General features: G+C 35.2%; 1 protein-coding gene across 3 annotated transcripts; it reads left to right on the plus strand.

The window, feature by feature from the left end:
* The first annotated feature begins 28,922 nt into the window (after positions 1 to 28,922).
* Positions 28,923 to 240,406, plus strand: EPHA3 (EPH receptor A3). 3 transcript variants are annotated; one of them, XM_034413524.3, is made up of 17 exons: positions 28,923 to 29,144; positions 51,262 to 51,326; positions 108,345 to 109,005; positions 173,598 to 173,753; positions 176,208 to 176,540; positions 191,021 to 191,145; positions 193,876 to 194,038; positions 197,603 to 197,705; positions 198,472 to 198,539; positions 204,121 to 204,246; positions 209,138 to 209,323; positions 216,227 to 216,288; positions 217,649 to 217,858; positions 219,808 to 219,957; positions 222,216 to 222,409; positions 235,964 to 236,119; positions 237,675 to 240,406. In XM_034413524.3, exons 1-17 carry the CDS (start codon positions 29,054 to 29,056, stop codon positions 237,778 to 237,780), a joined length of 2,955 nt encoding a protein of 984 aa, XP_034269415.1. In that variant the 5' UTR covers positions 28,923 to 29,053; the 3' UTR covers positions 237,781 to 240,406. The 3 variants fall into 3 exon arrangements, with proteins under 3 accessions (XP_034269415.1, XP_034269425.1, XP_034269432.1); XM_034413534.3 differs by having other exon boundaries at positions 193,879 to 194,038; XM_034413541.3 differs by having other exon boundaries at positions 235,964 to 236,022; positions 237,675 to 237,796.
* Positions 240,407 to 288,358: the final 47,952 nt, after the last annotated feature.

The following is a 288,358-nucleotide window of genomic DNA, read 5'->3' on the forward strand; positions in this document are numbered from 1 at the left end:
CTGAGGATAGTTCTCTAATAATGGGATTTAATTGAAATGTAGAATGTGAGATTAGGCTACAGACTACGTAGCAAATTATTTTATTATGAAAGATTCACATAGACAGTTTGTAACTTCATAATTAAGGTGAACAAACTAACTCTGTATTCCTGAACCCTAACAATTTCAACAATTTTTCTGGGGGTGAGATAGGAATCAAAATGATTGGCAAAAACTGTGGAACACATTTTCATTGTAATTAGTTACTTTGCATTGTAATTAGTTACTTTGTTACTTATTTTTATTATTAGGAGTTCATATCAAAAGCATTCAATATGCAAAAGGCTTCAGGATGCAACAGTGAAGGAAGAGAGCTGTGGTTCTCTAGGGTAGCCAAAAGTCATAAGTCTCACATATTTTCAGACTAACAGTTTTGTTACTAAAAACTATAAGCTTTAATGAATAAGAGCTTATTGTATCAGATACACAAAGGAGCTAAACTAATGCGGATTTTAAATAAAAGAACAGACAAAGTAATATCAAAACATTTCAACCTTCCAGGACATGTTGTTATAGATCTGAAAGCAGCCATCTTGGGAAAAATAATCTTTGCCAACACAAGTGAGATATTGCTGAGCTAACTTAAATCCAAAGTTTTGCATTAAGGTATCCAAACACAATGGATTTCAACATATTATCTGTTAATAGAAGATACTTGTACCTTATCACACATATAACTTGCACCTGTAGGTTTGGTACAGCAGGACCTCATATATGAAGTGAGATTAGAAAAGTGAGGTAGTTATGGTACTATGAGGTAAGGGCAGTGGTGGGATTCAAATAATTTAATAACCGGTTCTCTGCCCTAATGATTTCTTCCAACAACCAGTTTTCCAAATTGCTCAGAAAGTTAACAACCGGTTCTCTTGAAGTGGTGTGAACTGGCTGAATCCCACCACTGGGTAAGGGACATTGTACAATTAAAACAATAGTGTATGAGAGCACAAAAACTGTTTTCTTGGGAATAATGTAGCTTTCTAATGTGTTGTTTCTTCTTAGTGTTTTCTCCTAATGGCTTTGCTTCCTGGACCTTTCCAGAGCTATTCTCACTTCCCAGTATATTTTCACATTTTAATCCACATTCTTTTGTCTGCTAAAAGTTTTGTAGCTGAGCTGAGAATTTCATAAGCTTGGAAGACGGAAACAGTGATTTGTTTGACCTAACTAACACTAGTTTTTCCCTACAATTTCCCTCCCTTTGGATTTTTGAAGTTTTTTTTTTTATCACATTCAGAAGTTCCATTGTCAAAATCTTTCAGTTTCAATTGAATTATTATAATTCTATTTCTTATCACATCCTTTAATTATATAAAATCTGAAGAAGTTGTTTTGAAATTCTTTTTGGTGACTTAGTTATGATGTCTAATATATTTTGCCTATAGCAAAGAATCAGAAATGCAGCATTTAAGAGGAAATACAAATATAAGTATTTCTTTTAAAATGGCTTGTTCCCATGCTTCTACATTTGGAAAGATATACTGAACCATGAAAAGCTCCAAAGCTCACCAGTAGCAATGTTTGCAGCTTAAACATAAAATGAATACCCCTTTTAAAATTGTGATAATTTTCTCCTAGGTTCCTATTGCTAGTCTCACAAAAAGCAACTTTTTAGGAGTGGCAGTTTCTTTCCTGAGCTAACAATGATTTTGTAAAACTGCCTTAGTTAATGAAGATGCTTGCCCCTGAAGGCTTGTACTGAAGGCTGTACAGAAACTGTAACTAAACACACAAAGAGGAAATATCTATTTTAGAAGGACCACATTCTTTGCAGAAGCTTTGATAGTATTGAATTTGAAGAGCTATTTGATAATTCAGAACAGAGCTTTTGGATGGGTTTTTCTTTTTCGGATTGAACTGTCTCAGTTCTAAATACTGACATCTATCAAGGCATTCGGGTCATGGGTTCTCTGATCTAGGATGGCAATCTCTTTGTATGAGTGATATATGAAAAATAGTTGAAATAGATTTTGGTGAAATCCTGCAGGAATCATTCTCAGTGTGGGAAGGGTTATACTTTAAATCACTACAGCTCCCAGAATCTAAGGAAAACTGACCATCATAGTGATCTTCCATGAGGATGGATAGGATCACAAAGAAGCAACTAAAATGGTTTAGGAGGGACGCTTGGAAATAATCCAGAAAAATTGTGAACAATGAAGTCAAATTATGCCAAATTGGATCTGGATGTCAAATTCCTTATTTTTCTAAAGATGATCAAGTCAGTCAGTTTATGTTCAGTCAGTTGCCAAATTTGTTTCAATAGGTAATTCAGAAAAAATAAAATACAGGCTTGCAGGATGGCCTAACAGACAAGTAGGAGTGGTGGGTGGATTTGGATAGACTGCTTCAGAAGTCATCTATTAAAGCAGTAATGGTAAACCAGATTGGCTTTCTTCTTTGGAAAAATATGATACAAAGTGTGAAGCAGGGGTGAAATACTCCCAGTTCGGACCGGATCACGTGATCCGATAGTGATAGCGGTGGGTGGTTCAGAGAACCAGTAGCAGAAATCCCTGCCCCCTCCATGCCCAGCTGAGCTGCGCGATCCTCAGAGGCTTTTTTTTTTACTTTTAAAAGCATTTTTTCTACAAATGATTTTAAAAGTAAAAAAAAAAAAGTTGGCCATGCCCACCCAGTCACATTACCCCCCACCAAGCCACGCCCACAGAACCAGTAATAACAAATTTTACATTTCACCACTGGTGTGAAGATCACAGATTTTCTACTTTCTTTCTCTGCAACTACTGTTGCCAGATTAGCTGGTTCTCATTTGGATTGAAGGCTATATGGAAAGCTGAGATGGAAGAGAGAACCGATTGTGATTGGAACCAAAGGAAAAATTAATGTTTTGTAAATAACTACCTCAAGCTTGCTAAGAATATTCTTTTTCTGAAAAATAAGATGGTAGATCAATATACCAATCAAGCAAATATACTGTATCTGTCTATAAAATTCCAAAACAAGGAAAGTAAATTTTGTCTGGCATTAAAATAATTCTTTGTGAAAATATATTTCTTTTAGGTCAGAGTTTCAAGATCAGATCCCAACCATAGAAAAACCCTTTTTGGCAGGCATTTCTTTAAAGAATACAGGCAAGACACATCAGGATGAGATCTTTCTTACTTAGCTTTTACTTATTTAATTGAAGTATTTGGGCATAGATGGTACTTCTAATAACTGGTTCCTTACTTTTTTTCAAATATTTGTCATACTCTCCAACTGTAATAATAATTTGTTATATGACTGAATTATAATATAAATGAATACTAAAAACTGCTACCGTGTTTTCCCGAAAATAAGACCCTATCTTACATTTTTTTGAACCCTGAAATAAGTGCTTGGCCCTATTGCCATGCACTCAAAAGCCCAATTGGGCTTATTATCAGGGGATCAGGTGATTATTTTGTGGGAAACAGGGTATGTGGCAACATGCTCCTCTGTCTTCTATCTTCTTAGCTATATTTCTTGGTGTCTGATTAGGTAGCCCCTTGTAATAAATGAATGTTTTTATAACATCATTAAAATAAAAATACTAATGCCAAATTGATTGTGTATTTTACAAAGCATGTGCTTTACCTAAAACAAACAATATCATTTATCTTTATGTAGGACTACTCTGACATGTCAATTATTTAATTCAAAACAATAGAACCTTGATTTTGAAGAAATCATTGTAACATTGAACTTTAAAGTTAAACTTTTAGTTATATAAACTGTTACTTAAACATGAATATTTTGAAATTTCATCTTCACTTATCTCCTCGTGAATAACTTTCAATATGGAATTCTTCATGTATTTTTATATAAAATTATTCAATGTGTGATTGGTATGTCAAAAACAATGAAACAATCTGTTTTCCAATCTGTGTTGCCTAAGGACACTTTCATAGCAGAAAAGCGATAATTTTCACCATGTCTTGGTTTTTATTTTAAGGATGCCACTCAGTGTTAATTGAAGGTTTGTTTGAGTCCTACTGATATATAAATGAAGTCTTATTGAACAAATACATTTAATGCTTGATATACTTATTTCATAAATGAAATAATCCAAGATACAATGTGTCAGTCACAAAAGTAATTGCTTCCTTAGATTCAGTAACTGATGGCTTCAGTAATTACAGTCTCCCATTGCTGTATAGGAATTTTGGTTCTTTTCTCTGTGGCAGACTGCTTAATAATAATATTTCAGAGCTTTTTGATTATAACTTTTAATAAAATTACTATTAAAAGAGAGCTAAGAGATTGTTCACAAAAATAGGTTGTACTTTAGAAGGATTAATAAAAATAGATTAGGCCAAAGAAGGGTAAACTTGATTAAGATGGCTTTAGAATGAATCCTGCAGGTGAGAATAGAAACAAAAACCATACAGTAAGAAACTTACCGGTAGATAAAATACACTGTCGAATAAGAATATTACTGAATTGTAGCATTTTACTATACTTCAGTAAAATACTACAATTCAGTTTTACTACTTTACTATTTCTGAATCTTAGCATTTAACAATCTAATTTTTCTTAAAAGTTAGACTGAACATAACATCTTTGTCTATGAACTAATGCTCAGAATATAATAAATGAACAAGACAGGCATAGTGTACATAGTGTATATTTATAAAAATGCAAATATGATTTCTGATATTTGTGATAGACTATCCTATGAGTAGAATATAGCTGAAGATACAGTTTGGTCAGAAGGAATAAAAATAACATAAAGGGTAGAGAAATAGCACTGTATGTTAAAAAAAAAAAAAATCTTGTCCACAAATCCAAATGAATACACTTGAAAATGCTGAAAAAAGCATTTTAATCAAATTAAGTAAGGGAAACTAAAAGAAAACTGTTCTAGATTCTATCTTTGCTTGCCTAATGGTCAAATTGTGGGTGTTGTCTTGTAAATGCAGTTATTTCAAAGCGTGATGATGTTATCATGATGGTAGATTTTAATTATTCCATCAGCAAACACTGTCACACACAGCATTTCTAGAAAATTCGTGACTTGTGTTGCTGCCAATTTTTTTCTGCCATTTTGTTTCCTTTAACAGGTGAATCAGCTGTCCTTCACTTGATACTTGAAGCCCTCCCCCCTCCTTCTTATTAAGAAGGAAAATTAGGAGAAGCTAATAGATTGGTTATCAGATTTACAAATGGCATAACATTGGATGGGAAACTTAATAACTTACAACACAGAAATAAAATTTAAGACCAGCTTTATGAGTTACAAGAAATGTACTCAAAGGAACAGAATGAAATTTAGGACAGAAATGCAGTTTTTCATTTCGAAAACAACATTATATGCACAACTCTAGGGTAAGGCATAACTGGCTGAGTAACTGTACTTGTGAAAAAAATGTTTGAATGCTTTTTGGTGTGAATCTAATATAAACCAGCAGCTGCTAAATAAATGAATAAACCAACTAACTACCTTCAGGCTGTATACGTAGAAATATGATTTCACAATCAGGGAAAGATCATTCTACTTTATTCTGCAGTCAGACTTCATTTCAAGTACTGTACTCACTTCTGAACAACATGCTTTAGGAAGGATTCAGAGAAAAAATTAATAAATATATTGAGGCTAGATATTAAATGCTATGAAGGCAGACTGAAGGAACTGGGTATGTCTAGCCTTGAAGGAGATAAGTAAGGAGAAATATGATAGCACTCTTCAAATACTTAAAAGGATAGCATTAAAAAAAAATCAAGACGTATCGTCTCTCATTCCAGATGCAGGGATGATAAAACTGGATTTATATTACAGTAACTGAATATTGACAAATACTTTTTAATGGTAAGAACAGTTCAACAATTATCTAGAGGATTTATGATCTGCTTATTAGTATATTGGGCAAAGATTAAACAGCAATCTATTTGGGAAGGTTTTTTTTTTTTAAAAAATGGTGTTGATTAGGAGTAGGAGGTCCTACTCTTACTCTTATTATATAGAGCTTTGCAGGATTCAGCATTCTTTCCATTCCTGTTTAATATCTACATGAAGCCAGTAGCTAGCTCATCCATCACCATGGGGTGACGAATTATCAGTACCCACACCCTCACCAAGCAACGTAGTTGATGTCTTATCCCAGAGGTTTGTAGGGGGAACCACTCCTTCAGCTGAACCCTGGCAAGACTAAATGGCTTTGGATTTGGGCCGCCTTGTACCAGAACCAGGATAATGTGTTTAATTTAGTACCCTATTCCCCTAAAATAAGACATCCCCTGATAATAAGCTCAAGCAGGCTTATAAGCCCCCCCCCCAAAAAAAAATAAGCCCTCCCCAAAAATATTTAAATGCATGCGCAGCCAGTCCCCGCCATTTTCTCTTGTTAAGGTTAGGGAGACAGAACTGGAAATCAGGTAAGATGGCAAGAGGAGCCCCGTCTTGCTCCACGTGCCCCAAAATAATAAGACATCCCTGAAAATAAGGCCAAACACTTATTTCAGGATTAAAAAAATATATAAGACAAGGTCTTATTTTTGGGGAACCATGGTAAACTGTGAGGTTCTAATATCATGCTTACTTCAGAGAAGAAAATTCTGTAGATTATGATCAAAGGTGAACTGCTTTGTTTGATTCACCAAATGAAAATCGTACATATTGAATATGCACCTGTGTTTTAATTCATTTAGTTAAAGGTGCAGAAATAGTTTATCAATGTTATTAATGGCCACTGTCAATTATCATCCAGTTTAACAGATTAATTTTGGTGCTTTGTTTCAACACGATCTTATTTGGGTGATGCATTTCGGAATTAATACTAAGTGATAATTCCGAGCAAAGAAAAAAAATGTTCCTTCTCTTTGTAATTCCTTGTAATAATGAAATTCTGACATGTTAATAATTGAACACATGGTCATTCATTATAGCCAGATCTTGTCTGTCTGATAATGACTAAGAGAGGATGATGAGTGGAATCACACATAAAGGGGTTTCTTTGTTGATGGAGGGACAAGAGGCATTTTCAATTTGCATCTTGAGGATACACTTTCAGAATCTCTGCTTTCTTTTGATATGCACTCAGTTGCTATACCAAAATACCTGCTCTAGAGGTCAAGGATATTTCTGCACTGCATATGTGGAACTGCCTAAATAGATTTTCTGGAAATATTAGCAATTTCCATATAGAACAAGGGGACAGATGTGATTTTATACATGCAGTAATATAAATGGGCATGTGTCACAAAGTCATTTATGCACCAGTAGAATGGAGGTCCTTAATATTCTGTCATATATACCATCTCCAAACTAACTGTGGAGACTTTCTATCTTTTTAAAATTTTAATTAAGCATAAGTAAAACACTTATCCAAAATTCCAAGGCTTTAGCTGCAGGAATGAATTTCAATATTCAAATACTCCTATGTATACTAAGAAAAAATATCCTTTTTATGAAATAATGATTTCAGATTATAAATAGTTCATCTTAACTATCTCTTGACATATGAACGCTCTTCATTATAATAATTGGCTTATTAATTTAAACAAATTTTCAAAAGTTTCTATCTCTATAGGGAAACTAATAATCCATAATTGAGACATATATGAGTCTCTCTTGCTCTAATTTTCTAAGTAAAATCCATTTTCAATATAAAGTATTTTGTAATCTCAGGTTAGGTATTTTGTTAAGATTGGTAGAAATCTGGTCTATTTTAATACATGAATAAGTATTTTTCCTACATGACCACCTACATGTTGGCTTTAATGTTGTTGTTTTTTTAATGATCTCCATTAAAATACCTACATTTTATTCACAATTTGCACTAATATAGGCCCCCCCTTTTTTTGTTCTTTAAACAAGTTTTTAAAGTTTAAATTACTGCAAGGTGGGAAGCAGTGGTGCAAAGGCTTAATGATGCTGGAACTGCCAGACAGAAATAGTCTACACTCTGGTGATTTGAGCCTTGGTCCATGAGATGGTATGAGCTCCTATCCCCAACCTTTAGCTCCTGTCAATCCAGCAATACGAAAGAATGCAATACTGTGGGGAAATAAATAGATTCATGTGTGAAGGGAGAGGAAATCAGCGCCCGACCTGGCCAGACATGAAACATCATTACACAAGGTAAGGGGAAGGGAGACTGGCATTGGAGCACAGAATAGCCAGCAATCTGAGTGCCATTAGTTAATTGGTGTAAAATTAGTTTGCCTCCATGGTGCATCAAAGATAGACATACAAATGTAGGCTGTCAGGACTGCATTGTGTTTAGCATGTGTAGATTTCCCTGACATTCAGTGATGGAATTCAAATTTTTTTAATACCGGTTCTGTGGGCATGGCTTGGTGGGCATGGTGTGGCTTGGTGGGTGTGGCAGGGGAAGGATACTGCAAGATTTCTATTCCCAACCCACTCCAGGGGAAGGATACTGCAAAATCCCCATTCCCACCCCATTCTGGGGCTAGCCAGAAGTAGTATTTGTCGTTTCTCCAAACTACTCAAAATTTCCGTTACTGTTTCTCCAGAACCTGTCAGAACCTGCTGAACAGCACCCCTGCTGACATTGTATGCCATATGCTAATAAAAAAATAACTGCAAGGTAAATTATTTTTCAGCAAATATAGATCCTTTTTGTGGCATTGTTTATAATTCAGTACTCTCAAACAACTGTAAATGCGTGGGTAAAGCAATGCACAAATGGCGTGAAAAATGAAGGTGCCATCTTCATTGCTCATGCCTACTGCATGGTGTACAAAAAATCCCAAGACCACACAGCTTTTGTACATAGGGGCTTTTCAAGCATCCAGATAAACTAACATCAGTTGTGAAGGGAGAAAAAGGACTAAGTCATGGTTAGCCAGTATGGTGCTGTCCTTTTCTTGTGTGCTTAGTGAACCTGTGAGGCTGGCTGACTAGTGGGTTTTAAAAGGATGTAATATCTAGACTATAAAGTATTTTGGTAATCAGACCCAAGCTTGGAACAGATGGGTTAGCTATATATTTGATCTATCACACATTTAAAATTTGAGGGTATGCACTGTGAATAATTGTAAAATAAATGCTTTTTGCAAAGTGATCAGGCCGGTCACAAAATGCTCTGATCCCCTACAATATTCTCTAGTGGCAGCTTTATGGACTTCAGAAGAAGGAAGGGAGGGAGGGAGGGAGGGAGGATTTGTGATGTTCACTGCCATCCAGTAATATAAAAGCAAGCAATACTTCTGTGCATGGCAACAACAGTCTGAGTATTTTCTGTTTGCTGACAACAGTTCAAATTATGTAATAGTATGCTAGAAACTATCATTTACTAGCATAGTTGTGTTGTGGCCCGTCGGCGGCCAGCAGAGCTGGCAGCAGAGCCAGACAGTGAGGAGGTTGGGGAGGAACATGGGCCAGTCCTGGGGGCTGGAGAAAGCTCAAATGAGGGCTCTGCGTCAGAGGCAGAGAGGGAGATAGACAGCAACGAAGCAGAGAAACAGATGGAGCCTATTCCCAGTGTGCGCATGCGCAGAGCTGCCAGAAGACAAGTACAACTCAGAAAGCAGAGTTGACTTGGGAATAAAGCCATACCTTGGAGATGATTGGCCCCTACCATAGGAAACAAAAAAGGAGCGAACAGGGAGGGGACTTTTGCAGGAAACAATTCGTTCGTTCGGTAGTTTCAAGAGTGAAAAGTTCTGTTCGTGATTCTAAGAGACTCTGTGCCAAGTTTTGCCTTACTTTGCATTTGGAAACAAGTTACGTGGCAGCTTGCCAATCGAGATGAGGTGTGTTGAGAAATATTCCTTTGAAAAACTGTTTGGACAAACCTTGCTGACTGTGAATGAAAATAATTCACAATTGTGTAAATAAAAGAGGTTTTGCCGGGATCAATTCCTGTTTCCTGCTTTTTAAGGGAGCCTAGGTCAGAACAAGTTGGGGAGAGCAATGCAAATGCAAACATATTTAGCAGAGGCAGGAAGAGCTTCCTTTCGGTATTTGGCAATGGTTCCCTTGTCAACTGTCATATTGTAAACTGAATTTACAAATTAAATGTAGTTAACAAAATCACAAATGAGCAGGTGATAAGCCACCTGGGAAAGCAAAGGGAAATAATCAAAGCCATTAAAAAGCGAAAGTTTTGGACATGTGATGCGACACCCAGAAAAATACAGCATCCTTCACTTAATCCTCCAAGGAAAGATTGAAGGCAAACGAGGTCCAGGCAGAAGAAGAACATCATGGCTTCAAAACCTTAGGAACTGGTTTGGACAAAACTCAGCAGCACTTTTTCATACGGCTGTTGACAAAAATAGGATTGCCAACATGATCGCCAACTTCTGATGATGGATTTGACACAAGAAGAAGAAGAAGAAGAAACTGAATTTAGTGCTGTATTTACAATCTTGAATAGAAATTCTCTATTCAAAAGCCATAATCTTTTAAACTAGTACAGGACAACATTTAGCAGCTCTTGGGATCACCTCTTCATATAAAGAACTCGTGGTTCTTTATATGAAGAACTGGTTTGTGTTTATTTATTTATTTGTTTGTCAAGAACGTATTAGGTAATAAGTATAAACATGGATTGAATACATAAAATACAGTAGATACAAATAGAGGAAACATTAGGACAGGGATGATAGGCACACTGGTGCTCTTATGCACGCCCCTTACATACCTCTTAGGAATGGGGTGAGGTCAACAGTAGACAGTCTTATGTTAAAATTTTGGGGGTTTTGGGATGAAACCACAGAGTCAGGTAGTGCATCCCAGGCATTGACCACTCTGTTGCTGGAGTCATATTTTCTGCAATCGAGTTTTTTTTTTTAATTTGATTTATATGCTGCCTTCTCCGGAGACTCAGAGAGGCTTACAATGCGTTAAGCAATAGCCTTCATACTTTTGTATATTTATACAAAGTCAGCTTATTGCCCCCACAAACTGGGTCCTCAATTCACCTACCTTAGAAAGGATGGAAGGCTGAGTCAACCTTGAGCCTGTTGAGATTCAAACTTACAGTAATTGCAGACAGCTGGTGTTAATCACAACGCTATCAGTCTGCTGAGCCACCAGGAGAAGTTTGTATCTATTGTGTGCTCGTATATTGTTGTGGTTGAAGTTAAAGTAGTCATTGACAGGTAGGACATTGTAGCAGATAATTTTATGAGCTACGCTTAGGTCATACCGAAGGCAGCGTAGTTTTAAGTTTTCTAAGCCCAAAATTTCAAGTCTGGTGGCATAAGGTATTTTGTTGCGAGCAGAGGAGTGGAGGACTCTTCTTGTGAAATATTTCTGGACACGTTCAATTGTATTAATATCCGATGGGTTCCGGACAGATGAGCTATATTCAAGAATTGGTCTAACAAATGTTTTGTATGTTCTGGTTAATAGTGTGATATTACCAGAGAAGAAGCTATGCAAGATTAGGTTTACAACTCTCAATGCCTTTTTGGCGATGTTGTTACAGTGGGCTTTGGCACTTAGATCATTAGATATGAGTACTCCAAGATCCTTGACAGAGTGAGGGTCATCTACAAGGTCGTGTCCACTCAGCTTGTATTTTGTGTTCTGGTTCTTTTTGCCAATGTGTAAGACAGAGCATTTGTTGGTTGAGATTTGCAGTTGCCAATTGTTTGAGCATTCCGACACAAAGTCAAGGTCTTTTTGAAGGGTAGCAGCATTGTCTGTGGTGTTAAATATTTTTACATCATTGGTGAAGAGAATGCAGTTGCTTATAATATGATCGCAAAGGTCATTATGTATAGTATGAAGAGTGTTGGTCCTAGAACACTGCCTTGGGGGACACCACTATTAACAGGTACAGGATTTGATAGGGCGCTCCCTATTTTGACCACTTGTTGTCTGTTTTACAGGAGCACAGCTATCCAATTATGTAGGGGTCCGGAGATGCCATAGGATTATAATTTTAGAAGTCATTTGTGATGTACCACTGAATCAAAGGCTTTACAGAAGTCTGTGTAAATTGCATCTATTGCTTTGCCCTGATCAAGATTTGTAGTCCATATGTTCTTGCAGTGTAGAAGTTGTAGATTACAAGATAATTTTTTCTGAAACCAAATGGTTTATTAGAAGTAGGTTGTTTGTTTCTAGGTGGAGGATAATGGATTAATTATTGATTCCATGACTTTGCAGGTGACACAGCATAAAGAGATTGGTCTGTAATTTTCAACTAAGCTGGGATCTCCCTTTTTGAAGATAGGAATGACCATGGCTAGTAACCATAGTTTGGGTAGGGAGCTGGTTCTGAAGGATTTTTCAAAGATTATGCTTAGGGGTTCTGCTATAGCGGTGGAAAGCTTTTTTAAGAAGTATGCACATAGTCCACCAGGTCCGATAAATAGAGATGGTTTTAGTCTGGAGTAGTACCTTTTCAACGTTATCTTCTGTGAAATCTATTTGTGTTAGATCATTGTTGTTATTTGTGGTATGACTAGGGAATGTTGGGCATGAGCCATTGCTGTTTACAAAGACTGAGCCGAAGAATGTGTTGAAGAGGTTTGCTTTAACTGCTTCATCATTGCATTCTTTACTGTTAGGTCCTTTTAGGGGTGAGATGGATCTTGAGTCTTTGTTTGTTTACAAAATTATAGAAGGCGCGGTTGGATTTTGTGCATAGGAGGTTCTCTTCTTGTTTGGTGTGGTAATTGGTGCTTTCAGTCTTTATTTGGTGGCATATATTTTTGTAGCCGCTTTTAAAGTTACCTACATAGCCAGTTTTGTTTTTTCACCAGAAGGATTTTTTTTTGGGATTGGAGTTATGGGTAATTTGTTTTTCCTGGTTTTGGTAGTGATTAGTGGTACATATAGTTTAATAACTCTATTGATTTTGAGCAAGAAAATGTTATAATGATCTTCGGCAGTGTTATAGTCAGAGAATAGAATTTGCCAATCAAAAGTCGAGAGGTCGGGGTCTATGAGATCATAGTTGGCTTTTTTGAAGTTGCAATTGGGTATCCCATTATATTGGTGATTTTTGTAAGGGCGTATATTGAGACAAAACTCAATCATGTTGTGGTCACTGTTGGAAAAGAGTTCTTTTATTTGTAGTCCATAAATTGAGTTTAAGCTGTTGCAAAGATGAGGTCGAGGCGATTGTTGAGTCTAGAGTTGTTAGTTACTAGTTGATCTAGGCCTAGATTTGTAACAGCATTGTATAGGGTTGTATGGATGGGTTCAGTTGTACATTCGTTTATTGTCCAATTAATAAGAGGTATGTTGAGGTCACCAAGAAAGATGAGAAGTTATGGGCAGGAGGCTGCCCACGTTAGTAGTGAAGTTAACTTGTTCGCCTGTGCAATATTGTAGTCAGGGGCTCTGTAACATAGTAAGAAGTGAAGTGTGGTGTTTAAGGACAGTTCACAGACATTAGTTTCTGGAAGAGCAAGTTCACGTGCAACTTGAATATTTATTTTTAGTATATACATATACATTTTGTATATGTGTATGTAAAAAATATACATATACAAAAATATACATATACAAAAGTCACTTGTACTGTATATACATATACAAGTGACTTTTTGTATATAGGACAATTTTTGTTATAGGACAAGCCATTGGGAATGTGTCTTCTCCAATGAGTCACCTTGAATATAATGTCAGTTGCAAAATTTTCCCCACATTTTAGGCAATTAGTCCTTTTTTAAAATAAAAAACATACAAGGAGATGGAAAAGAAAGAAACTTCTCTTGTTTTCTGATAGCAAGAAACAATATGGGCACAGGTCCTGGCAGTCTGGCTTGAATAAGGGAGCAGTGTTAACTGTTGCTTGCAGAATTGCAGACCTGACAAAGGTTGCCAGATCAACATTTCCAATAATAAAGGGCACTGAAAAGATGTAGAATTTGTTGTTTTTCTACAGAGCAACTGTGTTTTTAAATAAGGGAGGTCCATTATGTATAACAAAGATGAGATATTCTGGAATGAGGCACAGTCATTTACAATAAAGGGTATCCCAGAGGCAGGAGAAAAAAATCTGGCAGTATTATCATTGAAATACTTTGCACATAAAAACAAAAAAGGGACAATGGGAAGTTGGAGCCTGGAGTGTGGGAAGAAGACACAAAAGCATCATTGATGGGGGAAAGGTTGGTTCAAAGTGAAGATGCCATTTTATCTGCTGGATTTGGAAAAGCGAACTGGGGAAAAACTCTGAAAAACATCAACCTTGTGATTATTTCCCGAACACATTAAAAGAAATGAAGGATGTTGCTATTTGAGAGAACTCCCTCCCTCCATACCCCCAGGGTCGTGTAACAATTTTGCTTTAGTTACACTGTAGGAAAGGCAGCATGAAAAACTCAAAAAGTTGGATCTTTTGCTTGTTGCATCTTTAAAAACTTAGAATATTGAAGTACCAGACCTGCTAAGGTTACATGGCTGCATTTCAGAAATATTTTGTTTTACATTTCAGAGGATAAATTCAAGCACTGTTAATGTTTCTATAGAGGGGATTCATGTTGAGTACATATTGGGATTTCCTTTGGCCTAATTTCTTATGTGCAGATGATTTTTTTTATTTTAGGAGACCTGAATTTTCCTAGGGAACACAAACATTGCTATAAGAGCCGTGGTGGCATAGTGATTAGAAAGCAGTACTGCAGGCTGCTTCTGCTGACAGCAGTTCGGCAGTTCGATTCTCACCAGCTCAAGATTGACTCAGCCTTTTATCCTTCTGAGATCAGTAAAATAAGGACCCAGATTGTTGGGGGCAATATGCTGACTCTATAAATTATTTAGAGAGGGCTGTAAATCACTGTGAAGTTGTATATAAGTCTAAGTGCTATTGCTACAGCTATAATGACAAAATGGTGATGGGAGTTCCCAATATGTACATATGTACATGTGTGGGGTTATATATTTTCTTTTAGAAGATAGTTTTGAATACTAACTATAAAGATAAGTCTTGGGATGAATGCTAATCTAATATTTTCTCCCATCTGTGATTCAACTCAAGTTTGGTTCCAAATCTATTATGAAATCTGAAAACAATAAATGACTGAGCTTGCATTGGATAAAATCTTTTTTCATGATATGGTTCACCAATATAAAATACCATAGACTGATAGACCAGTAATAGGTCTAATCGCACACCAAAGAAAGTTCTGCAGAGAAGCATTGACCACAATTGTCCAGATGAATATATTTAAATTTTTATTCTGCTATAGATTTTACTCTGATTATGGCTCACATATACTCTTGTGCACATGTGATAACATACCTGTCTTCTCAATATCAGAATTTTCAGTTATGGCCATTTGACTAAAGAAACCTGGGACATGAGGCTAAAGCAGGTAGAGAAGACAGATTTATCTGATGCTTAGGCAGAAGAGGAAGCAACTTTACTACCTTGAGGTCAATTCTTGCAGAAATTTCCATAAGACTGTTATATTTGCTCTTAATATATTTTTATATATGTGTGCTTTGATCCAACTTGCATTGGTGTCTGTGCTATTGTAACAGGGTGTATGTTTAAACTTCAGAAATGTAAGAAAAACATTTTGATGACCAGCTCATGTCATTCACACTTTCTTATCAGCTAAGCAAGTTTTTTTTAACTTGAATATAAACTCACACAACTTCAAAGCATGCATATGCATATACAGTCAACCATGGATGTGACTGCTCAGTACAACATTGTCATGTGTGTAATTAATAAACAAAGAGATCTAAAAAGAGGAATAAAGGAAAAAGTAAAAAGTTAACAGTGTTTGAAGCTAAGAAGGATTGGGATGACTAGGAAGAATTCACAGCTGTAGATTAGCCTGCGAATGGTGGGGTGGGGGAGAGAGAAGACCAATAGCAAATGACTTCTTACACTTTTATAAGGAAAGCTTATCCATACTGTCACCAGAAATAGAGCTAGATTTTTAGTCTTTGCAAATCAATGAAATGTTATCAATATGTAAGATCTCAAGGTTCAGTCTTGAGAATCTTTCATGCATCTATCCTTCAGTAGGATAACTTTTGGCAAATGGAACGGGAGTAACTTTGCGGTGATGAGAGAAGATGATTCTCCAAAAAAGGTAAAATTAATAAAGAACCATGGCACCAGCTGAAACCGTGAAAAAAAAAATAAACCACAATGCAAAAACAATTCAATTTACCCCAAATGGAGAGATAGTTGGGCAGTGACTTGTAGATCCCAAAATTCCACCATTGTTAAGTCTCGTCTCCTCTTTCCTGGTCATATTCCTGATCATATCCTAGACCAATTCTTGAATTCAACTCATCTGCGTGGAACCCACACTGTATATCAGAGATATTCCATGAGAAGAGTCCTCTACTCTTCTGTTCACAATAGAATACCTTATGCCACCAGGCTCGAAATCTTGGAATTAGACAATTTAGAACTATGCCGCCTTTGGTCTGACCTAAGCGTAGTACACAAAATTATTTGCTACAACATCCTACCTGTCAATGACTACTTCAGCTTCAACCGCAATAATACACGAGCACCCAATAGATAAACTTAAGGTAAACCGCTCCAAACTTGATTGCAGAAAATACAACTTCAGCAACAGAGTGGTCAATGCCTGGAATGTACTACCTGACTCTGTGATTACTTCCCCAAACCCCCATAACTTTAAACTTAGACTGTCTACTGTTGACTTCGTCCCATTCCTAAGAGGTCTGTAAGGAGTGTGCATAAGCACACCATCGTGCCTACTGTCCCTGTCCTACTGTCCCCATTTATTTGTATCCTTATCCTGTATTCATAATCATGTTTATACTTATATCTGTTATCTTATACGTATTTGACAAATAAATAAATTAAAATAAAAATATAACCAAAAATGAAACATCCTAAATGGGGGAATTCTGGGAGCTGAAGTCCACTCTTCTTAAAGTTGCTGGGATCGAGCAACACTGTTTTAAAAACTAAGAAAAATTCAGAAGTCATGCTCAGTCTATTTTCCCTTCCGTTTTACATTTATAGAAACAGTAAAATTGCTTATAAAATCTTATTGTAGAATTCTTGATCCATTACAAAGGAGAAAAGTGCAACAAGTTCCACAAGTTACCAGAAAAGGGGGAAAAAAAACAAAAAACCCAGACCTTTATAAATGTATATGAAAGACAGATTTCTCTTGATGCTATTTTAAGATAAAAGAAAACAAGCAGCCTTTGTATGTGACCAGAGCAAAAAGATCAGTGATCAGGCTCAGCAGGACTGAATTAGTGAGTGACTCATCTTTCTCCTGGGAATTCAATTGTGCTTTCAAAAGAAAATTCTGTGTAATATTTGCTCTTGCAAACTATAACATGATGTCACAGGATATTAAAGGGGAAGAAACACTGTGTCTAGAGGTGGGGAGATTTTTACAATGGCTCTTGGAAAGGGGGCAATTAAAGGTCTTATTTGTTTATAGGTGTTCCCCAGAATCTTGAACAAGAGGACAGATATAGAAATTACGGTGATGATACATAAATAAATGCATAAATAACTTATTACACAGCACTTTGTTTTCTAGGGCCATTAGTGTCAAAAAGTGAAACTGTAAGAACAATATAAGATTTTTAAAAAATGAATTGTAAAGTGCTGAAGGAAATGCTGTGCACAACTGAAAAAAGTTAAAATGGCATGGCCATTCATATTGTGAAAAGGACACATCATACACTATGCATGCTATAAGGGTTTATATAGATAATATTTAATTAGCTCTTTTGATTTATTCAGAATGCCCCACAAATATATTCATGATGTACTTGTACTTATAGGTTTTTTTTTTTACATTATAATGTCTTTTTTTTCCTTTACTGGCCAAAAGAAAAAGAAAGAGAAAAATATCCTATGCTGTTTATATTTGTTCAAAATAAATTAAAATTTGATCAGGAAGCAAAATGTTGCAAATTGAAACACTCCCTGCCTTAATTCTGATAACAGTTACATTGACTAATATTGGCTCTGTTGCACAATTAATTATTCATATAATCAGTGGTTAACCATAAGGAATAATATTTTTCACTTTGTTATTGCAAAATTTGCCCAAATGTCCATGTATAGAGACCACTTCTAAGCTTAGAAAAGAAGCCTAAAACTGTAAGAGTGTTCATATATGAGAAAACAATGTATTTTTGATACCTCATTTTTGTATTCTTGGTGAATTATTCTTTTCCATTTCTTTTTTGGAAATAGTACAGTTGCACTGTGATTTTGTATTATATATTATATATACCCTTATTTGCATTATTAGTTTCATATTTTCTGTTTTAAATAAAAAGAATAAAGAAATAAAAGAAACCTTCCCTTTAAAATGTAATGTTTTGCCAGCATTTAAAATTACACATTTGTTACTGCTTTTCATAAAATGTGATTTGTACCCTATCCCAGTTTCTAGAAAACACAGGACCTAATACAATTAAAACTATGGAGGTACATCTAAACCCAATATATTTCAAACCAGACTATTACACTATAAGAGGAGACAGAAACTTTTCATTTCTACCATTTTTCCATTATTATTTTTTTCCATATAATCTGGTAAATGCAATACCTTCAGTTTAAAAGTTTATTTTCATTAGGCAAATACTTATGTGTTGAGTTAAATATTCTCCTTGGCAATACCACTATTCTGTTCCATTCTTGTCTATTCTTAAAAAGATATTTTGAAAATACCATATATTTGTTATTTATTGTTATTTATGTTTTATTTATTAAATTTATTACATCACCCATCTTATTGTTGAGCAATTCTATATTGTCTGTAAGCCAGAGAATCATAGGTTTGAGATAGGTGACCATCTAAATTGAATGAATGAGTGAATGAATGAATGAATGAATATTTTTATTAAATATTCCAATATAGAAAGACTAATGAAAACTACAACTTCCAACTCTTGTTTTGCTAATATGTAGCCAGAGGTTTGGCTAAATGGAACATTCTGACATGGATGTTGAATTATTCTTCCAGGAGTTCTAAGACTCTGATTAAAGTGGGTTTCTTTCAGAGAAGAAGGAAATGGAATAGGACAACTTGGCACAGCCAACTCACTGCAGCCTATTTGCCACAGCCAACTTGCCATGGCCATGGCTCACCATGGAACAACTTGCTGCAGGACAATTCAACAATTCAATAATTCAATTTAATTATTTAAAATAATTAAAAGATTATTTTAATTTTTGTCACTCCCATTTCATTTTGTCCCTCCTTTTGTATCCTTTCTTTAATGATTCTATTCCACCATTTCTTCAATATTAGTGTAACTCTTATCTCATGGTGAATTGTCCCACAGTGAGTTGGCCATATCAAGTTGGCCGTGCCAAATTGGCCTAGACCAGTGATGGCTAACCTTTTCCTGACTGAGTGCGTAAAGCATGCATGCGTGAATGCGTGTGTGTGTGCTTGAACCTCCAAAATGCAATGTGCACGTGACCTGTGCATGAATGCCCTGCATGTGACCTGCTCATGCGTGTGCCCCCCCACATGTATCCTGCCCCCCACGCATGCACAGCAGAGTTCCAAAGACCAGCTGGCCAGCGGGAGGCACCCACACATGCACAACAAAACTGAATTGGGCTGATGCCCACAGAGAGGGTGTTGTGTGCCAGAGGTTCACCATCATGGGCCTAGACCCAGAGGTGGGTTTCAGCAAGTTCTGATCAGTTCTAGAGAACCAGTAGCAGAAATTTTGAGTAGTTCGGAAAACCGGTAGTAAAAATTCTGACTGGCCCTGCCCCCATCTATTCTCTGCCTACTGATAATATGGAGAAATCAGAAATCTGACAATGGGTCTCCATTCATTTACATCTGCACACAAGTATTCTTTCTACATTAAAAATGAATCCTGACCTTTTAATTAAAATAGAAAAAAGAAGGGGGAAAGTGCCATTTACAGAGAGACTAAATCTCTAATATTGGAAGCTTACTATATGTGCTGCAATTAATTTAAAGTGCAAATCAAGCTCTCTGGGCATTAAAAAGGCTTTTTGGAATCCGATTGTGACTTTGAGCCCCCAGGGACAGGGTGATTGATCACTTCTGTAGTTATTTTTAATAATTCCAGTAATATTTTTCATCGCATAGAAAGTTGCCTTCCTATTTTATATTCAAACATGTTGTCACAGTACTTGGCCATGTGTTAAGAATTTTCAGTCTTGCACTTGTAGAAATTTAGTGCCACTTTCTGTTTTAAGGGAAGAAAAATGTGCAATATAAAGTTTAGCATGGATTTTAATCAGATATAAATATAAGAGCAGGATATTATAAATCATAGTTAAATGTTCTTCTGGAATGGTTCAATGGAAGTTGGAGTAGATAGATTGCATTATTCTGTAATGGAGAATGCCAAAATTGCCTGTTCATAATTTTTACACATATATAGTAGATTACTCCCAGTAAAGAAACAGGGTGTACAAACCGTTTTTATGAATGCAATATAGATCTTACAGATCCTATAAGATAGTTAGGCACCCTAATTGTCATTTTTCTCAAACTTCATCCTCTTGGAAAAAAATAGTATAGTATATATGTTCTTGAAACTATAAATACCATGTTTTATTTCTCATCTTGGGGGGGGAAAAGCAGATATAGGAATATTTGTGGATTTTACCACGCTAGTTGTTGCTGACTATAGAGGGTCGTGTTCATCTCCATTTCAAGGCCATTAAACCAGCACTGTCCAAAGATATTTCCGCAGTCATGTGGCCAGCATGACATCATGGAGCACTATTACTTTCCCACCAAAGTGGTACCTATTTATCTACTCGCATTTCCATGCTTTGGAACTGTTAGGTTGGCAGGAGCTAGGGGAGTTCACCCTGTACTGTGGTGCTCAGGTCTTGAACATGGATTGCCAGTTTTCTATCAGACAAGTCCAGTGTCTTAACTATTGAACCACCACACTGCTCTTCTCATCTTGAAAACACTGAGCTAATTTTCTTAGAAAAGCTGCAGAGCTTATTTAGAGAATATTCGGTCTTCAAGCTTTTATGGTAATGTGTTTGTGCGTGTGTGCACATGCATGTATACATGTGCACTCTTGAGCATACATATTATAAAACGAGAACAAAAATAGAAATGTAGTTCATTTTGTTTTATTTAAAAAAGAAGTCAAATTCTGGCTTTTGGGATGATATTTTTTAAATTTAATCTGGAATTCTAGTTCAATGATCTGTGAATACTTGAAAATATCAATTTGCTGCCATATCCAAAAATACTCCTGGGGAAACCATGCCCCGCAGTTTCATGTGCCACAGATGTAGAGGAATAAGCCAACAGGCATAGTCAAAGATTTTCTTTTGATAAAGAGGTAGAGAGATTCAGATCCACAGATCACACAAAACTTGGTGGAATAGCTAGGATACAAAAATAAAATTCAAAACTATCTTGATAATTTACAGTAGATGCTTTAGAGACATGAACTGAAAATAACAACACAGATAAGTACAAGATTTTTCACTTAAAAAACCAAAACTAAATATATAGATACAGGATAGGATCACCAAGCTTGACAACTTTTCACAAGAAATGTAACTCAGAATAGTAGCTGACTGAAAACTGGATATGAGCCAGTAATGTGATTGGTGGCAAGAAAAGAAAATGCCATTTTATTCTGTATCTATGGAATTATACTTTCCAAATTATCAGAAGCTATCATCCTACTTCATACTGCTTTGGTCAGATCTCACCACAAGCACTGTGTCACAAGTTATGAGTACCATGCTATAACAAAGATTCAGAGAAACCTGAAAGAATTCAGGTAAGTATAATCTGAGGACTAGAAACTAAAGGCAAACATAAACTACAGTAAATTCTAGAGTAATGGGAGGACATGTGCATTTTTAGCCTTAACAAAACAAACTGATGAGCAATATTATAGAATACTGCAAGAACCAGAAAGGATATCACACAGAAAGTCAAGACAAGCCAGAATTTAAATTAAATTAAGACAGATTCCTATTGAACATTAGTAAAACTACCTAATATTAATTTGATTCTGATTTCTCTCCTTTTTCTGTAGAACTTTCAGAATCATATGGAACTTTTCAAAAGCATATTTTTAAAAAGGTGTGAATTTTTAGAATGAAAAAAAAATAGAATAGAATAGAATCTGGAAGGGGTCTTTTGGAGGTCTTCTTTTCCAGCTTCCTGGTCAAGCAGGAGAACCTATACCACCTCAGACAAGTGACTGTCCAGTCTTTCTTTAAAACCTCCAATGATGGAGCGCCCACAATTTCTGAAGGCAAGCTGGACAGCTGGTTAATTGTCCTCACTGTCAGGAAGTTTCTCCTTAATGCCAGGTTGCTTCTAGATTCCAGATTGGAGCTAGATTGCTGTGATGGAATTTACAGTAGATTTAATTATCCTTATATTATTATTACATCACCTGTAAACGGACTGCAAGCCTTCATGATAAATACGGTACTAATAAGAAATTGTGACAGATGAAAAAAAAATTGAACTCTTATCCTTCCACCTTCCCCTTTACCTAATCTGGCAGATGTGCAGAATAGCACTAATAAACACCAGCAAGCAATACATTTATCTTTCCTGTTGCAGCCCTTGGAATGACTTCATTTGAGTCTTATATGACTAGATAAACAGAGCAGAGGTTTGAAGGCCCCCTTTTTAATGACTTATATTAAAAACATGCATTCCAAAAAGAGACTACCAGAAGATAAATAGCTCTGCAAAATAAAAGCTTTTCACCAATGGAAGAGCAACAAAGTGTGGAGGAGAGGTGACGTTGCAATGTGACCTAGTTTGCATACAGCATCTCCAAGGCACCATTAAGAGTGTCCTGGGGTGTGAATTATTATCATAAGCTTCCAAATTCCAAAGTCCCCGAAGCATAGAGAGTTACAACTGCTTTCCCTATCAAAGGGAATGAAATTGACAAATTCTATGGCATCTCTGTCTTAGAGATGCTTGAATTTTGATGACTCAATTTAGTGCTGCAATTATATTAGAGCTGAGATTCCTGCATGCTATCAATCTATGAATGATCAGCAGTGTCGGATGGACAGGCCCACGTTTTCTGTTGGGTATGTCAGCTTTGCCAGGAAATTGCTAAAGCTGCAGGTGCATATGGGGTGCTATGTGTGTACACGTGTGGGAAGAGCAGAATGTTTTTTTTGATTTATTGGCAGGTACTTTGTGGGAGATTACAGCATTGTATCAGCTTTATTTTTATGCCCAGTGTCACAGAGTGAATCCCTGCAGAGCAGCAAGGTGAGACTGAATACTGTATTGTCAAAGGGATTTCTTGTGCAACAAGTTGTCTCTGAATGGGTATCATTGTCCATGTAAGGTCCAGTCCAGTTCATATAACATTGCATGTGGCCCAGAGTGACAGCTGTAGTGAAGAAGAAAAGGAATCCCTACAAGTTTAGTATTGTGTACAGAAACAATGTTCACACATTGACCTGAATGGAAGTAACCATAAGACTTATACAAGATTCAAGGTTTTATTTTCCTGTCCCATTTTTTGAGGGTTGTTTTTGCCAAAAGCAACTATATTAATCTCCACTTTGAATCTTCATTGATGGAATATTTCTTTTCCATCTGACTTTTCCCCAGTGCAACATGCCCCCACCGCACTGCTACTAGCCACGAGGCTTTGAAGAGAAAGCACACTGACAAATTTCACAGGGCAGGCACTTGAAGGCAATCAAGCAATTGCTTTGCTGTCCAGTCAAGCCATCAATTTGTGATTTTTTTACACTCTTTCTACTGATAACCGAGTAGAAGCTCTTGAGATGGCATAGTAAATTGTCAAGGTGCATTAAAATGCATTAATCCTAAAGGATAGTCTTCACTTGCAAGCATTAATTTTGTTGTTGCTGTTACTGTTTCCAACTTTTTGGGTCCAGCAGGGATTGCCTGTCAGTATTTTATGTGAGGCACTCATGTTTACTAAGAACCCCTCAGTTCAACGGAGCTTAGTTTTTCAAATTGCCAAACATAAAACTGAACTCTCTGCTATAAATGGACTTTTCCTTTTTTTTCATTCCAAATGAAGGCAGAGTTAAAATTTAATCTTTATCAGTCTGGTTCAGTACTCTACACTTCTATGAAATAAAAGAGCAGGTAGCTCCAGTGTGTGTGTATTTAATGTAATTGTTTGATAGTTTAAAAAAATAATCCACTTTTGCCACTATGACTAAAGCATAATATTTTCTCCAACTGATGCAAATGATGTTGCTTTACTTTTGTATGCTACCCATAATCACTACTATGAAGGTAGAGATAGAAATCATATAAACAAACAAATATATAAATTAAAAAAAAACTTGGTCACCTTTCATATATCTTAAATATGCTAAATCTGAAGAAGGATGATATACTTATTGAATTTACTTTTTTGCATAACAGGATTATAATAACATTTTTAATGTTATTTGTGTGTGGTGTGTGGGATCATTATTGCACATAAAGTGGCTTGTTTGATTTTGGCTAGCATGTTTTGCAAACTCAAGAGAGTCATGGTTTATTCAAGAAATCATGTTTAAAAAATGTCTTAAGAGCATTTTAGCAATCCAATATTAATCTCAGATTTGAAGTAGAAAAGGACAGTTTTAAATCATAAAACACAAAATCAATGCCAAACACAGCATCCTTTCTCTATTTAAATTGTGTTAATTATATTATGTCAGTGAGGCACTGTTGAATGTGAGAATGGATTCTGGAAAAAGGATAAAACTACGCTGATCAAAATATAGTATCATTTATGGGATTATAGTTTTCAACATAGCCTAAAACTCTTTAGATACTGATCTTCTTCAGTGACCCTTCACTGAGACAATTATCATATCTAAATTTTAAGGATGAATGTACAGATCTATTGAATATCTAAGTAACAGAGTAATAAAATAAAAGGATTGGAAGGAACCTTGGATATCTTCTAGTCCAGGGGTCAGCAACCTACAGCTCTGGAGCCGCATGTGGCTCTTTCACCCCTCTGCTGCGGCTCCCTGTCACTCAAAATATGTGTCACAACCGCCAATGTGCGACACCCGCCGGCACGTGATTTGTTGAGCTTTTCAACCCCCAGTAGGCCAACCATGGATAAATTCAAGAAAAGAAAAGTTTCAGAAGAAAACAGAACATTTAATTCAACTACATATGCTAGTTTTGTGGCCGCTCAAGAAATAAGTCAGGCACAGGAAGGGTTTTGTGGCTCCCAGTGTTTTTTTTTTTCTGTGGGAAACAGGTCCAAATGGTTCTTTGAGTGTTTAAGGTTGCAGACCCCTGTTCTAGTCCAAGCCTCTGTTGAAGCAGGACACCCTAGAGGCCTAGACCATTTCAGACCACTGGTTGTCCAGTCTCTTCTTAAAAACCTACAGTGAGGAAGCACCCACAACTTCTGAAGGAAGCTGTTCCACTGAATAGTCATCAAATCTATTTTAAAAGGACTACGGGCAGAGCAAACCAGCAACCAGTGCAGTTTGTGCCACAGGGATCTTACATGGGTCAACTGATGGGCCCCAAGAACTATCCACATAGCTGCTTTCTGTGCCAGCTGCACTTCCAAATACCTGTCAAAGGTAGAATTGCTGGTTCATGCTTTCTACAAGTCCCAACTGCAGTAGGGCAGTAATTTTAGCATCTTAAAGATTGATAATGTTTGTAAAAGAAAGAAATATAGGGATGAAGAAACAGGCATTCTGAAGCTGACAGCTGACAATTTCTTCCTGCCTGATGCTATTCCATGTTTTACAACCTATTTGACTTTTCTAATATATTGGGAATGGAAGGAACTGTTTTCAAACTTTGACCAAAAAAGTAGTAGAAGAAAAAAAACTTCTAAGTGAGTTTTAATTGAACTCATAGCATCTCCACAATAGAGAAATTGATTAATTGAACAGTTACATTTTTCCTTTCTGCAGACTCTCTAACAGACTCTCTTTGGTTTACAAATACCATATAATCCCAATACAAAAAACAAAAAATACAGAAAAAGAATCTAAAACACCTAAGACACATTATGACTTAAATGCCCTCCAGAATAAACAATAGTCTTCAATATCTTCTGGAACGGTAGGAGCAGATCTAACTTCAAGTAGAAGGTCATTCCTAAGGGTCAATGGCACCACCAAAACAAACAAACAAACCACTTCCAAGCACTGACCCACTTAGCCTTCTGAAAATGGGGAAAGTAGGGAATATCCATGTGCTTCTTTTTCATGAAGAAGAGCCAGGCCCATTCCTACAGAGAGATGTGGTCAATATGTAGTCTGAAAATTAAATGGAGTCTGCTTCAATTATTTGAGAACAAAGCAGCAGTTGGGCATTAAGTAAATAAAATGAGAAATCCATTAAGTATCCAATGTGTAGCCAGTTAATCTCAATAAAATGCATTTCACCCAAATTAAGAACAAAGACAATTGTGGTGTTGATAGCCCTGAGAGTTTATCATGATTGTCCCTATCACTGCTACTACTTGGTTATTGAGGTTGCTACTTGGCAGCATGACCCTTGACATTAGCTCTTTAGAGTCATTTGCCCTACAGTACTTATTACAGAGGGTGAACCTCTGCCCACCCATTTCTAAGATCAATGGTGAAATCCAATTTTTTTTACTACCGGTTCTGTGGATGTGACTTGGTGGGCGTGGCTTGGTGGGCATGGCAGGGGAAAGATATTGCAAAATCTCCATTCCCACCCTGCTCCAGGGGAAGGATACTTCAAAATTCCCATTCCCTCCCCACTCCTGGGGAAGGATATTGCAAAACTTCTATTCCCACCCCACTCTGGGGCCAGCCAGAGCTATTATTTGCCAGTTCTCCAAACTACTCAAGATTTCTGCTACCTGTTCTTTGAACTGCTCAAAATTTCCGCTACCGGTTCTCCAGAACCTGTCAGAACCTGCTGGATTTCACCCCTGTCTGAGACGTATATTAAATCTGGTTGCACATCTGGGATCCAGAGATCATAGGGTGCTAGAAAATCCAGATAACTTGAATTTTTATAAAAACTTGGTTATTCTTCCCAAGCAGTTCCTGCTTTAGAAAACTGCTGAATGATTGAATGTCTAGTTACACATGCACAAAGGAAACAAAGTGTATGATGATGCCACAAGCGGTAAAAATAAGAAGATTCCCATTTCCGAAGAAAATGGCTAGCTTATATCCTGGGGTGCCCTGTGAGCTGATAAATAAAGAACAGATGCATAATTGATTTTCTTTTACTTTTATTTATGAGGAAGCCGTCGTCCTCCCTTTTCTTTCTTTGCTTCAGTGAAGATCTGAAACTGAAGGAAGTGATCGTTATACTATTCTTCAAAAATGATCTCCTCCGTCTCCAAAATCTGTTGTCCAAAATCTGACAATTACTTCAGTCCAGCAAGATATCACGTTCTTTACTGGAGTAAAAAACTTGCACATGTTTTAAGGTGACAGTTTACTGCCACCACCTCCCTTCAAAAGAAAAATCAAGGGAAAAGTGATCAAACAGAAGCAAGTAAACAAATCAGCCTCTCATCTCTTCCATGGTTAAGTAGTACAGGATGAAAAGAAAGATCCAAGAAAAGCATCTCTCCATCCTTCCACTTCTCTCCTTCTCAGCTGGGAAATCCCTTGGAAGATTTATCCCTGGATTAGAGAGAGATGACAAGCCAGGCTTCGTGGCCAGTGGTGCCCATTTTCTCCCTTCCTCTCCTGTTCTGGGCAGTTCTGGGCAGTTAGCATTGTGGGTCCTGTCCTCTCTTCAGCATCCAGAGAAAGGGGCTTGGTGGGGCAGCAGACTAAAGCACTGTTATTAACATCAGCTGCCTGCAATTACTGCAAGTTCAAATCTCACCAGGCTCAAGGTTGACTCAGCTTTCCATCCTTTCTAAAGTAGGTAAAATGAGGACCCAGATTGTGGGGGCAATAAGGTGACTTTCTATAAAATATACAAAAGTATGAAGGCTATTGCTTAACACATTGTAAGCCGCCCTGAGTCTCCAGAGAAGAGTGGCATATAAATCAAATTAAAAAAAAGTCAGAAGTGATTCATATTTATTTATTCACTCAGTCATTTTTTTTCTCTCTCTCTCCCCTCTCCCTCCCTCCCATAGAAAGATTCACCCCGTCTCCCCCTCCCCCTAGCAGCCGAGCCTGGGCTTTGCAGGATTTAGACCAATGAAACAAATCTAGCCTACTGGTTAGTTAGCCAACCTCATATTAGCCTGGTAGGTTGTGCTGCGAACCCATCTCATGTGATTAGCTCTTAGTTCAGCGGGCGATGGGGAACGCAGTTTAACTGGGTTAACCGAGAAAAGGGCCGTTTAAATCACCTCAGGTCAGAGTATCGTCGGAAGGCGGAGGTTTGCAGACTAGACGGAGTTGCTGAGTTACCTCCAAGTGCAGAGGCTAAGTAAAACTGCAGCACAGCTCAAGAGGGCAAAGCTCGGAGTTTTTCAACGAGGATTTTGTCCGAGATGTTTCCTACTTTCCACCCCACCCCCACCCCCTACCATCCTGCACCTCCGGACACATTTTTCGCTTATGCTGTACGGCACGGCTGTTACTTTGGATTTGGCCGAAACAAAAGCGGAGGTCAGGGTGTGTGTGTGTGAGGGGGGAGTACTATTGATAACGCCACGCCTCGGTTAGAATCAAAGCCGACACTTGTTTTTTAGGGGTGTTTTTTTAATTTAATTATTTTATTTTATTTTATTTTATTTTATTTTATTTTATTTTATTTTATTATTTTATTTATTTTATTTTATTTTATTTTATTTTATTTTTAATCAAAAGGGCGCTCCAAACAAGGAGGGGTTTGGTCGCGAAGTCCGCTGCCCACCACGCACAGAGCCACCCACCTCCCCGGCCGTTTTCCTGCAAAACGCTCCTCCTTTCTCATTCACCGCTCGGTCGCTTTTGAGTCTCCGGGATTTCCTCCCCCCCCCCCACCTCCCTCCCGCGCGGCTTTGCTTGCTGGAAGGAAAGAAGCGGCGCTAGGACCCGGCGCACCGGCCGGCAAACTGCCGGCAGCCCAGGCAGTCCGCGAGACTCCTCCTCATTCCCAGTGTCAAACTTGACATCAGGCTGCGAGCGGAGCATGGTAACTTCTCCTGCCATCAGAGCGCTCACATCAGTGGCATGCTCCGGGAAGAGATGCAGCTCGCGCTGCCCTCTGCACCAGCCACAGCATGGATTGTCACTTCCCCAGCCTCCTCTTCCTCCTCCTGGGATCTACGCTCGGCTGCTTGGCAGATCTGAGTTTTTACCCAACCAACGAAGGTAAGCCGCCGAGGAGGAGGCGCCGCTTTTCGGAAAGCCGGGAGTTAAATGCCTCGCTTGCCAACCTGGTCCAAGGGCTGGTTGCTCTTTTTTTTTTTTTTTAAGGTGGTCCGCGTGGGCCACTGAAGAAGAGCGATAAAAGCTGAGCTGCGTTCATCCCGGACCAGCCGCTGGGCGTTTTTTTTTTTTTTTTTGTTTTTTTTTTGGTGGGTGTAGCTATGAATGGGCGCAGATTGGCAAAGTTGGTTCGGACGCGCCTGGTGGCTCGTTGGCTGTGACGGACCCGAGTCCCTTTAGTTCCCTCTTGGGGAAGATGCAGGTGAAAGAGAGCCGGGCGAGCTCTCGGTGTTTTGCATCAGCTGCGGCTTGACTGTCGCGCGTCGAAGCGGGTGCCGGTGCGAAGTGACTTGGATCCAGGTTATAATGAATAGGGCGTGTATGTTTGATTATTAGCATAAGTGTGATGGCGCAGAGAAACCTTCCCGGGGAAGTCCTACACCATGCGATCGCCTGCCTTCTAAGGAGGGGAGGAAGAGTAAACTACGCGGCGTGCAACTATTTTTTTTTTATTTTTGGTGAAAGCCAAAAAGGAAGAGGAACAAAGAGTAGATTTGGAGAAATGAGACGGTGCTTCCAAAAAAACAAACAAAAAAAAAAAAACAACCGATGCTAATCCCGTATCGCCTTTTCTTTTGAGTCAAGTAACTAGAGACGTGGTTTTATCTGGACTAATGATGGGAAGGAAGGCAACCTGTTTTACTCGGGAGATCTCCCACGAGTTTATTAGGGCAAAGACTTCTTTTTGCAGAGATCGCAGCTGGTGACTCATTTACACCTATCATTGTGACGTAATTGCACCGAATCATTCCACGGAAATAATTAATTAAAAGCCCAGTAGTCCACCCACTTTTTTAAAAAAAATGTTATAGAAATTAATGTTTGCATTTTAAAGCGTTGCTTTATTAGGTTGCGGCATAAACTTTAGATGTAATGAAACGTTGCTTTTTTAAAAAAAAATCACTTCTCTTTGGTGTGACTTAGGGGTATCACTTATTTTGCTATGTAAATTGAATGTTATAATCAATTTAAATAGGTACAATATGGGTAAGAAATTGTTACTGGGATTCCAAAAGCTATATTTTGAAGGAAAATATGAACATTGAATAGATGTTTTCCAAAAATAATAGAAGATATTCCACATATATTCCGTAATGTCTCATTGAAGTTACAGCATTAAGCATTCAATCTTCAACATGACTATCCAAACACACTTTGTGTGTACAAAACCTACAGGCCAAAAGGGTGGGGATAATTCATATCCAGTAACTGTACAATGTTGCACCTGCTTGATCACTGCTAGTTTAAGGGATTTCTAAATGTTTTTGTTTCGTCTTGCATTTGCAACAGGAAAAGACAAAAGTTATTTATTTGTTTATTGGTTCTGCTTTGAGGAGTGCTATATTCAGGAACAATGCAGAAATGATTTTTGTAAGAAAACAGCCAGTTTATTTCGGCTTAAAAGAAAAAAAATCTCCCTTGTAAAACCACATTCAGTGTATGTGTGTGTATAATTTGACTATATATATTGGAGTCAAATAATGAGTAGAATGTGTGTAGCTGATAGGAAATCTCTTTCTGGAGAGACCATTCTGGAGTTAGGTAAAAGTCTTATCAGCAAAACTCAAGGATAATACACAATAGAGCAATAAACCACCTAGTGTGTTGGCAGGCAAATCATATTACATATTAAGATAGCAACAGTTACTATATAAACCCCTTAGGTTTGTATCTGTTATATCTGTTATTTTATGTGTGTGTGTGTGTGTGTGTGTATTGCTTTTTGCTATTTGAATTTGGCTGAAAATTGAATTCATTGTCCACAGAAGATATTGTTTGGACAATATGTTTTCTTTCTCCAATCTATGTAGTTGGATTCCCTCCCCCCTTTCTTTGTTTCTTACTTTTGGGATTGATGGGCAATAATAGATTCTATATAATATTTCTTAGTACCATAATAACCTAGCTGAGTAAGCTATATCTTTAATTTTTAAATGTAAAGCAACAACATTTATTTAAATTGTCCAAACTTTGAAATAAGTATATTATAAGTAATATTAAGTTTTAAATTTATGTAATTTGAATTAGGTGTATTATATAGAATAAATATAGGGAAAATATACAATAAAATATAGAAAAATGTATTTCTGTTTGAGTCCATTGGATGTTTTCTCAGACATTCAAATAAAAATATATTTTAAACTGTATTATTTGGCATAATTTCCCTATATTTGAACTGTTTATAAAATAACATAACTATATTATAACTATATTATAAATAGCACTGATGAAAACAGTCACTATTTTCTGAATTTGTTAAGAGTGCATGCCTATAAATATAGAAACTAAACTTGCAGTTGTTGTCAGCTGCCCTGAGTTCTCTTGGAGAAAGGGCGGCATATAAATCTAAACAAACAAACAAACAAACAAATAAATAAATAAATTTAATTACCTGTAAATTAGCCATATTGCAATAATAGGACCTGAATGGACATATAAGGATTAATCCTTTTCTTCATACCATCTACTGGTGAATTAATGATCAAAACACTTAAAAATTATTTTGGAGCTCTACATATGATTTGATCTATGATTCTTCAGAAGAGCAGAGCAAATTATTTGTATGAACTGAGTTGATACCAACTTATACATACTTGTGTTAACTGATTACTTTTAGGCATGTGTGTCTATTTCTTTTTTAAAAAAGCATTTGTTTCCCATATAATTTGATTGCTGTGGTTATGTGGCATATTACACAAAATATATATTATAGCCATTCTGAATAGGACCATATGATATCTTTCATTGAAATTCCAATTAAGCAAAGACATGGTAAAATGTAATTTTATTCAGTGCTATTTATAATATAATATTAATTAAATTGAAATATGTTCTAAGGATGTATATTGTGTATTGAGTCATAGAGGCATTTAAATAATCTCAAATTGTTTTTAAATATATTGATTATAAATAGAAAAGGTTGTGAAGAGTTAATCTTGTAACTGTTAACAGTAAATTGTTATAGAAATTAATGTCTTAATAATGAATAGAATTTATTCCTTGCTGAGCTTTGAATAGATTTTTTAAAATAATAATAGAAATTTAAGTCTAAAAGCACATACTTATAACTCCGCTCTTTTTTCAATTCAAGATGGATTTTTCAAGAGTCTCCTAGATTTTCTGGATACAAATCCCCCCACTTTAATTGGAAACATGTTAAAGTTGCACTTTTTGCATCATGAATCAAATAATAATAATTGCAATTTTGTAACTTTTTCCCCTTAATCCATTTCTATAATGATACTATTTGCTCCTGGTTACCGGCAACCTTAATTTAACTGTTTTATAACCTGCAACAGTTAACACTTGACCTGGGTCATTAACAGGATTATCAGCAAATTGGTTTAATCTTTTACTGACAACCTGAATTGCTTCAATAATATTTTGACTATGCAGACAGGAAACTTCTTTTAACCTCTCAAATCTCACATAAAGAATTTCTTATGAATACAATTTTCACTCCCTACCGTTCCCAAGTCACTAGAAATATACATCTGTTCATGGTTACCATCAGGCTGTACTTTGGTAAACAAGTAACACAAAGTATTTCAGTTTACAATATATTTGTAGTTCTGGTTACAATGTGTGAATATTTCCTTCTAACCACTTTGTTATAACTATATAACTACATTTGTTCAGTAGTTAGCTACATTGGTCTCCAAAAATAATGTTTGATAGTAGTTTAAAAGTTTGTGAAGTTAGTAGCAATGAATTAGATCAGGAATACACGAGCAACCCAAATATATATATATATATATATAATGTTTGTATATAAGTTTGTATTAAATCTATATTCAAAAAACTTCTAACAAAATTCTACTTTTGTTTTCCTTCAAACAAAGCAAATAGTTACAAGTAATATTATTGATGTTGTGCTTGTATGCATTTTTAAAAAATTAATCCTCTGGAATGTTCTTCAGTTTTTCTGCAGAAGTCATACATCAAGTTTAAGGAGAGCAAATCAATTGCAATTGTATGCTCTCATGTACTTATTGTTTAGAGAAGTAGCCAGTCATTACGAGTCTTATAATGGATCCCATTTCTGGAATTTTATTTCATTATAATGTACATTTTTCAATATGAGATAAAAGAAGTTTTTAAAAATGAAAGGCAAAACTGATATCACCTGAATGATAGAGAAAGCTTTTACAAGACTCAGCATAATTAAAATTCCAGTTTTATAGCTATCTAGCTCTTCATCTTTTCACTTATTAAACCCTGCTGATGCCTGTTTAATCCCTGCTATTAAGCCAGTCCGAATGACAGGGGCTTAAAGTAGTTCAAGTATATATAGGTGTAACCATTTGACCAATTTCTGATCTGCTTAAAATTTAGCATTATTCTATCACATTAAAAAACAGCATTTAGGCAGGCATGTGTATTAGTGCTGTGCCTGAATGAAACTGCTGCTATAAAACTAAATAATCACAGTTGTAATGCAGAATCCCAGGACAGTTTTCAAAAGGTGGTTTGGTTGCTCCAACAATAACTGGAATACATTATAATGCCTACTGTAGTAGTATTATAGAATTGGGCATGCCATACCTGGTCATCCAAGGAGTAAAGAGTGCCTCTATATTTTTTCCAGATATGATTCACCTAATAGCCCTTAAAAGTTACGTCAATATAAAACTCAAAATTTTGTCAACTACTTTTTCCTATTTCAAGTTTAGGTTAATGTTTATTTATTTGAATTTATAAGCCATTCAACTTCAATGGATTCTTAATACAGGTAAAAGTTCTACTTTAGAATCTTGTTTGTCTTGATATTTTCTAACAATGATTGATTCATTGGATAAACTTGCAGCCCGTTGAATGAGACATTTTGAATTTAGAACACATGATAAATATAAGCCAAATGTAAAACTGCTATCATAACTTAACCAAGACCTTGTGTGGCACTTAGAAAAAACTAAGCAAATGCTGGTGGAAGAAATTAAAATAAAGGGTTAAAGAACTAAAGTACAGAAAACTTTAGAAACCAGTCAGCTTTAAATAAGCAGTAAGAAACTTCTTTGAAGAAAAAGTCTTTAGAAATCAAAACATGTCGTAAGGGTTTGCCATTTCATAAAAATCCATATGATTAGTATAAAGAATATTATCTTTAGTAATATTTGTCAAAATGTAGGAATTAAAACATTGTCCTTCTGGATAAATGTAGTATGAAGCAAATTTTGTTTCTGTGCAATAAATTTCCTTCCCTTTTGCTCAAGATTGCACCATTTTTCATCAATCAAACTTGTTTGATTGAGATAATTGTTACTGAATGAAAGGTTTAAGAGCAAAAATGCAGGATTTTTTTTTCTTTTGCCGTGAGGAGTCTGGTATTTATCACCAGCAAGGGTCACTACAGAGCTTTTATCAACAGCAAGAGTAGAGGATGGCAGAATTTTTGAATTAAGGCGCTTGCTGTTCAGCTAGGCACGATTCAGTTTATTTATATTACAACCACACTTGATTTCTATTGAACTATTTGTTTACATAATGGAGGTATAGATGATATAAAAGAGTAAACTCCTATTGTCATAGAAGAGATTAAAAAGTGCGCATTTAATTCCTTGTATTGAAATTATCAAAAAGAACTTTAGGGTATAATAATCCGAGTAAAAGCCATAGTTATATCCTAGCTTGCTTACTCAAATTTGAAGCTCACTGGGTCCTTTGGGATTTGCTACCAGGAAAAATAAAGTTAGAAATTCTGGTGTGTGTGTGTGTGTGTGTGTGTGTGTGTGTGTGTGAGAGAGAGAGAGAGAGATTGCATTAAAATCAATATTCTATAAGAGTGACATTCAGATATTTTTAAATAAAAATACATAAATCTTAGACTTAAATTCAACTATTTCCCTCTTTAAGTGTAATCGACTTCTAAACAAAGATATTAAGGCTGTCTTATTATGGTTGGTCACAGCTAGATATTTAGCTAGATGTTTAGATTGGATTTAGCATTGTTGTCTACCTGTTGAATTCTTATCAAAGACCCAGGATAGGGAGATGTTGTTTTGAAATAATATTAAAAGTATTGTCACAGAATGTATGGTGTTTCAAGTGAATCTGTTTTTTCACAATTGAGTCATGGTGGTTTGTCAATTCCGATGGTGTTCAAGTGGTGCTCCAGATGTTTGGAATTGTACCAAAGGTGTCTATTACTATTGGTACTATCTTTGCTTTCTTTTGCCACAGTTATTCTACTTCTACTTGTATTTTGTAATTTTTCTCCAATAGTTTCTCTTCTATTCTGCTGTCTCCAATATATTCTAATTTATATATGTAGATATATACATTCAATTCTAAAACAAATACATACATTTTAATGTTCTTTCTTTTAAATATTTTATAAGTATAAATAAACTTTATACATACACACAAACTTATTTATTTAAAAGAAAAAATAACTAAAAAGTAGGTGTTTGTTTTAAATTGGGTTTAAATTCAAATTATAATCAGGGCACGAACTATTGAGCAGTTAACTGTTATATTTTCTGCATTAAAGTAAAAATTTTAAAGGATACTTTATTTCAGTGGATTTTAATTTCTAGATTTAGCTGCATACAACATATCCTTGAAAAACTATTTTGAATGAACCATTAACATGTAACTATTTAAAAATAAAAGCGCTTACTATAATCCAACCATAGTTAATTTAAATTAATTTGAAACAGGAAATATTCTGAGGCCTTAATTCTATCGTTGAAGTTGGATACTTAAAATTTGTAGTACTTTGGCTATAAAAAGCCTACTGGGCTTCCCAAATAAATGTGTTGCAGTAATTTAACTATGATTAAAACTATCTGAAAATCTGAACTGAATGTGGCATCAATTAATCAATTAATTAATTACATAGAATTATTCAGAAATTGCCTAATCCAGAGACTATTTTCAGTTGTATGCAGTCAATTAAACAAATCAACATAAACCCAGTGAAAAATGCAATACAATCAATGAAGCCCAAGGCTCCAGTAAATGACTATGATTTTAACTTGATTTTGGAAATGAAGCAATAACATCTTGCTGTCCTGAAATGCTATTGACTGAAATCCATTACATTTCCAAAGTTTTACATTTCAGCTTGCTTGCAAAATTTACAAATAGCAAATAGGTTGGTAAAAAGCAATTGAGATATAAAAATAAAGATCATACTACTTGAAAGGAACTGCTGGGAGAGAGCAACAAAAGACTAAAGACTAGCCTACCAAGCCCTTGTTGAGGATTAACGAAACCATACAAAATTAATTCTTTAACGTGGGGAGACATTATTCAAACTGATGCACTGTAAGTGAAAACTTTTAGGCAGCTTTTTTGTAAAGTAATGTATATCCTGCTGTTTCGGGCAGAGTGAGGAAGAAAATCCCATTAATCTGGTGGAAAAAATATTGGGAAAAGAATAAAAGCCCACCAAACAAACAGTAGTGGAAATGTACAAGAAGTTTGAAAGTGAAATAAGCTTGCATGTGGGAGAGAATTATAGCATTCAATTACATTAGGTGAACTCATTTGGTATTCTTAAGAAAGTCCGGTTCTGTTTTCAGAACTCAGTGTTGAAAATTTTTATACACAAATCAGCCTATCAACTTGTGCATTTTATCATTTTGTTTAGGTTGCTTTTACAGAAATAAGGAATTTGGGGAATAACAAATCTTTATTGTCTAGCACTTTGCCAGATCTAAATATATGGATAAAAACAAATATGAAACATTACGTTATAATGTAATAGTGATATTCTCAACATATTTTTTTCTTTATATTTGTATCACTTCTACAAATCCAGGTAAAATTCAGCTTTGCTTTTGTGAATTCGCCTTTCTATTTTGTACAGTTGTATGCAAGTTTACAGAGATACGAGCTCTACTGAATCTAAAAGTACTGTCATGTGACGATAAGACTATCTGATATATAGACATTAAAACTTTAAGAAAAACAAAATACAATGCTATTCCTATATGATTTTCATTTGCTGAAATACTTTACATTTCAATTTTAATTAGAATTGTTGATTCATTATTTTTCATTTTTTCAGAAACAATATTCTGGATTTATCAACATAGTTTCAGAGAAAACTTCGCACCACTTCTCAAATCGGCAAATAAATTTTTACAGCTATTTTTAGAATTAGAGTACTTTAAAAATACTTGTTGTTTTTCAGAAGGTATTAGAATTGTCTCTTTGTAAAATGTTCTTCTACTTGAGCTCAGTCCTGGTGACTTTTAGGTACAATACAATAATATTGGAAAAAGCTACAAGGTGGGATTGTTTTTTTGGTTTTTTTTTTTCATTTCTTTTTGTGGACTGCTTTTTTGACTTAGCAATCTATTCCACAGACATAGTGTTCCTCTCCGAGTGCTAATTATAGCCCAACATACTTGTCTTCCAAGAACAGACAAGATCTAATATTTTAATTTTATGCTGCTTTGTATTGTATCCTCTACCCTACTTACATATTAATGAATAAAATATTGGGCTGAATTATTATCAGAAGGCAATGAATTAATAGACTATTTAAAAAGAACAACAGAATAACAATAGAATAACAAGAGTTGGAAGGGATCTTGCAGGTCTTCTAATCCAACCCCTTGCTCAAGCAGGAGACCCTATATCAGTTTAGACAAATGGTTCTTAAAAACTTCCAGTGTTGGAGCACCCACAACATCTGGAGACAAGCTGTTCCACTGGATAATATTCTCATTGTCAGGAAATGTCTCCTTAGTTCTAGCTTGGTTCTCTCCCTGATTACTTTCCACCCATTGATTCTTGTCTTGCCTTCAGGTGCTTTGGAGAATGAGTTAACACCTTCTTCCTTGTGGCAGCCTTTAAATCAACATAGCTTAATTTAATAATGGTTTCAACTGACTAAATCTGAATGCAACTGCTACAGAAAGGCAATAATACATATCATTAGTCTCATGCCAGATCCATCAACTATGCACCCTGTTTGAAACATGGTAAAAGGTGGGATATACTGTACAAAAGTATGTCCTGTCAGAGCTATCTGCAAGTGCTCCATGAATTGCATGGGTGAAAAAGTAGTTTAGGAAATAACCACATTGGGACAAGAGTTGTCTCAAGAGTATGGTGTTGAGTTATGGGGGAAATGAAATAGGCCAGAGAACACCTGCTTCCTAGTCAAGAAAAATCAAAAAATAAATAGGGTCACTGCATCTGCATAGTCTGAGAAAAAAGATTTGTACCCAGCCTGCAAGGTACTGGAATAAGAGATGAAGACATACAAAATTTTGGTGGGTCAAGTAAGAGAGGCTCCAGTAGCCCTTATTACTATTAGTATTTTTCTTTACCTTAATTAAGTTATTTCAAATGTCACAAATGTGTGAGAATGTATATAATTTTTGCTTGTTTAAGGGAAGCAAATTAAACTGGGGCATTTTTTTTTAAGAAAATGTGAATAGCAAAGCACATATGTTCTAAATTAATTACCTCATAAATTCTGTTAAACAATAAAAAATAACTTCTTGGTGACATCAGCAAGTTGGATTCAGCAAAAGCATCCTGTTTTCTTCAATGTGACACTCAATGGATTTTTTAAATTGTATCAGCATGTTGTCTCCCATCCTTATATCCACATTAAATTAGTTGTGTATGAGGAAATAACTTGGGGGCAACTAGAACCATTCTTTGGGCTCTTTATCAACAGATACCATTACAATAATTGATTAGGTTTTCAGTAGCTTATTTTTGAAATTGAGCTACCATAATAGTGACAGTTTGTCATGCATCTCAGTGTGAATGAATGAAAATTTAAATATCCTTTGGACAAACTCTCGTAATTATTCTTCCTCCCTGTCACCCTCCTTCTTCATTTCCATTAGGCTAATAGTTGCCTATTCCATCAGTTTACTTATGTTTATCCTATATTCCCCTATTTCCTTTTCATTGGAAATATGCCGTCACTAGATCTTTGCAAAGTGAGGCCTTCCATAATTCAAATTATATTTTAATGCAAGATTAACAATAATAACCATAATTATTTTATTTTTGTTCTGGCAGCATCCACTGTTTGGAGTATGGCTCTTTGAGCATGTAAATCAAATTTCAAATATGGCCCTCAGTTCCCCTCTTCCCCGAAATTGTGCACTCTGAACTATAAGCAACAGCTTTGATTCCCACAATATGTCTCATTTGCTAATAGAACCATTTTAATCAATTATCTTCAAGCAATCTATATATGGAGGATATAGGAAATGTCTCTGAATGACAGAAAAAAGAGCTGTACTAAGGCAATGATTAGACAAGCTCAATTTGATCCCATTCAAAAAACCTACTTTGAATAAACATTTCACACCCCTTTCTAGTTCACACTGAAAGTTTGGAAAAAACAACTTTCAGACTTGCAAGATTCTGCAACTGTAGCTGTTAAAATAAAAGTATTCCTGACCTATATGGCTGATATGACATTGGATTTTTGTTGGCCCGACCTTAGATGAAAGTATTAGAACAGGATTTGAATGTTTTTTAGAATACAAGACAGAACAAAAGGACCTTTCTCCCAGTTATGACAAAATTTCCCATAGATATGAAGATCATTTCAGAATTGGGCAGTTTCTGACTTGTAAAACTGTATGGACAGATAAAGTCAAACTTGTGATCTAAATAATTATATTCAGATGGATAAGAATTTAGAATTCCTGGGAAAGGATGAAAAGGTATAATGAAGGGAGAAATATTTTTCCAGCTTGGCATTAAGGTAAAAGAAAAATATGTGATGCTGATATTTGGGAATAGAATAACAACACTGCAATAAAGTTGCAAGCAATCATGGCAGAAAAACAAAATCTGTTTTAAAAATGTTTAATGAATTGTTGAGCCTCTTAAACCACTAATAAAATCAAGAAAAGCTGACAATAATCATGTTGGAAGTTCATGACGCTGGGTCATATTCACCTACTGATCTGATTTTACAATGTGTGCTTAATTGTATTTGGAACTATGCAATTATACATTTTAAATACAACAAAATAATTGAAAGCTGTGATATGCTTTACAAATATTGTTAAATCTTTTTTAGGCTTCAAACCTAGGAGTAAGCACCATGGAAGGCAATAACATTTAGTTTTAAGCAGACAGGTATAGACTTTGTGAGAGAAATATCCCTAAACATTAAACTGCAAGCAATTGGATGGAATTTTTTTTTCTCAGAAAAAAAAAGCCTTTAATCACAATATTTCAAACACAGGAATAAAACATGCTAATTCTTGGAAAGGTTCATATTATTTCCTAAAACAGAATCTGGATAGTTGTTTCCATTTTAATGGAAATATTTAACTAAATAGTTTCATTGCTTCCTCCCCTGCACCCAAATGGCAAAGAAGTGATACCGTGTGTTGAGTTTAGGAAGCTATGGTTCTTATATGTATAGAAATTGTGAGAAATTGGCTGCTGATCCGTCCACTGAATTATTTTTGAGAGATAAGATCGAAGACATTTAGGTCCTCTGTGATGTATCAATTACTGGACTGTTACTATTTAAAGATGAGGCACAAGACACTTTGGTTGTTCCATTATATAAAATATTCAATAGTATCTTAATGAGAAAGTTCTAAAAAAGTTCATTAAAAATCTAAAATCTTTTAATGAAAAAAATACACATATAATATCTATAAACTGCAGTAGATAACATAGTATAGCTTTGAAATGTTTATTGCAGTTATGAGTACATTATAAAGTTCATCATGCTTCGGAAACTTTCTTAGCCCTAATTCAATCTGGCATCTTTTTCAAGTAAGCCTCAGAGGAATTAAAAGAACTTGGTGTGCTTTTATGCAGGTTAGATTCAAAAGTCAGTATAGATATATAACATTTCCCAAGAAGAACAACCAAAATTACTCCTGATGTGGTTTTTAATTCCCAGTTATAACCCTGAAAATCACTTATCTGACATTGAAGTTGCAGGCATCCTGAGGACTCCAACTCATTTTCCTTCTTCAGATTGCTTGGGGTTGATAATTCATTATGACAAGTCAAATATCCACCTCCTCCTTTTGCATCACTGCAGGACTTAAAGCAATATTGGAGTTTTGTGCATCAGATTTGCCAAGAATTAATCCTGACTTTGATTAGGGAGAGCTATGAAAACATTTTCTCATCAATAGTAAAAGAGGGGAAGAGAAGGGCAGGTGAAGTGTTGAAATAAAGGAACAGGTGCAATGGAAAATAAAACTTGATGTGAGTCTTCATTCTTTCTGCTGTTACTGTTTTAATTGACTAGTATCTTAACAGCTGGTACTTTACACAGTAGTGAAGGAGATGGCTAATGGCTAACCACTTGGAAAGAATGCTGAATTTGAAGAAGAGTCAGTACTTTACCAAGAGCAGACTGACTGATGTCTGCTATTAGGTTCTAAAATAAGCAACAATGTAAAATCTGTCCATTAAGTAACAGTGACATTGTTACTTTGAAAAAAATACAAACACATATATTTTGCAAATTCTATGAACTATCTGAATGAAGGAACATGTGTATGATGTATGTATGATATATGCATTTGTGTGAGAGTGTTTCCATCATACTGAAGTATTCCCTTTCACAATAAACTGTCTTAGACAAAGCAAAAAACGTGATTAAGAAGTAACAAGCAAAGGAAATTAGAGCAGGAAAGGAGAAAAGGAAATTTCACCCAAGAAAATAAGTATTTTGGAAAGGAAAGGAATGCTCTAAAGCTACAGAAGTATGGAAGTAAAAGGCATTCATGTTAAATGGAGCAGGGTATTCCCAAATACGAAGTCACTAAGGGTGCCCTAATAAGTAGGATTAACACTGCTTTGAGATCACGTAGGTTGGATGTATGCTGCTACTCATAAATATTGCATTTAATTTAAACATATTTAATAAAATAACTCTTTATGGATTTATGATTTCCCTCTTACATTTTAAAATTTTTCAGAAAGGGTTTCAGGAAATATATCCACCAAATGTTTAAAAATACCTAAATGCTGCCCCAGTTGTAAATTTTTGTTTATTTTCTTAAGGCAACAATATTTATCAACTTGTATGGCTCATCTAACAATTAAGTTAACTTGAGGTCTCATAAAGAACAAATTAGGTCTAAGAGCTGATCTTTTAAATATTATTCAAATATGTAAAATTGTAAAAGTACAAAAAAAGGAGTCAAGTTCTCTGGTTTACCAAAATTAATATCAAGATAGTGATCATATTTATGGAGACTTTTTGCCTGCATCTCAGCAAGGCTTCCTTAGTGGAATAATTCAGAAGTGGGTATTGTCCTGCAGCATTTGTAGTATGTGAAAAAGATTGGCTAGTGACTGGAATGTTCTTGGGAGGTGTCAATTAATGACTTTCTGGAAATGTTGTCTCTATTTTAATACCCAGGAACCAATTAATAATTTCCAGTAACCCATTAATTGACATTTCTGAGGAAACCCAATGACTAAGAATGTACAGCAAGCCTGGGTTACATTTATTTCAAGGCCATAATTGTGAAAGTAATTATTGATAAATGTATTACATTCATACTTTTTTTTTTTTGAAAGATACATCCACAATTGAAAATTATCACAGTAGGTTTCACTTTATAAGGAAATGATCTTGCAATTATCTGGTGTTCTTTCTTAATCACAGCTCTTGAGAAGGAAAAAATAGCTTTGTTGAGTTAATCTGTTCTTCCTGTGTTATTGAGTTGGGGGATCACAATGTTTCAGATTCATCTTGATAATTCTTTTCAGGACAATATTGCATGAATACATTGGGAAATATTATTTTCACAGTCTTCCCAGTTCTATATAGGAGCTGCAGAGATAGACAATAGAATTGAAATTGGGGAAATTGGTGCAATTCACAGTCAATAGGCCAATTGATTAATACCAGTATTCAAATATTTGGAGATACATGAATGTTTTAGTGAATTATTTCTATGTTGTTTTCCTTGCTGTTAGGAACAAGTATATATTATTACTTTTTGAATATTCAGATGAAAAAAGGATTGGTGGCTACCACATATTGAGACCTGATCAACATTTATGCAACCAAGTTAATTTTAGGTGATCAGTTTCAAAAAGTAGCAAACTATGCATGACTGTGCACTGATGCCAGTTGTAGAACATTTGATAGAATTCTTCATAATTTGAGTTACAGGGACACAGTTTGTGTCCCTGTAACATTCAAGAGTTTGAATATTTCAAATTATAAAGTTTAATAATTGTACAGTAATTGTTTGGTTTACTGGGGATAGGGTCAATTTCATAAATTTAGAAAAGGAAATAACTATCTCTTGTAAATGGCTTCCTCTTAAAATTTGTTATCAATAGTTTTTGATTTAGTGATAGCAACCAGTCTTGCATTATAGATCTTTTCATTTTTGTACCTGCAATAATCTTGCTGTGTTTAGATGGATGGATAGACAGACAGACAGACAGACAGACAGACAGACAGACAGACAGACAGACAGACAGACAGACTACTATTTTCTCTTATCCAAAAAGCTATTTTAATTTTAAAAATCCTCTGAATTACTGTCTAGTTTAATCCCAAAGTGCCATAGTTTTTTTACATGCCCACAAGCATGATAAAATTATCCTTCTTATTATTCACATTCCCAATATAAATTTGAAGTAGCTTTATACATTGTAGTTTCATTGTTCTAGATAGCCTACATTTGTATACATTTCCATTTCAAATTCTGTCTTACATTATTCAATAACATAAATTCTTTAGTATAATTTTAATTTACTGATAACTGTAAATATGAAAACTATTGACAACCATGTCCTTTGGTCATCAGTTGTTCTTTTGATTTTATTTTATATTCTCTGTAATAAAATTCTAGAATCTCATGATATTAAATATCTTTGCCTATAATTACTTGTCTCTAAAATGCTTCTTGTGTTGAGAACCATAAAGGTGCTTTTTGATACAGCCTATGTTTGTATGACTTTGTCAAACCACAAATAATGCCAGCCAAATTTCAGGTCACATCCTTTTAATTCTAACAAATTTTTATTTATCAGCAAACTCAATCTTTCAAACCAAGCCACTAAATTGCAAAGCACCATTTCAGACCAGATCAATCCAATCCAATCCTCTTCTTTCCTTTGCATATTGTAATGCTTTATATTTAAATCATGGCTTTTTTCTCTTGCCATGCAAAACTTAACTGCCATTATTTAATGGTACAAAAATTGTCAAAACCAGTATTGTCCAAAAAAAAAAAAAAAACCATCCTTCTGAGCACAGCATTCATTTTTGTCCCATAAATTATCCCCAACAATTGTAGTTTTTCCCATTTTAGCATGTTTTTTTAAAAAAATCATTCCATTTCTTAACATAATTATTTGAAATAACATAGTTATTTGTCATAGTGATACCCAAATATCTTAAAACCAGTTTACTTCATCAGTTTTGTTTGACTCTTTATTTTCATATTTTCATATCTTCATCTTCTGGTTATTCAGATCTTAAAAACTGATCACTTTTTTACCCAAGCCTTTTCAGGCAGTCAGACTAAAGAGCCACTGCTTTTAACCTTAAAGTAATGATTTCATTTTTCAGGTGCGTGTAGATTATTTTAAAGATTTGTTTGCTTAAAAGAGTAGCAGAGAAGAGGTGTACTCAGTTGCATGCAAGAACACTTAGGAATCAATTTTGGAAGTTGTATCATCCTAATTCATAGGATGTATCTATTGTTTTAAAGAATTTTTAAGCACTAAGATTCAGCATAATACCTGAAGTTATTTGAATGCATGATGCAATTTAATTATGCTTGTCCAATTTTAAATAATTGGAGAAGCATAATAAAAATAAATTTCTTCATAATTACAATCAAATGTATTGAAAAAAGTTCTTGTGCTACACAGTGGATGATACAATGAATTGCTAGAGAAATTCTATAATTATGCATTTTAATTGAAATTCATTTTTTGAAGAAGCAAGCATTAAACTGTGCTAACATTTTTGTGTAGTTTGTGAATGCATTTATCCACACACGGAAACTGGGCCATGTAGTTTTTAAATATTATATGTGCCTGTAAACAGTTCTGGTGGTGTTTTACCTCCAAGCAAAGACTAGCCGGATCCTGCCTCAGGATAGCTTCTGTGCTTTCCAAATATGAATTACATGCTTTAATTTTGAGTATATTCATATTTATTTATTTATGTTATTGTTTTGTATAGAAAACTTTGATTTTCTGTGTTAGCATTTTTCTCATAAGTGAAAATTAACAACTACAATAATGAAAGAAATGAAAAACTTTCACTTCCTCTGACATTTGAAAAATTTGTTCAGATGGTAAAAAATTCTGTCTTCAGTGATTATCTTTTTTATAACTATTTATAAACCATAAATAATTTTATAATTATTTATAAATAGTTATAAATAATAACTATTTTTCAGCAATTGTGAATTTTTGAAATTGTATTATGCAAAAATAAATAAGGAATTTATTTATACAGGAATAAACTCTAAAATTGTGCTTTTAGATTTTTATCTTGTCCTATTTAACTTCAAAAGAAGCTGCAAATCTATTATAATATAAAAATCCAAGCAAGGCTTACAGTTCTAATAAATCAGAGTTATATATATGCACGCAATTTAATTATAGTATCTACTTTAAAATAATTTAGTTTACATGAAATCCAATTTAATATCTGCATAGTTATTAATTGATGGGATGTTCCTATTTTAGATGATAAGAAAGCTGAATTTAATATATGGAAGAATAGTGATCAAACTCCTTACATTTTGAGTGTTGGTTAATAATAAGGGATAACGATGATGAATAATAATTGATAAGCTTCACATAGCTAGCTTCAAAGGGGTGAAGTATCAAAAGAAGAAAAATATCTATACACTTTTATCTAACGTAAACAATTTTTGCATTTGCATGTTGGTATTAGCTATCAAGGACAAAACAGAGATCACCACATGTTCTGTTTTCCTCTCCCATCCCAATAGCAGCATTGCAGTAGAGAAAACTGGGGAACTTAAAAAAAAATCACTTATGTTGCTTTCCCCTTCGTTGTTTTTAAAGAATATGACATCCTTTTTAATTTTTACTTTGTCTCTAACTCAATAAGAGATTACATGAGTATAGATGTAAAATTCACTTTTTTCATGAAATATAGAGTACAGAGTATATATTTTAAATGATAGTTGAATTTAAAATAGTTTCTTAAAACTGTACATTCTTCATTTGAGAATAGAATAACAGAGTTGGAAGGGACCCTGGAGGTCTACTAGTCGAACCCCCTGTTTGGCAGGAAACCCTACACCACTTCAGACAAATGGTTATCCAACATCATCTTAAAAACTTGCACTGTTGGAGCATTTACAACTTCTGGAGGCAAGTTGTTCCACTGATTAATTGTTCTGTCAGGAAATTTCTCCTTAGTTCTAAGCTGCTTCTCTCATTTTAATCATGAACATCCTAATGAACATAAGATCTAATCCTGCAACCTTAGCATTGTTTATTTTTGTTAATCTTTGTTTAAACAAACCATGTTTTCAAAGTTTAATGGCACAAACAACTGTTATTATGTTCAAGATTGTGATGCTTCCCATTTCCAATGAAAATAGTGGATTCAGAGAAACAAAATTTCCTCTATTTAGTCTTAGCAGGAAATGATAAATTATCTTTTTGAACTGGCCTACTCTGCATTAGAGGCTGGTAGATATGCTGTTGCCTTATAATGGCTGGATGAACGTTATAATCATTTCTGTGAATTCAATTTAGGTATGGCTTTAAATTTCTTGCATACTCACTTTGATAGTGACGGGCAATTCTCAGGACTGTAAAAGGACACATGTTTGCATTGTGCTTTGGAACCAAATGCCATACATAGTGAAGCCAAGTTTTCAGACCTATGCTGTTCTTATTTCAAGTTCCCAAATGAGACGTGCTTATAAACAGGACATCAGCCGGTGTTGAGGCTGTGGCTTCTCTTAAACAGTGGCTTTTCTTAAATAGTGAAGTTGGTCACAGTTGAGTTTGCGGTGGATGTGCTGGAAGCAGAATTTTTAGAAAAGAACACTGTTAATAATAGCCAGTTGGTATGTCTGTTGGTATGGTGGAACAGGCTGTAAATACCCTGATGTTCTGTACTGTGGGTAAACCTATTTTTTTCCCTTAGGGGGAAGGAAATTGGGTAATTTTCACTCTTGCAATTTGCATCCTGCTCCAATGTCTGTTTATTCCAAATAAGTTCCACTGGCCTGGCAGGTTTTACTGCCAAATAATCAAATAGGTATGTAGCTTTGCAGGGTTTGTGTCTATAAATGGCTACACAATTTGAGAGTCAGTCAGGACTCTGTTTTATGGTTTTTAAGTTATTTACTTGCTACAGGATAATTGAATGACATTATAAGATCCTTTGAGTTATACTTCAGGTGAAACAATAAAAATTGAATTAAGTAATTCAGGATAAGCACTCCATAGTGTTAGATCACTACTGTATGAATTCTGTTTTATACAGTATATAGTATTAGTATATATAGTATTATACAGTGTTAATGTAATATTAATTGCAGAACACTTCCCATGCATTTTCGGAGTTCATTTTTATTACTATCATTTCATCTCATGTAAATAAGACCTGCCACAAATATTGTACTGGAGAACTATTTTCCAACAGGTCGTTTTGTGCTCTGTTGCTGTCCACAGTTGCTAATGGTCAACAGTATTGGTGTCTAGTATATTTTAGAATATACTTGTATCCCAAGAGTAAAGTTGAAAAATAAATTGCCAAAGCATTTAAGAATCTTCTATGAAGAAGCAAAATCATACATTTTTCATGAACTCAAAATAATTTTTTTTCAGATGTTTTTTTCAGATATTTCAGATGTCTGGGCATATGGGAAGATCCTGGAAATGGTGGATCCTTCCCGATTCCTTTGTATCCTCTCCTTTCACTCTCTGTGATTGTCAGTCAGTATTCTCTAACAACTTAATGTTGTTTGATTATTCATGGTGGTGATGCAGAAATTACATATTTCACAAATTACATATTTCACTTTGAAAGTATAAAGTCACCCTGATTTACAGCAGTAGATTGCCAGTATGCATAATTTAATTAGTTTTTTTTTTAACTAGGAAAGAAAAGAGCATTTAAGGAAAGAATTCATTCATTTCCCAACATATGCAAAGCTTGGTGTACTTTCCATTTACCATTTTGTAGTACCACTAGATAAATAAAAAAACCACAGCCAAAAATACAGATAATTGTATTTGTAATTGTGCTTGAGACTTGACCTCAGCTTAATGTAAAACATATAGATGTAGAGGTATAGGCATTAAGCGACAGGAAAGAAATGTGTATTTTTTAGATTTCTAAAATGAATGATCTTACCTAAGAAATTTTAATTATTTGGTATAGACATTTTTTAGCAATTTTGGGATGCTTTAAGAGATCTTCATTTTCAGATCTTATAAACATTTCAATCTACAATGGTCTATGCAGATGCCAAATGTGCTTTTTAAAATGTTTAAGATATTTGTACAAATTATTTGAAAGATATGCGGGAGTATTCGCAATTGCTTCAACTGTTTCCATTGTGTCCCTCTGTGTGTGTGTGTGTGTGTGTTGTGTGTTGGGGAGGCAGGCTTCACTTCAGCAGCAGAGACACATGCACAAACAGAGCCCTGAAAGCCTGCTCCTCCAGATACTTGTAAACAACAAATTGAAACAACAAAAAGTCTTCATTTTGAGGTAAAAAAATAGAGTATAAATCTTAGAAGAGACTTCTCATGATGAAGATACATAGCCAAGAACAGCACCTGAAGTAGGAGCAGCCTAGAAAAAACAATAAGCTCCTTTATTAATTCAAAAATTGGTGCTTCTTAAATGTTCCTGTATTAAAAAGAAATTGTATATTTACTAAAAGTGAACTTTTTACCATTATTCTTTTATGATTCTTTGTGTGATAAACTTCACACATTATCCTTTCTATAACATGCCATTTCTTACTGTTCTTAATTCATATAAATTGGTTGTAAAAATATTTCTTCATCTAAAAGGCACTTCAGTTAAAGTTAACCCTTTGTTGCCCCCAAACTTTGCTTCTAATTGAATAGTTTAAGTGGACAGATTCTTAATACAATGATGGGCTGTATTTTGACACTATGTCCATTTCTATCAATCATTTCTTCTTACATTGCTTTGAAGATTCTGTTGAGGTTGTCAGGAGAAACTAATTTAATTGTACAATTAACATTGTTGTACCTTCAATTTTATAGGAGGTGATGGGAACAGCAATCTTAATTTTCTTGATACAAATATGAGCTCCATCTTCCTGGGCCTCCAACAGAAAAAAATAATATAAATATACTTATTCCTTAAAAAGGATAAAATAGCTATATTTCCAGTTACATGCTGCTATTTTATTTTACTTATATATGTTTGTTATTCCTTTTCTAATTTAAAAAAAAAATCCTAACATACAAAGTTTATTTTTTTAAAAATCCTGATTTCATCCACTTATTATATCTTTTGTCTTTTTTAAAATAATCTACGGTAAAATTTTTGTCCCTTTGATTTTGAGAAAGCATGTTTTAGACATTTTATTTAAAAGTTTGTTTAGTAGTCTGAATTATTTGGAGTTGGCAGAGTTCTAAATCATATAAATAAATAAGGTATATTTCAATAAATTTTAAGGATTTCTTAAAAAGCTGTAATAAATAATACTAATGTAGGGCTACCAAATTGACAAGTAAAATTTTGACAACCACTATATGATACATTTCTTCCTGCTATCATCTAAAAGTCGTGTAGATTTTAATAAACCTCAATAATAGAAATAGTTATCAAGCGCCATAGGTCTACAGTTCACATCTGATGTTACATACAGGATATTATGCAGATAGAATGTATTTTGGATTTTCTTGGATAGATTGGAACAGAATTTGCTTTAGTGAAACAAGATTTACATTGTTGGGGTGGAAATCAAATACAGTGCTTAAATTTGTAGCATGTGGACAAGATAATTTAATGTGCGCATTAAATAATATTTATTTAATATGTAGTAATAATAATAATAATAAGTATATCTATCAGGGAAAATCAATACTTTTTATTGATTTTAGTAGTTTATATTTACATTAATAAAAATATAACTTAAAATCTTTTCCCTTGTACAGAAATAATTTTGTTTTATTCATTAGTACAGTTGGATTCTGATAGTTCAGTTGCTGTAGTATGAACAATTATAGTCCTGAAGCACAACAAAGAAACCTATAAATCTCAAGAAGAATTATAAATCTTTACATGCTTAAATGCTATATTTTCATACAGATCCCAAATAATTCTTAATAATTTTGCCAATATGAAAACTATCATAATGATGTTTTGTAGAATCATAATCTTTCAAAGGCTTTCAGATCAATATACTTATTATGAAGTATAGCACAAGCTTAAGTGCTTTGTATAGAGGACACATTGATAAAAGGCAGATTTTACTTGATTTGTTTTCAACATTAATTTCAGAGCTTCAAAATGTATTTAATTCAATTTGCAACTTACATTTTCAAATAGCATATCTTGTCTTGGTGGCTGGGAGATTAAAAGATTGCTAAAAGCTTAAAGTTATCTCAGAATGAAAATACATGTTTAAAAACTTTGTTTGAAGTTATACTTTTTTCTTAAAAATATACTACGGCAGCAAGTAAAAATATCAGCAGAGGAAGTAGAAGAATATATAATAATGGAGTCATCATTGATTGTTACGCATGCCAAATTAAATTTTTGAAATGTGAAACCTTTTTAAAAAACATAATTTTGTTGCATCACTCACTGGCATTTACTAGTATTTCTTGAACCAACTTTTCGAGGGACTGGATGTAGAAATGCAGCTGGAGTGTGAGAAGCTGGTACATTTCTTTTTTCGATCTTGTGGAAATTAATTGAAGGTACATCTGTTGCTCTGCTTTTTCTGCACTTGGATTAATTTAATTCAAAACCAACCAATCAAGCCTTTTTTAAAACAACAACAGAGGACTATAACTGAACACAGATTAAATTCATTCCTCTTTATTTTTGTCTTCTTTTCAGTTAATCTGCTAGATTCAAAAGCAATTCAAGGAGAGCTGGGCTGGATCTCCTATCCATCACATGGGGTGAGTTCATTAAACTGCAAAATGGGAAACAGTTCTGTGCTATTTAATCTTTTCTTCATTTGTGGAAAACAGCAAAACACAAGTATTATTTAGTATAGCATTATTGTTCTTTATTCTTTTAAAACAGAGTTTATATTTTGGGACTCATGCTTCCAGTCACACATCCCTGAATATGTTCTGTGTTTCATATATTACCAAAACAGGAGCCACATCTCTTTCAGTGGTATTAAAGTGATTATAAATATTTATGCTAAGGATTGCTAAGAATATTTTTTTTTACTTAGTCAGCCTTTTCTAACCTATATTCCTCCAGATTTTTTGGGTGGGGGGAGGGCTTTAACTTCCATGATCCTTATTAGGATTCCTTATTAGGAAATTAGGATTGATTATATTGAAGATTTATTTGATATTGATTATGGTTTGGATTGAATGATTGAAGATAGTTGAGTCTTTCTTGAACATTTTCCATGTTAAAGCATTAGATATAAACAAGGAGAAGATTCTTTCATGTGAATAATAATTCCGTAAAACTGTTGATTTTAAAACAAATTGACCAAAAAACAAAAAAACAAAACCCCAACTACAGTTCCATACCAATGAAGATACTCTCTTATTTTTTTTCCTTGTACTAGAAAATAATTTTAATCATAATATGAAAATATTTGCTAAACCTGAACTGAAATAGAATTTGTAAAACATGTTACCAATTCAAAATAATGTGAACCAAACATTGGCTGTTGCATTTTCATTAGCTGCATGTAAACAGTTATAAGCATGAAGAACAATGAGAAACATGCATTGTAATCACACTCTCACTAGACCCAGTTAAAAAGCTCAGTATAATTTGAAAGCTCCCATTATATTATAATTAGACTATACTACCCATGCCTTGTTTTGATTATCATTTCACAGATACCTCCTCACCAGAAAAACAGAATGATTACAGGCAGGCAAAAGTAGTGGGAGTGGGAGCAACTTCTGATTTCCTGCCGGCTTTCCTATTGAATTTCTTTGAGGGAAGCTGGCAGGGAGCATGAGGAATCTTCCTTCCTTCCTTCCTTCCTTCCTTCCTTCCTTCCTTCCTTCCTTCCTTCCTTCCTTCCTTCCTTCCTTCCTTCCTTCCTTCCTCCCTCCCTCCCTCCCCCCAGGCAGACTGCTTTTCATTGGGGGAAGGAGTAATGGATTGTGGAATGGCTGGGAAACTGTTATGGAACTTTGAAGACTATGATCACATGATTACTTCAGCAGCCCAACAGCACAGCAGCAGCCTGGCAGAACTGGAACAGCCACAAGTTTCCCAATTTTAATTTCTCAGGAGTTATGGGTTCCAGATTTTGGATCATTCTATAAAATAACCTATTTTAATTTAGAATTTAAAATTTAGAATTTTAGAGTATATGTATATACATATACATATGTATGTCTCTTTAGCCAGGTTCTACCTACGTAAACCAAGATATTATGCAGCCCTAGTTCACTGAAATCACAATTCACTAGTTTCTGGGCTTTTTTTTTCTTTTTTCTTTTTCTGGCAGCCAGCAGACCCTTTGCTGCCCATTGGGAGATGGTAGGTAGAACCTGGTTAAAGAGACATACACATAAAACCTACGAAAAAGAAAGAAAAACACATATACATATGTATATACATTCATTCAACTAAGAGATTTATACATTCATTCAACTAAGCCATTTATGTTTATATTTTCCATTTCATACTTTCCAGGAAAAGTTGGGTTTATTACAGTATAAGTAGACAGGATTAGGATCAAGCATATTCTTTGTTTTCCATGTATATAGTTACTGAAGTTTGAAGAAGGTCACTGGTTCTGCTAAAGTTAAAATAGGTGCATATAATAATATCAGCTGAGAAACTGACTATGTTTTGATACTTCTATACTGCTTAAGGGTCCGAGTCTTGGCAGATGTACCTAAGGACAGATGATTGAAATTTTATGAAAATTATTACATGGAGCTGGAGCATATATACTAATGTCTAATTTTTAATGTAAAATTGGAATAGTAAAATTTAATTTAATTCTTTAGCTCATTCTATGATGAAATGGCTTTTCCTCTTATTTCAGCTTTGAGTGCTGAGAATCAAAACTGGAGAGTAGCGGCAAAGTGGCCGCTGAAACATTATGAGTCTAAATTCAAACAACTTCAGCTGTAGCTAAAGCAGAATTGAGCTAAAGCAGCAGACTTGATAATTGGTCTGCTTCTTGACTCTTTAATACAATTTAAAAATGACTGAATAAATTATTTTCTGAAAGATTTAGTGGGCAGAGTTAACTAGTTAAGTGCTCAAAGGTATGTAATTTTTTTAAAAAAAACAATATTTTGGTTTTTCAGTACAAAACTAGACATTGCTTTTTAAGAAATAGTAAATAGTATATAACTATTTACTTTAATGCTCTGATGGTAATTTTATCGGAATTGAATTGCGATACTAATTAGAAAAAGAAAAAAGAAAAAAAGTGGGGGAAGAAAAAAGTTTTGTTTTATAACGGCTAATTCTGGGTTACTTGAACAAAAGGTGATTTGATTTTGAGAACTTCCTGTTTTTTACTTTACAAATATGGGATGCTTTCATTATTATGCTATTTTATTTAAATAATGTTGAATTTATGCCAGGGGTATAAACTCATGGCCCATGGGCCAGATGTGTCACGTGCTGGTTACGCCCACCCATTTTAGCGAAGGGGGAAAAGTTGTGATATGTCACGTGATGCTGTGACGCCGCAAGTTTGACACCCCTGCTTTATGCTATATTGACCAGCATAAAAAATTAACATAGCAAAAAATCTGAAATTATATTGCCTTTCAATACATAGATAAGCATATCTTCTCTTAAGAGAAATGTTCAATATATATCACTGTGTAGTGAAATAAGGATGGAGACCAATCTTGTCTATATGAACCTGAAAATAAATTTTACAGAATGTAATACATTGAATACAGGAAATATAGATTAAGTAAAATAATGGTATATCAGGAAAACATACATAGAATTTCATGGTGTAATTTATTATGACATTTTAAGGCTCAACGATTGAATGTTTCTTGTTTTTCTAGAATTGTATTCTTAAGTAACCAAAAGAAGTTGTGCCAAATAATTGAAAAGAAGAAGTACAATATTTTTATAATCCTTTCTAGTATATATTCTATGTATATAATTAAAACTCCAAGGAACCTACAACTTTCTGAAATATAGCTACAATATGAATCTAAACTTCATAAGAAAAACAGTATAATAATGTTGTCACATCATATTGAAACATTACTAATAGTGCACAGGTAATTTACAAGCTCAAGTTAATAGAGCTGTGCTTGAAGCAGAAATGAGTTTATGGCATGAGATCAGCCAAATTTCAAAACACAACAGTATAATCCCATTATAGGCCAACAGCTCTTGTATGCCAATGTGAGAATTTTTTCCTCTCATCTCTCTTTTCTTTAGATGGCATCCAATGACGATCTTCAGACTCAAAGAACTGATATATGAAGTGTTAATTTATGAAAAGGAAAAATTATAGTTTTTGTTTAGTTGCTTGGGAATATTTCACATGTTTTTCATTATAGTGTTCTGATTGTAAGTTATGGAAAACATTTGGGATGTTTATTTCAGAACAGACTCTCCTTTATATGTACTAATTTGTGCTCTACTTGATAAGTCTGTATTGACAGTGTTTTAATCCTGGATTCAGTAATATTATTCTACAATAATGTGATAGTTTAATTTCTCCCCTTCCCTCTTGGGCGAAAAAGAAGAAAAACAAAGCTATCCTGGACATTTATAACACTTGCACTTGTGATACTGTGATGATTTGGGGGGAAAAAAGGAAGCAAGCAAGAAAGAAAGCAGAGAACTATTAAAAATGGCAAAAATTGCAGTAGAAGCATGTATTTCTACATGATTTCAGAGTCCATAGAAATAATATCCTAAACCACCACCTGCATTTATGCCATTTTCATTCTGTCAATCAATCAAATGTATGAAAGGGTCTGAGAAATGAAAGCCTCTTAGTCTTTGCTGAACATATTATTGATATGCTGATTAAGCATAGCAGAACTGATTATTAACTGCAATTCACATAAATTACAGCACTACAGATGTGGAATGGGGGAAATCCAAGTCTTGTCAGTCAATAAAATGAATCTGAGTACATTTGCAGAAGGGGAAGAAAGAGTCATAACCATATTTTATGTATTCAAGTAAGAAACTCTCCTGTTCAGTTAAGTGTTAAAAGATTGCTGATATCTAAGACTTTCTGCACTTAGACTATATACTAACAGCTTTCAAAACATTTAATATTCATTTTCAGTGAAAGCATTACTGTACTCTATTATATATATATAGTCCATATTACATAAGAGTACAGCCTATATTTTAGGCCTATCACCTATGCATGTGTGTGTTCAGTCAAGGTTGGCTCCTAGCACTGGGGGAGAATGCCTGGCCGAGGGTCACCCATTTGACTTTGAGCCTAAGCAGGCTCAAAGTCCCCCAGTTTTTATCCTGAGGCCTTAACCACTGCACCAATCTGGATCTCATACTTTGGATTATACATATGTAAAGATTGGACACTTTTTTTTTTTCTAAATTCAATTCAAGAACTCCCACACATGAGTTTTGAATTTCCCTTCCCCTATGCTAACAATGTCAGTGTAGAAAAAGCATGTCTAAAATTCTCTGTTGTGTTATTTAATAATTGGGAAAAGTCTTTCAGAATATTTTCAATATAATTAAAATACTTAGAATACAAAAGTATAATAGGTGCAAATGTATAACAGACCAATTTATTTTACATTAAGTTTTATAAAAAGAGGGAAATTTACCTTCAGGAAAAATAGAAGACATCTAATGCAAGAAAAAAATAAAGTGATCTGGTTAGTGTAATGTGTCATCTATGTATGTCCCCCTATTTGATAACATAAATAGGGTTTCAGATCAACCATTTATTTTCTAGAACCATTAATACCAGATTTGGATTTGCTAACTAGAACTGAAAATGGTTTATCTAAATATTTAATTTTTGACAGTAAATGTCATATATTTCTACAAAGCTATAAGGAAGGCATTGCTGTTAAATCAGTATACCTAATGTATTAAATTTGTTTAAAGATTTGGTAATATAACTATTATAAATGTTAAACTTATCTAAATAATATTTCTATATTTATTTATTTAATTTTTTAAAATTGAACTTACACGACCACCCTTTTCACTAAATATGACCTTGGTTGGAGTATAACAATTAAAACAATGTCAAAAACATTAAAACTTTTTAAAAATAAATAAAAACAAGATTGTGGGATAATGTCCATCTAAATACAATGCAACTATCATGCATGCTTCACATGGTATCTCAAGATTGCTTGAAGAGCCAAATTTTCATGTCTTCCAACTGGTTATCAAGGATGGAGTGAACTTCACATCAGGGGGTATGATATTCTAGAAGGCACATGGTCTGGGTCCCATCAGATGTAATTCTTTAGACCTATGACATATCCTGGATATGACATATATATATATTGCTTTTTTGCCTTCGTCTGTACTCTTGTCTACCCAGTTTCAAAATTCAATGTTTTTAAAATTCGACAAGAATCCATATTTTGTGCTAATCATGGTATGGGGTGGGGTGGGGTGGAGTGGGAGGGGATAGAGCCAGTTTGATATAGTGGTTAAAGCATTGGGTTAGAAACCAAGAGACTATGAGTTCTAGCCCCACCTTTGATACAAAGCATCACCTAGGCAGTCACCAGAATTCAGCACTGATTCAAAAGAAATATATTAAATTAACCATTTACAGTTAGTCCCAAAGATGCTTTTTCAAAAGGCAGCTTAACTTTGTTTTTCCTTGAAGACATTTTGCTTCTCATCCAAGAAGCTTCTCAGAACTGAGCTTCTTGGATGACAAGAGAAACATCTTCAAGGGAAAGCAAAGAAAATCCAGTTGCCTTTTGAAAAAACACATTTGGGATAATGATGACCTGGATGACTATGAATCTCCAAGACATTTACAGTTAGAATATTTTCTTTTGTGTATTTATTTGGTAGTTTATAATGCTCATGAGGCTATCACACTAAGTATTGCATAGTTTATTATGCATTATGCAGAATAATCAAAATGCAAAAGCAAACAATTAACTTTGAAGTAAATAACAACTAACACATCATATTTATAGTTATCAGTTCGGCAGTGAAGCAAGTAAGCTTTAATAGCTGTGAAATCATTTATTGAAGATAATACTATATTCATAATACTAGGTACCAACAAAGGATGCACAGTAATAAAATACACTTTTCAGTCAGCCTAAATTATGTAATAAAATCAAATTTACTAAAAAAAAGAAAAAGAAAATGTAGAAAAGAAAATACTGCTAGACAGAAATAATTTGCATTTATATTTAATTCTGGTTCAGAAAATATAATTATTCCATGATAAAATAAATTAATATATTTAAGACTTGGCAACTGAAAAGCAGCATTGATTCTATAAGATATTAACATTAATTATCCTATGAAACCTTGCAAATAAATGTATAATTCTACTATCAATGTAATATAGCTGCTGTTTCAAACAAGTGAATACAGTTTCCTGAAAAACTACTTTTCAATGCCTTTTTGGTTTCCCCAAGCATGAGTTTTAATTCTTAATATTAGCTCATGAGGTAACTGGAAATTGATGAAACTGATAATTAATAACTGCAGTATATTAGACAAATATAATTCCTATTACCTTCTTACATCTTTTTTTCCTCCTCAGAGGACTTTATTAATATGGGTAGTCAGACAAATTAAATCTAATCCAGTTTATATTAATCCTAATCCAAGAAAGCATTTATTTAGATTTTTCTAAAATCTACGTGTTGAATGTACGTTACATTCAACGCAGAGTCTAAGTTATTGAAGAGAATAAAATGGTGAATCAGAAAAGTAAAAAGGTATGGAAATTCTAAATCTAGGATTCAAAGCATGCTGAAGACCTGCAGAGATAGAGAAAGTGCTCTCCATAAATAGTTAACATTTGTATTTAGAGGATGAAATGAATGTCTTCTCTGTAGAGTCCCACACTTCACCCAGCTGAAGAACAGTTTAATTATTTACTACATGCAAAATTAATTCTCCAAGATTTACACACACACACACACCACTTATATACATACATGTATTCTGAGGATATCTATTTGATCCATACAATGAGATTGACGTATTTGTTCTTTATGAGTTTAAATTGATAATAACTAAAATCAGCAAAATAGAAAAAACTCTTTCAATCAAAATTCTTTTTTACTCTACTAATTCTTGCCTGCTTTTTATATTTTCAAATTTTTCCTCTTTACTTTATGGCAACCAGCTCAGTTTTTTTTTTTTTTACAGTTTTGTTGTTTAAAATAATTAAAGCCACCATCAGCTTAAGAAAAGAGTTAAGAGCCTAGCAACTATGCTGCCACTGCACATTTGAGTAGAAGGAGGTTAGTAGTGAAAGACTTTCTTATTTAATTACATATATAATCAATCATTCTGCTGTTTGCAGAATAACTTGTTGCAGATTGGGTATCATTTTTCTGTGGTTTCCAGAAATGTACATTTCAGCTCCCATTCTGAGGCCTAAATAAAGATTTTATTTAGAAGTTATACTGCGTATGTTCCAGCTTCCCATTTTCCCTTTTAACTTCAATGGTTAGAAACAGTATCATTTCCCTTGTGGGCAGGCATTTTATTTCTGTCAGACTCTCAGCATAAATGCAGACCATTTGTGGAAAGTTATCAGAGATGAGATCATGGTGGAGATTCCCTTCCCCCACCTTCAAACTCTCCAAAGAAAAGCCTTCCCGTCATTTCTGAATTTCCCACTGTTCTCTTCTTCAGAATTGATTAGCATAAGATAACCATGGAATAAAATGCTGATGCTCACTTGGAAATAATGGTTGCATTATGTCTCAAATGCAGTGTTTCCCCACTTCATTACATCATATTTATGAGCCTGGAGACCTTGGAGAAAATTGAGTTTTGTAACTCACACAAGCAATAAATACTTTAGCTATACATTGCCACCTAAATCCCTCATAAAAGTTCAACTTCTATGACTTTAATTTTTAAAGTACCATAAATATAATTATCAATATACTTTTCAAATAAATGCTGAGATATTAATATGAAATATGCTTTGTTCTGTAATGAGTATTCTGAACAGAAGCTTTTATTGTACATGTCATAAGGTTTGTAAAAGACTGCCATTCTTTAGAGGAAGGGTCATTGGAATTAGGATTGGAGGGTATATTTACATTTGGTGAAACACTATTGGAGCATGGATAAAAAATTTTCCTTTAAAGTATTCTTTTGGCCCATTTCTCACAAACAAGTTCACTGAGTATTTGTTGAAACTACCAAATTATTTATCTTGTGGAGGAAAGTGTTTTCATTAAGTAGCTTTTTCAAAATAAGAGAAAATAACTTTGACCCATCAAGAGTCCTAAAATGCTTCTACCTTTTAGGTGCTGTGCCTTGTTCAAGGAATGTTGTACATGAGAAACTATATTTGAAAATTATCTGTAAACTACTTACATTTTTCAACCATTTTTTAAACTTTTAAATTTTACACTAGGTGGCTCAAGTGGCTAAGACACTGAGCTAGTCGATCAGAAATGTGGGCAGTTTGGCAGTTCAAATCCCTAATACAGGTCTCCTGCATGAGGAGGGGGTTGGACTAGATGACCTCCAAGGTCCCTTCCAACTCTATAACTGTTAAAAAGAATATTTCTACATAAAATCTGTCATGTAAAGAAAAAAGCAGACAAAGAGAGAAATAACTTCTTAGCAGTAGGAGTTACTGACATAGACATATTCCATAGAATTAAATTAAAATTAAAATTCTTTCTTGGCCAGGAAGCTCATTGCATAATCCTGAAAAATAACTGTATCTGCCATTCAGGAGATTGTGCAGGGTGGCATATTATGCACTTGATTTCAATGCAAGCTGTTGCTACGCAATTGAGAAAACTTGCATGATCTTTATTTATAGGGCAATAGATCTCAGCCAATCTGAACAAAGAAGGCATAGTTTCAGCCATTTTAGGAAGCTATGACTTGCCCAACAAAGAGTAGAGACTGGTATCAAAAGGATTAAAAGAATAACTCAACAGAGGAGGAGGTAGGAATACAAAGGGTCAACTAAAACCAACTTTGTAGTTCAAAGATTCTAATGTAATTATAAAAATTATTAAAAGCTATTGAAAATTACAGAAATACAAAAATATAATTCAGACAAGGGTTTGGATGAATCACTGATGACAAGTTAAACATGAACTGGGCAAGTGAGAGTAAAGATAACAGAATTCATGCTGAATTAGAAGAAGCATTGTATCAAAGAATATGAAGTCCTTATTACTTTCTCTTCTGCCAGTATAGTTCCAGATGCCACATTTCCAGAAACATATTGGTTGGAATAGATTCAGAGGACACAGTTGATACATGGATTGGAAACAGGTTGATTTGAAACTTGATATGTTATTTTATTTATCAAATTTGTACCACCATGGTCACCCCACCCCCACAATCCCAACCATTCTGGGTGACTCACAAGTAAAACAAGAGAAATAAAACGTTGAGTCGGGAAAAAAAGAAAATTGAACAGGTACATAAAAGAATGATACAGGGAAGATGGTCAACAACAATTTTACACTGCCACATAAATTATGCTGGAAATAATGGGCAGAAGTTCAATTATCTAGATTTCATTTAAATATAAAGAAAAACTTCCTGATACTAAAATCTGGACAACATTGAAACATTTACTTACAGAAATGAATGATTTAAGAAAGTGGAGAAGCATTTCTTGAGGGTATTTTGACTGGTTTTCCTGTATGTCACAGAGAGTTGAATTACAACTATTCTCTGAACCTTTCCAATTCTACTGTTAAATGATTTCGTGAACCATACAAGAATGCTACTACATTATAATTTAATATGAAGCATATTTAATACAAAAGGTAAATCATAATTGAATGGTTCTCAATTGTAAATTTAGAAATGGCGTACTTGCAGTACAATTTGAAAGCCAGTTAAGTTGGGGGAAGGGCTGCTAGACTTGGGAACGCCATAAATGCTGGCATAGTGTTTAGTTCTGTATATTTCACGTGACCACATGCTTTTATAGGACAGGAATAATGATTCAGTCTCTTTATATGCAGGCTTATGATCCTAAAGGGTACTGCAATAACATATGAATTGAACCGTAAATCTCAACTACTATTGGCCCAGAAAAATGTTTCACAAATTTTGAGGATGCCATATGGGGCTGGGACATTGAGCAGCTCTGAAAATTGTATCTTAGCTGATGAGATATCACTTCAAGTATTTTCAGTCTTAACACTTTGACTCTCTTATTACTGACCTTTGTGGGAAGTTTGGTTTAAAACTTCCAATTATCAGAATAGCCCAATGTCTTTTATATTTCTTGTAATGAAAATTCAACAATATATTTGCTCACTAGCCTAACCATGAAACGGTTTAAGTATGGATTTGTCACATAGCATCCAGTTCTTAAAGCCAAGTTGATAGAATCCAAATTTTAAGGATCAAACCAGGGGTGAAATTCACTTACCTTCCCTACCGATTCGCAAATGTGTGTGCACTGCAGGTGCAGAGGTTTAAAATCATTGCAAAAAAGCAACGATTTTATGATGTCAGCACAGGTGGGCAGAGCCTCCCACAGCCGCTGCTACCGGTTCTCCTGAGCCGGATAGAACCGGCTAAATTTTACCCTGGATCAAACTGTCTCTAGATGACTTCTGTTTTAATAAGTATGCAATTAGGAACAAATATTTTCTGCTAACTTTAAAACAGCTACGTTAGCAAAACAAGGCAATGGGCTATGCCTTATATAAATGGAAGAATTCATAAAGCAATAGGAAATTTTTGCCAGATAAAAATTACTTGTGAACATTAAGGTGAACATTATATTGATTTGTTGTAAGGAATAAATATTTTATTTTTGCTTTGAGGAAATTGTTAAAACTTTTGGAAATTCTGCTAAGAGCTGGGGTGTGGAAGTGTCTTCCCCCCCTAGTTCAATAAAATAGCTTTGTGGACTATAAGAAGTATAAAATGAATCCCAGCTTAATGCCATTTGTAGAAGATAAGGAAAATTTTGCGGACAATAAAATGGTTAATCTTAATTCTTATCTGCCTTTATCAAATATTACTGTTTTATCATAGCTCTGATTTTGAGGGCAGACTTACCAGAGAAGCAATGCATTATGTCAGTCTCCAATTTAATTACCAAAAGTAGAATTCTACAGAACATTGAAATGTGTCCTTGAAGGGATATAGGCAATTATATATATGTAGGTAAACATTTGTCAGGTTTGTGTGCTCTAAATTAGATTTTTTTTAAAAAGTACAACTCTGGATCAAATACACCTAAACATACCTTATTTAAAATTCTGCAAACTCTAAGTTCTGATTAAGCAAATGTTATTTTCTGGATGTATAAAACTGGCTAATCTGAAATGCAATAGTACAATATTAAACTATATCCTTGGCCTTCTTAAATGGTCAGATGGAATTCAATGCCACTGGCTTTTTTTTTTTTTTTACAGTGAATGCAAAATTTCTGTGTAATTATGTGTGACATGTTTGGAAGTAAATTTTTTAAAACCACATGTACGTGAACTAGTATTGGACATTATTTACAAACATTGGTAAAACATGATTTGGATGTTTGTTTAGTTTGCTTTAGGAGTTGAGTTAAAGACATACCTTTAATTAATGTAAACAAGTTTGAAATGTCCTTATTATGTATTGTGTATAGGAAATTGGTTCATTTGGTCAGTTGTGTCTGGTTTTCATCTATATGACTATTTGTCATTTTCAAAACTGATCACTAGCACAATTTGATTTCCTTGGGAATTCTTTGGTCCATTTTAAACTAAACTTTCACATTGTTCTTTTTATACTCAAGGGCAAGATTAATATCAGCCAATCAGTCACTCAGTAACCTATATTTTTTCCATACTTCTTTGACTTTTTGAAAATTTGCTTGGTCTTTGAAAAGTTGCAGTATTTTTTCAGTTAAATATTCACTTTATATTTCATACTTTTGGTAGCACATTTGTTGAAAAATTAGTATTTGAGCTTATGGAATATGAAATATGGTATATGAAATTTAACATTTAATTTCTAATTATGGAATATTTTGGGGAATTACAAACAGGGTACATCTTTATGTGCCCTACATACACAGAGACTGAAAACATTGTCTATTTTATTCATTTTCATTGCTCTTACACTGATTCTTTTTAAACCTTTTTGATTCTGTGTATAATTTCATTGTAACTTTTTCATAATCCTCATATACACGAGAAGAAAACAGTGACACTTAGAATGAGATATACTTTCCGTTTTTAAAATAGTAGTATTGTTCCACACATGTTTTCTGTAGCATTAGTAGTTTTAGATATTATTCTACTAAAGAGAAAAGAACGGCCACATTTTTAGAATAAACCTTGGTACTGACTCTAAGGGCAATTAGAGGAAAAGGGGAACTGAGTAGGCTAATATAACTTATGGGTCTCCATTTGCTACAATGATACTTTCTGTAGTGGCATATGAATGTGGAAGTACAAAAAAAAAGCTATTCATACAAATACAAAATACAAATGGATAATTGAATGGTTATAGACTAGTTAATATTATTATTAAACTAGTTAATAAGACTATTAAAACTGTTAATAAAGGAAGAATGGGAAAAGTCAAAATAAAAGTAAGCATAGTTAATTATTTGAGGAAGCCATGGTCAGTAAAAGAAATTATTGTTTATTATTTATTTAATTAAATTGATTTATATGGCTGTCTATCTTGCAAATGTGACTCTGGGCAGCTAACATGTTAAACACACACACAAACACAGGATAAAGGTATAGAGCAGGGGTGTCAAACCCACATCGTCATGGTGACGTCATGTGACATATCATGATTTTCCCCCCCTTTGCTAAACTTAACGGGGGCGTGGGCAGCGCGTGACGCATCTAGCCTGTGGGCTGCGAGTTTGACAGCCCTAATAGAGTGAAAATACTAAAATTTCAAAGAAAAGGCAAATAATTATCAGATTCCTTATTTTTGTTAAATTTAAAAGTATTATGGTTTTCCAAAAGCAACAACACAAGGAAAACATGTCTAGATTAAATGATTTAAGAGTAATTGAATACTAATCAAGCATCCCTAAGGTTGAATTATTATTACTGTGTTTCTTGAAATATATTGTTATTGAAATGAACCAGGCCAAAAAATAAAAGCAGATATTAAATTCTTTCTTCAGGGTTCTATAGAATGTTATAAACATGAATTTCATTATTAACCCTTAACATGTTACTTTCTCTGTGGTTTAATTTATAATTTACTTCCAACTATATTGACAAAAATTCAGGGACAACAGCTTTCCTCTTCTGAGTTTTGAAATTCAGTACGAAATTTTGCTGCTGAACATCATTAGTCCACAAGGACTTCTTTTTGGAACATTGATAGGCCTTTTCTTGAATATTGATTGTTGAAGTGAGCAGTGATATCCTAGCTAAGGATTTGTTAACCATCATTGAACTAGTGGGTTGTCACCTAGCACAAGCCACCTATCAAAGTAACAAGATGGAGAGAAAAGAGATGACAAGAGAAATGCTCAGACCAACCGTCAACCTTAGGTTTATAAATCTTTATCTTTGAAGCCTGGAAAAATTGTGGTCAATGCAGGCTGACACTATCAATGACACTATCAAATCCTAGTAAAAGCTAAAATAACTTAAACTTAAATACCAGTCATTTTTATTGATATTATATTGTTTGAGTTTAATGATGCTACCTTGAAGAACAAATTAACTTAATAGCCATTGATTCTTTCCTGCTATGTAAGCACTGTTCAGCCATTTTTTGTTTCATTTTGCTGTTTCTCTCCTTAGATTTATTACTTTTGTTTTTATAAAGAACAGGCATATGTATACAGTGAAGGGTCAATGAAAAGAAAATAGCTGTAAATACTAGAACAATGCAATGGACGATAGGTAGTTTTCTCTTTTTTTGCAATCTATTGCACAAGCAGAGAATACATTTGTAAGAAGTAAACTAGTTTACTTGGGACCAATTTGCACTAGATGTAAATTGATGAGGAGTACATAACAGAGAAGACTGATTACATTGAAGGATTTGTATGTCATTACAAGAACATTGGACTTTGATCAGTAGCTAACTGGCAACCAGTTCAGTGCCTTCATAACAGGTGTGGTATGTTTGCAGTAGGTCTCCCTGTTCAATAATACTAAATGTAGTATTTAGGTCAATGTTCCAAAGTTATTAATAGGTAGGCTTTTGAGCCAGTTTTTTCCTTGGATATATCTTTTTTAATAGAAGCAATAATTTTAATATCGAGACAACACATTTGCTTTAATTTATTATCAATAATGGCTAACAACAATGCTGTCAAATTTGAGTAAAGTGAAGGATGTATTGTTTTGCCACTTCAAGAATGCAGGTAAAGGACAGCTTATCCTTAGGATGACTTTGCCAGAAATAAAACTTTGGTAATATCCAATTAAACATAATTTCTATCCTAATAGATATACAATTTCTTAACATATTTTTACTTTATGATGAAATCAGGGGATCACATTGTGGTTCACAAGTAATTTGGAATATTGATTTCTAAGTTGCTGACAAATTGGACCATCCCATAACATAGTGGCAGATGGTGATATGGCTTGGGTTCTGTCCCCACTACACGTTAATCTGTGTGCAGCTCAACAGGCAGCTAAACCCACCTATCCTCCAATAAAACAGACACTGTGCGTAGATCTGAATGCTTTATTGGGAGAACATGGTATGGTGAAACTGAGGGAAATAGGAATACATATAGTGAGAATCAAATATAAGATAGACAGTATTAAGTGACGGCTGAACATAACAATAAGTACAATCAGTATGAATCTCACCAGCGATGCTTTGTGTGTGGATGCTTTGTTCTTGGATCAGAGGTGGGTTTCAGCAGGTTCTGACCAGTTCTGGACAACCAGTAGCAGAAATTTTGAGTAGTTCGAAGAACCAGTAAATGCCACCTCTGACTGGCCCCGTCCCCTGAGTCCCAGCTGATCAAGTCCCAGCTGATCGAGAGGAAATGGGGATTTTGCAGTAATCTTCCCCTGGAGTGGGGTGGAAATGGAGATTTTACAGTATCCTTCCTCTGCCATGCTCACCAAGCCACGCCCACCAAGCCATGCCACACCCACCAAGGCACGCCCACAAAACCGGTACTAAAAATTTTTGAATCCCACCACTGTCTTGGATGACCATGTGCCACAGATTAAAATGACTGCTTCTGCCTTCTCCAAATGCTAAAGGAAATGGAGTCTGGCTTCCCAGCATGCACTTGGTTTGAGAGTGGGGGCTGATGGGTAAATGGGTGGAGTCAGCTCCAAACAATATACTTGGAGCCTGTTTGTCTCTCCGGCCACTTGATGGTGCTATAGAGCAAAAACAGTATAAAGATATATATATTGTGGCATGACAGCTTGAGATAAGGTTAAGAAGTTGGATATTTTTAGTTTGGAAAAGGGATTATTGAAAGACAAAGTAATTCAGATATCTGAAGAGTTATAACATTTATACTCTGTAATTCAGGAAGATAGGACTGGAACAAAGTAGTTTGGCCATCAAGGAGGTGTTTTGATGAATCATGAGAGGAAAAAAACCTACTTGCTGTTTTTCACTTGTGAACATCCTTTCTTGAACTATTCCAAAGCTTCACAGTATAATTTTTTTGTCTTCAGATGTCTTCCTCTGCTACTGCAAAGGGGCATAGGTCAGCAACTTTGGCTGCAACATCATATAATTTACCTCTTTTACCACACCTTTTAGCTTCCAGTTATTTTTAGATGCAGAGTTCCAGTGTTCTTTTTAAAGAAGTTGAATGAGTCAGGCTCAGAATATTTAATATTCTGCCATTTCTTTTGTTTTTAAAAATTTTTTGGAGTGCCTCTTCTTGACCCAATACCAACGATATGTATGAAAGGATTATATATCCATATTTAGATTATCAAACCTTTTCCCTGAGGACCCCAATAGCTACTTCTTTTTTCTTTTTTGGCCATCTGATTAAAAACCTGGCAGGTTCTTAATTTGGCAAATGAAAGATAGTTAATACTTGGATTTCTTCCTTCTATCTCAGTATCCATTATATTACTATTTAGTTATGATACTCCTTTTTTATCTTTATTTCCCCCTAATTTTCACAAAGGGTGTAATCACTGTTTCTACAGTCACAGTTGGATATACATGTTTGTAAATAAATGAATGAATGGTCAAAAGCATACATGGCAATAAAACAATATAAAACCTAATTAAGCACAGGTTGCAGTTAACACAGCAATTAAACTAAATAACAGCATCCAAAAATCAAAAGAATAAAACCCCAAATCCACAGAAAAAATCATTCACAACTTATTCCAGATGGTGTCCTAAACAAATATTTAACTGAAACACAGACTCTTCACCTGGAGTAAAATGAAATCAATTGACTTTTGCAAAGAAAGAAGATTATACAAAAGACCACACAACTGAATAACATTGAAAATGTCAGAATAATGCATGCTCTAGTGTATCTCTTCCGTTTCTGGTACTGAAAATAGCAAAAGGCTTTCATTATGGCATCTAACATAATATTTCATTATAAGTATGTAGTTTCCCTTTGTCCTTTTTAACATGATTAGGCTGTCTCTTGAAACATATTTAGAATGGCTGAGAGAGAAACTGTTACATAAAACAGGTAGATTGAACACTGAAGACAAAAATAACACTTTCTTCAGCCCTGGTATCAAAGAATAAAATAAGGAATTACTACTGTGAAGGGAAAAGGAAAATTGTGGGATGGTGGAGAATTGTATTCATTAAATAGGCAAGTAACTTTCTTTTGCAGTTGCACTTTTCAAATACTTTCAAGTATTTAGAATTTACACTTCATTTTTAAAAAGATATTATTAAAAGATTTTAAAGACATTACTTACAAAGCAAAAGATGTATATGTGACAGAAGAGAAAAGAAATGAAGGGAAAAGTAGAGTCAAAGAAAAAATGTAGAAAAAAATGAAAGAATAGAAATCATGAAAATAAAAATAATCATGGTTTCTAATCTTGATAATTATACGTACAATTCTAATCAAATATCTTTCTAAGATTATATCATAATTTCTTTCTATAACCTATTTTTAATAATTATCAAAACTATGTTATAAACCCATTTTATATTTTATGCAAAAAGAACATAAGGGGTTTCTAGTCATTAATGAATGTAAATAATGAACTTTTCTAATAAAAAAAGCCAGTCAGCAAATTCTGTCAATTTCACCATCCATTCCTCTGTGGTGAGTAATGCCAAATCTTTCCATCTTTGTAATATAATAATTCTTACATAATAATCATACATTGAAATAATATTCCATGACACTTTTCTAACTGTTATATCCAGTCTAAAAGGAAAAATTTTGGCTTCAATTGAATATTAATCTTTAGAATCATCTGTATGAATCTAATTTTTTTTTTAGCTTTTTTACATGTCCATCAAACATGATAAAATGTCCCTTTGTGTTCACATTTCTAACATGCATTTGAAATACTTTTATACATTCTATATAATTACCATGGCAAAACTGGGTATTGCTATGACAAGTATGAATTATCAAATGCATTTAAAAATAACTATGTTAAGACAAATAACAAAATTAAGAAATATGTGTTAAAATGGGAAAAATTAAAATTGTTACGATTGAGAGAGTTTCTATGATAAAAATGAATATTTTGCCTAGAATGTTTTGTTTTGACAACATAACATACCATTCAAGTACTGGCAAAAAGATATATATAAATTTGTATCAAAAGAGAAAAAAACCCACAAGTTGAATACAAAGTTTATAAGATACAAAAGAAAGAGGAGGATTGGTTTATTAGATTTAAAACTTTTTTTTTTCAGATTAGTGTTTGATTTGGATAAAAACAATGAGTGTTGCTGAGAAACAAAAGAATTTTAGATATTTGTGATACAGTAAAATGAATGTGGATTTAAAAAAAACACTTTATTAGATATAGCACATTGAGAATATTGAATAGATATAAGCCCATGCTGTGCATCAAACATCTCTCTCTTTAAATTTCAGTACAAGAAGCATTTGATAGAAGAGAAACAAGATAAATCATTAACATACCAGGAATTATTGGAGAATTACCAAGGGGAATATAAAATTAAATCAAGAAATCAACTAACAGCAGAGATCAACTAATTGTTAATGTTTTTTCCATTAACAGTGTTCAGGAAGATTTAAAAGGGATTAAAATACAGCAAAGAAAGACAGAATATTAAGTGCAATTGTGTATCAATTTTGAACATGTAATTGCTAAAATATTTAAACTTTTGTTGAAATTTGAAATGGAAAAAGAATAAAGAATGGATGATAAAGTATGTTAAGAATTTTGGTTATAACATTACAAATGTATCAAAGGGTTGCAGTTTAGATTATGCACTTCTTCAGAAACTCCTTCAGCACAATATGTTCACAAAAATACATATCTTAAGAGAATGTACATTTACAAATGACCTATTATTAAAAATTATGCATAAACTAGGAATCAATAAAGAAAATATGCCTATATATATATATGCAGTATGTCAATTAAAATACAAAATAATATGTACATAAGAAAATGTATCTATACTAAAAGATGTACTTTTTTAGTGCAGCAGACTTATTTTTAAATTGCATTGTGAAGCAAAAATTGGATAGAATGCATATACAATAGGAAAAATGAAGAAGTGGCAGAAATTGAAATGGACAGATCTGGTCCAAATCCTGCGCTGATGGAAATCTTAAAATGGGAAGAAATATTTTTATGTGCCACCCTTTTTATAACATGGTGCAAAAACCAAATAAATATTAATCTAAATATAAAGACTACTAAATGCAAAAAGATTCTTAAAGGATTGGTCTCAGTGTTTTAAATAATTTCTTTCGATTCTGTGACTTCTGAAAATTTTCCATGGTAAGAATGAATATTTATTTCTGTGTTTAACATTCTTCAAGATACTAATTGAGAGTTGTTTAGATTAAGTTCATTTATTTTTTTAATTAAATCAGGCATCTATATTGAAACAATACTTGTTACCATTTTTGATTTGTTGAGACTTCGTAGTTGCTGGACTTTTTACAGGTACAGATACATATGGATATAAATGCATGCATTTATAGAAAGGTAATATCAGACACTATCATGTTACATGATTTGGGGGATGTTTTTAATCTCTTACAAGAACAAAAACATTCCCAGTTAAAGATGTGCATTTCTTATTCTGTTTTAATAATCAAGTTTGTAACATCTGCTTAATACTTTTTTTCCTAAATAATTTTGGAATTGAGACACTTGGCTTAATGATATGAGAGCCTGATTTGGCTTCCATGTGTAATATTTCTTTCTATTGAAGTTTATTTAAACCAGATGTTTTGCAATAAATAATTTATAAGTTGTTACTTTACACAACATGAAAAAAATCTCTAGGGTAAAATACTGTCGGTAGCATAAACTTCCATGCTCAGACAATGAAATGGGGGAGGGGGAACCATTAGCAACTAAATGTGTTTTCAGTAGATTTTATTGACTGTGAATATAAATGCCATTCTTAGATAGCTTAGAAATCTTAGGAGACTTAAATTCGCATACAATATTTTTTCTATAATAGCATTCTTTTCAATTGATTTTTTAATGCTATGAAATTGCGTCATAATATAGATTGGAAAATACATGAAATAACCAAAATAAGCAAAACTATTGGTTTGTTATTTTTAATGCAAAAATCATAATAATACTGAATAAAAATAATATAGTATATTAAGTATTTATTTAGCAGTAGATGTTCTACACAAACCATTCTATTGTATATAAATGCTATTGTTGGATTTGCCATACATATGTGGTACAGAAATACATTAAATAAGCAAATACATTGTGAAAAATTTAAATCTTGGTCTAGAGTTAATTGACAAAAATAAAAATTCATAAAAAATAACGAAGAAGTACTTAAAAGGTTTTTAAAGATATAATCTATAATTCAAACACTTTTTAAAAATCATGTAGGTAGTTAACACACAATCTAAGTAATCAGAAAATAGATAAAAGAAATAAGTTTCTTCTTCTCTAGTTAAATTCTAGCCTCATGGAGATAAAGGAGACATTATATTAATATTTAATTCAAGCATCTTAAGTGAAAATAATAAATCATATCAGAATGGAAGCCTGAATCAATATTTAAACAAAGATACTTAAGCAGTTTCAGTTATTTTTCTCTCCACACATGTCTGCTTTCCCATATTTGCATATAATGTAGGGATTAAAACCATCCTCAAATATATAAGAAGATATACACACACAAAGATGAGAATTACTGAATTCTAGCAAGATTGCCATTTATCTACAGTTTCGGTGATTTTGTCAGAGATTCTGTGAAATATCTTTTGAGAAAGCTGAAATCTCTAAAAAATTATTTCTAATTCAAAAATTCATAGAAATCTTATCAGAGTTTGGTGATTTGGGATTATCTAAACTATGAACAGAAATGATGTGATGCTATCAAGTAAAGATTCTGAGTTTTGATATACTCAAAGTCTTAATTACATCAACATGTTTAGAATTGGATAAAAATATATATACTTAGCTTCCTGATGATTACAATATCAACTGATGATTTTCCACACAGGTGCCATTAAATAAAACCTGTAATAGATTGAGTTTCAATATTAATCATACAAAATAACTATCATAGGTTAGAGGCAGAAATTTGTATTATTTATCTCTTTTAGTTTAGGATGTGAATCATTTAGGGATTGGGTTGTCTGAATCTGTATCCAAGGTTGTGGGAATGAATTGTTTCTTATGTTGTCTGGTTGTAAAAACTTCAGTAGCAAAAACATGTAAAACAATAGATTTATTCAAATTTCAGGAGGAAAATTAAACCAGTTTGGAAATAGAGCAAATGAGGCTGGATCATGGCCGGGGGGGCGGTGCTGGGGCGGGGAGGGAAGAAAGGAAAATTTAAAAACATGAATAAAAATGTTTCCCATGCTTCAAATTAAGACTTTCCATATGACACAGAAGATCAAGACCTTGATTGGTTTTGATAAAATGGAAATTTACAATTACTTGCAGCTGTCTTCTCACATAAAATTCAAAACCGACAGAGCCAGTAAATAAACATAATTTTAAAGCAATGCCCAGGATGTTTACTATATCATGGAAGGAAATCGCTGATATTTTTAGTCCCATATGAATTGTTAACTAATGCAGCAACAGCAGCAACAACAAAAATATGTTCTTTAAAATAGGAAAGAATTTTCACAAGCTGTAATAACTTTTCCTATTCTAATGTAGTAAAGAGGTTTCTGAATCTTATATGGTAATAGTTACTGCAATTCTTGTCCTTCTAATTCATTCTAATCTTACTGTGTGTGCCTGGGTAAATGTATATGTCTGTGAATGTAGAGGTGTATGCATTTTGATTTTTAAAAATTTAATCTATTTTAAAAATTTAATTCAGCTGATGAAGTGAGGAGATCTTGTGGCTCAGAAGGTTAATTCAACTGCCTAACATGTCTGCTGTAGAGGGGAATTCTTCCCTTTTTGCAGAGGGTGGCTAGCAATAGGGAGAGAGAGAGAGGATCGAGCCAGAAGACAGGCTGAGATCTCAACTAACAATCAAGGGTGCTGGGATGCTTACCAGAATCCTTTCCCCTCTACAGCAGACAGATAATAATAGAGAACCTGAGAAAGCTAGGCCTGTAACACGTAGCCAAACAGCCAGGATGAGGAAGCAGGAAGAAAAACTGCTGTCCTCCAATCAGGATACAGAGTTACAGGCTAACCAGCATACGTCAGCAGTAGCAAACATAGAAAAGCGACAGCTCCGACCTCGCAACACACCCATAGCTTCTAAACTAAACAAGAGCCTGAAGATGACAGGGTTGTGAGTCTGTTGAAACGTTGCTAGAAAGAAAAACTTTTAAGGTACTGGTTTTAGCTAAGGTTTTAAAGGACCTTGCAGAGTGCTCTGTAAGGATTTTTGGAAGATTTTAAGCTAGGATTTTAACCAGAATTTAAAACATTTTAACTAATTTATTTAACATGACGCGGGAAAACACCCGAGATTTTAATTTTTTTGCATATATACCCCCCAAAAAAACTTAAGAAGACAGATATCATACCTCTACAGGGAGGAAATGTACCATCTCACTAGGATCTTTGAAAAGTTTGAAGTAAGGAGGGCTGTAATATTATGTGATCTAAGTTTCTTACGTTGCTGCCGAGATCGAGGAGTTATACCAACATGTTTTAGAGTTAAATTCCATCCTATGTCTGCTTCTATCCAACGTATTTTATGAAGAACAGCAATGGCATTATTGAGAAATGAACTCCATAACAAAAGGTTCTTATTAGATCAAACAAATAAGAATTTATTAACTTTGCATTTGAAAATAAGTAACACAGTTCACCCAATTATGTGGGAAAAAATAAAACTACTGGCCATTTGGACAGCTGAAACTGAGACCGTTTACAAAAACAATAGACACCAAAAGAAATTGGAGTACTTAGAAAATCAAGGGAGACCTCCTAGAGTAGTACAGCACCATCTAAAATAGGTAGTTTATAACATTCCAACATAGAGCTGACTACAGCAGAAAGAAGCGTTTTAGCAAAAGGCTTTAATTTTGCAGTAGCGCCCAGGAGAATCCCTGTAGAAACAATATGTGAGGTGGAAGCCAGCTTAACAAAACTCAACACAGAGGATGCTGATAGGATTAGGCATGAGGTTACTAACATTATTTGCACTAGTAAGCCCCCTAAGAGTAACCTGCCCAGGGAAGAATACAGAGCATTGCAGGAACTAAGAAAGGATGATAGTATAATCATACTGCCCGCAGACAAAGTCAATGCTACGGTAATAATGAATACGGTAGATTATGATAAAAAGTTACTTGAGCTCCTCCAAGACGTTACGTACAAACCCCTAAGCACTGACCCAACCACATATTTAGAAAAAACTACTAAAACCAAGATAAAAAAGTTCAACAAACAATCATTCTCAGAGAGAAGTCATCGAAATATCCAAAACTATATGGCCTCCCAAAAATACATAAAGAGGGCATACCCCTCAGATCTATGGTCAGCTCTATAGGCTCTCCGCTACAAAACTTGGCTAGATACTTAGCCAAACGACTACAACCATTTGCAGAATTGATTGCTTCCTATGTGCAGAACTCATATCATCTCATAGAAATTCTGAAAAACCAACACATAGAGCAGGGTGACCTACTTGTAAGCTTCGATGTGGTTTCATTGTTCACCCAAGTACCCGTTACAGAAGCTCTAGCAACGATCAAAAACAAATACCGGCCACCAAACCACATCATAGAATTGGCAGAGCATTGCCTATCTAACACTTACTTCATGTACGGAGGGCAAAGATATAAACAAATGCAAGGGGCACCAATGGGGTCACCGCTCTCCCCAGTTATTGCCAATCTGTTCATTGAAATTAAAGCGTTGGAACAAACTATCTATAAACCAAAATTATGGCTCAGATATGTAGATGATACATTTGTCATCTGTCCTCATGGAAAAGACAAGTGAGACAATTTTCTAGCACACTTGAATAACATGCACCCGAAGATAAAGTTCACTATGGAAATGGAGACGGAAAATCAACTCCCATTCCTAGATGTACTAATATATAAGAGAACTGATGGCACCCTAGGACACAGTGTTTCCTAGACACAAGAAGACACATACAAATCATTACCTGAACGTACACTCACACCATCATTCCTCACAAATAAGTTCAGTGGCAAAAACTTTAATCACTAGAACTAAACGTCTAGCAGATGAGGCACATGTACAAACAGAGCTTAAGACCCTCACAGAAGTATTAATGGAAAAAGTGTTCCACGAAAATAGAATTAGAACTATAATCCAGCAAGGGACAGTAGGACAGAGCAAAACCCAAGAAGAAGAACAGAATATGGGAACTGCCATCCTGCCCTATATAAAAGGGACCACCGACAAAATTAGTAAGATATTACGGAAACAAAAAATAAAAACAGTGTTCTGTACAGATAGAAAAATATTAATGATGGTGAGAAACCCTAAGGATAAAATTGAGTTGGAAAATCAGGGGACATACGAATTGCCATGCGCCTCCTGTCAGTCATCTTATATTGGACAGACAAATAGATGAATAAGTATACGTTTAGAAGAACATAAAAATGCAGTGAAGAAAGAAGAGCAAACTTCTTCTTTGGTACAACACATGAAGGCCACGGGACACAATATTGATTTTAATAAAACCAGAACAGTGGCGAAAGAGGAACATCTCAACAAAAGAATAATCAGGGAGGCCATCGAAATTGAAAAGAGCCCGCAGAATATGAACAGACGAGATGACGCCTCTAGGTTATCAAGTATTTGGGGACCTGAACTGAGAGAAACTCGAGTGTTAACATCAGAAGAGAGGCAGAGATTCCAACAAGCAACCAGTGGTGCTTGTTGGAGATTTTAATTTTTTGCATATCTATCTATCTATCTATCTGTCTGTCTGTCTGTCTGTCTGTCTGTCTGTCTGTCTGTCTGTCTGTCTATCTATCTATCTATCTATCTATCTATCTATCTATCTATCTTTGGTTATTCGGGTTTTGTCCCATGCAAAATTGGAAGTACCTTGGCGACGTTTCGACGAAGTCCAACGTCACCAAGGTACTTCCAATTTTACGCGGGAGAAAACCCGAATAACCAAAGACCTACATACAAATACCCGCGAAATCCTCAGAAAACACACACACACACATATCCAGTAAGCATGTATATAATAGTTTATGTTTATTTTATTTTGAATTACTTGTATTTCTTCATTTTATTTTATCCTACTAACATAGAATATGTTGTAGTTAAAGAAAAATATTTTTACAGATGATTTATTAAAGGCAGGGTTTTTATCAGATAATTATGCTATGCATTATTATTGCAGGGAATGATGTAAAACATGAGGAAGCAATGTACACTCATTGCTTATTCAGTCTGTAACTCCAAATTATGTAATTGGTGACATTGCAGTTTATGTTTTTCAAAAGCTGCTGGCTGGCTGTCATTGAAAAATAGAATACTAAATGGGCTTTTGGTCTACTGAACAAGAAACTTATAGCAACTGTATCATAGCCTGTCCAGACTATATTTCATTTGTGTTTTCATTGCTACAAACTTAGATTATATCAACGCTTGATCTCGTTGCACTTGAAAAGTTATCATTGATTTGTCATCCTGTTCTCTGCTTTAAAGCACACATGCCTAAAGATGGGTGTAATCTGATTCTTTTCATGCGGTAACACACAGTCTCCTCTGTTTCAATAGCTTCGTGACAAGAGTAATCAGGGTCAGTAGATAAGATGCAGCTGGGACAAAGAAAGCCTGTCATAGAGTATGGGACTCAGCATAGTATTTGTGTCAGGTGCTGTGGAGCTTCAAGTTCTGGCACCAGTTGTTTACTCACTCTGCTACCATGACAGCTGTTCAGTTGATGAAACTATGAGACAAAAGCTTTGTCTGGATTTTTGGAATAAGGAAGATATGTGACATTTTCCCCATTCTGGTAGGTTGTAACTCTTTTCAGTTTGTACTTATGGTATTCAGTTTGTCACACAAGCAATCTTTCAGCATGTTGAATTCTCTTTGCCTTCTCTAATCCTGCATGAACTTTTGATAGCTTCTTAGGCATCCTTCCCCAGTTTGGTGTTATCCAAATGTATTGGATTTCAACTTCAAGATTATGCTGGCTAAGGTTAGAAAGTTGAAGACCATATTTGGAAAACATTGTTGCTCTGTAATCTGAGCAATACAAATATTTTGTCTTAAAGTAGAATAAGCTTTTCCCAAATAATACCCTATAAATTGGTGGGATTAACATGGTTTCTTTCATTTATTGAGAATATTAGAAGAAGGTCTTGTTGAATGTAACAAAATGGGCAACAAATAAAGGAGTAGAAACCATTGTTGGTTTTTCTTTTTCTTTCTACTTATATTTAGTGAATATTTGTAATTAAGATTGCCAGAGCTGACCTGGAAAAGTATGGATGACCACAAACAGTCAAAAGTTTATTCATTTCTAACAAATAGATGTTTTCAAACCAGGTCTGATAGCCATTCTGTAGTGTGAGGCTTTCAAACTCCCTGCCTGCGAGCCGGATGCATCACGTGCTGACACGCCCATGCTCGATTTAGCGAAGGGCAAAAAGTCTCGATATGTCATGTGCACTACCGTGATGACATGAGTTTGACATCTGTGCTGTAGTGGAAACCTTATTTATCTAGAGCAGGGTTGTTAAACTTCCAGCCTGAGGGCCAGGTGCGTCCTGCGCTGGCCATGCCTACGCCCAGTTTAACAAAGGGGAAAAAAGGCCTGATACATCACATGATGCCTCCATGACGACATGAGTTTGACATCACGAACTAGAGTGCCAATAAAAATAAGGAATCTAGAAAATTAAGATTTTCATTTTGTGGAGATTCATCATTAGAGATTTTCCATTTAGTATCTCCCCATTCAGTATACACGAGAAGAATTAGAAAAAAGTCCAGCATGTTGTCTATATAAGGCTAGTTATACTAATTACATTTATCTTATAGTAAAAGTTATTGAAGTAAGTGGTTCTTTTGGATAGATTAAACATGTATTGGTTTTCTTGTTCTTGGAACTTAGCACAAGTAGCCTTGTTTCCTTTTTTTTTTTTTTGAAAATGGAAGGATCAAGGTCTATTGGTATTGAGCTCCAAGCATCATGTTTCCTTCTGAAAACAGAAGGAAAAAAGAATTTCTTTCACAGTTTTGACATGGATTAAGATAACCTAAGCAGAGCTAATCCTAGCATAGCAGCAACCTATACATTTTTACTAGAAGAATATGAACCAATGAACTCAATTGGACTTATTACAGCATATGTATGATCTATATTTATATCAGCTGAGTGAAATTTTTTACATTTTCTTCTCTGTGAATGTATTCTGTATATAAGAAAATAGTTTATGTGTGACTAAATCTTCTCTAGGTATATGTTTCATTGTTTAAATTTAAAGATAGAGGAATTGGTTTCATTAATAAAAGTTAATATGTTTATTTGATAGTAATTGAATGTTTTGTCTTGAACCTACTCTTTTGGGAAGTTTGTTATTTAACTAATATGAATATGTACATCTGCTTAATTTATTAGTGACCTATTTGTATGCATTTTTGGAGAAAAAGAGATTCCAAGCAGGTTTTAGTAAGAAATGGCAAGCCTAGCTAATATTGCAGAAAAAGTGTGGAATGTATAATATAAATCCCATTTTTTTTATACAGCATATATCCTTCTTTCATGTTTTCCTAGATTGAGAACTGCTTCTTTTAGTCACTCATACTGGTTATTTCTAATATAGACTATTGCAATGCTGCCTACATGGGGCTATTCTTGAAGAGTATCTGGAAGCTGCAAGTGGTACAGAATGCCGCAAAGTGAGCACTGTTGGGTGCCGATAGTATATAACATTTCTGTGATACATGCTGCACTGGATTCCAGTTTGCTTTCAGGTCCTTGATTATCCAAGGTGTTGATTATCATTTTTAAAGTCCTTCATAGCATGGAAACAAGTTAGTTGAGGAACTGTCTTGTACCAGTTATATTATTCTGTCAGAAAGTAGGGTATATGGTGGATCCCTTTAGTTAAAGAATTTTGGCTGATGGGATCCAGGAAGTTAGATTTTTCTGCCATTACCTTCACACTTTGGAAGACTTTACCGTCAGAGGAGAGGTGGGCCCCACTCTTCTGGCCTTCAGAAAGTGTGTCAAGATATGGCTGTGCCAAATGGTATGAGGGTTAGGCAATCCTGGGATGGTTGATATCATGAGGATGTTTCCTTCACCCTTTTAGCTTTTTAACATTTAATTCTGTAAATCTATCTTTTAATCTGTTTTAACTTTGCTCCTGCTTATATTTTGTGACATGTTTTTATTGTAAGTCAGAGTCACTTAGATAAGATGGAATGTATAGAAATGTGATAAATGAATGAAATAAATAATAATAATTTTTTTTGTTAACCATGTGATTTTTCAACTATGTTAAACTACAACTTCCAGATTTCTGGAAGTTTCATTTACACATCTGAAAAATGCAATATTGAATAAGCTATTATATAACTTTCTAGGACAATGAATATTTTTCTTCAAGGGCCACTTTCCTGTCATTTTTATATCTAAAGTGGCATTTGCCTAAAAGATGGCATGTCTATTTTATTAATTCTTTTGTTCTATTCTTTATAAATTTTACAAATAATTACATATACTTCAAATAGATAGAGGGAGCATGCTACAATTGGATCCTTTTCTCTCTAGTTTATATGTTATAACAGTCTATGAAAGCAGTAGAGAGCAAAGAGAATTTATCTCTGGTATAAGAATCAGGCTGCACTTTGATTATATTGAGAACTGCATAGATATTGAAAAATACTTGCCAGATAAAATGCTTTTCAGTTTTAAAGGAAGGAATTTTTACTAGAAGGTCTCATAGATATTGACCTTTCTCAGTGGGATTTATCCTATTAGTGAGACTGAAAAGAAGAAGCACTTTAAAAGAACAACATGGAAGTTTTTAAAGCCTCACAACCCCTCTAATGTTTCTCCAACTTTGCCTGTCATCCCCCCCCCCGGAACGTTTGGGCGACTTCTCTCTTTTCCCAATTGGCGAAAAGAAACTGCAGCTTGTTGTTTGTTCCCCACATTTTTGTTTTGATTATCTGACTTTTTATCTAGGCCTCCCACTCCAAAATATTTTAAAAGTAGCCCGGATCATTAGTGGCAATTAAATGTCTTAATAATGAAATGGCCTAGGCCTTGAGATAAATAGTGAATATTTATTTTTACCAACTATTTTGGCTTGTCTGTATTTTTATAGACCTCTACAAGAGGAAACACTTTGAAATAATTAGCATACCAGTGCTTTGACAGTGAAGAATGAATCAAAGATTTGGGATGCAAACTATGGAGCTCATTAAAAAAGCAAATAAGTGGATATTTTATGTTGAAATTCCCAATAAAAAACTCTCAAATCTCAAATTTAGTACCACATGTGGGCAAAACTCAGCTTTCAGCTTTAGATTTAAAAGTCATTGTGCTAAAAATCAAGAGCTTCAAGCATAGCTTATAATTATTTTTCTAAGATAGGTAATGTTAACATTACCTTGTTAGCATAGGGATAGAATCAAGATCACATAAAGTGTCAATACCATTTTAGAATGCCTTGCTAAAACCATACCTGGAATACTGGATCCAGTTTTGGTTGCCACAATGTAAAAAAAATGTTGAGACACTGGAAGTAGTGCAGAAGAGAGTCATAAATATTATTAGGGGACTGGAGGCTAAAACATATAAAGAACGGTTGCTGGAATTGGGTATCTAGTTTAATGAAAAGGAGTAGGGGTGACGTGATAGCAGTGTTCCAATATCTCAGGGGTTGCCACAAAGAAGAGGGACTCAAGCTATTCTCCAAAGCTCCTGAGGCCAGGACAAGAAGCGATGGATGGAAACTAATCAAGGAGAAAATCAATCCAGAACTAAAGAAGGAATTTCCTGACAGAACAATTAATCAGTGGAACAACTTGCCTCCAGAAGTTGTGCATGCTCCAATAGTGGAGGTTTTTAGAAAAGATTGGATAACCCTTCGTCTGAAATGGTATAGTTTCCTGCCTGAACAGGGGGTTGGACTAGAAGGTTCCTTCCAACTCTGTTATTCTATTCTATTCAATTCTATTTATTTTAATACATTTTTGTATCATTATATTTTACCATCCAGTCTTTCTTGTTTTATTGCTTGTTTCTTTCCTTTCCATAACTTTTAGGCAGACAGATTAATCTTCAAATACTCAGGCAGATTCCACACAAAATACGTCTAGCTTGAGTTAGCCAATGGTATAGATGGGATAGAAAGAAGAAAGGGAATATGATAAATAAGCATTTTTTCTAACATAAACATGGACTTTCAAGGCATCTAAAAGATTTTTCCTTCCACAATTTCCCTAATAGCTGAAGGAGCTTTGAACTTTGCAAAATTTGATAAAAACATTTGGAAAGCCAAAATTTGGATGATAAGTTTAGTGGAAAAAGAAGTAAGAAATTTTATATCCATGTCATAGTACTGCCGGCACACAATTTTGAGAGGAGGAATTTATTAGAAATGTTCTTCAAAGCTTGGCAGTTAATTGCCATTTGTTTGTTTCTTTTGCAACCAGATTTCTCCTGAATTTCCTTTGGAACAGGCTATGCTGAAAGATTAAACAATCTTCTTCCAATTGTTTTACTCTACATAAAGCCAATAAATTAGCATCAAAGTCTTTCATGATGAATAGCGATGAGAGGCAGGTGCTTGAATTATTTTGTTTATAATTGCCGACTAGTGTAAATTGACTTTTCATGGATTTCTGTGAAGAAAAACTTTAGGAACAGGCTCTTTGTGTTTGTGCCTGAATCCTAGTTTCTTGCATGGTCAATATATACAGCCGTATAGAAGAGACAATGAAGTGCACTTCTAACCTTGCTCACATTTGATAAAATGATGAGTACAGCAGCTTTCTTTCTATCCTTTGATTATATATCATTGAATAGATATCAAACACACTTGGAAACCATTAAATTTTGGACTTAAGTCCACAGTTTATACAGTATAAGTAGTAACATTGTTCTTAAAGAAGTTTTGTTTAATTCACACTTTCACAGAACTGGAGTCCTTAAAATGAGAAGAAACAATTACTAAATCTTTCAGTGAAGATGTACCAGTGTTTTACTCATTTTAATCTTAAATCTAATGTACTCAGTTTATATTATGGTTTCTACTGAATTTTGTACATTTTGGTATATGAAAATAGAATTAAGCAATATTATAATAGAACTATATATTAAGGTTCCCTTTTCAGTAATGAAAGTATATGGATTTTTCATAATAAAAGTTATAATGAAAAAGCTGCTTTTAATTCATGCCACAGTTTGATACCATCTAATTCAAGATAACTTTCCTCAAACCAGAAAATAAATAGGCTTAGTTCCATCCAATTTCAGGCATATTCTTTTTCTGATTGATTTTCTAAGCTTCCTCCTTCTTTTGCAGATTGGTTGTGTGACATAAGCATATTAGACATTTTGAGAAATTTCTGGATAACATAGAATTGGTGAGAACATCTTATGTTAACATGTGGGTCAGAAAAGAATTGAGGCGTATATTGCTTATTCTGTATTAAAAGAGGAATGTGGTACTCAGAATTTCAGACTTGGCATTTATAATTGTAACTCTGCAGGAAATGAAGCAGTGTAGTCATTATTTCGCCAAGCCTGAGACTTGTTAGTACCACATTTTTTGGTGGATCACTTTCCAAATTGGTTATGTTCTATATCCATTCTGATCCATTCTGATATTAGGATATACTTTAAATTTGGAAAAAAAAATCTTTGCCTTTTATATGAGCTAAAACACATAATATATATATATATATATATATTCTAGGTCAAAGTAGAAGCCTAAAATGCAGCTATTTTAGTGAACAGCAGATATATATATATATATATCCTTTTAGGGATCCACAATTACACGGGAAGAAACCCGAAATATTAACTATACACACACACACACACACACACACACACACACACACACACACACACACACACACACACACACACACACACATATATATATATATATATATATATATATTTTTGAACCTTGTAGTTCTGGTCTATATTAGTTTTTGTGCTAGATACACTGTTGGTACCTTGCATTCCTTTTTGTTTGGAAGCAGCTATCTGATAATTGTTGAACGGATGAAATGAAGCCATATCTGGGAGAAAGAAGTTAAGAAAAGACATTAGCAGACATGATGTATTCTTATTTTAAAAAGTGTGATACAGTACAAGAGGATAAAGTTTACATATTCTGTCCTTTTCTTAAGTTATTCTCTATTAGTGAAACCGACATTATATATATTAAACAGCTTGATTAGAGTAACTAGTCGGTTAAATCATTAGCTCTGGTGTAGGGACAGAAAGTTAATACACAGTTAAACATTTATCACAGCCATTTTTGATTTTACACTTATAAATTTTAGACCCACAAAATCTTTATTGAACTCCACTGTAAGACAAGATAAGAATACTTTCCGATAGCAGAGTTTTAAGCACACAAATATTATCCAAAGCTATTGTCATTACATTAACATTTGTTTTGGCAGATATGTTTATGACACCATCGATTTTATTGTGTCATAACATTCATGCTGACATCAGTGGAAATGGCATCAACTGTCAAAAATGATCAAGTACCACTGATTAGAATTAATGACTGCTTTTGAGTATTAAAAGGAATGGTTTCTTTTTGAAGTATTAAAATAATGCTATCCTAATTGGTGTTTAGCTTTTTTTAAAAAAAGAAAAAAAAACAGATTGGCTGTGAATACATTTGGAACATTTGAATTATTTCAGTTATGTCAAGTTTATTTTTGAGTTTGGGAAAACAGAGAGAAACAACATGATTCCAGGAGACAAGAACACTAACATATATCAAATGTTGAATTAAAGCACCAGTAAAGTCAGTAGACCATCATAGATGTAAACAGTCTAGTAATGAAGAGATAATCAATTGAAAAATGAATCTAAAACTAACCAGCTTTTTTACTGGACTGGAAAGTATAATTATTCCATTCTGCACATATGCACAGCCTGTTTTCTTTCAAATGCTCACATCAAATTGTACAAACTGGTTATAATCCAGTCAGAAGTTGGGGAAAGATAGGCACTTCTGCTTCTAGCATTATTAGAAGACTACTTCAGAGTCGGAATACAGTGAAAAGAATGAACAAGAAGTCACAGAAAAATAACATGCTTACTGCTTTCTTAAATACAAAATAGAAACCACATTGGACTGCATCTGAGGAGAGATAAGTTCAAATCCTACCCAACCTGGAGTTCCCTGTTCAATTATTTTCACCTTATCCCTATATCACAGCATTATTAGTTGTGTGAAAAGAAAATTCCTATGATAGAATACTAATGAATAATAAAAAAAGAAAGAAAGAATCCTCCATAATATCATGAATCCCAAATTTAAAGGAGCCTTCCGTAACCTGGTATGTGGTACTTCCTGTATTTCCCCACAAGGGGAATGTTGAGGAGGGAGCAGAAAGGAATAAGTCACATCTTTGAAAAAGTTGCTTTCAGACCTAGTGCTAGATTTCTGTTGCATTAGATCATCTTTTTTCAACCCAAAATAAATATATTGGATTCAATATCTCATGCTAGTGGGGGTGATGAAAATTGTATATTTGGAGTTGATTGCCAGAATCTCAGCTCAGATGCACTCACACCTGGCCAGAGCAGAGCTGAGCTGTTCACCACTATTATTGGGTACAGGTTTCAATAACTTTCTCATCCCTGAAGACAATTGTAGTCTCTAAGAGCCAAGATCCATAGAAGATCCGCTAGCATGGTGTTTGTCAACCTCAGTGCCCCCAAGATGGATGAATTGGTAGAATTTCCATCACTGGTGTCTAGAACCTCTGGAAGTTAAGCCCATACACACAGTGTTTTAGGAAATATTGGTCTTTCATAGAAAAGTCAGAGCAGAAAGATTGTGTTTTAAAATAATTTCTACAGTGGTTCTGCATATTAACAAGTTGTGGAAAGAAGCAGTCATATGCTATTCAAGGGTGACCTCTAGGGCTGCACTTTCCATGGACTGAATTATTATTGTCCTCCCTTTGCTGGAAGAAAACAATGGAATACCACCCCCTGAATGAATACATTTCCACTTTGCAATCTAATAAAGACAAGCCTGGGTAATAAGCATACAGGATATATTTCGCAGGATATAAGGGAAAAGCAAACAATAGGATGGGTTTGCTCATTAGCCCTTCCTAGAAGGAAGGGTGGTAAAAGACAAGTGACTCTAGCCTCCTGCTTTGTGATTGAGACGCTGTTCCCCACATCACCCTTTGCGGTTTAAACTCCTTAGTCCATTTGTAATCAATGATGTGGCTTAATAGCGAGCTGAAAGGTTCTTAGCATCTTGTTATAAATGTTAATGCCCACAATGATGTGGAGGATGGTTCTTTGTTGCTGTTAACATGGGGCTAAATGGAAAAAAATCTCTCCTCATTCACCCTAGAGCCTTCTTCTTTATTCAGTTGTCAGGGACCTATTGTGGAATGAAATGCTATCAGCCCTTACTCCTGGCTTTATATTAGCAGCTTGTCATTGACGGCTGGGAAGTGGGAGGGTGAGGATATTGGCACTAGCCATCAGTTGGTGACCAACTGACTAGCACTTGCAGATATCTGAAGTTAACACAGGTTCCCTCAAGGCTGGCTACAAAAGGCACATATAAGTCCCCGGAAAGCTTCATTAACTCGCTTGGATGAGAAGTGTACTTTTGTGACATATTAATTAGTTGCTACAAATTCCTTACTCTCAAGTTTAACCTTTGCCATGGTCACTTGATTCAAATTACTAATAATTGCAAGGTTGTTAGAGACAATCTATGGAAATGGTAGCAAAAGCCTTCCGGGGTAGAATAAAATGTTTCTGTGGACTTTTGAAAAAGAAGAAGAAAATAAAAAGAGAAGGGAGAGAGAAAGAGAGTAAGTTTACAGCTTAAAAAAATTAAACACGTAGCTCTCTAAAAAGTCACTTTTAATATAAAAGCCAAGCAATTTAAATGCTATTTATGTATTCAGTTTCTCTCCTAGTATTCTGGTCAAGCATTTAAATCAGCTACAGCAGCCAAATAATATAAAACCCCAAACAAAACAAAATTTAAAAACAACATTAATTTAGAGCTTGTCAAAGGAGATGCACTTTGCATTATTGCACCCTTCCCTAGAACAGTGTTTCTTGAACTTGGCAAGTTTAAGACATATGCATATCAATTTCCAGAATTTGGCGAATTGAAGTCCACACATCTTAATGTTGCTAAGGTTAAAAAACATTGCCCTGGAAAATGTATTCCATAGCTTGGGAATGATGCAGGAAAATATTTTCTCCTTGGTATCCATTAAAATGGGCTTCTGAAAACCGAAAACCATTTCAGAAGGGTCTCTACAGATCTTAATATCTGAGCAGATTCCAAATGTAAGAGGTAGTTTTTAAGATAATTTTTACATTATTTGGTATTAATACAAATACTGTACCTCAGTCGTGGCTCCTTTGCTAGTCATAATCGTACAAACAAGCTTCTTGCTACAGTCTGAACTCTCTCAGCTCACTGAGAATGCACTCAGAACCCTACAAAAGTCACCTCAAATGGTAATTTCTATACCATCTTTTGGATATAACAAGATAAAAAAAGACCAGAACCCCAGTTAAACATCTCCTTGAAGCCATCTCTTGGCCAGGGATCCAAAGAAAAATGCTATAGTCAGTGAACTGTAATTTTAAATACTCTTATCAAATTTGTCACATTCAAAATCATGCACATACATGTGTTCAAATTATTAGCACCCGTCCCCATTTTTCCATTTTTGCCTTGAAATAAGTTGAATATAAAATACGTAAATGACACTCATCATATTTTATTCCATATTCCACGGAGCTGACACTTTGTTTTTGATATATGACTAAGCATATAAATAATAAACCAAATAAAAATGGCATGTACGTAATTATTGGTACCCGTAGAAATTAAAATATATTATTGAATTTAGTGATTGAGTCCCAAACAGATTATTTACTGTGTGTACTTTAATTAGTACTACAGGTGTCTTTAATTTCATAATCAGTCAGTTTATTTGGAGAAAAGTCCTTTATCTGTGTCAGTTTCAACTTATTTCATGGAAAATTAGGTTTCTTGGAGAAAAAAATGGAGCAATGCAAATACTTTTGTCAGGTTTGTATAAGTATATACTTACATTTAGCTGTAATAAGAAGGTTGAATCATTCAATAAGAATGGTACTTTTATTTATCTACAGATAAATGAAGTAACTGTTGATTCAGAAATTATCTTCTTATGGGGTCACACAAATATGAAGTTTTTATGGGCTTGTTTTTCCCCTGAAAGAGAGGAGTCAGTTTAAGGACTGACTTGGACTCAGTCAGTCTTGGACTCTGTGAACAGGTAGAAGTTGGAGCTTCTGTACCCAGGTTTACCTTATGCATCAATTGTGTCTTTAGAACAGGACACACACAGGACATTTATTCATTGTATTATTGCAGTGACCTTTCTTGCCACAATTGTTAAGTGAATCACTGCAGTTAATAAATTAGTAGCCTGCTTTTTAAGTGAATCTGGCTTCCTCATTGACTTGGCTTGTCAAAAGGTTGCAAAAGGTGATCACATGTCCTTGGGACACAGCAACAGTCATAAATATGAGCCAGTTGCCAAGCATCTGATTTTTGATCACATGATTATGGGGATGCTACAAAGGTCATAACTGTGAAAAACGGTCATAAGTCACATTTTTCAGTGCTGTTCTAACTTTGAACAGTCACATGTCAAGGACTATCTGTAATGGGAGAATTTTTTAAAGATCTATTGAGAATACCTTCTTTACACCAAAAGAAACACATGTATCTCTGTTGATACTACTATTAGTATTTTTCCCCATATTTATTGTATTATTACTTGTAGTTTCTTATATGTATATAGTGCAGCACCTCAGAGTCAGGCAAATTATAAATAAACAAACAAAATTATAGCATAATGGGATATCTAGTATAGTTTTCTTACATTTTTTGCTCTGTCAAGTTTACATCAGCATTAATCTTTTCCATACAATTGTATGAATTTTGTGATGCCAGGTTGTTTTAAAGTTGAAGAAATGAATGAATGACGTCTGTACATTCTGCAGAATGAAGGACTGTTTTAGCCATCCCTGCCCTGTCCTCAGCTGCTCCATTACTTTCGTCTCACCCTCCAGAGAAGATTGAATAAAATATATTCAATCAGCTTGGTACTGAAAGTTCTTAGTTCTCAATAGATTGTATTTCTCAGTTCTCAGTTTTCAATGGAATCTTTTTGAAATCTTTCACTTCATTTATCCTTCCTAATTATATTGTTCTTTGCTTTCTACGTGAAAACTATTTTTAGAAACAACCTGCAGCAAAGACATAGTTGAAGCTTTTAATATTGTATGTAAAATAGCTGAACTGTTGAACTGAAATTAGAGCATTCCAGTTTCAAAACAAAAGAGGTCCAAAAGAGCTACCCTCAAATTATGGTTGATTTTCATTTTACATTTTTGTCATTCATAAACTCTTAACTTATTTAAAAAGAAAAAAAATCAGTAGGCAGGAAAAGATTGGGTTGCTGTTTTTAACTTTTAAAAGGAGTGACATATTTAATGCTAAGCAGGCGTTGCCTTCAGACTTGGTGGGCAGGGATGCATATTCTGAGTCCAGCTCACATCAGACCTTAAAATGGTATATGTAAGGTTTAAAGCAGCGGCATGGCCTAAAGTAAATACCGTTGGTTATCTTCCACCACATAGTACTTTAATTTTAAATATAAAGTAACATAATATCAAGCCTATTCTTATATCACTAATAACTGTTTTATGGTAGTTTTGCTTTTGAAAAATCTGGTTGTAAGGATAAGAACAAAGTTTAATTTAGATTTTCTCAATTCCCCTAAAATCCTCTCATGAAAGGAATGTTTCACAACAGACCCACAGTAGAAATATTGGAGTTGCGTGGATGTTTTTAAAATTAAACAACAATAACAACTGAAAGACATCTAAAAAAGAAAAGGAATTGGCAAAATACAGTTCCGAATCTTAGCATTCACACTGTATTTTTTTCTTTGTTGCATTCTGGATTATCCAAGAACAAAGCTGGACTTTCTTTGACAAAAGTTCTGCAGATGTGTTTGTGTGGTTTGTTTTTCTATTTCCTTTCTTCTTGTTCTAAACTTCAGCATTAGGTACTTATCTACAAACATTTAGAATGTATTTTACTAATAAAGGAGAATAATTGTAGCTCGGGGTTGACATGAGAAGTCCTTGAGCTTGCTTGTTTTCTTGCAGATTACCCAAACTAGGTAATATCATTAGTGCTAGTAAGAAGTGCAGTTTTCTGTCAGTTTATATTCTGGTGGCTTGCCTGTCAGTGTTGGTGGGGGTGGTCTTAGATATTCTTTGATTGGACTGTTAGCTGTTGGCTTCTTTGGCAATTTCTTGATTGGGGTATTGTTTACTTGATTGTTGGTCTGATGTTAACAGTGGAGTTACTTTATACTGATCTGAGTGTTGATTGCTGGTGGAGAAGTGCTTGGGTCTTTTTGTTGCTTTTTGGGCTGGATGATAGTTTCTTTTGCATAGTATATAGCACAGTGGTGAAATCCAATTTTTTTTACTACCAGTTCTGTGGGAGTGGCTTGGGCGTGGCTTGGGCGTGGTATGGCTTGGTGGACATGGCAGGGGAAGGATACTTCAAAATCTCCATTCCTTCCTTCCTTCCTTCCTTCCTTCCTTCCTTCCTTCCTTCCTTCCTTCCGCCCTCCCTCCCTCCCTCCCTCCTCTCCCTCCCTCCCTAATGGCCCAAAATTATCTGTTGTAGTTGTCTAACTACCATAATAAGTGTGGTAAGGATTCAAACGCTTGTGAGGTAAAGGTCCCATCAATGAAAGAAGTGGGAAAAGGGGGCTAAAAGAAATCTTGAGTACATGGAATGGAGATTTTAGCCATGCATCTTCAAGATCTCCCAAGGAGCTGATTAAAAAGCCATTTTAGACTGAAACAAAGTAGAAGATGAAGCACAAGAACCATCTCACTTTGAATTTCCTTTGTTTCTAATTCTTATCTTCTCTGCATTATCCATAGGAGGTTTTGACATCTGAGGCTTGGTGGTCTTGTTTCAGGCTCCTGAGATTGAGTCATCTTTATCAGAAACACAAATAATTTGACATGTAGTAACTCAGAGGCTAACCTTTGGCCAAGGAGATCCCAAGGGACACTGATAGTCTGAAGGTTAAACCACCTCCTGTCCTTGGAGTGTTCCTGAACTGCTGCCGAGGTCACAAGCAGGGCATTATATAAGATTGTATAGTTGCGTACAAGAGTTCTGTCTGGTATGCAAATAAAGACTTTCATTGCAGTCTCATGAGGTTTGCCTTTTTGCCAGGGAGGCACAATTCATCAAAAAGTCAAACAATGAAGTCTTTGTGTGGCTTCCTCTCAACCTTTTTACCCATTCCCTTGTGCAGAATCAAACATAGAGGAAAAAGTTAAATGCACTTGTCGAAACATGCTCCTTGCAGAGTTACATTTAGCTATATGTTAATAAAGACAAAGAGAAAAATTATGAAGCATATACCTCATTTTTTTTCTACCTTAGAATAATATCTAATTAATTTTTTTTGGGGGGGGTAGATTAGATTTTGCTTTAATCTTGTAAAAGGCACATAAGGAGAAATGTCAAATACAGATATTTTCAAACAAAGAATATTTAGTTTTACTTCTTTAAATATAAAAATATGATCATTAGGTAATAATTATCATTGCTTTCTTTTTATTTTAGGGGAAAGAACTGCTTTCAGGAGCATGTATGTATTTATATAAAGGGACGTGGTTGCTCAGTGGCTAAGATGCTGAGCTTGTGGATCGAAAGGTCGGCAGTTCATCAGTTCTAATCCCTAGTGCTGTGTAACGGGGTGAGCTCCCGTTACTTGTCCCAGCTTCTGCCAACCTAGCAGTTCGAAAGCACATAAAACATGCAAGTACAAAAATAGGCACCACCTTGGGATGGTAACAGTGTTCCGTGCGCCTTTGGCATTTAGTCATGCCAGCCACATGACCACGGAGACATCTTCGGACAGCACTGGCTCTTCGGCTTTGAAACGGAGATGAGCGTAAATGTGCAATAGCACTGGCTATTGTTGCAGTTGAGGCCAAGCTCTTTCTCATAAAAATTCCTCCCTGCCTGAGTAGTTTTTAAAGGCAGGCCAAAAAAAAAAAAAAAAACATTTATTTTAGAAGTTTTAATGCAGCCATTTCAATGTTTGTTATATTAGACATTATTTTGAGAAACAATGGAGTTTTAATGTGGACTGTTTAACTTAGCAGCATTCCATCCAGAAATTAGCGTTAGTAATAAAAGCCCACCATTTAGAGGATAATTTCTTAGGCATTACTGAAAACATTCCATATTGTTCCCAAATGGTGGAATGCCACCTATCTGTTTTATGTCTCCATAGCAAAAAGAATTACACACCATTATACTGTATATCCTTCAAGTGAAGTGAATCTTGAAGATGACTCCTTCCTTAGGACCTGGGATAGGATAGACTACTGTATATTTTCTGTGCATAATGTTTATGCTGTCCAAGTGGCGAAGAATTTTTGTTCAGGCAGGCGTGTGATTGACTTCTTTGCATTGATTATATTTTTATTAGAAGTTTTAATAAACACTTGTTTCTATTTTTGTAAGATATCCATAATCATAGGCAGACCTAGAGATTTTATTAATTTATTCACTGACTGTGCAGATTATTTAATCTGTGATGACTCTGGTGACTTACAAACTACAATTTAAAAACAACTCAAAGAAAAGAAATACATCATCAAACGAGAAATAAAAAGCCAACAGCCATTAAAAAAAACCCAAAGCATCACACAAGGGCTTTGTCATCCAGTCTAACCCATAAATAAAATAATACAGTCGAAAGAAACGTCTGGAGAATTAATAAGTGCCAGAAGACTGGAAAAGACCAAGTATGGTACCACATTTGAAAAAGAGCAATAAGAAAGGAAGTCCCAAGAAACTCCTTACCAGTTAACTTGATATCTGTACCAGTGGTGGGTTTCAATCGGTGTTACCACCGGTTCCCTTCATGCAAGCGCAGTGTATTATGTAACAGCTGAGACGTGGCAACCCGGTCTGCCTCACCTTTCAGCTGGGCTAAAAACAACCAAATATAAGGTATGCATAACGCAGGGCTGGATGGGAGGGCCAAGCTAACTGTCAGAACCAGTTCGTTCTCAACTCACCATCTCCGCTATCAGCTCGCCCAAACCAGTAGCAACCCACCACTGATCTGTACAATACAGATAGCACCTCTTGTAATATCTGTACAAAAGATAGTAGAACAGCATGTCTGCAATCATATTTAAAAGAATGCTAATGTTAAAGAATGCTTCATGATTTTGTACAGAATAACTTACATGAATCTAACCTTATCTCTTTTTATTGCCCCTTATCTAGTTAAAGGGAATTTTATAGGTGTGGGAATTGTATAGGTCAGCAATTATTCAGTATTAGGTTCAATAAATGGTCCAGTACATGGTTCTCCATCAAATTTAAGAGAAGCATTGGGGGATTCCTGACTATTTACTACATGATACTGCTAGATCATGTAGAGAATGAAAAGAGGGAATACATGTCACATTTGCAGATGAATCAAGCTAGGGGAATTGACTAACACCTTTGAGAACAAAGTAATGTTTAACTGACTTCAATGTTTGGCCCAATCCAACAGGATCCTATTCAACCCTGAACATCAGTATGAAAAAAAGAAAGAAAATGAAACCATTATGTAAAGACAGGGTAGACCAGCCTTCATGACAGTGTGTGAGAAGGCTCTAATCCTAGTGAACTATTAGCTGAACTATTAACTGAACCAATGTAAGGCAGCAATCTTGGACTACAATCTAAGCAATGTGGTACAAGAGATTGCAGGAGGTAATAGTTTCCATTGTACACTGTGCTGGTTGGAACACATTAGTATTACGATGCCCAGTTCTGAACACAACTCTAAAAGCGACACAGAGAGGCTGAAGTAGATTCAGAGAAGAGCTGCCAGGATGTTAAATGATTTGGAATCCAAGAGAATCAGTTTAAAAAGCTGGGCATGATTTGTTTGCAAAAGAGACTAAGGGAAAATTAAAGTAGTGGTCAACTAATATTCAAAGGCTGTCATGCAAGAAGCAGGACAACAACTTAGAAGTTGACATAAAATAAAATTAAGGATGAGTATTAAGAAAAGAAATTCAGGATGGAATATTAAGAATGAATGTTAAAAATAATTTACTGATAGCAAGAGGGGAAGGGGAAATCTGCCTAGAACTGTAGTAGAGATTTTCAAAGAGGAGCTGAAGGTAGTTTAATAGCTTCCTGCACTGTAGAAATTGTGCAAGAGGTCTTGAAAATTAACAGTACATTCTATGATGCCATAAGATGAATTAAGGCTCTTCTTCTTATACCTCTACAGTGAATCTTTTTCTGGTAGATTAATAACAATTTAGCTTTTTAACTAGTTTAGTTTAATTGTTTCATATTCTGTTAATGTTTTTAGCCATCTGGAGTGTCTTGTGGATAAATGAATAAATAAATAAGTATAAATACATACAGTATTATAAACTTTGGGATTACTGTGACTTTTAGAGGTCTTTTGAGTACTTTAAAGATGCTACTTATGGATAATTTAATTTTAAACCACATTTGAGATCCAGTTTTGACACTTCTATATCAGCAAATCACAGTAGACTGTTGAATATGAATTTTAGGAATTCGTATTGCATTTCAGTTGGTGGCTTTTTATGTGAGAAATATGCTATTTACCTCTCATTAATTACATGGAGTAAAAGGTAAGTATTTTGAGGGGGAAGGCTGTTTGCTTATGAAAAGGGTCAAAATGTGGGTTCTTTAAAAAGCCATTTTTTCAGTGCTAGGAATCTGAAATAAATTTGTGACAAATCATTCTATGAGGGGACAAAAGTTCACAAGAAAAATATTGGTAAATGTTAATGTTTCCTAAAGAATAAGGAAAAGCAGGGCGACAAGGAAATTTTTGGAAAAATTTAAGCTTGTTGAAACTAATGTGGGAATTTCCTCAGATTTGATTCATACCAATCCATATATGTATGCTAGTAGCAGTTTTCATGAAGGATTCTTTTTCCTAAAAGACAAACATTTTAGGAATTATATAGTTTACCAAACATTGATGATGAATGCTACTTAAATATTTACGTGATAGTCGTTTTTAAATTAAAATGCCTACTTAATTAAACCTTTCATTTACTGAAGAAGTATGGCAATTGGTCCCTTTATCCATATAAAGACACTTCATAAAACTTTCCAATATATGTTAAATATAACACTTTCCATTAAATCCTTCTTTATTTGCCTAACATACAGGTAGATAATTATTTATACCTAAAGGCCTTTTTTTAAAAAATAGAGTCTCCCAGATAATTGGACCCATAAGAAAGGAGATTCAAATTCTTCTTTTCCAAAAACCATCACATTTTTCACAGCCTGTTCTCACCATTTGTTTTGTGATAGCAGCTTGGTAATTCTGCTCCTACCACCTTCTTCCAAGGTAGTATCTAGAGGATATAGCTTTTCCCTTTGGGGGAAGAAAGAGACCAAGATGAATGAATAATAAAATGTAAAATGCAAACATATGCTGTTAAATAGATACACTGCAGAACTTCTCATGGGCTACAATGATTACAAGTGAGTTAAAGAAGCAAAATTCAAAAGAAAATACAATCTTCCAGATAAGCCTCTATATGACCTTGGAGAGGCTAAAAATTATTGCTAATTACAAATTATTGCTAATTACAAGAATAGTCTATCAAAAATTATAATATTGCAAACATGGACTGAAAGATTACTTGTACTGAGTGATATAGTTTTACTTCTGTTAAACTATAGCTAGTCATAATTAAGCTGGTTTAAGGAAAAATTTGATAGTGCCTGATCATATTCTCATAAATAAAATAAGAAAAAATAGAAAGTAAATACTCCTGTTAGGTAGACCTCCCCAGTTGACCTCCACAGAATGCTCATGAATTATTCTACTTCAAGTGGAATATCATAGTTCTGGATCCTGTAGTGTTCATTTTTAACTTAGATGAAGGAAGGAATGAAAGAATTGAGAGCACACTTATCAAGTTAACAGATAAGCCAGGAAGGGGGTGGGTTTAATATTTTATGGAAGAGAGAAAAGATTAAAAAATTCTAAGCTTGAACAGTGGGTTGAAATGACACCAATGACAATAAGGGAGAAATGCAGAGTGAATGTTCCTACATTTATCCAAACTTTAATCAGAGACTATGGGGAATTATGATAGCCCTATGCTTTTTCAGCTTCAATCCATGGACTTCAACAGAGTTGTGGCTCTGTTTTATAATACCAAAACTTTATGAAAATCAGCCAAGGGAAAGGGTGGGGTATCCTTATGTGATCCAGAGGATGTTTCCCTTATGGGGATAAATGTCTGGATGAGAAGTTAGCGGGTATAGAGGAGTATTGCAATAACCTTAAAGAAGGAACATTATATAATTTGTTTCCTAAGCACCAGCTTCATCCAGAAAAAGGGAGCAGTGAGAAAGAAACTCAAAACTGTCCTACCTTGATATGGGAAAGAGGGAGGGAAGAAGGGAGGGAGGGAGAGAAGGAAGGAAGGAAGAGAAAGAAAGAAAGAAAGAAAGAAAAAGAAAGAGAGAGAAAGAAAGAGAGAGAAAGAAAGAGAGAAAGAAAGAAAGAAAGAAAGAAAGAAAGAAAGAAAGAAAGAAAGAAAGAAAGAAAGAAAGAAAGAAAGAAAGAAAGAAAGAAATCCTGCCAGGTTTTCAAGAAGTCTGTTTGCTGGCATGACCTTATTTTCGAAGAGCAACACTAAGCAAGCTACATTCATAACAGGATGATTAATTCAGTTTCCCATCCCTTGGTACTATAGTTCTACATGTCCCACATTCTTCAAAAAATATTTCAAACCTCCATGTAAGTTTTTGAGAGGGGATGCAGGAAATTGACAAAGAAAGGAAATGGATGTAAATACTTTTCTTCTTGACCTCCACTGCATATAACCCCATATTTTCAGCCAAACCAGCCAAATCAACATGTCATTTTTGTCTCCTCAATCTGCCAAACCATTTTGACTGTCTCTTCCCCAATTATAATGAATATGTTCCTGTACAGTAGATTTGTGTTTGAAGTATATGTCTGTTCTATAAGTTATCTATTAGATCAAAATTCACTAGCCTTGTTTTAACTAAATCAACTGGGTAAAGATATTGGCAGAAATGTAGGTTATAAATAACATACTAAACAAATATACAAGTGAAATTATGGGGAGTCTGGCAGGGTAAGTCTGTTCTATAATGTCATGACATATGTGGCTTATGGTGATTTTTTAGACAGTATAGGGAAGTGTATTTTTATGAGTTTCATAGCAGAAAGCATCACTTGATAGTTTTCTGAAAGACCTTTACTTTTGGTTGGTTTGTTAATTAACAGCACATTGTATATGTGCTAGTTGGCTTTATGATTGAAACCATCTCATACGCATCAACTTTTTTTCCATATGTTTTTATGTGAACGCAAATATATATATATATACAGGTCTTGTTTGTGTCATAAGCCTAGTCGGGAGAAATAAGATCCAGCTTAATTCACAGTTGGGAAAGTTTGCAAGCATATTTGTTTTTGCGGTTCTTTAGTCATAGGACTGCTGATTATATATATTAGTTCTAAATATTAAACAGCCAGCAGAATTCCATTGTATATAAATAAGACATTTTGAGACCTGGAAATGAGCCATTTCTAATATAGCCAGCTGGTGCTTTTTAACAGTTTTATTTTAGCACAGCATTAAGGAATCTGTGTACATTTGAAGTCTTTAAAATGATGATAGAAGAATATGTACTTTTTAAAGATTTCTGGGAGTATACAGTTGTGTATATTGAAAGTAATGTAACTACAGAAATGATATATTGTGCACCTGGTAGATGTAACTTTTTTTTTTTTTTTTTTGCTTGCTTGCTTCTTTCAGACAGAAAGAATGTCAGAAGCTAATATTTTGGAATGTGAAGATTTTAACTACACTGAACTGTACTTAGGTCTCTTCATATTTTCATATTAATATATTTCTCAGTTATATATTCTATAGATCAGTGAATTATTTTATGTGGATTACATCTTTCTGAAAGAAAGAAAATATTAAATATTAAAACTGTATTTCTCTGTCTTTTATATTATTAAATTAATTTCATTATATAAAGCCAAAGAAATTATAATATACTGTAATTGTTTTGCCCTATAAATTGATTACTGTTATGTGAGTTGGGTATGTAAGCATGCTTAGGACTTTTGTGTACAAGAAAATACAGCTTCTGAAAAATCATGTTATGTCATTTATGGAGTCATAGATAGTGAATTCATTGTCCAAAAGCTAGAGAAGTTCACTTTCTGACAAGGCCTAAAAATCCTTCATATAGAAGTATAATACTGAATGTTTGAAATAGGAACTATAGATTTTTGTGTTGTTAGCTCATGAACAGCCATATGGATTGGAATTTTGAAAGTTTATGACTTTGGCAAAAACATGTATATTGTCAGAAAAATTGGTACTTCTGTACTGGTGGAACAAACCATCTGTTCTTGATCCTGGCTTGCAGGGCCCACCTGTTGCCTTCACCTCTAACCCTGACATCATGCATTCATTAAATCCTAATGCTCTGTTGTCTCTTCTGTACACTGCAGGGTGTCTGGCAATTCATCCATGAGGATTTTTTCCTTTAGGCAGGTCATGACACAGCTTGTGGGAGGCACTGGATTAAAAGATTCCATGTTTTTATTTACTGTTTCTTACACCAATTGCTTGGCAACTTAAAAATACTATTATCAGTTCCTTTCTATTAGTGTGGTTGTTTTGGAGGACATTTTCAATATGAATATCTTGTACTGTGTTTATCATGCTATTTTCTGTAGCACTATTCCATGAAAATATTTCGAAAGGCAGAAACATCAGTGTGTGTATATTTATCATCCGAATCCTCTGGTTTAGAAACCTCTAGTAAATGTACTTATTAAATGAGATCCAGGTTTAAGGCCATACATTTTTAGCATAGTGTTGGTTATAGGATTATTTTGTGGGGAAATTGGAAGGAAGCATTATGTGACTAATTTAAGTATCCCACTCGAATAAAACATGGGATATAGCAATAGCAATAGCATTTATATACTGCTTCACAGTGCTTTACAGTTTCCTCTAAGTATTGTACAGAGTCAGCACATTGCCTGGGTCCTCATTTTTCCAACCTTGGAAGGATAGAAGGCTGAGTCAACCTTGAGCCAATGAGAATCGAACTGCTGGCAGTCGACAGAATTAGCCTGGAATATTGCATTCTAACCACTGTGTCACCATGGCTCAATATATATTAAGAACAATTTGCTACCATTCAGATAACAATCTGAATGGTAGCAAATCTTGTCCACTATTGTAGGGAGCCATGAAGATGACCTTGAAGAAACTATTAATGATAGCTACAATGTAATGCAAAACGTGCCTTGAAACTGTAAAAAAGAAAAAAAAAACATTTAAAAGAGTTTCAAGTGGGCTCCTCCCTGATTCCCTGGGGTATAAGCCAGCATGAAGGGAAAATGTAGCTAAGCTTTTGCAAGATTTTGTACCATAGCCAAGCCCAATGAAGTATAGTTTTAGTAATCTTGTAGAGTCTGTTTCCTGATCTGGTGAACCTCGAAGAGCTGACAGCTATGATATTTCTGTTGCATGAATGAGTTCAGAAGGTGATGTAAAATAATTCCAGTGACAATAAGCATGCTATGCAATTTTGCCTATTTGGAATAATTTTTTTTGATATATTTACTTCCAGCAGAATATCTTGTTAGCTGGAACTTGTTAGCACATGTACCAATCTTCACATTTTATTAGTATCTTAGTATCTCATTGTTATTTACTTTTCTTAGTTACTCCCAAGTCCATATTGCTATTAATTTTTTAGGAATGCAATAGGTGTTGCAAAGTTCAGCCTGATTTCCAAATATAAGCTTGAGATAATATAATAATTGGAATAGTCGTGATACCAAATAGTGACAAGCATGCAGTCAAGTTGTTTATATACTATAGCTGCTAAATAGACTAAGTCTTATGAATTATCTTCTCTAATATTGTGTTGCATAATTGTAATAGTAATGAAATCCCTGATTCAAATTATACTATACAACTGGCCATATTGTCTGATTAATAAATTTATATAGAACTCCAGAATGATATTTATAATGCAAAGTTCTATAGCATTATACTAATTAATACCTTTCATATTTTCTTAATGTTTGTATATCTTTGTGACTGAATTTTATTAAAGCTTTGTGGGGATCTTAGTAATATATAAAGGGAATCTGAGTGAACAAAACCACTGAAGTCATGTATTTCATATACAAACTCATCAAAAATGCAGGATGCTAGTTAAAAATAGTTAATATACCATTCAGCTTCAAGTAATTCAGTACAATGGATAAGTAGTTGAAAGCCAGTTGAGTGATTACTTAATTAGACCTGAATAGGGCTCAACACAGCCCTGTATAAATATAATAAACCTTCATCACTGTGAAAGTATCACCATGTACATTCAAGCGGTACAATACGCCTAGGTCAAAAGAAATTTCTGAGGATTTCAGTTAAAAAGCCACTGATGCTGCTTGGTCTAGGAAAGGTTACAAAAACAGCAAAGCTCTGTCAATAAAGATAGAATCTTGAAAAGGGAAAGAGCTAGGACAGGGTGTCAAACTTGCGGTGTAACAGCGGCGTCACGTGATGTATCGTGGCTTTTTTCCCCTTAGCCAAACCAGGCATGAACGTGGCCAGCGCGTGACACATCTGGACCGCAGGCTGCGGGTTTGACAGCCCTGATCTAGGACAATGGCAAATCTTCCCAAAATTGGTAGAGCATTGCTGTTTCAATAATTTGAAAAGAGAAAACCATGCAGGTACATCAGAACCAAACTGACCATTTTCCATGTTTCTCTTCTTGAATTTCCAAGTCATCTCCTGTCCCAAGAAAGAGATCAAAAAGACAGGTCTGTGGCAGTAAATACTTATTTTCTCACTTTGACTATAAATTGCATGTTTCGGCTTTCTATGCAAGAAAAGATGCTTTATATAGACCTGAGGAATTCCCTTTTTTCTATGGTTAGGGAAAGCAATGGGTGAGATGAAGCAGAGAAATCCAGCTGAGTCCAATCCTTTATTTTTTCACAGAATCTTGCCAAGCTACTGTAAAGCTACAATTTTCTAAGCTAGTTATATCCTAAGAGATTCTAGGATGTGGTTACCATAAACCTCATACCACCATCCTTAGGACTGTACAGTCTATTGATCCTGGTCTCTTTCTGGGAAGTCTCTGAGTTGAAAAAAAATATCCCCACAATGCTTCTGCAGGCACATTCCATCACAAGCTTACATCCAGGCCATGGTAATTCATCTGTTTCTAGAAAATCATTCTAGAGCTGTCATGAGAAGTCAAGGCTAGGCTCAGATAGATAAATGGTGTTTATATACTGAATAACAAGAAAGAATCAGATGAGTAGGAGAAGCTACCTATGCAGATAAGTATTTTGTATGAAGGTTAAAATCTTAAATTCATTTGTCCCATTCCTTCATTCTAATGGACTGCTTGTCACTCTTTTCTCAGGCTAGTGCTATCTGTACAACTTTTATATAATTGTCTTGTCTGTTCTGGGCTATTTACTTTCCACCTTGCTGGTTCCAGCTCTCCCCTATGACAAGGTTTGATAGAAGGGTTTGATGGAAGAGTGATAAGGATTCCAATAACTGTAACCTATGTAAATCCACAGCTATAGATTCCATGGTATCTGAGAAAAGACAAACCCCTATGCCGTTACACCAGTAATAAGGAGAAAAGAATCCAAAGTTAGTGCTGTAATGTACACAGATACATTTTGCTTCTAAAAGAAAAAAAAATCACCTGCTGTCACATTCTTGTAACATTCTTACTTTCATCTTAATAAGCTTGCTAATGACAACTCTGAGATTCTTCCTTGAAAAAAGATTTACTTTTGGTTCATGCAGCTGCCAGCAGCCTAACATTTTCCTTTCAACATATTCTTTTCACTTTGTGCTTTGTTTATTTTTACCACTAACTGCTTCAGTTTTGTGCTGTGGATTCCATAGAATTGCTCTTGAAGGAATATATTTGTAAACAACAATAGAAAATATCTTCTTGCTGCCTCCCCCCAGATAATGGACAACTGCAGGATGCCCTCTTTGCAAGATATACCCTTGTAGCAAGTTTTCTTCTTCGTCATTTCTTTAGATCTTATGTATAGAAAAGAAGCATCTGGCAGACTTTATCTAGGTTTGGAGTGAATAATGTGCCTGATTAGAACTTGGAGGGCAAACAGAGAGAATATCAGGCATCGAAATTGCTATGAGAAATTAAGGAAACATTCCAGAGGATAGCAGTAGCAGAGGACTAATGCACTATCGCCATGAAAATTATATAGCTGTAACTATAGAATCATTATGAGCCAAGTTCAATTTGAAAATACTTTATTTATTTTACATGACTCTTGATGGCTTACATTGAAATATGCAACATTAAAAAGGCCTTTATAAAATTAAAAAAGGAGCTACTGTATGTATCAGAGGCTTACCTTTGAATTTTGATGTTTAGAATAATGTCACAAATGATAAAATGTGATAGGACAATTAAAAAGCAATTAAAAAGCTTTTACGTGCTTTTAAAACTGTGAGAAAAGCTCTTTTGATATACCACTTATGACTGTAACCTTGTTGCTGGTATCCTTACGATTTATATTGACTGTTTCCTAATATGATTTGATTGCTTATTTGTACCCTATGACTATCATTAAGTGTTGTACCTTATGATTCTTGATTAATGTATCTTTTCTTTTATGTATACTGAGAGCATATGCACCAAGACAAATTCCTTGTGTGTCCAATCACACTTGGCCAATAAAGAATTCTATTCTATTCTATTCTGTTCTGTTCTGTTCTGTTCTGTTCTGTTCTGTTCTGTTCTATTCTATTCTATTCTATTCTATTCTATTCTATTCTATTCTATTCTATTCTATTCTATTCACAAATAACAACTCCCAATAGAAAAGATTGGGAGACTCCCAATACATGTATATGTATGTGTGCATGTATGTCAGGTTTAAACTGTGGGGCCCTTGGTATTCTCTGAGCTTGGTTGTTTTCTTGCAAATCTTTGGTAACATCATCAGTGCTAGAAAAAAATGAGGTTTGCTCAATGTTTGTATTCAAGTGGCTTCCCCTGTCAGTGTTGGTAGAAATATTCTTGGCAGTTCCTTAATTAGATTGTTGTTTACTGTTTATTTGTACCTTGGTTTGGATATTGTTTCCTGCTTGATTGTTGGTCTAGGATAAATGTTGGTTTTAATCTGCTTATCTAGGTCTTCATTGCTAGCAAGAAGGTGCTTTGGTCTTGGCTTTGAACAACTAATTCACATACTTACAAGGTTGAGAAATGCTGATGGCAATTATTACGCAGTCATTGTGACTTTCCTTTCTTTATCAACATCTAAAATAGTTGCTCAGGATTTATTTGTTCATTTAAGGAACTTATATGGCCACTAATTTCATATAGCAATTTATTCTGCAGAAGAGATAAGAAGATTGCTAATATAAGATAACAATATTGAGAGCTGTTTGGTTTAACTTTTTTATGCTCTATTTGACCTTTTGTGAGGCCTACATTGTGGGCAAAAAATGTTCTCAGGAAGTATCACCAAATTTTGTTAGGGTTTCCCCCCCCCCCTTTTGAGTATGTATAAATTGCCTGTGACAATTTAGCATCTGATATGATCACATGCTAAATACATTACCATGAATTCTAGTAGAAAAAATATTCTGTCATTTTTACTTATTTAGGCTTATCACTGCTTTACCTCCTGGGAATCCATTTCCTCATTATGTTATTAGGTAAAAGTTTAGTGATTCCATTCATTTTAGTCATGACTACACAAAAGAATTTCTTGATAGACTGCCTCTTCCAACATACTGACATATTCAATTATCTTTTCTCCATACTTCAATCAAATGTGTCTTTCTTTTACTAAAGCAAATGTATGCCCTTAGTTAAAAAGCTATTTCTGTCTTCATATGTATAATATTACTTCTAATCAGTTGAATGCTGAGCTAACCACTCATACTTCTTTGCTCTTTAAATATAAACATACTAGAGGATGAATAAAGTTGTGGCATATGTATGCATAAATATTCCATTAAATGTAAAATATTAGTTATGAGTAGCATAACAAACTGTAAATCAAAGCAAAGTGATGATCAACATCATATAATAACATCAAACAAAGCTTAAAATTAGTTTCATTAGTTTTGTTCCATATATTAAATTTAGCTTTCATTTTTATAGATAAGCTGCTTTTGAGTCTTCTTTCATCATGTATAAATTAAACAGTTGTACACAAAATGGTTGTTGATAAAATAGCTGAGAGACTTCATTCTGATCTTCTTTATTCCCTTTGCCCCTTATTCAGATAATTTTATAATTTTATTTAATTTCTATAATTTATGATATAGACTTTGAAGTGATAAAAGGACTTTGTCACCATTTTAGATTTATTTAGTTTATTTCTACAGTTTTATGCTCATTCAAGTGTGCAAATATAAAATTCAGCAGAAAAGAGAAAGAAAGAAAGAAAGAAAGAAAGAAAGAAAGAAAGAAAGAAAGAAAGAAAGAAAGAAAGAAAAGAAATACCACATAAAAGAACATTTGGATACAGCATTTAAGTATGTAGATTCATTTATAATATGGCATTTTATCAATAAATATTAATGCATATCATAAAAACACTGATATGATTAAAAACATTTTAATCAAAATAAGATTGATGTGTGGTTTATTTGATCAAAGAACATCCTACACTAGTCTTAGGAAGTGGGTGATAGCTATGAGTTAATCAGAAGTTCTGGTAAAGAATTTCTGCATAAGAAGCTATGAGAATGGGATAAAATCCACTTTCTTATAAGCTTTCAGATGAGAGATATATACAATGATATCATGTAAAATTATGTCATGTCATCTCCATTGTTAAAGTGTGTGTGTGTGTAAAATTTTTAGTTAGTATATGTGAGGTTTTTTCCCCAGTTAATGCATTACCAGGACCAGGAGGCACCACATTCTTGATTTTATCCTTATTAGAGTCATCAGACATGGATAGCCAGATATTATTCTTTGTGGTTCAAATTTTCTACTGGGAATTCAACTCACATGTTTCTATATATCCAGCTATTGGCAGTCAGTTCTTTTCAGAAAGGGAACTATAGAAACTATTAGAACAGTATATACATTCTATCCTCCATTAAGCTCTCAGGCCACGAGATAGAGACATGAATGACTATATGACATCTGAAAACACAATACCTAAACATTGACTATATCTTACATAATATAGAATCTCAAAATTCTCACTTTTAATTATCTGAAATTCATTTATCCAGGAATACTTGAGGAATAGTTTGAAATTCTTTAAGATATCTCTAGGAAATCAAATGTCTCTACTCAAGCAATAATTAAAAAAAAAATTGAATGGAGAGACATTTAAACATTATTTTCTTTCAAGTAAAGGTAAAGGTTCGCCTCGTACATATGTGCTAGTCATTTCTGACTCTAGGGGGCGGTGCTCATCTCTGTTTCAAAGCCAAAGAGCCAGCACTGACCGAAGACATCTCCGTGGTCATATGGCCAGCATGACTAAACACCAAAGGAAAACGGAACGCTGTTACCTTTCCCACCAAAGGCGATCCCTATTTTTCTACTTGCATTTTTTACATGCTTTTGAACTGCTAGGTTGGCAGAAGCTGGGACAAGTAAAAGGAACTCACCCTGTTATGCGGCACTAGGGATTCTAACTGTTGAACTGCCGACCTTTCGATCGACAAGCTCAGCATCTTAGCCATTGAGCCACCACATCCCTTTCAAGTTCTTTCAAATACATCAGCCCAATTGATAAAATATTATTCATTTTGTATCAGGAGGCAATGTGATTGAAAATGCCACTGGGGAATAAAGTTTCATTAAAAAGCCCATTATTAATGAACTAATGTTTCCACATAACAAGAAGCTGTAAGGTAGACGATTATAAGTCACACTCTGCTAGAGAAAGGGTAGCTAGAGAAAGGGTAGCTCCAGCACGGGTCTGAAAGCTGGTCCTGGGACTGACCCAGATTGGTTCCTAAATCAACTTTAGTGTCAGAATTACAAGATCATTAGTAGTTATAAAACTGAGTAAACAGAGTATAAAGTTTGCAAATATTTGTCAACTGTGTCAATTTATGAAACCAATATGAATCGCAATCTTGTATCACAGACAAGATCAATAACGGGACATTTATTAGGAAAAAAATACCATTGGCTGCTATAATCTGTATTTTGTTACTTTTACGAAGGTTAAAATTTAAAAAAAAACTTTAATAGTGTAGACTGAATAAATTAATCTCAGAAATCTTAATTTGATTAGTCAAATTATGGATTGGACTTGCTTGAGAATGTTTTAACTTTTTTTTTCCAGTAAATCATGTTCACACTAGGAACATATGGATATATTTGTTTTGTAGGTATATGCTAAAAATTCTGTAGTATGCCTTATGCAGTTTAACGTGATACAACTCTATGCTAAATCAATATTAATCAGAAGCATAAAGTGGCTTCTGAAATAAAATGCAAGATGCTGTCTGTCAAACTTGTTCCAGCATATTTTACAATAAAATTGTTTTTCTGACTTTAGACCTATTGGACAAGCAGCAAGTCAAAATTGTATTTCTATGTATATTAAACAAAATCTTCCTGGTTATTTTCTCTTTCTTTAGCTGCACTTTACAAACGAATTTTTAAAAAATCAGGGACATTTTGGGGTACAAAAGAGTTGACATTTACTTGATGACAATCAAAGAATCAAATGTTTGTGTTATTATCCGCCTTTCTGAAAGTAAAACTAAAAATCAAGAGAGTTAATTTTGAATTAGATAAGACTGACATTATTTTCTAAGCCCCAATCCATCATTGGATTAATCATATTAAAATTTTTGAGATTAATTTATTCAGGATACACTGTTAAAGTTTTTTTAATTTTAACTTTTTATAAATAGATAATTATGTTATATCATTTTGCCTATTAGTTATGTGTCTCCCAACATATCGATATGACAAGTGGTATTTCAATAGTTCATTCTATAATTGTTCAGACAATATGTTTTAATGTTTTCTGTAATTGTTTAGAATATATCTTAAAGTTTTATTTGAGTAGCAGAGGACATATTATTTTACCAAATGTTGGAAACGGAACATTACATACATTATGATCAAAAGTGCAATTCACTTGTGAATAAACTTACTGGGAATAATGGATACTTTTGATTATGATTAAAGTTTAAGAATGTTTGAGGAATGCTTAATTATATTCCTTTAATTACAAAATTTAAAAAATAACCATCCTTCACATGTTGAAGCTTTCCAAATTTAAAAATGGGAATTTGCATTATAAATATATTTTAGAATTAATTGGCATGGTTCAGAATTACCAAAGCAATTGTAAGTAAAGAGCAAGTGTTTTGTGTTTCTTTTTCTTGCCTAATAAAACTTTAAGTTAACTATTTCTTGGGACCCAGAAAATGGCAAAGGTCCTAAAACATGGTGCTCTGAAAGTGGGGCTTTTTTCCCCTCCATCTCAACAAGCAACTGTTTTGCTACCAAAGCTGGTTCTTTGGCTGCGTGCTCCCCAGATTTGAACTGGAGTAACTAGGAATAACCTATGATACCTTTGGAGAACCACAGACTTGACTGGGGAGAGAAATTTGAATGGTTCCAATTCTCGGTAAGAGTGGCTGGAGTCAGTGGTGGGGTTCAAGTAATTTAACAACCAGTTCTCTGCCCTAATGATTTCTTCCAACAACCAGTTTGCCAAACTGTTCAGAAAGTTAACAACTGGTTCTCCCGAAGTGGTGCGAACTGGCTGAATCCTACCATTGGCTGGAATGGTTTGGTCTCCATCTTTTTTACAGCTGCTTGTATCTTTAAGTGTATCTTCTGTTTTTAACATCACTAATTTTTTTTTATTGCAAAAGTTTTACAATTACATTTTCACCCCTTTCCCCCCCCACCTCCCCCCCAGACTTCCCAACCTCCCTAACCCTCCCTAACCCTCCCCTCCCCCCAGACTTCCCTATAATATACTCATACTCATAAAAAACCCTTAATATAACACTTATATATAAACTTGAACCCCTCCCTCCCCTGTATAATTTTTCTCTTTACCTCATTACATTAAAATATTTCCAATACATTATTTTCAAATAAAAGCTATTTGATACTTTCTAGTTAACATCACTAATTTTTAATAGCCTGGCTGAATGCTGATTTGTTTATGCCTCTTTGCTTGCTTATGATAGTAAACTTTTGTTTTATTTATTTTAGTGCTTTAAAATACTTTCTCTTTTGTCACAAGGAAGCTGGAGGTGTGAGACTTCTTTTTCTTTTTTTCCTTTGTAGTGAAAGTGACTCAATCTAATCTATTGTAGATCGTTACTTTTAAGATTTTGCATTTTATCAGTTTTGCTAAAATAACTGTTGCTTTGTTTTGCCTATTTTTTTCTTTTCCATCCACTCTGTTGTGAATTTTTTTTAACTCAGCTTCATTGTACCTCCTTTGTTGTGATTTATCCATTTTCTTTGTCATCGAAAGGAAGTGTTTACCCTTTTCTGTGAAAACTAAATAAAGAAACAATAAATTAATGACTTTGAATATTATATACTATATATATTTTATAAAGCCCTCAAAAAAAAAGATATAAAAGAGAGATGGGAATCAGATGGTTTTAATGTTACAGTCTTCTTGGAAACTTTTGAAAAAATATTTTTGCCAATTTACAAGTTTTAAATGAAAAAATGAATAAAATGTTGATGGATTTGTAACAATTGCATTGTTGCACAATGTCATTGTGCTTCTGAAATTATAAGGTTTTTCCTTGGTGATAACCTTTCAAGAAATCACCATTTTGTGATTTGTCTGATTATTAGTGATTACATACAGTTTTTTATTTAGCTAATTTATTTTTATGCTTCTTTTCAGTGGGAAGAAATAAGTGGCGTTGATGAGAACTATACTCCAATCAGAACTTACCAGGTCTGCAACGTCATGGACCACAGTCAAAATAATTGGTTAAGGACAAATTGGATACCGCGCAATTCAGCTCAGAAAATCTATGTGGAACTCAAATTTACTCTGAGGGATTGTAACAGTATCCCATTGGTTCTGGGCACCTGTAAGGAAACTTTTAATTTGTATTATATGGAATCTGATGATGACCATTCTGTCAAGTTCAGAGAACACCAGTTTACAAAGATTGATACCATTGCTGCCGATGAGAGCTTCACTCAGATGGATCTTGGGGATCGGATTCTTAAGCTCAATACTGAAGTTCGTGAAGTGGGACCTGTGAGCAGGAAAGGATTTTATTTGGCTTTTCAAGATGTGGGTGCATGTGTGGCCTTAGTATCAGTACGAGTGTACTTCAAAAAATGCCCTTTTACTATAAAGAACCTGGCCATGTTTCCAGATACAGTACCTATGGATTCCCAGTCACTGGTGGAAGTGCAAGGCTCTTGTGTTAATCATTCCAAAGAGGAAGACCCACCCAAGATGTACTGCAGTACTGAAGGAGAATGGCTAGTACCCATAGGGAAGTGCTTATGTAATGCCGGCTATGAAGAAAGAGGCTACGCCTGCCAAGGTAATGGTAACATGACAATTTAAAGTTTTTTTTCAGCAGGAACACTACCACTTCAGGCAGTAAGGGAAGCAATGGTCCACAAATAGGCTGGGCCCTCATGAGCAAGATCTTTCTCTGTAGTACACCCAAACTATTATATACCTTTAAAAAGAGAGCATATATTTGCTATGCTTGAGAAGTAGTATAGTGGGCTTTAAGTGTTAGAAAACCATGAATGAAGAGGAAATAGATTGGGTGCCACTGCAAAAGCAGTTTGAAGCGGTCTATGCTTTGGGGCCTTTAATTTGAACCCTGAACTGATCCTAAGGCACTAATTTTTTTTCTCCATGAATGTTACTTGAGCTCCTTGGTTTAAAAGCAGATGAAAGGACAAGCATATTGTGACTTGTTATGCAAATTAGTTTAGCCAATTGCTGTAGTATTTAAGGCACGAGGCTAGAAACCAGTAGTCCAGAAGTTCTAGTCTCACCTCATGCAGGGGTCTCCAACCTTGGCAACTTTCAGCTTCTGGCTGGGCAATTCTGAGAGTTGAAGTCCGCCAGGCTTAAAGTTGCGAAGGTTAGAGACCCTTGACCTAATGCACAAAGCCACTTGGTAACCTTTAGCGGTGAGGCAACAGTAAATCACTTTTGAACAACTGTGTCAAGAAAACTGCAAGGACTTATTCAAAGGCATGTATAAAGAAACCAACAAATAATAAATAAATAAATAAAATTTTATCTCAGAATAGAATTTTTGCCTCTGTTTCTGGACCACATTTTTCCCATATTTTTATTTAAGTACTTTTTTTCTAGACCTATTTGCCAGCTACTTTTTTTTTCTTTTTCTTTTTAAAAAGTCTTCATCTATTTCCTATTCAAGGTATTAAATCTAACTGCATCAGTCATTTCCCCTTTTCTTAATGATGGTCATATCCCAAAAATATTTCATGGGGCTCTAATTCCCTGGGGTGCAGAGAGTTTTCTGCTAATGTAGCAGATTATAGATACTGAACAATGCAGTTTATTTAATATTGTGATTATGATTTTTTTGTTTTTGTTTTGTGTCTTCAAAAACATAGATGAGCTTATTATTTTGTTAATCCTCAGTGAAACATAGTAAAAATTTTAGAACCATTTAAAGCTTAAAATTAATGTAAAAAGAAACAATTTATATTTGATATATAAATATGCAGTATATTTATTTATATATAAACTTATATTTTAGCACATATCTTATATTTTATATAAAATATATTGCTGTTTGGGTCCCTGTTCTTAAAATGAAGTTGAGTGATTTCAGTTTGTTTTTAATCTAGATTGTGTATGGTATAGGCATGAAAGGAGTTTTTAACTAGTGCTAAGGACAGAAATTCTCCAGCATTTTTGGTGTCAATTCTCAATAAATTTTGTAAAATAAAAATATTTCAGAAATTATTTGAAAGGATAACAGAGTTTCTGGGAAGGTTTTAAGAGAGGACCTGAATTTTCTTGCACTTGTGTATATGATTAAAGGGTAGAGATCTTTTCTTTAAATCATACCTCCAGCAGTCTGAAGTTTCCCATATTTCCCAAGAGAAAACCTCACAAAAATACCTTCCATTGGGTTTTTTTCACTAGTGGAATCTTGCTTTTGAGACATTACTGGAGAAAGCCAGTAATTTTGGAGAAATTTAAAAAATGTTTTTATCCAATTGTATATAGTCACATACCTAACTTTTGTTTATGCATTTATCATTTATTAAGAAAATTTATATGGCCATCATCTCACTCTTGGTGACTCCAATGGCTTGCAAGGAAAAAACCCTAGTACAGAAACCAATAACCCCACCCCTATTAAATATAAAGACAAAATCAGATTCTGATCCTGCAGTCATTTCTTGCATCTAGTTACATTTTTCTGTTTTCTTTGATTGCCATCCTATTTTTTTTCATCACGGAGAGCGTTGTAGTAGCATAACAGTAGCAAAAGTGACAAGATATTCAGTATGCTTTTATTTTACCTACAATATTCTGTTGTCCTGACAGCTTTTGTCAAAGCCCAAATTTGTCAAATATTTTCACCAAAGTGTAATTTAAGAGGCTCCTTAAAAGCAGTTGGTAATCCAATCTGCACATTGTTCTTTCTCACTGCGTTTTTTGTATTTGCCAGCTGTGCTTGAATTCTAAGATTTACAGTAGACAGATCTGAGTCTTATCTCTGAACTACTACGCATGTCCACATTCTTTCTCACTTTCTTTTTTTCTAACTTCTTTGTTCGTCTGCCAGAACTTCTGCCGGCAAGACAGGGAAGTTTGCCAAGATGTAATTAATAGCTAGTAGGATTGTTTTTTACTTATTATTTATTTATTTATAATAAATAATGTTTTATTAGAATGTATCTCGGGTTTATTTTCTTAAAAAGTATACTTCAAGGAAGAGCCATGGTCCGTCTCTAATTAAGTGCAATTACCCCAAAGGGGAACGGGATTAATTGCCACCCTGACATTCTTGATATCAGTAATAGATCAGGAATGGAAGTTTAAGAGCCTATTCTCATCTTTCTTTCTTTCTTTCTTTCTTTCTTTCTTTCTTTCTTTCTTTCTTTCTTTCTTTCTTTCTTTCTTTCTTTCTTTCTTTCTCTCTCTCTCTCTCTCTCTCTCTCTCTCTCTCTCTCTCTCTCTCTCTCTCTCTCTCTCTCTCTCTCTCTCTCTCTCTCCCCCTCCCTCCCTCCCTCCCTTTCTTTTCAATGTACCCAAGTACGGTTTCTTCTCTACAGTGATCTCCTCTGAATTAAATTTGAAATTCTGGATGCAGATCAGGCAATCAGTGAATACACAATCATCTTACTAATGTATGAAAATTATCATGAGAAAGAGAAACTATTATATAATTCATGAACTTAGGAAAAACAAGATCCCCTGAAAAAAAATGGCATTAAATTTTACATACACTGTTCATGTTTTTTCTTGACAGAAAAAATAATTTGTAAAATCTTAATTTCTATTAATAATTTTAATCATGTTTATGTAATTTCAGTGAGTTACTAAAAATTCTGTACACTATTAAAAAATGTGGAAAAAAGGAAATATAAGACTCGAATTATACTGTAACTTCTTCATGGCTTGATAAATCAGCTTTTCAGATTGCTTTTGAGAATTGAACATTGTGTTTAATCCAAATTGAAGACATAGGGTAAACATAAAACTTATTCTGAAATTCATGTATTACAAATTTAGAATATTACATTTTTTATGTCCTGCTTAATTTTCAAGATCATTTAATTTTGATTTTTAACAGTCTGCTCAATCAACATCATTGACATGTTATGTTTAAAAATAAAGTCTGGAGTTTTGTTCCTGGTATTTACAGATGACAACCAAATTTGTACAGATATCAAAGATCCGAGATAAATATATGCTTTGGGGACAAACTATTATTAATTGGTTCAGTCTTCATTCAGTTCCAACCCAGCATGGAAACTGTTTTAGAACATAATATCCAATATCTGTGTTATAAAATATTTTTTATAATATGTAGCCTGTGTATTCACTTTTTAAAATAAAGAGGACTGCTAGATTCATTTTGCTTGTAAAAATCTTCCAAGAATTTGGAGCTTGTTAGCAATTCAGAGAAACACTTTTACTGTAGACAGGTTTAAAACATATACAATTACAACATCAAAGTAACATATTGAATATTGGTTTCCAGAACAACTATTTAAAAGTCTATCCAACTGTCTGATGTTAAAGACAAAGCAAGTAATGGGAATTTATATATATATATATATTACTGAATCAATGGACATAGGTTTTTAATTGTTTATTTTAGGGGAAATGGAAAATTATATAAGCCATTCCCATAGATTCAAGATAGAGTCATTTCCAAAAGAAGGCATACTGTATTTTTCTGTGTATAAGAAGCTACTTTTTCTTTAAAATATTTACTTAAAAATGGAGGGGTGTCTTATACACAGGAGGCCGAGAGGAGAAGGCATGTCCTATCCAGATGAGCCTCTACTGCTTCATAAAGCTTAATAGCACTGTAAGTGGTTTACAGAGTCATCATATTGCTCCCAAAAATCTGGGTCTTCATTTGACTGACCTCAGAAGGATGGAAGGCTGAATCAACCTTGATGTAATTCAGTTAAATATTTCCTACTGAACAATTAGAAAAATTGTCTTCAGAGCACTAAATAATCATTTGCTGGCTTTCATGACTAAGACTGAATTCACAACCTCTTGCTTTCTAGCTTGATGCCTTAACCATCTATTTGGAATCCAAAATGCTGGACCATAGAATAATTACCACTTAAATGTATATATAAAAACAATATAACATATACATTTAATTAATATATAATATTATATCACATTGTATGCATTGATGTTTCAAAGCTAAATGAACTGAAACATTGTAAGGATAAAATAAAAGTTTTGAAATATTCTTTAAGGGTTATCTTACTGTGATTTTGATTATTTCTATATCTGGTTTCTATTTATATTTGATAATAAGAAAAATTAATTCTGTAGCCCCATTGCAGCTAGGAATAATTTTTTGATATGTTACTAATTTTAATAGTGTTAGTTTTTATCATGCTTATTTTAATGAGTACATATCCCAACAGTAGATGAATGAGTAGTAGGTATGAATGGTAAAATTGTGTTTTGAAGGAAGGCATTTATCTAGATTTATGATTGGCTTTGATAGATGGTTTTGTCTCATTGTGAATTATTGGAATACTGGTTTCTATAAAACCAGATGCAGCATCAGTAAATGTCTTTCCATTTATCCAGCAAAAACATTCATAAAGGCATGAAAACCAAGTGAATCGTACAATTGGTCATTTTTCTTATTATACCACATTTAAATGGTTAGTTTGTAGAAACCATTTTCATTTGTTTATTTAAAATATTTACATTATGTCTGTATAATTATAGTTTGATTCTCTGATTGGTTGTTTTCTCTGCTCTGCTTATGCTCAGAGCTAATAAGGTAGCTCGTTAGTTCAAGGATGACATATATAATACCTATTAACAGATTTTGATAAAAAGCTATTATATAAATGGGTATGTTCTGTGATCAATGCAAATGCAGTAAAGTTATTTCATTTTGAACTGAATGTGGCTTCTTTATTAATTGGAAGAGCACGGGTTGCTCATGTTCCCATGCATTGGAGAACACAACTTTTAAAGTGCTTCCCATAATCCTAATTGTTACTGTATCTATGTTTTAATATGAATGGGGCCTAAGAATATAGAGATGATTTTTTTTTTTTTTTGAAGTTGTGGAACCCTCCTTCAGTTATGATTGCAACAAATAGGTAATACTAATGGTTTTGAGATTTTAAAATAACTCAGAGTAGTTTCAAAAATAAAGAATAACAGTAGTGGTGGTGATTGTGGTGATGATGATGATAATGGTTATAATGCTCAATGTTCTTCTCAATGTTAGTGTCATGGTCCTGTGCATTTTGCATTATCACTCTGCCTTTTCCATAGGTTTGTTGTGCTTCCCAATAAAAATATTGTCTATTCTGTTGTAAATCAAACACTTTAGGGGTGTCATTAATGGAATGAACTTTAATGAATCAGTTTGATAATTCATTTATCAGATTTTTTGATAAAAGCATTAATAGTCAATATACCCATAACTATCTCAAATATCAGATGTTTTGCAAAGCTATTAATTTGAACATGATACTATTATCAATTATTGCCAAGTAGTTTTTGAAACATTTCTTCAAAACTCTTACTTTTTCTTTGTTTGATGTATTTGTAGTTCTAGATATTACAAGTTTAAAAAGAAAAGACTGAAAACCCTATAAGAAATATGAGGTTATGAGCCATGGAAGTAAGATGGTAAAACCGTGTTGCTCTGGTTGGTTAGAAACAAATCAACATGTGTACAAACAGAGTTAAGATTGGGTAGGGATGGTGTCAAATTAGTTTTTCAGACTTGGCGTAAGGATAATCACAATCTTTCATTTGAAAATTAAATATAAATTTATGGAATCATTGGTGTTCCCTGAATTTGATTGCTTGCAGATGTTCATTACCCAACGAGATACCATCATTATTGCTGGTGGCTGTGACTATGAGGTTTGCTTTATATTTATAGATAGTAGCTTACACTGCCAGTTTTGATGAGGGTGTACTTCAAACTTCCTTGATTAGGGCATTGTTTTCTTTTTTATTGTTAATTTTGACTTAGCCGAGTGTTGGCTGCAGAAAAGAACAATATAAATCTGTCCACAGGTTTCATTTTGTATATTGGAATTCAATTTGTAAACGTTTTAAACTAACATGGAATTCTATTTTCCTATTTATTTATTGTATATTCTTTCACATACATTTTCAAAAGCTTTTCTTTTCTTCTTATATATGGTACATGTCAAAAGAACACATTTATAAAATGAAAGTTTTCAAAACATATTTTTTGGAGATGCAAAGGTTTTTTTTAAAATCTCTCATAAAAGTAAATATAATTGATCCTAGTGACAGAAAATAATATAACAGATCTAATCAACATTAATATTCTAACTTAATTTCAATAAAATTTAGATTGATTTAAATTATAAAGTTTTAAAACTTGGAAATACTAGTAATCAAAGAGATCAAAAGTCAGCTGGACTTGAGATTAGCTGAAGCTTGGATGTGATAAATCAGTCGGGTGGGACTCATGTATTTCTTTGAGATCCCATTGCCATCAGTATGCTGGAAATTAAAATTGAGATTCAATTAAGATGCATCTCTGCCTGGACTAAATTTGAGTATAGTCAGATTTAGTCCTTCAGTGCCTATGATTCCAGTAATTCTTTTCCAAATCCTCTGCCTGTTTGTTTTCGCTGGCAAAGAAAATTGTCAACACATTTTTGTGATTAATCGAATAACATCTTTTAGTTCAAGAAATAATTTCTTGACTGATTGTCTCTGTTTTATTTTACTTTTCCTAATAACTGCCTTTGAGTCAGCCTGCAATACTGAACATAGAAGTTCCACATAGAATTTACCTGGATTTCTGGATATTTAGTACAGATACACACTGTTCCTGAGCCTCACGTCCATCAAAACTGAATCAGAATTAGAAATGAGTATGGAAATGTATTAAGCATGGAAAAAGTATAATTGTTGTATTCAAAAGCAAACTGAAACTATAGCCATCACTACTTTGTAATGAGATATACCACAGATTTGAACAATAATCATTTCTAAAAGGTCAGTGTGATTGTTTGGCTTGCTGTCTTAATACCAGACATGTCTATCCTCCAAATTCTTTCATAATTAGGGATTACTGTATAGTGTATCAGTTATTCATCACCCAGGAAGCATACCATCAGTGATTTAAGACATCACTGCGAGAAAGTCATCATTATCTCCTGATAGTAAGAGATTTAATAAAAATAGATTGAAATAAAATAAATTATATTTTATGAGATATTGCATCCTGTGAGATGATGATATATGGTACAATCCAAATTAAAATTATGCTAAAATTAAAGGCATTTCCTCTCATAACTGATGAAAGAAATACATTACAATTTACATTGTATCTTATGCTCTACCCTCTTTACTTTTTATACTATATTGTTTTGAACTAATTACATTTGCTGCTAATGAAAAAGTATTGGCTTACAAAAAGTTTCTAGATTTCCCTAGTTAGTTTTCTGAAGATATATAAGAAGTTTGACTAGCATATTTGCAAAATAACAGGGTAAATTACTTTGAATATTTTTCCCAGGAGCGTACTCTCAGATTTCTTCACCATTTCTCCACGTGTATATTTCAAATTCTTCTAGCCTTTCTTAACTTGATTGTTCTTATTTGGACTGGGTTAATCAGTAAATTGCTCCTTGTCAATTCTTCTTTAAATGTAAGTCCACCTCAACCTCCGACATAACTTTAAAAGTTGCCTTGATATTAATTTTCAGAACTTATGGATTTTTTTCCTTTAACAACCATTTCAAGATATATATGATTGCTATTAGGAAAGGTGTTCAGCGGTTATGCAACTAAAAGGAGAAGACAAACAAAAAGTCTTGATGTATACATTGTAATGCCTCCCCAAGCCTAATGTTTATTTAATACTTTTTTTTTAAATATATTTTTTTGAACCATTCACAATTGACAATAAATAATTGTATATAACATCACCTTTTATGAACAGTTAGGGGACTGCTAAAGTACCGTAATGTTGCAGTGGTATAAGATGTAAAAAAGATATCAGAAAAGATAATTTCTGGTTATAGCCAATTTTGCATATGGTTGTCTAGACCACAACATATTTTGGTTTATTAACGAGTTGCCATATGCACAAAATATTAGGTAGGCAAGTTATCATGATCTAATTCAGTTTTTCAGTTTTCATAATTTTTGTTAGCGTATTAGGAAAGAAGATAGAGATTTCCTGATTTACTTTAATCTAGTTACTATCTACAGGTTCATTATAAAAATTCATGAATGAGAAGATTTTTCCTATGGCATCCAAGCAAGTAAATATTTACTCAAGCTATTTGTAAAAAACTATTTGTCAGACAACTGGAACATAACCTTGACATTGAAGTGAAACATTGCTTAGTTTCTTCTTAATTTAAAGCTGCTTTCTAAATGAATTAATTGAAAAGAGAGTTCTTTTTCCCACTTCTTGTAATTTATACCAATTGTATCAAGGACGAATGACCAATTTATGCAAGACAATGTGCATTATTACAGTATACCTGAACTCTTGCATTGATATACATAGTGTGATATATGTATTGCTGATACTTACTGGGTGAAAGTTTTGTTGAAATCAAGTCAGTGGTATTGCTAATATAATGTAAGCATGCATACAATTCAGCATTCATTGGAAGTTGAAGGATTGATATACAGCATAATGTTGTTCAGATTTAGAAACATGATCATGAGCACCAATATACCTGAAAAAAGCCTGTTTACCTTTCTGTCACATTTATCATTTTAAAATTCCTTTTATTTGAGAAATTTGATAACTGATATATGACAATATTTATTTATTTATTTATTTATTTATTTATTTATTTATTTATTTATTTATTTATTTATTTATTTATTTATTTATTTATTCGATTTATATGCCGCCCTTCTCCGGAGACTCAGGGCGGCTTACAATGCGTTAAGCAATAGCCTTCATACTTTTGTATATACCTGCTTAGTAGGGCTTTTGGCCCCCCCAAGTGGTGTTCTTCTTTTATACAAAGTCATCTTATTGCCCTCACAATCCGGGTTCATTTTACCTACCTCAAAAGGATGGAAGGCTGAGTCAACCTTGAGTCTGGTGAGATTTGAACTTGCAGTGATTGCAGGCAGCTGGTGCTACTTAACAGCACTTTAGTCTGCTGCGCCACCAAGGCTCTTAATATAAAGTACATCATGTAATTCTTTTATGTACAAGACTATCTCAAGGCCATAATTGTTTTGATTAGATCTGATTCCATCTGCTCATGCAAAAAGATAAAGATAAATTGGTGTAGTAAGGTATTTCACATATGTACTATAGATACTTCCTATTAGGAGGTTTCTTATAGAAAGTAATTTGGCAAATGCCAGATTTATGTCAATTTATGATCACAAATGAACCCCAAATTTCTGTTGCTAAGTGCGACACTTGTTAAGTGAATTTTGCCTCATTTTATGACCTTTCTTGCCACAGCTGATAAGTGAATCACTGTAGTTGTTAAGTTAGTAATACAGTTGTTAAGTGAATCTGGCTTCTTTATTGATGTTGCTTGTCAGAAATTCACAAAAAGTGATTACATGATCCCAGAACACTACAACCATAATAAATATGAGTCAATGCCTTAATTTTTGTCATGTGACCATGGGATGCTGCAACAGTCGTAAGTGTGAAAAACAGTCAGAAGTCACTTTTTTCAGTGCTGTTGTAACTTCAAGTGTCCTAAATGAACTGTTGTAAATTGAGGACTACCTACACTTGTTTTCATTTAAAGTCAGTGTTACTATATGGACACTAAACTTTATTCCTGTATGAAATGAGCTCTGTGTGTTGGAGTATTAAGGATGAATTATTTTAAAAGGAAAAGAAAAACAACCAATGCGGATTGTCGATAATCTTGCTGCAATTTTGTTCATTTGAATGAGAGGTTACTAAAGGCCGATTTTGGTTTACGGGTTTGTGTTTTTGTTTAATGGCAAAGGATGTTGCACTGTAGGCAGAATGATTTGTCTTGGTAGTTACACATAAGATCAAAGCATTCCTTGTGTGCTTTCTTTCTGTTGACATGACTTCTGCTTTCACCTTCTCCTGCTGTTCTGGACCTTTAGGCCCTATACAAACTGCTATTTTTTTGTCAGCCACATATGACATAAAGAAAAGACACGTGATGTCGGTAGTGGGGAGCTTATTCTTTTGTTTTTCCTCCAATAGTTGTTGCTTGCGAGGAATTTGACTTGGGATTGATATTCAGATGTTTAGGTTGGATGTTTAGTTTGGAGTAGCAGTTAGAGGCCACCACATGAATAAGATAAATGACTGCAGGTTAAAGTCCATCAGTAGGAAAAGTGAAAGGAACAAGGTGTAGTGTTTTCCTATGCCTGACTTCCACTTTTTTTTTCTTCTAAAATGAAAGGAACTTAATTTGATTTCAAAACCTCCATCCCCATTCTCCACCCTCATTTACTTTTCCGAGGCTTCACTATTCACTATTGATATAAACTTTGTTCATGATTACATTTAATAATGATTAAAAATAAAATCTGACCACCAGATTTTTCCATAATAAACTGTACTAAATATGTATGGAGATTCTCAGTCATCCAGGTCATCTCTGTCCCAGAAATGCTTTTTTAAGAGGCAACTGGACTTGCTTGTTTTTCTTTGAAGACATTTCGCTTCTCATCCAAACTCAGAGCTGAAGATGCTTCTTGGATAAGCTTTGAAGAAATGTCTTCAAAGAAAAACAAGAAAGTCCAGTTGTGTCCTGAAAAAGCACCTCTGGAATAAACTGTACTGTATTACTGATTTAGAAAAATGTTATTAATCCTCATGTAAGCCACAGCTACTTTTGGGCAAATAATGTTGTAGATTTGGAAAGTTTTAATATATTAAATGCTTTAAATAGAATAGCAGCTACATGTATGTAACACAAAGGGAGAAACTGCTAGATGTAAAATGGTTCTTCACTTTTTAAATAAAAATGTATTGATTGACTTCTTTTGGAGAGGGCAGAAAAATGAACTTTATCATATTAGTCAGGCTTTTGCTTATAATCCAAGAAGGAAATTAATTGAAACAATGATCAAAGAGAATTTCAAAACAGCATTTATACCCTGTAGTCCTCTAATAATTAGCGGTCACCTTTACCGGTAAACTATGCAATATTAAAGGGCACAGATAGCAAAAATATGGGGAATCAATTTTAAAATGAAGTATTTTCTGTATTTATGACACCTTATGTTTACTTTAATAAAAAATTTAATACAATACACTTTTACTCTGATGTCGCAATGAATATTGCAGAGAAATCAATAATTTCACTTTATAATTTAAATTGCCATAATATGGATTATTTTTTTCCAAAAAGTTTTTTATTTTTTAAAGAAAACAACATAAAAACATCAACTTTCCAAACGCTTACAGACAGTATTTCGATCGGTGAAAATCAATTCGTGCTCTCAAAATTTTCAAACTCTCATTATATGACAGAAATTCTTACCTCTATCAGAAAAAAACAAGTGCTTAGACATTTTATCCAAATTTCATTTCATATATAATATTTTATTTCCATGCTTTATTATCTATCCATTGATAAAATAGTTCCCATATCAAATAATATTGTTTATCTTCCTGTTCTCTTATTTCAAATGTCAATCTACTCATTTCAGCACAGTCCAACATTTTCCTAATAATTTCTTCATCAGTAATCATCTTTTCTCCTTTCCAGTTTTTTGCAAATACAATTCTAGCCGTTGTTAATATATTCACAATCAAATATTGTAGTTCTTTGTTAAATGTCTCTGGTAAGATCCCTAATAAAAATATCTCTGGTTTAAGGTCGATATGTCTCTTTGTCATTTTTTCCAACCATGTGTGTATTTTAGTCCAAAACCTCCTTGCTTCTACGCATGTCCACCACATATGGTAATAAGATCCTGGGGTCTGATGGCACTTCCAGCATTTCTCCGATTTGTTCTTGAACATTCTGGCTATCCTCGTCGGGGGTAAATGCCACCTGTAAAACATCTTATACAAATTCTCCTTATATGCTGTAGACATTGTCATTTTATAATTATGTGACCACAATTTTTGCCTTTTCTCTAAATCAATACTATAACCAAAATTTTTTCCCCATGCTATCATTGTCTCTTTAACTTGTTCTTCTTCCAATTTTGCCTCTAGCAAGTGTCCATATAACTTTTTAATTACATGGTCATCAGAGCCCATCAATATCTTTTCTAAGGTAGTCAAAGCATTATAAAAACCTTCTTGTTTGAGATCTTCTCGATATCTAAAAAATATTTGCATATATTTTGAGTTTTGAGTTTATCAAGGCATTTTATCCAAATAGTTAATATTCCTGTGAACACTAATATTGTGGGAATGTTGGTAATGCCAATGCTTGTCAGATGTCTTACTATACTGTTTTAGCATCGATAAGTTTATGAGCCTGATTACTGAGATTCATTAAATGGTCTGTGCTGTGCTATTTAAATTGACTTCTCTATTTTCCTTCATAAGCAGGTGTCCTTTAAAATGAAGGCATTGGTTATGGTATCAATGTATCCATATTAAGGATTTGTAGCATATTTGCCTTATGTAGTGGGTGCACCTAGATACACCTACATTACACCAATTCTTCGCGAGCTGCACTGGCTCCCTATCAGTCTCCGGGTGCAATTCAAAGTGTTGGTTATTACCTTTAAAGCCCTACATGGCTCAGGACCAGGCTATCTTTGAGACCGCCTTCTACCGCATAGCTCCCAACGACCGGTAAGATCCCACAGAGTCAGTCTCCTCCGGGTCCCGTCAGCTAAACAATGTCGGCAGGTGGGCCCATGGGGGAGGGCCTTCTCTGTGGTTACCCTGGCTTTCTGGAACCAATTACCTCCTGAAGTCCGGACTGCCCCCACCCTATTGGCCTTCCGGAAAGCGGTGAAGACCTGGCTCTTACGGCAGGCCTGGGGCCGTTGATCTCATTATAGTGATTTTGTGAGACCCGGCCACAAATTGGAGTGTATGTGTTTTAATGTTTTAATGTTTTAATGTCTTCTTTTAACTTTTGTATGGAATATTGTAGCATTGTTTTATTCTCTGTTGTAAGCCACCCAGAGTCCCTTGGGAGTTGGGTGGCATAGAAATGTGACAAAATAAATAAATAAATAAATAATAAATAAATAAATAAATAAATAAATAAATAAATAAATAAATAAAAACATTATTGTATAATTATATGTAAATCAGACATTTCCAAAAAAAAGTGTTTTTACATAAGATATGTAATTAATGATATAACCAATCCATCTTAAATCCCTGATCTTCTAAGTCTTGCTTTAATTTAAGTTCACCCTTTTCATCCAATAATTCACTATATCTAACAATTTGTTCCCTTTTGAGTATCACTGGATATGAAAAAGCTTCAATTGTAGATACCCAGACTGGAATCTTCAAATAATGATATTTTTTAATCCTCTCCCAATTCAAAAGCAACGCTTCACGTATCTGATGTCTTCTAAAATACCCCTGTATTTTAGTTCCTTTGTACCATAAAAAGGCATGCCATCCCATCAACAAATCATGTCCCTCTAAATTCAAAAGTCTAGTATTTTTCAGTGTTACCCATTCTTTGATCCACATTAAACTAGCTGCTTGATAATATAATTCAAAGTTAGGTAAACCAAAGCCACCTCTCACTCTAGCATCTTGTAACAACTTAATTAAAACAAATCCGAGACAATATAAGAATAATCTTGGACACTTTAGAATACTACGAAACGTACCCTGAAAATCAGATGGCCTTGATATTCTTTGATGCACAAAAAGTCTTTGACAATGTCAATTGGCGGTTTATGATGTTACAGAGTTAGTTATAGAGTTGTTCAGTTAAAATTCTTAGAGATATCATGAGGGTTCTAAGATAGCAACACTGTTGTATAGAATTAGAATTAGAATGCTGATGGACAACCTTGTTTCTGTGGCGCAGTTGGCCATTCACCCCGCCATTTTATAAACACTCAAGAGTCCTTCTATATGTTTCCCTTCACAGCAAAGCTGAGTTAGGTATATATTATTCTAGTATTGCTATTAGCAATTTAAAAGGCCAATCTTGATTAAAATAGTTTAAATCTTACTCTCCCTCAGCAATTCCAATCAAGGGCATTTAGAAGAAAAAAGTGAAACTTAGTTCCCATCCCAGCATCAGAATTTGGGTGGAAAATTTCTAGTAAACAAGGCTCATTCCCAAGAATCTAGGATTGCAACAGTAAGACATTAAGCAACATAATAATGAAAAGGAAACAGTGATTAAATGCTAAATAAACCTTTTTATTATTAAATACTAAACTTTCACAAAAATTACAGGCTAAGATTTTATACTATTCTGTAATTAATACAATTTAAGTACCTAGGGAAAATAACACATATTACTTTCTAACTGAAAATTTGACCCTGATACCACCTACAACATATTAAAGAAATTATTAATAAGTTTATTGAGCAATTCGGGTAGCAGATTTAGAAGTGTTTGTAGCTTTCCAGTTACCTTTGACACAATAATGACATTTGTGGTCTTAAGGAGACATATCATTAATTACATATCCTACGTAAAAACACTTTTTTTTGGAAATGTCTGATTTACATATAATTATACAATAATGTTTATATTTATTTATTTATTTATTTATTTATTTATTTATTTATTTATTTATTTATTTATTTATTTATTTATTTATTTATTTTCTATGCCACCCAACTCCCAAAGGACTCTGGGTGGCTTACAACAGAGAATAAAACAATGCTACAATATCCCATACAAAAGTTAAAAGAAGACATTAAAACATTAAAACATTAAAACACATTCACTCCAATTTGTGGCCGGGTCTCACAAGATCACTATAATGAGATCAACGGCCCCAGGCCTGCCGTAAGAGCCAGGTCTTCACCGCTTTTCGGAAGGCCAATAGGGTGGGGGCGGTCCGGACTTCAGGAGGTAATTGGTTCCAGAAAGCCGGGGCAGCCACAGAGAAGGCCCTCCCCCATGGGCCCACCTGCCGACATTGTTTAGCTAATGGGACCCGGAGGAGACTAACTCTGTGGGATCTTACCGGTCGTTGGGAGCTATGCGGTAGAAGGCGGTCTCAAAGATAGCCTGGTCCTGAGCCATGTAGGGCTTTAAAGGTAATAACCAACATCTTGAATTGCACCCGGAGACTGATAGGGAGCCAGTGCAGCTCACGGAGAATTAGTGTAATGTAGGTGTATCTAGGTGCACCCACTACATAAGGCAAATATGCTACAAATCCTTAATATGGATACATTGATACCATAACCAATGCCTTCATTTTAAAGGACACCTGCTTATGAAGGAAAATAGAGAAGTCAATTTAAATAGCACAGCACAGACCATTTAATGAATCTCAGTAATCAGGCTCATAGACTTATCGATGCTAAAACAGTATAGTAAGACATCTGACAAGCATTGGCATTACCAACATTCCCACAATATTAGTGTTCACAGGAATATTAACTATTTGGATAAAATGCCTTGATAACCTCAAAACTGACATTGTGATGAATATGTACAATCTCATTTTTCATTCTAAATTGTTGTATTCTCAGCAGTATAAGGATTTCCAAAAGAGTTTCAAAGATACTTTTCATCATCTTAATAGTTCACATTTGTTCAATTCATTGTTAGTAGTAATAGCAATTTGTAATTAGTGATTGAAAACATATGTAATATTCATACCCCATTTTCTATTAAAAAGATAAAACACATAATAACCCTTAAATGCTGCTTTCCTAGATGTTCAGATATAAACAAAAATAATCCATTAAAATTCACAGTGAGTTATTCTGAATTAGTTTGATGGGCCTGTGGATTCAAACAGGAACAAAGTATAATAAGAGTTCAATAAATTCGTGTTTGAAAAACATTGAATTATAAATTGTGAAGATGTACAGAGATCAGATGGCAGTGAAAATACTTTATGGCATAAATTTAAAAAATATGATCAAATATTTTCCTTTATATTCTCCAGATCCTTTCTGTTTTTGTTTCCAGTAATTTTATATCAGCTGGATATGCTCTACTGATGAGGCATTCTCATTGAATGCCAAAATAACACGTTGCATTAACCTACACATTACAAACCTGCATATCTCAAATTTTATATCATATATGAAACAAGTCAATTATATGTAAAATTGAACATCTGGAATGGTAAATTCTAAAGCCAAAGTCCTATTTCATATCAAATTTAGGTTGATATATGAGTATTTAAACCAGGTGCCATTTGGAATGCAAAGTTTAGTCACAATTAATAGTAATCTTTAGTTTCAAGATGTTATCAATGTGTAAGAAAGGATGACTTCACATGGAACTAATGTTAAAATATTCTAATATGTATATAATTTAAGGAATAATTAAATTCTCATAGTTTGATTACATCTGGTCAATATAAACTCAGAAACTACTAACAATAACACTTGCATGTTGCACCTTATTTTATTGAAGACTGAAATATGGCACAATAAAATGTGTTCATATGTCAAATATGTTTTGATGTCATAAAAACAAAGCTTCCAGGGAGTCTTAATTTTTTGGGTGCTCTCTTTTCATATGCTCAAGTTATTTCATTTTTCTTCTACATTTTCCTTTGTATGTATTGTTTGAATACTTTAATGCAAGGGTAAAAGTAAATAAATAAATCTGAAGACATAGAAGTAACTATTGCAATTGATAGATATAAAACATTACATCATTTTTTTAAACAACAGTTTGATTTCTGGGATTCAGTCAAACTGACTCGATGCTAATTTAATTTATAATGGCTGAAATATAGCAAAGTTGAATGATCACTGATTACACGAATATATTATCATGTGAATAGCCTAAGATATAGAGATATTAATAGTTCTATTTCTTAATTTGTATGAATGTACTGATCCTGTAAATATATAATAACTATTGTAAGTAAAGTTGACAACTTGATATAGTAAAACTACAAAGTCTCCAATTTTTCCTTCTAATGAGAGGTGAGCCAAAAAAGAGATCTGTCCCAAGTTGATGTTAAAATTAATGAAGGGAAGACCTTCCAAATTGATCAAATAATATGAAGTTCAGTATCTTCTCCTTTATCTGCCTTTATCTGCTATAAAATTTGTGATAGATTTTTGTTTCTAGAATCAGCTGTGGTTAAATAATTCCACCTCAATAAATAGCATTATTGTTAATTTTGCAAGATATTGAACTGTGTAACTATATTCTCATTTTTTTAAAAAAAATAAATAAATGACAGCATTTGAACCAAAATATGTAAGTGGCACAAAATATTTCAGAGATCCTTTTGTGTATATTTTCTGGGCAAGTGATTAGTGGTACCTATAGGAAATTGTGCATATCTTGTTGAGCCTCTAAACTGAAATGGTAAAGCAGAAGTGATTTTCAAAACCTTCAAACTTGTTCCAGAGGTTTAACTCAGTTTAAAAACAATATAACATTGCTTTTGTTAAACGGTATTCTTGTTACAGTACCAATATATTCCATGTCTATGCAGTAGAAGCAATAGATTGAGGAGTGTAATTGCTATACTTCCTTATCTCCCTCCTCCTGTGAGCAAGTACAGGATCAGCTTGTTAGACCAGCAGTTACAGGCTTGTTACCTCTTGTATATAAAAGAACATGTCTTTAATATTTTATACCTTGAATGTTATCTGCATCTCCATTATAGTTACCATGTTCTATTATGAGTTTGAAAGCATTTGTTTCTATCACAGCCCCTAGTGTTTGATTTTACTTGATCAACATTCTATATAACACCTATATAACTTTAGGGTTCTTGCTCTTGCATTGTCTGCATACAAGAGACCAATGACCCCTTATAGCTTGCTAGCTTTAGAAAATAAAATGGAAGTTGCTTGTCTTTGCACCAGGAGATAAAAGTGTAAGGATTGATGTTATTTGAAGCAATTTCTTATAAGCAATAAATTTAATGGAATGCATTTCTGTCTGTTGAGTGGTCACTGCATCTAATTAGAATAGAATAGAATAGAATAGAATAGAATAGAATAGAATAGAATAGAATAGAATAGAATAGAATAGAATAGAATAGAATAGAATTCTTTATTGGCCAAGTGTGATTAGACACACAAGGAATTTGTCTTGGTGCATATGCTCTCAGAGTACATAAAAGAAAAGATACATTTGTCAAGAATCATAATGTACAACATTTAATGATAGTCATAGGGAACAGTCAATATAAATCTTAAGGATACCAGCAACAAGGTTATAATCATGCAGTCATAAGTGGGAGGAGATCGGTGATAGGAACGATGAGCAGATTAATATTAATGCATTCTTAGTAACTAGTTTTACAGTGTTGAATGTTCAGATATAAAATAATACTTGATTTATATGATTCACACATACTATAGGGCAGTGATGGCTAACCTTTTTGCCATTGCGTGCCAAAAGCAGGGGGAGCGCAGGGGGGTCGCATGTGCGTGTGTCCACACCCATAATTCTATGCGTCCTGCCCCCACGCATGTGTGTATGACCCCCCCATGCTCCCCCCGCTTTTGGCACACGATGGCACAGTGGGCCGGTAGGCCCGTTTTTCGCCTTCCCCAGGCTCCAGAGCCTTTCTTCCGGAAGTTGGCAAACAGGCCATTTCCGGCCTCCGGAGGGCCTCGGGGGGGGGGAGGCCGTTTTTGCCCTCCTCTGGCTCCCAGAAAGGCTCTGCAGCCTGGGGAGAACAAAAAACGGGCCTTCTAGTCCTACTGGAAGTCAGCAAACGGGCCGTTTCCAGCCTCTGAAGGGCCTCCGGGGGGGGGAGGCCATTTTCACCCTACCCAAGCTCCTAGAAAGGCTCTGGAGCCTGGAGAGAGAGAAAAACAGGCCTTCCTCACACACACACACACACCAGGTCCTCCAGAGGCAGGAAACTATCTGTTTCCCTACTTCTGGTTGGCCCAGAAGGCCCGAAAATCAGTTGGCCAGTGTGCACATGCACACTGGAGCTGAGCTCGCATGCCCACTGATATGGCTCTGCGTGCCACCTGTGGCACGCGTGCCATAGGTTCGCCATCACGGTTATAGGGTTTTCTCCCTAAGCAGAGGGTTGGACTAGAAGACCTCCAAGGTGCCTTCCAATTCTTTTATTTTATATTCTAAGTAGAGGAGGTTTCTCACATAGTATACTAGCTGTATTTAAACAAAAATTATTAATCCTAGATTAGTATAAGAGTTTTTTAAAAAATGAAATGGAAAAAGGGGAAATGTTATTTTCCCTTTTTCCATTTCATTTAAAAACCTCTAATGCTAATCTAGGACTGATGTTATAAACATCAGTCCTAAATTAGGTGTTATAAACATATTGTTTCAGTGTATGGGTATAAATGTTTGTGCCTTGGTGTCTGTATTCTTCACTGATTCTGATTCTGTAACCATTTCAAGCAAAACCATTGTTGATTTTAAAGGCATAACATGATCTTAAAATGAATTTATGATTTAGTAATATGGATTGTCACTTGGAGAGGTTACATGTGTCACAGGAAATTGAGAATCAAGTAGTTGGATTTAGTTTGGTAAATTAAATGATATACATATCTGAATGAGGCTATTACTTGGGTTATCAAGCAGAGAGATATGTCTTTATTATTATATAATTTGGGTTTCAGACAGATTAACAAATAAAAATTCTAAGTTTATCCTTCATCTAAATTTTCATGTTTGGTGAAAAGCAAATGGAGCACACCATGGGAAATGAAAAAATTCCTACAATATATATATATTCCTTTCATTTTGATAAAGAGCTGTAATTTAGAATTTTTGTAAATAGCAGAGCTGGAAAAGATCGTATTGAATACTTTTTCTCCTTTGTGGCATGCAGTACCTCAGATAATGGGGCTCTGTTACAAAAAATATGCAAACAGAACTGCTGTAACTATTCTTACAGATGTTATTGATGTAACCCAGTGGATGTGTTCATTAAAATGTTAGCATTGCAAATATGAGAGCGACAAAGTGTCAGAAATGACAGAACTATGAAATATGAACTGTTAGTAATCTTGTGGGATTCGTGCTATCAATGTTTATTGCATTTTACAATTTTCTGTATGAAACCTCACTGCATCTAAAGGGATATTTCTATATCCTGCAACTGTTAGCAATAGAAACATAATGTATTTTCTCAGAAATCTCCATTGGCATGGAGTGTTTACAAAGGACTACAAATGACTACAAATGACAAAATGTGTGTTGTGATGCCATTATGCCAACTCCACACTTACATACATTTAAACTTACACTTTCAATGTTGCAGTACAATTGCAACAGGATAGGTTTTGTATTACAAATTGGGAGTTCATACGAGGAGGATGCCCTAGGTATTTTCACAAATCTCTATCTTGATATGGATTTAAAACACATTTATGTATTCATTGCTTTGGTAGAAGATCTTCCTTATCTCTATCAAGGCCATCCTTTTTATTTTCTGTATCTATGGATATTGTCTTCAAAATTTCAACTGTAGTTTAGAAGAACTTCACAGATTATTCTGTGAATAATATTTTGTGAATAAAGCTGTCTGAAAAACTATCCCTCATGATATGGCACATTTTGTCAGGAATCCATTAACTCTTACATCTTCAAAATATATCCAAGCCTTGGCTCTCAGTTTTATCCCAGCTTCCTTTCTCAGTATGCAAGGATATGCTAAACACCGAATTCCATGATCAGCTTTTTGCATACTTAAGTTTGTAAAAGGAAAAAAAGGACACTATTGTATTATTTTAATTATGGGTTTGCCCTGAAATAAACTCTTCTGGCCTTGTTACTTTATTTTAATTGAATGAGTGGCATTTAGATCTAGTAGTGACATTTTTTATATAAATAAACTTAACATCTAAGCTGGTAGAAGACAGGAAAGCCTGGAGGAATGTTGTCTATGGGGTAGCGATGGGTCAGACACGACTTCGCCACTAACAACAACAACATGTAAGCAATAATTATAGAGTCTATATTGATATTTTTCTAAGATCAACAGTGTTCTAAATTTAATACAAATAGTGTAATAAATTCAACATAACTTTATACCTGGTTTAATTATGTACTAAAGCAAGGAGAGGTGGTATTCAGCTGGTTTGCATCAGTTCGGGTGAATCGGTCGTGAAAATTTTGAGCAGTTCGGACAATGGGCAAATCCCACCACTGCCTGCCCCGTCCCCTGGCTGCCCATTCACCCCAGCTGCCTGCTTGCCCCCACACACCCCCACTCGCCCTTTCACCCCGCCCGCTTGCCCACTCACCTGCCCCACCTCATCCAGTCATTTCTCATCTCCCTTCTCTGGCATAGCTGTAAATTCTGTTTGGCTCCTTGTCTGCCATTGACCACAAGGTCTCTGTGGGCCAGCCAGCTTGCCTGCCTTTCAATGCGGTGCCCACGGCCCAACTGAGTGGCCCTGAGCGGCCTGGATAAGCCTGCAAGTCGTGGCCTAGCTAGCTGCCTGCCACTGTCCAACGTAGCACTGCCAGCTTGCCTGTCTTCATTGTGGACTTCCACTCTGGGCATACGGCCCAGTTGATATCCATGCTTCACCCGTTCAGCTTACTGCGGCTGCCTAAGAAGGTAAAGCGCTCAGCTGAAAGACCACCTTGGGGTGGACTTGGCAAGGTTTGGCCTTGCCATGTCCTTCTGGGCATGGCTCTCGCCAATCACCTTCTGCCCACCTGCTGCCCGCTCTCCCTTCACCTCAGGTTGGGGGATGTGCCATTCCTTGGTTCTGGCCTTATCCTGGAGCCTCCGCCTGCTCGCTGTTTGCCTCAGCCAGGTTGGGAAATGCACCATTCCCACACTCTGGCCTTGTCCCAGGCCTCTAGCCGCAAGCCTTCCCCCGGCATCAAACTATACTCCCCCAGGCCGAAGCAATTTATTGCCACCCTAGGCCGAAGGGCCATGGGGGGGGGGTGCGATATGGGCACAGGAGGGCTGAAGTGGTTTGGGAATGGACCGGACAGTTCTTCTTATCTGCAAGAAGTCCCATCCAGAAAGCGCTGCAGCAGATATCTTGCAGTAGCTTTTTCCGTCCTTGCCAAGACTCGGTCGCTCGCAGAGACGCTCCATGTGCTCTCCAGGTTGGCATCTGCTTCTCTCTGCTGTTCTTTCTGGGAGACCGTCTTGTGCAATTTAGCAGCTGTGAGCCACCGCTTCCTCTAAGACCCATTCCGAAAGAAGAAGCAGCCATGATGAATGCTGTTTCTATCAGCTGCAGCGCTTTCCAGATGGGACTTAGAAGAAAGCAGCGGCTCACAGCTGCTAAATTGCACAAGATGCTTTCCCTGCAGTGCAGAGAGAAGCAGCCGCTGCCCCGGAGAGCAGAGATGGAGGGTATCAGGCCCCAAAAGGCTGCTTGGTCAAGCCTCACTGTGTGGTGGAAGCCTACGCGTGCACATGCATGGAAGCCATGCATGTGCGCATGCATGGAAGTCATCCATGTGCGCATGCATGGAAGCCATCCATGTGGACATGCGCGGAAGCCATGCACCCATGCTTGTGCGGAAGCCGTGCACACATGTGCACACACTCACATTTTAGGCGAACTGGTGGTGAAATTATTTGAAACCCACCACTGAAACCAAGCATATTTAGTATTGAAATCTTGGAAGATATAATTTATTGTTTATAAGCAGAACCTATGCATGTATTTTGGAAAAGTCCCAAATTTGTCTTTCTAATTTGGAGCTAGTTTTTAAAACTCAATATTGTGCTTCTTTTTCCTTTTTTAACTGAGATGCTTTTTCCTTTTTTAACCTTTTCATCAAGAACCAAAAGCATTTCCTACATCTATTATTTGTTATTTTGAAGTCTTTATACAGGGTTTATATATGCCCTTAACCAATTAAAAATGTTTTCTTAAACAAGATATACAATTCAATAATTATATTTGCCTAGTCTTTTCCAAGCCAGTGCTATAGTTATGTAGCTCTGACTGGAGTTAGTTAATTCAGTTTTAGAATAGCCTTTCTGCATTAGCTCTACTTTTTTTAAACCTCTATTCATGTTTTCCCCAGGTGTCATTGAGTTACTTCTAGTGATAAGATTTATATGTTGACAAGTGGTGAAGCGAAGCAGTGGTTAAAGGAGGGAAATGATATTCCTGATCCCAGCAGGAGTAACTGGCAATCTTGTTTTTTTTTCCCTGCCAAGATTCCCTTGTGGATAACTATAAATTACTTTATGGTCAACATTTAATGGAGAATAATACTTCTGCCATTTAGACCTGCAGATTTCTGAGGTGTACAATAAAAGCTAATCAGAGAATATAAATACTTGTAAAGTCTGTGGGACTTTAGCATTTGCTGAATTCCAAGTTTATAAAAGTCTGAACTTAACAGTGTGCTATTGTGCCAAAAATACATCATTATGGATTGTTTCCTCAGTTATTTTTTAATATATATGTTTATTGACCAAGGCATTATTGATCATCAACCAGTTATTATCTAATTAAACAGCAGGGAATACTCTTATAGTTGACTAATCAAGAGGAAATAAAAACAGTCACAACTCATGGTTTATTAATAACTTAGACTCTTGCATATCAAAAGAGAAGAGGAAGATTTATGGAAATTATAGAATAAATATTTGCCTAAAGTGTAAGCCAGGGCTAAAAAGTGCTGTAGTTTTGAACTGGTTTTAGTGATTTGCTAATAATAAGAAAGAACTTTGAGGAGTGAAAAACAGATTATGGGAAAAGGTAGCTAAAGAATATTTTTTTGTTAATTTTCCTACTTAATATTGATCTTGGGAAAATCCTGCAATTATTTTTCCCTAGTTTTACTAGCAGCTATTAAATTATGTACTACTAAATATAAATGGCATGGGATAAATATCCATACAATCAGCATCTAGTTATGTGTTCAAAATACACTGACAGCTTTCAATATTTAGAATGATATTTAGAATAACAGAGTTGGAAGGGACCTTGGTTGTCTTCTAGTCCAATCCCCTGCTTAGGCAGGATATCCTACACCATTTTAGACAAATTGTTATCAAGTATCTTCTTAAAAACTTCCAGTGTTAGAGCATTTACAATTTCTGGAAGCCAGTTGTTCTACTGATTAATTGTTCTAACTGTCAGGAAAGTTCTCCTTAGTTCTAGGTTGCTTCTCTCCTTGATTATTTTCCACCCATTGCTTGTCCTGCCCTCTGGTGCTTTGGAGAATAATTTGACCCTCTCTTCTTTGTGGCAGCCTCTCAAATACTGGAATAGTGCTATCATGTGCCCCCTAGTCCTTCTTTTCTCTAGACTAGCCAAACCCAAATCCTCCAACCATTCTTTATATGTTTTAGCCTCCAGTCCCCTAATCATCTTCGTTGCTCTCCTTTACACTCTTTCTAGAGTCTCAACATACTGGATGCAGTATTCCAAGTGTGGCTTTACCAAGGCATTATAAAGTGGTATTAACACTTCATGTGGTCTTGATTCTATCCTCGGTTTATGCAGCCTAGAACTGTGTTGGCTTTTTTGGCAGCTGCAGCACACTGCTGGCTCATATTTAAATGATTGTCCACTAGGACTCCAAGATCCCTCTCACAGTTACTACTTGAGCGAGGTACTACATATACTGCACCTGTGCATTTTGTTTTTCTTGCATAATATAAATTTAAAATCTTGAACCACACCAAAATTGTCATTAGTTATTAAACTAGTGCTGCAGTATCTGTTGTATTAAATATGCTATTTCAGTGTATGTGTGCATAATTTGCAAAGTCCAAATTAACATATCTATAATGGGAAGAAAAGTGGGTATATATTTTCTTATAATTTAAACCAACTGATTCTTGTCTTTTGGAAAAAGTCTAGCAAAACAGAGTGATTGTAGGGTCAGAAACGAACTCTGGAACAATACCAACTTTAGCTCTGAATGGGTTGTGTTTCTCTGGAAAGTATTGCTCTTCAATCTGGGGTCCTGGGGATAGGTGTGAAGATTGTTTCTGGATTCTCTCAACTCATGCTGGAAAAGCAAGGACTACCTGTGGACACAAAAGCTTCTGCCGATTATCATCTTATGATTGTCCTTAAAGTAGAGCCTTAGAGCCTTGATAGTACAGTGGTCTAAAGCACCCTGTTATTAAGACCAGCTGCCTGCAATTACTGCAGGTTCAAATCTCGCCAAGGCTCAAGGTTGACTCAGCCTTCCATCCTTTCTAAGGTAGGTAAATTGAGGACCCAGTTGTGGGGGCAATAAGCTGACTTTGTATAAATATACAAATGAATGAAGGCTATTGCTTAGCGCATTGTAAGCCGCCCTGAGTCTCCGGAGAAGGGCGGCATATAAATCAAATTTAAAAAAAAAGTAGAAGTTACTTTAAGGACAAAGTTACTTTACTGGTTAGAGTCACTTATACTCTCCTCATATCGTGTCACAGATGGATTAGTGCATATGCTACATGACCCCCCTTGAAGTCTACCCAGAAACTGCAATTACATTAACAAGGACAACTGACATGTACCGGTACTGCAACTCTTCTTGCAGTTTTCTTTTTCAAGTGTTAATCCAATGAGTAAAACAGAGGAGAAAAAAAGGAAAAAACTCCCAAATGACAGTCTCTATATTTGCATGCATGACTGTATGATCTCACTCTCTTTCCCTCCCTCTCTCCCTCCCTCCTTCTCTGTAGCTCTTTCTCTCAGATTGGTAAAAAGTTGATTGATAGAGACAGACAGACAAACAGACATTCTAGGTTACAATTCAATTGAAATGGATTCCAGTTCTTCTTCTACATAAAGCTAAACACTTAGCTTGATAAAAGATGGTTGATAGTTTCTATTGTAAAATAAGATATAAAATATAGAAATCTTTTAAAATAGTGAGAGAAACCTCTTTCTTTTGATTTCTCTATTTCACTTTACAGATGAAGTTTCTTTAAGTAAATGTTTTCCTTGCTACATAGATATGATCAGCCATGTTTTTTCTTACTTTCACAAATATCTATGTATTGGTTTAGGTAATTGTTCTGACATTGAAAGTGTAATATTTTAAATTGCAAATTAAACAAAAATGACAAATGTTTACCAAACATATATAATACACAGAAGTAAGGTCTTCATCTATATTTCAGGAATCATGAGAAATGGGAAATCAGTGTTCAAATATGAAGTGGGAACTCCATGACTAGTTCAGAAAGCTCTATAACCTTACAATATATACAGCTAGTGGTGTATATTTGAGTGATAAATATGACAAATTTGCTGTTCCGGGAACAGAATGTTCTCAAGGAGAAGTTTTCTAGTGAGTACTGGAATTTAGTCCTTCCAATTGGAAGTGGTTCATAGTAATTTGGGCAAAACACATTTTTTTGGGATTGGACTGGTTCCAAAATAGGATACACCCAACTTAAAAACTTAATTTTAAGAAAGTCACTGGCTTAGGGCCAGAATGCTAAGTTTTTACCCTTACATATTGATTGAGCATAATGGAATATGCCAATGAGTTGCAAATTCTATGACCATGTGGTACATTATGCCACAGTTATGTAATAACTTTAATTATGCGTGAAGAAATTACGGTTTATAGTTGTTGCAGTCATATAAATTTCAGTTTCATTTGCTAAAATACACATAGGCTTCATACATGCTGTCATTTAATCCTACTGTACATCTTCCTTCACAGAACCATTACAACAAGCTAACATGCTTTTACATTGTACTTAAATGGGTATTTTAGTTAATAGCTCCCAAAGACACTAGGGTACAGATTTAGGTCATGAATAAATTTGCTGGCTAGATTCCCATGTTTTCCAGTTCAGAGGAATGGAATACAGTGGTACATCATATCATCTTAGTTTATATTATCACCATTCACAAAAAAGGGGAGTCATTATCAGAGTGCAATTGTTTGTCAGTTTATTAAACCAATATTTAATTGTAGGAATTGAATCACTTGAGATGTGTTATCATGTTGATGTTAATATTTAGCAATCACACTGTTTTTAAGTAGGATTTGTTCCAATATAATCTTTCAAATCTTCCATTTTTTATCCATTGCTACCACAATTGAATCAATTATCTTGCTGCTATTTGTCCCTTTCTTCATTATTTTATATTTAAATTTATAAAAATACATTGTAATAATTACCGTATTTTTCGGAGTATAAGACGCATAAGGGGATGAAAATGTAGGTGCATCTTATACACTGAATGTAGTTCCGCCTACCCACTGGCCCCCACCCTTTGGCCTCTGCCTCGTAGCAGTTACCTCCTTGCCAACAAACAGCAAGAAAAAACAGCTCCTTTCAGCTTCAGGACAGGCTAATTAGGACAGGTTGATTGGATCGGCCTTCCAACTCTCAGCTGATTTGCTCTCAGCTGTTTTGCGCAGGGCTCTGCTGCTTGCTGCAAAGAGGTAAATTGCTGGAGCAGATTTTTTTTCCTTGTGCTAATCAAGCTATGCTGAAAATGAAAATGAAAGTAAAGCAGGCTGTTTGCTGTTGCTGCAACAAGGCAAAATTGCTCAGAGGCAGAGGCAGAGGCAGAGGCAGAGGCAGAGGGAGATTTCTTTTTCTTCTTTTCCTCACCAAAAAAGGTAGGTGCGCCATATACTCCGGTGCATCTTATACTCTGAAAAATATGGTAAACTGTTTTAGGTTAGTCCATTTGACTCCATATGGTCAGTCCATTTGTGATTTCAAATGGACTGACCAAATGGAATAGATATATGGCATTAATGCATGAGGCATATTAACTTTTAAATTAAAGGTTGCAAAAAACTGTTAGATTTCATAGATGATCTGAATAATACTGAATACTGTATACAGTACATGGTCTAACAATTAACCATAATTTACCTTCTGTCTGTTTTGTTTCTTTTACCTCTATCTGTCTTTTTGTAGAAAATTATTACCTACAGAGAGTGTAGGCATCAACCCCAACTTTGGGTCTTCAGAACTTCAGATGTGTCTATTCCTAACATGCTTAGGGTAACTAAGATATTTCCCAGATGTGAGGTGAATATCCGAAAAACAGAAAAGCGAAAAATGCATGGAATGAAAGAACATCTCTTCCTATGATGTATATGTGTTCCTAAAGCAAGGAATTATTATATATAATAATAAAACACTCTTTGAAAGAATGGCTTTGGAATGGAAACAGATGATCCATCACACCTTTCATATTGCAATAATAGTAACATAACAAAATAATAAATATTCTGGTACGGTAAATTTGACGTCTTTACTTTGGCTAGGGATAATTTAAACCTCCCAGATTGCCAATCTATTAAATTTCAGTATTATTTTATAATTGTTTGCAATAGTTCTCTGTGTTTGCATTTGAAAACCTTGTATGATTTTACTGCAAGAATAATATTTTACTTAGGCTGAGACTTGTTAGTGTTAACATAGATTTTTTTTTGTTGCCTCATTTTAGAAATCTTTGAATATTTTATCCTTCCAAATTCTGGAACATGAAGATTTCCTTCTGGAAATTTTACCACTGTTCTGAAAATATTTGGTCAAATAAATTTTCAGACACTTTTAATCAAGTTTTTCTTTACTGAACCTCTGTATAATAATGATTGATTTTAAACCATAGTGCATATACCTTTGACAATTTTTGCTGCAAGTTAGTTGTTATATATCATACGGGTTTTTTGAGTGAAAAATGAATATGTTAATATTTCATAAATATAGTCTGCATTTTATTATTTTTATGATAAACATGCATATATGTTTTCTTGTGACATGATAATTCACAAGCATCTCTTGTAGCTTTATTAAAAATTACCATTCATGTAAAAAAATGGTTAAAAGAGATTACCAATGAACATTATATTATTCATTTCCTCAGTAGTTGTTAATGATTGAAGTTGTAATGCTTTATATGAAAATTAATGTCTGCTACTGTATTATAACTCTTCCCTGGACTATTATATCATAGGAACAATTGTTGAACGTTTGTTGTCCAATATATCCTCAATTTACAAATTACATGTCTGGCGAGACCCCCTCCGTCAGAAACGCTTGGAACTATTTGTACTAAGAAAGTATGGTGTAAATCACCCACTGACAAATTGAAGTTGGTGCATTCATTCATTTTCATAAGTTTAATCTTAAAGTATTAGTGGGCATATAAATTCAAACATACAGGAGCCAAAGTAGAAAAAAAGAGTTATATAGCATCACTTCTAGCTCTTGGACGGTGTTTGAAAAAAGACATAATGAAAATGTTTGATTAAGTGAAGGAACCTAAGTTTTACTAAGCCTTCTACGTTGCACATCAAGATTTATGACACCATGTTGAATGGCTCTCTCAGGAAGCCAAGTTTCCCACCGAATCCAGGAAATGATGCATTTTTCTTTCACACTAAAAAGCACATTATGTATTTAAGGAGAGTATCAAAAGTCCTGGCTCTTTTGAGATAATGCAGCTGCAGTGTTAAATAAAATAGATGGCAATGATTCTGGAATGAGATGGGATCTTGTTCAAGAGAGGCTGAAAACAGGAGTTTAAAAATAAAATATATTTAATTTACGTAAACTGATTAGTTTGATTTCTTTCTTTCTTTCTTTCTTTCTTTCTTTCTTTCATTCATTCATTCATTCATTCATTAGCTGGAAGCTTCAAAATGTATAGTAATATTTATTAGTATCTTGCAACATGCTGTACAATCCATGAACAATATCTGAAAAATGTTAAATTACATGCTTGTTTTCAGCATGCTTTGTGCTTTTCTTGGTACATTACTCTTTCCATTTTGAGAATTTGATATGAACGTGTACTCTACAATTGAGGTTTACATATGCCTTACTTCTTAAAAAACAATAACTTTCACACGTGGAAGAATTTTTACTTCTTTAAAAAAATATTAGTTTTGTAATTAAAACTCTTAGTTGTAATCAGAGTCAAAACCTGTCTTTTTTGTTTTTGTATGTGATGTAATGGTAATACAGATTTTGTTATGATAAATTCAAAACATGTCATTAAATTTGGCAGGTATTAAACACATAGTGTTTGCCATATTAAAGTTTCAGATTATTCCCAATAGAATATAAGAGTTAATATTAAGCTTAAAAATAAAGGGGAAAGGGGAAGGGTTAAATAGAAAAAAGGCCTAAGTATGTTTGGGTCTTACATAGCTGGATTCACAAGTGTTGTTTACCAAAATGATAAAACCGGCATTGTAATATCACAACACAAGCTCCATCCTTTCATATTTGTGTCACAGTAAGGAAAAAAAGGAAGAGAGTTCCAGCTGTGACACTATGATCCATATCTCATAATTCCTTTTGAAGTGGTAGCTGGCACTTGCATGACATATGCTTAACAACTTTAATATAGATTCTCAGTGGAGATTCAAATGGGACATTGAACATCCAGACACAGGTAAACATATAAATGATCCTATGTAAAGGTGCCAGTTTTTAACTACCACATCAACCTTAATAAAGAGTTGTGGTGGCGCAGTAGCTAGAATGCAGGATTGCAGGCTAACTGTTCTCCCAGCCTGGAGTTCGATCTTGACCAGCTCAAGGTTGACTGAACTTCCCATCCTTCCAAGGTCAGCAAAATGAGGACCAGATTGTTGGAGACAATATGCTCACAATGTAAACTACTCAGAGGGTGCTGTAAAGTACTGTGGAGTGCTATATAAATCTAAATTATATTGATATTGTGAATAGGATTTGCATCTCACACAGTGTCTGCCAGGATTCACTGTATAAATGGGTATATAATATTCTCCTCTCAGTGTGACTGTGGAGTCCCATGTCAAACTATAGATCACATTGTGATAGCTGTAAACTGAGGGCATATACCAGTCCAAGATTTCATTTTTTCTTTACATAAATGATGCAGTGCTTCAATGGTTAGATGGCCTAAACATTGGTATACAGATATAGATCTTTTTGGTATACTGATATAGATATTTTTAACATTCATATTTTACTGTGTTTTTAATCCAGGTGAAATGTTGATATATATTGCAAATCCATGTTTGATATGCCATATGCTAAATAAATAAAGTGGCAGCTTTCACAGATTATTTTTTTTTACTTGCAGCTGAAATGAAAGGATGTATAACAATCCGATAATCCTATTGGAATACATCAAAGTTACAGGGGTTGGGTTGGAGAGGGAATAGAAAGAAAAAGAAAATAGAGGAAAAATCTAAATGTAGGGGGACATTTTTAAAAGTTAGGCATAGCCTATTTATTTATTTAGACATGGTATAACTCCAAGATGACTTTGAACTGCTCAGAATTTAAAGTAAGCCACAGTATACAATATGTTAAATAAATGATACAAAACAGCACTTGTTCATAGAAGACACATAATAATAACAACAATAAAACTAACAAGAATATTCCTTTCAAGTCATTTTGGAAGGCAATCAGGGAGGGAAATCCCCTCATGGACATCTGAGGCGAACCTCATTCTAAAGGCAGGCAACATGACAGAGAGGGAACACATCAGTGGTGAAATTCAGCCGGCTCCATCTGGATCGCATGATCCGGTAGTGCCAGCAGCAGGAGGCTCTGCCCACCTACCTGGACATCATCACATCCCGTTTTTGACCCTCTGCATGGAGGAGGCGCACGGGAGTGTAGGGAGCGCACGAGCGAGTACTCATATTTGCGAACTGGTAGCGAACGTAAGTGAAAACCACCCCTTGGAACACATCTTGGATTCTGAAAAATAACATTGTGAGACCCAGAGCTCACTAACTCTGCTGGATGGGCAGAAACTATGGGACACAGACCGTTCCACAAACAACCTGACCCAATGCTATTTAGGCTTTTTAGTGATAACCAGTACCATGAACTACATCCAGAAGCAATTTGGTAACCAGTATAGTTCACAAAGCAATATAAACTTATGGATGTTTCCTTCAATGGTCAAGCCACATTTGTTATGCTCTTGTTTTTTGTAGATCTTAAAAAAATAACACTCTTTTGAAAATCATATTATTACAACAGAAAAAATAACTTGCATGTAGTTTGACAGGTTCATAGAGTGAAGGAAGTTTCACCTGCTCTGTTTTTTATTTAACTTTTTATATTGAAGGGATTTAATCAAAACATCGATTCCTTTCAATGCCTGAAATTTCAAAAAACATTGTGCTTATGGTTCATTTTAATAAAATGTAATATTATATCCAAATGTCTGACTGCAGCTGTTTTATGAAGAAAGTTCATGAGCTTTCCCTTGATCATATTTCAGTTTTTCTCCGACAATGTTCTTTCTTTTTACAGGCTACATGATGACTTCATACAAATTTCTGTACTTTCTACAAATTGCTTATGGAAAAGCACAGTTAATAATATCCCCAGGAACCCATTTAAAGATAGATTTGAAATGTTTCTTTCTGCTAAATTAATCTAATAGCATTAAAGTACAGCAGTGTGGTAGAACATTATAAATGTTTATGCTCACATTTTTGAATTATTTATGATGGAATTCTGCATGTGTCTGCTTAGAAGTAACTGCATTTCATGTAGTGGTTGGTATTCAGGATGATAGTCTTCAATATATAAAACTAGTGATTAAATTAGTTAGTTTGTTTCTTCAACCGACTCTCATTCTAATATTATAATAGTAAGTTGGTTATGCAATGATAATGTTTTCCTCAAAAAAGGCAAGAGCCAATATGGAATTTAATTAATCTAAATTTAATTTTCGCTTTATATCATTACATTTAAACGAATAAAAAACATTGTAATTGCATTTCTACTGCAAAATATGTTGAAAACATCTTAGATATTTCAATGCACATACGTAAATAATCTACCAAATATTTTTAGTATTCAGGCCCTAGCTGGTCTACTACTGATAATTGCTAAATTTGTATGCAGCTGTACATTGATTGAGACATTCATTAGAAAGATCTCAGTGAAAAATATTTTAGTTTAACTTAAAAAAAGCTAAGATAAAATATGAGATTGCTGCTGATTAAAGACTAAATAAACTCTAACTCTAACCTCATAGTTTTCTTTTTTAATCTTGCATTATTCCTTCTCTTTGTTCTTGCTTTGAGTTTGTTTGGTCTATTTTTTTAATCTTGGTGCATGAGGTACCCTTAGTGCTCTCTGAGCTTGGTTGTTTTCTTGCAGACATTTCATTACCCAAATTAGGTAGCATCATCAGTGCTAGTAAGAAGTGGGGTTTGCTCTCGGTTTGTATTCGCGTGGTTTGCCCTGTCAGTGATGGTGGGGGTGGTCTTAGACGTTCTTTGGTTGGGCTACTTACTGTTGCCTTGTTTGGCTTGATTGGGTTATTGTTTATTTGATTGTTGGTCTGATTTTAATAATTGCATTAATCTATGCTCATATGGGTGCTGATTGCTGGTGGGAAAGTGCTTTTTGTTTCCTTTTTGGCTTGTTGATTGTCTCTTTGCATATTGTTTGTGTGCATGTGACCAATTTGACAGAGTGCTATGCTTCTAGAAATTCCCTAGCATTTTTAGATTTGGCCTAAGTCTAGGACCGTGATGGCGAACCTATGGCACCCATGCCAGAAGTGGCATGCAGAGCCATTTCTCCGGGCGCACGAGCCATCGCCCGATGCTCTTCTGGGTTCTGGCGTGCCGGCCAGCTGATCTTCACACATGTGGGAGCACCAGAAACCGGGAGAGCAGCCGCCTTGTGAGCATATGCGTGCCAGAAAATTGATCTTCTGGTTTTCGGCACATGCATGCATGCCGGCCAACTGGTCTTCTGGTTTCTGGCCCGCATGCATGCACGAAAACCAGCACACCAGACAGCTGCTCGACCAGTTTCCTGCATGCACATGCGCACCGGCCAGCTGGTCTTTGCGCGCAGATGCGTGCCAGAAACTAGAAGACGAGGTGGCCGGCGCACGCATGCACACCGGACGGCTGCTCTTCCGGTTTCCGCTGTAGACATGTGAATGCACTCCCATTTCAGCACTTGGTGCCGAAAAGATTCGCCAACACTGGTCTAGGATGATCACAGTTTTTCAATTGAAACTATGGTTAAGTCTGTCCATATGTCTGAAATTAAAGAGTTTTCATCATGTCTTCTGACTGCAATTTGGTGTTCATGGATGTCTTCTGCCTGTTTGTCCTGTGTAGTGGTTGTTGCAGTCATTACACTGTATGTTGTAGATGACTCCTGTTGGTTTTTTTAAATTAGTTGTGGTCCTCTACTTTTTAGTCACAATATTATTGCCATATTGCTATTTGTTATGTTGTCTAGTGAGTTGGATGTCTTTAGGTTGTTGATGAGCTTAGCTTGCCTGGAAAAATTTTTATAAAATTCCCCCAAAAGATGTTAAGGGAGACTTGCAAGATTGAAACCTACTTTGGAACTAGAAAGCATACATATCACTGGTTCATGTTATGGTGATGCTGGAATTATTACAATATTTTAGGAGTAAAATGGTCAGACAAACAGACAACTGGATCTGTTGTATGTTCCTGTGAGGTTTGCTATATTGTAACCATTACAAGATATGATCTTTCACACTCTGTTCTTCACTTTCAATTGGATGCAAATCTAGTAATTTTGAGTAGAACCACAAAAAATAATGGGAGTTACAGTATATTAGCATTTAGATCTAATCTTAGTTATGACTTTTGTCTTTTTCTGATCCATACTTCCAGCAGTGCAAACTGTACAAACTATATGTTGCTTTTTAATTGTTTAAAATAACTTTATATCTAATTTTTTTAATATACACGAGTAACATTTTTCTTAAACTAGTCCACTGAAATTAGCAAGAATTTCTTCTGAAGAAATTATCTCTGTCTGTCTGTCTCGTCATATGTTTGTTATATGGGAAGATATTTCAGAAATTGTTAAAAACTGTTGGTTTTAATGACAATTTTATTTACAGCCTAACAGAAAGAGATGAAACCAATAAACGTGGGAAGATAATATTATAATTAATTAATGGACAAATGATAGATTTAAATAATTTTGACTTTTTAGTGCCAATGGGTAGTTTCCCTATTCAGATTTTAGCATGCTTTGACTCTGCAGAATTCCAAATGACTAATACAGCCATTCATAATAAAATCCAAAAAGAATATGTTAACTGAACTGCATGTCTATGCAGTTTTTCTGCAGAACTGAAACCATTATTTACAGTATCCTTATCTTGAGAAGAGAAAAAAAGGCCTTGCCGGTTTTTTTCATATCTGTGAATTACATTGGCAGGTACATGTAAGCCAACTTCACCAAGCCTTCTAAAAATTCATTTTAAATTCTAAAAGCATATAAAGAGGGTGACAGAACAAGATTTTATATGTCTCCTTGACGGGCAATTACAGCCTTAAAAAGAGTGATCCATCATTTTGCATTCATGTTAGGAAATGTATTTAAATGCACCACTCTTGAAAATACTCTTCAAATAAGGACTATATCTGGAGGAAAAGATTAGTAGCTATAATTTTATATTTACTGTTGAAATTCTGCATAAGGATTCATTTATAAGACTCTTTTTATACAATTGATTAATGCCATTCTTGCTTTTTATTTATCACTGTCTAGTGATAATTGCTTAAGGATTTTAAAGATTTGTTTAATACATGCCTAAGGTAAATGGGGCTGAAAATTTAGAGAAATGGCTCAATTTGCTTAGTATTCAATGATGTAAGCTGGTCTATCACCCATTCATACATGGAAGCTTCCCCGTTAATTGATTACAAGTGACATCCTACTGTTTCTTAAATGGGGCAATTCATCTGCCAGAAGCATCTCTTAATATGTGCTAGGCACAGCAGCAGCATAAGGCTGTGAGTAATTGTGCATTGTCTCTTCTGTTTTTAATATTCAATCAGTAGCAACTGTTCTATAATATGCAATGACAGCAAAAAGAAGAAATCTTGGGGTAATTACAATACCAAATTGGAAAGCAAATGCATCCGAATCCATTTGTAGTGTGTTCTACAGGAAGATTAAATTTGCTAGCATACTCTGCAAATTGCTTCATCATAGATAATCAATAATATTATTGTTCTTTCAACATTAGCTGTGTTACAAGATGTAAGTTGCAAGTAACCTATTCCATTTTCAGTTGTTGTATTGAGAATGTGAAATTAATGAAAATGTGTTCCTCAATCCCCTAAAGGCTATGAGAAATAGATGTGATGATTCAAAATCCAGGAAAAAAAGCAGAGATATTAAAATGTTTACAGTACCATTAAAGACATTGCTAAGTGAATTTCCATGCCAAGGAATTAAAAAGTGATTGTTTTCCCATAAGACCATATGAATACTTTTCTGCCATAATGCTAAAAATCTTAGATCAAGGGAGAAAACAAGAGTATATTTTTACAGATGGAGAAAAGTATGGAGATAAATGTTTGTCTTTCTTCAGTGGGAAAGTGAGAAGAGTTCCCATATTTAATGTTAAATGTACAGATAGGCAGCTAAAGAACAGCAGAGAGAACCAACAGCATATTGTCATTTTGACTTAGCCATTGTACCGATCTTACAAATCAAAGTCTTTTATCAGTGATAAGTAATTTTTTTTGATATCTTTTCTAGAAATCATTGCAGATTGTCATCTTCTGTTTTTTCTTTGCACAAAACAGCTTGAAAAAGACTGAAAATGTAGATAATTTGAATTTGAACTAAGTTACAAAGCAAAGGGTTGGAACCTAAGATTTTCACACTTGCATTAATATATGGAAATATTTTGTAAGAAGTGTAGAAACTTAGAAATACAAAAAAATGAAATCATCAAAGAATCTATGAAATGTATGTAAATTATAAAATTTCTGCATCATAAATTTTCCCATCAACTTCTTTTCTTTACAGATACCCTCTTAAGGCATTATGAATGCCATACAGTAGTTATAACCAGAAGAGTAGATAGCAGAAGAAAATACTTTTCATATACAGAATAGATTTTTTTGCCACAACTACAAATTTTCTTCTCAATTTCATGGAGTGGCGGGGGAATTGGGTTATATTATGTTTGCCTTTCTAAGATTATTTCAGATATTGAACTTCTGAAAAATGACTGAAGATCTTTGTTTAAAAGTTCATATAACCATACTAAAATTGATTTAAATAGAAATTATAGCATAATTGATGGGGGAAATGTTGATTAAATTAAGAGATAAAATTAAGTGTCTATTGCAATTTATGAACAGATATTTATGAACCAAAAATTTAATTTTTTTCTGATAAAAGAACACTGCAACTTAACATTAAACTTATACAATAGATTCCACCAAGTAGTCAGTACTATCATAGATTCATAAAGGCAATAATTGCTTCAGTGAAAAGACATATACCTTAAGGATTTAAAAGAGAGTATTCCATACCAGGATGGAATGAAGAAACTGAAGGACTCTTCCAGACCTTCCTACAGAGCAGTGACCCGGAGATCGCCAACAATCTCTTACACAGCTTGGAAGCAGATTGACCTTATGTGGGAACAATACAGTGGTGAAATCAGCCGGCTCTATCTGGATCGCACAAACTGGTAGCGCCGGTGGCAGGAAGTTCCGCCCACCCGCCTGTATGTCATCACCAATGGTGGGTTGCCTCCGGTTCACACTGGTTCTATAGAACCAGTAGTAAAACCGGCGGAAGGCTCCGCTCACTGACCCTGATGGCCCCATTGTAAACCGGTAGTAAAGGTAAGTAGAACCCATCCCTGGTCATCACATCCCGTTTTTGACCCTTTGCGCATGTGCAGAAGGCTCTACGTATGTGTGGAAAAGGCACATGTGAGCACTGACATTTGGAACCGGTAGCAAAGGTAAGTGAATACCATTCCTGGAACAATACACAGAATGATTAAATTTCAGCAAGTCCAGCAGGAAAGCTTGGAGCTTATAAAGGAAACTGGGTGGAGTTGGACACCCACATGACAAACACCAAGTGTGACTCTCGACCAAATAGCCTCTCGAGTTGTATCCCTCTCCAAAGGTGAAAGGATACTCTTGTGTCGTCAAGAAAGTACTTTCAGCTTTTAAGCAGTCAGGCCAAATGCTTTCTGAGTATTATTGTTCCTTCTCTATAAAAGAAATTGATACTTTGGTACCCTGAAACATGGTGAAAATCAGGCTTCAATGGCATTCATCCAGAATTCTGATAAAGCATCTACAGAATTGGATTGATAAATTCCTCTCAGACAGAGTTTTCAAGTCTAGACACAGTGTCAATCCAAAGCAAGACAGGAATCACAACGACCAGAAAACACACTGCTGGGAAATGAACACATTGTTCTCAATATTGCCTCTATCTGTCTGCTATGCTAAATAGCCAGCTTCTGGTGCATCCCATCAAGAAGAGTGAGGCTTTTTCCTCACAAATGATCTGGATGACCTTTGCTGGTCCTGCCTTTTCTCAGATCTACACGTTCTTGGATCAGATGCAGAAGGAAGTTCCTCTTCCTCATCCATGACCGGGTGCAGCTGCATGCTTTTCCTATCTGATGCCATAGGGCTGTCCTGCTGCAGCTGTGCTTCAGCGAAATCACTCTCAAAGGACTGCTTGGAGCCACTGACCAACTCCTCTCCTGATGTGCCAGGAACTGGTTCATCCTCCCTTGAGCTGTCATCTGAAGAGGTATCTTGGGAAGGGTCGGGGAGCGGGAAGAGAGTCATCACACTTTATCATACTATAATGCACAGTACCTGTGGACTTGCTTAATTCCATTTTATTTTGCCACTTACCGTATTTTTCAGAGTATAAGACACATCGAAGAATAAGATGCACCTACCTTTTTTGGTGAGGAAAAGAAGAAAAAGAAATCTCCCTCTGCCTCTGCCTCTGCCTCTGCCTCTGAGCAATTTTGTCTTGTTGCAGCAAACAGCAAACAGCCTGCTTTACTTTTTATTTATTTATTTATTTATTAGATTTCTATACCGCCCTACTCCCGAAGGACTCAGGGCGGTGCACAGCCAAACAATAAAAACACATACAATACAAAATTTAAAAAATAGAATAAAATCAAATTAAATAATTTTGGCCCCGACAAATTTAAAACCCCAAACTTTTAAAACCAATTTAAAATTGAATATATAAATACTAAAAAATATTTAAAATTTTAAAAATCTTTTATAAAAGAGGGGGAAAATTAGGCCAGGCCGGCCTGGTGAAATAGTAAGGTCTTTAAGGCGCGGCGGAAGGTGCGCAGATCCGGGATCCTCCGTATCTCTGGGGGGAGCTCGTTCCAGATAGTAGGTGCCCCCACAGAGAAGGCTCTCCCCCTGGGGGCCGCCAGTCGGCATTGTTTGGCTGACGGCACCCGGAGGAGCCCCTCTCTATGGGAGCGTACCGGCCGGTGGGAGGCTATTGGTGGTAGTAGGCGGTCCCGCAAGTACCCGGGTCCTAAGCCATGGAGCGCTTTAAAGGTGGTAACCAAAACCTTGAAGCGCACCCGGAAGACCACCGGGAGCCAGTGCAGCTCGCGCAGGAGAGGTGTTACATGGGAACGCCATGTCGCTCCCATTACCACCCGCGCGGCCGCACTCTGCGCCAGTTGGAGCCTCCGGGTGCTCCTCAAGGGGAGCCCCATGTAGAGAGCGTTGCAATAGTCCAGGCGGGAGGTGACAAGGGCATGAGTGACCGTGCGTAAAGAGTCCCGATCCAGAAAGGGACGCAACTGGCGAATCAGGCGAACCTGATGAAAAATCCTCCCGGTCACGGCCGTCAAGTGCTCTTCTAAAGACAGCCGTGAGTCCAGGAGGACGCCCAAGTTGCGAGCCCTCTCCGTGGGGGCCAATGATTCGCCCCCAATAGTCAGTGATGGCGTCAACTGACTATATCGGGACGTCGGAAACCACAGCCACTCGGTCTTGGATGGGTTGAGCCTGAGCCTGTTCCTCCCCATCCAGATCCGTACGGCCTCCAGGCACCGGGACATCACTTCAAGGGCATCGTTGGGGTGATCCGGGGTGGAGATGTACAGCTGGGTGTCGTCAGCGTACTGATGGTACTCCACCCCGAAACCACGGATGATCTCGCCCAGCGGCTTCACATAAATGTTGAACAGGAGAGGCGAGAGGACCGACCCTTGCGGCACCCCACATATGAGGGGCCTCGGGGTCGACCTCTGTCCCCCTGTCAACACAGACTGCGACCGGTCAGAGAGAAAGGAGGAGAACCACCGCAACACAGTGCCTCCCACCCCCAACTCTTCCAACCGGTGCAGCATGATACCATGGTCGATGGTATCAAAAGCCGCTGAGAGATCTAACAGGACCAGGACAGAGGAGCACCCCCTGTCCCGAGCCCTCCAGAGATCATCAACCAACGCGACCAATGCCGTTTCCGTGCTGTACCCGGGCCTGAAGCCCGACTGGAACGGATCCAGATACGTCGTTTCATCCAGGTGCTGGGGGAGCTGTTGCGCGACCACACTCTCAACAACCTTCGCAACAAAGCGAAGATTGGAGACCGGACGATAATTTACCAACATTGCCGGGTCCAGGGAAGGCTTCTTGAGGAGAGGCCTCACCACCGCCTCTTTCAAGGCGGCGGGAAAGTCACCCTCACTCAGCGAAGCGTTTATAATCCCCTGGAGCCAGCCTCGTGTCACTTCCCGGGAAGCCAGTACTAACCAGGAAGGACACGGGTCCAATAAACAAGTGGTCGCGTTCAGTCTACCCAGAATCCTGTCCACGTCCTCAGGGGTCACAGGATCAAACTCATCCCAGATAACATTCTCAAGACCTGCCCCTGTCTCTCCCCCTGAGACTACCCAGTCGGAGTCCAAATCTTCCCGAATCTGAGTGATTTTGTCATACAGATACTGAACAAAATCCTCGGCTCTACCCTCCAAGGGGTCCTCCCGCGCTTCCTGGTGGAGCAGGGAGCGGGTCACCCTAAAGAGGGCGGCCGGGCGATTATCTGATGACGCAATAAGAGCAGCAAAATAACTACATTTCGCTGCTTTTATCGCCACTAAGTAATTCCTAATGTGGGATCTTACTAGTGTCCGGTCAGATTCAAGAAGACTGGCCCTCCAACTACTCTCTAGGCGTCTTTTCCGGCGCTTCAACTCCCTCAGCTCCTCGGTAAACCAAGGAGCCAATTGAGATCGGCGCCGGGTCAGAGGCCGCAAAGGCACGACCCGATCCAGAGCACCAGCAGCCGCCCTATCCCAGGCGGCCACCAGGTCTCCAGTCGAGGCGTGTGCCAGAACCTCAGGAAATGGCCCAAGCTCCGTCTGGAATCTGTCAGGTTCCATCAGGCGCCTGGGGCGGAACCATCTGACCGGCTCCGCCTCCCTGCGGCGGGGTGCAGCGGTTTGAAAGTCGAGACGAAGGAGAGAGTGATCTGACCATGACAAGGGTTCAGTAACTATATCCCCTATATCAAGATCCCTCAACCACTGTCCAGAGACAAAAACCAGATCCAGCGTGTTTCCCCCTGTGTGGGTAGGGCCATGAATTAACTGGGTCAGGTCCATAGCTGTCATGGAAGCCATGAACTCCCGAGCCATCTCTGACGTCTCACCCACGGACGGCAGGTTGAAATCCCCCATAACCATAAGCTTAGGGGTATCAACCGCCACCGCGGCGATGACGTTGAGTAGCTCGGGCAGGGCTGTTGCCACGTGGCAGGGAGCCAGGTACGTGATCAGCAAACCCATCTGAACCCCATGACCCCATTTCACAAAAAGGGATTCACAGCCGGCCGTCTGAGGAACAGTGGCCTCCCTCGGTCTCAGACCTTCTTTAATGATAACCGCTACCCCCCCGCCCCTCCCCTGTGACCTCGGCTGATGGAATGCTTGGAAACCTGGCGGGCACATTTCAACGAGGGGAACCCCCCCCTCCTGGCCCAACCAGGTCTCCGTAATACCTGCCAGGTCCGCACCCCCCTCCTGAACAAGATCACAGATGAGGGGGGCTTTATTTACTACGGACCTGGCATTGCACAGCATCAGCCGAAGGCCTGGGTCCTGAGGGTCTATGCAACCTGAGGAGCGAGTAGAGCCTTGGGGGCCGGAGCACGCCACCGCTCGTAGACAGCGAGTGCGCACTCCCCTAACACGATATGGCCCCCTGCTCCCGCCATATCTACCCCTCCCACCTACAGTACTGATGTTCAAAAAACTATCCGGACAAGCTCTAACCCCCCCCTCGATCCCGGGCCCTCCATCCCCCACACCACGCTTCACTGCCAGACCCGACCCTCCCCCTTGTGGGTTATCCCCCATACCCACAGCCCGAATTCCAATCTGACCCTCCCCCTCCCTAGGACCCCTTAAAAATTTGACTAAAAATTTTGTTAAAAAACCCCTCAATCCCCTCGTTTTCACATGCCACCTCTCTGGGTCCCAAAACCCTTCCTTGAGGTGGGCCCTCGATAGTGAGGAGGGCCACATCTGCGAGAAGGGGGAATCTCGCAGCGCAAGAAGATCTGCAGTCGTATACATCTCCAAAATGCAGCGATGGAGGCCCAAAGCTCAGACAGGGGACTTCACAAAAGATGTAACACAGCCAATTGTTCATCGATGTGCTGTTGGTGTCTCAACTGTCCTCCCACAACAGCAGGAGGGTCCTAAATTATCTCCTCCAATGGGGGCGACCTCCGGCCCGCCCTCTCACAGCGGAACCCCACGGGGCCGTATATTGAAAAAGTTCTCCCACAGACAAGAGCCATGATGTAATAGAGGACCCCTCAACAGTTGCATCAATTTGGCTGACCATGGTCGGAAGAAAGATTTATCAGTCTATCAGTCAGTCTATGAGTCACGCCAGGGGTGAAGATGGAAAATCCTTGGCAAAGTCTTATACTCAAGATCATATTCGAGTAAGTCCCGATGAAAAAAGGGAAGAAGGGAAGGGGAAGAAGGAAGAGGGGAAGAAAAGGGGGGGGAGAAAGAAGATTCCCTCAATTAGGGCGAATAATAAGCCCATTTAGGCAGACACAGTACCTGGGAGGGGGAGGAGAAAAGGGCTGGTATCTATGTGACGGAAAACTCCTCCGTCGCCCCCCAGCCCTACATTCCTCAGATAGTTCAGTTCTTCCGGGATAACAAATCCAAACCCCAGCCTCCATTGGATGTCACAGGGGGCCTCCAGGTCCTCTACAGCTGCCAAGATATCCCGGGAGGGGGTCTTTCTTCTCCAGTCCGTTATACTCCTCTCAGTTTTCACCCTCTAGCAAGGCTCCTTCTCCGGCAATAGGGCCTGAGAACAGCTCCAGTACTTCCATGGGGTGTGCCATGGCCCAGTTTAATGTTGGGGCCGGCCTCACCACCCCCGCTGATATCCACGCCACCATTCCCGGTTTCCAGGGGCCGCTGAGGAAGTTCCTGAGTGGGGCAGATGAAATTTCAACAGGCTGCCACCACTCGCTGCCCCACAGCCATACTTCCCCTTTCACCTTGCTGCTATCGCTGCCCACAAACAAACCACCATAGCACCACTTTCGGCGGCGTTGGAGCAGCGCAGCCAACTTCTTCGCCGGCGCCTCTAGGCATGTCCAGGGGCGAGGGAGATCTCAAAAACCCTCGTCCCCTCCGCTGACTGACCCCCCCGCCGCCAGCAAGCCACATCTCCATATCTCCGTTCTCCGCTCTCTGCTCTCCGCTCGGCTCGGCTCCACTCTCCCTTCTCCTTCTCCTTCCCAGCAGCGCCGCCGATCTCCACTCCCCACTCGGCTCGGCTCTCGGCGGCGTCGGCGGAGTTGGAGCAGCGCGGCCACATTCTCCCTCGCCGCCTCCGACTCCGGGGGCGTCCAGGGGCGAGGAAGATCGCAAAACCCTCGCCCCGAAGCCATCCGACCGAATCAGGGGTCGCTGATGGTCGAGCTCCCCTGCAGCACCCCCTCGAGCCCCAGAAAGTCCTCCATCCAGCCGCAGCACCTCACCTCACGACTGCCATCTTGCGCATGCTTACAATTACAATTACAATTACTTTCATTTTCATTTTCAGCATAGCTTGATTAGCACAAGGAAAAAAAAAATCTGCTCCAGCAATTTACCTCTTTGCAGCAACCAGCAGCAAAACAGCTGAGAGCAAATCAGCTGAGAGTTGGGAGGCTGATCCAATCAACCTGTGCTAATTAGGCTGTGCTGAAGCTGAAAGGAGCTGTTTTTTCTTTCTGTTTGCTTGCAAGGAGGTAACTGCTGCGAGGCAGAGGTGGGGGCCAGTGGATGGGCAGGGGTACATTCGGTGTATAAGATGCACCTAAATTTTCACCCCCTTTTAGGGGGGAAAAACATGTGTTTTATACTCCGAAAAATACGGTGACTCTCGAAAAGGAACAATAGAAATTCCAAGCTGCATATTTGTCCTGCAGAGAATGTAAGGTTTTTTTTTTTAATAAACAAACATACATATGCAGACGTAGACATTTAAACAAACTATACATAAACTAACTATACAGTAAAATCAAGTCATACAGCTTGAACTTTGAAAATAGAGCTACTTCGGTAATTATATATCTATATATCTGTGTATATTTATCCTTCATCATGTATCAATGTTTATACAACGATATTTCATTTTATTTCCTTATTTTTGTATCATTGGGTGGTATTCCCTTATTTCGTGTTCTTTTTATCTAACCAGTTGTACCATTTTTGCCAAATTAAGTAATAATCTGAATCTTCTTTTCCCTGTATTTCTTTGGTAAGTTTATCCATTTCTGCACATTCCATTGTTTTTTGTATTATTTTTTCCTCTGATGGCGTATCCTCCAGTTTCCACATTTGTGCGAAAGCGATTCTAGCTGCGGTCAGGATGTGTATTATCAAGTATTGTGTCTCTTTTTTATAGTCCTTTGTCAGTATTCCTAATAGGTATGTTTCCGGTCTGAGGGGCACTTTTTGGGTGGTGATTTCTTCCAGCTGATTTTGAATTGTTTTCCAAAATTTTTTGACCTTTGGGCATGACCACCACATGTGGTAGTAGATTCCCTTCTGTGTTTTACACTTCCAACAGTTATTCTTGGTTACTTCCCAAGAGTCTTCTTTTCCATTGTATTTTTAATGTGAGGATGAGGATGACCATAACAACAGTAAAATAATTATTATTTATTGTTTTATTCTAAAACCACCATAATTTGGGGTTTTATTTATTCCATGCCTATATTTTGTACTTTATGGTATGTTCTTATTTTGTGACCTGCCAAAGACCCTTGTGGAAAGATGAAAGTTTGATTAATAAATAAAAAATAATCATATGAATTATTGTGCTACATGTTGATTATAATTGGAAACATGTCAGAATTGATCACATATGCGTAGCAGAGGTTGTTTTTGGATGGTAGTGAAAAATAAACTGACAGATTAATATACTAGGAATTTTCATAAAAACAACTGTTTTAGATTGGCACTTTTTTCTCAGTCTTCTGGAATTGAAATACATTAGAGGCTGCTGAAGACTGAGGCATGTAATGACATCTGTCACAGTACATTTATTTTTGAGCAAACAATCTGTTCACAAAAATAAGCAGAATCTCCTCAAAATATATTTTCCATAAACTGGTTTGCATCCTGTATATTCTCTTGATATCCTTAGGGGAAAAGAAGTAAATTGTATTGTACTCATGAGAATGCTGTAATTCCCAATGTTAGTATTACAATTCTTGTCAGAAACAAAAAGTTTAGATATGATAAAATAGGCTTGCTTGCCTGTTGGTTTATTATTTATTTATAGATGAACGGAAACATCTAGAATAATTGAATTGTAAGGGTCATTTAGGCTGAAACTCTCTTCACCACAGAAACTCAAAGCATCTTCAACATATTGTATGCATGTAACAATATTTTTCTTTCATTTATGTCTTTTAAATGAGAATTATCTGGGATTTTTTGATATAATAATGTAGCATATCTTTCTGGGAGGTTTTTTTTAACATGTAGTATTTCTCAATTACCATATTTGGAAGCTGTAATAGATTTTGGAATTTTTCTATAATGGAGTTTTTCTAAATTTATTTCCTAGTGAGCTTCCCAAACAATTGGGTTATAAATTGTATGGTGAATCCCTCCTAATAGGAGAAGTTGATTCATTCTGTCAGTTTCCTTTTACATGTAGGTGATACAAGACATCAGGCTAAGTAAACTTTTCAATTTCTGTAGAAACTACACGTAGTGCTGTCAATTTATTGAATTTCTATAATTATCTAAAGCTGACTTACTTCATTTTGCTACTGCTTCTCAAGTGGTAAGTTGAGAAGAACTTTTTGCTTTTTAAAGGAGTATGGATTATTCAGTGACTCAGGAAGAAAGGAAGTAGCTTGTGAGATACCTCTGAGTTTAAATAATTGTGTAGATGTAGCTTAAGTATATTTCAGTTAAAACATGTTCAGCTGTATGTATTTCACAATAAAATAATTTGGGGACTTTAAAATAGCATTTGGGTAATATACATTTTAAATGCATACTTGGTGAAAAATGCAATTAAATATAATGTATATTTTCATAATTCAGTCAGAATTGATTAATGGCCAAACATACATGAAAGTGTTCACATCATATTTATTTATTATCTTATTTATTAAACAAATTTATTTAGAATAGAACAGAACAGAATTCTTTATTGGCCAAGTGTGATTGGGCACACAAAGAATTTGTCTCCGGTACATAAGCTCTCAGTGTTTATACAAGCAACAAGTGATAAATCATGATCATCATAATAAAATATAACAATCATAAATCATAAGATACAATGCTCATTGATAATCATAGGATACTAAATAAGCAATCAAACATAAATCATACTAGGATACTAAACAAAAACAATCAATATAAATCAATGTAAGATTGTTGTGATGGATTCCCTGGATGCTAGCTCAGATGATAAGAAAGAGCCGGCTCCAGGGACTTTGGAGGGAGATGCGGAGGGCGAGTCAGAAAGTTGCTGGAGGCTCTGAGCCAGGACTGGAGAGGCCAGGAACAATGGAGAGTTGATCAGATGAACAGCGGGCTGAAGAAGGAAAAGGAAAGGCACAACTGCAGCTGGAGAATTCAGAGGTCCCACTGAAAGTGCAGGGTGGAGAAGTACAGCTGCAACTGGCCAGTGGGAATGAGAAGGAATTGCCTTCTTCACCTGATCTTGTGAATATGCAGGGATGAGAGGAAACAGGCACAATGAAGGTCAATGAGACTATTCATGAGGCAGCAGTCTTGTCCCTCCTGATGAACTGCACTGGCAAATCCCTATTTAGTCGGATGAGTGGATTTGGGAGTTGTTAGAAACAACTGTTCATTCCCTTGCCATGTGCATGCTTTGTCCTTGTGGTTTTGGTTTTGGTTGACCATGGATTGTGCTATGATGGAATGTACATTTGGACCTTGGATTTGTTCATGCATTTTGGACCTGTGCCTTGGACTTTGAACTTCGACTTGGTAACCTTGCATCTTGATGGATTAGTGTTGGACTTCCTAGGACTTAGCAAGTGGGTGCAAATTAGGTCTTGGGGATTCACATTTGTGAAATTCATACATGGTGATTCTGGAGCGTATGACACTATAAATCCATGACATAAAATCCAGTCACCGTTGCCCCCATCCCACAATGGAAGCAGAAACAGCAACACTAGGATATTTCCTAAGTACAGTGTCACTACATAGAAACTCTTGTTTTAAAAAGCCTCTGCTGATCAGGCAACTCGCAGGGATCGTCAGAGCCTTTTGAAAGCATTTTTTTATAACCTCTTCACCAAAGAGGTTGCAGAAAAAATGGTTTTAAAAGTAAAAAAAAAAAAAAAGCCACACCCACCCAGTCACATTATCCCCCCACCAAGCCACGCCCACAGAACCAGTAGTAACAAATTTTAGATTTCACCACTGTATTAGGGTATCAGAACTCTGAACTAACTAGTCTATATTAGATTAGTTCAGTTCTATATTAGATCAACATTTCATAGATATTTTCTTACCTAAACAGACAAGCAGAATGACTACGGGCAAAAAAAGCCCTGGGAGCAGGAACAACTTTTGACTTCCTGCTAGTTATTGAGTTTCATTGTGGGAATCTGGTAGGGAGCATTGGAAATTTCCTTTCCTTCCTTTCTCTTCCCTTCCCAGAAGGCAGGTAAATGGCTGCTACTGGGTGGAGAAAAAAGTGAATTATTGTGAGACTGCCTGGGAAATACTAAAGCCCAACGCCTTTGCAGTAGCCTGTACCCATGAAACAGTTACAATTTTCCCAAACTTCATTCCACAAGGAATCCTGGACCCTGGATTTTGGATGCATTCTATATGCTAGCCCAGTGTTGGTGAACCTTTTCGGCACGTGCCAGAAACTGCAAGAGCAGCCACCCAGTGCACATGCGCACTGGCCATCTGGTTGTCCGGTTTCTGGCGCACATGCACGTGGAAACACCAGTTGGCCAGTGCACATGTGTGTACCGGAAACTGGAAGAGCAGCCTCACGGTGCACATGCACATGCCGGGAAAATGATCTTCCAGTTTCTGGCGCATGCATGCACACTGGGTACCTGGTCTTCCTGTTTCTGGCACGCATGCACATGCGAAGACCAGCTGGCTGGTGCACATGTACATGCTGGAAACTGGAAGATCATCTTCCCAGCACACACAGCAGGCAGCTGCTCTTCTGATTTACAGCACTTTTGTGGGGATGAAAACCACCTGGCCGCCACGCAGGAACCTGGAAGAGCAACAAGCAACTGCTCGTGTGCCCGGAGAGATGGCTCTGCGTGCCACTCCTAGCATGCGTTCCATAGGTTTGCCATCATGGTACTAGCCCATTTGAGATACCTTGCTTCAAAATTCTTGTCCTGTGATGTAAAAATCCTGACAACCAGAGTTTTAGTAGTATATAAATAAAAGCTGAATCCAAATATTACTATAACCATGTAAATTTCACATATTTGAGAAATTCTTGTCCGAAGTAATTGGTCAATTACTTCTATAAGAATATACTATAAACATTGTTGATAATAGATACAATAACAATTATACCAAGCATTTTGCTAAGCATTTTGTGTTCTAGCATCTAAACGATGTATGTACATGCACACACACAAAGACACTGTTTATCCTAAATTTTGCAAATGTATGTATATGTATTTCAGTGGATTAATTCCTCTATCATATTAAGGTCAAATAAAAAACTCTAATTGATTTTAATATTAAATTGTATTTTGATGCCTCTAGGCAAAATGTTGGTCTACAAACTGTTAAGTTATTATTAGATTAAACACCCAAGGTATTATTTAAATAACATTGTACTATATATTTTTTCAATTCTTTTTAAGAGCTTGCTTAATTGACAGTTCAATCTGTAGTTAGGTCATTACTCATAATATCAAATAAGATCAAATAAATATAAATTCTTCTCAACGTATAGCCTGTGAGTTGCCAGAATATTACCATTACACTTACATTTCAACAAAATAATGAATAAGGATTATAAAAAATAATACAGCATAACATTATTATAAATCCTTTATTGTAAGTTTGTATAATTTACTGTGATATTATTTTAGGAATAAAAAATAGGACATAGTCTACTAGTATTCTTCCATATTGAAATATGTATGGGTAATTAACTCCTTCCTTCCTTCCTTCCTTCCTTCCTTCCTTCCTTCCTTCCTTCCTTCCTTCCTTCCTTCCTTCCTCCCTCCCTCCCTCCCTCCCTCCCTCCCTCCCTTTGTTCCAATCATTTATTTCTCCAGCCACCTAATTGGGCAATATATTAAAGCAAATGGCAGCTATCATCCCACCACCATTCTTGTCGTTTCATTTCCGGCAAGGGGGGCAGGAAAGAGAAGCATGGACACTGCTGAGGAACTGGTATAACTGCTTCTTTATATGTTAGATTCTAGAAGAAAGAGAAATCCCCAAACTGAAAAGTAGGATGATGGAAGCTACTTCTCCACCCCAAGAAGAGGAAGTGTTGGGTAACTGTGGTATAGAATTTCTTTGAAGGATATGCTTGTGTTTGAAAAGACCAGGATTTTTTTATTTGTGTTCCAAAATGATGTATCTTTCTGAGATTTCAGGATGTGGTATCAGAGACCTTCATCAGCGATCTTAATAGAGTTATCAGAATAGAACAAAAAATATTTTATAAGCAAAGCATTTCCCATCTGTTAGAAAAATATGTTTTTAACTAATGAGCTGTGGCAACAGAAGTTCAGGCCCTGGTCCAGTGTGGGAGCTTCCAGTTATTATTCTGTGGCAATTCTTTTTGTTTTAAACTCCCAAGATATACTAAAGTTCTCTTAGTGCCACTTTAACTTCCTTAATGATATTTCAAAACATTGGAAGTAAATATTCAGCTAAATGCATAATCAAATGAGACACTTAGTTCCCATTATACAGTGGAGGACACAATCATTATATCCTTAATGTTCATTTATTGTTTCATTTAACTTAAAGTGTTTTAATAGCATATAATTTAGCTTCCAGTATCCCTTGATCAGCAAAGTTATGAGACTCCTTCTGTGTAACATTTGCAGAATACACTGAAGTTATACATTTAATGCTACACTTAAATTGCAGTATTCCAGAATTGAAGGATTTGATTACATAAATAGTTCAAAATAGATATATATATGGTTATTCTGAGTTCTTCAAAAGTAAAATGAATTACATTCTACTTAATTTACTCTTGACAAAGATAGTTGCTAGGGATATAACTAGAAGAGTTAGAGGCTTACTTGCAAAGAAAAATAACAACAACATATAAATAGATGATTACAAATCCCAAATTCATTATAGGCAAGTTAGATACCTAAGTTTGAGAAATTTTTAAGAACCCATATAAAACCTTGAAATTCATTGTTGCATGAGATTATGTGCACAGATCATTTACTCCATTTAAAAACCTCTAATTTACTGAGAGGAAAAGGAACCAACTTTCAACCTTAAATAGGAAAAGGGTTGGCCTGATTTATGCAATGCATGTGTCTGTCTTGTATGATATATGAAAATATCTCTTTTCTTAATGAACTGATTCATGTTCCAGATGAGGCTTGATGCATTTTGGACAGGTTTACACTTTGTGCCTTATGACAGTTTTAGTATACAGTCAGTAGAGATAAGTGGGAGGTGGCTAGAAGTCAACCTCTAACAAATTGCTGACATCCAAGCTGAGCCTCAAGCATTCCATGTGATTGATTTGGTTGTCTCTTGTGAGTGGAAAAACTTGCTGTCACCGGAGCTCCACTGTCCTGTCAACTTCCAGCAATGAATTCTGTTATTTTAATTTACCCTCACAATAAAGGGCAGCTTATTCAAAAGTAGTTCCTTTTCATAGTACACATCTTTTATGAATGTTATTCACTCTTCCTTAAAACATAATTTATAATAGCTCAATTAATATATCACTACCTAGAGAATAAGTGTCAAACTGTTCCTTCCTGAGAGGACATTTTATACAACACAACTAGGTTGCTGTGACAGTAGAAATGTGCAAGACTCTTCCTTTCATTTTTGATGAATGACTGATTTCTACATTCTACAGATACAGTATAGGATATATTTTAAAAATCAAATATTCAGTTTTTAAAATCAGCAATATTTAAAATGTTTCCAACTAATGATTTATGAATATAAACATTCCTGATTTTTTTCATAATTTTAACTGGCATAATTGTTTAGCAGTACCACCTTTTCCACAATAGCCTGTCTATGCAATCCTATCACATTTCCCTTTGCCCTTTACAGTCCTAATTATGCCTGCCTCCTCGTATAATTCATGTGATTTCTACAATATCTTTCCTTACAGATGATGTATTTATCCTTTGAAAATGTATGTCCTAATTGGAATGAATTAAAATACAATTTTATATTCACCTACATTGATGCATAAGTCATCTGGAACCAAATACACTATTTCTACAATAATTTCTCTCTAAATGCTTTTAGGATTACACTCCAGTCAATATAATATTTTGTGCCTTTGAGGTTTTGGCAGAATTTTTGATTCTTGGTGACTGCTTTGACAAATACCTGAAATTTTCTCAGTAAGATTTTGGAAGTGGTTTACCATTGCCTGCTTTCTAGGACTAAGAGAGAGTAAGTGGCCCATTTGACTTTGTGCCTAAGGCAGAACTAAAACTCATGGTCTCTAGATTTGAATATTTTACAATGCAAAGGGGAAAATACTCAGTACAGAGACATCCATTTTCAGTGGACATCCCACCATGTATACTTTCCCAGGTGAAAATTATTTCAAGGTACACTGCTATCTGTCATAAAGATTCTAAAGACTATAAACATAGATTTATAGGTTATAGACTATAAACATAGTCTTTAAGAAAAACTTCAGTGTTAAACCATCCAGTTTGTGCTTTTATGCCTGTATTGCTGACTGTGCTTTCTTTAGGTGATTGAAGATTTCAGCAGGAAAAGAGCCAAATTAGATTAAGTGTTCAGGTCATTACAGAATGGTAATCAATGAAAGCTCATTATGTCACATTTTTAACGGCACCAGGTGGGCATAAGAGTTCTTAATCAGTTGCTTTGGCACGAGAGTTTGTCCAGTGCCAGATCTATGGAAAACTGCCTTGATTTGACAGTGTGATGTCTAGAATAAATTATAGTGGCAGCAACATGCTATCAGTGAGACATCATTTCACATTAGATATGATTTAATATGTTATTCTACTAATACATTGTGACTGTATCTAATAATAAAAACAACCTTCACTTGCCAATTGAAACACTTCACTTATTCTATTATCATGTAGTATAAACATACTATGTTTAAAAACTTCAATTTTCAAGTCCACATTGTTACTATGCTTATGGAGTGATTGAATTATCAGAAATATATTTTCATGAAAGCAATGTGATTAGTAATAGAAATGTTTACTGAGGGAAGGATTTATAACTGTTTTTAAATACAGGAGCATCTACCTTATTTTAGGCAAAAATGATACACTCAAAAAATAATATTTTTCTTTATCCACCTAGCATGGAGGGATACATTCTTTCTCAAATGTTCTAAAAATAAAAACAATTATTCTTCAGCGTACTTGACAAACTTTAAAAGTTCAGCATAATCACTGGCTTCCAATTTTAAAGACGGTATTCCTTTAAAAAAATGTTCTTGAGTAAGCTCAGTTTCTGATGACTAATGAAACATATGCAGTTTTACTGGAGAATGTTTGTAGGTGGTTTGCCATTCTTCTTCAGTCTGTGTTATTTCTTTTAAATTCTTAGTCTAGCCTAATGGAGACTATTCCCTGCTAATCTCACAGAAGTCCTATCCAGGCCTAATTGTATTTAGCATCTGGGGCAAGACAGATGCTGCTATCTTTTTAGACAAAAATACTGCAGATAGTATGATGAATATATACACTTAGAGTGAGGTCTAGAACTATTGAGATAATTCTCACTCAGCTTAAAGCCATTGGGTACAATCTTGCATGAAAACCTACTTTACAGGTGATGTCAAGATAAAATTGGAATTGGGGAGTATGATGCTGGTTGCCTTAAACTCTTACAGGAAAAATTGTATTATGTAAAGCTAACAATGGAGACAATCAAACATCAATGTATTCTTTGAGCCTCCAGTTTTCCTATCACCTAAGTGCAAGTTTTCAGGGAGACTTCTGAATATGTTGGCATCATGGTTTGAATTTCTAGCTGTTATGATATCTCATTATATGATTTTTGTATTTTATATTTTGGTTTTTACTTGTTTTTATTTGATGTTTGCTGCCCAGAGTTGCCTCCAGGGAGATGAGTGTCTATATACACTTGATGAATAAATAAACTATAAATAGCAAATCAGGTTAACATTGACTAAACTTATGCTGTGCAAATATAACTTCTAGGTCTATAGCAGCTAATTAATCTATATTGAGATGACACAAGTACCAAGGACACCCACTTCATTTATAAACCCCACACTTAACCTAATTGGTCAATAATCCAGCCATAGCTCCATACTATTGAATTTGCCAGCAGATATTCATGCTAACCAGGTCAAAGGCTTCCATTTTAAGAGATACAGCATGTCTACACATTTAGGGCATTCTGCCCAATGTCCCATTAATATTACACCAGAAGAGCAGTAGTAAGGATTTATTAGATCAGTGCTCTTTTCCCATTGCCAGCCAGGCAGTGATGGACAAGACTAAATTCTACAGGCAATCAGAATTTTGAAAGCAAATTTTATGACTAATGTAATTACTCTTTTGTAACAGAGCACTTTGTAATTGCTTGCTAACTTTGCCTTTTTTTCCCTTTAGAGAATTGCCTAGGAAGGGCAGTGACACTATCCATTGTTGACTAAGTGTACCGGGTTCATATGACTGCTGAGAATAATCTGACCAACAGTTTGGATTAAAGCTGCCCCTTTCCTTCCCCTCACTGATTGCTTTATTAACAGGGTATTACTAACCCGATTAAGACCCATTATAATCTATACCTGCACTGCCCTAAAAGTCATTTAACTTTTCTCATTAAATTGAATGAAACTGATATTTAATCAACTGAATCTGCTTCTCACACAGCACTCTTTTTTTTTAGTTTAGTCAATTTAGAACAGACTTAGATTGTTGAAATTTTAAGTATTTTTAAGAGCAGGCTTAAACATGCTGTTTACCAGCTACATTAAATTAAGAATATTATTTTTATAGCTAATAAAATACACCCTATTCAAATAAGTGTGTTACAGTTTGCTGTTGGTGAAGCGGTAATACAATAATTCCTGCTAATTTCCTCTTTTTATGTATGTCAGTATTACCTTATATACAATTTGCACAGCACAAACTAACCTGTCCCCTTCAGATCCAATGCACTTATCAAAGATCTTGTTATGTCTGTTTTGGTGCAATAAACCATTTTCTCTGCATAGATTAGATGCTTTGTTTCCTACTATATGTGTCAGGCAACAACAGGAGCACATTTCAGCTTTGCCTGAATCTTCTAAGTGTGACTTGTCCATTGAACTTGGCAATGGTGAAGTGGATGTACTGGATGTTAGTTTGGTTTAGAAAGAGGAAGAAGAAAGCATGGAAGATACATTTGAATCCTGTGAGGGGAGAAAGTATAGGAAGGAAATTGAAAAACCTTTGCTTTGATTGTGTTAAGTATAAGTTGTAGCAGAAACAGGCTTTGATTGGCTCTCAAGACCCAGTTCCAATACCTTAACCACATTAAAACAGATATCTATAAACTGCTATTTCTTTCTTATCTTGAATAGCTAATAATTCCTGGCATAACTTTCTGAAGCTTGGTCATTTAAACAGAATACAGTATATGCTGTCCTGTGCTATACAACTGTATACTACAACAAATGACTGAATTGAAACGTTCAATGAAACTAATTGTTTTGTTCAAAATATAAGAAATTTTACATCTGTATGCAGTAAGATTTCTGCCACTTATACAGTTAAACCACTACCTGCTTGATAGGATGACCTTTTATTTTAATGTTTATTGTTAAAGCCACTTTCAAAAAAACTATATGGTATAGTAATGCAATTACATTAAAATTACATAAATAGAATATGAAACTACTATGCAGAACAAAACTACTTTGTTATTCCCAAAGGGTGACGTTATCTTTTATGTACACATAATTAATATTTCTGTAGGTAAAAGTTATTCAAGAATTAAAAGTCTGCTTCTGTTGAATAATTTGACCTGGACTACAGTCAATGTTTTATTAAAATGTTAATGTCATAGATTAGTATAAAATATAATGTGTGCACAGTAAATGGCAGAAATTCTCTCATGGTTGAGATATAAAACAGATTTTCCTCTCCAACAAAGGTATCGTATATAAAAAGATAATTTTATTTTGATTAATGACCAGCTTAAAGCAAGATATGTCAAAATGTAGCTGTGCAGATATAAAATGCTTAAGTACAAATAAAATAGGGCAGCATTGCAGCCTATTAACAGTAAGTCGGTGAACTAAAATGTATACTTAAAATTAGATAAGAGAAAGATTAACCATAAACCATTATATGTGAATTATAAAACTATATTCCCCATTTATAGTGCAGTGAATTCATAGGAAAAGATAAATCATACTGTATGATCAAAGTATCTATGATAATGAAATTAATCTGCAATTAATAATTTATTTATGCATGACTATCTTTATACACATAGACCAGAGGCCAGTTTTTTGCAGGAATTTTATTAAATCTCTTATACATTCCATGTGCTCCGATGCTGTTGGGTAAGTAAAATCTGTCAACATTTCTACACGGATGAAAGGCCTGAGTCATTGTCACTGTTTTCTATCAGGGGCTTTTGTTCTGCTTGAGTCCAGTCCACTATGCTATCTTTGGATCTAATGACTGGAATTTACCCAAGTGTTAATTGCCTTGATGATGTTTCTTCCACTGATTTTGGATTTTAAAATTTTCTTCACTTGATGAATTCACTTGTAACCTTTTTCTTGACTATCGTGTCATTAATGCTGTCAGGTTCAAGGTGCCCAAGTATTGGTATTGATCGTCTTCATTAAGATTCTTGATGTTATCTCCATAGGGCAACTTGATAGTTTTTGGGGAAGGGAGGGAGTTCCCCTATTGATGGTGAAGATGGTTGATTTGTCCAGTCCAAACTCTATTGCAATATCTTGACTGCTTATGTCATGAGTGTTGAGCAGGTCTGGGACATTGTGTAAAATGGAGGTGGAGGTTGAGAAGACTGCATGCAGTGGATGTCTGCAAGAGATCCCATGAAGGTATGGGAAGGTACGTGGGGTGGGCGAGTCAGAAAGAATACATGAAGGTGTCCAAGAGGATCAGGTAAAAGGACACAGTGGAGTTGCATGAGTTGGGAAAAATGCAGGGGTGAAATCCAACAGGTTCTGATAGGTTCTGGAGAACCGGTAGCAGAAATTTTGAGCAGTTCGGAGAACCAGTAGCGGAAATTTTGAATAGTTTGGAGAACTGGCAAATGCCACCTCTGGCTGGCTCCCAAGTGGTGTGGGAATGGAGATTTTGCAATATCCTTCCCCCAGGAGTGGGGAGGGAATGGAGATTTTTCAGTATCCTTCCCCTGTCATGCCCACAAAGCCACACCCACAAAGCCATGCCCACAGAACCGGTAGTAAAATATTTGGATTTCACCATTGGAAAAATGCATTGAGGTGAACCAAACGTGTGGGTCAGGGGAGGTCTGTGAGTGGCTGGCATAGTCAGGGTATATGGTAGTGTGCAAGAAGCACCACATGGGTTAGGAAATGCATGCAGGGAACAGAATAAATTAGAGGGGGTTATGTGTAGGGGATGACATTGGCCAGGAAAAGTATATCAAATCCCTTTCTCCCTTCCCTTCTCTTCCCTTCCCTTCCCCTTCCCCTTCCCCTTCCCCTTTCCCTTCCCCTTCCCAGCAGCCCAGTACTGGCAGCTTCTGTGTGGGAGAGAAACAAAGGATTGCAAAGGATTGCAAGAATCCTTTGGCTGAGAAACTATCAGGAAACACTGAAAATGAACATCACCTGCACATAGCAGTAGCACAACAGTAGCCAATAGCACTGAAGGAACCACAATTTTTCCAAATTTCATTTCCTTGGGAATCATCAGTCCTGTATTTTGGGTTCATTCTGAAAGTTAGCCCAGTTATGGTTCCTTGTTTAAAAAACTGTTTTCCTACTGCACTGTTGCACCCAATGGTCATTATGAGAATTTTAGTAATATAGATTTCAGGGCTGTTTAATTTTTTTTTTGGAAAAATCCAGTTTTTATTTCACTCAACACACATGGCTTGTGGAAAGCCCAGTGCAATTTTAGATTGTTCTACTTTAAGGAGAGAGGGATCTGAAGAGTAGTGAGAAGTGACTGGCGTATGGGCAGTGTAGTTGTTGCATACTGCATGAGATTCTCCTATCAGCCAATTCATATACTGATTTAGAACTTAGGAAGCATATGCAGTGGTGGGATTCAGCCAGTTAGCACCACTTCGGGAGAACCGGTTGTTAACTTTCTGAGCAGTTTGGCAAACTGGTTGTTGGAAGAAATCATTAGAGCAGAGAACCGGTTGTTAAATTACTTGAATCCCACCACTGAGCATATGTATTTGAAATAGATATATAACTTGGCTCTGTGAAAGTGGACACAAGTCAAATTTCTATAAAAAAAACCTTGTAATAGTGAATGCATTTTATATATGGATATAAAGTGGTAGATAGGCTAAGCTTCTGCTTTGATCAAATCACATTCTTGGTAATAGAAAGTCCTTTTTAAACACTATCTTTCTACACTCAGCTGAGCATTCCAGCAGTAGAAAGCACGATCCATTTGTAAAGCTGTGTTGTGATGTATGTAAATATCAGCTGTCACTGTGTAAAGTGCAGATGTCTGCAACAGGAAGCCCTTGTGTGCTTCACTAATGAGAGTTCAAGGTGTTTTGGAAGCCTGCATGTACAGTATATATGAAAGCTTCATGTTGCAGACTGTGCCTATAAGCAGCAATATATCCATTAACAATGCAGTTTGACTTTACAGAGGATAGAGGCTGCTGAATAGCCTTCATAAAGTTATTTTCAGTAACATTTGTTTCCCACAGGAATATTGCTGTTTGGAAGCAATATTCCAAACAGCCTGAGGAAAAGGTTTACTGTTTCTCAGTTTCATGTTTTGGCTATCTCTTTATCTCCATCTATCCTGTTCAATTTTCATATTTCTTCCTCCATTCCTTCCTTCCATCCATCCTTCCATCCTTCCTTTCCTTGCTGAAAAATTGAGGTCAATTTTTATTTTACCAAGTATATACCAAGTATGTAGAGTATATAGCAGTGATGGGTTTCAAAACTTTTTTCTACTGGTTCTGTGGGCGTGGCTTAGTGGGCATGGTGTGGCTTAGTGGGCGTGGCATGACTCGGTGGACGTGACTTGGTAGGCATGGCACTGGAAGGATACTGTAAAATCTCCATTTTCACCCCCCTACAGGGGAAAGTTACTGCAAAATCCCCATTTCCTCCTGATCAGCTGGGATTTGGGAGGCAGAGAATAGATGTGGGTGGGGCCAGTCAGAATTTTTATTACTAGTTCTCCGAACTACTCAAAATTTCCGCTACCGGTTCTCCAAAACTGGTCAGAACCTGCTGAAGCCCATCTCTGGTATATAGTAAGAATATCATGCTAATGTAATTCAGGTTCAGATGATGCCAGTCATAACTTAATCCTTGGTTAAATGTCATGTAATATTCATGGAAAAATCACTGTTTTATTTATTATTTGTATTCCAAAATTATAAAATGTGGTATATTTCTGAAGAGTTTTATACAAATAAATCCATTTTATAATTTTCTTTTAATGTACCGTAATATGCATTATACTTCTGAAATGCACCCTTCATAAACAGTAGCCTTTTAGTTTTTTAGTGCTTTATACACTAACAGATATGGAATACTGCAAGATAAACAAAATAACTTCCTGAATTAACTATTCCGCATTAACTTATTTGTGCAAGGTCAACATAGCTGTTTATTTGTCAAATGAAGCATGTGGTATGATCTAGCAGGAACTCCATTCTTAATGTTCTGAGTAGAAATACAATACTTAAGGAGAAGTTTATAGCAGTTCAATGTGCAGGGATTGAATGTTTTCAGTTCTTATGCTTAGTAAACAATAGACATCATGGTCAAAATGATCCTATATTTCCTTCTATTGTTTCCTTATTATATATACTTAAGGAGGGATTTGGAGGGCTGGGGGGAAGCAGCAGCTACAGTAATTGGAAATTGTAACTGTAGTAACTGGAAAACAAGAGGAATTATTGCCAGGAAGACAAAGTATGTCAGTGCCCTTAGGACAGTGTTCTTATCTCAATTAAATGACAATACATTTAATATTGTGCACACAGTTGTATATTCCATGATTCTGACAAAATGGCATCATCTTTAAGACCACATTTCAGTCTAAGATTTTTGTCACATCTCCATGTTACTAAAATTTCAAAACAGTGATAAATTTATTCTTCTATTTCTTTTCAAATAAGATGTTGGCAAACTTAAATCTGGTTATAAATCCTTTCACTGTATTATTTTTTAAAAAATATTGCCAACAATTAATTCTTCTCTAATAGAAATTATTTCAGAAATTGGTACTGCAAGCAATCTCATTAATATGAGAGATGAATTTTAAATTCAGTGGAATTTTCTGAATAAACATTAATATGATATCTGTATTTGATATTTTTTAAATCAAAATGTTCATTGTGACTTTTTTCGACCCTCCTGTATTTAAAATATATCATGACTTAATATGATGTGGTTTTCATTAAGGTGAAAGAAGTGATCCAATCTTACATAGTTTGTTTAACAAATCATGGTTTAGAAATCTTGACTATTGTGAAATGAGAACGAAGAAATTTTAGGAGATTAGCAATAGGTATAACACATGTTATAATTCTGCTGCTTAGTTGCCTAATATAAATTAGGATTTATATATATATATATATATATATATATATATATATATATATATATATATATATATATATATATATATATATATATATATACATACACATACACACATACATACATACGTACATACATACATACAGGTAATCATCTAATGAAATTGCAATTGGGACACAACTTTGCTATTTCTAATATGATGTCACATAAATTGCATAAATTAGCAATGGCAGTCCCAATTGTTCTGGTAACCCAAGATGTGTGGGTCATTAAGTGGGAAGTGAGATCTAAGTAAGGGGCATGTGGGTTCCATTGGGAGAGAGTCTAGGACGCCTAGCGCAGGCTGCATAGTAAAGACAGAACTTTGCATGGCATGACCTCAAAAAGATCATGGAATAGATGCACAGGTACACGTGATTTCAGGGAGGTGAGGAAAATAGGGTGAGGCATACATGTGATTGAAGGAAGCCATAGTAAAAGGTAGGACATGCATTATGTGTGTGTTTGAAGGGAGGCTGAGACTGAGGAAAGAGGGAGTAGGAAGCATGTATTTGTGTGTGCAAGTACAGGGAGGCTAGAAAAATAAAATGTGGACAGTTGTGCATAAAGGGGCAAAGGAGGGCACAATGCGTGTGAAGGAAGAAAAGCCTACCAACTTGTGACTTACCTTGCTGGTTTTCATTGACTTTGCTTGGGGAAAGTTGACAGGGAAGAGTACAATTGGCAATCAGATGACCACAGGTTGCTGCAACTAGTTGCAAATATGAGTTTGTTACTAAGCACCTGAATTTTGTTCATGTTACCACGATGCTGTAGCTTTGAGGATCAATCATAAGTTCCTTGTTCAACACTGTCTTATTTTCAAACAGCTGAGTCATAATTCAAGGACTACCTATAGAAACAACCAAAAGCTGTATTTCATAGTTCCTTTTAAAAAATAATAAAAATCAATATACATACATCTTAGCCTTTTTCTTTGAATCTAAATATACTCTATACCGTATCTAAAATATACTTTATATACAGAAAGATAATATGGCTCTGTAATCAAAGATAATTTTAAAAATCCATTATCCCTCTTCTTGAGAAGAAATATGTTTCATGATAAAGGTAACCATCTTTCCCTTATCCTTCATGATGTTCAGAAAAGAGAATCATGTGGCCACCTTTTCACGCCATTCACTTTCCAGGATTTAATTTACAATGTAATTAATGGCTTTATTTTTTTCCCCCTCCTGAGAATTGTAGCACTGAATGATCTTATTTTCACTTTGACATACAAAGGCAGAAGACTTGTAAGACAGACAGGATGGGGAGAAGAGATACAAATCAGACTCTTCCACTAAGGCTTGCTGGGACAGCAGGCTTCTAACTAGCTCATTTGCTTCATAATTGCTATCTTTATAGCACCGTAACTTAGCGATGCAGAAAACACAAAGAGATTGCAAAGTTTTTGCCTCTAGAGACAATAAACAGAATAATCTGGCTTTGTAGTGATGTTTCTTATTATATACTTCCCTTGTCTTCATTAACTGCAATCACTTGGCTTCCTGGTTCTTGCATTCTGCTTTTGTCTTTAGGTGGGCATTCATAAATATACAGTTATTATTGTGACCCTTTCAATCCTCAGAAGAGTTTTGAGGAGCTTGTAAGATTATACAATACAAATTCCCCTCATGTTTGAGGGGAAGGCAACCTCCATCCTGTGGAAATTTTAACATGGTCTAATATAAAACAAGTAAAGACTATCTCTTAAAATGTTAACATTTAAGGTTGATAGGATAAAAAGGATTTTGTTGTCCATTAAAATCACAAATCGGGCTAAACTTGAAGATGCTTAGACGGGAGTTACAGTCTGAATAGGCCACAGTTGAAAAGGCCATGATTTACTGGTACTTCTGCTAATAGTGGAAAAAACTTTGGGATTAATGAAGGTTGAAGCTTCATGGTACTTACGATTAACATTAAAGTGGGAGCTCTTTCTTTCTGGAAATATCTCCATTTTGATATATCTATTAGTCTCTAGACTAAAAGACACTAAAGGAAGGATGTGTGTGTGTATGTGTATTTCTGTATGTGATTAAATATATTTTGTAGATCGGAAAAATGGTTTTGATGGTCCTTTTTTTTTTAATATTGAAGAATTAGTGTGAGAGGTACACTCGAACTGAAGCCAGTAAAATTAGCTGTTATCTCAGGATACGTAATTCAGTTAATAAATAAAAGAGAGTTTATGGTCATTTGAGAAGAGGTAATGGCAGATGTCCAGCCACTGTGGCTGTATGCCCATCCCCAGGATTTACCCATTATAAATACTGTATTCTAATGAAGTATAGAGGCATGCAGTTACTTGCAGATTATGTCATTCTCACTTTTCACTTTGTATTAACATGATGTGAGGTGGTTTTGACTCAGTCTGGGCAATGAAAAAGACTAAAGGAGCATGCCAATGTTAATGAAACACCACCTCCTGGAGTTTGTCACTAACAGATTATACAAGCTAAGACACTATCCGCAGCAGTCTGTAAGTGCAAGAATCATATACTGAGAGATAATTTAATTTTGACCAGAAAAAGCTCATTGTGCTTTTGCTTATTTTCAGAATTATATGAACATTTCATTATTCACATTTTGTTATGGTTACTATGGCTTGCTTGCATATACTAAGATCAAACCAAAGTATGCTGGATCATCTGCAAACATTAAACTTTGCTAGAGAGTTGAATTCATTCTCAAGGACCACTACAGAACATAGAAATCAAAGCAATTTGAAAATGTAGAATTTTTCCCCCCCTTCAATTGGACACATTCTTTAGTAATGGTGCAATTATTAGCAGTTATAAGTATCATATTCCCTAGTTAAATGTTATATCTTTTTCTGCCTACCTCATTTCGCTTCTGTTTCACATTGTTTTAATTTTCCCAGCACAGAAATGGAGAATAAGTGAGAGTTCTCAAATGTCAATATTCAACAAATGAAAATGTTATATTTCAGTTTAAACCCCTATGTATGTAGATACTGTATGTATTTGTTTGCTTTATTTATTTAATTTGGATGCTGACCTACACTACAACAAGTTACACTGCTTTATTCAAATAGTTGACTAACTATACTTAGTAAATTTGAAAGATTGCAAGCTAGGAAATATTTGTGTTTCTGGAATAGCATTACAAATATAATCCATATTTTATTTGAGAAGTAATAATTTTCCCTATAAAATAAGATAGGATCAGATAATTTTTATTGACAAAATAACTTCAATTATTTATAGATAGAGCAAGGATCAAAATAATAATAGTGATAGATATGCAGACATGCTAAGTGAGCCTGAGAATATATGAGACTTTTCCGTTTCTTTTAAAACTATGATAATTTCGACTTGTCTCTGTCTCAAAATGCAAGAAAACCAAAAGTCAGCAGTGCAACTGGAAAGGAATCTTCTTCAAAAGAGTGGAATTCTGTAGTTTCATGTTATTTTAAACTAGAAAAAGAAGGTGATATTGCTGAATAAGATGGATTCTTGAAAGTAATTCCTGCAGTACCTTTTTCTTGATCAAGCCCACTTTAATGGGGTGACACTTCATGGATGCAGGGACTTTATAGAGGTCTGCTAGTTAATCTGACATTTCTTAGTCTGGACAATTTACTGAACAAGAAATAGTTATAATTTGCATATTCTAGACCTGTTATATTCCTAACATAAATACCTGTTTTATGCAAAGTTCTTCTAAGTCGGTACTGTAGCAAGAGTGCCTATATTGGTTTAGACAATAATTCATAACCCCCCTGGAAAATGGCAGAGATTAATGAGATTGAAAATATCCAAGATAGCAACCATGATTTTTTTATGCATGCAAAGCATGTGCAATGTAAATGAAATCTGAAACTTTAGCATTGATTAAGAAAAAAAGAGAAAGGAATAAAGGAAGGCTTAAATTAAGGCCCTGATTTTTGCCAATTCTACCGAATATAATTTAGAATTAATATACTTTGCTTAGAGTTAGGCAAAGTCATAAAGGGAATATACTTTGATACACTAAGACCAAGGCAAACTATCTTTTTTTCAGATATGTTGTTTGTAAATATTGACTTTTAGTTTTCAGGTGAAATATCTTTTCCCTGCCTGGCAAGGAATAATGAAACTTTAATATGAAAAAATTGTAAGCAATTACTGTTCTTTTACAGCTTGCCGACCAGGTTTTTATAAAGCCTTTGCTGGTAATGTTAAATGCGCCAAATGCCCACCTCATAGTTCAACAAATGTGGAAGGTTCTACAAACTGCAAGTGTGAGAAGAACTACTTTCGATCTGAAGGAGATGTTCCATCAATGGCTTGCACAAGTGAGTAACCTCATTATGATGATCCTGAAACCTGTCCTTACATGTTGTTGGTTGTCTAGGCATGCACTTTAGAATATTTCCATGTTATTAGTGTTTCCAGACTAATCATGACTAGATATTGTTATGATTGCTGGTTTGGGAAAAGGGGTGAAGAATAATTTTTAAACACAAAAATGCAAATTTCTGGAAGACAAATTTTGCATTCTATTATGAAGAGAGAAAGAGAAAGGAACACAAACCAAAGACTTGAACTCTGGAATCTGGAGGGGATGAAACAAAAGTTCATACCAATTGGAAAACTAAGCAGGTATTCAGCTAAGGGAATGCTGCAGGTCCCATCCCCGAGGGAGATACGCCTGGTGGGACCCAGAAGAAGGGCCTTCTTGGTAATGGCTCCCTCTCTCTGAAACATCATTCCCCCAGAGATTAGAACGGCCCCACTCTAATTCTCTTCTGGAAGGCGCTGAAGACCTGGTTCTGCCAGTGAGCCTGGGGAACCCAGAGCGGGATGGAGCCCATTAAATGGATCGTGTGATCGGCTGTCGCCGGGGAGGGAGGTGTGAGGTGGGGTGATTTTATTACATTAATTTATTTGATTTTTTATTAGTTTTACTGTTTTTAAATGTAGTTTTTATATTCTGTAAGCTGCCTTGAGTCGCTATGGGCAAATAGGCACCAACATAAAGTTAATAATAATAATAATAATAATAATAATAATAATAATAATAATAATAATAATAATAATAATAATAATAATAATAATAATAATAATAATAATAATGTTAAAAGAAAGATACCAGACTTGTGCCAATTTGCAATAATCAGAAGCATGGGTAGAAGCAAGTAAATCCAGAGCCTCAAAACACTAGTGTAGGATCAGTTTGGCCCAGAGATAATTTTTTCTGCAATATAAACAACAATATAGACATATCTTTAATCTGTATTTCTACTTTAGTTTTTTATAGTTAAAAAAAAAATTGAAAAAGGCACAATTTTATTATAACACTGTACATTGTGCCTGTATGGTATACCACCATTCTTATCATTACTACTTTTATTGCATTATCATTATTATGCACAGTAGCATAATGTTAATTTTAGTACAATGTTATATTAGAATTATTTCCAATCATATGGAAATATGATTTCCAATTTGGTTAATTAACCCTATTTCTGGGTGTGACAATTCTCATTCACTCTTGGAAATTCAGATATACAGTTGGCTGTTGTGGAAGACTAACATTAACCTAGGGCTATGTATTAAGAACTTGAATACCTAGACTTAAGGCCTGCTTTTTATTAAGACTGTACAAAGCTTTGATGGATGATTGGACTCACATAGTTTGACTGATTCCACCACTGAATCAAATCAATGAAAAAAGCAACCTTTTTTAAATTACTGAATTGAAGCAACGGTGCCATATGCATTTTATTGGTCAACTCCTTCCCATGGTCCACAAGCACACAAACAGCTTGTTGGTAGTCACTTAACCCATAATGGCAGTTAGTAAAACAGGATTGACCCTCACCCCAACTTTGATACTTCACAGGCCTGAATATGTGGCCTCTAATTCCTCAGTTGCTATGGCACATTGCATCAGCTGGATAATGAAAGTAAAGCATTAAGACAGTGCATAATCTTACTGGTTTGGTTAATTTCTTAATAAAGTGCTTTATATAGTGGTACCAAATGTTTTTATTGCCTTTTAGTGCTGCTGAATTTATTCATAGTAATATCCTGAATATTAGTTAATTTGGAAAGAGGGATTAAAGATAGACATTAGCATACATATGTGTTACAAAATTGGTTGATATCTCTTAAAGTAGGAATGTCAAACTTGATTTTATTGAGGCCGCATCAGGTTTTGTTTTTGTTTGACCTCGGGGGGATGGGTGTGTGGCCAGGGTGGGCATAGCCAGCCCGATGTCACTCATGTCAGGAACGCCTGTGGAGGCCCGAGTAAAAGCTGGTTTCCAAGCTCTGTTTTTAGCTGCGATGGCGTCCTGCAACCCTCTGCCAGCGAAAACGGAGTTTGGGAGGGCCGTACATAGTTTTCCCAAGCTCCGTTTTTGCTGGCTGTTTCCAGGGCGGTCCCACTGGCCAGATCTAAGCACCCTGCGTGCAGGATCCAGTCCCCTGTCTTAAAAGTATGTGAGAGAATATATAATATATAATATTTTTTTAGGACAGGGATGGGGAACTATGGCCCTTTTATAACTTGTGGACTTTAATTCCCAGAATTTTTGAGCCAACCATACTGGCTCAGGAATTCCGGGAGTGGAAGTCCACAAGTCATACAGGAGCCACAGTTCCTCACCTCTGTTTAAGAGATATAAGATAGATCATAAAACCATATGTCAGTGACAACTGTTAAATGTGTGCTTGAATGACTATTTCTTGAACAGAATTCAAACAGGATAAATAATACTTATTTTCATTCTCCTCCCATATAGGACCACCTTCTGCTCCCAGAAATGTTATTTCTAATATCAATGAAACCTCAGTTATCCTAGATTGGAGCTGGCCTTTGGACACAGGGGGCAGAAAGGATGTCACTTTCAACATTGTATGCAAGAAATGTGGAACCAGCAAGCTCTGTGAACCATGTAGCAATATAGTAAGATTTCTTCCTCGTCAGATGGGACTCTCCAATACGACTGTGACTGTAGTGGATCTCTTGGCTCATACAAATTACACTTTTGAGATAGATGCTGTTAATGGAGTATCTGATTTAAGTACCATCCCAAGACAATTTGCTGCAGTCAGCATTACAACCAATCAAGCAGGTGAGTACAGAAATGGTTATTTTGCTATCACAAAAGAATGATAGAACTTTCAGTGTTCCTATCCCTGTGCTTAACATCTTCTTTTACTCAACCTTCAAAACACCTTTAAAAAAAAAAAATTCAAGCAAATAGAATTGTAGTTATCTGGAAGGAAGGGATCTTAGCATTATAGCTGATTATCAGTAGAATGTGAGTCAGCAATAATGTTGCTACAAAAAAGGCAAACCTAATTTCCAATTCCATCAATATAAGCATAGTTTCTAAATAATGGAAAGTAGTTTTCTACTTCATTACTGTCATGGCATCTCAAATATGTGCCAAGTTCTGACTTGATCTGGAGGATCATGATAAACTTGAACAGATTGGAAGAATAGTAGCAAGAATGGTTAATATACTGTAAACTAAGTTTTAGGAAGGCTGATCAAGGGATACATTTAGCATTTGTAAAAGAAAAATTTGACCATGGAATGAAACTTGTGTTTGCTACTCACGTCATTCGATCGCTATTTCGTCAGGAATGTCTGTTAATAATTACATCTTTGAATTGTTATTTTTATATTTCATTAATATTATTTCATATTTCATCACTAAGAGTATTACGTTAACTGACTAATTTTTTTTAGTTAATTCCCACCCACTCCCCCACCCCCAAGCATTAAGATCTTCAGTCTTTGCTTTAGCTTCGTTATCAGTGTAAAGCCTCAGGCATGGGAGAAAGACTTGATCTATGATATATTTTCTCCTAAGTAACAAAAGTTTATTTATTCATAGCCAAGTTAAGAATTTTTGAATTTAGGAACATAAAATATATTTTTTCTTTTGTCCACCAATTTGCATTTCCTGTTGCACATTTGGACAGTTTCATTTCCCAATTCCAAACCATTTCATTGTTTCTTATTGTGTTTCAATTGATCACAATAACCTATGATTTAGGGTAAGTAGACTTTGTTATAATCTGCACAGTTGAAGGACAGCTTTAATATAATTAATAATGCAAAAATAGACATTCTTCTGAAATTCCATTGTCTTTCCCATTATCCAGTAGTATTACCAATGCAGCATTTACTTCTGCCTTTTCTGAGTTCAGCTTGTGTGTCTACCAATTCTAATTCTAAGTACTGTTTTATATGAGATAAGTGCAATTATTTGGTAGTTTGAACATACTTTAGCACTGCAATTTATGTTACAGGATTATAAACTAATCTTTTCCAGTTCTTTGGCACTGCTTATAGCGTTTTAACTGCATTATCTTGCAAGCTTTTAAAGAATACATCTGGTATTTAATCAACTCATGCAGCTTTGTTGTTAGCAATATGTTCTAAAGCTTATAAAATTTCATTTTCTATTATGCCTGTCTAGTTTAATGATCAAACCTTTATATTTGGCAATTTCTTCCTTTGTTTTCTTGGAGAGGGTGATATTGATGATATAATTTTACATATTTCTATGATCTCCATTTTTGCACAAAATGTTCTTGATATATATATATATATATATATTTCTTAAATACCCTCATTTTCTGTACACTGCTTATGCACATATAATTTTCCTTCCCCTTTTTCTTGACCCTGTGTTACGTTTTCAATTTTATGTTGCCTCCAGCATTCTGTATTTCTTCAGCTATTTTCAATTTATGAAAAGAGACTCGTTTATATTTATTAATTTTCTTTTTTCCATTTCCGGATATTTTTGTTTAATTCTTCATTAATAATATCATAAATTTATTTTTAGAATTCTTCAGGTACTCTATCAGATATAATCCATTAAATCATTTCAAAATAATATGAAATATTGTTGATGCTGTAAGTTGTTGGTTTGATTATTTGGCTTTACCATTTTCTTTAAATGATAGTTTTGCAAAGAACTTTTGATCTCTGCCACATTCAGCACTTGATCTTGTTTTTGTTGGCTGAATGGCATTTGTTTTTCTTTGTTTACACAATATGTAGTCAATTTTGATTTTTTTCCATCCAGCAGTATCCATAAGGAAAGTCATCTTTAAGTTTGTTTAAATAAGATATTCAACAAGGTATTTAAATTTTCTTGACAGAATGCTATTAGTCTCACTTCTACTTCATTTTATTCACCAAGTTCAAATTTCCCCATTATTCCAGATTTTGTTGTGCCTACAAATTTAATATTCTGTTTTCCTATAATTAATATGACAATTTTAAAGTGTGGACAAGCTGTTACAAATCACCATAAAATTGTTCAGCCGTAGCTTCCTCTGCCTCTACTGTTACAGCATAGACTTGAATTACCACATTATTGATTGGCTTGAATCGAACAAAGAACAGTCTTTCATTTTGGGGGATATATTGAAACACTAGCTTTGACACTAGGTTTGTTAATAATTATGGCAATTCCATTTTTTCTGTGGTTTTCTAGTGTACAATAGAAGACCTGATGTTTCTTTGATGTGAAATGAAGTTTCAGTTCATTTCAGTTCACTGACTCCTAGAATGTCAACATTCAGTCTTGACATGTCTGCTGTAACATTGTTAAGTTTGTCTTGGTTTCTGGTTCTGACATTCCCTGTAACTGTAGGATTAATAGATATTCAGCATTGTACTTTCCTGTTGCTATCCACAACAGCTGGGCTTCCTTTTGGCTTTAAAATGGCCACATAATAAGGACTAGTGTCATTGTTTCTTGTCCTTGTTCTTTCCCAGTAGGCCATTGGACTTTTCTAGAGTGAAAGCTTAACCTTCTAGTATTATGTTGATTTCTCCTTCTTGCAATTGTCTAATTATCTACTACAGTTGGTTGCTATTTCCATTTCCAATGGATTGAATTCATTTAATCTGATTTTTTCCGCCTATAACATACCCATCATGAGTGATTCTTCTGGTAAAGAATCCCAATGTATCTTATCATGGGAGATACAAGCTTTTTTGTTGTACAATATTATGCTCATGATGTGGAGGACACTTTCTAATACTTTCCAAGTATCTGAAGAAATTTCATACAAAAGAACAAATAGAAGGCCATGCTATTTTCTGTCATGTCTTAGGGCTGACCTTGCTAGCCAATATATTGCTTCCTATGGCAAAATATGTAAGCCAGATGTTGACTAAATCTGCCTTATGTATTTTTAGGGCAAAGAAATAGTAAAGACCATGACTTAGTTTAATTCAAATTAAGAATACATAACATTAATTGAATACAGGGAATATAAACAATCTCATATATTTAGCAATTCATGATAAAATTATTCTTCTGGCAGAGCTTGTGCATTATTGTTGCATGGTACTTTTTCCTTTTCAGTTTTAAATTGTGAGAAACAGTATCTAGATTGATTTAGTTTCTTTACTCTTAAAGGAAGGACTACTAAAGTCAGGTGATGTTATTACCAGCAAGGTTAATAATTTCCATGCCAAGTGAGCAATATAAAATATCATTTTGTTAAATGATATTTTATTAATAAAATCAGCTATTAATCAAAACTTCATGCCAATGATACCTAGTGTAAATTATAGAGGTAATATAAGTAACTAGCTGGATACCCGTGCTTCACTACGAAACTATGTCAGGCTTGATAAATCGACACTTACAGCTTGAAAATTAATGAGTAGTTATGATCAGTCTCTCCTCTCCCCTTCGCTCTCTCAGCCTTGCCCAAAAAAATTCTATCCTATCCTATCCCTCCTTCTCTTCCTCAGCCTTGCCCCACAGAAACGTCTCCTATCTTATCCCCTTTTCTCCCTCAGCCTTGCCCATAGAAGCCTCCCCTGTCCTATTCCCTTCTCTCCCTCAGGCTTGCCCCACAGACGCCTCCCCTATCCTATTCCCTGGTTGCTGCTGTGAAAGTAAAACTGAAAATGAAACTCCTCTCCTCTGTTTGTAGTTTGCATTTGGAACAGATTTCTTTTAGGGTGGGGAGGGGAGTAGAACTCCTTAGCATCAGAGGGTTGTGAGTGAAACAGTATTTGCTGTGTGAGCAAGAAGGAGACAGGAAGGATCCTGGCCGTGGCTTAGCTCAAGTGTTCTGTATTAAAGCTGCTTCCTGCTGTGAAAGTAAAACTGAAAGTGAAACTCCTTTCTTATGCTTTTAGTGTGCATATGGAACAAATTTCTTTTCAGGTGGGGAGGGGGAGTATAACTTCTTAGCATCAGAGGGTGTTAATCATAACACAGAAAATATTAATGCTCTGATGGTCATTTTGAAAAACCCTTTCTTAGTGAGCACCTAGAAGCCAAGAGGAACACGTATGTGGCAAATTTCAAGTTTGTAGGCTTTACGGTTCTGGAGATTTCATGATTACGGTGTGAGTGGTTTTCTCTTTTATAGATAGATTAATTAATTCTGATAATAGAAATGAAGAAAATCCTTTTATATTATAAAAGACTAGCTTTCCTGCTCATCCTTGTTTTCTGTTCTCTTTGTAGATTCTGATCATCACTAGTTTTATGTGAATATTCATTTACAATACCAATTATATTCATATTTCATTCATGCAGCTGGCGGATTTACCAGTTTTACAGGTGGTCCTCAACTTAAAATAAAAATTCAGCTCAAAATTTATGTTGCTAAGCAGGACATTTGTTAAATGAGTTTTGCTTCCTTTTACGACCTTTCTTGCCACAGTTGTTAAGTGAGTCACTGCAATTAGTAACATGATTGGCTTTGAATCTGGCTTTGGTTCTCAGTAGGTCACATGACCCAGGGACACTGCAAGCATCATAAATATGAACCAATTGCCAAGTGTCCAAATTTTCATTATGTTACCATGGGGATCCTGCAAAGGATCCTAAAATGGTCCTAAAACAACTTTTTCAGTACCATTGTAACTTTGATCACTAAACTGTAAATTGGACAACTATCTGTATTGCAGAATAAAATTTAAAAAATTTAAAATAGTTTTTTTTCTGGAAATTTTAAGGAATATGTGGGTTATTATACTATCTATTTATGTTATAAAATTGGCATCAATTTAGGTTTCTGTTGTAGATTTTTGCAGAAATTTACCATTTTGTATCTCCCTTTCTATTTTGTTAAAATCTAATACAAATTCTCTATTGCTGAGTATTAAATGCTATTTTATTTATTTGGCTAAATTATCAACAAGTTCTCCAAACTGGCATTATGTACTTTATAGTCCCAAATGCTATAATGGATAGGAGTTATAGTTCAGATAAGTCTGTAGACTAATAAATGCTATTATTCCTAGTTCAATGGTGGCATACATTTCATTCAATTGTCTTGAATAATTTCTGATTAGTAGCTTGCATAAATCTTTGGTCAATAATTGATTTTTCCAAATGTTGATAGAATAGAAAGATGCAATGGTATTAATACTACATTACTGAAGATGTATTTGTTCCCTGATTTAATTCATGTTTCCATTCTCCTTTGAAATTTGTGTGGATTGAAGAGTTTGACAAATGGACTGGATTTTCATTATTTCCATAAATAATGATTATATTTCTTTGCATTTCCTTAAAAATCTGGCAAAAGGTTTAAAATAAAATTAGTAAATACCTACAACAATGTAGTAAAATATAGTAAAAAATAAATAAGTAATCATTATGTTCTGAAAGAATCCCCCTCAATCTATTTGTTCCCTTGAGAACAAACTCAGATCAACTGTCATCATATATCTACTGTCCATCACATTGAATGTGTTCAGTTGCAGTATGTTTACTTGTGGGCAAGAAAACATTCTGCAGAAAGGAAGATTTGGTTGTGATGAAGATAGTTTGGGGATACTGCTGTGAGGAATTATCATATGAGTGTCCCATGTAGTTTTAGTCTTCTAAATCTTTTCCACTGTGTAGGGCATATCAATAAGCAGAAACAGAGATGGAATATAAATATATTCTTATGTTCATCACTTTATTTCTGATTCTCACCTCCTGTTTGAACCCAGACTCTGGGAAAATTGCCTTTAAAGAGATAACTCGCTTTGTTGTCGTTTGTGACATTATGACAGTATCACACTATGCCTTTAAAAGCTCATAGGATAAGTTGGAATCAGTTGGCTCTTCATTTTATTGTTAAGGGAAAGGCTTATTGAACTGCAGTTATCAACCATGCTGAAAGGAACAAGCTCATCTCAGTTCACAATAATATGTTTTCACACAGATGTTATCTAATAACACCAATCAACCCTGCTTAGGAAGGGTCACTGGCTGCCGCAAGAGATTTATATAACATTCACAATCCCTAGAGGCAAGGTGCTAATTATGAATCTGACACAGAAAAAGATGGACAGCTGTGTTTCTCTGACAAGCTGATATGCAGATTTGCCTGATTCCCTTGCCAATATTAACTTAGTAGCTGCATTACATTTAGGTTGCTGTTTTAAAGATCCATACATTCTTTAAGTGAATTTTGTTGGGCTTATAGGTATACCTTGATTTGGGGAAAATGGTAGCGCTGTACTAAATATAATACTATATCTTTTATAGTATTTATAGTACCCTGGTACTAATTAGGAGTATTCTGGGGTAGCAAATATTGGATTAAAAATAAAGAGTAGGGGGAAAATAAGATATATTCTTTGCTGCAGCTTTCTGCAATATATTTAATACATTATTTTGTACAGAAAATCAAGGCTGAGAAATAATAGACAATTCATTTTTTAAATCAGTTTCAATAGTTTCTTGACAATAATTCAGGAAAAAATAAAAAAAACCATAACTATTAAAATTGTTCCAGTTATGAGGGGATTAAAACAAATAGCATGATTCTGGACATGCAGATATTTATTTGGAATGGAAAACCTTTTTTCAGGTTCACTCATATTGCCTTTAGGATGTAAAACAAATTAAATACATATTGTAAGAGAAAATGTTATTTTTATAAAAAGTGTTAAAGTGCAAACAATGTAGGAATGTGTGAACTGTATAAATTCAAATGCAAAAGAACAAGAATTGTGGAAAAATAGGAGGAGGAAAAATTAAAAATAGCAGAAAAAAGTACCTATTGGTTATATATCTAAAGAAATACGAAGTAAGAATTTTCATATTTATTTCAGAAATCAGTCTTTACTCTTAAACAGTAAAACTAATCAGTACTTATCAAATTGCAGAAGCAAGGATCTAAAAGTATCAAACCAGATAAATATATGAACAACTTCATATAATTTCTTCCTTTGACAAACTGTAATTTATAGTAGGTGGATCTTAAGGAGTTATTCCTTGGAATCATAAATGTCCATATTCATTGTCCAAAAAGAAGAACAAAAATATTTATATGAACATACCCTAACATCTGATGGTGATTGTTTCCAACTTCATTGGACATTCATGCATTAATTGCAGCATATACCACTATGTACATGCCCTGCTCTTCAGATTAGAGAGCATCTACCATGTAGTAGTAGAGACACTATTTGTGGTAAAAAAAAATACCATTTGCTAAAATTGCAAATGTTCGGTGTAGGATAGGACAGAAATTTGTTTTCATTCAAATGTTAATTTGTATAATATTGCACTCTGATACCTATTTAAAAATTCACTATTTTTCTTCCTGCATTTTGCATTGCAATTTTCTTGTAAAGAGAAGCTTTGAAAGAATAGATTATTATATTCATGAAAATAATGTATAAAATCCATTTGTAAAATTATTTGCACATTTGCGTACAGAAAACAAAATTGCAACATAAAAGCATCGTTTTAGTACTGAAGAAGGAATAAATAAGATTTGTACCTATGGCAGTGATGGTGAACCTTTTCGGCAACAAGTGTTAAAAAGGGAGCATGCACGCACGCAGCACCAAGTGCCAAAAAGGGAGCATTTTCCAACGCATTCGTCAGGGCCACAACCAGAAGAGGAGCTGCCCAGGGGGCATGCATGAGCCGAATAAGGTACTTCTAGTTTCTGGTGCGCGCATGCATTCTGGCCAGCAAGTTTCCGGTTACTGCCGGAAACTAGCATGCACATGTGCCGATCAGCTGGCCAGCACATATGCTCACAACAGAAAACGGAAGACCAGCTCTTCTGGTTTCCGCCACTCCATACACACAAAGGCCAGCCGATCGTTGCATGCACATGCGCGGCAGAAACCTAGAAGAGGAACAGGTGATGCCGTGCATGCCAGACGACATGGCTCCATGTGCCACTTCAGGCACGCATGCCACAGGTTCGCCATCATGGACCTATGGTATTCTTTTGTGGCTTGTTACAATCTTTTATTAGGATTTCAGTAATATTGATTTTTAAGTTGAAATGTAAAAACAATATAAAATCAAATTTGTGCCTAAAAAAAGATTTTTTTTTTAAAAAATATCAACCTCTTCTCCTCCTCCTCCTCAACATTACAACTTTTAGAAAAGCACATAACTTGTTTGCTGTTTTGGGGACAACCACAAGATATAATTAGGATAGAAAATACCAAAAAACTACTTGCTAAATATTATTGCAGATGACAAACAAATACAAAACTAGTAACAGATTACTATGGATGAATGGTTGCAGAAGTTGATGGATTTGGTTAAAATGACAAAACTGACCACTTTGGTTAAAGAAAAGTATATAAGTACTTTTGTTTCCATATTGCTTCTGAACTTCGTGCTTGATGTGCAGAAGAATGAAATTCTGACTTTCGAATTTACCTATTAGACTGATAGATCTTTATAGAAATGGCTTGTTCATATTATTATGAAAAAGCAAAAAGCTGTAATTTGATGTTAATGACTTATTTTACTGTAGCAGAGAGAGTGGGAAGTCAATGCTTTTTTCTTTTTCTTTCTTATATTTCCTTACTTCTCTTTCCCCTCCCACCTGCTTTTCTGTTTACTTTGTATTTTGTATTTTATAATACTTTATAACTCAATAAAAATGTTAAAGGAGATATAAAACAACAACAACAATAAAAGAACTAGCAACAGACTGAAGAGTATCTGCATGGAATGCAACTTATAAAATTCACAGAAACGACAAAAATGTTGATGAGAAAATAGAACAAACAATGCTAACATAGAAACTGAATTTAGATAGACTTTTTCAGGACTTTCCATAAAACTCATGTAATGTATGAGAATCTGAAGCATCAAATTCTTTTGTTTTTCCTAAGATCCATTTATGATACTATCAAACACTCTGTGGAATACACATAATCTCTTATCATTCTATCCTTCAGTAATTTCTCACCCTTATGCTTAAAACATGTATATAAAGTGTATCTTTTTTCTAAGCTTGTATTTATAAGAATGCAGTAAACTGAACAGAAAGACAAATAGCTCGCAAGATACGCACCAGTGGTGGGTTGCTACCAGTTCACCCGGATCGGGCGAACTGGTAGCGGCGGTGGCAGGAGGCTCTGCCCATCCACCCAGATGTCTCTGCACCTGCATTGCGTGTGCCCTCCCGAGTGAACCAGTAGCGGCTGAAATTGAAACCCATTACTGATATGCATACATAGAAAAATAAGCCTAGATCTGTTGGGAAATGAGGTCAGCTGTGGCTATTTTTGAAACTGCATACCAGTTACTGGATTCAGATAGTCCCAGGCTTGACTGACAGTTTAACAACTCCCTTTCAACCTAAGCAAATCTTAATTGTCACCTACTTATTCCTTCACTTCCCTATTAATATACTATCCATAACACTAAAGGAGACATATGCTAGTTTGTCTTATTCTGAGATAATTTTACCTATATCTTTAAGTTGTTGAACTTAAAAACAGTATTAGTATTGTCAGTATATAGAATTCTGATTTAGAATATCTGTACCTGGGTTACAGAAGCTTAAATCTTCTTCCACTTCACACTGTCAATTTCCCCAGAGAGAGTAATAGTTGGTGAAAGAAGACAAGGTACCATTGAGACAAATAGTTCAAAATGAGAGAGAAGCAGCATAGGTTTAACAACCTATGTAACAGATCAGTGGTGGTATTCAAATTTTTTTACTACCAGTTCTATGGGCATGGCTTGGTGGGTGTGGCATGGCTTGGTGGGCATGGCTTGGTGGGCATGGCAGGGGAAGGGTACTGTAAAATCTCCATTTCCTCCCAATCAGCTGGGACTCGGGGACAGAGAATAGATGGCCAGTCAGAAGTGGTATTTACCGGTTCTCCGAACTATTTCAAAATTTCTGCTACCGGTTCTCCGGAACTGGTCAGAACCTGCTGAATACCCCCTCTGATAAGGATGATGCCATATGTGACAAATTCCAGATTTATGGAACCCACAATAGTTTGCTTGTTTTTCATTTGTTTGTTTTTGCTTTGGAAATGCCTCATCTTTATTTGGTCTAAATTCACTGAGCTTATTTCTTACCATAGAAAATATGGGAACAGAATTTCCATATTCATGTGATTTCCTGAATCCCTGAATCCAGATGGATTCATTTGCTACTAGAACTATTCAGACATATTTTAATCAGAATAGAGCTAGAAGGGACCTTGAAGGTCTTCTAGTCCAATCCCCTGCTCAAGCATGAGACCCTATAACATTTCAGATAGGTGGCTGTTCAGTCTTTTCTTAAAAACCTCCAGTGATGAAGCTCCTACAATTTCTGAAGGCAAGCTGTTCCACTGGTTAATTGTTCTCACTGTTAGGAAATTTTTCCTTAATTTCAGGTTACTTCTCTCTTTGATTAGTTTCCATCCATTGTTTCTTGTCTTGCCTTCTGGTGCTTTGCAAAATAAATTGACCCCTTCTTTGTGGCAGCCCTTCAAATACTGGAATGCTGCTATCATTTCCCCCCTACTCCTTCATTTCCCTAGACTGGCCATACCCAATTCCTGCAACCATTCTTCATATGTGTGAGGGGAACCTTTACCTTTAAACAAGTTCAGTGCAGATGGGGCTAGGCAAAAGAAAGAAACCAAAACAGCAATGGGAGACTGAACTTAATTTTTATTTCATGAACAAGTTGTATAACTACAGGTTTTCAGGCTGTGTGGGTAAAGGCATTCTTCATCTTGATCATTAAAGTCAATGTTTCATTTATGATTTTTCCAATTAGTCAGTGGTTTTCCAAATCACCTTTTAAGCTGATGTCTGAAGATGAGCCACTTCTTTCATGTTTTCAGTAAAAATGGAAAAAGCTTTCTGTTATAAACATGCTGCCGTGAAATATGCCTGTTTGTAGTGGTGCTGCTTCTTCAAAAATTTGTAAAGTAAAGCAGCTCTGAAAATTCATTTCTGATAAATTTATTATTGGTCCATTCACATTTTTGGTAGGTTGCAAAGAAACTTAAGTAATTTAACAAAATATGAAAAATCTCTTTTTTCCAGAATTATTATGATTAATAATATTTAAGATTAATCTGATGTTATCAGTATGCTATTGATTCATTTTAAATAATTAGAAAAGGTGGTAGGAAATAATTACTTTTAATTAGTCATAAATATTTATGAAGGTTATCTTAACAGACATACTTGGGTTTTTTTTTCATTTTTTAATGAAATAACAGAGACAATAAGAATGAATTAAAGAGCCATCAAATGATTTACTAGGATATAAAAGACATGACACTGAATTATTAGTTGTATTTTAATATTTTTATTTTTTTAAAAAAACTTACAATCTGCTTTAGTAAATATGTGAATTCAGTTCTTAGAAACACTAACAATAGCAACAATAATAAATGTATTTAAAAAAAACCCACACCAGAGTCATGCGTATGAAATTTATTCCTCAGGTGATAAAATATTATTTAAATCGTTTTGCTAACAGAGTTATAGAACCATTTTCAAAGAATCTTACCTTAAGCTCTTTATATTATGATACTTTGCTGAATTATGGGAACTTTGTTCAAAGATAAGTCCCCAAAGCTACAATTAGGTGAATACTATTTTTCTTATGTACATATGCTCTACTTAGGAATAGACCCTTAAGTCTTATTTTCCAGCTACCAGAGGTTCCCAAAAGATTGAACAAATGTACATAGAAAACTAATTATGTTTATGAATAAAAAGTAGTATTTAAGCACTGTTTCCTTTTTTTTCTAATGTGGTGGATGCCACTGAACTTTTCTGCATCACCCTATCAATGGCAGAAGTCCTAAGCAATTAATATCTTGTGGTTCTTCTCAAGAATCATGTATTGGGAGGTTGTTTATGGAAGAATGAGTTTCTCCTATAAATACCAGTTCTTTCAACCTTCCCTTGAATTAGTGCAGTATTTTTCTTAACCACTTCAGCTTATTAACTAATTTACTAATATAGTTCCAAGCTCTTAATTAAATCTGTAAATAAAAATAGAAGTCATGATATTATGATCTTACTAGTCCATGTACTATGTGCTGCATCTTTTACATCTTTTCCCACATCGCAGCAATCCATAACTCAGCCTCCAGCTGACCAGCTACCCTATAACTCTCACTTTGAGCCATTAAGCTACGTTATACATTCTGTGCTGAAACCTAACTCTTCATTTTCTGAAAACTGTCTTTTCCTGTGAAGCAATGTTTCTATTTTAATATATAGCTACACTCTTGGCAACTGCTTTGATGAGTTTCTGCCGTTTTCTTGGCAAGATTTCTGAAGTGGTTTGCAATTGCCTTTTTCTATGGCCGAGAGAGAGTGACTGATCCAAAGTCCCTGTTATTTAGTACCTAAGGCAGGACTTGAGTCACACTGTCGTGCTTTCAAGCCCCAATGCCTTTAACTACACTACATTAACTGTTAATATGTGTTGGTATTACCTTATTATTTAAAATATTAACACTATTTGATGAAAGTACCTTTTCAAGTATACAGTATTAGCAGTGGTGGGTTTCTACTAGTTCGCCCCAGTTTGAGCGAACCGGTAGTTGCGGTGGCGGAGGCTCTGCCCACCCACCTGCATGTCATCATGAACACTCTGTGCATGTGTAGAAGGTTCTGCGCATGTGCAGAAGCGCCCTGCATGAGCAAAGCGAGTACACACATGTGCGCTCACAGCTCTGAACAGTAGCGAAGGTAAGTGGAACCCACTACTAAATATTATCTCTTTTCGATTTTTTTCTGCTTTATACTTTTTTGTTCTTTGCGTAATATACCCCAAAGTGAATAGTATAATAGGTGGTGATGGAAGTACATTTTTGGAAATTTTTAGAATTAGCAGTTTGGAAGATCCCTTTTCAAAATTTTCCAGATTTGCTGGAACATACTTTGGAATTTTTCATCAACTCTACAATCCCCATGGCTGGTCATGGGGGGAGGGGGAAACACATAGGACTGCACTATGATATCTTTCCTTGGGATTTAATTCAAAGAGGAAAGCTAAGCAGGTTAAAAGAGATGTGGTTGAATGATGTATGTGCTTCTGTGTATCTTAAACATGTCTTGGCATCCTGTAATTGAAGGAACTCAACAAAATCTCATACCTCATTCACTCAACATTAGTTTATCATCTTTTATTTCGTTGTGATGGCAAAGCTGTTAAAAGCTGTTTTTCAGAAAACAATGCAATAAAAATAAAAATTTAAAAACTAATTAATACATAGAACCTTTTTGTCAGATAGATTTGGATAAAGTAGACTGATTCAATATTTGGTTTATAACAATTAAAGTTGTTATAAATCAATATGTTTAAATCTTCTTTATTGCTCAGTCTTCACTCTTTTTCCAGGACTCATAGTATTAGGGGTGTGTGTGTGTGTGTATTTGTGAATGTTTATAAACATCAGGTTGCACATATAATTTATACATTGAATTGGAATTTTTCTATTTTATAACACTCAATGAAATTAAAGTGATTTAATATAATCATAATGCATTCTGGTCAATAGACAGTAAAGACTTTTAATAATAATTTGAATGTATTTTTTTTTAAAAATCATTTGATTATTTATATCTAACAAATTTCTGTTTCCCATCATCATACACAAATAACCTTATTTTTAGTCTCTCTCTCTCCCTACCTTCCTTTTTCTCTCTCTCACTCTTTCTCTGTTGTGTGTGTGTTTGCGCATGTGTGGCTGTGAACATTCTGAAATAGTTGTCTTTAACTGAGCTTCATAGAAAATTATTAAAAAATGTGGGAGAAATTTATTAATCAGAGTGAGATATGGGGGAAAACATGGAAAATGTCACCAAAAATAAGACATTTAACAGCACACTGATGTGTCAAGTTTCCGAACTTGCAAAGCTTTCAAGTTGCCATAATGATTATTACTAACAATGGACCTCTTGGGATTTTGTCCATAATGTATTCCGTTACATTGTATATCTGACAGGAGGAACATTATCAATGAGCTGCAGATTTCAGTAATAATAGCACAGATTCTAATGAATAGACAAAACTCTCCCTTTTGGCTTCACATTTTAATATAGCAACTGAATTTCATTGCTTACATTATGGTAGCAGATTATAAACATCTGCTCATTCACCACTATGGTACTAGCAAGAATAAGTCTAACTTATTTTCCTTCAGGCTATCCTGCTTCAAGGCTTGAATAAGAAGTCTACCATCCAGCTATTGAGGGTTGATCCAAGTCCAGGTTTATACTCAGGATCTATTTAAATCAAATCTCCTATTCTTTGCAAGGCTTCGTGCATTTGTTTTCTTTGCTTAACCACCCTTTCTTTTTTCTTCTTCTAGCTCCATCGCCTATTACAACAATCAGAAAGGACCGGACTTCTAGAAATAGCGTCTCTCTGTCTTGGCAAGAACCTGAACACCCGAATGGGATCATCTTGGATTATGAAGTCAAGTACTATGAAAAGGTGAGAAGACAACACCAAAGGGACAGGGAAAAGTCAAATCTAGTTTGAATAAAGATAAGTAAACATGAAAGTGAAATACAGTTTAAATGTGCTCATGGTCCATATAGTAGCTTTCCCACAGTGTGAGCAAAACATAGAATGACATTTGCATTGTAGTAGTGCTCATATTAAGGTATATCTGAAGTAAGCAGCTTTAATATTTTACCATAATATTTTAAAGGTTGTATTTTAATATAAATGAAGATGTTATCTTGGTTTAAGAATACAAGCATCTAATTTTTCTTTATGGTAAGGTTTCTTTAAGGTTTTCTTTATGAAGAACATAACATAAATAAGATTAGATCATGTATTTTATATTAATCAGGATTTTGTAAAATTTTTGTAAGTATGCAAGGCAAAAATACATCCAAAATATTCCGATGTCTTAGTTCTAGTTTTGCAGGAAAGCCAGTGACAAACAATGCTGACTTTTCCATATATCAGAAATTCCATTCCCTATTCTCACTTCCTGCTAGGAAGTAATTAACATTTGTAAAGGTCATCCTCTTGGTTTGAAATGTAAAAGTTTGAAATGAGTTCTAGGTAGAGTCACAAAATGAAAAATTTGGCAAGGACAAATTAAAATTTAAAATGTTATTGTCAGTTTTCTTATATAATGTAGGGATGTTTTCCTTTTCCTGCTATCCTCAACCATTTATAATGAACTATGTCTGGATTACATATGTGACATAATGTATGTTATACTAGATGTATGAAGTATTAATACTTTAATAGTGTTACATTAGCTATTTGCAACTGTAATCAGTTGCATTAACCATCTTGCAAAATGTAGCAGTTATATTGCATTATATTTTATTTAACTTGCTTGACTGTCACAATCATAAAACTGGATTGGTCACCAGTTTTATGATGGCCTGTTTTATGATCATCACAATTTATGATTATAATGATTATAATGAGTGAGCTCTGTGACAGTCATAAATCAAGAACTACCTGTAAGTCAACTACCTGTAAGTACCTGTAATGCATATACACCTTATGACAAAAGAAAGTAACTTTTTTTTATTTGATTTATATGCCACCCTCAGGGCGGCATATAATGTGTTAAGCAATAGCCTTCATACTTTTGTATATTTTATACAAAGTCAGCTTATTGCCCCCACAATCTGGGTCCTCATTTTACCTACCTTAGAAAGGATGGAAGGCTGAGTCAACCTTGAGCCTGGTGAGATTTGAACTTGCAGTAATTTCAGGCAGCTGATGTTAATAACAGTGCTTTAGTCTGCTGCGCCACCAGGACTCTTATATAGCATTACTTCAACTCTAAAAAAACCTCTTTACTCGGAATTCCATAATATTATGCCATGTTGGAGTTGTATGGATGGGAATCTATGAAGTGTAATATTCACTGTTTAGGCAGTAATATTGTATATGTTAAGCTGAGGTACATTTTTTTTTAATTTGATTTATATGCCGCCCTTCTCCAGAGACTCAGGGCGGCTTACAATGCGTTAAGCAATAGCCTTCATACTTTTGTATATTTATACAAAGTCAGTTTATTGGCCCCACAAACTGGGTCCTCATACATACATAGAGTTGCATCGTAGTCTTATAACTTTCATTAATGTCAGCTATAGCACTGAAATGTTAAAATGAATGACAGAAGCTGAATTATTCCTAGGTCCATATGTGCAGCAGTACTATTCAGAATATTTCCTCCTTTCAGTAGTAGGAGAAAAACTTACCATTTTAAGATGTTGAAACTTGGTCACGGACAATAAAATACACAGCATCTGCATACATATTACCCAGCACCTGAGTCCAGACAAATCATAAATGAGATAATCTCTGATCTACATAATTTCTAACATAAATGAAATTTTAGCAGTAATATCTAAGTATAATGAAAGAGGTATCCAAGTTACATTATTAGCTTATCTTAAAATGCAGTAACCAGACTAATTTAGTGCTAAAGCTGAGAGCCAAACTCAAATTACCAGGAACTCCTGCATGTTTTATTCATATCTCAGATTGGAAACAAGAAGCAAATTTGATCTGAGACAGTCTTCATTTCCTCTGCGCCACTCCTCTAAATGCACACCTATCCCACTAATGCTGTTGGTCCATAAGTTTCTTAATGTTTACCTTTTTATTAAAAGCCACGACACCAGTGATGTACTTATTTTCAAAAAGGGGCCCCATTTTTACAAAACATCAGACATGATTTCTTACAAATAGCATGTAAAAAGCATGAAGAAAAAAAGGAGATATTTTTCTCCCAAGGTGTAAAACAGTAGAGATCAGATTTGAAATGGAAATATCTGGGACGATATTGTACATATTTTCAACTTTATTGTAGTTCTTCTTTTGAAGACAAAAAAAGGTTCTAGGATTGAAATCGAACTTCCTTCTCTAGGGTCTAATCATACAATGTATTTGAAGAGGTAAGATAAAAAAAGATTGATTGCGCTCTATTGAAAAATCTTAATACACCAAAACAATTCTCAGAAAAGGCATCTATGATTATATCAAACACAAAATCTCTTTAGCCATTCTGGTTACAGAAGATAAAATGTACAATGAATACAATTAACTTGCACTCAAAAATGCTGTTTGCACAGCTGGAATAATATGGAATGGGAACTGCTACGAAAATGAAATAAACTCATTCATTGTGGCAACCAGGTTTGACTACCTGGGTTTTAATGAGGCCCATTTCTTTTTCTAAAGCAGGAACAAGAGACAAGCTACACCATTCTGAGAGCAAAAACTATGAATGTTACTATTAATGGCCTTAAGCCAGATACCACTTATGTTTTCCAAATCAGAGCCCGAACTGCTGCAGGATATGGCACCAACAGCCGCAAATTTGAGTTTGAAACCAGTCCAGACTGTAAGTATTTGCAAAAAAAAAAAAATTGATTTTAAATGTTTTCCTGCACAACTTCAAAATTATATGGCTGACTAGTTTCATATTGTCCATAGTTCAGCAAATATTATTTTATATTTATGATCTGGCTTTCTGGATAACATTATATAAATTCTATATTTTGTCATTATTCTTAAAACGTGTTTTGAGAAATATATCATGAAATGCTGTACTTTCTCCTGTCACATCTTATTTATTTTTCCAGAATTCAATGAATCTTGCACTAGGTGGAACTGATGCTAGAGAGAAATATCAAGTATCTGCAGTGTCATAATCTGGTCTTGTTAAGTGAACTTGTGAAGTCTAAACTTCTGAACTCTTTCTTTCTTTCTAAGTATTTAAAAGCCACATCGTGGTACATTTGTTTCAGTAATTTTTCTGGTTTATTGCAGTGCTAGTGGGTTATATATAAAAAGATTTTTATTTCAGTCAGCTGGAAGTAGATTCCTGTATCCTTTTCTTTCCCAAAACTGTTCAATATTGTTTTCTCAAAGTAAAATCACATTTGGGAGAGAACCTTTCCATTTAGTTGAAGTTAATTAGTGAATTCATCAGTTTTTTCTAATTCCAGATTTTCAAGTGGCACTTATATATCTAACATATTCTTACTTATATTTTTCTTCTTTAATAATTTTACAGGCTCTGTCAAATAATAGTTTCCAGTCATAAATGAAAACATTATGGTAAAACTTAATGGTTAACTCCCTTTCCCATTTATTTATTTCCACAACTGTTAATCACAACCTAGATATTTATACTTTACATTAAAAATTACTTTGAATATTTATATTAATGTTTTTACCTATCATAACTTTCTTCCTTAAAAAAAACATATCCCAAATGTCTACATTTGGCCTACTCTGTAGTACAGTATATATGGGAGATGTTCTTGATTATATTTGGTTGGACTTATATTATGAAATTAATTATATTAATGTATTAATAAAATTATTAATTTTTCCATTCCTACATATACTACAATTTTCGTACTCCATTCGATAGTGTCAGCGAGGTTTTCCTTATTTAATGTGCCAATTTTTTCTCGTATCTGAGAGCATCTAAATAAATTGTCATGTTTTAGATTTATGTCCTTGAAACATGCTTTCTGCAAAAGGACAAAGAATCTGCCTTGAGTTTCATGACATTTTTTGAAGAGTGTTAATTCCTTTTATGTTGGAAATTCGAATCTGTTTTGGTTTCTTTTGTTTACAGTGTGGTGCCCAGAACTGGACACAGTATTCAAGAAGCAGTCTGACCAAAAAAAGCATCTATTCAGAATAAAAAAAATCTATTATATCCAAAAATTGAAAAATATTCTTCTGCTAATGCAATCTTTATGTTTTTATGTACCATATTTTTTGGAGTATAAGACTCACCGGAGTATAAGACACATCTTAGTTTTTAGGGAGGAAAATAAGAAAAAAGCTGATTGGTGGGTGGATTGGCCTTCCGGAATACCCCCAATCAGCTTTTTCCAGAGGTGAATTTTAGTAACAGGTTCTTTGGTTGTGAGCTCTGTGCCTTCCTTATTTTCTGCCTCTGAATCTTCTGAAACTGTTTCAAGAAAAAACTTTTTTCTGCCTTTGAAAGCTCCGAAACAAGCTTCAGAAAAAAAAGGCTTTTTTTCTGAAGCTTCTTTCAGAGGCTTTTATTCTGAAAGAGTATCTGTACTCTGTTCAATCTCCTTTCTTTGGTATTGATATGTAGATTAATCTCTTCCGATCTGTTGGTTATTGTGTCATTCTCCAGATTTGTTAACATAGTTTGGTTAGAATCTTTACTGATTCTTCTTTTGTTGCTTGCCATATTATTTTAGATAAAAGCCTTTCTGAAGCTTTTTTTCTGAAGCTTCTCAGAGACTTCTTTCAGCCTCTGAAATCTCCATTTGTGAGGCTGATCACCGGGGCTACATTCGGAGTATAAGACACACCCAGATTTTCACCCTCTTTTTGGGGGGGAAAGGTGCGTCTTATATTCTGAAAAATACGGTAACCATATCACACTACTGACTCACGTTTGAGTTTCAACTAATTGCTATTTCAAGCCATTCACATTTGAAATATTTATACTTTGAAGATTTGTATATTTTAAAAAAATTCTTCACTTTCTATAAAGTAGCTAGAGTTGCTCTTTTACTCAACAAATTATTTTTTTTCAGTGACTTTAGACTATGGAATAAATGGCAAAATATGCAGATATATTAAAATCTTTTTTAACTTAGTTGATGGGAGAACAAGGAGAAGAAATATATTCATACATTTTGTCATATGAAATAAAAATGTGTGAATAACTGTGAAAGTAATAGAATAAAGATGACAACAGCTTTGTGTTACATATAGAATATTTTTTTTATTCTAATATTAGTTGAGAACAGATTGCAATAAATTACTTTTCCATAATAAATTGAATTTGGATAACTGAATTTTTTAAAAAAAATTATAAAAGCTTGTGCTTGAAAATGTGAATATGATCCAGTCAAGATTAACATTATTAAATACCTTTTATATTTGATATTATTTCAGCATGATAATTCAAAAGATGACCAGCATACACACAGGTTTATTTATTTATTGTAGGAACTGAATTAACACAAAACTTCTTTGAGTTTTATAGATGAACTACATATTTTATTAAGGAGAAATGTCCTATAAATCCTTATTCTGTTTATATCATACCCAATTTGACCTTTAAAAAAACACATCTATGACATCTATTAATTTTAGCCTTAGTAAAAAAAATGTATAATTATCTTCATGCCTGATAGCCAAAGGTGTCCTTTTCATGAAAAGACGTCTTATTTCAGTTATAAAACACCACTTCTAAGAAAATATCTTCTCGCTATTACTATAAAATCATTCTGTTCTTGAAACCTGCTTCTTTTGTTAAAGGAAGAAAGTTTTTTTTTAACCTGATCATTTTTTAAATTTACTAAACCTTCTTGCCTACATCGTGCCTACATGAAAAAGTCATATTTGCTTTCTAACGCTGGTGTCTTGGAAGGAAATATTTCTTTTCTGTGGTGGAAATGGATAATATTCTGAAAGTAAAACAATACTTTTATGTTACTAGAGTTGCATTCCCTAGTCACTCTGTCCTTACTTTCAAGGAGAAAGGGGAAGTGGGCTCTATGGGAAAAAAGGGATTTGAATTCTTGCATGTTGAATTAAATGGTGTTTAAAAATGCCTTTTTCTGGTTCCTGTGTCCTAAAAGTTAGCCCAACTTAAATTTCAGCATAACAAGGTTGCCGAGCCAGGAAACTCTGTTGTACAAATGAACCTTGCATTTCTCAGCAGTATAGCAAATATTGCTTTTTTTAATCTTTCTTTTTTCTTGGCAATCATATAATTTATTTTAATATCTATAAAAGTTTTTCTAAAGGTAAAGAGGGAGAAAACGGGTAACAATTCTTTTGTAAGCTAAAATGGCAATAACATTTTAAATTTCCTCCAGTTACCACCAGTGTTGCATTTACTGCATTTTGTTTCAATCCTTCTCATTTTTTTTTTCTTTTTCTTTTTCACTTTTAGCTTTCTCCATCTCCAGTGAAAATAGCCAGGTTGTAATGATTGCTGTTTCAGCTGCTGTAGCAATTATTCTGCTCACAATTGTGGTTTACATTTTGATTGGGAGGTTAGTTCCTCATTCCTTTTACACATTGGATTTTATTTCTTAAAGCCTGCAGTAGAATGATAAGCACTGTCACCAAGATACTGTCAAGGATACTCAAGGATTTAATTTGGTATGCGTTTCAAGGCAAATTGATCTGATTCGTACTTCCTGGACTAATGTGCAAGTTTGGCTGTGGTTATCCTTTGGGTTTCATATTTCTTTGAATTTTGCTCTGCAGTTCTCACTTCAAAATTGATACCCAAAGCATGTAAAAATGTATTTTAAGATATTACAAATGTATACACATATATTGAAAAATATTTGAAATTTATACTTTAATACATTCAAAATAGACATTTAAAGTATATTTTTTAAAGTTAATTACAGAAATATATAAAAGAGTTTTATGAATGTACATAATGAAAGATTGACACAATTAGAAATACAATGATCTAGTCTTTATAGCTATGTTCTGTGCCAAAAGTTATAGAGGAATAGATAACATGGCCTGTTAACTATAGCAGCTCTATTAAACTAGTTAAAAACAACTATTTATAGACAATTGTGCAGAAAACTAGATGAATGAAAAATCAATATGTTACTTCTTATACTCCCATAATTTTACCTCAGCTTTGTAGGGATCATAGACTATAAATGTTAAGATATTTAGAGAAAATATTTCCTCCTGAAGTTGTTCATGTGTATATTTGTGTTGCACATAAATTTACATACATAACTGTCTATAACATGTTACTTTTCTAATATTCTTATATGTTACTGCTTTTAGATTCTGCGGACATAATAAATCAAAACATGGCTCTGATGAGAAGAGGCTGTATTTTGGTAATGGCCATTGTAAGTTACAAAAGTTGTGCCAATTACTGACTTAATCAAATTCATATGTATTCTAAATTTACATTTTAGCAATCGTGTAGTGCAAAGTTTGGTAGCTATAGATATCTGGATATACAAACAAATTAAAGGACAAATTTTCTTTATATTCAAATTTGTCCCATTCTGCAATAGCATCATATTTCAGAGTTGGAATCATCAATAAAATCATGTTCTTTACCAATATTTAAGCCCGTTGTAGCACACTTTAGATAAAATCATAGGAGATGATTACCTCTGCAATAATGAACATAAGAACAACCCTTAGTTTTAATGCTATTTGCCATTCTCTTTGCTATAGGTTAAATATAGGGATCAGTTCACTCTAGCACAGCAGTAGTTTACTATATACTTTGGGACATGAATGATAAGTGGTACCATTTATCAAAGTAGGCAAAGTATTTTTTTATTCTTCCTTGTGATAGTCAGTTTAACATATCCTATTCTTGTCTCAAAGGCAGAGGTGGTATTCAGCAGGTTCTGACCAGTTTTGGAGAACCAGTAGCAGAAATTTTGAGTTCTTCGGAAAACCGGTAAACACCACCTCTGACTGGCCCCGCCCCCATCTATTCTCTGCCTCCCGAGTCCCAGCTGATCAGGAGGAAATGGAGATTTTGCAGTAACCTTCCCCTGGAGTGGGGAGGGAAGGATATTTTATAGTATCCTTACTCTGCCATACGCACCAAGCCACACCCACAGAACCGGTAGTAAAATTTTTTGAATTCCACCATTGCTCAAATGTATTTTTTTCCCTGAGGAAGAAAAAGACCAGACGACTGCAAAGAAATATGGTGCTTCCAAATGTTCCCTATCCTGTCAGAACTAACCCTTCCATTACCCCCACCATTCTGCCAGAAGCTTCTTGGATGTGAAGCAAAACATCTTCTTCCTCTTCCTCAGGGGAAAAAAACAACAATCCAGTTGTCTTTTGAAAAAGCACCTTTGAGACAACTATGACATGGACTAAGAAGCTCCACAGAGATATATCCAATTCTTTTTTTAATCAACTCTCAGAATTATTTTTCAGTGAAAACAAAATAGTTTTGTATGAAACCTTTGGTTTAGTAATATTTGTAATATCATGAGTTTTAGAATGAAGAAAAATATATTGCTTACAGAATAATAAAATAATACCGGTACCTTCATTCACCATTACTCTCTGCTAACTTCTTAAACTATTTCTGACATTATTGAAAATTGAGCAGATTTGTTCAGTTGGCACTATGCAATGTTTATTAGTACTTCCAATAACAAATTATAATAATAATTATAATAATAATAATATATAATTTATATATATATATATATATATATAATATTATAATATTATAATAATTATAATAATAATTATATATATGAAATTTAATCTTGTAAAACAACAAACATTTTAGTAATTCCATCTTGTGAACAGTGTGAAAATACTATTACATTTTGAAACTCTGTTAATGGAAGGACTATATGTCTTTAGATGAACCTATACTTATTACTGTATGAAAAATCTTCTTTTAAACTGCTGATAGTAACTGATCCAAACAGATGTGCTATATAAAGCTAGGGGTGTGGGTGAAAAAGAGGGTATTTTTAGGTATGATTTGAAATTTCTTTTGCACACCTTTTGTCTTGAATTAGGATGAAAGTCATTTAAATCAGAATTAATGCTTGCAAAGAAATATGGTTGGTATTTCCTTCTAAGAGCAAATGGTTGGGAAAAAGGGACTATATAATTCTATCTATATAATTCTAATTTTTTTAACTTAAGGAACTTCTCATTTATCAATGCAACATATCTTCCCTATATTATACATTTTACTTGGTGCTCTTTTATTCCTAATCTAAAGTCACAAAAAGAAAATAGAAGTGCTTTAAATATGATTGTCTACAAGCAAAATTCATTTTATGTATTATAATTTATTTGTCATTCTAATAATTAAAGGCTAAACCCAAACACAACTGTTAAAGTGACTGAAACTTCAAATTGTTTATATCTGGAGTCTTTACAGTAACAGCATGCTTTCTTTAATGAAGACATGTAAGCTATGCTTAAGTAAGATACTTAAGAGAGCACAATAATGAATAGCAATCTGGGCTTAAGCTACCCACTTAATAAAATGTACCTCACTTCACAACATCTTAATTATTCATATTCAATTAGATTTCAAAACTGATACTACATTTTAAAAGTCTTCATAACAAAATTCATACTGTACTGAAAAATCCCTCTTTTTTGCTGAAAAACAAATTATTTTGATAATAGTATTTTTATTTTGTTTTGCAATATTTTTCAAGTGTCTGTGTGTGTGTGTGTTCCTACATATACATAGCACAATTTATGATTTACTAACAAAGTTTGTTTCTTGCCAGGATGGAAAACTTGTTTCTAAAAAGATAAATTCTGGTGGTTTAATAATGTCTGGAAGCCAAACTGGAAAATATGTCCCATTAATGTTACATGAATCATCATGGCTAACTTTGGAGTATTAAGTGGTGATAGAAATGCACTCAGAAAAATACTCATAGGTGGTCGTCTTTCATTCTACTAAAATAAATTCCAGGGCAAACACTGACATTTGAAACAAGCTTCTGAATCAAGCATTGAGGAGTTCTGGTTTTATTTAAAACCTTTTTAAATCTTCTGCTTCCTTTTCATGACTTCATAACATTAAACATTTTGTCGTTAAAAACTTAACACTCCAAACACTTTAACTGTGACATGTTTTATTAGAGTGCATATCATCCAAGTTTTATACAAATTTTTTTTTTCCCTGCTGGAACCTCCAAACATAATTTGGAGTTCCTTGGCACGTGAAGTGCATGTAAATACAGCAAACAATATTCTTCTGGATTAATTGCAACAGTATAAAACAAAAACTGTCTGGAATAAATTTTTTCCACATTGGTCCATAAATTCCTGACTTACTCCAGTCTGATTCTGAATTGCTAGGGGGGGGGGGAAGCCTCAGCCATTAACAGTTCCCAGTAGTCTGATTTCTTCTTTCACAATATCAAAATATAATTTTCTTCCTTAAATTCATCTGTTTGCCCTTCATAGGCCAAGCCTTTTTAACTTTTTCATTTCTCATGGGGCAATTCATCTGGTAAAATAGAACTGATGCTGCTCTCATAAATGCAGTGATAAAGTTCTGCAATTCAATATATGTGTATGTGTTTTATTTTCTGCTGCAAGACAGTCATATAGAACATAACACTTCTGAGCGCTGACAAAACTTTTCCCCCAAGTTTTGTAATTGTGGAAGGTTACTTTGTTTTAAGGAGCAGGAAGGATATGTAACAGAACCAGCATGGATGGCAGAGAACTCTTTTGTGACTTAAACCGTCTGTCAAATTGTCCACCTGGGTTTTAATTGTTGCTGTTTTTCAGAAAGTTTCCTTTAAGTGACTTCAGTCTTATAGAAAACAACGCATGTCATTTTAGGCAAAGCACTGTCTCTCTGTTCTGAATGGTTTCCTTAAATTGTATTGGAGGCAATTAGCATTAGAACAAAGGAAGTAAGCATTTGTAATGTGCTTAAAGTCTTACAGCAACTGGTTTATACATTAGACAAGCGCAGATAAAGAGTTCTGATGTGAATCTGATTGAAGAAATATTCAGTTCGGCAATCTGCTTGCCACACTCAGGTGTTTCCCTAAAGAGCTTCCATAATGTTCTATTTTCTATCAACCATCATTAGATTGCTAAGAGTCCTCTACAAATTCATCTAACACCTCTGGTAATTAAAATTACTTTTAATTTGGGTTACTAGCCATATATTGTGATGGTCATCATTGTATCTTTATGCAGGACATACCACATGTTTAATAATTTACCTCAACATGGCAAGCTGAAACTCTGTACAACTGTCTGCAATTGCCCATGTACTGTATGTAGATTTCTGTATAGAGTGATCATCAAAATCGTTAAGTCTTGGAAGCCTTGCTATGTCTTGGGAGCCTAATAATATTTGAGCAGAAATTTTGCCTGGCTTGAATGTATTGCCAATCCACTTCATTGGCTGACACTGAATTCCAATATTACCAGAAAAGGAATTTCAATTTCTCTGTTTAGTTCCTCTACTTCTATTATGACTCTTTTCAAAGCAGACAGTAGATGGGATGCAGAAGAATTGCAAAATATAAAGAAGTGCAATTCTTTATATTTAAACATTAAATAAAACAGAATGGTAAAGAATGATGTAGAAGAGGGTGAGAAGATTTTAAAATGATTGTTATTCCACTTCAAATTTGAGCACATATAAAAAGCAGGTGTCTAATTTTCAATGAATGGGTTTTCCAAAGTTCCAAAGCATTACCACAGAGATAGCACCCAACCTTTGAAGTCAATTACTATCAGGCCTAGCACAAGAATAACATCAAGCAACCCAGACAAAGTTCAGTACTTTATTTGCTTACATTGAGTAGGCAGAATCTTGTCAGACTAAACCTTTACTAATCCCATCCCAAGGGATATATCCTGGGAGATTCTAGGGCACAGGTGTCAAACTCGCCAATTTACTTTGCCATCATATGATGTTTCGTGATATTTTTCCCATTCAGATGCATCCAGACCATGGGCCGCCAGTTTGACATCCCTTCTCTAGGGAATGGCAATCCTAATTCTGTTCATCTGTATCCTATCCAGCTTTGGGCTGTGTTGTCTCTTGCTTGGCCCCTCCCTGAAATGCACACTGTCTTTCCTATCACTTCATTGTAGCCCATCACACTATATCCCCTTCATAGGCACAATCCGTCACAATTACTACATTCTTTTTGAAACTATAAATAGAACTGTAATAAAACTGTAATATTTCTGGGCAGGACATAGGAGCAAGCCATTAGCAAAGAAGGCCTAATAAAGCTGATCTAATTACAGGCTCAAGAACAGACTCAAGAACCCCAACCTTTCCAGCTTTGTGGACTGTTGGAAAGAGATGGGATGGTTCCTCATGAGCAGCTGACAAGCATGCATGTGTGCAGCTGCATTTGCACACACCACTCATACTCATGCTCACCTGCCGTTTCCATGACTCAGTTGTTCATGGCCCACTTGTAGGCCGCTGCCTAGAGGTTGGGGACCCATGCTCCAGAATATACCTGTATATTGCAGGTTTTTATGTTTTTAATTCTTGAATGCCACCAAGAATTACCTGTGTGAAATGAGATGAAATCATATAAATTAATTGATTAAACAGATAATCTTTATTTTTAACTGAGGGAATGTCTTTCTTCCTTAATGGGGCAGCTAACACTACTAAACAAGGGAAAATATTTTGATAAATTTAGTGAGAAATACTGTTGATATTATGGTACCATCTAGCCCATAGTGCATGACTAAAGCTGTAATATAAAGAAAATGATCAAATTGTAGTCATTCATAATTGTTACTATTGAAATAAATTATTACTTGTCCTAAAAAGTGGTGTTCTATAAAAAGTACATTTTTTTCCAAAAGAATTTCTTTCAAGCATTTTGTGCATGTTCTCTTATGGAATCATTAAGTTTTTGTGTTTGTGATTATTTATCCATATATCTTGGATTGTTTTTTACACAGTGAAGCTTCCAGGACTCAGGACATATGTGGATCCACATACATATGAAGATCCCAATCTGGCTGTTCATGAATTTGCCAGAGAACTGGAGGCTTCCAGCATAGCTATTGATAAAGTTGTCGGGGCAGGTAAAAATATTAATAATAAGAATCACTAAGCGATATCATTGCAATTGCTAATACAAACTTTTCAGATGTAGTCATTTTGTTCACTAAAATTTCTTGTATAACTAATCATTAAAGAATTTTGATCTTTCATTCTGTGTTTAGAACATCATCCAGACCAGGGACGGGTTCCATATCCCATTGCTACCGGTATGATTGGGTTTGGAAAACTCCAAAAGTTTTCAAATCAAAAGACTCTTATCCTTTCTAACAGTTGCAGTATTTATTTAACGAAAAATGCTATGCCATTTCATCTTAACATCTTTCATTTTGTTCTCAAGACTTTAAGATAAATTAAATTGTTTTTTTAACAACTACTTAACAATGGGCTCTTCACGTCACTTTTGGAAATGATAGTCAAATACTGTATGTGGTTTGCTGTATTTCTAATTAAAATGAAGACAGCTCTACCTCGTACTCTTTGCTTATAATGTGCAATTTGCAACAGGAATCCCATTCTTCCCCTCTAGTCCATTCTGCTATTTAATATTAAAACACATGTACTTTTAACTTGTTTTATGGCTCAGATATTTTTAATATAACCCAATTAAAAGGGACACCATGAATATGCTAGGTCACGGGTGTCAAACTTGTGTTGTCACGGGTGCATCACATGAAGTATCATGACTTTCCCCCCTTCGCTAAACCAGGCACGACACATCCAGCCCATGCAGTGGTGAAATCCTCCATTGCCACCATTCACTGCCCACACATGCACACTCTGTACCAAATACATGCTGTGTGTGCGCATGCACAGTGCACACCAAATGCATGCTACGTGCATGCACAAGCGCAGTGCACACCAAATGCACACTGCATGTACACACAGGTGCACTGTGCACCTAATGCACGCTGCGTGCATGTGCAGTGTGCGCCAAACACACACTTTGCGTGGAAAAAGGACGCTTAACAAAGTAAGTAGAACAGTGACGGGGGAACAGCTGTGCCACACTATTTAGAATTGCTAGAAAGCAGGATTCCCTGCTTTCTAGTGAATTAAATCACGCGGCACAGCTGATTGTTGGAAATACCGATTCGGACCAACTGGTAGCTTTTTTTTACTACCGGTTTGCCGAACCAGTAGCTTTTATCACTACCGGTTCACCTGAACCGGTGCGAACTGGTAGAATTTCACCACAGAGCCCATGGGTTGCGAATTTGACAGCCCTGTGCTAGGTAATTCATGGTATATTTAAATGAACCTATAGGTCACACTCCTGCCACATCCTAGTTTTTCCAGCTGGAGCATTCTTAGCACTTTTGTCAAGGACTTCTTTGTTCAGCCCAGTTTTATAGCTTAAAAAAAAAATTCTGCCTACCCAGAGGCAGGATTACAGAATTCAGCAAACCATATCCCAATTCTGAAGGGAGTAGCTGTGCAACTCTGCAATTTTGCACAAAAATGGGGAACAATTTTAATGAGAAGTCACTTTTCAACCAACAGGTCTCTAGATAATCTGAAAGGGGGGGGGGAAGCTGACCAGAAAAAAATGGGGAAATCTAAAGAACAAAGCAATGCAAAAAGAACTCACACACAATTCTGCATAAAATCAGTCTAACTAAACTGTGTAAATTGATGGCAGAGAGAATGGTTTAAGGGAAAGCATTTTGATGTGAATGTCATGAGGCAGATCTGTCTCTGCTCTTCTCTAAGTTCTCTAAAAAGCAACATTCTCACAGTTGAGAATGAGAGATTCATGAAGGCTTCCTTGAATGAATGTTATTTCCTTCCTTACTGAGTTATCTAGCCTAGCATTGATAGATTATCCTGTTCTCACTAATGAAGGTTTCAGCACAAAAGATTTCAGCTCATGTAAGGCATTTGTCTTACTGGAGCAGGAAAAAGAATGTCAAGGAGAACTCTGCTGAACAAGGATTTGATTTAGAGCATACTTAACTGGGAAGAAAAAACAATTACATCTACTATTACCCCATGTTCAAATTGTTACCAAAATGGAAGTGGTTGAGGCAGGAAGTGCCTAAATTGATAGAAACATCCCAGATCTTCTGAGTAGATTGAAATAATGTAATATAGCACATGATTTATCTGTATGCGTCTATAACCTTCTATTCTCATACAGTTCAGATTGAAACCAGACAAATCACTCTTATAAGAGCTTGTAATATGAACCAAATTTTAAAAATTTTAAAGAAAGTCATCTAGGGTTCTTGCTTGGACAGAAGGGTCATAGATCCTTATCTTCCCCTAAAACACAGGATGGGGAAAGTCAGACCTTTTTAATTTTTTATAGATCATAATAGCTCATTGGATCTATGACAGATACCTGAGACTAAGAGACTATGTTGAATAATATATTCATCTGATTGCAGATCATCAGTCACTTCCCATTTGCTTGCTTCCTTTCCTATCTTCAGAATGCCTATGGCTTAATAGAGTGTAAATGCGTAAAGTCTCAGCAGGTGGCAGCATCTGGCTGACCTTTTTGATGCTCAGCAGATAAGCAAGGTTAGACCTGGTTCATATGAGTTAAACGATCTCTGGAGAATATCAGGCTGCAAATAATTTAACAAGAAGTCAGTGGCAAACATTTCTGCACTGTTGCCAAGAGTGCTGTCTGGTTATGTCATGTAATCACTAGAATTCAGGCATAATTTGGCAGCATGTTTGCCTTTTTATATCCATACTGCAAGATGTGAGTTCACATGCTGAATTCCCATATTTTGTTAATCGCATTGATCACATAATCTAAAATAAAACCTTAAATATGTATGCCATATTCTAATGAAGTACTTTAAACCAGAGAGCATTGTTCATAGAACAGTACTGAACTGAAGCTGCCTGAGACTGTTAACAACATTAAATTCCTAATAATGCTTGTGATAATGAAGTATTCATTTATTTATGTTTAGTGTGGTATAGATGAAATTGCATCAGAAGAAATGACATGATTGCAAGATTTAAAGTCAGGACTTTTTTTAAAATAACAGAAGTAAACAATGAATTACAAGTGAACCTAACATAGTTACTATTGCAGCCTGTAATTGAATATACTAATGGAATTATTTACCAAGTATTTACGAAAACCAAACACTGAGACTTGTCTTAAACATAAACAAAACAAAAATATGGAAGATACATGTTTATGGTACCTATGTATTTTTGTAACCAGAATCTATGATTTTCAGTAAACACCATCAAATTACACACTTAATGTGATAGGTAGAAGACCATTATTTAGGTACAGTTAAAACATTTTAATTATTACTTTTTAATAAATATAAATTATATTTAATCATTTTACTTACCCATTCTTCTCTCATAATCCTATCCATCTGTTGATACATCCTATATAGAGTTCAACATTTATGTAAGTGATCTAATAATTTATATAATCAAACAACCATGTTTGGACTTGTTTGATATATTCTGGAAAATATGAGAAAGGATTAGAAGAGACCAGTGATGGGATTCAAATAATTTAACAACCGGTTCTCTGCCCTAATGATTTCTTCCAACAACAGTTCACCAAACTGCTCAGAAAGTTAACAACCGGTTCTCCCGAAGTGGTGTGAACTGGTTTAATCCCACCACTGGAAGAGACCCACACATCCCATCCAAAGCCAACAGATGTTTGGTTAGAATATGATGTATTTAGTGCTAGGCTACTAGAATTAAAAAAGAAAGGTGTGAAATACTCTTATATGGGGTCAATATAATTTTCCATATTCAGACAACTTCCCAACCAAAAATAATAATAGAACTTAAATGCCTATAAGATTTCAGAAAGCTTTAAGCATGTACAAGGCTTCTGGAGAAAAAAAAGACTGGGCTTTATGAAAGATCAAGAAAAATAGCCTTGAACTGCATGTTTACTCATTAATATAATTTACTACATATCAGTATAAGGAGAACATCTTAAGGGAAAAGAAAGCTCACTTGTTAAACATCAAGCTTCAAAATGACTGTAATTTTTACTGTGCTATTTTGTATCATTAATAGCTAAATTTTTGCAGACTATAAATAAAAGGCCTCTGACTATAACACAGTGATAGGTATATAGTGGTAACAGTTTAGGTGCTAAAGGTGTTAAAACCTTAACATAAATAGCTATGAGAGTCTTAAAAATATAACACCAAGCTTGCACATAATTTGTTCCAAGTACTTGATTTTCTTTTTTTTTCCCCCTTCTTCTTCTTCTTTTTTGCTTAAACCTGTATAATATTGAGTTTCAATTTTCAATTCTCAATAAGTTCTTCTAAATTAATGGCATTTACTTAATGTTCATATTTTAATTTTGACCTTAGTAGACTATACAGGTAGACGTGATTTCATGTAAGGTCAGATACCGGTAAATTTTGTTCTTGTTATTGCTTTTATGGTTTCTTGAATGCATTATATTATCTCTTATATCTTCAGTTAAAAAAACAAGTCTTCCCATGACTCTTTAAACAAAATGATTTTTTAAAATTTGCCATCATGCACAAACATTTTTATATGCACACATCACAAAGTTTGTTTTATCAGATTACTTAACAGTTGCATTATGTTGTTGAACATCACTGTTCACTGACAAGAATTTTATAAAACTTTGCATGTTTAAGTCTTGCTTAAAATAGATGTTTGAAACATCTGTTCTTACTCTGCTGGAATGCTGCAACTAACCTCTAAGGTAGAGATTTGACATTACATTAGGTCCATAAAATATATATCTCAAGAAATAGAAATGTTTCAGGCGGATTCCAGAATTGGACATCTGGACTATGTGCAATATTCCAGAAGAGTAAAAAGCCACAGAGTATACAGTGTAGACTGAAAGTGTACTTTCTGAACCAGTTAATCTGTCATGATCTCTAGCTAGAAATTCAATTTTTTTCTCTTTTCATTTACTGACAGGTGAGTTTGGAGAAGTATGTAGTGGCCGCCTAAAACTTCCTTCCAAAAAGGAAATATCAGTTGCAATAAAAACCCTGAAGGTTGGTTACACAGAAAAACAGAGAAGAGATTTCCTTGGCGAAGCAAGCATCATGGGACAATTTGATCATCCCAATATAATCCGGTTAGAAGGTGTGGTCACCAAAAGTAAGTTAACTGCTGAAATAAACAATATTTAGCAGAAAACATTTTGAAAGATCTGCTTGAAAGAAAAGTTGCTGAGGCCTATTTTCATTGGGTATCTGAATTTAAAGGAAAATATCCCCTCTTTTTTTCTTTTGATGGCTGGTAGTATGCATGGAAAGGGCAATTTGACTGCAGTTACAACCCAGCTCACAGTTTTAAAGTTGTTTGCAACCAGTGTTATTTCATTAAAAATATCTGAACTGATCAGCCAATTTGCATGTCACCAATATTCCCACATAATTTAGGTGTGTTTTGTTTTGCTTTTTAGATTTTTATACCACTTTTTATTGCTTTGTAAACATACATATTACTCCTCTTGTCTTTGCCTCACAACAACTATGTGAGATTGGGGTAAGAGAAAGTGACTGGCCCAAAGTCACTAAGCCGGATTTGAAGCCTAAGGCTGGACTCAGTCTCTTGGTTTCTAACTCAGTGCTATTCCTTCCTGTACCTTACCCTCTGCTACTATCTGTTAAACTATCCCTAAGGCCTCTTTGCATAGGTTGCACCTTGGATCCTGTCAGGTATACTACTGATTCTATGGATCTGATGCCTAATGCCTGTTCTTGTGTTGCTATGATCAATGCCTCAGTGCTATCTTTTAATTCAGACATTCCAGTCACATTTCCACTGAAAATGGCTGTCATTTTCAGCTATCACTAGTTCATATATTCCATGCAGGGCCTTGTCTGTTATGGTACTATACTATACTATGGTACTTGTCTTGTTATGGTACTACCTCTGCTTGATCTTTCTCTCATGTCTCAGGCATTGTCTCAGCAGTTCATATTTGGGTGCTAATTTACTTATATATTTTTGGATTCTGTAAGTTTTGTATAGACAGGATTTTTACCACTCACCTGACCTTGCCTGCCCATTTTCTAGCCAGTTATGGTCTTTGGGTGATGGAGAGAACCATTAGCTTCTGTTAGCCATAGAATATTTGCTACATTTTCCTCTTCTTGTTTTTTTTTAAATATTTGCATTAGAGTGTCTTGTATCCATTTCCAAATTAGCAGCCCCTCTTTTATTTTTGATTTTTGTAACACTTAAGCTACAATGAAATCTGCAAAAAAGTCAGACTTTTAAAAAAATGCCATTATTGTCAGTGGAAACTTTTTCTAAAACCATGGCATATATGTTAGGTTTTAATTTTAATCTGGGCAGAGTCTCAACACTCAGAATTTTGCATACATTTTAAAACAGAAGGATAATATATGCTATGCCTTTACCATATCATGTAATTTAGCTAAAATGTTTGCAATTAGTTATGGGTAAAATAGACTATAATGCAATGCAGCATATAGTTTGAGCTATAAATATGTTGGCATTGTTCATAGAATGCTTATACTTAACTGCATCTCCTGAATACTACAATATCTGCTAGTATTATAAAATGAAAAATATTGTAATATCCAAAGAAGTACAACATTTTCAACATAGTAACTTAAATTTATACTGAAATACAATTTTAGAAAGTGAAAAACCCTGCTATGAATCCATTGTAGATTTTAAAATTATAATGTGCAGTGTACACCCTCCTGTGGTAACAAAGATGATAATGTTTTACAGTTGTCATTCAGTATTAGAAAGTACTGGATTCTGCTTTGACATTGATTGCTCTTAAACAGTTGCAGGCATTCTGCCTAGACTTGGAAAATCATACTGCATATTACCTCACGGTGTCAGCATCTGGCAAATATTTGAAGAGCTATATTCAGGAAGCAAACAAAAAACTAATAATTGAACTTTGTAATACTTTAATTTCGTACTCAGCATTTATTTGAACAGCAGTAATAAGTGAAAGCATAAATGTAGCAAACATGAATTTCCAACTGATAACGTGCCAAGTGTTGTTGATTAGTGTATTGATAAAATTACATTTCTTATTGGTAATATTGCCACAAAAATAATAATATTTTGGGAAAACAAACTGAATATTTAACATATTTAAAAGTTTAATTAAATTGCTAGAATTATATTAATGATATCCTTACATGGTGTTTACTAGAAACCCAAACAATAATTTTTTAAATCTGGAGCTCATCATTTTTTTGGAAATTCTCCATCAATTTACAAGAATATAATTTACTCTTGTTAATGGAGCTATTTGTTCCGTTATGAGTCATTGAGACCTATTCTATTTCTTCCATTTCTCATATCCCTATGCTTATATCCACCTTAGCCTCAGGCCTCTCTTCTTCTCATCCACAACTAATATACATATTGTTATAAACTTTAGTTCAGTGTCTTTAGCACCATAACTATTTAGCTCTCTTTTGTAGTAATATAGTAATATAGAACTTGTCCAGTTTATTGGTTCAGTACCTCTTCTCTAAATGACTTCTTTCTTCAAATGCATTATAGCAGGGGTCCCCAACCCCAAGCTTCAGCCCCTACCAGGCAGTGGCTTACTTAGAAATGGACCGCGTGAGTGACTGGTTGGAATGCGCGTGCACACAGGTCAACTTGTGCGAGCAGCAGGACAGTGGACCCTGATGCATGTGCACGCTGGCATCCCTATCACACACATTGAGATGTGTGCATGCATGCTGGCATGCTACTTGCACAAGAGTTTTGGGCACATGTGCACTATTGGCCCGGCACTCACGGGGTCCAGTTTCCCTCTCTCCAATAGCTGGGCCATCAAGCCTTAAACATTGGGCACTGCTGGTGACACATTTTGCAGAGGCTCTTTGCTTGTGCATAGAACTTTTAGCTATATGTACAAAAAGGGTCATGATCTCAGATCTCAGACCATAAAACTTTGAGACATGTCTTTCAGAGTCTCTCCAAATTTGCCATTAAAATATAATTAAAAGAATAAGAAGACAAACTTTTTAGATATATGATGTAGGACCCTACTGAAATCCTCATCACATATTTCACTTAGTTTCAGCATATTTGTTTCCATCCTGTTTTGGGTGTACCAGTCTCTTCACTCCCCACTCAACATTCTATAGTGAAAGGCCAAATGCAGGACTCACTATAAAAAATACAAAAAAAAAGTTGTAAGTTCCTCAGATGTACTTTACAATACAACCAATCAGTGGCAATGGTGCGTATTCTGTTCTTCCAGAAACTTGTTATTATATATAAGTAGTTCTTTTCTGTCAATTTTTTTTCTTGCTGCTTTGTCTCTCCGGTGTGTTTCCCGAGTTCTTATTTCTTAGTCTGTTGCAATATTTTCTCTCTTCCTTAAGAGGTTATTCTTATAGTCTCTCCCTAATTTAGCTTTCTTAACTCTTTGCACTTCTCAAATAAATTTCTAAACCATAGTTCCTTGCCTACTCACAAAACTTTTTTTTTTTGAGGGGGAGAAAATAACCTATTAGTGATTAATCTATTGTGTTAGCACTTATAGTCACTAGCATGCCATCATTGTAGATCAGCCTAATAAATATTAGGTACATTCTAAGTTATTTGTTGTAGGCAAAAGTAAAAGTGAAAATAAGAAAATACTCTATATTATTTTTGGCTTTCAAATTATTTTTGTGAAAAAATGTTTTGAATTATCACTAAGTTTTTAAAAGCCGGGTATATTTTTCTTTCTGTACTGATACATTATAATGAAAAATCTTCCAGTGCTTTTGACTTATATTTTACCGGTAATTATGTAATCCTTAAAGTTTGGCTAGAATTATTTAAAAGAAATAGAGGAAGTTTGCAGATTATCCATGGGTGTTCTTTTTGAAAGGAATGTGCCAACCATACCTTCCTATATGATACATATGATTAATTGGCATTGGGATTTTCTGTGGCAAGCCAAATTTTGATGGATAGCCTTTACAAATAAGCTATTCATGCTGATTGCACATTATGGGATAATTCTTAACAACTTTCATGGCTGTCATCTGTAGAAAACCCTTAATTGTAACATTGGCACATATATTGTTCAGCAGCTGTGTGGCTTACTGCTCACTAGAGATATGATAAGGTGCACAGGCTAAAGAAGAGTTCAGTCTGTTTTTCCAACACTGAATTATTCCCCTGTTTCATATTTGTTTCTATGCTAGTCTCCTATGCTAGTCTCCAAGGTGCTTTACAGACAGCACTTCTAATAGCCAACACACATGTTCTGGTTAGTTTAGTAATAATTTACAGCAGGTTTTAGTATAATAAAATTTAGAAACACTGTTGAAACAAGTTGTTATCATGTAAATGGCTACATTTTGATAAATGAACATAGTATGTTTCTCTAAAAATAAGTTGGATTACCTTAGAACATGTGTTTCTGATTGCTTGTTCATTTCCAGCTTAAATATGTGAAAATCTGCTCAGATAGGATAAATATAAAGAAGGAAATGTGCATTTAATAATTTTAAATGCTTTTCATTATTTTATTAATTTATATTTTGGATATTCTTATTGCATTGTGGCATTGCATTTTACATGAATTTATCAAAAAGTACTATACTTCACTAAAAAAAATCAATTGTATTTTAATTAGTTGTTTAAATCATTTATGAGTATTTTTAAGTTTTTTAATCATATTAAGAATGTGAAAGTTATTACATGTTCTTTGTTTCTCAAAAAAATATTCTTAATTTTGTCCAAAGAAAATTGAGATGGAATACAGCAATATGCGGTTGAAATTATTTTAAAACATGCACAATTTTCCAATTATGCCAAATTCTTTCCTGGCTGAGGTATAAAGCCTGTGTTTCTGTGATAAAATTAAAATTAATTAATTCAATTAATTAAAAAATAAAATGAATTAAAATTAAATTAGCGGTTTAACTTTATCAGTCCAGATACCTAGAGTCATTTTAAAAAATGTTTCCACTGAAAGAGCATCATACTGCAAAAGCAGTCCATAATTCTGGCACCTGTTTTCAGATGAAATGTAATTATTAATAAATTAAGTCAATACCATTCTACACTCAGGTGTTTTTATGGACAATGAATTGAAAGTGGTGAATAAGAGAAACCTTATCCCAAATGGGCTAAAGCAGTTGCTAAGTGGAACATATGTATGTATGTTGGGAGGGAGGAAGTTGGTTCCCAGGCCATAATTTATGTCAGACTTGACTAGAAACATTCGAGTTATGGGCGGTTGTAAAGATTCATTGGAGCATAATCATGGCAGTGTTTCTTCACAAAAGGCCACATGAAAGAACTGTGTTCAGTTGTCATTAGGCAGTGAAAAGGCTGTTAGAATAGCGGATGCAAAATGCTATTCCTAAACTACTTAGCACTTGGGATAATTAAACATAGCACATTTGCCATTGGCTAATTAGTCATAGTGGAGTATCATGGCACTCTGCTATGGTAATCTTTTGTCCTTACTTATCCAGAACCTTCGTCTTCTTTTGCCAACAATAGCAATAATGTCCTATATATTAGTATCTAAGGCACTAGAATTCATAGAATAGAGAGATGCTGATATTTCTTCTTCTGAATTGGAGCTCTGAGAATCAAATAAAGAAAAGGAAATTTAGGAAGAAATATTTGATATAAGACAACAGATTATACACCCTTTAAACAGTTCTGTTGTTTTAACGATTTGTAAGTTTGTTTCTGCCCATTTTGCATCAAATGCAGAATAGATAATCCAAACGTATCTTTGTATGCAATTCCATGGTACATAGTTCTGTTAGTGAATAATTTAGAGCAAGGGTCCTCAACGCCCAGGCTATTAGGAACCAGGCGGCACAGCTGGAGTTGAGCAGCAAGCAAACGAATGGAAACGAAACCTGCGGTCCATGGAAAAATTGTCTTCCACAAAATTGGTCCCTGGTGCCATAAAGGTTGGGGACAATTGGTTTAGAGCTAATATTTGTATTATTTTATGCATTCTCATAGAATAAACATACATATAAACAGTACATGTGTATTTATGAACATTTTCTTAATATACCTGTTATATAGGAATAAAATTCAGAAAAATAGAAGCTTGGGTCCTTAAATTGTCATTAAGTTCATTCTGGATTGAATATAGGTTAAGATGGAAATTTCTACTTAATTACTATACCTAAAAACCTAGAAGGTTTATGCAATAATATTATTGTAGATATTACCATATTTCATCTGTTTAAATTTGATCATTTTTAATATTTTTAATTATTTTATACTATATAATATATGTAAATAAACGATTGCTTCCAATAAATCTATTTATAATTATAGTTTTGCTTTACTTTTGAACTAATATTATAATTTAAAGTGATTTTTCAATTACTAAATAAAGAAAGGTAAAAAAAATAACCAGTAGCTAAATAAATAAATATTATATTTATAGGAGGCTTGGTAGTACAGTGGTTTAATGCACCCTGTTATTAACACAGCTGCCTGCAATTTCTGCAGGTTCGAATCTTACCAGGCTCAAGGTTGACTCAGCCTTCCATCCTTTCTAAGATAGGTTAAATGAGGACCCAGTTTGTGGGGGCAATAAGCTGACTTTGTATAAATATACAAAAGTATGAAGGCTATTGCTTAACGCATTGTAAGCCGCCCTGAGTCTCCGGAGAAGGGCGGCATATAAATCAAATAAAAAAAAATATTTATCTGATAGCTAAATTATTACTGTAATAAAAGGTACTGGTAGCTTTTATTACTTACTGTAATAAAAGGTGGACTCTGTGTAGAGACCTCATCCTCATGTTAATATCATTTCTATAAATGTGACATAATAATAAATGTAGAGAAAATATATGCAATTTATCAAAATATATAGAGATGGAATGTTGAACTTGTATACACAGGCCCACTATATTCAACTCTTGCAGCTAAAAGCAACCTTCAATTTTGGAATACTATGGAATATTTTAGCATGTTTTTGATATTTTGCAGAGTTTTTCATTTTGGCTTTTTTTATACAGCCATGGTTATACAATTAATTGCTTTGTTTAATACACTTTTCAGGTAAACCGGTCATGATTGTTACTGAATATATGGAAAATGGTTCTTTAGATAGCTTTCTCAGGGTAAGTGACTTGTTCATATCATCCTATAATTATCTGAAATTATTATCTTAAAAATTATCTTCCCCTATCTTAAAGAGATAAATATCTAGATAAATGTAACCTCAATTATTTTGAAATGTTATTACTTTTTATGAAAAGAGTGATAAAAATCAAGCATCACTGTCAACAAAGCAAAAAAACAAGTCAAGATCTAAGTCTATTCTTTTATAAGCATTATTAGTTTTTGCATATATTAAGTCTTTGCATATATCAGAATGTGCACATAGTTTCTGTGAACTATCCCAACATGAAGCTCTATTTGCAACTACAGCTTTTAGAAGAATGGTAATTTACACCATCATTTTACACCAGACCATTGTATTTATTTCATGCAGTGGTTGCTCTAATATCAGAATCGCTAAGCATTTAAACTTAGATTTCATTTTAGATGAAATTCATATTGTTTGAAGATAGATAGATAGATAGATAGATAGATAGATAGATAGATAGATAGATAGATAGATAGATAGATAGATGAGAGAGAGAGAGAGAGAGAAAGAGAGAGAGAGATGTAGATAGATATGTATATCTATGATACACACATGTCTATGTGTGTGTGTGTGTGTGTATCTTATATATATCGAAATTATGACTCAAGTTTATATATATACCTTGAGTCATAATTTCCCTTTCAATTCTAGAATAAATTACACATATAAATATCTGGAAAGAATGGATGATCTGCATATTGGTTACATAGAACACTCTTAACCTAGTTACTTGAGAACATTTACACTATAGATTTACACAATATATTGTAGCCAGATGACTATGGTTTACTCAGCAGGTAAACTACAAAAAACAAATGAAATCTTATCAATATTAATGTTAACATATTTTGCAACTTCAGCTGCTATATCTATAATAGAACTGCTTAAGTTTGCTAACAGCCATCGGGTTTTGCCAAAAAAAATGAAGCTGTATTAGACTTATAGATCATGTCAAAGATCATGTTTAGATATAATGCTTTATTTTGAATCCATAATATACATAATCTTAGTTTATCAAAGTTCTCATGTATTATTTTAATGTAGGAAATTAAAATGAAAAGTTTTCATCAATCAGAGACATTTGGTTTGGATTAGTAAACATTATGTTTCAATTATGTGTGTGTAAGAGAGAGAGTTCAAGTGAATGAGAAAGAGAGAGAGAGAGAGAGAGATGTCTTATTTGGCAATACGTATTAAATTTATCTTTGCTTTAACTAGTACATTTCGGCACACTATTTTCAAAACCAAGCTATACTGACTTGTGAGGATTATTTCTGAATAGAAGCCTTATGTAAACTGAAGGGCTAAAAGGTTGTTTAAATTGTTTGCAGAAACATGATGCTCAATTCACAGTCATTCAGCTGGTGGGAATGCTTCGAGGAATTGCATCTGGCATGAAGTATCTGTCAGATATGGGTTACGTCCATCGTGACCTTGCTGCCCGCAACATACTCATCAACAGTAACTTAGTATGCAAAGTGTCTGATTTTGGCCTCTCCCGCATATTGGAAGATGATCCAGAAGCTGCCTATACAACAAGGGTGAGTTCTTATTGCAACAAAGCAGAGTTATCTCAGTCATGAATAATATGGAGAAACTGCAGATAAATCTTACTACGTACAGATACTTTGTGCCTATGCAACCATTTTATTCTGACTGCAATTGTTCAGTATAGTGATAGCAAGAACATTGCCCTTTAATTGCTCTGTTGTGTTCAAACACAATGGTAAAGATTATATAAACCCTGAACTACTCTAAGGCTTTTATTCCTTTTTTTTTCAAATTGCATTCTTCTTTGAAGATCCTTAAACCAGAATGCATGATTCTTCCTACTCCTTCTGCTTTTAGTTTGTAATCCATGTAGCATCAAACAGCTTTTGAATTCTTGAGGAGATAAAGCCAACAGTCAGACCAACCAATCCTCAAATGGTAATATGCATTAAGTCCTCTTAAGTTAAAATATATATATACTGAAGTACAGTGTTAGAGGATTCCATTTTATGTCTTATTATTGCTAATTAACTCTGTATTATTTGTTTCTATTCTCTTTAGTTCTACAGAAGGTAGTTTCTAGCCAGACATATAGTACATACTCGTGTTTCTTCAAAAATAAAACCGGGTCTTATTTTCTTTTGGGCCCCAAAGTAAGCACTAGGGCTTATTTTGGGGATATCTTATTTTGTTCCATGTACAGGAGGCTCACTTCTTCTGCTAGCTCATGGGAGGGGACAGGAGGCCGCGTGGTATGCTGGTACTGCTGCCACGAGACAGGGGGGTGGAGCTGCCTCACACACTCTGCAGCAGCTTACCTCAGCGCCCCTGCAGCCAGACCACCCATGCCCTAACATCTGCCTTGCCTTGCAGAGGCAGCTCCAGTAGCCCCATCCAGCAAGATCTTGCGTGGCCACCGACTCACTTCTTCTGCTTGCTCGTGACCACAATGGCGCAGGAGGCCAAGCAACACACTGGTGCCATGATTACAAGGCATGGCAGGGGGTGGAGCTGCTCCACGCGCTACACACTGGCTTACCTCTGAGCCCCCGCAGCCAAGGCCATCCATGCTCCCACACATGCCTCACCTTGCGGCCATAGCACTAACACCAGCACACCACTCAGTCTTCTGCTCCATTGCGGCTGTGAGCAGAAGAAATGGGCCTGCGGCCATGTGGCCTCCTGCTGCACATGGCTGTTGGTGCTGCCACCATGTGGCAGGTTTGGAGCATGGATGGGCTGGCTGAAGATGCCCTGAGGTAAGCCGGTGTGAGGTGCATGAGGCGGCTCCACACACCCCACCTTGTGTCTGCTGCATAGCAAGGAGTCAGATGGAATGGGCAGTCGGCCAGCTGTGCAGGCTCTTATATTATACCGACACTTAAAAAACATGGTAGGCTTATTTTGGGGATAGGTCTTCTTTTTGGAAAAACATGGTATGTGTTTGTTCTATATAACTATAACTTCAGTTTATGAAATATACAGACCCTTTCATTAAGACGAAATAGTCATATAGGAATATTTCGCCCGTCAAAGTAACATTATTTTTCACTTTTTCATACATACATGAACTAATCCTGATAAACTAGTGCAAGATGGGAAAATACGATTTAAGAAAATATTTTGTGTGGCACCTGGGGAGAAGGGTAAGGTTTAAACTATGTTCTCTGGGTAATTAGCTTGTTCCGTGTCTAGATCAAACTTTAAACTGCCACAATGAAGCCAGCTTCTTGGCTTTGTCATTGGGAAAGACTGTTACATGGATTGTTGTATGAGCCCTCTAGAGTCATTTTATGAGATGGGTGGCCATATAAATCCTGTAAGTAAGTAAGTAAGTAAGTAAAGTAAGTAAGTAAGTAAGTAAGTAAGTAAGTAAGTAAGTAAGTAAGTAAGTAAGTAACAAATAAATAATCAACAATGTTTTTATTGTGTTTAGATTTCTATTCAAAAGATAAGAGTGCACAGATATATAAGTGTATATGGTGGTTTTGCCTTATAGGGAGGCAAGATTCCAATTCGTTGGACATCTCCAGAAGCTATTGCTTATCGCAAATTTACATCAGCCAGTGACGCATGGAGCTATGGTATTGTTCTTTGGGAAGTAATGTCCTATGGAGAGAGGCCCTATTGGGAGATGTCTAATCAAGATGTGAGTACATTGAATTATATAGACAATTATTATGCAAAAAAAATTATCAAAGTTTAAAAACCCTTTTGTTAGTAAAGACTTATTTTGTTAGGAGACTTTTTGCTTCTTTTTTTAAAAAAAGCTTTTTAAACAATTAGTGTTTTTACACAATAGAACAAGAAAAGGGATTCAAGTAAGTCATAAAATGGCAAACTGTTTTAAATTAAAATTTCAGTGATTAGAGTTCTTCATTAAATGTCTCCTGATTTATTTTAATTGAATTATTCCATGAGTGTTATAGATTAGATTAAATTGAACTTTATAAAGGAAAAGTAAATATTTGTGTATACGTTTTTAACAATTAGAACATGTTTTGAAGTACTACATATGTTATGTGAAGTGACTATTTGGTTTTCTTAGAACTGTTTCCTGTAAACAGTTTAAATAATTATATTTTGCTTTGCAGTTATACTTCTTTGGAATATAGTATTTCTCAATAAACATAAATGTCATTTTGTGCACTTGATTTACTTTGATTTACTTGACAGAACAAGGTCTTCTAATGTTATACATATATCACAAATAAAGTTGCTCTGGTCTTAAACATATAATTAAAAACTAATATAGTCATCTTCTTACTTAGCTTATAAATTCTGTCATAATTTTATTTTTTAGATTCTCATGTACCAAGTTCCTTTACTATTTTTTGAATTGACTTTATATTGTGTTCATGCATTGAGATGTACAACATTTCCCAACATAGCCAGTATTCTAAGAAATGAATGTTCTAATCATCTAATCATCTAAGGTGCTCATATCAATAAGCACCTTACAATTGTTCAGTATCAGCCATCATATAACAACTGTATGACTGTTAACACCAGTAATAACTAACTTTAAAATAAAGTTTGAACACACACAGACCTAATTAAATTGGTTTCTAATTATAACTGTGTTTGGGTCTGGAAACCTTTTAGCAGCTGCTGATATTTTTAATATAGTGATAAATGTATGTGTAACCTTGTATGTATACAGCTTAATGTCAACGTATCATTTTGTTCCATAACTGAATGTGTAGTACAATAATTAAATTATAAATATGATTAAATTATAAATATAATTATAAATCTATCTTATTTAGAAATAATTAATTTAATAATTGCTCCACCTATAAAAAGTTAGAAAATAGATGCACACACAATGTATTTAAAGCTTTCTGCTGCTTTTGGATCATTTTCTGAATAAGTTTGATTGATTGGAACCCAATAAACCAAAGCACTGCAATTCTCAAATCAAAGCATCATAGAAATGCTAATTATGAAAGTTTTAGCAATTTTATTAACCATGTGGTTCACAATATTTCAAGACTTAACCTAATAATATTTATGGGCTTTCACAAATCTGAAATTCTGAAATATCAACGGGCAAAATATACACATACATGCATACATGCATGCATGCATACATATATATGTAATACTATTAGCCAATAATGTATATTTAATAAGTCAAGTCCTGTCTTTTTGCCTGAACCAGAAATGTAAATTACATTAATGGTTTACATTTCCATATTTCTATATTAATAAAAGTAGTTTATATAGGATTCTTCCTGCATATGGAGTTTCTATGTATGTATTATTGGATCATATCCAAGGCAAGATTTTTCGATAAATGAAGATTCTGAAATATTTAAAGATTAAAAACAGGATTATTGTGTTTTTGGCTATGTTCTGTTTCAGTCATTGGCTAATCCAGTTAAAGATAGAAAACTGTCCTCCATTTGAAGCCCAAGAGATTTGTTGCTAGTCATTGTAAATAATGCTAAACTATGGACTGGTATCAAGCAATTTTCTAAGTTCATATGATCTCAAATAACAATTCCTATAAGACCATTGAAGGAGGTGGGGATGAATGTACAGCAGTGATCCAGATGTTTTCTCTTCGGAGTAATTAAGCTAGTACTGTAGGAAATGTATTAAATTGAGTCGTATTTGGTCTAATCAAATTTAAACATTGGACAAGATTGAGTGTCACTTTCTTCAAAGATATGTAATTATCCTCTGCTTTTTCCGTCATGTTTTGTATCTCTTATTGTCAAGTGGCTTATTTTGGAGATGAAAAAGAATAGGCATGATTCACAATAGTCAGGAATAAAATACATCTGTTTAATTACTAAGCCTCCACATTGGATTATGTAATGAATATCATTTTCAGAACCGAGGAAGGAGAAGTGAACTGAATGTCCTTCAGGTTCTACAAACTGTCTTCCTTGTGCGCAGGTAATTAAAGCAGTGGAGGAAGGATACCGTTTGCCACCACCCATGGACTGCCCAGCTGCCTTGTATCAGATGATGCTGGACTGTTGGCAAAAAGACAGAAACAACAGACCAAAGTTTGAACAGATTGTCAGCATCTTGGACAAGCTGATCCGTAATCCCAGCAGTTTAAAAATTATCACCAATGCAGCTGCAAGGTGACAAAATCTATACATTTATAACTAGCTATAACTTGAATATGTGGCAAAAGAAATGTTTGCTGTGAGATATTAGTTAGGGAGACAGAATACCCCAGTTCAGTAATGCATTCCAGGGCATTTTTTAGGCTTGATTTAAAAGTAATATCAAAACAAGACTTTGCAACTGAGTGATCATGTTGAATTAGTATGGACACAACATCAGAAGAATTGATCCCAATTATCTCTTATTTCAAGACTGTTCTGTATGACTTGGAGTACATTTGTCTATTTCTCAGCATATAACTTGAAAGTATATCATAAATGCTAGTTGAATTTCAGGACCTGAATAGCCTAGGTATGTTGAGAATTTAAACAGCATGTGTATTGATATCTAAAATAAAACACAATTCACTACTGAGGCCAAATCCTTCTCAAAAAGGGAAATGTATTTATGTATTTGAAGAACAGTAATCAGTGATGACATATCTTATAGGGCAGAGAATTCCACACTAAGTGTTTGCATATCAGAATAATTTTGCACAAATCCTTTGCTACTGTGAAAATACTTTTGAACTACTTTTTCTCAATAATTCCATATGCAGCATTAAATAATTTTAAGAGTCTTTCTAACTGTACCAATTGGTTTGATTTTCAGCATCAATGTTGGTTTTTTTTCCCTCTCAATATACCTAGCCTTTTTAGTTTTGAGTGCAGTGAAAAACCACAGAACAATCTTTCAAGTTTTGTTACTTTTTAAGTTATTATTCTATTACTAGAATAGAGTAATAACCATAATTTATTTGATTTTTTTAATAGTTCTAAATATCTTCAATTTTACATATAAAATTTTGGACTTTTTTTCAGAGCAAGTTCATTTTGAACACTTCCATTATTGCTTTCTATTTAAAACTTAATATTTTTTTAGATCCTGGTGCATTTCTTTATAATTATAAATATTAAGCCTGATTATAGAGCACCACTAATAAAATACAAAAAGCCAATGTATTTATTTTAAAAACTTGCATTCTTTTGAAGTGGGTATACAACTTGTATAATACATATCCTTATCCACTCCCAATCCTAAACTCCACATGTATCAATACTTTTTTACTGCAAACTTGTCAATAACTAATTGAAATGAGCAAGTAAAAAAAAGGACGGCGGTGTTTATTTGTTTTCATTATCCATTGCAAAAAAGGAAAAAGTACAATTATACTGCTCACTAAACTGCAGAGAAAAAACAGAATAGAAATCCAGACAGGTCTGATAGCATCTCTCAGAAATAAGCTCCATATATTAAGGGACTACAGTAGTCCTAGTATTACTCTCCAGGAATCTTCAATTCCCAAGTCTAGGAGGATTTTGTACTATGGGATCCATTTCTTTTATTAATATTATTATAATATTAATAATTTACTATAGGATCAATTTCTTTTATTAATATTATGTATTAATATTAATATTAATTTACCATTATTAATCATTGGAAAAGACCCTAATGTTGGAAAAGATTGAATGCAAAAGGAGAAAGGGATGGTAGAGGGTGAAATGATTATATAGTGTCATAGCCACAATGAACATGAATTTGTGCAAAGTCCAGGAGATAGCGGAAGACAGGGGGGGCCTTGTCTGGTATGGTCCATGGGGTTGCAACGAGTCTTCTTTGTCTTCCGATTGAACAACAACCATTATTAAACCATCAAGTACCAAAGTATCATTACAATTTACAGTAAAAAAAAAACCCATAAAACTAAGAATATTTTAACTGTACATTAAACTTCTCAATTTTAAAAAAAATGTGCAAAGTGTTCTTTCAAGGATTTTTTAACAAAGAATTTCTGCTTCTCAACCCTATAGATAATGCATTTGTAAGAACAGCTCAATTTGATAGAATCACTATAATTATAAATGAACCTTTTCAAATTGTTGAAATTTGAATAGTTCCAGGCTGTTGTATGTTCCGCTGGTCAAACGTGGATAACTGGTTGACACAGTACAAGAAATATGCTGATTAACTGGAAAGAGTACAAAGACAGTGAGGGTCCTAGATCCTAAATCCTCTGAAAAATGTTGAAACAAGCTCAGTAAAGCAGATAAGACCAGACATGATATCAGTCTTCCAATATTTAAGAGCTATCACAGGAAAGAGAATGTGGATTTATTCTCCGGATCACTTACACTCGAAGATGAATCAATTGATAGAAATTTTACAGTGGGAAGTCCAAATGTGATATCAGGAGACATTTTCTGATTGTGAGAATTATTAAGCAGTAGAACACCCTTCTCCTAGAACCCTAAGTGTTCCATTACTGCAGGCCATTAAGCAAAGGTTGTATAATTAAGCACCATATGCCAGGAATGGTACAGGATTACTGTTGTGGGATAAGCATTGGATTGAAAACTTAAAAGGTCTATTCTAACCCTATGATTACCACAGAGAGCAAGGAAAGAAATGTTATATAAATTATTCTCTGAGGTAATCAGAGGTGGTATTCAGCAGGTTCTGACCAGTTCTGGAGAACCGGTAGCAGAAATTTTGAGTAGTTTGGAGAACCAGTAAATACCACCTCTGACTGGCCCCGCCCCCATCTATTCTCTGCCTCCCAAGTCCCAGCTGATTGGGAGGGAATGGGAATTTTGCAGTAACCTTCCCCTGGACTGGGGTGGGAATGGAGATTTTACAGTATCCTTTCCCTGCCATGCCCACCAAGCCACACCTACCAAGCCACGCCCACAGAACCAGTAGTAAAAAAAGTTGAATTCCACCACTGGAGGTAATATGGGTCCAAGATAAGCAGGGCTTTAGATATGACCTTATGTGACATAGTTAGTAAACTACTGTGTTCATTAGCTGTAGCAAGATGCAGCCTATGAAGCATTTTTGCCAGGTGATCCAGTCTCCTTTTTATGAGGGAGAGGTGGAAATGTCTCTGAAGTGTGCTCTTTCAGCAAATACTATGGAGTGTATGTGAAGATTAGCATGATGAAAGAGCACTTTACTGTTGATTAACTATTCAGACCAGAAACATTCAAATCACAAGACATGACTCTTCTGTATATAGTACACAAAGTTGCAATTATATTTTAAGCCAAACAAAAGAAATGTAGGGATAAGAATCACTGCATAAAATTAGTGGGGGAAGCATAAGTATGTTCTGAAAAGAAAGATGCAACACTGAAAACTAATTGCAATATTACTCCAGATGATTAACATTTTGCAGCTCAAAATTAGCAATATTAGTCCCTGGCATTTGGAGCTATATGGTTTGCCCAGTAGGATGTATGAATCATCATTAACCTAGATCTAACCTTTCATTTCTCATCCAAGAATGCAATATTGAAAGAGATCATAAAATCCATTCATAGAAAAAAACAATTTCTTGCACAACTTTTTTTATTATTTTATCTTCCAGCTTTGAAAGTTACTGTTAAGTATTTCAGTTCAAAGCATAAATTCCTTACCTCCTCCCCAAAAACCCATTTTCTTAAAAAGTTGAAATAAGAATAAAAATTAAAAACAAGCAAAATGTGGAAAACCTAAAGAGCAATTAGTTAGTTATCCCTATTGATTTAAATAGATAAATCAAATTTACTTACAAAATAAACAAAAACCAGAAGAAATAAAATCCTGAAGCATCTTTTCTCTATAAGGGAAAGAGAAATTTACTCCAAGTTAATGGCTGCCTAAAGGAGCTCAAAGCTGGCTAGAGTAAGCTGCAGGTTGTCAAAAAGCAACAAAGTATGGTTAATTTTAATTGTATTTAACAAGCCAATTCACAGCATGGTTTCTAAAGGAACCTTGTATCAACAAAAGCTTCCAGTCTTCTCAAAGTTGTGTGGTATGGTTTTAAAAGGGGATTACATAAAATAATGGAAGATAGGGCTATCTGTTATGTCCTGTCTCAGCATGGGGGGTTGTTAAAGCACCTAATAATGTCATAAACACAGGTCACAATATATTGAAGACAACATAAAGCAGATTCTGAAGCGAGGCCAATATTTACACGCAGAGTTCACTTGAAGGTTGAAATATCTAATAGTGTCCATTATCCAAAGTTGAGGTCTAGGGTTAAGAGTCAGAACCACAACAGTCAGTAGAAATGACAACAAGGTTAAAGTCTGATGTATACATATGTCATTTTCAGTGATAGCTATTCCAAACTATGTATTTATAAAGCCAACTGTTAAGTGATTCACAAAAGTCGCATTCTCATTACAAGGTAATTACATTTCACTAAATGTTTTCTCATGAGGAGACCTATGCTGTAATCATTTATTAAATTATTGGGCTTAAAGCTGCATTTGCTTGTGTTCACTAGGATTTATATTTATAACTGAGTAGATAGATAGATAGATAGATAGATAGATAGATAGATAGATAGATAGATAGATAGATAGATAGATAGATAGAAAGATAAGAGAGATAGAGTGATGTAGGTGTAGATATATCCAAGTCTGAAATAATACTTCCAAATAAATGTAATAATTAAGGATCTTTTTTGTATGTCGTCTGCCATCTGTTAATTAGAAGGATTTGTCTCCAAAAACTAAACAGAATTATAATGGGCTCTAAGTGTAACCTTGAAGAATATGAGGAAAAGACAATGGTCAGATAAAACAAATCTGAATCCAAAGCAAGAATGGAATTTTAGAAAATATCTTAGACTTTACTATCCTTAATTGTCTCTAGAATAAAGGCAGGGAATGGGGACGATATTCAGAGTTGCAAGATTCTGTTAACTGTAATGCTATAAAGAAAATAATTTTAGTATTCATAATTTTAGTATTCAAATCTGGTCTACTTTAAGGACTGACAAGAACAGTATCAAAGACAGTGTAGTGGCAAAATAATGATCAGATTTTAAAATGGATATAATTTAGGGTTAGAAACTAGAAACCAGGAGACCAGATTAGAAACCAAGAGTTCTACTCCTCCTTAGGCATGAAAGTCAGATTGGTGACTTTGGATAAGTCACTCACTCTCAGCCCATGATGTCAGATTTGGGCAATTAACTGGTTGGTCAGTTCCTGTTGCAATTAATGGATCAACACTTGGTCATCTGGAAAAAAATGGATCCTTTACTTAGTTGTGGCAAAAAAATGCTAGAAATGATTTGGGCTAAGATGTTATGGGAGACAAATATTTGATCTAGGTTCCTCTGTCTATACTAAAATATCGACCCAATTCTACAATTCTTGAGTAACTACTCAATAATATATAAGGATCATCCATCCTCCAACTGGCCTTCTTTCTTTCTTTCTTTCTTTCTTTCTTTCTTTCTTTCTTTCTTTCTTTCTTTCTTTCTTTCTTTCTTTCTTTCTTTCTTTCTTTCTTCCTTTCTTTCTTTCTTTCTTTCTACCTTCCTTCCTTCTTTCTTTCTTTCTTTCAACTTTTATGGCCACTCTTTTGTTAAATAGTAATTAGAATTTTACAATCTCTGATCATAGGTTTTCAGTGCAGTGATCATAATGTAACCAAAGTACAAACAGAAGTATCTACCAGCAATTGTAGACAATTACAGATTTGAGGATGTTCAGTATTTGCAATAGAATTTGAGAAATCAAATATGAGAAGTTCTTTAACTAAAATGCTTTGCTATTTTGTTTTCAAGTTGACATAGAAGCTTAGCTCAAAAATGTTTCTATACAATCATCATTGAGAATACAAGATAGCAGTAACAGAAGAAACTAGGTTACAAGGGTATCTACAGGAGTAAAAAAGTCAATCACAACACAATGGAAATCTTGTCTCTTTTTATAGTAATTGCATATTCTTTGATCACAAAGTCATAGCTGCCATGTTTTTTGAACCCAGCCATATCCCTGCTACACCAATCATATTTAATAACTAAGATCATATTGTTTATTCAATGACAATATGAAAGCAAGTATAAATAGCTGTAAAACCAGAAATAGTACTTCTTATACAATGCTTTCTTAGTGTGTCTTTAATTTTCATGACTCCTGATAATATATGATACATTGGTAAGTGCATTTGGCAATAAAATTAATATTGGAAGAAAAAACTGTTTCTTTAAGTCTATACACAATAAAGTAATCTTGTAATTTTTTTTTTAGAATTTTAATCCTGGAGTTTATTTTAATACCAGCCTGATGTAGGAAATGACTAGCCTGAGTCTGAGGGTAGGGTCAAATGCATCATCAATTTGGAGTCTTTACGCTCCCAGAAAAGACCTAAATCTAGACCCTAGTGAATTCCATTTACTCTTATATAATGCCAACTTCCCTTAACTATTAGTAGATCAAATTCTTATGTATATGTAGCATGAAATAAATTCATAGTACTTTTGAACTCTATCCCAGCTCTTGGTTTTGTGTGCCTGACACATGGTTGAGTATAATTAAAGTATAGCTTTATAATTGCAGAGTAACAGAAAAGATAGCTTCTTACCTTCTCCTATTTTGGATGATACCTGCTTGATTTTGAATGGAGGTCTACGCTGTTCAAAAATTTGCACATTTTTGTGTTCTGTTAGTTCAGCGGTTCTCAACCTGGGGGTCGCAACCCCTTTGGGGGTCGAACGGCCATTTCCCAGGGGTCGCCAAAGCCCTCTCTCGCCCCCCCGCCTTCACTCACCCTCTGCCTCTGCTGGATCGCCCGGTCGCCGTTCGCTTACCCTGCCCACTCCCAATCTATTGCTGCTCCGGAGTCCCAGCTGATGGCTAGAGGGAAAAAAACTTTAAATTTTTGCCCGGGGGGCTTCAAAGAGCTAGCTGCAAAGAGGTAAATTCCTGGAGCAAGTTTTTTTCCCCCTAGCTATACTGAAAAGAGAAAGCGAAAGCAGGGTCTTAGCTGCAACGTGACAAAATGAGGCAGAGAGGTTTCTTTTTCTTTTTCCTCACCAAAAAAGGTAGGTACAAAACTGCAAACAATGGGAAATTTAGGGCAAAAGAGGAGGTTCAAGATTTTAAAACACAAAAGAAAAAAAGCTCTATTTAACTAGGGAATTGTAATAATTGAGATACTATTAATTGTATATTGTGTTGAAAGCAGAAATGGTTAAGTTGTGGTTTGGAGGAATATATGGGGGAAATTATTTGGTTTATTATTATTGGTAAATATAATTAATTGATTTGTAAGAAATTGGATTGCATGGAAAGAATTGGAATATTCATGTTCATATTGATAAATATACAAAAAAGATAGTTATATAACTAATTGATTTATATTAAAATGTTGAATTTGTATTAAACAACTGTATTACATAATTAACCAGTGTGAGGATGGATATAAAAATAGATGACAATGCAAAGGGGTATAATATAGAATAGAAGGGAAAAACTGAATTTGATTAAGATTAGAGATGAGGATGAAGGGTAATATTAGTTTTTTTAAAAAATAGTTGAGGAATAAATATGGTAAAAAGGAAATATAGAAATTGTAAATTTAATTGAAATGACTAAATACTGTGTTGGAAGAAATATCCTTCTGGGTTCTGCTCCAAGTGGGGAAAAAGACACTGGAAACATGGAGACTGTTTGGAAAGATGTTTTAATAGTGGACAGGATCACATGGCTTGATGGGGCCCATTATGTTAGTTTCTGTTGCTATTGTGTTGCAAATGTCCTTTGACAAAGGATTGACTTTCTGCCTCTGGCCCATTAACAAAGGGTGGGGGGCAGGAAGGTGGGAGCTGCTTTGTCTGTAAAATATGCTTCTCCATTTCTCATCCAGGGAAATATAATATTCTGCCTTTTTAATATTTCCCAAAATATTTCATTCTTCTAGGAAAGGGGTGGCTGCTAACCTCCTACAACTGTTTAAATTTGTGGACCGGCCAAATACTCCGTTCAAAGAAAATACGTTGTATGTTTGTATGTGTGTTTCTAATTATTGCTATTTATTCCTATTTGTTCTCTTTTATTCTTTAAAGTTTAACAATTCATTCTTTATCTTAATATCTTTATATTTGTTTGGGGTTGGCTTTCTTCCCTTTCATCTTTTTTTATTGTACAGCAATCTTTCTCCTCAAACCTACCACCTTTGTCTTTTCTTTCTTACTTACTTTCTCTTTCCCACCTCTTCTTCTTCTCCCTACTTCCTCTTTCTCCTTCTCCTCCTCTCTTCCTCCCTCTCTTACCTTCACTCCTATTCTAATTTCCCTTCCCTTCCTTCATCCCTCTCTATTGCTGTATCCTTTTATGCATATGGACTACTCAGAGGGCTGAAAAAGTTATTTTTGACTGGTCCTCGCACTTTTGACCAGTCCTCGAACTTACGACTGTCCTCACATTTTACGTTTTTGCCCTATCTTGTCACCATGGCGAAGAGAAGCAGTTGTGAAATGAGTGACATGGTTGTTAAGAATGCTACAATGGGCATAAATGTTGACCAGTCATAAGTGCGAAGACCAGTCAAAAGTGCGAGGACCTGTCAGAAATCACATTTTTCAGCCCTCTGGGTAGTCCTTTTGTGCACAGGGACTACTCAGAGGGCTGAAAAAGTTATTTTTGACTGGTCCTCGCACTTTTGACCAGTCCTCGAATTTACAACTGTCCTCACATTTTACGTTTTTTGCCCTATCTTATACCATGTTGAAGAGAAGCAGTTGTGAAATGAGTGACATGGTTGTTAAGAATGCTGCACAGGCATAAATGTGAGAATGGTCATAAGTGTGAGGACCAGTCAAAAGTGCGAGGACCTGTCAGAAATGACTTTTTTTCAGCCCTCTGAGTAGTCCCTATACACATAGCCATGGCCACCCGGTCACATGACCAGCTAGCCACGCCCACTCAGTCACATGACCTCCAAGCCACGCCCACAAAATAAGCCACGCCCACATAACCGGTAGTAAAAGAAATTTAGAACCCATCCCTGGTTGGGGGTCACCACAACATGAGGAACTGTATTAAAGGGTCGTGGCATTAGGAAGGTTGAGAACCACTGTGTTAGTTGAACCTAATTAGAGACAATGATGAGACATACTATTTTGGATTATTTTCATGGACCGCCATGGCTATAATTGCTTTCTAGAATGAGAGTGTAGTAAACTGTCAATAAGATAATAAAAATAAATCCAGAAGCCCCTCTAGTTCCTTATCTAGCCTCTGTGATTAATCGTGGTCTCTGGAATAGAATCCTTCCAGAGATATGAAGAACAGCCACTTTCCTAGAGTTCTTCAAAAGTCTTGACTTTGTTCACAGATTTTGACCTATGATTTATGAGATTCTTATGCTTGGTTGGGCCCCTATTTTATTTTTATACTCTTTATTGCTGTAGTTGACTACTTATGTGGGTTTCAAATTGTTTTTAACTGCTTTTCTGGATTTGGTAAAGTGCCCAAAGTCTTCTGGAATAGGCAGCCATAACAAATCAAATAAATCAAATCAAATCAAGTTTTATTAGTAGCATAATGGTGCCTCTGCAATACAAGCAAGCGGTTAGAAATAGAGATATCTCTTTTTCACTGAGCAGCTGATGCTCTCAGAACAGTGATTTATATCAGTGGGAGGCAAAGCATTACTATGTATATGTTTATTTCAAGACATGATATTGTAAGACAGAAAATTCTTTGCAATGTGGCAACATCGATCTTAATGACAGCAAACCAGGGCTCTCCTGCAGAAGAACAAGGTTAATTCCAGCTGTTAACATAACAGGTTGGTGCATAAAAGCCAATTGCAAGAGACTATTGGTTGAACATATACCCTGGAATGTCAGTGTTGAGTAGACTGCTGTCCTTTTATTTATGGACACCATATGCAGCCTGCTATGCTTAGTGTTCTGTTCAATAGCAATTATACAAAAAATACCTTGATATGTGTGCACCACCCTAGGGAGAACAATTTAAGAATCTAGTAAGTGGGAGAGAGGAAAGGCAAAGCTAGAGCTTGAGAAATATATTGGGTAAAATTCATGCACTTCTAGTAAGCAAACATGTAATTTCCATGATTTCTTTTTAATGGCTGCAGTCTGACGCTAGTAGGACCTGATTTATGAAAAGCTGTGAAAGATCAGGTGGAACCCTGCAGGACATCATTTACAGCTGTACGCATTGCAGTCTATCTAATTTGTCTAGTAAAAGTGTGAGCTTATGGTGCATATAACCCAGTCCATAAATTTCATGTTTAGACCTGTTGTCTAGGGGCTGGGTCAAAGGCAGGAGGGGGGCTAGAAGCTAGTAAATGCAGATGCTCTGAAAGCTTTGCATTCCCTTGGTGCTCATGAGGAGACATCACAGACTGTTCACAGCAAGAAACAAATTCCTGTTCATTGATAAACTGTCCAGATGTCCTCTCCAAGGAAGAAAATAGCCTTTTGGCTTTGTTGCAACATCGTACACAATGTTGTGATTATTTGAATTAAAATTAGTTAATATTTTTGTTCATTATATCAGTAAACATGAAAAAAAAATAGTTTTTGCACATTGTTATTATCCTGCTTATTTTTTGTTCTTTCCCAGGTTTCTTCTTTTTTTTAAGTTGCTTAAATTAATGCATCTTTTTTTTTTAATAAAACATAAAAAAAAGGAGCAGGATAGGTTAATTACAAATTCTCAATATTTATATACACCTTGGATATTTCTCAGGTAAACTGGAAATTAAAAATGTCATTTTAATGAGACAAATAGTCACTTTTGATATGATTAATATAAAACGTGTTTGTTATTTATTTTTGAATGAAAATTTAGAAAAACTGGCAGAAATCCAGAGACATATGTGAATATGTGGTCCTGAAGAATTGCATATCTACTCAAAGCTTTCTTTAGCCTCAGCTATTTAATAGTCACAAGCCATTCAAAAGAAAACTCTAAACATCAGCTCATATTAAAGAAGGTGGCTAACAGGTGCTTAAATAAATGGGCACATTCTAGTTTTACAACAGTAGTTGATATAATATAATTCATATATTATGCTATTAATAGTATTCATTAAACAGTATTTTCCATATTAATGTAATAATAATAATAATAAGCACAATTATAATGTTTAGAATAATCTGCAAATTCCCCAGTGGGTTTCCACTCCTTATTTATTTATTTATTTATTTATTTATTTATTTATTTATTTATTTATTTATTATTTAAATTTGTATACCGCCCTTCTCCCGAAGGACTCAGGGCGGTGCACAGCCAAAATTAAAATACATACAATACAAAATTTAAAATAATTTAAAAGCAGAATTAAATCAAATTGGCTTCCCAAAATATTAAAACCCATTACCCTTAAAATAATCCTTTTAAGCCAGCCCAGCTTGGTGGAATAGGAAGGTCTTCAAAGCTCGACGGAAGGTCCGGAGGTCCGGGATTAGTCGTATTCCTGGGGGTAGCTCATTCCAGAGGGCGGGTGCCCCCACAGAGAAGGCTCTCCCCCTGGGGGTCGTCAGTCGGCATTGCTTGACTGACGGCACCCTAAGAAGGCCCTCTCTGTGGGACCGAATTGGCCGGTGGGAGGTTATCGGTGGCAGAAGGTGGTCTTGCAAATAGCCGGGCCCTAAGCCATGGAGCGCTTTAAAGGTGAGAACCAATACCTTGAAGCACATCCGGAAGACCACCGGAAGCCAGTGCAGCTCGCGCAGGCAAGGTGTCACATGGGAGTGCCAAGTCGCTCCCATAATTACCCGCGCAGCCGCATTCTGGACCAGCTGGAGCTTCCGAGTGCTCCTCAAGGGGAGCCCCATGTAGAAGACACAAAGAGAAGCACGAAACATCCTGATTATTGTGTAATACATACAATCTTTCCTGTGCCATCCAATACTTTTTAATAGTTCTGTAATTGTGTGAAGAGACAAGGGGCACTCAGTGGGAGAAATTATGGAATTTGAGATAAGGTCAGCCCTGTTATTAGGTGAAATGAGGCATGTAGACTGAAGTTTGAGAGGTGTCATGATAGATTTTGAAGAAAAGAGCTGTAAGATTCACTTTACGAATGCTGCATGTGGGATGTAGAAAGCATAATCTTGTCTTTTACCTCCACTATAACATGTTGTTAGCAGTTATTCTGTTTTAGTGACAGAATTGGACAAACCGAGACGAGGCAGATTAAACATAACAGACTAGACTTTATTCATTAACAAGCAACTCCTATAACGGCTATAACTGAACTAATTGAACATTCCATCTGACAGCTCCTTTTATATGTGAGCTGTCAGACGTCTCAACCAATCGGCACTCATCCTTTTCCACTCGTGCTGCAAGGCCAGCTTGTAACCTTAAAACGCTACACTGGTCACGTTTATGGACCATTTCTCCCAGTAGTATCAGTACTACATATCTTGGCTAGAGTGGCAAAAATTCATATTAGTCAACAATTTTGACATAAGATTGTTGAATGCATCACATATGGAAAAGAGAACAAAAATGAAAAGAGAGACTGACCGATGTCTTCCTTCAGCAACATCATTGCTGAAAATCCATTCATGTTGAGTTTCTTTCACTGGTTTGCTGTTGTTGTTTAAGAAATCTCATAGTATTGACCACAATTTTGAGCAAAATCAACTAGAAACTTTTTGTCAAATGTGATAGTTGGAAAAAAGTCTGAGGCAGGAGGCAGTATGAAATAGAAAATTATGCTCTGTGTCATCCGTAAAACACAAATATTATTAAAAATGTTTAAGGAATTTCATTAAAGCACAGATCTTTAGAAATGCACAAATATAACCACAGATCTGCTCATAACCTTACAAGAATTTTAGACGAAGGCTTAGGAGATTTCCCTCAAATTGTATATTTGATAAATGTTAAGGAAGGGGGAAGGTATTAAATATGCAAATGACAACGAGAGTTACATAAAATAATAAAAGTAAACAAATAAAAGTAAACATAATGAAATTATTTTTGAATAGAAAATAGGAATATGAAAGCCAAGTATAGGTCTGAAGAACAATTATACATTCTTTCCTTTCAGAGAATATCTTTGGAGCTTGTCTCCTAATAGGACATGGCTTTCAACAGGTGCTTTCTGTATATTTGGTTTATGTGAGTATTAGGACAGGCCATTTTAAGATACCAGGCCCTAAGCTTTACAAGACTTTATGGAAAATAAACAATACCTTGAATTGCATATAACAACAAATTGATAATAAGCATATCTTATATAGCAATGGTGTAATTTGGTATAATATGACAAAACCATTATTGAAATATTTTTGCATGAGCCGCAGTGGTTAGAGTGCAGTACTGCAGGCTACTTCTGCTGATCACCACCTTCAATGTTTGTCACATTGAATCTCACCAGACTCAAGGTTGACTCAGCCTTCCATCCTTCTGAAGTCGGTAAAATGAGGACCGAGATTGTTTGGGGGCAATATACTGACTCTGTAAACTGCTTAGAGAGGGCTGTAAAGCACTATGAAGCGGTATATAAGTCTAAGTGCTATTGCTATTGCTATTTTGACCAGCTGAAATTTCTCTGTTCAAAAGAATCTGAAACTCCTGATTTTTTGCATTGAATCAATAAAACACAAAACAATAAAAAACAAAATATCTTCTGCCTTGACAGCTGTGTACATGTGTACAGATAGGTCACCTGTGTTGACTAACAATAAATTTAGCTGCAATCCAATCTTGGCTTATTTCTCTTGTCTTACTATTACTTTCATTTTATTCCAGGCCATCAAACCTCCTACTGGACCAAAGTAGCATTGAAATCTCACCCTTCCGCTCAACAGGTGACTGGCTCAATGGTATTCGGATAGGGCAATGCAAAGACATATTCACAGGAGTGGAATACAGTTCATGTGATACAATAGCCAATATTTCCTCAGAGTAAGAGTTTTATTAAAGATATATTATTACATATTTTTCAATTCTCTTGCAGTTTTCCAAATTAAGACTGTTCTCTCCTTGTCATTAGGAAGGTATCTGAGAAGGCCACATTAAATAGACATTCAGTGCTGAAGTCTAATTTTGGAGATGGAAAGGGATCTCAGTGAAAAATAATCTTCTAAGATCCAGCTCATCCTTAAATCCCAAAATAAAGGGAAACACTGTGGGAGGACCTGAAAGACATTCTCTCTGTAGCTAAACATTTTCATCAAGGACTTCAGTGAAATCTATATTGGTTCTCCATCTCCACTTACTCTTCCCCAAACCCTTCAAATCAAGTGGGACTCCTGGTTAATTGGAGATCGAAACAAAAATTTCCCAAGTTTTAGTGTCTTAAAAATCTACAACCTGCTAATAACCATTGGAGCTGCATACCTATGGTGCCATTAAATTCTGATATAAAACTTTTCATTCATTTAAATTATGAAATTGGTGTGTTGGGGTTCTAAATTATTTTAAATATGACACTTTTGATATTTTCCATATTTTTTTCCAATATTGTTCTGTTCACTTTGCTATCTTGCAAATATCTTGTATTTTATTACAGCACTCATATTTCTAATTTAGGGTACATAGATATCATAAGGATTAAGGAATGTTCACACCTGTAACCTAGTATCAGTTGAGTAATTCATTTGAGTAATTCATTCACTTTAGTCAAACCCACATGCTAATAGTTATTATAAGCAACCTTGTGCTATAAAATCCACATAATAACAGAATGCACAGTAGCCAGGGCATGCTGCCATTGATATCCAGGGCAGCTGCCATTCCTGTCTAACTCATACTCTAGTCTTTTACCGTAACAGTGAAATCATGCAAGATCTGAAATTTCTTTACAAATATTACAGTTACTAGTTTTCAGTATTTATACTATTTAGGACTGGAGAGGTTTATTTTGCCTACCAAGTCAAACTTCTTGATTTGTTTAGGAATCCAATTTAACATATCACTCATAGTTAGCTGTTCAGCCTCTCTTTTAACCTTTATATTATGCGGAAGAGCTCATCACCTGTCTGGATAATTGATTTCATTGCTGAATTATTTTTTATAACCTAGATCCATAGCCCCATATCCTGCACTTTGAAACAGTAGAAGTGTGTCTTGATCTTTTTCTAGATGGCATCCATTTAGATATTTCAATCCTATCCAGTCTTCTAAAGGCTAAATATGTCCAATACCATTTATACCAACAAAGAAGAATGGCTGTTTTCTTTGAACTTAGAAATTCCCATAATGCATTTCTAAGTTCTAGGAAAACAGTACTTCTTTTTCGTTGGTATAAATGGAATTGGACATGTTTCGTCTTTAGAAGACTGGATAGGATTCTTTCCATCTCCCATCCTAAATTTCAGCTCAATATTTAGCAGGAGCAGAGAAAGGTAATTACTATTTACACTGTGTGTGTGTGTGTGTGTGTGTGTGTTAAAGTGAGTCACTTGTCTCCTATTTTAAAAAAAAACCTTAGAAAACTTTTTTTACTATTATTTTTCAGTGACATGAAGAAAGTTGGGGTGACGATTGTCGGACCACAGAAAAAACTTATTAGCAGTATTAAATCTCTGGAAATGCATACAAAGAATGGCCCTGTTCCTGTGTAAATTATCAAATGCTGGCATTCAGGACTCATCTGGAGAAAGTGAGAAAAATTACTAAAAGGTCCTGGTAATGTGTGGAAAATTGTGAGACTTAAAAGGCACTGTTGCAACAAAATGGGGCAATTTGCAACAAATGTGAAATTTCAAGCCCATTAAAAGACTCATAAAGTTGAGTTCAATTGCCTTAAAATAGGAATGAAAAACTTATTTTATATCTCTTATTCTTGAAGGAGGGTTTCTTCCCTACAGTAATAATGGACTGCTCAAACATAAAATGCATTTGGAAGAAAAAAGAAAGTGTGTTAAAAAAATCCATGTAACCTTAAGCCATTCAAATGTTAATAGACTGACTATCGTAAAAGGCAAAAGAAACAGTGGATGTAATACTGTGATTGGAATGACTGTCAACAGCATTAAACAGTATTTTTTTTTTAATATGAGGAAAGGATAGGCACGTAGCATTTTATTTCTTTAATTCTTGTAAGCATATTCGAGGATAATACCTCAGACTTGTCTAGCCATATCTGCAATGATATCCTTGCAATATTCTGTTTTTGACTGTGGATGGTAAATCTGAATGACAATTGAGTGAAAATGAAGGCAATACTTCACAGATACTTGTCCTGGGTGTGTTCTTTAAAAACAAAACTTTTTATATATATAAAATGCATATTTATTTCCTTTAAAAATGTTCCTCTTGTTTATATTTATATAGTTTTTGACTGGGATTAATGACTGCCAAATGCCAAATTTCTTTACATTTTGGCTGTCAACAATATTTAAGGGGGAAAAAATCAGTAAAACCCATGTGATTTTATTCCTAATAAAAATATCACTAGAAAGGAACTGATGTGCATACAAGAATGGTCATAAACATACCGTACATCCTATACAAATATGAAGAATTTCATGCACAACATTTTTAACACAGAACAATCCATATAACAATCTTATTTCACATGGGGAATATTCTTGGGGAACTATTTAATTGCATGTACTTAAACGTTACAGTATTCAGATAGTTTTGGAGTGTATCAGATGTTTAACTGTTTAATGGGTTACTTGATAGTAGAATTCTTTGCTTATGTTGCCCTAGGATTAAAATAAAGATACTCTTAGGTGCTTCCAGACAAGGATGTTCTTGTGTAGAAAGGGTCCAAACAACATTGTCTTCCATTTGTTAGCTTCTTGTGTTAATCAGAATTTCTTCCATCTTCTTTCTCAATTGAACACACACACACACACACACACACACACACACACACACACACACACAAAACACAATTACCTATCATGTATTTTGATCAGTAACACTAGAAGCTATCTGTTGGGAAATATTATTTTCTCACTTTGAATTACAGGTCACAATATAGGTCAAATAATGATGTTGTTACAAGGCAGCATTTGGATATGGATATGAAATTTTATTTAAACGAATTCCCATCTTATTCATTTCCCTTTGCTCTATTTGGCCTTCTTTGAACATCCTGTTTTATACCATAGTAATTAGCAATGATTATTTTAGTGTAATCCAAAACTTGCAGAAACTGTGACATCTAAGGTAGTATGTAATCATATTTGAAAATGGATAAAGTAACATTGCAAAATATTAGTTACGTATACATGGAACTTCTTTGCTCATTCTATAATTTTACTATCCCTCCAGTATGATTTCATTTTTCATGATATTCTGGGGGCATTGAAAAGTACACCACATTTTAAAATGTTTTGATAGGATGTAACAGTTCTGAAAGAAATTGAATTGGATTAAATTAATACTTTCATACTATTAACAAGACCTTCATTCTTTTTAAAATTTATATTAATGCCTTATTGCAAACATTCAATCAGGTAAAATACAAATAATAGAATTGTTCATCTCAGCAATGTAGGAGCATGTGGAAAAATTATCCTAGAATCAATTTTCAGTTCCTATAAAAGGAAGGAAAAAAGAGGTCATCATCAAAATTTCAAAATAGATTTCAGTTTTAGCTATTCTTAATTTTATCACAGTATCTAGCAAGGCCAGGGAACATTATTTTGTGTATGCTCATTACTTGGAATGGGTATCATAGTTTGTTCAGAAGAATTGCTTCTTTTCCTCCTAAGAGGGTTTTTAAAAAGCTCTTAGTCTTCTCTTTCTTACAATTTTTGTACTCCTGAAGGGCATTCTAGAGCCCCCATTTCCCTATCCCATGTACATATGTAAACTTAGCAGTGTAAAATTTTTAACTGTGGAGTAGAGGAAATAAAATTTTCGTGGCCATCTTCCTGTACAGGACCTGCCTTTGATTATTTACATCCAAAAAAAAAAAAAAAAAACCCCACAGTCATTACAAATAATATGTAATAATTGATTTTGTATCTTAAAATATTGTTTTATGTGTATTATTTATTTCTGTTAACATATAACATAGTCTTTGCTGTACTTTAGAATCCAATAACTCGAGATGTATAGATGTAATTGGAACTCACAAATCTGAATTTACCTTTAACATTTATTTCAAAGCATTACTTACTCAGTTAGTTTATTATGTTGTGCAAATATAGATGGCCTGTTACTAATGTAAAATGATTTGTAGTGGAAACCTTTATATTTTTATAATAAACAAAATGAAAGTATTTTTTACATATTGGAATGCGGAGGTGATTGTTTAAAACTTGCATAGGTTTTTATGGTTTTGCATTAAATTTGCAGCATCTGCTTAACTAAATTTCTGATTTAGGTTTGGCTTCATTGCATTAACTGGTATTATTAAAACTACTTTACCATAAGATTAAAACTTCTGAATGTTCTTACTTGATCTCAATTTTCATACCCATGAAGATGCTTCATTGGCAATTCCCAGGGATAGATGGCTATTTGTAAATCATTCTTACTGCTAGACCTGGGTCCAATGGCTACAGCTTCAATAGTACAAATCACATTTAGGGGACATTAAGCCAAAGTCAATCTTTGTTTCTATTAAAATAATTTGGCTTCTACACTCTTTAAGCACATTACTGGCACTGTTTTTTCTACAGATTGACCAAAGAAGTAATTATACATGAATAGAAACATGAATATGTGACTCCTAACTGTGTAAAACTAAGCATTTATGATGTCTTCAGATATGCTTTATCTGAAGCACATCTGAAGACACTATGCAAAGATATATATATTAAGTAAATAAATCAAACCGTCAGATATGACAGTAGAAAGTTAAAAGTTTTATCTTTTTTGCTGCCTTTTCATCATACGTTTCTCTACCTTACAGCCCTTTCCTGACAAAGTTTTCTCTAACTAAATTGCAGTTTTCATATGAAGGCTATGACTTTATCGTTGGCTTATATTTTGACTTCTACTTCTTTTTGAATTCCAATGAATCCATTCAACAAATGCTAAGACCACATGTTACTCTTTGACTGCTTTTACACCTTGGCAAATGTTTAGTTCGAGAATTCAAATGTTTGTTCCACCACTAAATATAACAATACCTGTTTGGAGCATTAAGGAAGTTTAAATTTGATCTGTGTTCATGTGAAATATTGACACTGAGAGATCTAAATAAAAGCTCAGGTAAGTCATTTTATTTTTTTCAGAAATACTCGTCTAGCTGAGTAATGAAATGTCTGCAAGAAAACAACTTAGCTCAGAGAGCACCAGGAAGTCAACAGTTCAACCATGAGCAACATATGTTCTCTTCTGTTGGCATTATTTTATCACACATGTTTCTTAAATACTCCATTCTCACAGTTCGGTTTACATGTATATTTTTCTTTACATATAAAAAAAGACGATTTTCATTTCTTTCAATAAACTTTCATTCTTCAAAACTGGCCACATACTATTTCCACCATTATTTGAATGTTTTAACATTTGTTCATCCATTTCCTCACCTTCAGGAAACTTTTACCAAGGTATACACGTATATACTTACTATAGTTTTTCATTGTTATGTATATCTTGCAATTGTTCACTTTATATTCTGTGTCAAACACAACTACATTTATTAATTTCAGTGTAAATTCAAATTTACTTTGAACCAGCTGTTGGTTCAAAGAACCTAACATTTCCTTTAAATCATTCAACTTTAAATCATTCAAATCAGCAAACACGGTGGCATTGTCTACATCTCACAATAGTATATTTGTTACAAACATTGTGATAACAGAGCAAACATATTTTTGGGGGGTTCTTGTCTTATGTGCAATACTGAATTGATATCATCTAGTGGATGGACAGGACTCTTGCAGAGTTCGTGTTTAAACTTACAAATGTTTCCTATAATGTATCTTTTATCTTGACCTAAATGAGTAAAACTGCAGAGAAGGAAAGCCATAGCTTCCTTTATAATATTTTATTTTATAATAATACAATTCTCCTCTAGCAACACTGTGATAATCATGCTACATTCGTTAATTTAACTGAATTGGCAATTGACGTGAAAGGTGCACAGCACTGTTGTAGAAGTGTGTTGCTTTCACTCCCCTAAAGCATTTATATAGTTTTCAATGACTAATTAATTGAATTCTATCGTTCCCATTGAGGGCATTATGAAAATAAAACCAAAACAGCAGAGTGAGGTATGTATTTTCTTTTAAATGTATCTATTTCCTTTTGTACTAAGTAACAGTTTAAAAATCACTGATTTGAATTACATAGAAATGTAAGCTAAGTTAACTTTACTAGTTGTTGTTGTTGTTAATAGATTTTTTTCTTTAAAACATATAATTCACAAATGGTTAAATTTAGTCTTCAACTATGTAGGTATATATTTATTGTAATATTCTCACTAATCAAGTCTTCCTCAATAGGAAACACAGTTTCATAATATTAATTTTCCTTTGGAGGTTCACAAGAAGATGGAAGATTTATTGTGTATTCCTTGCTTTCCTAAAGGACTCTTTAGAATACCAAAATACGATGAATATATGTAATTCATTTTATAAAAAAATATTCTACATTAACAGAATAAAGGACTAATCAAGATAGTATCTTGAGCCTTTATAATGGGCCTACCTGTAACAGAAAGAAACAAATCATATCCAGTCTGATTTATTAGACTGATTCAGTTCAGAAAATCAGTTCAGTTTGATTCTAATTCATTATTACAGTTCAATAGAGAAAGTAAAATCGAATTGAATTAATTAGGATCAATTCTATTTTCTGATTTGATTTGGAAAATTGGTTTTCTTGTGCAGGCACAATGGAACATTTTAGGGCTCAGATCAAATAAAATGAATCAAATTGAAAAAAATGGCTCTGTGTTGACTCATTTCACTCAATTCAATATGACAAAGTTTTCCACAGCTTTCCTGCTAAGACTTTTCAGTTAAGTTCAGTATAGTTCTTTATCTGTTATATTCCAGAGCCATTCTCCATTTATTTTTAACCAAATTTATGATACAAACTGCTGTAAAATATGAATAATTGCAAGAAATATAGTCCTTGTGATAATATGGCAACAGGAATCAGCAGGTGTCAGTTTCTCTGGCAATGGAACTGTCTGAATTATATGCTAGTTTTATTATAAATTTAAAGATGTCACAGTAGATATATGGCTGAGCTATGGTGAGCAGAGATAGCAATATAGATAGTATCAATGCCAGCCTTATGGTTTCTTTAATCCAATGCTCAGACAGCCACAATGCTTCCTTTCCTCTGTTAGTATAGGGTGAACCCACAAACATTCCCTATATACTTTTGCCAATCGTTCAAAGTCATTACTGGAATATTACCAGTTTCAGCTAGATTCAATGGGTAGTAATTAGGACAGGTTTAAATATTTTATCATTTACTTATGTGTACAATTTATATAGATGCCCATCTTCTAATCAGCTTTCTGAGCTGTTTCATATTCTGGCAGGCTATCTTTTATATGCTGCTCTAAGAGCTTCCTAAAATAATGCATGCAACAAAGGCTAGGTATCCTTTCAAAATGGTCTCCTTAGAACAGTTGGATACTTGTCTGGCTACATGGTAAATTGTGATGCTGCCACCAGTAAGGCAAGATAATGCAGGACAAGGATCACAGAGATAATCAATTATCCTTTTGCCTGAGAAAGCATATGGTCTAGGATAACTGCTTCTCAAGGATACCATAAATGATAGTATGACGGTTCTACAAATGATTAAATGATCATCTAATAACAATAATTTCTTGTACAGGAAGCATACTTCACAATAAAATCACAGTTAATAGTTAAAATATGTGAAATCCTTTGTTAGATTTTAATTGAGTTGTACCACAACCCTTAAATGCATTTATAAACCAGACCATACTAGAAATTAGAAAAAAAATCTACAGCTTAAGTTAACAAAGAATTGTGTCTGCAGTTAGAGCCACAACACACCATGAGCAATCTGACATTTCTTGTCTCTTGAAGAATTTATTCTGGTATTTAAAAATACTGTGCCAAAATATCTCTATGATATTTATTCTTAAGAAAGTGAAAAGAATTTGCTTTCAAAGAAAGTTGTGCAGCTTGGAGTCCTACGTATGTGCATAATGTGTATTATATATGCCTGTATTAATCTGAGAAACCATCCCATCCTCACTCCTCACCCCCCTCCCCCAAAAAAACCCTGAATTCTAAAGGGCTCTGAGAGTGAACTAGAATAATATAAATTATTTTTGCCCGACATGGAAAGAAACTGTTTAGGAAATTAGGGGAGGTATTTGAACACAGCATTAAGACTATCTCTGTAGCATTTTTCTGACTCTAACAGTAAATTTATCCTTGTATCTTCATTATTCTCTTAAGACTGTTGGAAAAATCAATGTAGAAAATGTTACAGCTGATCTATACCTTGAATTGCTTTATAGATGCTTGCTTTATAGAAAAAATGGTCCAAAATTTATATCTGTTCTTCGGCTTATTTGACTTCTTTTTCAAACCATCACTAATGATTCAGAGCATACCCAACTCTAATAAAAATATCTGAAGACTACAAAGTCCGTACAACACCATTTCTGTAACGGTATTCCTCATATAATACATGGCTTCCCTTGAGGAGCACCCGGAGGCTCCAGCTGGTCCAGAATGCGGCCGCACGGGTGGTTATGGGAGCGACGTGGCGCTCCCATGTGACCCCCCTCCTGCGCGAGCTGCACTGGCTCCCGGTGGTCTTCCGGGTGCGCTTCAAGGTTTTGGTTACCACCTTTAGAGCGCTCCATGGCATCGGACCGGGGTATCTACGAGACCGCCTTCTGCTACCAATAGCCTCTCACTGACCAGTACGCTCCCATAGAGAGGGGCTCCTCAGGGTGCCGTCAGCCAAACAATGTCGACTGGCGGCCCCCAGGGGGAGAGCCTTCTCTGTGGGGGCACCTACCATCTGGAACGAGCTCCCCCCAGAGATATGGAAGATCCCAGACCTGCGCACGTTTTGCCGTGCTCTTAAAACTTTTCTATTTCAGCAAGCTGGCCTGGCCTAACTCCCCTCTTTTAAATTATTTTTTAAATTTTTTAATTCGTGATTTTATAAATTGGGTCTTTTAATCTGTGTTTCGGCCAAAATATTTAATAATTTTAAGGGATTTTTAATATTTGTATTATCTGTATTTTATCTTGGCTGTTCACCGCCCTGAGTCCTTCGGGAGTAGGGCGGTATAGAAATTTGATTAAATAAATAAATAAATAAATGGTGTAAACGTAAAAATTTCCCCTGTCCAGTTATGTTCCACTCAAGGGGATGTTGCTTATCTCTGTTTCTTAGATGAGGAAGCTAGCATCGTGGACATATGGCCAGCATGACTATATGCCAAGGAACATACAGTAGAATGCTATTACCTTCCCACTGAAGTGGTACCTATTTATCTACTCACATTTGCATGCTTTCGAATTGCTAGGTGGGTAGAAGCTGGGGCAAGTAACAGGAGCTCAGTCTATCATGCAGTGCTTGGGTCTTAAACCCAGGCTTTCAGCTTTTCAGCTAACAAGCTCAGCATCTTTAACCGCTAAGTCATTGTACCCCCATACATTGTATAATGCTATAAAAAATCTGGTGAGTAATTTGCATGAAACATCAGAATGTAAAAGTAGTGTTCATTTATAACTTGCTTACTTTTCTATTTATTAATATAAGTTGACTTTCTTTTTAGCTTCTTTCTACAGCAATTCCTTTCACAATATGGTACTTATTACTGTGTACAGTAAATATTACTGTTTATTTCTGTATACAGATCTCTATCGCAGTGGTCAAGAAAAACGAGTTCCATCTGAAGCAATTAAAAAATGAAATAAAAAACTTTGAGAGCAGGGAAAGAGAAATACGTGTTCTTTCTCCCTCCTTAATGAATGTATAGACACAAAATATAATAAAAAACCAGAAATTATCTGAAAGAACACTGTTAAATTGTTACAGTTTTGAAACATATTACATTTTCTTTGTGCTACCCGTACATCTGGAACATTCTATGTAAATATAAGAGCAAGAACAACTTTGTGTGTTCATTGAAGCACTAAAATGTGTCTTTTGAGAAGAACTTGCCACTTTAAAGCAAAAAGAACATTTATATCCTCTTCTGAATAAAAATACTAGCAGTCACAGGGGATACATCGGAAATTTCATGTATGCATGGAAAAGAATGTATGGGGATATTTGGATAGGGACCAAACATCAGCGAAAAGTTAAAGGGTCGATCAATGCATTCTTGTTTGCTTAACTTAGTCACAAGAAATCATGGCTGTACTGCTAATCTTACCCCAAGGATTTCAGCTGAGAAAATGTAACTGAAATAAGAGCAGTGTGTCATATGTTTTTGCTCAGAACAAAATGGGTTTGGAAAGTAAAATAATTATGTAAAGTGTCTGCAAGATTTAAATTAAAGACAGTTATTAAGCTAGTAACCACAGTGTGTAACACAGGCATATATACATGGAAATATCCCCAGTGCAATGAGAAACAGTATGTTGTCATAATTAGACTGCTGGTCTAAAGTTGGGGAAATTAATGTTAAAATCCTCATATAGCCATGAAGTTCATTGAATATCTTTCAATCTAAGCTATGTTACTGAAAAAAATGAAATAAAATGACGGATACCTGTATCATGGATTATTTTGACCTTGTAGATTAATATATAAAAAATTAATAATATTATCATTTGTGACAGAATATGAGGTTATTGATAATAAATTATGTGCTATGTTTCTATTTCTTGTTTGTAGCACTACTGCTATTAGCCATTTAAACATTTTTCAGCTTCCCAGTCAATATATTTACATGAAATTAAGTAATACTAAACTGAATCTGACTTATCTATGTTCAATAGAAAAAAATATGTCAAGTACACAAAATGCAAGAAAAAATGTAGAATACTTATTTTTGATAGTTCTCATAGAAATTCTAATGTTTGTTTTTATTGTAAGAAAATTTAATTTGAAATTATTATGAAGGAAAAAATGAATACTATAGATTAGCTGCAGTCCAGAATTTTAAAAATTCTGAGTGAACTTGCTTCTGGCATGCAGAATTTAACTGAAGTTTTCTGACATAGAGAAAGAAGTTGATGTAAACGGAGAAAATCATTTATGTAGGTTATATTTGGAAGGCTTACAGGTAGGAAAACCATGATTACTATAAGACCAGTGGTGGATTGCTACCGGTTCTCCCTGGTTCAGGATAGCCGGTAGTGGAAATCTTGATAGGAGAGCGAACTGCTTTGCTCTGAACATCACTTGCGCCCTTCCCCCCGCCCCCGTGCTATACCTACCTTTATTTCTTTTATTTTTAGCTCAGCTGTAAGGCGCGGCAGAATGGATTGCCATGCCTCAGCTGTTTTTTTACTCAATGCGCTTGCGCGAAGTGTAAGATTGGCACGCGTGCGAGCGAAGCGAGCATGTTCGTGGCGATCGCACGCAAAGCACATGCGTGATACGAACCGGTGCTAAAACTAGTTAGAACCCACCACTGTTATAAGACATATAGCTAAGAATCAGATTTGCCATCTGTTTTTCACTCTCTGCAGTCACATAACTTTTCCTTATTTTCCTTGAAAATGAATTTTCTCCAACCAGCTCATTTTTAGACTCCTGTTATCTTTCTTCTTTTTGTTTATATGTACATATCCTTATGCTTCAGTACATCTTTTCTTTTCTTTCCCAATAGTTAGTGCCACTGGTCATGCTCCATATTTATTTCTTTTACTTCCATGCTTTTCTCATTGACTTCCCACTTCCACCATCATTTTGCCTAAGCATAAGAAGTCAAGATGTGTAGAATCCCATATTCTAGTCAGAAGCACATGTGTGCTTTTGATGCAGGGGTGAAATCCAGCAGGTTCTGACAGGTTCTGGAGAACTGGTAGCAGAAATTTTCGGAGAACTGGTAGTCGAAATTTTGAGTAGTTCGGAAAACCGGCAAATATCACCTCTGGCTGGCCCCAGAGTGGGATGGGAATGGAGATTTTGCAATATCCTTTCCCCAGGAGTGGGGAGGGAATGGGAATTTTGCAGTATCCTTCCCCTGGAGTGGGATGGGAATGGAGATTTTGCAGTATTCTTCCCCTGCCATGCCCACCAAGCCACGCCCACAGAACCGGTAGTAAAAAAATTGAATTTTACCACTGTTTTGATTCCTGTTTATCTTCCCTGAATGAACAAAATTAATCACCTCAAGGCTTCTGGTTTAACCCAGTCTTTGTGCTTTCACTTGTGGAGTATCATCCTGGAAATTTGTTTGTTTTTAGCTTCCTTGAAACATCTACAAATTTGCAGCAAGAAGCCAGTACTCCAGAATAGATAAGAGCATGAATAAATCTGTCATAATTACCAGAGTATGATAGAAGAAGAAGAATTGACTATGTACAATTCAACAAATCCTGTTTTCTAGTCCATGTGAGAGTTTTATAACAAGTCCATTGACATTTTGAAAAGTCTGACCACTGTCTATCCACTTGCCTATATTATTTTATATATATTTGATCACTCCAAATACTGTACCTTTAAAGATAAAGCAGAAACTAGGATTAACTCTAACAATCTTATTATGTCTGCACACCTTTTTGTTGCAGTTGTTTTCTTTCAGACTATAAGTAAATGTGAAAGTTCAGTTATAACAGGTTTACAAGCTGTTCTTCTGGGAGTGGTGAGACACTGAATATTAATGGTACATCAGTTATTGCTGATTTAGTATGGCATGAAACCCCTATCAGAGTAGAGATTATTTTACTTTCATATCAGTAGGACCTATGCACTAACAGCGCATACTAATTATGCCTGGAAGCCTGTAAATGAAACCATCAGTTCTGAATGACAGAGAAAGGTGATGGTGTGTGTGTGTGGGGGGGAGATATATTGTTATCTACCTAAGGTACAATAGTACTTCACTGCATTGCAATTGACAAATGTTTTTATTCTCACTGTTTTCAAAAGGATTAGGTCCTTTCTATTTGTCATTAATGTTATCATATATACCTAAACATTACATTTTCCTTCCATAGCTTTCGCTTGCAATTAATACATTTTTATTCTTACTATAAAGTTGAAAGGTAGAGCACAGTGGGAATATCTTTCAGTTTATTGCAAAGAGTTTTTTAGATAAATCTTCTGTATTATACCAGAGATATTAGGGAACTGAACAGGAAACTTTCTGAATGTAAAGCATATCCAGTTTTTCTGGTCATTGGCCATTGCAAGGATAAAATTTGGATGATAGATTCACACACATGCTTGAAACATTGTCAACCTGAATGAGTGTCTAAGAAAGGGCCATGCATTTATCACCATGTTATTTCTTCACAACTCCTGAACCTATGCAATACCATTGGTGACTATCCTTTTGGTTACATGAACTGATGACTCTATATTTTCTAATGCTTATTCTGATGAAGGCATTATTTGTATAATTTATTTAGTGTTCATAAAGATCCTCAAAGCTGGATATTCCAGGACTAGTGAACCTGAAAACCTAGAGAAATACTGACAATTTATATAAAATAAAGAGGTTTTTATCCTGTTCTAGATTGCATTAGCAAACCATTAAAATAAAATGTGTTGGGTTGGATTCCTTTGCAGCCATATTCATTTCCTATAGAGCTTCTTGCTATGAAGCATAATATTTCATCTTTCCTGCTTCAAGCAACATGCTCTGAGTCCTTCATAGATATATCCATAAATTGAGAAACATTAGTAGGAAGGAAGAGATATGTGATTCGGTCTTAGTGGTAGTAAATTCCTCTTTGAGAAAAGGACTTGTAAGGAAGCAATGATTTTCCCATTCCTCAAAAGAACATTACAAGAACATCATTGTTGGATCCAACTATTTAATCTTCCTTTTGGGGGGGGAGGGGTGAAGAAGATGGTTGTATGACAACTCTAGAGAACTTTGAAAGAAGTGTATTATCTGGACCACATTCACTGGGAATTTGAACCTAGATAATGGAACTGAAACAGCATTAATCATGATTATAGTTGACCTCTGACAGGAATAGTTTGAGAGCAGTGGTGGGCATGGCCATGAAGTATGACAGGCATACTTGGCCTCCTGCAGCCCCCTGGGAGCAAAAATGGGCCATGGGGGGGGGCACCTCTCCATGTCCCATTTTGGGCCTAGTAGGCCTCCCTGCAGCCTCCTGGGAGCAAAAAAGGACCACAGGGGACCATGTCACACACCTCCACACCCCGCTTTCGGCCTAGTAGGCCTTCCTGCACTTACCTGGGTGTCAAAAAAGGGTGTGTGGGGACTCCTGTAAGGGGCGAGGCCAGTCAGCAATTTAACAACCAGTTCACCTGAATTGGCCCAAACCACTGAATCCCACCACTGTATGAGGGTAGTGCATCTGACCCTCTTGACCATTCTGCAGAGCTTTCAACACTATTGATTATAATATCCTTCTGGACTGGTATCAGGGGTTTAATGGCCCTATGTTGTGATTGTTCTTTTCCTTTCTCTGGTGTTAGTTCCATGTTGAAAAGAAGAAAGAGTTCCAGCCTTCAGCCTTCGTTTTGCATGGACCCAAAGGCTTCAGTACACTCTTTTCTTCTTTTTAACATCTTTACGTAGATGTTAAAAAGAAGAAAACAGTGTATGATAATGTTGATGATACCCAGCTTTTACCTTCATTCTAAATCATCTGAGTGATATTGTGGAGATTCTGCTTTGTGATCTGGAGCAAAGATTGAGCAAAGATCATTTCTGAGCACAGATAAATAGAACGGAAGATATTCAAGTACACTGAGCAATAACATCTGTATACTTGGAAGTAGGGAGGTATAGTCAAGGAAGAGAAAAGCCATTAAAAAACAAGATAATCTACATGATCCAGCACTGCAAGACAGACAGAAAGAAAGACAAAAAGGTAACAGAAACAAAGATGGAGAGGACTTCCGGCGGTGACGTCAGCGTGTTAGGAATCAAGGGGACAGCGCTCCGTTACCTAAGTTCCAATTTTCTATCTGGAAGCCGCTTTTTTGGGCACTATTGAGCACGAAGAGGTCAATAGATTAAAGGGGAAATCCCGAGGACCTCAGAGGTGACAGCAATCGCCCCAAAGGTTCAGGGAAAACCCCTTAATTCTGACTGAAAAAAAGCCAGCCTCTTTTTTGGCTGGCCAGAACATTGACTGCTGTCTTAAGAAAGGAAACGAAGATTGAATAAAACAACAAAAGAATAAGATTTTGAAAGGTACAGCAAACAAAGTGACGGAAATATAATTAATAGAGAGACTCCAAACAGATCGGCAAAGCTAACCCATAAAGAAGCGGCGAAGTGAAAGTAAAACGGAGTGAAATTGGCGAGACCAACCAGAGGGTGACTAAGCGGAGCTGACAGGCAATGGAATTAAGGTGGATTTAAAGAAACATTGGAGAGTTGTCAACTGAATATTAAATACAGTGTTACGAATTTGACTGGGACTTGGAATCAGGCAAGGACTAATTGATTTGTGAAAGGAATATGGGGCCAAGTGTTGGATTTATTACAAATGGAAGTGGAGCTGAGACGACAGAGAAGAGACAGGGAAGATATGGTAATTAACTTTGAGAGTGACCGGGAGGAACTTTGAGACTTTGTATCAGTGGCAAAGTGACAATACTCAATATTAGTGCACGAAAAGTGGAATTATACTAGAATACTCATCTGGAAATAACCAATAACATTGGGCTCTCAATAACATTGAGTTTTTGGAGCTATGTTAGCATTATCCCTGGGAGGCATACTGAAGGACTCTGACAATAATTATAGGACAGGCGATTCGAATGATGCAAGACTAAGTGAGGATTGCAACAACTACAATTCCGGAAATTAAATACAACGTTTGAGACTTAATTTAATTGAACTCTTTCTAACTTATCTCAATTTTAGTATCCTTAATACTAAATACTTTAATATATAGTATATTGTACAGAATATTATAGTATATATAGTATACGGTCTTGGAACATTTAAGTTTAAGTTTAAGTTTAAAATACATAGTTTAAGTATAAGTAAGAGGAGGTGAAATATAAATTTAGAAAGTAACTTGAGGATAACATAGGCTTTGAATAAGAATAATAATACAACAAACAGTTTATTTGCACTCTCTTCTTTTCTATTTTATTGTTGTTTTTTGTGCTATAATTTAATATTAACTTAAGCGATTGACATATTATTGAATTGATGAATTGATGAATTGGAAAAAGAGTGGTTTCTATTATTCCCATATATTGTTTTGAATAAGTATAGATGTTTTAAATTGGTAAGAGTTAATAGAGATATAACTAAGAATTTAATAGAACTAAATAGAATAGAATATTTAAATAGAATATTTAACACAGAAATTGATACATGACTTGCTGAAATATCATCTTTTTTCCCTACTCCCCACCTAAGTTTTTATTAATCCCTCATATAATGATATTAGAAACTGAATTCTAGAAATTTGATCAGATCCAAAAGCTAAATAATAGATATTGGTTCCAGTAAGCAATAGAAGAGAAATCCCACTATAAAATATAGACTCTGAATGAAAATTTGGGAACTGCTAAACCAGAAAATCAAGATGACAACTACCAGCCCATCTGCCACGACAAAAACAAGTAAAAGAATAATCACCGACCAAACATCATCTACTGCATCACCGGCACAACAGAAAATGATAGACACAATGCTACTTGCAGAAAAAGAGAAAACTCCCCAATCAATCAACATCCAAAATATATATTCAGTATTGGCAATGATACAAGAGGGAATGAACAAAACAGAGGAATCAATTGCCAACCACCACCAAGAAATCAGGAAAAATCACGAAGAACTGAAGTTGGATGTAGGAGAAATAAAGGACAACTTTTAAAAAATGGATGATAAGATGGAGAAAATTCAGCAAAACATCACCAAAAATGAACAACGGATCCAAAACATTGAAGCAAAGATAGACCAAGCAGAGAAAAAGCTGGAGGACCTAGAATGCGACCAAATAACAATAAACAAAGAACTGGAAGATTCAATTTCATTTTTAGAAATGGAGAAGGCATCATTCTACCTAAGATTCCAAAATATCGCGGAAATCAGAGAAGAGGATCGGAGAGATTTAATGGTGGGAATTTTAGCAGAGGCAACCCAAAAGAATAAGGAAGAAATCAACCAGGAAATTGATGAAGTCTACAGAGTATTCACCAATTACGCCCGAAGGATCAAGCTACCTAAAGAGATCCATATTAGATTTGCAAGGAAATTGGTAAAAGAAGAAATATATAAAATAATGAGAGACGAACCAATCACCTATAAGGGAAAAGAAATAATTGCATTAAAACAAATACCGAGAAGAATAAGAGAAACAAGGAAATACTACAGCTTTCTGACAACAGAATTAAACAAACATAAAATAATGTTCCGGTGGTTAACACCTGAGGGAATTCTTATCTCATGGCAAGACAAAAAACACAGACTCGACACTCTAGAGAAGGCACAACAGTTTTTTGACAGAAATTTTGTACTAGAAGAGGAACAAGAATCCGAAACACAGCAAGAATCCGCAAGTCAGGAGGACCAACCAGAAGAAGTACAGCGAGAAGGAAGAACAAGGGGAGAGAAAGAAAGGATCGAAAGAGAGGGAGCAAGGGAAAACATACGAATCACTGGAAAAAACACTAGGAAACTCAGGACAGCAAGGAGATAGAAAACTGGAATGGAGAAAGAACTAAGATTGATATCAATTAACATAAATGGCCTAAATACTCCATCTAAGAGATCACGTATATTTAGAAATCTACAAAAATTGAAGACAGATATCATACATTACAAGAAGTCCATATCAAAAAATAACAACGTAGACTATTAGACAAGAAACGACTAGGAACACTCTATACTGCATTAACAGAACAAAAAAAGAAAGGCATAGCAAAACCGTATACAAGCAAAGCAAATATTCGCTGATGAAGAGGGCAGGACGTTGATGGTCGAAATTGAAACAGGAACGAAAAAGATATTATTAGTGTCACTCTATGCACCGAATGGAATGCAGAGTGATTACTTCAAAAAGATACATAATATAATCAAGGAACTGGACTATCCAAATATATGTCTCATTGGAGACTATAATGCAATTGTAGACACAGAGAAAGACTATTGGAGTAGCAAACAAAATAAATCCACTTGACAAAGAGATGGCATGCATACTTATGGGAAGACAAACTCACAAAACAAGAACAATTCCGTAGACATATCGTGAGAGACACCCTGCTCAAAACTTGGAATGAAATTAGAAAGAACCATTATGATAAGATCCCACGGTGGATCTCTACAATGGAAGCACAAATCTATCCAAATACAATGGGCACTAATAAAATGAAAACATACCAGGATCTCCTAAATGAAGAAGGAAAATTAAAAACAATAGAAGAATTAAGAACTCAAGGTATGGAAATGGACTGGTGGCCATACTTACAATTAAAATCCAGACACAAAACAGATATGGAAAAATTCAGAATCCAAAAAGAACTAAATCAGTTAGACAAAATTTTATTGGGCCCCAATGAGAAATCAATAACTAAAATCTATAACTTCCTATTGGCATATAAATTAGAAGAAACAGTTAAAGAAAACATGATCACGTGGGTGATGAATTTCGGATACCCTATAGAATTAAATAAATGGGAAAAATTATGGAAAATTAACAGCAAACTAACACTATCAGTACCGTACAAAGAAAATGCCTACAATATGTTTTATAGATGGCACCTCCCACCGGCACGGATCTCAAAAATGTTTCCCAATACATCCTGACTCTGCTGGAAATGCAAAGCACAAAAAGGGACATACTACCACATGTGGTGGTCGTATCCCAAAGCCAAACAATTCTGGAACAATATTAAAACCCAATTGGAAGAAATAACAAGTCAAAAAGTACCATTAAAACCGGAAACATATCTATTAGGCATATTTACACGTAATTATGAAAAAGAAATAACATATTTAATTACACATATTCTGACTGCATCAAGGATCACTTATGCACAAAATTGGAAACTGGAAGAAGTCCCAACACAAGAAAGAATTATATCCAAAGTCATGGAATGTGCTGAGATGGACAGACTCACCAAGGAAATCCAAGGAAAGGAAGAATTTGACTACTATCTGGTTTGGCAAAGGTGGTATCAATGGTTGGAGATAAAGAAACCAAACAAAAAGATGATCCTAAAAGAGTAAAATAAAATTCCATACCAAATGAGATGTCAGTTCTGAGACAGCATTTTGAGATAGCATCGAAACCTGACATGAGATTTAACAATGAATAACTAAATATCAATAAAATAATATCGTTACATAAGGTGAGAGGAAGGAATATATATTGAGGAATATAGGTTATCGATGTCGTAAGAAATCTGACATTATGTTTAGATGTCATTAATGTCATTAATGTTGTGTATTGTTTTATTTGTACTTGTATGTGTATGCGTATTTTTGTGTGTTTTTATAATTAATAAATATTTTTTTTAAAAAGAAAGAAACAAAGATGGAGCGCATGTCCAGCTTTACTGTAGATAAACCAGCATAGATTCAGAAAAATGATGATAGCCAACAAAATGAATCAATTTCATGCAGACAAGAAGATCTGGAAATGATGCAGAAGTAGTGCAAAAAACACACGCATACAGTTCATCTGTCTGCCCTCAGCCATATGCTTGCACAAACAGTGGCTGTTAGCTGGTGATTGAAATACTGAGTCTGTGAATATTCTGGTTGTTAGTATCAGCTATGTTTTCCTATCCACAAACCTTTAAGAGTCTACAATGGAAAAAAGCTATCAATAATAGGACCTGGTTACTTACGGGACCGCCTACTACCATCAACAGCCTCCCACCGACCAGTACGCTCCCACAGAGAGGGGCTCCTCCAGGTGCCGTCGGCCAAACAATGTCGGCTGTCGGCCCCCAGGGGGAGAGCCTTCTCTGTGGGGGCCCCGACGATCTGGAATGAGCTCCCCCCAGAGATACGGAGGATTCCGGATCTGCGCACCTTCCGCCGCGAGTTGAAGACGCTTTTATTTCATCAAGCCGGCCTCGCCTAATTCTTCTCCCTTTAAACTGTAAATTTTAAATTTTTAAATGTATTTTAAAATTATGGGTTTTTAATCAGTATTAATTTCAGCCAAATTTATTTAATTCATTTTACTTGATCTTAAATTTTGTATATTTATGTGTTTTATCTCATGGCTGTGCACCGCCCTGAGTCCTTCGGGAGTAGGGCGGTATAGAAATTCAATAAAATAAATAAATAAATAAATAAATTATTTAATTGTGTGTGGCATGTTGAAGATATGTGCTACATGTTGTTGGCCATGAACTAAAACTGGGGGCTATGATGGAAGACAATGTTGTATTTTGTAACTGAGTTTATAGAGAGCAGGGCAGCTGCTTAACACACAGTGGAAAACAATATAAACTACTGAATGGGGGTTAAAATTAAACTTTGTAATATGATATATATAGATAAAAGGTAGACATTACCACTATAAATGAAATTCCACAGATATCAAGCCAACTAATTGTCTAAATTGTACAAAATTGTACAAAAAATTGTACAAAAAAAAACACATTCAAGTAATTTCTTCCCTATTCCACATTTACCGTTAAATGTTTCTCTTCAATTAATTTATTGTGAATTACAACAGTCTGACACTGATCCAAACCAATGTCAATTTTGCAATTAATTTTTGCCATGCATGTTTACCTTTCTTAGTTAATGAAACCCAAACTCTAAACAACAGAATAATATATGATGATTAATGACTGGGTTTCTAAGAAGAAACTTGTAAGGAGGACTTCAGATCTTCTTCATGTATCAGTGCTTGAAGATATGAATAAGAAAATGCTGCCAATTTCCTACATTATCCTGATGCCACCATTTCAGTGGAATCAACTGCCTGCTTTGAAGTAGATTTGGATTTGAAGTTTTAGTTTTGAACAACCCATTTTGTTTCCCATCAGATAATGAAAAAGAAGCAGCTCTAGGCAAATATATTGAAGATATGATGAAAACATTACAGAGATATTAAAAGGCTGATACATTTAATAATTTAAAATTACTATGGTTGGTCACACAGTCAGATATTTATACCGGATTTAGCATTTTTATCCACCTATTGAGTCTTTCCCAAGGACACAGGTTAAGCAGATGTTGTTCCTTGATGGGATTAAAACTATTGTTGCAGGATGTAAATTGTTCCAAATAAAGCTACTTTTTTTCAATTGACTGGTGGTGATTTTGTCAATGCTGTTGGTATTCAAATAGTGCTACAGATGTTTGGGATTGCACCCAAGGCACCTTTTACTATTGGTATTAACTTTGCTTTGTTAAATCTAGGGTGTTACTTGGCAAGTTATATATTTATTCTAAAGTCTCAAAGCACATTAGTTTCTTCATTTTCTATTACTTTATTCATTTTGTGGTACCTCCAGTTCTTGCTTTCGGGCATTTCTGAAAACATTCAAAGGCACCATTGTTGCTATTTTGTCATGTTATTGTTCGTAGTCATCTTTGTGATCTTCTTGCAGCAGCTAGCTAGGTGGTCCACTGTTTCATGCAGTTAATCTTCACTTGGTGCTGGATCTACCTAGCCTCTTTATTTACCAATTTTCTTGTTATTACAAGTCTTTCATTTTAGCTTTACAAAACAATTCTTACCCACCTCCTTTATCCAAGCTGCATTCTTATTTTATTTCTTTGTGTTGGGTTGCATCCACAACTACACTGTTTTTTCTTTATCTAATGTCAACTGGTTCATTGCAATCTCTCCACTGATGGACTCGTAGAAACATTTCTGATTCAACTGAAATTGAAGATTGTGTCTATAGTATACAATTTGAGCTTTGTGTCTGGTGTCTTCTTGACTACAGCTATTATTTGCTGCTTTACGATTTATGGTGAGTCTATGATCTTTCTGTAGATGATATTTTCTGATCAGGTATTTTTGTGTCATTTTTAGCTTCTTTTCTTTAACCTGTTCTAGCTTGCTTTCTTTGGAATCTATTTTCCAGCTTTTGTTGGAACTTCCATTTTTGTTTTGTCCTGTTTTTTTTCTTGCTTGTTAATTTTCCATCCAAGGTTTTCAGTTATAACTGCACTGCAGCCATACTTTACATTAGTTGGTTTGTTTCTTGCAATGAGCTGGTGCTTATATTTGGTATTATAATATTGGCATCTGTTAATACTTGTGCTAACAATTTATTTGGAACAAGCTTCAATGCAGTCAATCTTACTATGTTGTTTCTGTGCTGTTCTAGATGCTCATTTATTCTTTGTTTCAACTCCTGTTTTCTTGTTAGAGGACTTTGTTCTTTTTGACAGAAGGCAAAAGGAGATTTTATTTATTTATTTATTTATTTATTTATTTATTTATTTATTTATTTATTTATTTATTTATTTATTTATTTATTTATTTAAATTTATATGCTGCCCTTCTCCTGGAAGACTCGGGACAGCTCACAATCATCACGTAAAGTAAAAACAATAACAATAACAATAAATAAAGTTTTTAAAAAATTATTACCTAGTTTGGGAGTAACATTCTCCCAGGTTTGCCTTTACAGTCTGATCTACTTCTGGCAAAGTTTCAATTTCTTTGTCTTAGGTGGGCCTTTGCAGTTGTTTAATTCTACTTCTTTATTTCATATTATATATCAGCATTGATTTGCTTGCCTCTATTCTACTATTTCTGATTCTGGGTGTTGTTCTTTCCAGAACTGATGAATACTTTTTAGATTTCTTCCCATTGGACTTGATTTGTAATAATAGATCAGTTCTATTTCTTTAAGCGATCAGTGCTCTGGCTTCACTCACATCTGCTACCATTTTGTTAATGGCTGCCTTCAGGGAGCTTAAATCCTTTCTAATACCTTGTGGGCAGAAAAGGCTTGAAAATATTTTTTTCTAAGAATTTCCAGGGGTAATTATTCCTCCGTTTCCTTTTTTATTCTTCTTAGCCAGGCTTAATGGCATACAGTTGCTGCTGTAGCTGCAACACACACACAACATAAAAGCCACTTTAAAAAAAAACTTATGACTGAATACATAATTCTTTCCACTCAAAGGTGCAAGAAAGAGAATAAAAAGAGAAAAGTAACAAAGCCAAGTTGAATGTTCAACATTCTTCCAGAATCTTGTTTTTTCAAAGAATAAATCTTGAATCAGTATACAACCTAGAATGAAACTGAAAAGAGCAAGCTTCCCAGAACAATTAAAACCTTGGCCACCATGTATGTAGTCTCTTTTAATGGTGGTGATCATTGTTAAGTTGACAATTTTTTCTGCAGCATCAAATTGTGATTCTATGATGAAAGCATCCCTGCCACTCTGAGATGAAATACACAATTCACTAAATATTTTATAAAAAAACAAAATTTGATTTTGTTACTAGAAAGGCCAATGCAATAACTTTAGTGAATTACAAGTGGCTAATCTAATATTTTACGAGCTTCTGTCCTGTTATATATCCATAGATGGTTCAGAAAAAGACTGATTACAGCCAGACCAGCACTCCCCAATGTTTCCGGGTTGGTGGTCCAGCATGGGGGGGGGAAGGGGATGGTTTTGTGTAAGTGGCAGGTGGGTGTACCCATTGCTGACGCAAGTGGGGCTGTGAGCAACAACACTCGCTGCTGGTGTATGTGGAGCTGTGCATGCACAAGCCCTCAGCCACCGCTTGCATGGCCCAGTTCCAAATAGACCACAGCCCATTAGTGGACCAAGGCCCAGTGGTTGGGGACCTCTGAATCAGACAATACTTATTGCCTTGCCTTGTCTTTTTTTAAGAAAGAAAAGGAATGGTTTTCCAAATGAAGACAATTTCACACCATGGCAGTCATTTAGATTCACAAAACTATATCTGTTATAACCATTTCAACAGGAGAGAATGCTGCCAACTTTCCATATTTTGGAAAGTTGGCAGCATATCCATTGCTGAATTAGCTTTATAGCTAATGTTCTTTTTAAAGAACTGCCAAGTCTGAAATCAGTAAATATTGAACATATTTTAAGTCTAGGCAAAGCATTATGCCTGAACTGGTACATATGCCAGACTCCTATTGCAAACTGGCTCTGATATCATAATGATTTCATTTTGAAGCTAAGTCACCTTCTGTTTATTACAGTTGATAAACAAGCAGAGACATTTTCATAAGTGTTCATTCCGGTAGCTGTACACACACATTGTTTTTCATGGAATGTCTTGTTTAAGTATTACTAGATCAAAGATGCCTATCTACTGAATCATGCAGAGCACTATATTACTTATTGTTTATGGCAATAGGTAAAAAAAATGTCCAAACTCTTCCTTTTTCTATGTCAGTTTGCTGAATATTGAAGAAAAAACTTTTTATATATGGACCCATTCTAATTAACAATATTTCAACCTTAAATTGCTTTTTATAAACTTTGCCTGTTGGTAGGTCAACTGTGGTTGGGCATATTAGGGAAAAAAAATCAAATCTATTTCTGTAAAGTAGAACATTTTAAAAACTGGGAAAGGGGGGTAAAATCCAGAGAATAAAAATTGATTTTTTTCGTGTAAATGAATGTATCTTAAGGATTAACAGAAAATATTGTTTCATTATAAGCTCCATTCTTGTCACAAATCACTCTGAATATTCACTGGAATCAAATGCCTTCATAATCTTTTATTTTTCCTTCACTCTTTCTTCTTTCTTTTAAAAACGTTTGTGTTTTTTTCTGTAAAGACAGAAAATGACTTAAATTGCTGAGAGTGGTAATGTGATAAATAACCTCACTGCTATTGAAAGAATTACTGAGTGTTGGCAAACTATGCTTATGATGAGCAGGAATATTATAGATAGAAATGACTTTCCTTTCCATTGCTCTATGACTGAATTTACCACTGAAGTTGGGAATCTTGCACTGTTGATTGATTCCCAATGTAAAATAAAAATACTAAATTTTCACACCAGTTATGAATTTTCTGTCTTTTCTAAAAAATATTTAGTAATTAGACTTTGGCAAGGTTTCATTTTGGTCAAGAATGATCACTTTACATGAAGTTGGGTTTCTATCACACATTAATAATGCAGAACCAGGATTTATTTATTTATTTGTTTGTTTGTTTGTTTGTTTATTTGTTTGTTTGTTTGTTTATTTATCTATTTATTTCTCTCTCTCTCTCTCTCTCTCTCTCTCTCTCTCCCTCCCTCCCTCCCTCCCTCCCTCTCCTCTCTGTCTCTGTCTCTGTCTCTGTCTCTGTCTCTGTCTCTGTCTCTGTCTTTTTGCCAGAAAGATTGCCGAGTGGCATATTTTTCTTGTCGTTCCTGGGGATTTTCCTACTGAACTGCAGTTCATTTCCATCATAATTTTTCTCAGTGGAAAGCCAAAAGGAGATTTAAGTACATGGATGGAAAGTCACATGTGCCTGTAATTAGAAGCACAGGACCACCCAGCAAGTTTGGGCAAATCTGGAAATTGGAACCCTTTTTATAAGTAAATTCAAGTTAAGTCTGAGGTTTAAGTTGATTGCCCATGAAGCCAAAATAACAGGCCACATCTTGTAGTGAGTAAGAGTAGCGAAAATAAAGATCATATACTTCCATGTTTGTTCTTTTTGCTGATAAATTAAATAGCATAAATTCTGTAAGAGTCACATAAAGAAAGTTTTTCACCACGTACAGTCTTGTCCACTATAATTTGGACACTTTTAAAGATGGAAGGAAATCTCTGAGAGCTTACATGTCAACTGTAATACTCATGGCAGTGTTCACAGACATACAAATATTGTTGCACAGAAAACAAGTGCAATATCACTAGCCAAACTAACCCAGAATTATTTCTTTCATCCTGACGTCCTTTCATCCTGCCTTCTATTATTGTGCTGATAAGAAAGAATTTTACCACAATTTGAATGTGACTCATGTATGTTGATGTCATTGGTAATCATAGGAAGTTTATTTATGAGGAATTTCAAAACCGCTTGATTGGTCCCATCATGTAGGCAAGCAGAATACAGTAAAATGCAATAAAGCATATGTGAAGGGCAGGCAATCCACAGTTGTAATCTACTCTTTGGAGTAAATCCCACTGAATTCTCAAGGATTTCAAAATAAACATGTATGAAACCAGACTGTAATTATTTCATTTTATAAGTGCTGAGTGGAATCATTTTTGAAACTATTTTTAAAAACTTGCCAGAACACAGAAATTTTTAGAGAATTGGGAAACTATAGGAAATATAGGATGACAGAGGTTTTGCTTCCTAAGAGGCTGTTGCATATCATTAAAGCAAGGGAAACAAGCTGCTTACCAAAAATAGGGCTGAATCTTTTCGACAACTGCAGATGTTTCCCAGATGAAAGTTGCTAAGTGAAACCATCAGCTCTTCACCTTCTTGTCAGATAGCAAGTTAATTTTCACAGCTAACCAGTAGAGCATGTTACTTGTTTTTTAGAAGATAGTCCATTATAATGAATTGAATATATCTCACATTGACAGGAACTGAGGAAACAGAAGTTTCTATTTAATAACATATGCAAGGTTTTTGTCTGTTTACAAAACTGAGTGGGTGGGTTCATCACCACATCAGGCTTTCTCTTAAATTTAATTCCTGTTTACAGATTGGAGATGCAGGGGAGAAGAGAGAGAGAGACTTGATAGTTTAGAGTCAAGAAGCTTAACTGTTAAAAAACAAATTCATTTTGGAATAGTTTTGTATCTGTAACTTATTTTCAAAAAAATATTCTGTTAGAAATCTCTCTGCCTTCTTCTTGATTATCAAAGTTTGGAATACTCTTTGCTGGTCTCTTTGGCATCATTTTTAATATCAAGTCCTTGGGAGCTGCCTAATACTTTGCAGATTTATTCTAATGGGGGTAGGGTGGGTTAGGTTTCAGTTTCCCTCATTTTTAGTTACCTTCAGAGAAAAATGATTGAATAGACAAATGGAAAAAGACTTTAGGAATTAACTTTAGGCAATCATGTTATGCAATTGGCATGACTTGGAAGATTTTGAGTATTAATTATTATACATTATACCTTTTGGCAAAATTGGATAATTCCTTCATTGACTAACTTGATGTAGGTGGTTCAACAATTTGATAAATATTCAGATTATATGATTCATTGGGAAAAATCAAATTTATTTGGGGGGATTTGATAAATTGTTCAATATATGAGATTAGATTTTGTAGTCTGTACTCATGAATATATTAATATTTCAGAATATATATTTTGTATGTAATAGTTATATTATGCTGCATTGTTACATTGTTATATTTAGCAAAATATCATTTAAAATGGTCTGCGGGCATTGATGTGTTGCAGCTGGCTCACACTGGTTTGCAAGAATCAATTGTTACATTTTTCTGGAAGTTTGTAAGCCAACTGACATCTTACAAATGAGATGAGCCTGTATGCCAATCAAATGGCTAGCAATATGGCACAACAGTGGAAATGGGATAGGCAGAGCAGTTCTTAAACTTTTAGCAGCAGACCACTGTAGATATTCTTCTTGATGTAAGAAACGAGTATGTCAATGTTCTTGTCCAATATTATCCAATACTGGTCCAATTATTTCTATTTGGAATAAAATTGAAACTAATAAATAGATTTATGGGTATATTTTATATGAAAATTATTTTGAGGTATCTTGATCATATAATAATTCTAAGGGTATTCTATTCTTTTTGTTTTTATTATGTTTTGTGCTAAATTGTTTTCTCTGAATTTTCTTTCAAATTAAAACAAAATATGTTTTAAAACAAACTTACTTTCTTATAACTATAAATTAATTTTATTAAAATCATTTCAGTTAGTAATCTGTTATATACAACAAGACTCTCACTATATCTTTCCCTTTAAAAATAGCCTTTATGTACTGTTTCACCATGTTAGATTTATGCAGAGTATTTTCTCAATCTTGTTATTTATTTTATTTATTTATTATTAATCAAATTTGTGATGATTGTATAGCAGAACATACCTGACCTCCCAATTAAATTAAATTTTATTACATTTCTCCCCCTTTAATAAATTTGATACTACTTAATTTGGACCTATTTTGGGTCTGGGGAATAATGTCATTTAGCTATAGTAGTTTTTCCCTTCCTGGTGTCCCAAAGTAGTATTGGGATTATATTTATCAGTATTCTGAAATGGCACCAGGCTAGGAAAGGATGCTTTTCAATATAATGTAGTGCCTAAGGATTGAATGTAAGGCCTTCTGGTTGAGTGGAATTTGAGTCCCAGTGCGACAGTTTGTGTGCTAATTTAATATAATTTATTTAAAGTTTTAAAAACAAGGGTAAAAATTAAAAAATTAAATTAAAAATTTAGTTGGGTACCAACTAAAATAGACTCAAAAGGAAAAAAGAAAGGAAAGAAATAAAAACAGTAAATTAAAGTGCAAAAAAGAAAGAAAGAAAGAAGATATAAAGAAATAGTTCTGATCTTCTTTACAGCAATTATAGTTGTAGATTTACCTCTTTCTACAAAGTGACAACATTATACTTTCTATTTATTTATTCCGCTTATGGCATATACTTTCTATAATCTATCCTATCAAATTGTCAAATTCAATGTTTGGTTCATGCAAAAAGTCCATAAGGAGCTTCCCATTGGACATCTCAGCAACATCTATCTTCACCAACCATACCTGTGGTTACAGGTTGCAGGAATGGCTAAATGTGGTCTTTAAGAGTCAACAAAGACATGATAGAACATAATCAACTAACCAACAAAAAAATTCTTGCCAGCTAGAAAGAGTGGTTTCCAAATTCATTTCATTTCTATTAATCTATTTATTTATTTAAAAGATTTATATGGCCATTTATCTGAACAATAAACAATAAACAAAACTTCTTAATCATCTCCTTGTGAAGCCCCATAGCAGCCCCCATTGCCCCACTTCCATACTATACACTTATACAATATTATTACATTATTATTGTATATTATTATACAATAAGCATGTCACCAAAAACCAGGTTTTATTGGATTTCTGAAAGCCTAGATAGGTGGGGGTTTGTCAAATTGCCAGTGAGTGTTCTACAAGGTGGAGGCCACCATGGAAAAGACATGGTTCCAGGAGATCTGGAATGTGCCCATCAAATTTGATCTAGTGGGAATTGGAAGATATTCCTAGTGAGAGGAGGTTCCACAAATAACTAGGTCCCATGCCATGTAGGGCTTTAAAAGTAATAACCAGCACTTTGGATTGTACCTGCAAGAAAACTGGGAGCCAGTATGCTCATGCAATAAAAATGTAACATGGGTGAGCATATGGTCATTCAATACTGTGTACATTGCTGCATTCTGAATCATTTGTAACTGCCAAGTTGTCTTCAAATGCAAGCTCAGATAAAGCACATGTAGTAATCCACTCTGCAGTTGATTTAGGCATAAGGACACAATTAGCAGACAAGATGGATCTATGCAAAGACTTGTTACAGTTCTCCTTGTTACAGTTGCAACTTGCTCATTGTTCTGTCTCAGATTGCACACATGTACATGCAGATGGGTCTTTGACAATTCACCACAGCCAACTCACATGGTCAACTCACCACGGCCAACTTGTCCCAACCAACCCACTGTGGGACAACTTGCCACAGCCAATTTGCTATGGGATAACTTGCTGCAGGACAAGACTTACACTAATGTCAAAGAAATGGTGGAATGGAATCGTTTGTTTGTTTGTTTGTTTGTTTGTTTGTTTGTTTGTTTATTGGTTTGATTTATATGCCACCCTTCTCCAGAGACTCAGGGCGGCTTACAATGCGTTAAGCAATAGCCTTCATACTTTGTATATACCTGCTTAGTAGGGCTTTGCCCCCCCCCCCTCCCAAAGCAGTGTTCTTTTTATACAAAGTCAGCTTATTGCCCCCACAATCCAGATCCTCATTTTACCTACCTCGGAATGATGGAAGGCTGAGTCAACCTTGAGCCTGGTGAGATTCGAACTTGCAGTAATTGCAGGCAGCTGGTGCTACTTAACAGCACTTTAAAGAAAAGATGCAAAAAAGAGGGACAGAATGAAATGTGAATGACAAAAAATAAACTATTTTTTGTCATTTTAAATAGTTAAATTGACTTGTTAAATTGTCCTACAGAAAGTCGTCCTGAGGTAAGTTGGCCATGGCGAGTTGTCCTGCGGTGAATTGTCCATGGTAAGTTGGCTGTGGTGAGTTGTCCCATACCGCATGCAGACAGAGTTGCTAAGGAACTGAGTTATTTACTACAGATAAATAGATAACAGTAAATAGGACCTATTGTATAAGGTCTGTATAGAAAGAATACTTGCCTGAACCAGTTCACTTGAAGGTCAATGAGCAATAGAGTCGCCCAAATTCATTCCAGGAGTCAAAGGATTAGGTAGTCAGCTGAGCCAATAGTCAAAGGATCAAGAGCAAGGAAACGTAAGAACAATAGTTATGATCTGGAATTATGAATGGTTGATTCCAGCAAAGGCTGAAAGCAAAGACGTTACATAAATCTGTCTGCAGGTAGCAGCCTACAATTGCTCAGGACCTTTGCAAACAAGGAGTCTCACTGAATGGCATTTCTCTGCTTGTCACAACATGTACTGAGACATGGGGCTTGGGGATTATGCATCATCATCTAATTGTGTCAATTAATCAGGTAATGCCTGTGATTGATCAGCCTCCTCAGATGAATCATGGCTTGATTTCATCATATCAGGGTCCTGTATAAGAAAGTTCTAATTCATAAAACAAAAGCATTAGGACTCAAAGTTTGCTTTATTCACAGCAGGAAACTTACTCTTCAAAGCAAAAATAAACACTGATTTTTATACAGAACTTTCTGAGATTCTGTCTATTCTGGTCAGGCTGGGAAAAACAATCATCTGTCATATTTGACCTGAGCACCTGCTGCCAATACTTTATATTGGTTGGTGGTGATGGGAAAAAGTAGAAACCTGTACTGAAAATGAATCATTAGCAGGAGTTTTTCTAAGATACAACAAAAGTAGTAGCACAGATAGAGTGGTCTTGCCAAACAGCATTTAGGAAAGGTGTGTGATAATTGTAATATTTCATTTGCATGAGGAATCTTGAAGGATGGGGAACATGAATGGCATTTTCTCCCAACAAATTACTTAGCTGACATGGCAATGTCACTTGTCATCAACGATGGTCTCATGTAAGCTGGTACTTAGCAATTAAGAAGGTAGAAATGGCACCTCAGAAAGTTACCTTTCAGAGAATAATTGCCAAAGGTGTCAACAAGCACTGGGAAAAGAGAGATGTTTATTATAGATATGAATCAAACTTATAAATAATTCAATAGTTATTTAGGATAATCACCTATGTCTCCTACACACTAATCTTCCTATCTCTATCTCCTGTTTTCTTAAGAAGTAATAATGTATAAGTTGACTACTGAGTAGACAAAACATGAATATTTTCTTCATTAATGAGACTCATGAATTATTGGGCTATAGCTGGTGTTGGCTTTTCTGCTATTATTTATGTCTTGAGTTATTCCATAATGAACTAGTTTTGAAAATCAAGAACATTACAAATTGATAGACCATGAACTTCACTTTACAAGTGGCCTCAATAATGTCTTGTGCATGAAATTAAAAGTGTCTATAGTAAACTTTTAATAAAACTGTACTACTATCAATATTCTCTTGCCCATCCAGTTTTTCAAGCTGCTAGCATCTACTCTCATGCAAAGGTACCACTTTGGTAGGAAGGTAATAACACTCCATGATGCCCTATTGGTCACATGACCATCATGGCTTACTGTCACAATTATCAACCACCATGCCACTATCTTCACTTCAATGACATGTCATACTTTATTTTAACATGCTGAAAATTCAACATATGAAGTTAAATTATAATTTTCTTCCTCCAACAAGAGGTTTAGAATTATCTACTTCATTCTCAGGATGTTTTATAAATTATTTTGAATTTCTCTTGCTGGTGTTTTTGATCTTGCTATTGCCAGTACTGTTGTTTCTCTTACATATCTTTTGGCTTGCTTTTAAAATGTTCAGTAGCTCCCACATGATGTCTTCCTTTGAGATTTCATTGAAAAATGAAAAGTGAAGGATGCTTTAAAGTTGTTTCATTGATCATTGTCAATGATCAATGAAAAGGATGTAAAGAAAAGGATATTCACAGCAGCCCTTGACCATCATGTAACATAATTACAAAATTGCTGCACTCTACCTAAGATATTTTCACTAACTTCATTAATAAGAAAGGGTTAATAAATTATTACTGTTATTTTTGCTGTTGCAATGCAATATGCAAAGGTGATAATCTATAATAAATAGAGTATTCAATTTTCATTTGCAAGAAGATAGAATGTAGAATTTTTATTGTTACTATTGTTAAATATGACTTAATAGCTCAAAGCAGTAAATTGCCACAAGTCACTTTTGGCATATAATTTCCATAAAAATATTAGAGTAAGTTTAATATCTGCATATATTACTTGCAACGAACGAAGCTTACTTCTGAATAGGGAAGTATGGAACTGATGATAATAGGGGGCATGTTACTAGAACTCCCCCCCCTCAAATTATTTCCCATTCACTTTGTCAAATGTCAAATTTGCTACAGCAAACAGCATAAGACGCGTCAACATGCTCGCATTCATTATCAACCATATTCAAACCATATGACCATCTCTCCAATATATAATTCACGGACTTGCACCTTAACTATTCAGGTGCTACTATGCCTGAATAATAAGTGCAGAAATGCTGATTTCCAAACATTTCACTTTTGAAAGATACCAGAAGTATATACATAAGTGCCCTCCCTGTCGACTATTTTTCCTGTGATTAATGTGTTAGCATTTGCTTTAATCTCTTGCCATGTGTGGCAAAAAAGACAAATAATGTTTATGTTAGATTGTCCCCCTCCATGATTCCCAAACAACTGCTTTTATGCACCACAGGCAGCTTGCTTGAATCGTGCTTAATTACAGCATTGGACATCTGCTTTCAATCTCCAAGTCAGCAAACAAGGTCCTTCTTGTCCTGGTGCTTGCACAGTTGTCCCCTTTGTTTATTTATGGTTTGGTTTTTCAAATTACATGTAAACATGCACAGAGACAACAATGTTGTAATGTTTGAAGTCTGCCATACTGTAGTTAACAGATACAGAGAAATGCTTGTGGATCTTATTAATGTGGACATTCAGATTTGCCAGTAGAGACTTGTGGTCATAACCTAACCAGACAAACCCCCCACTGTTAGTGAAAATTAATCTTATTTATTATATCTGTAATTGCTTCACCTTTTCCTAAGGGATTGATCTACCATTTGCTCCCATCTGTATTAATCATTTCTGGCTAATGAGTTCAAGCTTCAGCTGCTCCGTCAGCTGACTAAATTAAGATTCTTAAGAGGCTCTGTTCATTGTGAGCCTCAACAGCAAGTTTCCTTTAAATGTATAAATAGTTTCATTAAAATATCTTTTGAATTAAATATATGATTATTAAATTGCAAAAATGCAGCTCTGACTTGTATTACAATGCATGGGAAACCATGACTGGGATATTTTCATGCACAAATGATCATTACACAAGCTTTGGGATGTGTGGCTGGCATAATTCTCATTAAGTGAGTTGTAATCAAGCTCCAAGATGAATCGGAGAACATATTGAAGAGGTGTGTCCCTCTATATTGGGAACCAGATTTCTGAAGAGATATCTTCAAAATGTGTGATTTAGTAATTGCCTAAATCTCTCTAAGTATATTGGGCTGACCCAGAGGCATCAGTAGAATTTTCCAGTCCCCATATTAATCCTCCTTCATTCTACCTTCTCAGTGGTGAAGGAGTTCAGGCTTCAACCACTACTAGCCACCGCTGCAATAATGGGCAGGTAGGAAAAACAAGAGAATCTGTTTATTGGAGTTAAATCTGTTTCTGAAACTTGTCAACTAAAATGTGCAGACTTCAACTCCCAGGATTCCCTAACCAGTATGCTGAAGTCTACATATCTTAAAATTGCTAAGTTTGAAAAACATTGAGTTAGAGCTTTCTGAGCTGAGTTTGGATCCAGGCCTTTTTCTTTTCCATCTCTTTTTCTTTTAAATACCTCAAAGCTGACTCAGGATGTTCAACGTATTTGGTCAATTTTGTATTATGTAAATGTAATCAATGATGGTAATAGACTAAATGGGCAATAGATTGGAGAATTATAATATGTCACTCTAAGGAAACAAAATAAATTATAATTTGGTAACAATTTTTGAAATTCTCTTAGGGGCAAAACATTTTTAGGACACACAGATGGTTATAATTACTATATTAAAGATTGGAGGTAATACGTATTAATTTGGAATAGGAGCAACATCATCAAAATTATAAGCCATCCTTAACTTTTCTTTCATTGTTTTCCATTTTTGGCTTCTCATTTAACTTTTGTCAATAACACTTAAGCAAATATTAATTTAAAGTTTGGCTTCAGTATTGATGACAAACTAACTACAGGTGATTTATTACCAAAATAATTTAGAGTGTTACCCATATGTTGTATACTATAGGACTACACAACTGGCTGTGTTATATAGGTATTCTAACCCAGAACATTTGGTGAGCTCCACTAATAATGGCACCTTTACCACATAACGTTGATAGATTCTCAGTCCTCCAGGTAGAGTTGTCTGGGAGCTGAATCATGGCAACTGGACTTCTTTTTTTCTTTTTTCTTTTGAAGCATTTTTCTGCTTATCGAAGTACCGTAGCTTCTTCAGTACCACATAATGTTCACTACTATGTAGTGTTACGTGGTATCTTTTCCTCAGCAAATTTCCAATTGTTTCTCTTTTCAGAGAACTTCCAAAAACTAAAGCTCCCATCACCTGAGTTAATAAAAAGTAACTATATGATATTGGGACCAAATTTATAAATAACCAGTTTGTAGAAGTTTAGCTATAACAACAAATCATCATTACTACAAAATATAAGCTAATGCTTTTAATTCATAGCTTCATTGAAAGTGCATGACCACACATTTCAAGCCATAATGTAAAAATACAAAGCCACCATAATCTTTTTAATACATTCCTATGCTTATTTATTGATAAATAAATGGAATTATATTTAAGTATGCAGTAATGGATTTTATCTGTTCTCTAATTTGTCAGCTATATACATTTGTTAGAGAAATAAAATTTAAAACTATGGATTAAGTTTATGTAAATCTGGTTTATTTTTCTGTTGCAGAATCCAAACTCTATAAGAAATTTAGTGTTAAAGTTACAATTGTTCTTTAACTCTATCCTGTGGTGAAGAGGTACTCTATTAAGGAAGCCACAGAACAGTGGGTAATCTTTTATGTTACATTTCTTCAATGTATATACCATATGTGCTAAACAGTACACTGCATGTTGTACATTAGATCACCTACAGTTTTAGACCCCTGCTGTAACAAGTCACCACCAGGTGAAATGAGGGCATTGTTGGTTGTCTAATTAAGATGTATTCATTTGGCTAGAGTATATTTGATTAATCTAGAATTTAAAGCAATTTTATGTTTCTTAATGAACACCATTTTCATCTTTTACATCTTCCGGGTCATCCGTCTCTCTTGAAAATAAAAGCGGATTCTTTTATGTACAGTAGTTGCCATAGTGCAGTTCAACTAGGCTGCAATATCTTATAAGCCGTTTTCATAAATTTGCTTCACTTGAACTGCAAGCATAATTGTGGTCCCATTAACTATAAACACATTCCTCCCCACATATTCATTTATAGATCCACAGTGCTGAAAAGACTCAGACCAGTAATTCAAAAGAGTGAAATATCACTTAGGCAAATGTTTTTAAGAATAAGTGTTGAAGAAATACAATGGAGTTTCTTTTTTCAATCCATTACGACACTAAGCATAGACTCCCAATACCCTCTTTTATCGACCAGCACATTTACATTAATCACAAAAGTTGATGGATTTGGAATATAGTTCTTTCATAAATAATCTGCAACGTTTCCTGCATAATTCTCTTCCCAATCATTAGTTGCAGACAATTCTATCAAAGTTTATGATATTTCAGTGGGTTTATGAAGTAGCAAAATATGTGTGCAGGTTTGACTTTTCAGAAATAATTAAATTAGATTGTTTAAGAATTATTTTCTTTTTGAGCAATTATTTTATTTTTTAAAAAATATAGAATAGTCAGAAGTAGATATGCTAATTCATGCATACAGTATATACAATAAGAATTTTTTACTCTCTAGAATATGGACTTTACGCTGCTTCTAATCAATATACTGTAGAATGTCCCTCAATATATGAATTGATTGTGGCGCTGTACCAAATCACTGTGTTCCTAGGAAGTTGCCCTCCCCCTGTGAATTTTGATTGCAATTGGTAAAACTCTGAGTGTGGTGTGTTGTTGTATTTTTTCTGGTTCCATTCAGCTCAATACATAGAGATTCCATACTGCAATTTATAAACATGGTTGACATTGTAAAAAAAATCTGATTACAAAACTACAATAGTATGGCATTCCAGATTTCAGTAGGAATTTACATAAAGGAAGAATGATACTTTAATGACCAGTCAGCTTTCTTCTTCATTGATCGGAACATGTAGAAGAAGGTGCTAACAATGAATTTTCACTCTGCCCATATAGAGTGTGAGTGGGGGAATGTTTGCAACTCTACAAACTGTCATAGAATGTAATGCTGACAATTATGATTTATCCATTTGCCTGTTGGTCTGCTTGAGGAAACACAGATTAGCCCATGGTGATTCCTGCTGTCTTCAGCATTCCATTCTTGGCAGGGATTAAGATGATTGACCATTCAATTTCGGAATGCTTTAGAGAAATTGAGGGATGGGAAGGCTGTCAAATGGAAATTCCCAGAGAAAAACAGATTGGACAAATCAGTGATTAGAAAATTAGGACTTGAAGAAAGTATTATGAGGTTGGCTAGGCATAGGCAGATGCATTCCTGAAGGCATGCAAAAATTGTGGGCACTTAGACAAAATTAAAAGAAAGCAAACAAACCAAAAGAAAAGCAAAGCAAAGCAAACAAACCAAAACCTAGAAAATATCTACAGGTTGTTCTTTATTTACAACCACAATTTCCATTGTAGGTCATTGCAGTCATAAGTCAAATTATACCCAATTTTACAACAATTTTATGGCAAATATTAAGAGAATCACATGAGTATTAAGCAAATCCAGATTCTTCATAGATGTTTTTTTGCCATTTTTTGCTGGAAAATGACAAAAGGAATGTACAAATTGTGATTACATTACTGTAGGATGCTGCAACTGGTTGTAAATGTAAGACATTATCCAATCACTCAAGTTATGGTGACATGGCAGCAGGGTAGAGTGATATATGAAACTGTGAGTACGAGTAGTAAATACTTTTTTTCCTAAGGCCTCATAACTTTGAATCATTGTTAAATGAACAATCATAAATTAAGAAATACCTGTATAATAAATCCCCTGCATGAAGAAGACATGCAAATTTGTGAAGTATTCCATGTTTTGTTTAAAAGAAAACAACCAAATTATAATATTTTTGTGACAAAAAATCATATAATTTCCCATTTTTCAGTTCCAGTCATACATTTAAACTAAACTAATTTCTTTAACTGTGCCCAACACCAGCTAATATTATGTAGTTTCTTGATATTAAACACATATGCATATGCGTTTTATGTTCTAGCTAACTAAAAGGGTTTTCAAGATAGGACAAAGATCGGTCCTTTGATTTGGAATGTTTAAATTCTTAGTTGTATTGTGATTTATGGTTTTCTTAACTTTTGTTTTGGCTAAGTTATTTATATTTATCTTGTCTATTTTTAACTTATGACTTGGAAAATAATACGCAGTGCAAAGTCAGTTTGATTTGAGTGGTTTAAAAGTTCCCCCCTCAAAAATTTCAATTTTGAGAAATAGCAGAAATAAAAACTAAAAAAAAATAAAAAAGAAAGTTGGCAGTGAAATTCAAAGCCATTGATTCTGAACAAATTTTCCCTTAAGTCAGCACTTAACTAATTTAAAAACTAAGATTTTTTTTTTAACTGTAAGAAAAGCTCAGCAGTGGAATCAATTATCCAGGAAATTAGGATATCCTTCACTGGATGTATACAGACTTGAATTTGGATTCCTACACAGGAGATGGAACATGCCAATATTTTGATTTCATGAATTATGTACAGTTGATATAATTACTATCCAATCATATATGTAATATTTTTCCTCTCTTTTCTCATTTAAATTTTAAAATACAAAGACTTAAAATTACATGTTGGTGTTAACTTTTAAAGATCTCTGGATATCACCCTCCAAGAATGGTAGTCTTGGAGTTTTAGGTTGTGTGTATCCAATCTACAGTACTGATCTGAGTGTCGTACTGAAAACAAATTTGCTTCTTTAAAGCAAAGGTTTACACTTTTGTATTACTTTTGACAGTAGCCTCAGATGCCACATTTAAATTTTTTTTTTTTAAATGTTCATTAAAACAGAAAGGTTACTTGATTCCTAAATTTTTCAGATCTTTTATTGATTGCGGGGCTACATGAAATCTCACATAAGAACCTGCATGATTAACTTGGTAGTTTTGGAGTTCTCAGATAAAATCTAAGGATGGGAGATAGGATGATTTTTTTAATTGGTTGCAAGGCCATTGCATGACATTGCCCAACAGTGCCTCAAACCTGAATTCAATGGGACATGATCCCTTGTGTTTTCTCTTCTACTGATTAGTTTCTTGTTCATAAGTATTAAAAACAAAATTGGTAAGAGTGCTGTGAGTATTTGCTGTAGATTTGCATCTCAGAAGGATATTTCCCTTATTTAAATTATTTCTAATGCCTTGCCTAGTAACTAATGGATTTAAATGAAATAATTGATTTTCCCTTTCATTGATAGTTACATTAAGTTAAGAATCTTAACTACTGGCAATGTTAACAGTCATTGGATACATCTACTGTAATTTTTCAAAATCAAACATCACAGTCATTATCATTGACAATAATAACTTTTTACTGAGAAATAATTTGACCTTCCTTAAACTCTACAGTGTGATTTTATAAATTCAGGCACCTAATATAGTTACATGTTTTCATAGATGGTATTCACTTACTGTGTATTAAAGTCCGTATTCTGAATGAAAGGATAGAACTGCATTGCTAATTTTGGAAGGTGAAAGTGTTTTCAATGAAAAATAAAATTATAATAATTGGGATTACTCCAATATATTTTGATCCAGTTTTCCAAGATATAAGAAAATCAAATGGGGACTAAAAAAAATTCATGACTGAATGATTTCTTTAAATGTGTACATTTGGGATTGACTGTGAAACGTATGTAGACATATTGTAAACTGTAGTTAATCTCATTTTGAAAACTCATTGATCAAAGGTGCTCTGACAGGAGTTGATTAAGAGCCATGTAAGTGCACTAAAGACATTTCCTTCTGGTTAACAGTTCTGATTCCTGGAGGTTCCTGGAGTGAATTTTCCTGTAGGTACTGTGGCTAGTCTCCGGCTCCATGTGAAGGGATCAGGTTTCTCAATGGCAGAGCTTCCTGTTGTTGAAGGCTACCATTCATTCACAGCTTGTAAATCAGTGGATGAAGAAACAAGTGTGATAGCAGAGTGTTTATGGGCAAATTCCCTTCTGGAATGTTCTCCCAAGGTACAAATTCAAGGGTTATTTTTTTAAAAAATGGCTAAGTTTTATAACTAACGTGTATGTGTGTGTGTTGATGCAGCAACATATTTTTCATCATTTTTTAATAAGTTTGCTATATTAGGGTTTGTCCAGAGGCTTTATTTGATGACCTGTCCCAAATACTTCAGACTTATATGCTTTAAGGATGTAAATTATAAAGCAATAAGATGGGTAGAGAAAATAGCAGGATTAGATCTAGCTGATACAGTATTTCAGAGTAAATCAATGCATATGGGAGAGCTTTCATTGTTACATGTAACTTCATGCTTTCAGAGAATGCAAATAACCCAATTCAGTTTGAGTCTATTTTATCTGGCCTAGGAAAAAGAAAAGGCACTGATTACAAATAATGATAGTTATCTCTAACAACATTGGTCAAAGAAATGCACACACTGTTTTGCCCTTAGTTGTGAGTTTGATATTCTAGTACTTTTCGTAAATGCTCAGTTTAGACTGAGATATTAAAAAATTGTAAGCAATAAAATCATGTTCCATTTGATCTTTCAAAATGTGTTAAGGGAGCTTCTGAAAATTGTTGATGCAATTTCATTTGCACCCTTTAAGTTTTAATTGTCCAGCTATGTTAACACCTACAATTCTCATTTAAAACTTGTTAATATTATGCTATACAAGCATTTTCACAAATCAGTAGTACAACTGCAATACAGATATTTCTTTATTATAGGCATATTGGTCTTTATGGAAAGATCATACATGTGATGGGTTGGTCTTAGATACAAGTAGACATTTTGAACTCAAAGCCTTGAGTTCAAGGATGTTCAAACTGTTTATTGATTTCCAAGGGGTCATGAGCAACTGGATGATGGATCCATTGTTTTTTTTAAAAAATCTAACTGTACACAGGCACAATGGGCTTTTAAAAGTTTGTTTCTTTATTTCATATTTTACAATGTATGTAGTTAATGTGATATTTTATCTTTTTGTACTTAATAAAGGTTGTTTTAAAAATAAAATAAAAAAAGTTTGTTCCAGACTTTGCTGACTGCTTTGCCTTCACAATATCTTGCCTTCAGAAGATATTGCTCACATCCCTAAGCAAGTACAGATTTTAACTATGTTTACATTGTTTGTGTAATAGAAGAAAGGAAATATTGTTGCCCACCCTATCCATAATTAAATCATTTTTTAAAAATTGTTGAGGTTACACATTTTAGAGCTGCCATCTACCGGTGGGGCGTCTGGGATGGCTCGGGAGTTTATGGCTTCCATGACAGCCATGGACCTGAAACAATTAATTCATGGCCCCACTCACGTGGGAGGACACACTCTGGACTTGGTTTTTATCTCTGGTCAGTGGCGGAGTGGTCTGGATATAGGGGATATAGTTATTGAACCCCTGTCATGGTCGGACCATTCTCTCCTGAGACTGGACCTTTCGACCGCTGCACCCCACTGCAGGGAGGCGGAACCAACCAGGTGGTTCCACCCCAGGTGCCTGATGGACCCTGATAGGTTCCAGAGGGAGCTTGGGCCAGTTCCTGAAACTCTGGCACACGACTCGGCTGAAGATCTGGTGGCTGCCTGGGATAGGACAGCCGCCGGTGCTCTGGACCGAGTCGTGCCTTTGCGGCCTCTGACCCGACGCCGAACCTGCCCGTCCCCTTGGTTTTCCGAGGAGCTGAGGGAGATGAAGCGCCGGAAAAGACGCCTAGAGAGTGGTTGGAGGGCGAGTCGCTCCGAATCCGACCGAACACTAGTTAGGTCTCATATTAAGACCTATCTAGTGGCGATAAAAGCGGCAAAGCGTAACCACTTTTCCGCTCTTATTGCATCGGCAGATAACCGCCCAGCCGCCTTGTTTAGGGTGACCCGCTCCCTCCTACATCAGGGAGCACGGGAGGACCCCTTGCAAGGGCAGGCTGAGGATTTTGCACAGTATCTGCACGATAAAATCGCTCAGATTCGGGAAGGCTTGGACTCTGACTGGGTAGATCCCGGCGGGGTGACTGAGGCTGGTCTTGAGAATGTTACCTGGGATGAGTTTGACCCTGTGACTCCTGAGGACGTGGACAGGATCCTGGGGAGATTAAATGCAACCACATGTTTATTGGACCCGTGCCCCTCCTGGCTGGTACTGGCCACTCGGGAGGTAACACGAGGCTGGCTCCAGAGGATCATAAATGCTTCTCTGAGAGAGGGTTTCTTGCCTCCCGCCTTGAAAGAGGCGGTGGTGAGGCCCCTCCTCAAGAAGCCTTCCCTGGACCCGGCCGTTTTGGCAAACTATCATCCGGTCTCCAACCTTCGCTTTGTTGTGAAGGTTGTGGAGAGTGTGGTTGCGCGACAGCTCCCACAGTTCCTGGATGAAACCGTCTATCTAGATCCGTGCCAGTCCGGCTTCAGGCCTGGGTACAGCACGGAGACGGCATTGGTCGCATTGGTGGATGATCTCTGGAGGGCTCGGGACAGGGGTTGTTCCTCTGTTCTGGTCCTGTTAGACCTCTCAGCGGCTTTTGATACCATCGACCATGGTATCATGCTGCGCCGGCTGGAGGGACTGGGGGTGGGAGGCACCGTGTTGCGGTGATTCTCCTCCTATCTCTCTGACCGGTCGCAGTCTGTGTTGGCAGGGGGGCAGAGGTCGACCTCGAGGCGCCTTGCTTGCGGGGTGCCGCAAGGGTCGGTCCTCTCGCCGCTCCTGTTCAACATTTATGTGAAGCCGCTGGGTGAGATCATCCATGGTTTTGGGGTGCGATGCCATCTGTACGCTGATGACACTCAGCTGTACATTTCCACCCCAGACCACCCCAATGATGCCCTCGAAGTGATGTCCCAGTGTCTGGAGGCCGTGCGGGTCTGGATGGGGAGGAACAGGCTTCGGCTCAACCCTTCCAAGACCGAGTGGCTGTGGATGCCGGTGTCCCGGTATAGCCAGCTGGTGCCATCGCTGGCTAGTGGGGGCGAGTCACTGACCCCACAGAGGGGGCTCGCAACTTGGGCGTCCTCCTGGACACACGGCTGTCTTTAGAAGAGCATATGACGGCCGTGGCCAGGGGGGCTTTTTATCAGGTTCGTCTGATACGCCAGTTGCGCCCCTTTCTGGATCGGGACTCCTTGTGCACAGTCACTCATGCCTTGGTTACGTCACGCCTGGACTACTGTAACGCTCTCTACATGGGGCTCCCCCTGAGGAGCACCCGGAGGCTCCAGCTGGTGCAGAATGCGGCCGCGCGGGTGATTATGGGAGCGACGTGGCGCTCCCACGTAACACCTCTCCTGCGCGAGCTGCATTGGCTCCCGGTGGTCTTCCGGGTGCGCTTTAAGGTGTTGGTTCTCATCTTTAAAGCGCTCCATGGCTTAGGGCCAGGGTATTTGCGAGACCGCCTGCTGCTACCGATAACCTCCCACCGGCCAATATGCTCTCACAGAGAGGGCCTCCTCGGGGTGCCGTCGGTCAGGCAATGTCGGCTGGCGGCCCCCAGGGGGCGAGCCTTCTCTGTGGGGGCACCCGCCCTGTGGAATGAGCTGCCTCCTGGAATACGATTGATCCCGGACCTCCGGACCTTCCGTAAAGCCCTGAAGACGTTTTTATTTCATCAAGCCGGCCTAGCCTAAATGGTTTTTAATTGGGATTTTAAATTTTATGGATTTGGGGTTTTAAATTTGGGTAGCCAATGATTTAATTCTTTTAATTATCTTAACTTTTGCATTTGTATGTTTTTTAATTTTGGCTGTTCACCGCCCTGAGTCCCTTCTGGGAGAAGGGCGGTATACAAATTAAATTAATAATAATAATAATAATAATAATAATAGAGCGCTTTATAATACAAAATTTGAGAAGTCTTACCTCAGAATGTAAATGGTGACCTTATCTACCATTAAGTTAGAATATATAAGTATTTCCTATTGGGTATAAAAGCATAACAAAGCCAAGCATTAATATCAAGCTTTTTTAAACCATTTTACTAGTTTATATAACATTAATAATATATTATATAGGTCTACTGGACCATGTTACTTTTCTGGTTTTTATACTTTCACCTATTTTCTACCAGTAGTTTCATGCAATAGTACTAGGCAATGGGATACTTTTAAAAATGTATCCTTTTTTAGTGATCCCCAAACTGAGATAAAAGTAATGACAGCAATTTTGTCAGCTTACTCTTGGTATCCTAATCATTATCAAATGGGGGTCAAGTATATAATTATATTCTTCTTTTTAAACATTGCACTGACCAAAAAACACAGCTGTTCTAGTATATTGGTGGCTATATTGTTTGGTCTAATGGAAAAAGAGGTGGAAGAAAAAAATGGGTAACTATTTTGGGGGAAAGACACTAGAATCCTCAAGAAATAAATGAGGAGGCATTACACATCTGGATTGTGCAGCAGCTTTTCAAAGGCTGTTGGTATTCAGTCCATAACCCATTCAAGTTGAATAAATCTTAAGTTGGATGTACATCAATGTTGCTTGATTGGTTATTTATGGTTATAGTTAACATACATTTAAAGTTTACTCCGTTGTCAACCAAAACTATTCAAAGCTATTCTCAAAACTGTTTTCAAATTATTTTTATGGAAACATGAAGAAAAATGAATAAAAGGATTTCTTGCCAGCTGTGCTCTTTACATGCCAGCTGGAGTGAATTTAGGTTTATTGAGATCTAAATCAGGCAGGATTGTACCTATGTATGTATATGCAGATGCCAAATTCTTTGTTTATGTATTCATTGTGTGTGACATTTCCTCTGCATAGAAATATAAAGTGGTTAGTTAGATAAATGGTAGAGAAAGAGTGAATTATGTGTAGAAATACCAATACAAATAATGCATAGATAATAGTAAAAAAATATTATTTTTTTCTGCCACTTGGTATCCATCACAAATGCAGGAAAATTATGTCATTTGCATCATTTACTTATTTACTAATTTTGCTCCTGAACTCAGGGAGATGATCTCTGAGACATTTCAACATCCATGCCAAGGTTGCATGACCCCAAATTTATATATGCCATGATGACTGTGGACTTCTTTCAATTTTATCTTGTCCATATATGGAGTAGGTTTTCTGCATAGCTGATATCAGTAATATAAAAATAGAGAATTTTTCTGTACCTTCATTAGACAAATCACTCTTCTGTAACCTACAACAGTGAAGAATTAGATGCTTTCTAAACATTCTTTCTCACATCATTTGTTGGCAATATTGTTAAAGTCCTGGTCAATTTATGGAATAGAGATGCCTTGATGGTTGGCACTGTCACTTTTGAATGCTCTCTTCCCTCTTGCACTGCTCTGCTGGCACCTTTGTTCATTAGGGAGGTTGGTGTGATGAAACAGGTAGATAGATAACTGGTGCACAAATGGAGAAATTATTGTGATAAATTGGAACTTGGAATAGTGCTTCTTTCTAACTGAAATTCAGTTCTGTGATAATGGTTGATGTAAAAATAGACTCACTTGTTTGTCTCCATTGTGCCTGCACAGAGCAGGATGGCAAAGCTTTCCCACATTGTTCAAGATCTTGAGAAAGGAACACAGGAATGTTAGAATCTTGCTGCAAGCGCTATTCATGATTTTCAGACAAAGTTCACTGGATACTCCTTGATTCAAATTCCAGTATTGGGGTAAGTCATAGGGGAGTATATTTAGCAATTGCTTCCCAGGATGATATAGATTCTTTTCAACTTGTAGTTCTCTGAGTTGTAGAAAGACATTTCAGAGATATAAGATCTTGTTTACTTGCCTTTGGCCTTCCTGGCTAATTAAATTAGTGAAGTTCAGTCTGAACTCATAGTTAAAGGAAATGATCAGTGCCTCCCTGAGTCTGAATATGTCCCTGCAGGATTAATGGAGGCAGTTATACTCGCTTTACTGAAGAAGTCTGGAATATTCTTTTAATTATAAACCAGTTTTAGACATTCCTTTTATTGCTAAAGTAAAAGCTAGAATTCATAACTAAGGGGAAGCTTCGAATGTGATAATAAGCCTTCAGAAAACAACAGACCCAACATATGGAAGTATTGTTTTATATGCAACTGTGACTGGATTTGCAGACAGTACTATGTTTACACAATTAGATTGAGTGTGCTATTTTTTCCTGAGCTTTTAATCATGCTTTGATTACAATTCTTTTGTGTTTATGTGTAAATAAATTTACTGTTGTAAATCACAACAATGTAGCACAATGTAGTCAATAAATTTACTGTTGTAAATCACAACAATGTAGCACAATGTAGTCAATAAAATGAAATAAAACTAAAAATCAGAAATAACAAAAAAAGTTAATTGGATGCAAAGAGGTCAAAATAAAAAAAAGACAGGACTATAACTAAGATTTAAATATTTCTTTCCAAGTTTAAATGGCAGCAAAGCACTTGACAATTAACGGAGGGAAACACATCTGCAAGATAATTCAACTGCTTAAGGTCCAAGCCCTTGAATTTGTCTACCTTCAATAATTTGATCCTGAACTCATCAAAATGAGGTAGTGAAAGACATTGCAAATAATATCCTCCAGTTGGCCAACACCACCAGGGCAAAGACATTGCTTACAATGCAATGGTCTGAAAGTGATGGGGCATATGAATTGTTTCTCAAATGAGATACTGGTAATATTAACCAGATACTATTTTTAAAAATGATAAAACCAGATTATCTGGTGACTATAATACCAATATCTGTGACTATACAAAAGTAGCATCTTGACTGATATCCGTGATTCTAATATTTGCTTTGTTTCACATTTTCCCAAAGAGGATTGGAAATATGTTTGTAGGATCAGTAACAAAGGTTTTGTTTATTGATTCTGCAGTGTGTAGTAGTAGTCCTTGTTTTAAACTAGTGACCCTTCAAAGTAACAACCATACTAAAAAACTAACCTTTGGCTAGTCTTCATATTATGGTCATCACAGCTTCCCAATGGTTACATGATTAAAATGTGTGTGCTGGGCAACTGGCATGTATTTATAATGGTTGCAGTATCATGGGGTCATGTCATTATTTTTTTACCCTCCTACCAACCTTTGACAAGCAAAGTCAATGGTGGAAGCTAGATTCACCTAACAATCAGATTCACTTAACAACTGTGTTAAACTTGGCAAAAATGGCAGCAAAATCAGGAGGGACTCGCTTAAAAACTGCCTTGCTGAGCCATGGTAATTCTGATTCCAATTGTGGTTTTAAGTCAAAGGCTACTGCATTGGAAAAAGCAAGGTTTGAGGAGGGATAGTTGAAGACTTTCTGTTTTTTGTATTATCGCATCAATGCAAGATGTATTGTAATGATGATGGAAAGTAATCCTACCACCATGTTTAGGTCCCCTTCTGTCTTGGGGGAGTCTCAAATCTCTTTATAAATTAGTTTTGGACTAGTTCTAGTTGGCAATAAACTTATCATATCATCAGATCAGATCCCAGTCCATATAGCATCTGAGCGATCACCTCACCTTAGAATTTTATAATGCAGGGCAACCAACTGCCTTCCTTGGGAATAGAAACATTTCAGAATAGTGTTCATTGTGGTTGCTAAAACAATGGTTGATTTTCTTTTTCTATTAAATGAAATGTGCCATCAACTCCCAGTGAATCTCAGTAATTTACAAAACATCTAAGCATTAAAAAAAAAATCCAAATTTTTTTTTAAAAAGCTGGCAGAGATGCAAACAAAGAAAAAGAGGCTTCCATCATACTTGCCAATGGAAAATGTGTTTTCTTACATGAGGTTTATGAAAGGGGATGCCTAGGTGTTAAAAAAGTTATTAGGATTGGAAATTAATTATCCACATATATTCTACAAAGACCCCTTTCTTATACTGTTTCTACAAAGACCCATTTATTGTCATTTTGATTAAATTATTATTATTATTATTTATTGGTTAATCTTTAGTGAGATTCACAGCCTTTGAGGCTGGTTAATAGCTCAGCAGCTCGAGTCCTAACCAAGGACCTAGGAACTGTTAAGGTATCGTCGGAGGATGTAAGCTGTTCCGAGTAAGGTGGTTTTTTGTAGAGTCAAAATGTTCAAGTCCGGCAAATTTAGAATTTCTAAATAGCGGGGTAGCCCTTTGGGTATTGCTCCGAGGGCTCCAATTACAATCGGGACAACACACAATTTCTTTTTCCACAGTCGCTCAACTTCAATTTGTAAGTCCCGGTACTTTGTGATTTTTTCTTGCTGCTTATCTTCAATTCGTGCATCACCAGGTATTGCAATGTCAATGAACCATACTTTTTTCTTTTCAACTATTGTTATGTCAGGTGTGTTGTGGACCAAGTGCCTGTCAGTCTGAATCCTAAAGTCCCACAAGATCTTGAGTTTCTCATTCTCTAAAACTTTCTCAACCTGATGTTCCCAGTGGTTTTTGCTGTACTCAAATCCAAACTTCTGGCACAATTTCCAGTGAATGATTTTAGCAACACGGTCATGGCGTTGTAGGTAGTCAGTTTGTGAAATTTTGCTGCACCCACTGATCAGGTGGTCAACTGTCTCTTCTTTTTCATTGCAGAGGCGGCATTTGCTGTTGGTGGTAACATGTTGAATTTTTGCCTTCATACAGTTTGTGGCTAGGGCTTGTTCTTGAGCTGCCAAAATAAAGCTTTCTGTTTCTTTTTTCAGTACTCCTGATCTTAACCAGTTCCAAGTTAGTTTCTGGTCAGCTTTGCCTTCAATACTTTTCAAGTATTGGCCATGCAGAGCTTTGTGTTTCCAATTTTCAGCTCGCTGCTCAGTTACTTCTTTCTTATATTCTGCTTTTGTTTTAGTTGTCTTTAAAAGGCCTCCTTTATTTACTTCCTTAATCATTGGTTCTTCACTTTTCTGGATGTAATCATTCAAGCTGCATTTTTCTTCTTCCACAGTCTGCTTTACTTGTAGGAGTCCTCGACCACCCTCTGCTCTTGGTAAATATAATCGGTCAACATCACTTTTAGGGTGCAAGGCATGATTCATTGTCATAAGCTTCCTTGTTTTTCTGTCCAAATTGTCTAACTCCATCTGGGTCCAGTCAATTATTCCTGCAGAGTATCTAATCACAGGTATAGCCCAGGTATTTATGGCTTTTATGATGTTTCCTCCACTCAATTTGGACATTAATATCTTACGAATTCGTCGAATGTACTTGGCTGAAGTTAATTCCTTTACTTTATTATGCATTAAGTCAGAGGCTTCTAAAATTCCCAAGTACTTGTAGCCTTCTTCTGATTTTACTGCCTTTATCATTTCTTCATTCTCTAGTTCTATTCCATCCTCTTCTATGATCTTGCCTGCTTTGGTTGCTATTGTTGCACATTTGTCAATTCCAAACTGCATACCAATGTCTTGGCTGAATTCTTTTGTGTTTTCAATTAATAAATTCAGTTCAGCTTTTGTTTTACCAAACAGCTTCAAATCATCCATGTACATCAAGTGCGAGATTTTCAGTCCTTTCTTTGCAAGTTCGTATCCACAGTTCATCTTCTTCAAAATGATTGTCAGTGGTAGCATTGAGAGTATAAAAAGTAGGGGTGAAAGGGAATCGCCCTGGAAAATGCCTCGTTTAATTTCAACTTCACCCAGTTCTTCTTCATTAGCCATAAGTTTTGTTTTCCAGAGGTTCATTGAAGATTCCATGAATTTTTGTATGTTGCTGCTGATGCCTAATATTTCCAGGCATTTCTTGATCCAGCTATGGGGAACTGAATCAAATGCTTTCTTATAGTCTATCCAAGCCATGAACAGGTTGGTTCGTCTTTTCTTTGAGTTCTTTAGGATTATCTTGTCGATCAGCAATTGATCTTTTGTTCCTCTTGAGTTTTTGCAGCATCCTTTCTGTTCTACAGGAAGCAAGTTATTTCTTTCCAGGTATCCATAGATTTGGTTTGCAATGATACCAGTAAGAAGCTTGTATGTTGTTGGCAAGCAGGTGATTGGCCTATAGTTTCCAGGGTCCTTTCCTTTTTCTTTATCTTTTTGGATCAAAAATGTCCTTCCAGTTGTCATCCATCCATCATTTTCAGGTGTTTTTAGGATCTGGTTCATCTGGGTTGCCAATCTTTTGTGCAGACTTGTAAGTGCCTTTAACCAGAAGCCATGCAGCTCATCCGGTCCAGGTGCACTCCAGTTCTTCACTTTTCTTGACTGTCTTTGCACCATTGCTTTTGTTATTTTCACGTCTTCCATTTTATGCATTTTAATAGAGTCCTCAACCTGTTTGATCCATTTTGCATTTCTGTTGTGCTTCTTGTTGTTTTCCCACAAATTCTTCCAGAATTTCAGAGCTTTCTCTTTATCAGGCTTTTCATTTGTTGTTACTCCATTTCCATTTTCTAAATTCTTATAAAACTGGTGCTGATTTGCTCTGAACTGTGAGTTTTCCTTGAACTGAGTTACTCGGTTTTCATACCTTTTAATCTTTTCAGCGATGGCAACAACCCTCTGCTTCAGCTCTTCAATTACTATTGCAATCTCCTTATTCCTTAGATCGTATCTTGCTTCCAGGCTGCTTTTGACCTGCTTGTTCTTTAGCTGACCTTGCCTTAGGTTCTTCAAGTTGCTCAAATCTCCACGTACTTTTTTGATCTTCAATTCTAACCGAATTTTCCACTTAGGCTTCCCCTTCTTGCCTCTTTGGTTCTTTTGTATTTTCAACCCCAGTTCTTTGGTGGTTATGACAGCTGCTGCATACATTAGTTGGTTAGTTTCAGCTAATGTAGTGGTTCGAATAGTTTGCACAGCCTCATTGACCTTTTTTAGTACATTTCTCAATTCTTTCCGGTTCACTTGGTTCAGCTTTGGCAAACGTGTTCTTTCATCATCTTCCATTTGGTGCTTTATTTTTCCAGCTAATTGAGCACTATCTGTTGGTGTTTGTTCTTTAGTGCTTCCTTGTTCTTTATCTTCATCCATTTCAGTATCCTCTTCTTCCCTTTCTTCCTCAATTTGCTTTTGAGTCTGGAAATCATTCTTGATGTTACTCCTCTTTGTTGTTGTACTCAGACCATTAATTGCTTTCTCTTCTATTGCTATTAATTCTTCTGTAGTGAAAAATTTGTGGTTTAGGATTACACGTCGTTGGTCCATTAACCTTTGTTCACTGGTGTCACAGTCCGTATGGTTCATCTTCCAAATCTGATACATTCTTTTTTGAAATCCATGTTTTGCTGGTTCAGACTGATAGTAAGCTTTCATAATAGAGGTGTTTTCTTCCCTGGTCCAGATTTTTCGCTTTTTGGGTTTTTCTTCCAGTAGCTTGTCAGCTCCATGCCCTGGTTGCCTAGCAGAGGGAGTTGAGCCCTGTAACTCATTTTGCGTAGAATGCCCAGGAGCCATAGCATCCAACGGAACCCTTGTTAATCCGGGCGACGGTTCAGCCGGCATAAATTTCATTTTTTCGGTATTCACCATATTTGAATGGGTTGTGGAGCAGATTTTGTCTGGCCCTTCACCTAAGATCTGTCTGATATGGTTGCACCTGTTCAGCATAGCCCTTAGGATCACTAGAGCACGCAAGCCCCTCCACCACGACAAGGTAGAGCTCCTCGGAGGGGTTATTATTATTATTATTATTATTATTATTATTATTATTATTATTATTATTATTTAGACTTCTATACCGCTTCATAGTGCTTTACAGCCCTCTCTAAGCGGTTTACAAAGTTAGCATATAACGTATTGCATATTAGCATATTGCATTAGCATTAGCATATTGCCCCCACAATCTGGGTCCTCATTTTACCCACCTTGGAAGGCTGGAAGGCTGAGTCAACCTTGAGCCGGTGAGATTTGATCTGCTGATCTGCTGAACTAGCAGTCAGCTGAAGTAGCTACAGTACTGCACTCTAACCACTGCGCCATGCAAGCCTCCCTGATTCAAATGGAAGGAGAAACAAAGCTGATTTTATCAGCATATTGATATATTAAACCATAGTTCTTGCATAACTGTTCTCCATAATATCATACAGCTCCCATGGTTTACTCTGCTGGTTGATTTTCAGGCTGGAATCGCCATCATATAAAGCCCCAATTCCAAGTTTACTAAGCCATTTTAACAATATCGTATATTCAGGTGTGTTAAGAGCTGTATGTTAAGATTCTGCAATTCAATATGTAACTTCCCTTGAGTCTCTTTCCAGATAAAGGTTAACAACCATTAGCTATTTCTGTATAAAGTTCAAACCTGAACCCAAAATGAAATGGAACAAGAGATGCAATTTACACAAGTGTGCTTGTACTTAGATATCCAATAACTGTTACTTATCTTTCCCATGAAAGGAATATTTACAACTGGGTGGTAGTTGTCCAAAATATCAGGAACCAGGTAGAGGCTCTTCAAAAGAGACAGTGGGAAGCCATGTCAATAGGCATTGATCAATGCCATGTAAAATACCCAATGATGAAAAAATATGGGAGTTACAGCCCAACAACATCTGCAGAGTCGATATTGCCTGACCTTCATAAGAGAGAAGCATGGACCACTATATCATATGATTCACATCATTGGTTTCTGAAAAAAACAACAACATTAAATGTGTCCTAAGAAGTGAAACAAGTGTATTTTCTATGATT

Source organism: Pantherophis guttatus, chromosome 5 (genome assembly GCF_059756535.1).
Source record: "Pantherophis guttatus breed Tessera chromosome 5, ASM5975653v1, whole genome shotgun sequence".
In the NCBI taxonomy this organism is placed as follows: Eukaryota; Metazoa; Chordata; class Lepidosauria; order Squamata; family Colubridae; genus Pantherophis; species Pantherophis guttatus.

Bases quoted from the DNA above. Each gene is read 5' to 3' on its own strand.
- EPHA3 (XM_034413524.3), top strand. From the start codon at position 29,054: ATGGATTGTCACTTCCCCAGCCTCCTCTTCCTCCTCCTGGGATCTACG. The intron at 29,145-51,261 runs GTAAGCCGCCGA...TCTTCTTTTCAG, and splicing joins TTTTTACCCAACCAACGAAG to TTAATCTGCTAGATTCAAAA. The intron at 216,289-217,648 runs GTAAGTGACTTG...AATTGTTTGCAG, and splicing joins CTTTAGATAGCTTTCTCAGG to AAACATGATGCTCAATTCAC.